Source organism: Polyodon spathula, chromosome 10, assembly GCF_017654505.1.
Source record: "Polyodon spathula isolate WHYD16114869_AA chromosome 10, ASM1765450v1, whole genome shotgun sequence".
NCBI lineage: Eukaryota > Metazoa > Chordata > Actinopteri > Acipenseriformes > Polyodontidae > Polyodon > Polyodon spathula.
In genome coordinates, this window is record NC_054543.1 from 40,748,353 (window position 1) to 40,969,806 (window position 221,454).

At 35.1% G+C, this 221,454-nt stretch overlaps 1 protein-coding gene and 1 pseudogene across 1 annotated transcript; both read right to left on the reverse strand.

Moving 5' to 3' along the window:
- Positions 1-11,299: 11,299 nt before the first annotated feature.
- Positions 11,300-44,152, reverse strand: LOC121321958 (annotated as a pseudogene).
- A 20,047-nt stretch (positions 44,153-64,199) lies between these two features.
- LOC121322318 (low-density lipoprotein receptor-related protein 1B-like) lies at positions 64,200-219,971 on the reverse strand. Its single transcript, XM_041262116.1, has 68 exons — positions 219,707-219,971; positions 217,958-218,155; positions 216,662-216,866; positions 214,448-214,612; positions 213,382-213,626; positions 205,984-206,115; positions 201,286-201,513; positions 200,561-200,735; positions 199,567-199,661; positions 194,032-194,181; positions 178,447-178,587; positions 175,772-175,897; positions 175,522-175,653; positions 168,737-168,871; positions 168,220-168,349; positions 164,444-164,570; positions 164,111-164,262; positions 163,685-163,809; positions 160,786-161,157; positions 151,059-151,248; positions 145,282-145,486; positions 142,387-142,579; positions 137,231-137,356; positions 136,336-136,464; positions 135,979-136,098; positions 135,054-135,174; positions 134,150-134,292; positions 133,512-133,634; positions 130,170-130,289; positions 129,027-129,155; positions 127,275-127,397; positions 125,124-125,311; positions 124,555-124,738; positions 124,102-124,187; positions 118,041-118,163; positions 117,307-117,488; positions 116,988-117,187; positions 115,468-115,656; positions 115,209-115,357; positions 114,722-114,815; positions 114,191-114,307; positions 113,713-113,832; positions 111,881-112,000; positions 105,368-105,484; positions 104,143-104,249; positions 103,873-104,002; positions 97,264-97,370; positions 96,504-96,636; positions 89,315-89,437; positions 88,828-88,950; positions 88,093-88,233; positions 87,074-87,208; positions 86,532-86,651; positions 85,024-85,265; positions 84,334-84,557; positions 83,650-83,756; positions 81,697-81,813; positions 81,114-81,287; positions 79,378-79,503; positions 78,616-78,780; positions 75,542-75,703; positions 73,553-73,727; positions 71,008-71,112; positions 67,095-67,171; positions 66,370-66,460; positions 65,855-66,005; positions 65,236-65,310; positions 64,200-64,340 (listed from the first exon to the last, which is right to left on the reverse strand). The coding sequence occupies exons 1-68, from the start codon at positions 219,906-219,908 to the stop codon at positions 64,200-64,202; spliced, it is 10,077 nt and encodes a 3,358-aa protein (XP_041118050.1). The 5' UTR covers positions 219,909-219,971.
- Positions 219,972-221,454: the final 1,483 nt, after the last annotated feature.

Here is a 221,454-nt window from a genome sequence, read left to right on the forward strand (position 1 = left end):
ATTTTTTGCGTTATTCTGTCTGGTATTTTTTGAGCTACAGTACTTTTTATAATCTGGTGGTTTTTCGTTTAAGTTTGGTGCCGGGAGAGTATTTATTAACCACCTGTACTGACTGTAAGTAAAAAAAAAAAAAAAAATAAATAAATAAAAACACTGGACAGTTACTACTCCCATTTGGCAAGTTACTGCATCTAAGTAGTCTTTAGTGCCATTTGTGCGTGGGGAACTTTAAAAATGTGTATTTTAATATAAAAAAGTACTTTTAAAAACGAATGCTACGCATGCGCAGTTGTACGATTTGGTAACAGTTTCTGTGTAGTTCTGGCTCAACCTGTAGCAATACAATCACTTAGGAACGCTCTCCAGTTTGAACTACAGTTCCCAGAATGCACACCGAACGGCTGATCATACCTAACATTTCAAGGTTTTCACAAGCGTAACAAAGTATCATATTCTACTGTACAGAGTAATTAAATAAATAATAATAAAAAAAAAAACGTGTCAGTCAGTGGTAGATGGAGAACGAGTATTTAATACCTACATGTACACTCGTACACGCCAGATCAGTTATAAATAATGATGAAACATTTCAAATAATAGGCCTAAAACGATTATTTACATTACATTAGGCTTAAAAAAGCCAGAAGAACTTCCAAAGAAATAATTTTTGTTCATGTCTAACGCAAAAAACAAACAGCTATGCATTTTGATGCTCTACTGTAAATAACATAGGATGTATAGAATTAAAAAAAAAAAAAAAAAATCGCGATTAGCCGTCATAAAACAAAAACACGAAAATGGCAAATTTACAAAACCATCTGAAACACTGTACTGCACAGTCTGTTTACTGTAGTCAGGACCCAGCATATTTTTAGCTGTACTTATCAATTTCTTTATTATAATAAATAAATAAATAATACTTAGGACTTACGCTAGACATTTTCAGAGATGCAGAATCACAGTCAAATTGTTCTTGCAGTTTAACAGTAGATTTATAGAATAACTTGCATTTAGTAAATAATATATCAAACTCGGCTACTCTATGGTTTCATTCACAAGTTGTAAAAATAAAACACATGGATGCAAACTTTATTAAAGCGATCACCAGCAACATATCACCTGACAGCATTTTGTATAAACTTTATGAACACAACAAACGGCATGCCCTATATTTATATATCTATATTTGCCTGTTGAGTGATTGTATTTCTATTTAGCAGACTTTATTTTTGGATAAATCGTTATATGTATATATTCCTGAGTTATGCATTGAAATATGTTTTTTTTTGTTTGTTTTGTTTTTTGTTTTATTGTTTCCAATTTGAATGTGTACCTACAATCTAATTGAACATAAGATTTTATTGTTTTGTTTTTACTGAGTGTGTGTACATGTTATGGAGCCACTTAGTAGTAGGCATTTGAGTATTGGAGGTTGCGCTAGCATATGTATTAAAATACATTTGTTTTCATTCAAAGTATGCTTAGTTTATATTTGTGACTCCATTCTGAATTATCATTACTATTATATTATACTATTATATATACACTAATATATCATTACTAAGGATAATGCAATTCTGTTAAGTGTCTCAAATACAAAGGTTCTGGTTTATCTTGTTTAGAGAACTTGAATTGTCAAAAACTGAGAATTACACCTTTTGGCCACCTGGTGGTGGTCATTCCATTCTGCATTGTGAACACATTTTCTATTATTTTTCAGAAATCCAGCAAAAAATGTTTCCCTTAAGATATCAGTTTGTACTGCTTTATAGCCACACATGCTATATCAATTACACAGCTGTATTTTAGTTTCAGAAAGATCTGGTTTATTAATAGAAGTAAAACATCTGAAATTGGTAAAAACAGAAACATGTTCTTGTGTCACATTGTTCTATACCTGGTACCAGGGTACACAGTGCAAGACAGACAGATGGATGGATGAACGGACGAATGGACGGACAGAGGGATAGAGAGATAGACAGCTCTGCTTCAGAAGTTTAAGCTGTTGAACTAAAGTGAAAGTCCCCTCGAAGCTGAAATAAAGCTGGAACGAAGCTGTGATTGATGAGAGTAGCTGGCAAAAATGGCAACTCAAATAAACCAAAAAGAGTATGTCTTGGAAGCCAACCATGAAACTGAAATAAGCAAAGCTGAAAAGCAATCAGCTGAAACTCTTCAAACACCACAGATGTCTTAAAAAGCAGAATGAAAAAAGAAAAGATGCAGGTAATGTGAACATACGTCACAACCATTTGAATATGAAGCAATGACAAAGCCTGACGTGAAAATCAATCAACCCGAGTGCCACCGCGATACAACTTCAATCACTACATTTTCAAAGGTTTTGGAAAGATTACCTATTTTGCTAAATTGTTTTGTAGGCTATTTTTAAATGTAGATCACAATGCTTTATGTCATTGACTTCATTCAGCTTTTAAACGTTTATCAAAAATCATTCAATCCCAAAGACTGATAATTGCAAAGCATATGACATGGTTTATTTAGATTTCAAGAAAGCTTTTGACAAAGTCCAGCACAAAAGATTAATTCTCAAATTGAACGCAGTAGGGATTAAAGGAAACGCATGTGCATGGATTAGGGAGTGGTTAACATGTAGAAAACAGAAAGTACTGATTAGAGGAGAAACCTCAGAATGGAGTGAGGTAACCAGTGGAGTATCACAGGAATCAGTATTAGGTCCTTTGCTATTCCTAATCGACATTAATGATTTAGATTCTGGTATAGTAAGCAAACTTGTTAAATATGCAGACGACACAAAAATAGGAGGAGTGGCAAACACTTGCAGCAGCATAGGTCATTCAAAATGATCTGGACAAGATTCAGAACTGGGCAGACACATCGTAAATGACATTTAATAGAGAAAAGTGTAAGGTACTGCACGCAGGAAATAAAACCATTATAAATATCATATGGGAGATACTGAAATTGGAGAAGGAATCTATGAAAAAGACCTAGGAGTTTTTGTTGACTCAGAAATGTCTTCAACTAGACAATGTGGGGAAGCTATAAAAAAGGCTAACAAGATGCTCGGATACATTGTGAAAAGTGTTGAATTTAAATCAAGGGAAGTAATGTTAAAACTGTACAATGCATTAGTAAGACCTCATCTTGAATATTGTGTTCAGTTCTGGTCACCTCGCTATAAAAAAGATATTCCTTTTAAACCCGGAATAATTCTGGTTGCTCTTCTTTGCACGCTTTCTACAGCAACCAGAATTATTCCGGGTTTAAAAGGCATGTCATATGCAAACAGGCTAAAAGAATTGAATCTGTTCAGTCTTGAACAAAGAAGACTACGCGTCGACCTAATTCAAGCATTCAGAATTCTAATAGGTATTGACAATGTCGACCCAAGGGACTTTTTCGACCTGAAAAAAGAAACAAGGACCAGGGGTCACACATGGAGATTAGACAAAGGGGCATTCAGAACAGAAAATAGGAGGCACTGTTTTACACAGAGAATCGTGAGGGTCTGGAATCAACTCCCCAGTAATGTTATTGAAGCTGACACCCTGGGATCCTTCAAGAAGCTGCTTGATGAGATTCGGGGATCAATAAGCTACTAACAACCAAACGAGCAAGATGGGCCAAATGGCCTTCTCTCGTTTGTGAACTTTCTTATGTTCTTATGATAATTTCATTCAAGTTGGGCAATCACAGCTTAGGACTGAACCATATTTACTAGTGAGCACTAGAACAAAGCTACATTACATTACTTAATTTACACAGCATGTTCATGAAAAATAAACAATATTTAACAGTACTTCATGGGAAATTATGTTTAATTTTGATAAGGTCCCATTGTTAGGTCAAGATTATGATCTTGATTGCATGACACATAAATCTGCAATTAATTTTCCCATATGAAGATAAACTACTCTAGCACTGCCAAAAGTACATGTTTATTCAACACTACAATAGTAATTATTTATCTAGACAAGGTGTATTCTTGTGGTAGTTTGACTGTCTGTGAAGTTAAAAAGAGGTAATACACGGTGGACAACAGGGTCTCATCAATGCACTTTAGCTATTGCGCTTCAGCAGCTGAACACCAGTCTTTACATTAATTATTTTGCCATCATCTTGTTTTAGACTGCTCAATATTAAGACACTTTTTTTTTTTTTTTTTTGGTCAGGAAACCTATGCAAACCAAACCAACCAAACCAGTCACTTTAGTAAACTTTGAGGTGGAATTACAATAAGAACAGCCTGAATCAGCAACATGCTTGCAGGTGGTGAAAGTTAATAAAAAAAGGAATATTTAGAAATTTTTTATAATTTCAATAAGTATTACTTCAGAATCAGATTTTAAAAATAAACAATACTTTAGTGCCAAAATATTAAATGGCTGTTTTGGTGGCATACAATAAAGTTCAATTATGGGTATTACAATTTTAAATTTATAGAAAATTAAATTTATCAAATATATTTATAGGAAATTATCCCTTTTCAGCTAGTGATTATGCTGACTTACTTTAAACTTGTGTAAAATATTTACTTATACTAAGTTAAGCTTCCCTCAAATATCCAATAGGTACCCCAAGAAAATTGCCCTATATTTCTAATACAATCTATTCCTTGGGGAAGGTTACTGCATCAATGTAACTTGTGAAAAAATGAAAATGTGCATGCATTGCACATATGTTAACACTAAATCAAAACCAGTACCTAATTTCAGCTACAGCAGGTTGCGTAATATTTACAATAGATTTTTAAGAGATATCAATGTAAGACGGCGGGATGCTAATTAAAAAACAAAGTTAGTTTGTTCTGTTTTTAAATTAAAATGGTTGAAAATACCTACTTTTACATGGCCTGCCATCACCCTCCGTGCCTCAAGGACAGCTTCTGCATTTGTAAGATCCGAAACTGTTGATACAAGGTGCTCCAGGGAAACGGGGGCTCTTCTCACATTCATTTACATCTTTTTGACAAGAGGTACCTGTGGAACCAGGCAATTTAGATGTACTGCATTTTGACAATATTAAGGCTTAATTCATGTTAACTATAAATTTCAATTAAATGGTTATTTCATACACTGTTTTAGAAGAATATGCTTTTTTTTTTTTTTTTAAATACAAAAGCCTGATGGCAGCAGGAAAAAAGAGACAGCCAAACATGTTTGTGCCATATGTGTCTGAATGTTACGCCACTTTAATGTTGAACACAGAACAACCCAAGCAAAGCTATCAACTAAGCTATCGAATAAGATGATACAGTGTGATGCCTTTCATTTGTAACAGTCCCTCAGGTCACTGAAGAAGGTAAACCAAAACCTTTGACTTGAGATGTTAATCTGAGTTGACTTTTCAGATTCCGCAAAACATTTGACAACAAACAGAGCCATAAATATTCGTTTTACCAAGTCTTTCCTTTGGGGGTTTCTAACAGTGCTGACTTTTAAATGTGTAAAGCCATAATGACACATTGGCTTTAAGAGATGAAGTATCCTTATCCTAAATTATTCAAATCTGGCAAGTACTTAATTTCCGTTTACTGTAGCTGTACATTCTTACCTAGTGTTTCTGATCATTTCTGATCACAACGTGTATTTACACGATAGCTGTACCTTGACACACTCTAGAAAAAGATTGACGGGATTATCCCAAATAGCAAAGTACAAACCGTGAACTTGAGAGTTAAAATGTTTTCAGAATCGATTTGTGATTCTGCTTCTGAAGCAAGTCTGTTGCTTGACACATTGTTACACACAGCTTTAATGACCGCAGTTGTGTTTTCAGGTGGTGTTTTTTTTTCACTGTCATGACCCTTGTAAATGCATTAAGATCCTTGTGTTTTCACAATGATTGTTTCTGAATAGCTGAGGCGCCCAACTTTTTTCCAATTTTATTTAAATTCTCCAATTTCATTTTGTTAATGTAAATCTACTACATATCAGCATCTGTATCTATTTTATGACTTATAACACTGCTTTAAACATGAAAGTGGAAATGTATGATTACCATACTCTTATCTCAACTGAATGTTAAACATTAATAACCTGGTGTATGTAAGAAGATGGGGTACCTCTGAGACCAGCTGGGCATTCACACAAATAACTATTGACTCCATCTACACAGGTGCCTCCTCCACATGGATTTGATATGTACTCATCAATATTTTCCTGGCAGAGATCTCCTTTGAATCCTGAGGGACACATGCAGAGAGATTCACCACTTCCTGGGGGGAAACATATTTGTAACGCATGTTCCACCATTCAAACAACCACATGGCTTCACTGCAACATGCAAGAGAAAACAGCACAGACTTTACAGGCAGTTATAACTAGAAATGCGTATCAATAACCCTGACCTGGTGTTCTACTGATCAGATATTGGTAATTATACTCCATTTTTAAATCCCCATAACAGCAACATAATATTATTGTAACTGTTAGCAGAATAAAAGCAACTGTTTGCCTCCAATCTAGTCGTTAAATACTGCTTTTTATTTATTGCATGATACATGTATGAATTAATTTTCATCCTCCAAGTTGTTTAATGTCATAAACTTTCACATGTTGGGATTGTATATACTAATGGGAATTACTGTGGAAAAGTATGATACAAACTGTATCATAAAAAGTTATAGGTACATACAGCTGAATTATCTTATAAATTATGCACCGTACGGAATTATACACAGTATTGCTCGCTCTGGGAATGTGTTTCTTCATCAGGAGTAGGTTACTCCGGTCATAGAGGACTGTTCCATTCCAGGTTTAATAGATGTAATTAGGATTAACTGCTCTAGAACCTAGTCAGGGGTTTAATTGGTTGAATAATATTGTAAAGTAATTAACCTGGACTGGATGTGTCAAAGCCTGCTCCTGTATCTACAGCATTTCTCTCTGTGTAAAATATGTGTATGAGAACATTCAGAATTACAGATTAGTCAAGGTTTGAGTTTGGAACGGTAGATTTCACATGTGTAATTAATATACAGATAATAATTAATAGTAATTATTTAGAATTTTTATTACCCCCAATCTATATTAACAGGTATTCTGGTGAGAGTTCCTAAATTATGGAATGCTCTGCCTTAGTTTGTCAGGGAAGCTGGGACTGTTACAGTTTTCAAGTCAAGACTAAAAACACACTTTTAAAAAATGGCTTTCCTATTTTAGTGGATTATAATGTAACGTTTATTTAAGTATGTTATTTAAATGATTTGATTATGGCAGTTGTACATTTGACATGCTATACAAATGTATTGTGTGTAATAATCTCTAGAAGTTTATGTTCATATGTGCAGAAAAACACTCAGGTGTCTGAATGAGAAACAGACTGATTCTTCCTTACCTCACCAAGTAACCTCTCTTTGAACTCTCCCAGAAATGCATTAGAAATCAAGATAATATTAAAAGTTTGAAACGTTCCCTCCAGAGTCAATGTTAGTTTATTAATAATCTTGCATTCCAGAGCAGCAGTATTTCAGTATTACCAATGTAGACATTTGTGTGAATTTTACAGTCCGTGAATACATCTCTATTAATATCCACTTTGATTATTGCTGGATGCTTGAACATGCCTCCCTGGGTGTTTGAAGTGTAAAACCACACTATGTGTCTTGCTTGAGGCTGGCTGTAAAGTGTTCAGAGAATTGTTTAAGTTTTAAGAGCTGTGTTCTGGGTTTTCTGTTTTTGCAATACAGTAAATTGTTTTTATCATTGCATTTATCATTTCCCACTGTCCAACATATGTACATCTCCATTCACACACAAACTGATGATAAAATGACTTCTTATGCTTTTGGTTATGCTTTCTTTCTAAAGATGTATTTCTCTAACGTTAACGGAAATATTTGGTTCACAAGACAGCCAAAGCCCAGGGTGACAACATGCTATATGTATTTCAGACATGCATAATTTGACTATTGTGGACCACTGGTGGAAATACTGTAGGGATAAAAAGGTGTTCAACTTTTGTTATTACTTTAAAATTCAAATGCAAACCAAATATAACAGAATAAAACCATTCACGCTAACACATTGTATTTCAATTGACTCACATCCCTCATTCATTTAAATTACCTTTAACTTACAAAGTCCAGTTAACGATGAGTCGCAGACCTGACACATACCATCATATAAGGTCACCACCTTGGAGTCACTATACAGGGAGCCGTCATTAGTTTTCAGTTTTAAATTTCCACATGGGTACTGACTGCCAAATTTAACGTGCAGATCCCATACAAAAAAATCTAAATGAATCCTCTTGTGAGTTACTCAGGGCAAGCTAACAAATTGCTAGATACCAAAAACAAAAAGCAAACTTTTGACTCAAATGGTATTTTGGAAAGCTAACATCATTTCTAATATCTCTTTGGTGAACCATGTTGTACGATTTACATAATCGTGAAATTAAAATACCAGACTGCATTGTTAATTGTATTTGTATACAAAGTAATTGTTCAGTGAGAGTTTTATATTATTGTTTATTTTTTTATAGTACAGGGTTACAATGGAAACTTAATATAATCTTGTTATTATTATTATTTAGTCATTTAGCAGACGTTTTTATCCAAAGTGACGTTCAGAGACTTGGGAGTGAACTGTGCATCAATAACTGCTGCTTCTGCAGACACTTTTACGTTTTACGTCTCATCTGAAGAATATAGAAAGCACACACATAAGAAACCAGTTTCGTTTTGGCAAAGCTCAATTATGGGCTGTCTCAAGCGATGGCCTCTTTCCAATACAACTGGAATCACATAGGAGTGAGTTCTTGGTGCCCCCAGAGGACTTGCAATATTGATACATTACAAAAGAAATATATGTAGGCTTTGTGACCATCACATTGATAGTCTATAGACATGTACCGTACTTACATTTGAATATCAAGCCAGTGTTGTATCCCAACATGCCTATGCTAGTTAGGATTGTATAAAATAACCTTATTAATCAATGGCTTAATAACAAATGAGTTGTGTCACTCATTACAGTGCACCTGTTTTTTTTGTTTTTTTTTTCCATTAAGAGAGTACATCTTTTCCAAGTGTGTTGCACAACTGTACATAACCACATGGAAAAAATACTACGGATAGTAGCTTTAGCTTGGATTAACATTCTCTCCCACCTATTTGTTAAAAATACATAGAATTAACTGAAAAATTAAAGTGAACAATTTGTGTTAGTGTTACTTAATAAATAAATGTTAACCTATAAGTGTGGTTCAGAGGGTGGAGCTAGGCCACCCCCTGCATCCTATCATGTTCCTTCATCAATTAAATCTTCCTTTATTTAAAAATCAGTCACCCCTATCTAGCTGTCTTGTGTTTTTTCATTTCCTCTTCCTCCCTCCTCCTCTAGCATCTCAATCGCCTTTTGCATCAGTCTCCTCTGGGGGGTTAGTGATTCCACTTTCTCCAATCCTTTGTTAAGCTTCTTTATTTACCTCTTAAGGAGGGGTTCTTCACTAGTCATAGGGGACCCCCAGCCAAACCCCTCCTTTAGCATGCATGATCCCTTGTCTTCTTCTCTTTCAGGTTCTGATACCTATATTTATCTGAGGGCCCCAAGCGGTGGGACCCCTCTTCTTTATGTTGGGTTTTTGAAGAGGTGGAATACCCCGCTTTATATGTTCTAATAACTACTAACTCCATGTTTTCTTTCTGGTTCGCGAGCCTTTTCATATGTCGGAAAGACAGTGGCCCCCTTCCTGTTTGTCGGGTCTCCTCAGCGATGGAACCCTCTCTATATGTTGGGCCTTGAAGAGGCGGAGCTCATCTCTCTACATGTTTTACATGTCTTTAAATATTACATCACATAGATGTCCATGAACCCCAAATACAAGATATCAGAGGTTTGCTTTACACAATGCAGCAAGGGAAAAAATGGAAATAATCCTACAAAAATAATTTGTTGATGGATGAGAATCTGACACTGCAGGCAGTATAAGTCTTCTAGAAACAGCATGGGAAGTGTTGCTAAGCTGCTACATCACTGTGAAGAACAAGAAGCAGTAGTTTTAATTGAAGATAGGCAGAAGCCAGAAGCTAAAAACGAATTCAGTGCATGTGAAGACTGTATCATTAGCCTAGTTCTGCCTAATACCTGCACCAAGCTGGTGTGCTACAGGTTTTCTAACCACAGGGTGTCAACATACAATATCTGAAATGTCACCAGGAAGCTACCAAGACACTGAAAAAATAATTTTAGCATCCCTTATCACTGCAGGGGTAGAATTAAACAGTTCTAAAAGAGAAGGTACTAGTTTAATAACTGAATGCAATGATTTCACCCTGTGATACAGCCAAGTGCAAAACAGTTTAAAGAAACAAAACAGAGGGTTTACCTTCATCCTGGAATTCATTATTAGTTCCCTTTCATTCTCATTTCTTTCATGGATTTGTTATTACATATACTTTTAATAATACATGTACATCTGGGGAGATGACATTTTTTTTGATTTTGGACTGAACGACAGAGCTATCAGATTTCAGAATCACCTAAAGATATTATGCAACATATTTGATTAATACCAGCTGACAATAATTATACTGCATAAAAGTACAGTTAAAGACTTACAAAGTATGATCAAAGTATATCAATGCATTATTAATATGTATAATTAATTCTGTGCCTGTGCAGTGCACAGTTTTCTATTTATATTTATGAAGTATTATGAGGTATGAAATACGTATACCTTATAATATCATCATTTTGCATCATCCAGTTACCAAATTATTTGTACCAATTGGTGTTACAACAGCTTCCATTAACCCTTTGCGGTCCTGTGTTGGACCAGGTCCAATATAAAAAAAATGTTCCTTTCCAGTCCGATGTCGGACCCTGTCTGACATCATCAAAAAGGCGTCAATCACAGGTCCCTAGTCGAGAAAAGCTTTCAATGGCTGAGAGAGGCCGAGAGAAGCCGGAAAAAAAGAAGGCTGAACTGAGCAATACGCATAGTCCCTTTACCACAAACATAACACAGGCATAAAAAACACATGATAGCTGCTTCCGCATCCAGCGCTCAAAGAATATCACAGACATTTGCAGGGCTTTTTGAGATATTGTAGTAATAAAATAATGACTTGGATAGCATTATTGAGGAGTTTGGTGATAAACTGACTCATCAAGAGATGATTTTTTGGTATGCACAACTATGATGAGATATGTGATAAATACAGTGAATAAGGGATTGGGGCAGGGCTGGAGATGCAGTATGGAGTGTCATGTTGATATGCAGTGCCTTTTAAATCTGTTTTGCTGTGAATAAAATGACTTTTAAACAGTGTATGTAAAATAAACAGCTTGTGTGAAAATAAATTAGACCTGACGCGCCCAAAAGGTGCTGAATAAATGGATCTTAAAGGGTTAAATACACTTTTTTTCACAAATCCTTTCACCGTGTAATTACCATATTAATTATGAACCCAAGAGCTAAGTTTCTGATGGTAACACACCATCAATCTAATGACCTGACAGTGCAGGTCACCAGAGTCCACAAAGCCAAGACCAAACACACAGACACTGTTGAACTCGTACACTCATGTATCACAGAGACCACTGTTCTCCAAGTCTGTTAGTTCTGGGGGATGACTTGAATGAGAAATAATAGAAATAACTATGCACACTTGATAAATGTGAGTGCATGTCATGTAGCTGCTTTTGTGGAAGGAATGACTTGTGAACCCCCTTAAACAAATACAAGTAACAAAGCAAGCAACAGCATAAATACTACAATAAAAATCAGAATGGGTGACCTGCTGTTGGGTCACCTGGGTAAATACGAGAATATTTCCAGTACTATAAATCAAGCGTTCCGTAACACGTCTGAATCCCTATTGTGTTTAATCTCAGGTGGTAATACGCACAATAAAGATTTGTGACCCTCAGATTAACTTATTCAAACCTGTTTCAGTAAAATGATGGCATTCCATTGGAAGATTATTGACTTCAAGCACTGAAAGGACAAGGTCATACAGGTACTGTAAATATGAGCAATTGTTCACATTCCTTCCTCTCCAGTGCCAATTTTTTTATCTAATTTTACCTAGGCTGACATTATATACCAAAAGGACTATATAAAAAAAAAAGACCTCACTGTATGTCACAGATCTAAATATGTGCTAAAATTGACAATGCTCCTGCTTGGATGCACTTTCATTGACTGAAAATCAGTTGATTTTGTATTATATCGTATTTCCACTTTGACCCTGTCTGCAGGTAATTAGTACACTGGTCTCATTCTGTGTTGTTTTTCTGGAAAATATAGTGTTTTCTGTAATTGTAATTTTGTTTTATGCCTCATGTAATAGGACTCTTTTTGCTCTACTTCTCACGGGCTACAGGGAGTAAACAGAATGAATTTCAAAGTTGTACTGACAGCTCAGAAATTACACATGGTGTCAGCTTTGGGGATGATAAATACTCAAAGCAATTGAGAATGCACAGGCCCTTCCTAAATCATGTTTGCCTGTATGTATAGTATGCCTCATACTGTCTACTTAACATATTTGTCTTCATAGAAAAACTGTTTTTTTATTAAAAAAAAAAAAAAAAAAAAAAAAAAAGAACTGCCACTAAGACTAAAGCAATGTACATCACCCTGAAGTTTTTTTTATTTTTTTTTATGACTGGTCATGACGCAAATGGCTTACATGCAAAACCATGAAAAAAAAAAAAAAAAGAACTGTACACTATACACTATTTAAGTACCGTTTCTTAGTTTTAATCCAAAAATAGCCCAAACAGAAAGGGATACATTTTAACGCAGGAGCTAGCATGGCAAAAATGGCCTTGCTTTAACATTTGACCATAAATCTTTAATTGCGCATTAATAAAGCCATTACTGTTCAGCCTGCTTTGTTTTCTGTAGGCAATCAAAGGGTATATAGTATAGTCATCTGTGCACTCCTACTCTTAATATCTGTCCCATGTGCAGAGTATTTAAAACACTCAGATTATTTACTTGAAGTAATCAAATTAAAGAAAATATATTCAAACATAATCAGTACCAGGACTGTACAACCTTATCTGGGCCTTAATTTCAAATCCATTATATTGCTGGTATGGTACAGTAGTTAATATAATGTTATTTATCTCAGTGATACACATGTTTCTGTAAGGCTAAGGATCCTAACTTGTGTACCACTGTCAAGGAATGCACATTCTGGACAAACACTTGTGTGGTGAAATTGAATTAGGCATAACATAAAGAACATTTTAAAACTTGTTATTATTGGCTAATGTGGTTTCTTCAGTCCCTCGTTGTGAATACTGTTTGTGAGTTCTATGAAGGTTCTGCTTTTTCAAATAAATGTAGCTTTAGTTTTAACACATATGTGTTAAATAATAAATGGAAATAAAACAAAGGTTCCAACAGTGACAAACACTGGGACGAAGTCAGACTGTGAAATCCAGGGTCATAAAAAACACGCACTCTGGAATATGTGTGTTGTTTCACACTGCGAGATCTGGCATGTTGTGTTTTTCCACCTCTGTTCTTAAGTCAAAGTGAAACTAGTCAGACAAAGGCTTTTAATGTGGCTGCCAAGGGCAGCTTGTAAATAAATCAGGAATAAAAAAGAAAACATCTCTTTTTTGTAGTAAATGACATGCAGATTAATCAGGATGATTGATCCTTAACATAATCCTGTGAAATTTATACAACAGTATTGTCAAATAATACAACAATATGCTAGGTTGTCATAGGCAAACAATATTCTGAATGTGAAACTGTAAGAGATGGCCCCTAAAGTTATTTTACAGTTTCACATACAGACCTTGGTCTTCACAGGCACAAGTCTTAACTTGTAAAGTAATGTTCTCACATTGACTTAAATCGTGTACCCACTGTGCGATGAACTTTCCTTTACTGTATGTTAGGAGAATCCATGTATATTTCCCTGCATTATGAACATTAGAACTGCCACAATATATTAGTTCAGAAAAAGCAGGATACATTTCTCTATCAAAATGTTACCTTAGAAACTTCCAAATGTATAGTGTGATAAAAAAAAAAAAAAAAAACCTTTTGAAATATTTGGAAAAAGTTAATTATGTAATCCTAGAGTAAGCTTTGGCTCAGAAATTAGGAAGGCCGTGTATTAAAGGCCTAAATTTAAAACTTGATCCGAACCCAATCCAACCAAACAAATCCGGACCAGACCCGAGCCCTTTGAAATATTTGCATACCCAACCTGACCCGGCCATCTCCCCAAATATCATAATTCCAAACATACGCTATTGAAACTAAGTACCTTCTGTGCAGAGGCTCTTCCCGATTTCCTGTTAAAATATAATAATCTTAATAACCCAAAACTGCACGATTTAAAAGAATACAACAACATTCTTCTTCAGAACTTTGTTACCATAAATAGCCACACAATAAGATGCTTTTGCAAGTAATATTTAGCAAGATTTGCATTGTACAAAGCCACACTGACTTTTATTATCGCTGAATACTACAATATTGTAATTTTCCCAAAAAGTGGATGTAGACGTACCATTCCCAGCAATGGAATTCCACTGCTACACATTCCCCTGTTGATAGTTTTTTTCTTTTTTTGCTGAATAAAGTATATATTTTTTTAATCCTGCTAATATATTTATTAATCCACCTCTTGCTCATCCCCCTGTCCCAGCCAGCATAAATCATGAAATATATAAAGGTCATACACGAGACCACAATGATTAATAACATTCTACATCACGGTGGTGTTAATTTGATTTCTAATTTGCATTTAAACATATTTAGTAGAATGGCACCCTAAGGTATTAAACACATTGTGCAAGATGCATGCTCATAACGTATCCTGTGCCTTTATTCATTGAAAAAACAAAAAATTTCACAACTGGGTCAAATGCCAGATTTGTAGGCCTGTGCATTCAAATCTCCTCAACCCTTCTAATGTTAACTGAACCAACACCTGTTAAGACTTGCCGCATTTTAAGAAAGTGTTTGCTCCCATAGAGCACACTACAGAAATTTTGCTCCACATCCATGGCTACACAGAGAGGAAATACTCAACAATATTCAGTACCATCTGCTTTCCTGTTAGAGGTAAATAGTCACTGTAGTACTTGAAATTGGTGTAGTTTAGTTTTGTGAGATAACATTTTTCAATTGAAAATCTAATGAATAGCATAATTTCTTAAATAACCAATTATAAAGAGACCTTTAGACAATCTCTTCACTGTCCTCTCAAAATCTGGTCCTTATAAATGGTATATTAATAAAAAAAATGTGAGTTATCTGTTTATTAACTCACTGTCCTTGTGTTAAACAGTGTAAATTTTAACTTTAAATCGGTTTCAAAACCAAGTTCTAGTACTTAATCGAATATTGTGAATAATACCAAAGCTTACTGGACAACATGACCTCATTATGGCAGCTATTTGGGTCAGATGTCAATGTGAAGGTCACCGACAAATTTATCCTGCAGGGTTTATATAACCCTGCATCTTATCTTTTATAAAAACAAACAAACAAAAAAAAAAACATTAGACCTTTCTCTTTATGTGTTATTTATGGAATCTAAGTACAACCCACAATGCCCCAGGATTATACCATCCTCTGTGAATGAAGTGCTTTCAGTGCCAATGTCTGACAGTCAGTATTAAATCACTGGACCGCTGTATAAAAAAAAAATGCCTAACGGGGCAGAGACTGGGGTTGTCCAACATGCTCAATTATTTGTTCCAGCTCCACTAAATCACTAGTTATAACTATATCCCCCATTATAAAATAAGTACTGCAATGCAGAAAAACAAAGTTTCCCCAAAGGTATAGAGCCCAAGGCTAGAACAAAGGTTAAATCCAATCTGAAGGACTTTCCCAGTGTCCAGAAATAATAAGAACATACTTACTGCTGGAAAGACTACAGTGATAAAAACTGTGCCTGGGAAAGCACTGGCGGCCCCATTCAGTATAGAGTCCATTCCCATTACAGAAACTGGGACACCTCAGTGTAGTGATGACCTCTTTGGAAGCTCCAGTTGATCCTCCTAACATGAATGACTGCCTTGTCCTGTTTTCCAAAACCCTTCTCTCACACTCATTTTCAAGCTTCCTCCCAAGCCAGATCATCCATCAGCTGCAAGTCTAAGATGCACATGTCAATGGCTTCATCCAGGCTTCTTCCCAACAGGTCTTTGCAAACAAACCCAATGGTGGACAAGGACCTACTGGCATATCTCCAAGGCTTTAGCTGATGTTAGGCTCACTTAGAGAAGGCCATGATGGCTGAACCACAGGTCTGGTGCCAGATAAATGATCCTCTGGAAAGAAATACGTAAAGCTCTCCTGACTCAAACCCTGGAATGTGAAGATCGGCAGGTATTCATAGTAACCTTGTCTTCTTCTTCTACTTAATTTAATGCCCGGCCCTGTTTTATTATTAATTGTTCCTGTTTGATCAAAATGTTATGCTAATGGTTCTTGAATATGCTGATCCCCTGAAGGAAATTCTAAGGCTTGTTGCTGTCGGGATGGCATCACATTGTCCTGTTTTCTGATGACCTTGGGTAGGCTTCCAAAATTCTACACTGCCTCACGTTTCTGAATGTCAGTCTCGATTGTAGGAGTATTGATATATTCATAGGTAATGTCAAGGAATGGGATGACTGAGGTGTAATCCACATTGTCGTTTGAGAAGCAATGAGATAAAGGTGAGTAGTCAAATAACTCCCCCATTCTGTTTACTGAGTGGAGAGACATGTTGTACTCCTTCTGGCACCTGCAGTAATTTTTCTTTTTCTTTCCTTCTGTGGCTAGCTGTGTTATGTCAAATAAACTCTCCCCAGGTGGTATCCTGACAAAATAGAAAACTCTATATCTAGGATTGATTCGGAATTTCAGCCAATACATATTTTTTGATAAAATATGATAATCTTAAAGACCACATGTCAGGTATTTACTGAGCATTTTACATCAGAGCTGCCGATAGGAGTGATCAGTCCCGCTTACCGAGGGATAAAGTAGTCACTCCACAGAGATCATTTTCTCTTTTGCTTCCCACCCAGGTAGGTATGGTAGGTATAAACTAACTTGTCCAGTTGCGCGATTGAGTCTGTGAAAGAGCTCTCATTCAACTTTTATGGAGTTGCCCTGTAAAGTTATTGTTGGACGTCGGCTTGCCACTTCCCCGGAATCAGAAACGCGACTTCTGAAGACTGAGCAATAAGCGTTGTGCAGCTGCGCTCCCGTTTAGTCTTTTCTTTTCATCAGCCTACATCGCCTGGTGATTGTTATCTGCTTTCCTAACCTTGCAGAAATGCTGTTTTGTGTTTTTCTACTTCTGTAGATAAAAAACATAAAAGAGAAGAGAGAGACACTTGATTCTACCACCATAACCTGACTCTGCCACGGCCGCTGTTGAGTCAACTCCACTGGAATGGCTCAACCCGCCCACTCGGTGTGCGCAGCCCAAAAAAACTCCACAGATATATCAACCCACCCAACCCAGTACGTTGGGTCTTAAAAAAAAGTCTCCATCTTTCTTTTTTCTTACTGTCTGTAGGCTGTGCTCCACTTTGCTCCACTCGTGACTTCACACTGTCCAGACTAGACACTCAGCCCTGTACCATTTTAAATATGTAAATTTCAAGTTTAAAACTATTGTAAAAAATAACATATACGTGTATTTTTTGATAAAGCTGTTTTGTCAGAAGGGATGCAAAGACTGGCTTATTAAGCCTTTGTGGTCCTGTGTTGGACCAAGTCCGACATTAAAATGTTTCCTTTCCCGTCCGATGCCAGACCCTGTCCAACATCATCAAAAAAGCATCAATCAAGGGTCCCTATTTGTTTTTTCTCTGGAAAATGCAGAGAAAAGCTTTCAATGGCTGAGAGAGACTGGAAAACAAAATTGGAGGCAGATCTGAACAATACGCATAGTCCCTTCTCCACAGACATAGCATGTACAAAAAGAAACAAGATAGCTGCTTCCGCATCCAGCACTCAAAGAAAATCGTGGACATTTGCCAAGCTTTTTGAAATGTTATAGTAATAAAATAATGACTTGGATAGCATTATTGGGGAGTTTGGTGATAAACTGAGAAATCTGGAGATGATTTATCAGTGTGCATGACTATAAAGAAATATGTGATAAATAAATCGAACAAGGGGAGGGGCAGGGCTGGAGATGCAGTACTGAGTGTCATGTTGATATGCAGTGCCTTTTAAACCTGTTTTACTGTGAATAATATTACTTTTAAACAGCGCATGTAAAATAAACAGCTCGTCTGAAAATAAATTAGACCTGACGTGCCTGACAGGCACTGAATAAATGGACCGCAAAGGGTTAAAGTTCAAAAACAACATAAAACCCACACTGCCTATTATGAATACTGTATGACAGTGAATTACCTCCACTTCTCTATGAAATCTTCAGGGTTATTATTTCTATGTGAACTTGTTAATATGCTGCCATCAGTGCTGTGAAAGTCATTCTGACTATTTCTGTCAAAGGTACCTCACAGGCTTCTTGTGCTGTTATAATCAACGCTTGGTGCTCTCACAGACAAGCTCATTCCCCAGTCTCTCACATCTGCCTGGACAAAGGCACCGGAGGGGAATACAATCTGGAAAAGATGATAAATTGTAGCCATATGAGAACTTGACGTTATATAGATCAACCTGGTCCCTTTTATTTGAAACTAGGGCTTGGACGAAAGTTCTTTTTTTTTTTTTTATATCGATGCATCATTTTCATAAAGCCCCAATGCATCAATACATCGTTTTTTCATAATGCAAAAGGAACATGTAAATGATAAGATGTCCTCCACCAGCCTCACTAGTTTGGAAGACAGTGCTTCAGACATACAGGCTTTGGCCTGTTCGGACAGGAAATCCAGATGGCCAAATCAGGGGTCAAGAAATGACGCAAAAAGCAGGTGCATAACCTCATTACTTGGGTCATTCGCTGAGACAAATTTCGCACTAGCTTATCTCTCAAACTCTGTGTTACTGGAATTAGAAAATCAATCAAATTTGAAGAAGACAGTGTCTCCCCTTCATCACGAACTTCAGTCAGTCTATGTTTTATCCCTGCTGCAAGTGGATACAAAGAAGTAGCCATATTGTTTTTCACTGCACTCAAATGTACTGTAGCCAGTTCGAATGACTTTAGTAGAGATAATATCTCAGCCATTAACTTCCACTGCTCAGACTTTTGGTCAAATCTGGGTTTGACAAAATAGCAATAACTGGCCATTTTAATTCAAGAAGGCATTCAAACATATAATAAACCGTGTTCTACCTTGTTGGTACATCCTGTACTAACTTGAGGGGTGCTTTTTCTGTGTTCAGCATTTCTGCTTGTTTCCTATTTAAAGCACTTGTTGCCACCTCACTCTTTTTAAAATGTACAACCGGTGTTCTTGCTGCTGCTACTAACGTATGGGCTCGTCGTACATCCTCCAAGCTTTTCTGAATGTAGAGATTTAAATTGTGCCCTGCACAGCTCCCACGCTACCAGAAAGTAACACAACACGCTGGCTTGCAGAAGTAAGACATTGCTCTGCACACTTTGGCCACATTGTCATGAACAAAAGCTTACTTTTGTAGCCATTTCAAACTCTGTGTTTATCTGACTGATCACTTCTGCTAAATTTACAGCTGTGTGTCTCTCGTGTTATTTTCGTGTCGCTAATACTTTTGACTCGAGTTCCCAGTTTTGCTTAATGTAAAGGCAAGTGACTGTTAAAAATGCTTCTTGTGCCATGCTTGTCCATACATCGGTAGTGATGGACATTGAATTACACTTAAATCCTGTCTAAGCTTTTCCTTTGCACAATCGTGATCCAGAGTAATGAATTTGCAGATTGTCTTTCGACAGGACATTTCATAGCCGGGAGCAAGATTCACAGTTAGATTTTTAAACATAGCTCCCTCTACTATACTAACAGGTCTGATATCTTGTGTGACAAAATTCACTATCTAGCTTGTTATTTATTTTGCTCTGACACTTTTTGGATCAACTTTCTTTCCAAAATAAGCTGTCACTGAAGGTGTTGCTTCCTTTTGTTTTTTAATTGTGTTCTCGCTGTTGTATTTTGCCGGGTGCTGTCTTACTAAATGATCCCGCAGGATGGTAATACTGCCACAGAGGCTCATTAAAACTCCACAAGCAACACATTTTACCTTTCCATTTTAAAAAACTTCCAAACATCTGACGGCATTATTTTAAATTAAAATCGTCAGTTTAACAACAAAATCTGATCCTGAAATGTGGCCTACCTCTAGTCTCTTCTCTAGGTTTTTTTTTTTTTTTTTTTTTTTTTTTTTTTTTTTTTGTGTCACGCTTACTCTGAAAACATACGTGCTGCATAGAGACTTTTTTTGATATCTGTATGAACATGCTATGTGTTTTACATTTTCAAAAAGAATACCATTTAGAACATTTCACAGTAGGTGCACAGTCAAGTCAGTATAAAATACAAATTAAACTTGAAATTCATTATACATACTGATTTTCATGCATCTTAGTCCCATAAAATGTGCAAAATTTCAAAACAACTTAATCTGCCTTAATAATTGTTTCTCTAGATGCTCCACTAACTCCATTAAAAAGTTAAATTGTACAATTATAAAATCTTAGAACTATGGACATTCATTATTGTTATATTTTTTACCAACTAATTTGTTAAATACATACAGTGACCTTCTTCCCTTGGAGCGCCTCTCAAATCTTGATTTGATCTGATGCTGGTCCAATGCTTTTCACTGACAAGTGTGGTCTGGTTTCTTGCAGTTGGCCGTTGCACATATCAAAAGCAATGATGTCACTGCCTTCCCTGACCACCTCGCCACAGATACAAAACACAGCAGAGTGGCGACTCCCGCAGTCCCACGGGCATGTCTGCACCTCAAACTCACAGGCCAGGCTCCTGAACAGCACAAACATTCCTGTCTGGGGGTTATCAAAACGCCTACAGGAGGAAGTCAAAGGCTGTTTAAAATGGGCAAATCTAGGTAACCTTTATCTCAAATTGACCTTTCACATAGTGTTCAAGAAACAAAAGGTACTTATAAACATGAAATAAGTGTAACATGTGAATGAACTGACAAGTCGCCCCCACATACTCTCGGATTATACTTTCAATTGGATAAACGGTTCTCCACTATGACAGTACAAACCGACAAACAGATCTTAATATACAAGGTATAATAATGCAGGTAATGCACATGAAAAAAAAAACAGATAACTTTAATCCTTTGTACACAAAAAAACTGCTTAGATATTTTAATAAGCACAATATTAAAAGTAATGCACTTGGTGTTGCATCGTGCCACCTGTTTAACATGTATCAGAAACTCTGTAGCTTGCTATTTAAAAAACAACATAAAACCCACACAGACGGATGTCCTTTAGAAATCTGTTTTTTTATATATATATATATTATAATATGGTCTTTGTATATATATATATATCTATATAGTATAATATATATCACAAATATATATAGTGTGTTGTAGATAAATAATAAGGTAAACTATATATATATATATATATATAGATATATATATATATATATATATATATATATATATATATATATACAGGATACTGGATATTGCTGATGTAAATTATGCCACAGAACTTGAATTATTAGATAAAGCTTTGAAAACTTTGAAAACTACATTTAAAATGAATTAAGATCACACAGAATGCTGCTTTCATGTCACTGTAATACATTCAAATTATAGTTCACACAAGCAACAGCTCCACTGCTATTTATCTGCACTCAGATGAAACTAATGGCTGCCAGTTGAAATTCAGTACAAATGAACTACTCCGTGCCTCACTTGCTATATTCGATATACAAACACCTATGTCACTTGCACATGTCAAAAAACATGTAGAAACCTGAATTAACATCACTTGAAAATTAAAACAGACTATAATACCCATAGCTAATGATACTGAACACATATAATTGATTTCAGTAACACAGTAATCTATTGGATAACTGAGTTTTATAGCAATCTGACTGGGTTTATTTTCTCCGAGGCTGCTTGGTATAAATATAATTTGGGCTGTTGATTTTACAAGCCACTAATCCATCAAAACCAATCACTTTAAGGGTGCTGTTAAGTGGTTTCTTAATTCAATCCACCTCTCAGATTACTGCCAAGGTTTCCATCGCTGCATTTAACTCAGCTGTAGGTCTGCTTAGGTAATGCTGACATAATGAGCTAGAACTGCAGCTGGTGTTTGATCACCAATAATACTGAAACCGAACAGGTATTGCAGTTCATCCACCCTGTTAGTTATACTGCATTTATTATTTATTGGTTTTGTTTTTTCAAGTTGCTTATTATTCATTATGCATTAAAAGTGAACTGAGCTGATTTTCTTGAAAAAATTAATTGACAAAAAAATGAGTAAATCAATGTTATTTTATAACTGCACAGTGACACCTAGCCAAGATATTCTAATGGATATCTTTAGCTAACCGGGGCTGTGTGCCTTCACAGGCTTTCATTGTTTGGACCTTCACTTCATTTAGGATCCTAGGGTTAACAGCCCTCTTCTTCAAAAGCGATTGAGATTGTATCTTTCATATGGCATAGGAAGTTCCTTCGCTAGCCTCATGCTGATTCCTAATCATAGTTTAAATGTTTCAAAAACATCCCATGCAATCGCAAATGGAACAGCTTTGTGGGATAAGTCCATGACATATGTATGTATGTGTGTAGGTTTTATACATTTAAGTTTCAAATAATAGATAATACAAATATATTACATTATATTTGACCATATATCTAGACAAAAAATGATCTAGACAAGATTCAGAACTGGGCAGACACGTGGCAAATGACATTTAATAGAGAAAAGTGTAAGGTACTGCACGCAGGAAATAAAAATGTACATTATAAATATCATATGGGAGATACTGAAATTGGAGAAGGAATCTATGAAAAAGACTCAGAAATGTCTTCATCTAGGCAATGTGGGGAAGCTATAAAAAAGGCTAACAAGATGCTCGGATACATTGAGAAAAGTGTTGAATTTAAATCAAGGGAAGTAATGTTAAAACTGTACAATGCACTAGTAAGACCTCATCTTGAATATTGTGTTCAGTTCTGGTCACCTCGCTATAAAAAAGATATTGCTGCTCTAGAAAGAGTGCAAAGAAGAGTGACCAGAATTATTCCGGGCTTAAAAGGCATGTCATATGCAGACAGGCTAAAAGAATTGAATCTGTTCAGTCTTGAACAAAGAAGACTACGTGGCGACCTAATTCAAGCATTCAAAATTCTAAAAGGTATTGACAGTGTCGACCCAAGGGACTTTTTCAGCCTGAAAAAAGAAACAAGGACCAGGGGTCACAAATGGAGATTAGACAAAGGGGCATTCAGAACAGAAAATAGGAGGCACTTTTTTACACAGAGAATTGTGAGGGTCTGGAATTAACTCCCCAGTAATGTTGTTGAAGCTGACACCCTGGGGTCCTTCAAGAAGTTGCTTGATGAGATTCTGGGATCAATAAGCTACTAACAACCAAACGAGCAAGATGGGCCGAATGACCTCCTCTCGTTTGTAAACTTTCTTATGTTCTTATGTTCTTATAATCCATTTTTAAAACTTCTTCCTGATAGTCTTTTGTTGCAATGAAATTTGTAGCACAATGCATTATCAATCCTCTGTTATGCTGCAGTCACCAATATTTAAATAAGATTCACATGCAGTGTTAAAATCGAGTTCAAGGATACTAATCTTTGACATAATTTGTCATGCTTTTTATGTAGCATATAAGTAATATATAGCTATCTTACTTAAACCAAATTTAGACAAATGAATAATAGAAACCATAACAAAGCAGTACCGTGCTTTACTCCCTTTGAATGTTTCAGCTTATTTGGCTATTCTGGAAATCATTACCATATCCATTAGCTTAAAATGAACTCCATCCATCTCCACAGAGGAGACAGTCTGAAGGGTCGTATCTCTTCTTATCTCCTCCTTCACATTCTGAGGCAAGTGCCGTGACCAAGCCACCACATAGCCCAAGGCTGGATCGGAAGACATGCTGCTATAGGTGCATTTCAGATGGACGCTGTTGCCAGCTCTGGGGTGATGACTGGCTTTGAAGAAAAAATAAAAAATATATTAAAAACATGTTAGCAATAAGCGATGAAGTATAGATGAATCATAGACTGTATAATATAAAGTATCATAGGCAGATTTTAAATGTGTGCACACCTGCACAACTTCAGGGTCAACTAATCAATACACAACATCAATCAATAACAAACAAAAACACACACCAAAAAAAAAAAAAAGAATAATCTGAAATGTAAGATTTGATAGGAAGAAGCATTGGTAACACTTTAGTTTAGTTATCTGTTATAAGTGACTATAAACAATATACTGTAAACAATAAACAGTACTGTTTTACAATGAGAACAAGTTTCTTCAGATACAAAAATAAATATATCAACTTAGTACTGCTATATTACAATATGACATTACAAAAATACTCTTAAATAAGATAGAAGGCAAACCAACCACCGAGAAAATGCTTAAATTAATATGTTGGCTGCCAAAGAAGAATTACATTCAGGTTGTCTTTCTTTCTTAAACATGAATACATTCTGACGGTCAAGCGAAAGAAGAAAACAATGAGCAACGGAAGAGCTACACAGTTACATGTGTTTAAAAAAAAAAAAAAAAAAAAACACTGAAAGTTTGCATAGACAATAGTTTCAATATTTAATTCCATGAGCACTTTGGTGCATCTTTGCTGAAAACATCAAAAGCAAACACTTCATTGTAAAACATCTTACACTTTTACACTATTTATCATAATTATGAAGGTATACATGACTTTAGATTTGGGGCTGAACATGGTTTATTGGTGAGTTATAAAAAGTATACTTTATATACATTTATAATTATGAAATCGAATTGTGCATCACTTTAGTTTAGGGGTTGCAAAATATGTTATTCATATCTTATAAACTGTTAAGAGTAAAGAGTATAATAGGGAACTTGACAGCATGTCTGATATACTTTCTATATAGTTATGTTTTAGATTAGTGATCCCTATTTTGCAAACCCTATGAAGTTTTCATAGGGGTTACACAATACTGTATTGCTATCTTATAAATAAAAGAGGCTAATCGGAAAATATTTTACCAGAGAGGTTTTTAATGACAACAGAGAAGGTGACTGTCACCAGTGTAGTGAAGGCTAAACAAACTGTGTTTTAAGGGTATTGATGAACCTTTAAGATCACAACATGAGGTATATTTTGAAGAATCTATAAATGCATGATTAAGAAGTTGAGTGATATTATCAAGGCTGGATGGTCAATTGGAAAATAATTTAAAATATTAGCAGTGGAAAGCTTTGTGTTTTATAATAAAGTAAAAATGTTTCTAGCCATGACGTATGTTCTACGGGTTGCTAAAATGTGTCATTGTCATTCTAAGATTATGTTCTGAGAAACACAATTATTGTTAATGGCAATGCTTAATTTACATCAGCAGATACTGAATCAGAAAAAGTAGTATAAAAACAAGCTACATAAGGCTGTATTTTTTCATAGATGTCATCAATCAATAATTTTTTTTAAAAAGTGCCCTTTTCAGATTGCAGCTATGGGAACAAATTATATATAAAGGAAGGGAACCAAAGTGCATTGTGGTGTACTTTAAAATAGTGAATGAAAGGATCTTACCCACTAGATGATCCACATATATATATACATATATATAGTTATATATATATATATATATATATATATATATAATATATATATATATATATATATATATGACATCGAATTATTTCATTAAATATCTTAACCTACGCTATTGGATGTATTATCCTATGAATATAATATATAATATATTATTATTATATATTTTAAGATACTGTAAAAAATTCTATAAATTGACCTCGAAATTTTCACAAGATATTGGATTACTGTAAAAGACATGTTCTATAACATCATACATACGTTTAAATGTACATTGTAATGTAGTATGTATGACAATATAGATAACATTAACGATCATATTGATCAATGATACATATATATATATATATATCTATATATATATATATTATATATATATATTATATATATATATATGATATGTACTTTTACGTCACGTAACGAAATGTCTTACGCAGGAACAAGTTCAACTTAGTATACCCCCAGGGTGGTGCATTTACATATATGCTTTCATCTTACTACTCCTCCTTAATAGTTGTTAATACTCCACTGCTAGGAGCATCTTTGTCATAGTTTACAGACTAACATGCCACTATAACATCTGCCAATCCATAACCCTTATAGTTCTTCTGTGCTGTTTGACACTTTCACAACAGGGGAGTGTGGCATGAATTAAATGCTGAGGGATGATTGGCAGCAGTGACATTTCTTAGCTGCCACCAACACTCCATGCACTCAAATCAACAGCAAGGATAGAGCACCAGTAAGACTCTAGGTAATCTCGACTTTGGGTAACTCATTTCAAATCAGCTCATTCAGTGAAAAGAAAACCTTCATGAATATTCTATCAGTTAATTAGTATGTGGCACTGAGATTCGAAAATAATTGCACTGATTATCAAGTTTCTGCCTTCCCTTTGGAGAAAATGTGACATTTTTCTAAGCATCTAACTAATGTAGTGTTGAACATTAAATCTGTCTCAAACTGGCAATCTAGAATGTGTTTTATTAGGGACTAGTACAGTGTTCGTCGCAAGGAGAAACCATTTTGTAAAAAAAAATTAAATAGAGGCAAACAATATGTGGGCCCATTAATGTGCAGTTCTTCATTATCCTTACCTTCTGCACAGTAGCCCATGCATCCCTGAGTTGGTTGTAAAAAATAAACAAAGAACTTCACAGTTTCTCACAGAGACTGGAATTCTAAACAAACAGCAGTCTTTGGTGCTTCCCAGGAAGAACTGCCATGTGGCGCAGGCTGACAACTGCTTCACGTCCCCAAGGCGAGGCAGGGAGCCCTCTTTCAACGAAAGCCACACAGGAGCTTGGGTTCTGCACTTGTTCATCTGAGAAGCAGTACACATGAACAGTTCCTCCGCTTGCCATTCAGTTTCAAAAGTTAAAGCACAGATAAACTACTAAGAACTTAAAATTTGTTTACTTTTCTGGACTTAAATTATATTTATTTTTCATGTGATCTTTTATGACAGTAAAGAGAGAAAACTCTTAATTTGTATAGCAAATTACTGGACGCCACAGTTCTTTCTAAGGTCAACGACCTGTGTACATCAGCCCAATGCATAGGCATGAAGAGCTTCCTTTCCCTTTAAAATACTCCTGTGACCACCCATCCCTACAAAGTATTTATAATATATATATATATATATATATATATATATATATATATATATATATATATATATATATGATATATATATATATTATATATATATATTCGTTGATATTTAAGATTAATTTTAAACAATTTACATGTTAATAATCAATTAATTAGTAATAATTTATTTGCGACACATATAACAATTAATTAGTCCAAAAATCTATTCTCAGGTGTCATTTACACAGCACATTTGAGTTACAATAAAGAATGAGAATCTTAAATTACCCTTACAAATTGGAGAAAAGCAATACTTTGTTTTGCAGCTTGAATGCTTTGCTAGCATGTAATGGAACAGTGTTTAAAGATGGGTGAAACAACATCCCTGCTCTGGAAAATAACAGAGATTTTTATTGTACACAAAGTAGACAGGATTTGCAATCAGCATTTCATTTTGAAGAACTAAAACATTGCAACAAGACTAATGGGAGTGGAGCAGAGATGTATTTATACAAGATTATACAAGGATGAAATGTGATTTTCTGGAATATTGTCAACAGTTCACTGTAAAAATGCTGGTACAGTGATTGGATCTCTGCCTTTCAGGCAAGTTGATGGAAATGTCAACTTTCACAACAGGCGCTTGAAAACCGTTTGATACGGTGCGCCTTCAGCTAACCCTGAAGCCAACATTGACATGTGAGGTTTCTGCTTTGAGCTCTTCCCAGCAAGGGTCACAAAAGGCAACAATGTCTGACTGCAACACTGAGGATTCACTGCTGCAAAAAGAGACTAAGGCTAGAACCCATATTTCTAAGTATAACCTTTTACTCCTTTGTCACTTTGTCTGACAGAACAGCGTTTACCTTTCTGTTTCTATATACTAAGCATGGCCAAATGGTGACAAGTTGTTTTTACAGTTTGTCTTACTGGCAATTATAACAGTGAATTTGTATTATGTTGCACTTCAACTACTTCAATAGCTATAAATCAAGAACAACAACAAATCATCCACCTGTGTACTCTCTCTCTCGTATGCTCTACTCCTGTTTTTTCACCTGTCTGGGAAAGTGTGTGTTACAAAAATGTTGCTGTAAAGGGCCAATCCCTTCAGCAGGGTCATGGGACATTGATCTGTGTAAAAGGCTGTCTTTAGTAAACTTGCATGTCCATTGTAAACAATGCACTTGACCCACATACTGTAGACCACAGAACAGGAGTACTTCCAGTCCCGCTCTTTGTTCCATCTATTTTCTAAACTGTTTAATCAAACCAATTAAGCCTCCACACAGACCCAGTCAGAAGTTATTTATGTATTTAGTCCTCCAGGACTGCAGAATTCCCAACCAGTTATTTTGGCACAATGTTTGTACATTGCAGTATAAGGAGTATTAAAACACCCAGTCTGAAACTGCAACAGTTTGCTGTAAAACATTTAAATTGAACCTGGGCCTCTAAATAGCTCCCCACAGATGTTTGGTCTTTTAGCTTTTACATTGACAAATGTTCGGACTTGTCCATTCCCAAGTGCTTAAGCCTTGTTTTAATGCTGCTTGAGTCTTTTAGTTTTGCTTGTAATTCTTTGTAATGGCAGCCCAGCAAAGTGGCATGATTTCTCAAGACAGTAATCAATAATCAAAGTTAGTCTACAGCTTTGCTTTGGTTTTGTCCCCTTTGGCTTCATTACATTTGGTTTGTTATACACCAGGAAACAGGGGAGGGTATCTGGAGGGGTGATAACCAGGCAGATTGCAGACAGTATTATGAACTGATATATACCGGTACTGTAAACATCGTTTTATAGGCCAAACTGGCGTAAAAGTCACTCCCTCCTTTCTGAGACTTCAATTTTAGGACAATTTTTATGTTTAAAATACATTTAATTAACAGAGCATAAAATCAAGTTATACATCCCACATCACAGCTGTATTGAACTATTTTATTTTAGCTTATCAAGTACCCAAACAAGTTCAAGAACATACTGTATCTTCTTTGCTTTACTGAACATTTCTTTCCAAAACCATACTTAGACAACAGTTCCAGCTTCATTGGCTTTTACAAATTAGTTGTACTAATTCAATTTAAAAGAAAAGTATTAAACAGTGCTGCTTGCATCAATTAAAGCAACCTACAGTGCACCATCTAATAACCTGTACACCAAGAATTTTAGTGTTGCATACATTGCAATACAATGGAATTCATTCCAGCTGTACAAATAAATGAATTGTGTTTTGTTAATCAGAACCGTAACCACACACATACTTTACAAGTGTGCCGCTGCGTTGTACTGAAATTTAGAACAAGTTACAGTGTGTATTAAAGTAATTCAAAGTACTGTACTCCATTTAAACAAAATGTTTTCTACATCATAAACACGTTCCTCCTCTATCAGCTTGTTTTTATTTCATCATATTTAAATTTGTATTTGCTTCCTCGCTAGTCATGTACTGTTTTTTCAGTATTGCTATTGCCATGCATTTCGGCAAATTCACACAATTTCAAACCTACTGTGTAGCATTTTTGTTTTTTGTCTAACTTTCCTACTTTATTCAGACTCAAAGACAGACACCTGCATTTTTACAGTGTTGCAGTTACAACAAACAGAAGACTTGATAAGTTTACTTGGCTTTCTAACAAATAGCTGTTTGCTACAAATCCCAGGGGCATGTTTAGTCTGAAAATTGATAAATCAATGGCTCGGGAGGGTAGGAATAAGGAAATTCATAGAGATTGACAGCTCTTGTGTTAACAGCGAAGCAACATAGCTATGACATTTTCATATTCCGAAGTAACTATTTTTTGGTAACTATTTTTTCCACGTACTCGCGTCTGGGTCGAGAGGAGGTGTCAAGAGTCTGAAAGCTTAAGTTTAACGTTTAAAATAACTAAGGGTATTGAGAAGTGGTTTTGTGTTTCTACCCAGCAAAATGACCTTAATGCCATAGATCCTGAAAAAGAATCAGGTTGTTGACAGTTAAGTTTATGTGAGCCATAACTGTGGCTGTAGTAATCCCATTGTGGCACTGGTACAGTAGTTTAATATTTGACAAACACCTTTAAACATGGAAAACATGATTTTAAGTTCAGGTTCATTGTGGTTTATATTATACTGGTATTCTACCTCTGTTTTGTGAACCTTTTATTTTATTTTATTTTTTTACTATCCTGTCACACCAGTTAGCTTTTAGATTAATTTCCAAGTAGCTGTAAAACAATAAATACTTTTCTCAAGTCAAGGGTTTCTTCTAGTTAACCAGTTTAAAAATTCAATAATTAGAATCATAAATCACCCAATTAATCTGAAGGGAGCTGTTCTCTTAACCTTCTGTATGTTCAAGAAGGTAATTAGCATATTTCCACTGTCATAACTAATGCACTGCACATAATCTGTAGTATGTTTTGTATTTTCACATACTCTCACATTGGCTTTCATGACCAAGACTGTAACATGGTCTTCAATTTTTTTGATACTGTGTAAGTATATTGACGAAACATGGATCTAGTTTATTTGCCAAGCAAATGAATTCCTTCTAGTCATCAACACAACATCTGTAATAAGTATGTACAGTGAAACCTTGCAATTAAAGCCACTTAAGTGACAAACAAAATGTGTCTTTAATAGGGAGCCTTGGATGATTTGGGAGATGAGTTTGTAAAAAGCACAAAAGGAATAGCTCAGAAATACTCATTGCCTTACACTATGAAAACCTTTAAATCACATTGCAGGTGAGAGGGGATAGAAGATGGAGAAGGGAAGAGTAGACTCATTTTATGCATTACTGTCAGCACAGGTAGTGTAAACAGCTGATGGCCGCAAGGATAAGGTTTGGTGCCAGCTCTTGTCATACAAACACAGCACCTGCAATAAATGTCTACTTCAATGGCATGCAAGAAATTCTATACAGTGTAATGTAATTCTGATGGACCAGTGAAGTGAACAATAAAGACATGAGACAGCCCTCTGATTTACTATTATGTGAATGGATTGTGAATAAATGATATATAGTGTAGAACACACGCTATTCAACTTCCACGTATGGCATAGTAAACATTACATTTAATAGTTTATGTTCCAACTTTGATGCTTAAGAAATACATAGATACAAACTACATTGGCTTTTCATCCTCACATTGGGTTATGTTCCTCTTGAAGATAAGAAATTGTTTTGGTGGGAGGGGAAAGGTGTTGGATTGATACTCTGGAATATATTAGCTTTATTATATATTATATATTACATGGCAAGTGTAATCTCTCTGCCACTCATCTTCATTGGGATTCCAAATCCTGTTATCCTGGTACAGTTTGAATAAACCAACATTGATGTCATAGAGCCAAACTCAAAGCGGAAGCATCAATCCATGTCTTTGAATACGGTCATTATTATTAAGACTGCTGTGTAACTGATGGCAACAGGGATAAACTTGAGCTTACAATATTACAACAATCTTATAGTATATGTTAGGGCTTCATTGCTACAAAGATGTAAATTATTCATCTGGCATCAGTTCAAATCAAACTTAAGTGATGGAATGTTTTGGGTTATTCTGCATATGTTTAAATATCATCTTACATTTTACATTCTGTTTGATCTTCTCAAGAATTTTGTTCAAAGCTGCAGACAGCATCCTAGAAAACAGGATGAAAAGGCACAGTAGGAACTGTACTGAAAATAAAATGGTAGCAATAAAATAAAAATGACTTTGAGGTTTTAATTAAACATGAATCATTTATGAAAAGCTTTTTTATAGGCTCCTCCCCCCAATCTGACAGAAGAATGTCTGGCACCTGATTAAAACATTGAAGAAAGTAACACTGTATAACAAACTGAACAATTTTATTTTAAAAAGCTTGGACATTTAAAAATATGAATATAGTAAACAGTCTTAAATGTTTTTGTTATGGCTTGTTCAATTTGTGCTTTACTACTTGTTCATTCTGTTATTATCAGTGAAAGGTACATATATGTTGATATATTATATTCCCCTCATATCCACAGGGGTAGTGTTGAAGGGGCAGGTTAACAGTGTGCATTTCAGTAGCTAAGGTAACCAATATAATAACATCCATAGAAAATAGCTCTTTAAGTGATAGGACAAATACATTAACCTCTCACTCTAACAATCATCTTCATTCAGTTTTTCCAATTAGGGTAAAAAAAAAATGATTGGCATACAATGCAATGTCAAGCAGAAAACCAGTAACCATGGCAATAATGCTGTTTGTGCTATTCAAGAATAATGAGCCACTTAAAGTGGCTTGTGTGAGAAGGTTTATTTTCAGGTGAAGATCATATTGCAGCATGAAACCACAGGTCATAACTTTGACAAGATGGATTTGAAAGCCCATTTTATCCACAATAAATTAGTTTCAAAATAGAGACACTGACAGAGGGTAGATTCTTAATTTTGTTATGACATGGAATGTGTCAGTTATTTTTAATTATATTCCTATCATGTTTATTGCATTATTATTTAATATACATTAAAACAACTAATATACCCATGATCCAGAAAAAAAATAGCTAAAGTATCAACTATAAACAATAGTTTGCACACCCAAAAGTATCAACAGTCTATACCACGAATGAGAATCACCCATTGCTTCCACCAGAGCAAGCTGGTCCAATGAACTGGTTTTGTAAGCTGTATGGATGACAACACAAGCAACACATAGCGTGCTATAAAATGGTTACAATTAGCATTTACATTAATAATTAACATAAATGTATTTTCAAGTTTAATTTAATGTAATTGACCAACTAGAGGTTCAGGTTAACATGATTGAGTAAACATGACAGCTAAAGAGGTCGGGGTAGAAGTGTTAATCAGGCAATTAAGCCAGATTTATAAATGCACAGGTGTGGGGATTAAGCAAAAACCTAAATGATGGGTCAAGGCGAGACTACCATGTATAACTGTTTGCTTTGTGCATGCTGCAAAAAGCAGAAGCAAAGTTAGTTGTCTAGAGCTATTGCCAGTTTGCTTTCCAAACCTCTTGGCTTTCAGGATGGGCTTCATCAAACAGTTGCACAAGTTGGATTAAAAATAATATCACCTCAAACAAGCATTTACAAAGTCAAGGCCTGTGTTACTGTATATCCATAGAAAGATAGATTATCAACTTCTCAGCTTCAGCAGCACCATCCAACAATTGGACTGTGCCCTGATAATTTAAACCATGGTTTTTCAAAGTTATACACTGTTGTCTCGACTGCCCTCATCTTACTGGGAAAAAGACAAAAAGGCCACTCCAATAGGAACTAGACAAGCTTACAGTAGATGAGCCGAATGGCCTCCTCTCATTTGAAAATGTTCTCATGTTCTTGTTTTGTTTATATTCTTATTGATTTAAATGTTTTGCATGTTATATAATATAGTCTTTTTGAATCTAAGTGAGTTCTTAATTCTTTCTTTATTTTTGGTTCTGTTTTGCAACAAACAATAAAAATAAAACCTAATTATTTACTTTTGCATGAAACTTTGAGGCATATGTATTTTAGTTTTCTACTTAGTTTAACTGTACGCAGATAACAACCAAGCCCATTTTCTGGTGAGTCTCACTTTTTCATCGGTGTGTTTATGTAACTGTGCTTGATGTTTCAATCAAGGAAACACTGCAGATGTACATAAGCGTAACATCACTAATCAGAATGACCCTTCGTGTTTCCTTGCTGATTCTTCTGGTTTTTCTTGGAGGCAAGCTATGCAAGGCTTAAACTTAGTTTAGGCAAATCAGGAATATAATCTGTACAAAACTACAATATACAGCCTTTGATTTTCAGCTCTGAATTCAACTGCCCTAAAGGTACATTTCAGGTTTTCAGCAAACACATTTTCTTCTTTTTCTTTCATAACTATATTGTAGTTTTCTACCTCTTCAAAAAATGCAAGAATGTGACTGTTTGACTTCTAGCAAACCAGTTTCTGAGAAAGGTAACTTGTGTACATGCAAACACGTTTTAATGGAAAATAATTTAAAAAAAAAAAGTTCTGATGAGTGCACAGAAAGCTAAATTAAAGATTTGGAAACAGCAAATCATATTTTTGCATATAAATGAAAAATACTGTTGGACACAAACTCTTAAAAGGATATCTATTTGGTTGCTTCTCATTTAAGTGTGAAAAGAGAAAGACCATTATAATTACTTTTTTCCTTCATGAGACTGGCACCACAATTACAGTGCTTTTGAAAAGGGCTGTAAAGTACAGCACATTTTTACATCAGAAGACATAAGGCATCTCTAAGGATACAGGCCACTGAGCTATTTTCCAAATTTACTGTACTGTAAAATTACTTTTGAACTCTCACTAACCCAGCTATTAATAAAGCTATTAAACTGGAATATGAAACTACTGTATAGGTATTTTCCAGCTGTTCCATGGATCTCTATTTGAACTGGGGTGAAACAACATTTTTTAAAATTTGTTAGTCATAAAAACAAAGTGTTTTAGTGAGAAAGTTAACAAAAAATGGTTAAAAGTATATTTCCCGTGGATCAAAATACCATGGAAATCAGATAAGCAGCTTTTACACTGGGGAATAGCACACAGCAAATCATTTCAACTGGGTCAGCATAGTGTAGTTGGTATACATATATCATATATATGTGCACCAGATTATTATTTTTTAAATCGATACACATAGAATACATTTTAAAAAGGTATATTACAGATACAACCTCACTGTTCCAATAAACATACACAGACAATAAGACAGCAACTACTGTATAATCGCTTTTGTGGCTTAGTCAATTCTAAAACAGCTGCCTTGGGAATGTGTTCTGAAATGTCAGTATTTCTACACCTGGAAGTAAAACCGGAAATGTAAACTTTAAAATGTTTAAATTCTCAGTTGCAAATAATAAAACAAGGGTAAGTCCTACTGTATAATCCTTTTGAATAACTATTGATTCCTCCTGAGGTTCAATAAAGATACTCTGATACATATATTGTATGGTTTCAGTTGTGGAATATATAAGCAATAAGGCACGACAGGGTGTGGGATATACTCTAATAACGCCCCGGGTACGTTATAAGTCAGGAGGCGAAGCGTACTGCCTATTTTCATCATGACACAGCAAAAATGAGTCTGCCTTTATTTTAAATTATGCAGACCCTTCCTCACAAGACCTGCAATAGTATCAGATGAGAGTGCGTTTTTTTTTTTTTTTTTTAATCATCCTTTGTTATTCGGGGTAGTAACAGGAGGTATCCATAACAGATTTGTGCTACAGCTTCACAGTGGCGAGAAAGACGTTATTTGCATGGAATACCCGATTACTTATCAAACTGACTGCAATTTACAGCTTGGTAACGTGGAGAACTACTGGACCAGTGTTAAGAAACAATTTTAAACAATGCAGGACACAGCAGAAAACATGATACCATCGTACCTGGACACATTTAAAAGGTATGGCAGGAACTGTCGAGATGAATTTATAAATGTTCAGCATCAGATCACACTGCTGCGAAGGGGGTGTGTCCAGTGGCAGTAAGCAGGTAGACTGAAGAACGGACAGTGGGAACAACTGCAACAAAACACCTTTTAACCCCAAAGTCTCTTTTAAGAGGGAACCAAATATTTTGTGAAAAGCTGAAAGTTTAAAAGATATTTTTTAAACTATTTATTTTCAAAATGGGATAGGGAAACTCCGTAGTTCAGGGAGAAGGAACAGAGCGATCAGAATGGCGAGTTTTGAATTTATTTGAATATTTACTTTTGCTTTTCTTTCACTACTTTAATAATTGGTGTCCGGTTCATATTAATTTAATATCTCATGTACACTTCGGTTTCCCAAAAGTTCATCATTTACAACATTACTAATCATGTTATATTTATTTATGTATTTATTTATTTTAATGCTATTTGTCTTCCCAGTGCAGCCATGACAGTTTGTCTTTATAATCGAACACTGTAAAAGAGATTGGGTTTATATCAAATACTGTAAACGAATACCAGTATATGACTAGCTTCACACCAGACTCACAAATAACTGTGACATGATTTTGTTTTACAGTATTGCTGGCTACCTTCATCGAAGTTCATTTCTCAGTTTTCTTTATATTATCTTTATTGTGTAACTGTGATTGTGGCACCGATAATGTATAAACAGCATGCAATACAACAACAGAATGGTAATACAACACATATCTGATTTCTAACAAAAAAGGGCTGACATGTCTCAGGAGAGCAAATTCAGTAATCACAGTCAATAGCCTGACAACTGTTCTATGCCAATAGTACATTCAAATGACAAGGGTTACATTAAAAAAAAAAAAAAAAAAAAAAAAAAAAAAAAAGTGTATAAGTGGGACCATAGAAACTCCCACAATTGATACTCATCTGGTAGACAGAAATAAACTAATCAAGTTATAGTATTTAAGAATAAAAAAATCTTAAACAGTTTACATGGTATGTCAATGAAAATGGCTTTAACATGTGAAAGCATGATTTTATGCATCGCATTAACATCGTATTAGCATTGTTTTTGATATAAGAAAATATTTGCATATAGAGATTCCTACCTGGAATCTTACGTTCCATCAGGCTTATGTCACAAATTATGAAAAATGACCAATAACTTGTTGTTACTTAATTTGTACAGTATTGCATTTAGAGTAGAGGCAATGTTTACTGTGCGATTTAATCATGAATCACCCACAAGCCTGCTTCCACATTATAGTGCAGTGTGATTGAAAATGACAAGATATTGTCTAATATTCAGGTGTGAGATGTATTAAAAATTTAAGTGGATCTGTCAAGAGCCTAAGGTTAGGTTCGTGGAGGATTCTGTCACCCAAAGCTATTCATATGTCTTTAGTGACATGTGCTGTGTGGTTATGAAATCAGCAGACAATTGAACAAGGATAATTGGAAGGTGAAGGCACTGTATATGACAGCAACTTTTAAATATGGATGAATTTTTTCTCTGAGAAGGGTTCTATCATCAAAACAATGTTAATAACTCCAGACAGGGACATAATCAAGAGGCATTCTTTAAACTGGTATCAATGTTTGTTTGTTTTTGTTCTCTCCATAGCAACATTGCAATGTATAATATACAGTTCTGGATAAGATACCAGTTCTGGTTTCCAAATACCCTAATTGCAGAATCACAGTATCAGCACTGATGTTAGTCTGATAAATTACAAACCTCCCTCTTTGAAATTGTCACAGTATTTGCAGCAAAGATTGAATCGGCAGTGGTTTATAATAGATAGTATAAATAAAGAGAAACTTAACAGCAGAGTATTATCCATGAGTTGCTTACATTTGCAAATGTGTCTAATCCGTATCTTTAGTGTCTAGACTAATTCGTAGAGAATCTTATAAATGTCCTATGCAATTAAAACAAGAACTCTGCACCCAAACCACAGTGACTAGTTATAGTAGTGTTTGGCATGTTCAAAAGGTTCAACTTTTTTTTTTTTTTACATAATCATGATAACATAATTAGCAAAGTAACATAATTAAAAGGCAGGATAATGGTTTTTCAAATCTTTGCTTTTTTAGATAAAGGCTAACAAGAGGTCAAAGTTAAGAAGCTAGTATTTGAGCCTCTCAAATCCAAAGGAGCGAACTGTCATTTCCTTTCCTAAAAGGCAATTAAAATCCTTTACACTTGTATGTCCAAGGGTCTTCAACCCAACAGGTTTCCTGTACTGTTTACATTTTTGGCACAAAAAAGAATAATGAATCTTGGGTTTAAATATTGGGATATTTGGCATTAATCTTGTAAATAGGTGTATTGTATTATTCCTTATTCCACTAGCTGCTTACAGTGTTTGCAATAGATATAAACTGAGTTGTGTCCCACATTCTTTAGCATAAGCTAATAGCTTGTACATGCACTTGCTGTTTTGTTTTACAACATTAGTTAATTGCATTATGCTCTGATTATCAGAACATACAGTAATATGCAACTGGGTTCAGAAGCTGAGAAGCTGCTACTCAACCCTAGTTGCCAGCCATATGTAACACAGGCTAGAGCAGTCCGATTCCCTACATTGGTAATCAACAGCACCATCTAGTGAAAACTCACTGTGGATCCAGTTTATACAGTCATTACTAGAGAAAAGGCAATAGAAATGGAAGAATGTTATTGTAAGTGCTGGTATGGGGCCTGTCTAGCTGCTTGTATTGTTAATTATATAAAAAGGTGCTTTATGACTAAACATTATTAATGTATGCAATATATTACAAGATAACTAAAGTACATGCTTAACTACATGATACATAAGTTGCTTGTATAATTGAAGGACTTTGACAACAAATAAACCTAATTATTGTCTTAATGTGCAATCGTGGCCTTCAATCTGCAGTCTGTTGAATTGAGCCACTGACTGTAATCAGTTTCTCAGTGTTTGAGCTGTAATTGTATTGTCTGCCTCTGGACACTTTTTAAATCATAAACACTGTACAATCAGTTTCAGTAGATGCCTGGTGAAATGCGTGCTGTACTGTAGCCGTTCTTCTCCATATCAAACCTGAAATAACTGTTTTTGCGATATGTATAATTTTCCCCATATACTACAGGCACTGCTACACATAGCTGTAAAACAGTTAAGAAAATACGGAAATGCTCGTATTTCCACCCCACGTGACTTTAGGTTGACATGCCTGTGCATTTTGCTGCTAACTGGAGGTACTTTGTACCTGCAGACCAATAATGTTACACTGCATGATGAATGACTAAATTAAAAAAAATAAAATGATAAAATATATATAAAAATGATATAAAAAAAAATAAAATGACACTTAATCAGTTTGCTGTCCTTTACCAAATGCCAGGGTATTGGTTTATTCACTAGCCCCTACTTAACCACCAAATACTGTATGCAGATATACTAAACTACTAAATATACTGTACTGTATATGATGATAATCACTTCAAATTCCATGTTAAATAAGGGTCACCGATCATAGACATTTTAATGATCACCTCAGGATTATGTGGCCTTTGGTAAAAATTCATAGAAATCTAAACAGTGTGTGTATGTAACTAATTTCCTTGTTAAGCAGACTGTTTTTTACCAAGTAAATGTACTCTTTCCAGAACAATAAAACCTTGATCGCTGTAGACATGGTTGTGCATAATCTATATCTTGGAGCTACTTTCTGTCACTAAGATTTCTGATGACAAGGGACTGTTCTTGTTTTCTCTTTTCACTCTGCCAGCTTCAAATTCACAGGGAAAACATTCTCAGCAGGTGATGAAAGAAAAATGTCTCCTTGTGAAGCGTTAACTGCTTTCTGATGTCCTCAGACAAGATGAACCATTAAGATAACTACCAGCAATGCATCATTGTACGGTGAATGGGACTGTATTACAAGATCTTTTTAACTAGAAAGAAAAATAAAAACCAATAATGTTTCTGTAATGGGTAGCTTCCATCACAAAAGAGTTAATTATTTTACACAAGGTGTTAAAGATACCATTTAAAAACAACAAAAAAATAAACACTACAGTGTGTATCTGAATACCAAAGGGTGTAAACCAAAACTTATTTACATTTTGGAAACATGAGAGAGAATACAGACCTCACATTCAATTGGACTTATTGTTTGAGATTGGAACATTTTGAGTGTCATATTTGGATGGGTTTCCACAACTGCTAAAGAGGTAAACCGCTAGAGAAAGCAAACTTTACCGCAATGGCACAATGCAGTTTATTAAGGTATATCTTGTAGAACACCCTCCAGGTAGTTTTGGCTTACACAAGGAACATTAACTAGCACATAAAAATAATGACCTAAAAGGAAGGCACAACTGTGCCAAACAGTACATTAAAAACAGAGAACAAAACCAAATTAAACAACAAACGACTCAGAGAAATCTGCAAAATAAAAGCCCAATATTTTGCCCAAAGGCCAAAAATGTTATTAGAAAGTCCCATATTTTAAGGATGGATAAAAATAAAAAAAGTATTGTATTATTATGCATCAGTACTTTCATCGTGGCTTTAACAGGCTAGGTTTTTTAACTGCAGGTTTTATTTCTTTATTTACCTTCTTAATACATACAGTATATGTGCATTTACTACTTCTAAATTCAAATGGAAGTCACTTTGTCTGCCACAAGGAATACTTGTTCCAGCATTAGGAAGTACCTTGTGACTATCAGGGGCTTCGATGTTCTGTCCCTTTTTGTTTACAAAGAAGTTCAAGAGCTTTTGTTAAGCCCTTCCAGATGTCACATTTCCTTTTTCTAGGATCATTTATTTATTACTGAGTAGACGTTGCCTGAGAAGAAACAGCTTACTGGGACAGTATAATGGAGAAAAGAAAAAGCAAACAAATTAATCAAGGCTGCTGTGGACACATGTAGCATATTGTATGGTGTTTTATGGTTGTAAAACAGGGAGACTATTGCATCACTTACTAGTACTAACAATTGTATGTATTTTAAAATGATTGTTAGAAACATTACATGCCCTACAGCTCACAGAAATGAGCAAATGGGCAAATGTAAGTTATGCCATCATGATGACATAATTTACAACATAGTATGAATTTCCCTTAGAGTTTCATAGTTATACATATACTGTAAATTCTAAAGAGAAACAAACTTAATAAAATCAACATACCGTACTTGTTCCATGTTAAAAAAAGCAATGCTTGCAGCTGATTTGGCTTCTCTGAACATTATTGAGTTAGTAGGTTTGACCACTCTACAAAGCTTTTTTTTTTTGGTGAGAGAAAAGTCTGGAAATAGCTTCTAACTTATGTGTTACATCTAAAGCAAGACATGACATGCATAAGTAATAATAGCAATTGACTCAAAACTGATAATTACCACAGTTAATCACCAGTTTGAAAGGAACAAAATTAGTAACCCAGTAAAATGGACAGATTGCAACAAATGCTGCTACTATTTCATGTTACTGTCATGTATTATTCACTTTCCACTATTTAATGTATTATGGATTTTCTTGTTGTTACTGCATCTTGTAAAGCATTTTGTGATGGTGGTCCACTATGAAAGGCGCTGTTTAAAATAAAGATTGAAGTCACTTAAAGTGTTGCAGACGTGACCCTTGTGCAGCAGCAATAACTGCCTGAAATAAAAGGCTCAAATATTTAAGAACTGTAAAGAGAGGAGCACAGAAGAAGGTGAAAACTCTCATTCATACATCTACAGTACAAAATAACTTAACTAGTTATTGCAGTGTAGCAAGGACCCAAATGCCATAGATATTATTGGGAAGCATTAGGTGTGAAATCAATGTATAACTGGTCTCCTCACATTTGGGGAAATATACTAAAAGCAAATTCACATCAACACCATGCATTAGTTATCAAACTTCAAAGTGTTATGAATAAACAAGAACAATGAGAAATATAACAAAGTGATTACTGTCTTGTTGGCAGTTAAGGAAATATCCATAATTCTTTTACCAATTATTGCAATGATGTCTTTCTGCAAGGTGAAAGGTTAAGCGTTAGAGTTCTTAGTATGGTAATGGCAGTATTTAATGCCTACTTAGACTTTGTTTCTAGGCCGCAGCCGTTTAACATATCTTTTGGTTTAGTACTGTATTTACTTTTTATCCACCTGTCTGTGTGTCACACTTACATTTTCAACAGCTCTGAATAATTGCTTATCAAATTGTCATGAAATGTGCTCATTTATATTCTATACTATTTTGTATACCCCCTGTTGATATTTAACATGGCCACCAACATTTTCATTATACTGATAGCTCTAGCTACGGCAAGGGATGTACTGTTGGTTAATCATGATTGCTTACTAAAGAGTACGCAAGAAATACTATAGTAATAAAGAGGATGAACAATGCTACAGAGAGGGAAATACTGAGTTTTAAATGATAGTAACTCAATGCAGTAATTCATGTTTTGCTTAGTGCAATTGTCTTAATGCCTTGCTTGAAGTAGAACATGTGCACAAGCCCATTATATAGCACACAACTCACTTCAAGCACACTTTAGTAATAGCAGAAACTGTAGCTTTTCAATATTTTTGCTTTTCCGAATTCATGGGGAAGGAAACCAAATTGGAAAGAAGGAGATTTACAGAATAACAATTTGCTACCTGACTTTCAATGAGTGGCAATGCTTTAGGTGCCTCAGGTCCACTAGACAGGTTATCGCTGATTCATGTAATTAATTTAGTATAACTAGGACATTCACTCTTCAGATGGTGTAACCTTAGCAATTGGAGTTAAAATAACAGCAGCACAAAATTTCCATGTGACTCGCTCCTTTGAGATTTTTTCAAGTGATTTTACAAGAATCGGTCAGGTGTGTGACTGCTAGTCCCATTAGCTTCTCTAAAATATGGTAGAGAAAGAGCAACTCACACCATATCTATTACCTATGTGTTTGGAAACTACCCAGGATTAATTCACCCATCTCTGTCATTTCTGGAAAACGTGTTTAGTGAGATAGAATGCTATAGGGAACTGAAGTGACAGTGACTTGTTCAAACATAGTAAATAAACAACCATATGCCAGACATCAAAATACTTTTTGCGGTAAGATGGGGTTCAACCACGTTTACCGTAGACACTACAGTATTCGCCTCAAGGCGTCCAATGCCTCTACAGTACTAACACAATAATAAACAATTAAAGTAGGTTAACATTACAGTATAATACAGCATATTCACCAGATTTCTCTTCTTATTTTTTATTTTTAAATGATGACCAACAATACAAATTAAAGAATTAAATATATTTATTAAGATTAACAATACAGAATAAATCAATAGCGTCTCCAAATGCTTTCCTCTTCTATTGTGGGGTCTTTTTAAAAGTACCCATACAATAAACATTTCATTTAGCTTCATGCATAAATGCATGATACATTATTGCTTATTTTTACGACTGTTAAGTCATTGCCAGCATTTAAAGGGTTTAATATAACTGATCTGAATTAGTCTTTGAGGAATTCAAATTTTACATCTGTAGGAATTGACTTATGTTACAGCTAAACTGCTAGAACAATAAATATGCATACTTTTGGCTGTAATTTCTATGAGCTTGCTAAGTAGAGGCTTTTGAAAACTGTCACTCCAGTAAACGTAATCATAAGGTACGAGTAATAGGAGAATAATAAGAGGCTGCTATAGAGGTCATATAGAGGTTTCTATTTTCAAGCTGTCAAAGAATTTCATTTCTTAGCGAATATTTCATGCATTATGCATTTAGATATGTTTAGTCTTAAGCTCTCTGGTGTTTTTGGATGAAGACTGTTATCCTTAATACTGTGCATGTGAAATATCTCAGTGTAAAAGATCTGTAAAACTGAAACAAAATGAGATGTTTGTATCAGTATGTTCACCTTTTCACTTATCAAAGCCCCAGTATATTTGTATTCCCTGTTATCTGATTGTTGTGAAGAAAATATTCTAGTCTTTGTGTGTCAATCAGTCACAGTTAAAGACATTTTCATGTGGTAGTGTCCTTTATAGGCAACTGCTGAAATACATGTGCCTACTATCAAACAGTTGTCCTGTAGTTACAATTAAAAAAAAAAAAAAATGAAACATTGTTTTTTTGCTTTTGAGTTCAAACAGTGCTTGCTAAAGAGGGAGAATAAACACCTTCCATATAAGTATTAAACAGAGAAGATCCAGAACGTTCTTCTAAAGTACTTGACTAAAGACAGTCGTAGCACAGTCACCAATAAACTTACTGTAAGAATGGCATTGACCAAATCATTAAAGCACTACACTAAATGACTCATTATGAAAATCCCAAAGAGAGGGGTTCTTACACGTTGTAACAACCAGAGAGGCACCACACTTCTTTCCATCACTGAGAAGCTCTCCTGTCGTGTTCCACTGGGACATTTTGACAACGTCATTGACATCAAACAGGTTTTCAAAGGGGCTATTTGACAGAATGCACGACATTGGTGCATTGGTCCAGTGTCTGATTATACAGTTCTAAACAAGCTAGAGGCCATGCCTACGACATTTTACTTATAAATGTAATCACACATTAATTATGCATGCACTTAAAGTAAAATCTTTAACATCTGCTTCACTGCTGTTAGGAAAGACCTTCTACCATGAACATGGTGTAGATGGCGGAAGCAACATTTATATCAAGAGATTAATAATTAACACAACATTTAAACAATTAAACCCAGAAACAACAACAATAACAACAATGACATTTGATTTATATAGCACCCTTTAAAGTCATAACATTACCAAGGATCTTCACATAAAATCAAGAAAAAGCTCAATTAAAAATGATACTTTTTCAAGTTTTATTAATAAACATGCATTGGTAACAAGCAGTGAATTCAAAAGCTTTGGCTTGTTTGTTTAAGAAAAGGTTAGACAAGCATAGGCATTGTACTCAATGATGTACAGGATATATGCATAGCTTTAAACACAAATGTCAAGAGGATGATGTTTCTTTCAGTTTTATTGTATAACTGACAGGCAGCCAGTGCAAAGAAGCAAGGACATGCATTGTATTTTAAGTGAGTTTTGTTCTGGTCTACATCCCAGCTGTGGCACTAAAATACACTTTTCGTTCACATAAAGTCAAAAGATTTAGAAGTGAGTAGATTTTCGAGATTTACGATTATACTATATTTACAGTATAATCGTAAATCTCGAAAAACTATTCACTTCTAAATCTTTTGTAGTCATTTTTGTATTACTATAGTATAAATACATGTTACTTTGGATTCATATGTTGTTTTTTACTGACTTTATGTGAACGAAAAGACACACATTTGCCCGTTTTCCCATTGGAAATAGTGATATTTTGAAATATCACTGTCTTGGTCACAAAAGCAAAGTTTGTGGGGAATAATAGTCATTTTCTATACTTCTGAGGCATAAGCAATTAGGAAATAACACTTACTACCCAGGAACAAAAAAAATTGTTACATGGTGAAATCACTACCCAGCAGAGGGAACCTACAGGAACTGCTGAATTTATCCTGAAATCATATGAATCACTACAGTTTAACACAGGTGGAGGCCACTTAACTTTGTGTATGATTTTGAAGGCGATTTATTACACCTGAGCTAATTTGGAATTGCTATTACAAGGGGGGTGGACACTTATCCAACCAAGCCATTTCAGTTTTTATTTTTAATTCATTTTCTATAAATTTCTAGAATGTTTTTTTTTTCACTTAGAAGTTGTGGGTTAGGACGTGTAGATAAATAAAAAAAGATATATATATATATATATATATATATATATATATATATATATATATATATATATATATATATATATATATATATATATACATTTTGAAAGGGGGTATAGACTGTAAGTCTATAGTCACTGGATATGTATACATAGACCTTATAAAAGTGTACCACAGTATTATATTATGGATTCACCATAGTTACCCTGGTTTGCCATGTTTATTAATATACTTTATCAAATCCTCAAATCCTTTACAATGCTTACTTATGTTTTACCATGCTTTCATAGTGCCTTATTACACTTTGCTATGTTTTTACTATTGGAAACTTTTAGAATGGATAAATATCAGAGAAAATATTTACTGGTATACAAAAAAAAAAATAAGTTTTTGTTTCAGAGTTCTATTATTAACAACTTAATAACACCATTTCAAGATATTTGTCAAACCCACAATCACCTTGACTTTAGGTTTTAAATGTATTTCTGCTGTTTTTATTGTATGGGTAAGGTTTAAACAACAACAACAAAAAAGACTAGATCAGTCCCATAAAACTTTGTCTTCATTTTTTGTCTTCTGTTTTTCTGTGAAACCACCGTAAGGGTGGCACATCTTAATTAAGACTATCTGTAGGGCATTTGAACTGTTTTATGTGTGTTGTTATGAATCCCACACTTTGTGCCTCCTAACAGCCATGTCTCATTTTAGCCTGCTTTTGAGTCTATAATACCATGCTTCAAAGCCCACGCCATTAGCGTTCCAAGTTACCCTCAGGAAATGAGGTCCTTTTCTGGCAATTGAGGCATTTTTCATGTGTTAAAGGACCTACAGTATAAGCAAACCAATAGAAATGTTTCTGAAAGTCCAGTTTAGAGTTTTTGTCATCCAGATATTGTATTACAGTTATGTTTATTGGGTTAGAAATGGTTGTTTTTAAGCACCAGCTGCTGTAAGTGTTCACACCTACAATATGTTTGTGCTTTATTAACAAGGAATTTTGAGTTTTAACTAAATTGACACTTCTACTTTGATAAATTAAATGAAAGAGTAAACAGGTTTGTTAAAAACTAAATGTTTAAACTATGTTCATAATATAATACAATATATATATACTTACCAACATTTGGAAACTCTTCAGTGGCTCTCGTCTCCGACTATCATGACAGTAAAAATAGGCATGATGAAGCGTTCTTACCTTTGTATAAGTTAGTGATCAGCAGATGCAGCACACGAAGAGCACAGTGTGTGGTTTTCACTAACTCTACTGTGCAGAATATATATATATATATATATATATATATATATATATATATATATGTGTGTGTGTGTGTGTGTGTGTGTGTGTGTGTATGTATAACCCACAACAGGCTGTGCGATTCCCATGATATATACCACGCCTGGGGTGGTGATAAGCCTGAGGTGTAAGCCAAGGGCCTTTAACCACCCCAGAAGTGGTCTATATCATCGGAACCGCACAGCCTGAAGTGGTTTATATCGCTTATAACACGACTACCTGTCATTTGGGGGAAGAAAGATCATTAAAATAATTCAAACACATTTTAAATTAAGACAAAACCAGAAACCTTTATTGTGTATACATCTGCAGTGTAATATAGATCAAACCAGACTTTACACACAAATCCGACTGCGGTGTCAGGGGACAGTGTCTCAATTTCCCGCAGATGTTTCAGATACAGGCCGGCAATTCGGGATGTGCTGTCTGGCCTTGTCTTTACCCGCTTTTTTAAAAGTTTTCATGACTGACATAATACAATATTGCTGACAGCTCATTTGTATGCAAGTCATGGTATGTGCTTTATACAGAGGCGGTCAGAGGTTGTTATTTATATATTGCTTCTCAGAAGGAACTGTATTTCTAATATATACTGTAAATCTTTATAATCATAATAACTATGTACTATTAGGCTGACACCGACCATCAGCTGTGAGCTGACTTTCACGTTGCACAGGGAGAAAAAGGGGTAAATAACAAATTGGGCTCTACATTTAAAAAAAAAAACAAAAACAAAACTCAACTAAAATCTAATTGAAAAAAACAATCATTTACAAGCCAATTTAGTAAGGTAATGAGCCATTGTGTATTTCCATTTTGATTGTTGGCAGGTGAAACTGTTTCTTGGAAGGTATGGGAATGAACTTTAAACTGTTCTGTTAATTGTTACTCAATATGTTATTGTTAAACCTCTAATTTCCTCATGACCACACACAGGTCAACCTAATTAAGGAATGGGACAACAGCCTGGGAAACATGTTAATTGACATTTTGAAGGACAGCATTGTAAAACAAATTCCTTTTTCCCCCCACAGACTTTTAACCTGCTTTGACTGTCTAACACAACATATAACAATCCACTAGAAACAGATCTAGACAGTTATACACTAGACAGTAGGTTTCCTAATGAAAGAGCTTATAAAGCTATTCCTGCATGTAGTTGGTGAAAACAGATGGTGGACATGCCAAGAATGTATTTTAGAATACATGTAGGGTGCCATGTACTTTAAACAAATATTATTGTGATGGATGCACTCATGGAACTTTAAAACTCATGTTCATCCTCGGACCCGTAGACTATTAAGGATATCAAGATCATGTGACCATGAACTGCCTTAACTACAGCTATTACCAACTGAAATATTTTTTTCCAGCACTGTTACAAGATACTGTAATTGCTGGTACTACAACTGTAACTATTGTAGTAGTATCTATTTGTTAGTAAAATATTTGCCCTAGAAGTTTTTTTTGGTTTTTTTCAAAAGCTCTGCTGTCCCAGATGGTACTGTTACTTAAAATGCATGCTCCCAGATATGGAGCACCTACTGAAGAAATTACACTTATATCCCATAAAAATATGATTGGAGACACTCTTCATTTTAAGGTTGGTTTTAATTCACTTTCTTTCAAAGCCTAAATTTCCCTGAAGTGTGAACGTTGACAGTATTGATGTCTCTTGAACGACATAAATCTACAATGCGACACTAATGTCAAATTACTATTCCATTTCATAGCCATTCTTCTGAAATTCACTTAAGAGATTTTGCCAAGGTGATTATTTGAAAGTACAGCAATGGTCTTACTGATGGGAGAACAAGATAATGCACCTGTAATTAAATTATTATTTGCTGGGGGCAGTTCTTAAGTAACAAACGTGTCACTGCAGGACAAACGTTATTTTATTTTTTTTTAAATTTTGTTCCCGAATTTAAAAGGGCTGACTTGAGGTTTATTGTGTGGCAATGACTATAGCCACTGTCAACCAACAAAACCACATATGACCCAAGTATGATACTGTTAGATAGGCCTCAATGGCGGGCTGTAGTCAGTACCAGTCTCTCAATCTTTATGAGCATAGCAATTTGAGTGTAACTCTTTCCAAATAGCTCTCCTATAGAACATATTGCATGCATACCCTTATATAAGCTTGGTTTATTATTGATTAACAACGTGTCATGTAACATGATGGAAAACGTTTCTCCTGGAAAATGAATGTTTACCAAATGAGCCTGTTTGATCAGCACCCCTGCAGCCATGACATGTGAAAACAGTATCTCAGCCCATAGGTTATAATGGCCCTTTAAAAAGCATTGATTGACCTTGTAACAAGAAATGATGTACTTTAGAGTTTGTGTATAATTTGTGAAATAAATTCCCTCAGTTTCAAGATAGTTTTCTCTTCTCTTCATGTGTAAAAGGAAGGGGGCATTATGGAGTTGTATTGTCTTCTCTACTGTATCTCTGTCACAATGACTAATTCATCTTCCTGAACTGCATTGATGTTGGCTTCATGTTGCTTTCACAAAAAGAATGCCTGTATTCACAAAGTCTACCCACTCATTCTATATTTGACTTTGGTTAATGAAATAACCACAGTATAGGTAAATGTGTAATGATGCTTTTTCAAAAGCCCTACTAGTTAAACACAGACTACATCAGCTGGATGTTTGACACATATGCTTGTATGAGAAAGGTAAGAAAATAGGAAGTATGTTTTGTTTAGAGAATAATATATTCTTAGACTAGTTCACTGGGTGACATTAACAGCGGTCAACAATCCTGAACCAAACAATCATTGACCCAAACATCCATGAATTGAACAACTTCCTCAATATGGTAAATTAAATGTTGTTGCTTTCTTTGGGTGTTTATTTAGATATGTCACATGACTTAGTCTTGATAAATATACAAAGAAACCAAATGTTTCCCTTGACTTATGAACATGTAGAACAAAACAGACATTGTTCAATCCCCAGTGCTTATCTTTCAAGAGGGAATTGGTGAAGATTACACCAATATGTAAGAATGCTGTTTCATTTTTGGCACCTTCTAAACCATACACGTCTCTCTGAAGTGACATTATGTGACAAATGTAACTTCTTAGGGGTACAATACACCACTAAAATGAGCAAAGTTGTTAAAGTGTTAAATACACTGCAGTATGTAGGGTTTACAAAGGGTTTTTTCACTTAAGGTACAAAAGTCTTGACACATTACAACATCCACTGCTTTTACCCAATCAGAAACATGCCAGCCTCTGTCCTCTCTTGTTTCATCTTTGCCATGAGGCTTTTTCTTTTTTGTTTTAATGTGTGTATCCTCAATGACACCAATTAACAATAAAATAGAACTTACCACTTTCCTCCTGTAACGATGCATTGTCTACCTCTGAAGGGCACATTCTAAAAACTAGGATGGGATGATGCAGGCAGACTTAGGTGGCAGTCTCATTGAAACAGATGGCATTAGCTTGCTGGCATTAGTTTGCAATACTTGTCAGTGGCAATAATCAAGCATCCAAAAGGTGAGCTCAATTTTAAAAAAAAAACAAAAAAAAAAACATAACAGAAGCCTGCTCAGATACTCTGGAAGTGGAATTTTAAATCTGCTTTAAGCTTCAGGGGTACTCAAGCCCATCTTAAGAGGCCACAGATGTTCAGTTCCTTTGATTATTTTAGGTTTAGCTGTATGGGGGTATTTGTAGAAAAACACCTACAGTGGCATTAGATATAGAATAATATCAATCAGAAAACACAAGGTATGTCCTAGCTGCAATGTGAATAAAGCTTTGCTTTATTCCTCAAAAGAACTGTCATATCATGTAATACAAATTTGGATAGGACCCAAAATAATTTCCATGATAACATTGTTTTAGAGAAGACAGGATTGCATACAAAGAACCTCTTTTGCAATAAGGGCATTTCAGGATAAAGGCATTTTATAAGCCAGGATTGGCTTCGCCAGATCAGTCCAATATCTTTATAAGGAATCAACCAAAAAGTACTTTTCTTCAACATTTAGGCTAAAATTATCCTGCTTCTTAGGTTTACAATGTTTTATTGTAAATCAATTTTCAGAGGATTGCCTTCTTAAAGAGTTGTCTTTGCTTCATAAATCATTATACAGTATCTGGCATTCAAACAACAGTACTAGTTGAACATGTTGTGAAGATTAGAACATAAGAAAGTTTATAAACGAGAGAAGGCCATTCAGCCCATCTTGCTCATTTGACCATTAATAGCTTATTGATCCCAGAATCTCATCAAGCAACTTCTTGAAGGATCCCAGGGTGTCAGCTTCAACAACATTACAGGGGAGTTGGTTGCATACCCTCACAATTCTCTGTGTAAAAATGTGCCTCCTTTTCTGTTTTGAATGCCCCTTATCTAATCTCCATTTTTGATCCCCCATGCTTGAATCAGATCGTCGTGTTGTCTTCTTTGTCTTTGTCTAGATCATTTTGAATGACCTTTGCTGCTGCAACAGTGTTTGCCACTCCTCCTATTTTTGTGTCATCTGCAAATTTAACAAGTTTACTAACTATACCAGAATCTAAGTCATTACTATTTTTGATGTATAGCCCTACCCCTCTGCCTGTTTTGTCTTGCCTGTCTTTCCTATATAGTGTATACCTACTAATATTATATTCGTCTCCATCACTCTCGGATAACCAAGTTTCTGTAACACCTATCACATCGTGGTTACTTGTTAGTGCAGTAGCTTCAAGGTCTAACCTTTTGTTTCTGAGACGTTTAGCATTTGGATAAATACATTTAATGGCTGTCTTACCTGAGTTGTTGCCCTTGTTTTGATGAGGTCTCCCATTTGTTGATTTCTCCCTCCTTGCTTTCCATTTTAAATGCTTCTGAATCTCCTTGAGGATCCTTTCTCCGAGTAGATTGGTTCCCTTTTTATTTAAGAGCCATTTGTCCCGCTTATATAGATAGTTCTTGTTGTAGAATGTGGTTCAATGTTCAAGGAAGGTGAAGCCTTTCTGTGTGCATCACATTTTCAGCCATGCGTTTAGTTTTCCAACTGTCCATATGAGCCATTGCAAGGTGCCAACAGTATCCCAGAAAATACAACAGTTTTGGTCTTTTCAAAACCATTAACATGCCTTCTGTGCTTCTTTTTACATTTTTTTGGATTGCTACCAGCTTGGAAAGAAGTTGACTAAGATTAGTGTCTTTAAACATCCTCCAAGAGATATTTGGCCTTAAAAATGTATGAACTTTACCAGTAGGTTTATTTTATATGAACATTGATCTAAATCATATCTGTACATTACAGCATGAGGTAGCATTTACAGTAGCACCTGTACCTATCTTCTATATCTTAACTGGAATAGTCACACTTATTTATTTTAAGTGTAAAGCTCGGGATAGTGGCACAACTAGCAATAGATTTGCAAATATATTACGATTGTTAGAATTTCTACTCCAGACAAATTCCTGTCTCATCATGCAAAGTTTCATTGTATAGCCTGCCAAAACACTGCAAGAATGAACGATAAAAAAGCAGCAACTAATATCAAAACGAAAACAGGTACTTTACCACTGGAACAGGTACCATTAAAAAATAGATTATCTATAAACATTTAGCTTTTAAATTTGTATATGACATTATCTTACCTTTCTATAATTTTCTACTAAATTATACACTTCCCTCCCTCTGTATATGTTACCAAGAGAACATAGAAATAATTGACCTACTCACAGCTGCACAGGGTAATGTTTCCAACGTGCAACACCAGCACATACTAATTTTCTATTAATGGTACCATTGGGAGATTTTCACACTGTCGTAGTCGGGACAAAGGCTGCTGTACTTGTAAGAAACAGAAAGCAGATGAAGTTGACTAATTGGTTTGTTGCGGGAAATATTGAAACACAGGACTGCAATGTTGAAGCAATGACCAATAAACCAGATTTTATAACTGTAACTGTTTGGGTTTTTTTATGACCTGCAATGCTCCATTTAGCTTTTTGGTAATGTTGTTTTATCAATAAAGGTTTTTTTTTTTTTTTAAATGTAACTTTAAATCATACTGTAAACATCTCCATGAATATGTACACCCATTCATACAACTGCTTTATCAGTTCAAACCTTTAACCATTTCTCTCTTATATCAGCAATTAACATTCTTTCTTTTTGAGGTCCAGACAACACAAAATAATTCCCCACATCCCAACATGCAGGTAAGTATCTTCTTCTTCAACTCATTTCCCCATTGAAGACATTTGGAAAGACTTTTAATGTTGTAATGTTAAGTATTCCACCACTGAGAGTTTTTTTCTTTTTCTTTTATAAAGTTTTAAGAAAAATGAAATGCAGAAAACAAGGCTAGCAGTAATTATTGGTATTTCATTCTATCTGCTAGTTCTCTAAAATTGTTAGCTATTATAAACATAAGTGATGAAAAAAAATCTTGGGTCATTCTATAAGGTTCTCACAACACTTCAACAGGCATTTGTGGCCTTTCAAAAGAAATGGGAAAAAAAAAAAAAATAAAATAAAAAGGGAGCTCGGTGCTTCACTGATTACAGAGCTGAAGGAATGTTATGACTTCAGTTCCAGTATATTAAAGGCACAATTTATTGCAATTGTTCTGTCAGAAATCTACTTGTCCTTTTTTTTTTTTTAACCATACTACAGTATAGTAGAACATTTTAATTTAAACATCTAAGTAAACATAAATGCATTAAAACTGATTAATATTTTACACAATTAGAGTTAGAACCTGGATTGGAACCAAATCATTAACCCAATGAAGCATACATCTTTCTAATTCATTACACTGAGTTAACTGCAAAAAGAACATTTGCATATTTTACCATTAGGAGAAAAAAAAATAGATCCCCGAAAACAAAATGGCAGTCAACTGTTTTTTTAACACTTGTATGTGACTTATATGATTAATCAAAGGTCTCATGAGTTATATTGTTGCACTATATATATATATATATATATATATATATATATATATATATATATATATATATATATATATATATATAGTATGTAGCGACGGTGTGCTGGGTTTCCAGCACATGCCTGTCTTTACTGTAGCTCTAATAAGCTGTATCATTACAATAATTAAAATATAATTTCAGATAGATATACATTGAATGAAATGATGGTGTTACTGCCCTGTACATAAAGGGCATTTTATATCAACAGGTGGAAGGGAAAAGATACATTTTCTGAAAAGAATAAAATAATTGTAATGGTATAATACTGGCAAAAAATCGAATTACAATGCTCACCCGTTATAATGCATCTCGTTATAACGTGGAATCAGGGAATAACACAGTAGGGTCGTGGCTCCCATTTGCTCCATAATGCCGTACAGTAGCCCTTTTATACTCGTTATAAGGCGGAAAACAAATAGCACGGTCTTGTAACTATGGCTCCCCACTATAGCGTTAGAAAGGGTGAGCGCTGTAGTTGCGTGTACTGGAGAAGCAGTTAAACTGCTGTTCCGAGTAGTTTATTTTTTCTAGTTTTATGCCACTAAAACTTATACGCTTCGTAATAAAAAATAAAATCTTACACTGTAGAACTACAGATAACATCTTTATAAGCATTTCTGAAGCTAGCACTTTATTTCCATTCCTAACATGGTAATTTGGAGTTAACATGACTTACATAACCAAATTGTCTAGTGCCTTTTTGATGTATAAAAATAAAGAGTGCCTACCTGAGGTCCAACATGTCTCTTAAGGATTTCAGTTGTACTTATTTCAGGTTTTTACAGTATAATTAGAAAAAAATGTAAGTCATGCTCTGTATAATTCATCTCACATTTAATTGGTATGTTTCCACTTCATCACACCTTGTGCCTTTCCACAATAAAGTGACATGGCCAATTCTGCTCTCCTCACAGAGCAAACACATCATTAGGGATGTGCAAAGTCTCCACCTTTTGACCTCTCATCTAAATCGAAATTACTACCTCAGATGGAAATGGGATTTCAAAAAAAAAATGAAAACTCAACTTGAATATTGACTGAAAGAAAAGTATTTTTTAAAATATTTTCATTTTACTTATTTGAGGGACATAAAAATAAGCTTCCATAGTGATTCTTAAAGCTTTAGGGATTTCTTTTCTTCACTATTATATTATACCGTTAAACAAACCATAACACACCATGAGACACATACTTGCTCATCATTTATAGTTATCAGGGAACATGCAAGGCTTTCAGTCCTCTTGTCAGGATATTGACCGCACTAATTACAAAATCAATTGGTCGCCTCTAAATTAAAAAAATAATAAAAAAAAAACGAATTACTTAAGCATGTCCTCCGGGGTTGTATCATTGGCTAATTTCTGGTTTTAAATATCCAGTTTAGCAAGTCTTCTTTATTTTTACAACTGATTAAGAGCATAATTTAACTCTAGTCTATTAAGCAGTCTGGTGTCATGTGAATGTTCTTAATCTTACTGTTGAGTATATCAGCCCCCACCCCGTCACTAACACTATCAGCAGTATACTGTTGTCAACTATCTAAATATCTAACTCAATCGCGACTCACTGTAATCTATTGTTTAATGAAAATAAATGTATAGGAACTAGATTAAATAAAGATTTGCTTTATTAATTATAGCAGGCAATTATTAATTAGAAGGGTGGCAGCAGATTATCCAATTAGGAGATATGGGTAATTATAATACGGAGTAAATAGGCGAGTCAAAAGTCAAAATGTGTACTGTTCTGCTGTCACATTATTTGAGACATTCCATAATATGTCTGAGAAATTTTAATGCAGCAATGCACATTACAAAAAAATGGAATTACCTGTAATGTGCTCCATATAGTTTACAGATCTTAAACTAATTTGTTCTTCACACAGTAAATCTTTTCTGTGTTCTAGTCTGAATAAAACTATAAAAACATTGCGTGTAGTTGCTAAAATGCCTTACACAGCTGATGGTAAAGTTAGCTTTGATTGTAACATTATTTTAATTAGTGCTTGTTTTTCTCTTGAAGTCAAATCCAAACATTCTCTACACATTGGAAGTCAGCTCAAAAGCGGCAGAATTTAACTTCACCTGGACGTATTTTAAGGCACATAAAGGCATTGAATAAAGCACAGTACTCCCTCATTATTTTGATGTCTGACTTATATACATGAAACAATGTGAAATATGAAAGCCAGTGATTTAATGAAAATTCCTTATACAGTATAAATGCATTAAGAAAAATAATAATGACAAAAGTTTTGACTACAGGTCTGCTTCAATGCGTTAATCTACACCATTGATTATTTATGAATAGTGTGGGAACAATTTATAATCAATATTAATATAAGTCAAACGGTGAAAATGAGGGTGCTCTGTGAATGCAATAGTTATTTTTGACAGACTTGGACTCCAGATACCTGGATAACTATGACATAATCGTAAGGTATTTGGATGTTTTGTATGCTGTGAAACCAGGCCCAACCAGTATCAGCTCCTTGAGTGATCCAGACCATTGCTACCACAGACTTGGTCCCCACCCCCCACCCACAAGAGTAAAAGCAAATCCAGTTGTGCTATTTTGAAGAAAAGAGCCTCACTAAAACGAACCTCCGTACTCTGTGGCAGCTTCATAATGACAAACAACCAACGTGGGTGAGCAAAGATAAAGGTGCAAGCAAAACTGTATCTCATACTGCACTGCAATTGAGTCATACTGCAAAGAAAAGACGTAATTTGAAACGTGTCACCCAGATTTAAACTGAATCAAAGCTAAAGTGGTCCTAAAATAAGGCTCATTTATTTTTACAATGTAGTCTATTACATAATGAGTATTGCCCATAAGACACCCCCCAAGTGCTCATCCATTAAAGCCATTGCCGCCAAGCTCCAATACATCACTGTTTCCATTCTGTATTATGGTGCCCCTGCCTCCTAGGATTTTTTTGAAAAATACAGCAGGTTTTACTGGTAATATATTTAAATAAACAAACAGACTGATACTAAATAAATAAGAGGCTGCACAGGGGTTGGTTAAAAAAAAAATATATACATTAGTAAATACAGTATAGGCAGAGATTGATTGTTCTGTATATCTCATAGCTATTAGATTAAATAAAAACATATAGCTTGACAGCTCCATTGATCAAATAAATTAGTTTGAGTTGTTAAAATAATGGTACCACAATAGTAAAAAAAAATAAACCTAATTTTTCCTCAAGGTCAAGGTTTATAAAAGTTTCACAGAACTGACTCCAAACATTTAATCCAAAGCAGAATCACATCATCACAAAAGAACAACTTCAATGCAAATGTAACCTGTAAAGATGGATACTGTTCGATTATACAGTACTAGATTATATTATGGACTGTTACAATTTACAGGTTGAAAAGTTATTGCTATTAAATGATTAATGTTGTGTACTTGTACTGTGTATGTTCTGCCAATTCTACCTTGTAGGCTTCTGATCTCATATTTGCAACACAGCCTGTTAAATTCTCCAGATTATGATTTTCATGAAACATGTCCCTGGATCACTAAGCCATACTTCTCCTTTCCTCCTATGTATTTGTAGGGATTAACCTGGCTTTTATAAAACAACATGATTATCCAATTTCATGATCTTTGAATTTGGATCTTACTGTTTTACAAATTGTTAGGTATGTTAACAAATGTTTACTAATCTGGTTATTAATTAAACACTTAAATCCAGCCTTAAAAAAAGAAGAAAAGAAAAAAATAAATAATTTATTTTCATTTCTTGGTGACAGTTTGGGGCTTATTCTCCACTTCTCAACAAAGACACTAATCCTTTGAAATCTTCAGTTGTCAGCAAAATCTGACAGTTAAGATCGGATAGTGATTTTAAAAAAATGTGTTTGTAGCAAATTTTTGATTGTTTTTAATTGCTGTCCAGTTTTACTAATCACACATAATCCTACCCTCAGCTCGTTTTTTTTTTTTTTTTCCCTTTTCAGGCTAGCCTCAGATTAAACTCATGGTATTCAGCAACAAATGATTCAAAGTCTCAAATATAACAGCCAAGGAGAATACCACTGCTTATTTGGTTCACATCCTATAATTTTCAAGTATGCCGTCTTTTCTAATATGTCACCGTGACAAACGGGTAATATCTGAAAACTCATTACTGTGAGTTGCAATCTTAAGCACAGGAATATTGTAATGAAGGGTCCTGAGGCGGGCTGGTGAGATGGGCAGGGCTGGCACACTGACTGCTTGTTAACAACCCAGAAGAGTGCACCCCGCGGGTCGGGGCGTGGTCAGAATGCTGGAGAACTCAGCTTGTACTTCTCCATCCAGTGAGGTTAACCGCAGTCAGGCTGGGGGCCGGCCCCTTTCATCTAGAGTGTTCCGATCCCCAGATTGAGGCACCTGGACTGGGGGAGTTCCATACAGCTGTCATTCGGGAACCTTCCAGCAGGGTGAGGTGTCCATTCTAGATTAGCTGGAAAGGGCACCGCCTCCTTCCAGCTCTCCTATAAAAGGAGCTGAGGGCTGGATCCCAGGGTCGGACTGAGAGAAGAACAGAGTGAAGACAGAAAGAGCTAGAGAGAGAAAGAGATAAAGAGAAGAGAAAGCCGACTTGTAGATGCGTGAGCTGTGGCTGACAGCAGCTTTGACACCACTACAATACATTTTTGAAAGGGCACACTGGCATGGTCTTATAGCCAGGATATTCACAAATTGACAAATACCTTGTTTTCACACCATTTGAATTAGTTTAGGTCATATATGACAACTAAACTGTTATTACATGAAAAAAAAGTCATGGAAACTAATAGTTCTTGATTGTGTCCTCAACTAGTATTATTGTTGCTGTTGTTGTTATTATTGTTAGTACATTAGAACCTAATTTATCCATGCCCTGTTCATCCGTGGCTTCAATTATCCGTGGTCCCCTGATGAGTTTTACCTCTGAAATACAGTACATTATACACACACACACACACAAAGACGCATACATTAGTCTAAAGGCTGTGGTGTCGAAACAATGACAGCAGTGCTACAGATGCGAGTTTCATGTCTTGGTATGAACAGCTGAGGGATTCTGTCAAATAAGTTCTCCTGAAGCAGTTACTTGAAGCCCAGAAAACATATTTTGCCTCACTGAAACAAAATACTATGATGGACTTTGTCAAGGTTCAAAAGAACAACTTGCCATAGTGAATTGTTTAAAAAAGCTTACAAAACAAAAGAAAAAGAAAAAAAACATATTTTGTTGAAATGTAAGACAAGTTTAAATTACACAGTAATTACACTTGTTTATTTAATTTTTTATTTAATTTAAAGTTTATATATATATATATATATATATATATATATTATATATATTATATAAAATTTTTAACATATTGTTTGTTTGAAATCCTAAAAAGTAGCAACATTTACCTTCCAGTATTTAATATTAATGCATGATGTCATTGATGTTGACCTGGTAATGACTTCCCTGTCTTAATGCCTAACCTGCTCATTTAATTCTTGGTCAGATCTTGTAATCAGCATGACACTGTTGTTTATTATGTCCAAGGTGCCCCAGACCTAGCATACACTTTCAGTTTACACGTAGACATGTCATACTTGTGTTGTACAATTCAACCAGGAGTATAAAACTCCAATGTTGAGGAGGAGAAATTATGTTATATTCCTCTTGTCTGATTATGTTTAGGCTTCTTGACTTCACAGAATATCTGCATAAAAAAACGCAAACACACTTAAACACAGATATAATATATCGGTATGCATGTTTAATAAAATGAGGTTTTGAACGTCAAAGTTATTGTTGAACTACAATTTTCTCATTCTATTAAATGTGTTTGAAACATACTGCTTTTGATGTACTTATTCCTTTCCTGACACTTTAACCACAACACATTGTAGCTAGGTGGAATGGCTTTAGTGGGTAGAACACATACCTTGAATACACATATAAGGTGGAATTCCAGCTGTTTTAGCGCAGGTTTCCCAAGTAAATGCAACACCAAAAAAAAAAAAAAAAAAAAAAAAAAAAAAAAAACAACACAGTAGAAAACAGAAAGAAGTAAAATGTTCACCATTGTGTGTATTCTTGTATACATTCTGTGAGACTTCTTCCTTTAAAATCTTGAAGTTATTTCCAGCATGTGTGTATTCTTGTATACATTCTGTGAGACTTCTTCCTTTAAAATCTTGAAGTTATTTCCAGCATGTGTGTATTCTTGTATACATTCTGTGAGACTTATTTATTTTTAAGTCTTGACGTTATTTCCAGCATGTGTGTTTACTTGTATACATTCTGTGAGTCTTATTTTTTTAAGTCTTGACGTTATTTCCAGCACGTGCCACTGTGGTGCACTACTGCTGTAATGCTGGTAGATTAAAAGGGGTTCACTCGACTTCAGCTGTGCCAGATCTAAATATCATGACATCTAAATCACTAAATATAACCCTACAAAAATACACTACTGTTGGATGATTGATTTTTTACAAAACCTTGGTAATATACAGATTTGTATTATCCATGGTAGTTTTTAGATATGCTGCTGTTCAGATTAATTGATATACCTCTTTTTTGGTAATTGCAAGGGTATGTTGTGCTAGTTATAGAACATAGAACCATCAGTATTTGCATGCATAAAAAATGTCATTTGAGAGGATAGTGTAGCTCATTTTCTCTCAAAATGTTAATAACACCCAGGAGTGCATAAAAGCTCATTAACATATTAATGATATTTCATGGTAATAAATCTCTGATAAATAGACTAATGAGGTAGAAATGATCCAAGAAATAGAACACCTTGAGCACACAAGACATTTAGGTATGCTTAAATTTTTTTTTTAAAAATTCCTTAAATATGCTAAAAATAGTTGGCTTTACAACTTTTTGAATTAAAGGCTTATGTGTTACTAAAGCTAAGCTTAGTAAAAACCATCAAGTAAAACTTATGATAAAGCATACAGCAAATATACATAATCATGGAACACACACTGTAAAATGATGGTGCAAAGTTATCATAATTAGAGTGACAGGCATGAATACCTTAGTGTGTGCTCTTAAAGACTTTTAAAGTTATTTTCTTGAGTAGCCACTCATTCATGACAGTGCTTCATGTACCCTGTAATTTTAGTAACACTACATTTTCATGGTTTTAAAATGCAAAGAACTTGTTATTGTAATAGCCAGAATAGACTATTTTTAATGGAATTTAAGGCTGAATACTACTACTACTACTACTACTAATAATAATAATAATAAAATAATCAATTACATGAGAGTAATACAAATCATTATTATTTCTATCTCTGGTTTCTGGTGACAAATAAACCACAAGAGTGCTAGTTCGACTGATTTATCAATGTCATCAGAAAACAGAGATAGAATTACAGCCTGTACAGTTTTGGTCTATATTATTTGTTATAATACACGGTGACATAACAGACAGAAATTGTACAACTTAGCACTGTTTATTTTTGACAGTTGATAACATTGGAAAACAGACTTAAAAATATGTAAAACAAGTTCATTTCTAACAGTTAATATGAACAGTTAATGTTTTGGATGGAAGTGGGGCACGGTTACAAATGACATTGTTTATTACTAAGAATTGGAGTTGAACATTGCTTGGCTGGTGGAGTTGGATGATTTCTTCTTCAGTCCAGAGCTTCTGCTTTCTGATGGCCATCAGTCTGCGCTGCCTAACATCCTAGGGAGAGGATGTGGCTGAGGTCATTTCTTACAAAATGTATTATTATTATTATTATTATTATTATTAGTATGTTGTTGTTTATTGTGTACTTGCTTCATTCTACTCTTCCACACATTTCTCCCTGTCTTCTGTGAATAAAACTTAAAATCAGTTGTTTTTTTCGACAATGTTTTGTTGTGTTCATGTACTGGTGGTAGAGTTTGTTGAGGTTAGCAGTTTTATCATCAGTCTTATAATACACAGGTCTCGTGCCACAACCGTGTATAATAAGACTGTAAAACATTGAAGTTGATAGAAAAATTATCATTCAGCATGTATTATATTATTTGTCACTTCTTTAAATATGTGTCAACAAAATCTAATTGATTAAGTATTCCAGTATGTTTTCTTACAAACATATGAGTATTCTAACTAAAATCAAAAATACTATTAAATCTAAGTAAATATATTAAGAATGTACCTGCATAAATGTACATAGATATGCAGATCAAACAAAATAATGACACTAGGAATACATACATTGAATTCTGTAAAGGCCCCTGTGCAGGGCCGACATCCCCCAGACAACCCAAGGGCCTTGACGCTAGAGAGGGGCCCAGACACATACTGAAATAAAATTGCAAATATCCTATTTCTTTGCCAGCTATCTTACTCAAACAGCCATTATGGCTAGACACATTTAGTTGTCACTAAACTGTACACATGCAGTGCAGTGAAACTTTTCAGATTATCCATTTTTTATCTTTTCTCTTTTCCTGCTTGCATCCTGTTCCCTTAGTCCCACCTCTTCTCACTCCCTATTGGTGTCCGTCTTCCCCAGTACTTTGTAAAGCCGAAAGCTATTGGCTGATCTCGCCATACAATTATAAAAATGTGCCAATTAAAGACATTGTATAATTGGTACATTTCCAACAATCAAGACTTTCATTTGACAAGCGTTTTGTCGAGCCTCTTTATCATAACGAATATTATTATCATAACGCCTCAACGCCTATAAAGATACGATTCCATCAAAAATGAAACCTGCCTAACCTCTGGAAGCCATTTTGGTTTTATCTCTTGTAATTAACTTTGTCAATACCTAAAATAATGCAACATTTTAACAAATATATCATAAACAGTTACTACATATGGCTATACTGTTGAGTTAATTACATGGCTCAGCATTTTCAATCATCAATCCAAGCCAAAACCCTGATCAGCAAAAACGGTATACACGTTAGTACTGCCCCTTATGGTTAAAAAAAAGGCTACTGGGTGATTATATAATAATTAAAGTAATTAATCCAATGAGTATGAAAGTTACATAACAGTCAACCGCTCTTCAATAACTCATAAGTAACATATGTATAGTAATGTTCTAAACCATGTGGTTTTACTATGTGGTTAGAAGTATGTGTGTTTCCTTGATGAATACATAGTAATGGTGTGGAACACATCCAGATTATTAAAGGTATTTTCCAACATCTGCCACTTTCAGATCATGGGACATTTGGTTTAATGGCAGTCATGTGGAAGCTGCTTATGGAAATTGTCTGCACGTAATGTTCACACACTTATGGGACATAGTGATATGTTAAATAAGAACACATTTTAGGGCACTGTCTTGATTTCATTTTTACATGTAAAAGCAGTCACTGTCTGGTCCTGAAGATGTTATCTGATTTACAGTAGCTTAAAATGCAAAGATTTTTTTCCTAGACATTTTTGGCTGGCCTTTGTAATCGCGAAAGTGTGTTAACATAATTGAGAAATGAAATTCAACTGGGATACATTTTAAATGTACATCTTGTTACTAACTGAGTCTAAAACAATGCTTAGTTATAATATACAGTATCATGAGAGTTAGTGACAAAGGGCCTTAGTTATAAAACATGAACTCACCTACTATTTTCATATCTTTGTAAAGGTTGAAGAGTATATTAAAAAAAGAAAGAAAAACCAGTCTCCTTAGGAACAGTCAAGAAATGTGTATAATTAAAGCAGGTATATATAAAAAAAAAAAACAGTTTTTACATAAGTGTGAAGTTTGATCGACCAATAGTACATTTTTCTAGGCATTTAAGGATCAAAAATGATAATCATGTTTATACAGATGCACAACTCTATCTTATTTGAATTTGATAATAATAAAAATAAGACGTTTGTACACTGCTCGACATAAATGAAAAAAAAAGCATTTCTTAAAAGTTATATTTTTCTGCTGGCTTTTAACAAACATTTACACAACCACCATAACCACTACATCATAAAACTGTAGTTCTGAGTGAATTTCCATCATTCATTTTCATCTTGTAAATCACATACTGTACGGTATTGACAAAAATGTCAGGACAAAGGAAAACAAACAGTGACGTAAAAGTTCTAAAGTATTATTTTAGATTTTTAACATCTGACATGGACTTTATGCAACTAAATTAACAGATTCTGAGAACAGACAATTTGTAGCATTTAAGACAAATGTTGTTAAACAAATAATGGAACTTCAATACAAAATATTCGTCTTTCACATCCTTGTGAAATATTGACCTCCTATAAATTATATTGTGTATAAGAGTGTTTGCAAATCAGCAGCAGCAGCATTTTATAATGTATAGTGCAGTTTAATATTTCTCATAAAAATACGATACAAATGGTCTGTCAATAGTTCAATCAGCACAAAAAACTAAACAAGGAGGTAATGCTGATGCAGAAAAAGGTTATCAGAACCCACCAGGGACATAGAAAATTATTCTAAATTTTTTTTTTTTGTTTTTTTTTTTGATTTTTTTACATTTATACAGATTGTATAAAAGAAGTTAAAGATGTAAGACTCATCTATGCCTCACTTTCTCGATTAGTACCCTCAAGTTTCTTTGGGAGGAGCTCTTTGCGTTCGTCCATGCGGGCTAATGTTTTCCGACAGTTCTGTTCATCAAGGTAAAGTTTTGCATACATTGGGTTGGCGTAATTCATAGGCTGAAATGGCAAAACGATACAGTTAGCATATCATAGCATTATATAGATAGGATTAATATACAAGAAAACATGCTGTACAGTAGTGTGAAAGTGTTTGGGACCAGCCGTGAATTACAGGAAGACGGCCTCTTCACATAAAATAAATGAATAAAATAAGGTAAAAGTAGTGATGGTGATACTAAAAGCAGGAAAGGATTTAAAAGGTGAACAGACTGTAAGAACATTTTATTTTTCACCAAGTGCTGTCAGCTGATAGATAAGAAGAAAGGTGCAAACTGCTTCTGTAGAAAACAAGGGAAGGTGTGGACGACAGCAGGCACTTTATAGGACTAATGTTAGGTGTCTGCCAGGAATTACGATTAGTTGCATTTACTTTTCATAGCCACCACTCTTCTGTCCAACTGTATCAGCCTGTACTGTATCCATCCCTTCCAACACTATTCACTTTCTCTAAATGGGGGCAGATCAATCTAAATACGGCCATAGCTTAAATCATAAAAAAGAAAGGGACTTGTTTCCAACAGCCTGTGCGAGTCTCTTTAAGTATAAGTTTGTTTTTAAAAGTAAATACAATGCCAGATCTGGTCATAATTTAATATGTAAACGTTATTTAGATCCACCACTGTTTAGGTCAATTGAATAGACCATCATTGTTGTCTGTCTTGATTTATTAATTATAAACTGGAATAGCCCAACATGGATATTTTATGGACATTTTATTTAGCACAAATTTTAGTTTCTCAAAAAAAAAAATGAAAATGGTAGGACAAAGAAAATATGGCTTTGTGAATGGAATGCTTGGTTGAGCAAGGCAAAAAATGAAATATTATAACAATAAACATGCATCTTTTGGTATGGCCTAACATGTAGTGAAGAAAAGTAACAGCAACTTCACCTGTCCAAGGATAATCTCCTTAGGGATTGTGTGGACAGGCAAGCTGTGAGGTTCAGTAGGCCTCACACACCACCCCTAAAAGACACATTGGTAATGCTATTTTTTATTTATTTATTTATTTTAAAAAACATGACATTATGAAATGTGACCTTTCTCTTAAGTACGGTTATGATTGAACTTTTCTCCACTTAATATATATGTTTGAAATTCCCTACAGTACTACTTATTTCAGACTATTGGTAGATTAAACAAATGAAACACAGCTTTGTGTTTGGCTTTCTAGTCGACAATCTTTTGGTTATAACCTCTGTGGCTCACTTCAAGTTCCTTTGAGAAAACTGAGATCCTACAAAACACAGTCTCGTGAGCATGTTAAACCAAACAAATATGTTTGCTGTTTTTGGAACACAGCTTTCAGAATAAATAAATAAAGACGATATAAACAGATATGAAAATATTATTAGGCTTGAAACTATTTTATCATTCTTTCCCACCAGGAATCTCTGACAGCAGGAACTCAGCCATGCACCACTTGTGCTGTAAAAATGAGTCTATTTGAAAGATTTACGAAAGAGGTTGTGAGTTGAGAGGCATACAGAAAAAAAGGTATAGAACTTGCCTTATGTGGGTCTAGTGTAAAGTTTGGACGCAAAATGTCTCCAGCATCTTCATGATTATCATGTTCCACTTCATACATGTTATAAGCAGGGTTTCCAATCTCAACGTTAATTCCGCCGTTGGTCACTGGCTGTCTCTGAACCCTTTTCCCTCTTAAACAAACAACATAAAAATGGATAATGGCAATCATATTCTTGAGAAATCAATCAATCAATCAATTAAGTTGGCATAAAGTTGCCTGGGATATATCCACACATGCTGTGTTTTTTAATATCATAGTTAACTAACTGTGTGTTAACATCACTGTGATACAATACTCAATGAACGAGCAGAGGTCTCAAACACACAGCTTTATAGATTAATATTAATTAATCATGTGATATGCACATATGGGACTCAACAGCACCCCCTGCTATTATTGTGTTACCATGAATTCACTCTGTGTTGGCTATGATACATTAGAATAAGATAAATCATATGCCAAGCGACGGTATAAAGATTTGATTTAATTCTTACCGCTGCTGCCTTTTGCAGATGAGGACACCAACAACAACAGTAGTTATCAATATAACTAAAAGGACAAGTGGTACAATGATAGCAATGCTTCCTGAAAAAAAGGATACAACAATTAGGCATCATTTAACTTTTTCTTTTGTGATATTCCTGGATGACACTAACATATATCTCATAATACCAAACCATTAGTTGGAGTACTCATTTGGTTCTGTTCATACCTGCGTACTGGACAAGCATGCAATTTGTATTTATTTTACTTTAAAGCAAAACCTTTAAGAGTTAAACGTGCAGGTATGTTTTATGTTGACACTTTCAGGACATTCTTAGTCCCCATTGTTGTGTCCAACATGTTGAGGTACAGCATAACAGAGCAATCAAGAAGGTAATAGTTTAAAATATAGAGAAGCAGATTTCGCCATGTAAGGTTAATTTAAAGTGTCTATGTTTGTTACTAGTTTTGTAACATTTGTAGTCATTTCTTTTCACAAAGACCTTGATAATTCCTGCCTGCTGTACTAAAACACATATTGCATTCAGTGAGAAGTGCATAAAACAGCCAAAACAAAATGTGCATCTGCTCCTTTACAGTTGCATTGGTAGATATGTTACCTGTCTCCCCTACTTAAAGTTCTCAATTTGTGTGAAAGACAATGGTGTCTGACATTTTATTTGAAGCCCTATAATATGTAGTGAAAGACTGGTTATGCTGATTTTGAAGTACTTACTCCCACTGGCATTGTCAGAGCGGCTGCTCTTGGGAGCTGGCCTCTCGCACTGTGTGCCTGACCAGTTGGCTGAACACCTAAAAAGGAGCCAATTAAAAAGGTACAATTAATGGGCACCAGCTGTTTTACAGTCTAACACACTAAAGAGAGCAGGGACTCCTGCTGAAAATCGAAGCATGCATTAAATAAAGGAAAAAAAAAAAGTTGTGAGTTTAGAAAAGGCCATGCATTAAGTGAAGTAAGTGCAGTGGTTCAGTTGAAAATGAAAATTTGACACCAAGATACTGCATGTGGCAGTGTGTTAACCAATGCCATTCACATGGTATTGTTAACATCTGTCCAGCATTTATTTGAATATATTCAGTGTTAGACTCCAAGTATAACTTAGCTCATTTAGGGAGAATTGTTTCTACTGTAGATGTCCCAGATGAGCAGCTTACTAAATCTGCCAATAACAACCAAAAGTACCGGAATATGTATGTGATTTTTTTTCCAAAACCATATCAGCACTGGGGAGAGTGTGATTGGCATATTTAACTTAGTAGACTTAACTGGATTGATAACACATGTATATTGGGAGGGATAAACTAACTTCAGTATGTATTTTGGCACACTTGAATATCAGATATGACAGTGATTTACAGTATCACTAAACCAGTTTCATCTACTGCAAATTGAATTAGTTGATATTGTAGAATAGTCTCCTTATTCATTATAATTTCCAATCAAGTAATGTGACCATTGTGGTGGCATCGGAAGGTCAGATGTAACATATATCAATATGGACTAGGAATTAACTAGTGGCTGGAGTTTGAAGAAATGTCTTCATCTCTGGTAAGTCAGTTTTCAAATGCCACCTTTCTAAACTAAATTCAATAGTATTTACAACCTGAAACACACACATATATATATATATATATACACACACACACACACACACACACACACACACACACACACACACACACACACACATATATATATATATATATATATACACACACACACACACACACACACACACACACACACACACACACACACATATATATATATATATATATATATACACACACACACACACACACACACACACACACACACACACATATATATATATATATATACACACACACACACACACACACACATATATATATATATATATATATATATATATATATATATATATATATATATATATAAAGCAAAAACTATATGGTTTTAGTTCAGTATGAATGACTCTAGAGGTGTTTTTATATTTATTTAAGTTGTCTATTGCATTTAGAGTTACCACATTCTAGTACACATCTGAGTGGTCCTTTTTTATTTAAATTTATCTTTAGTTTTTTATCCAGCTATACAGTACATTTTGGTTCACATTCCAATATAAATATAATTTTACAAATAGTATGTGTACCTGTAAAACTTGATACTATTTGAGTCTAACAACTAGTTTTACAGACTAAAATAAATAGAAACGTGGACCTGCCTAAAAGTAATATATATATATACTATATTATATATATATATATATATATATATATATATATATATATATATATATATATATATATATAGAAGGCAAAGGTGGTCACACCAAATATTGATTTGATGTAGATTTTTCTTCTATTCACTCACTTTGCATTTTGTTAATTGATAAATCTAAACTATTAACATGTCTATTTTTGAAAGCATTCTTACTTTACAGCATTTTTTCACACAAAACTCAGAACTTTTCAGGGATTTCTACTGTGTAAGTGTGGTATCAGCTTGAGTGGTTTGCTGAATACCACTTGACTGTTTATTGTACGCTCGGTTTACTGCATGTAAGTATGACGGAAATTGGCATCTACAGATGAGGATTTGAAATGTACAAAACAACATTTATTCATGCCCTTGAAGATCCTGTAGGTCCAAGTTATCAGAAAAATTTTATTTTAAGTGTTTTACTGTCATACATATCCATGCAAGCATAAACATTAATTTCCATTAAACAGAAAAAAGTATATAGCCACTTATTTTTAGGCACATCATCTTTCTAACAAAAAATACTTGAAGATAAAGCAAAAATATGTTTAACACTTCTTTGTGTGCTAAGACCTCCTTATTACCAACTATAAGGATTGTAAAAAGGATTGTAGTGCAGTATCATCATGACCAAAATAACCTGGTGATGACTGGAAAGGGTTGATTTAATACGTACACATTTTGCACAGACACACAGACTAGAAAGGTATGAATCTACAGTCAATGTAGATTGCAAACCCACTATTCTTGTTCCATCTGTGCAATGAGATGCAAATGTATTTCAGCTATATATGTCTGGAGTAAATGAGGCGACCACAGTATAACAGTTAAAGTGAAACAATGCGGACAATGTTTTTTGATGAAAACGGTGAGTTGTGCTTAGTTTAAGGCTGTAACCTACTTGCATCTGGGTTCGTTAAATGCAGTTAATGTGCATATCCCCTCATTCTGACAGTAGTAATCACAAGGGTTCACTTTCTCATCACAGCGCTGATTTTTGAACTCAGCTGTACAGCTGCAGAATTGCAGTAAAATGTAACTAGTCAGAATTCAACTTTTTCTCACACACACACAATATCAAAACACTTCTCCCAACTTCACTTGGGACAAATGTAGTAACTGCTGAATGTACAATGTAAACAAGACTACTATACAGATAATGAGCCATTTTTCCCACAATCTTTCAACAGTCAAAAGAGGTTGCAAAATACATAAATACATAAACTAAAAAAATAAATAAAAAAAACACAAAAAAGTATAATATAGCAGTTAGCCTCTGAATCTCAGAGGAGTTCAGTTAGCTTAGAAGTTGCATTAAAGCAAGCCTTAAATGAGTACTCTTTCTTGAGGGCAGGAAAACTAACTGACTGGAGAAAATCAGACAGTCAACTGTTTAGTTCCGTGTGGATTGGGTAAAACAGAAATCCACAAATTGTATTTGTGAACCTGCAACAATAATATTAATTACAAGGATTGCTAAATATCTACCTACAGTATATAAATAAGTCATAATACAGTAACAACAACAAGATACAACAATATATTGTTACTGCTTTATTCTCAATTAATTCATCGTTAAAATTGAATTGTATCATATGCACTTATTCCTTGTTAATTGTCAACATTGTTAAGTGTTGTATCCCTACCTAAGGGCTTAACTTGTGAACAGCTTCCTGGGTTGACATGTGTTTACGCCTTTATATTACAGGTTGTAATTACAAAGAGTTCCCCCAAAGCCTGTAAACCTATTCAATGGCCAATAAATACAGCATACCGTTTACTTGCACACATTGGCTGTATGCTGTTTGGTAAACAATTTTCTAGTTTTTATTTGTCAGTAACTGTAGTTTGCTGGTTGCGATGTTTTATTTTGCACCATCATGTTTAACTGCCTTCTGCAGACATAAAACATATTGCCTGGGGGAAGTAATGTGTTTTTGGTGTTGCTTTTTGCTATACTCTGCTTTGTATTTTTTTGTTCTTTTAAACAGCATTAGCAGTTTATATTACTTGAAAATTACATTTAAGAGTCAGCACTGACAGTAGTCATATTGTAGATAGAATTTAGGACTAAGTATGTACTCTGTTACTTCTGACCTGAAAATAAGCTACAATACGAAGAATACTGTACGACCTTGACATGTATACAACATCTTGCTACTGTGACCTAAATCAATGGCATTGTGAAAAGGAACGTCAAAAAGTAAATTCCACACTTCTCCACTCCCTCTCATCTAAACCTAATGCCTGTTACTGCTTCTTGCTTTAGTTAATTAGACATTGTAAATACAAAATATTTTCCAATTTGACACATATGTAGTTGTTCATAACATAAGAAAATGTTTAGAAATGTGTAAATACTATCTACTAAATTATTACTTACTGGCAAAATGGCATGTTATTCTCTGAATCTAGTTGACAGGTGCCACTGTTATAACAGTACCCGTCACATAACTGGCAGCTAGATGCAACTCTCCCATTAGAACAGCTGTTAGAGAAAATCAAATCAAAAGTGTTCATTAATGTTACAGATGGCTGTGCATGGCATACATCTACAACTCTGAAACAACAAGGTATAACTACCAGTTCCCTTTCAATCTCAAAATGTCAAACAATACAAGTTGGGAAATGACCCTCGTGTCACATGACCTGAGCACATATTGAAAAAGCTGCCTGATAGGCCTGCCGTGATACCTGCTGATATCTGAAACAAACCTCCGCCATTTGATTCATCACTCCAACCTGAGCAGACGTGTCTACGCTTGTTCTGTTTTCGTAAGAATCTTTCTCTTCTAGACTGTTTTGGCAAGTTATTACCTCGCGTATTCCTTTTCGGAAGTTGGCTTGCCCCTTCCTTTGGATGCGACGGTAGTTCTTTTTCTGTATTGATTGTATTTTTTAATGACATCACATGGCTGTGTGTTTTTAATGCGGATTGCTGAGGAGCAGTGGCTGCTCTTTACAGTTTTGTTTAATGTTTCTGTTCCTGGCCCGCATTCACGCATTGTGCCAGACCAAAAAAATCAACTTTACTGTTCCTGTTGTCTTTGATAGATAGTGTGTTCCAGTGTGCCTGTGTCTCGTAGCTCCAGCTCATTAGCCCCGTGCATAGCACCTTGGGCTTTATTCGGTGGTATAGAGCACTCACCCGTGCACTCACCTGGTGTCCCTGTGTCCGGTGACCATGCTGAAGGTCGTTCCACCTGGCTCTCTAAGGCCTTTGTTGATGCTCTTGAGGAGTCCTCTCATAAGCCTTCTGCGGGCTGTAGTGCCTGATCTGTGTCTCGGTCCCCCGAGCCCAAGACCAAGAAGCCTAAAAGACGTAGGCACTCACCAAATGAAGACGTGTTAGCCCTACGTGCTCAAATGTCTCAGCTGGAAAGCACTGTTGCAATCACTGCTAGAGAACCTTGTTAATCTGGCAGCTCCCCCTGAACCCACTCCAGCCTTTGGAGTACAATCTACTCCCCCTTCCCTTCAACAGTCTGAGTTGACTGAGGAGGAGCAGGAGGATGTAGTGTTCCTGGTCACCTCCATGGAGGAAAGCAAATTTGAAGGGGGAACAGAGGAACCCTCCATCATGGAGGACTCCCTATCAGAAGGTTATTTGTCTCGTAGAGGTCCGCCGGTGGCAGAGCTAGCAGCCCTCGAGGGCAGAGCTGCTGCCCGAGTCCAGATTCCATGGACTGAGGAGATCCAGATTTGCCGATCGGTTTGCTAGACCTCTTCATCAGCTGGACAACGCTGTAAGCCCCTCCTGGTCCTCCTGGATTTTTTTGGAGGAGGTGCAGTCCTCGTGGGGCAGTCTAGCATCTGTGCCCACTTGCTCCAATCTGGTGGAAGCTTTATATACGCTCTCCAGGGCACGGAGAAGCTGGGCCTCCATCATTTCCTGTCAGTTGTTTTCTCGGTGGTCGCCTTGGTGCAGACACCGTCAATATCAACGCTGTCCAATGACTTCTCCTGCCCAAATAAACAGTGCAGGGTCACGGAGACACATTTAAAGAAGGTATACAGGGTCGGGGAACTGGCAGCAAGACTAGCAAACGCTACTAGTCTGCTAACCGTGTACCAGGCGCATCTGCTGCTGGACCCGTCTGCTCTCTTCACCTCATATTATTGACGAGCTGAGACTAGTGATCGAGCAGTTGCTGCATAGCTAGGCACAGTGGACAAGCTATAGGATGCAACTTGGGGGCCCTTGTAGTTGCACTGCGCCAGTTTTGGACGTATGTGGACCACACCACATACGTTTAAAAGGTTTTATCTAGTGAATGTTGCTGGTTCAGCAGCACCTTCGTGGGGGTCCAGAGTCCATGAGGCAGCTTGCCCTATTGTGCAGAAGCCTGCCAGTTAGGCTAGTGCCAGGGCAAGGCTTGTGGCTGCTTTGGCTCACTGCGACACCTTGGGTATACATTTCCCAACTCGTAATGGTTGACATTTCTTTTTCAGGGAACCAGGGTTACAACTCGTAACCCAACATTTTTATGGCATGTCCCAAAGTTATTAGTTAATATACTTCTAGAAAAAAAGGGGGCTAACATATTGTGTATAATTATAATAATTCTATTCCTGTTTTTGCATGATCAACATAGCTTTTCAAATGTTTTTGTTATCTTTTATTATTTTTTTACCTTATTTGATTTCACCTAACATTCATTTAAAATATATTATCAGCACAAGAAAAAAAAAAAAAAAAAAAAAAAAATATATATAAATATATATATATATATATATATATATATATATATATATATATATATATATATATATATATAAGATTTAATTCATAAAAGCAAGTCAATTTACTAAAAATTAAATTGCAAGTCAATTTACTAAAAATTAAATTGCCAATTTTCAAAATACCTCTCACAATTGTTACATTATGACTTTTTTCAAATGGGTCCTTGGTATTCTACAGTACTTACTTGCAAGCCACATCACCAGTGTTGTGGTCAATAATGCACAGTCCTCCTAGGCATCTCACGCACTTGTCCAGCTCACATAACGACCCTTCATAGCGTGGAGGACACACACACTCAACAAGCCCATCATTAGAAATTGTGCAGCCCTCTGAGTTCATGCAGTAGTGATGACAGACATCTGTCAGGGGGAAAATAAACTGCTGTAGAGGGGCATATCTCTTTAATCCACTGAAGGAGCCATTTGCATTTGTACAGTCCTATACACTCAGTAGTGACCACTTTTTGGAACTTTTTGTATTACAGCACATTAAATATGATTTTTATGTTAGTCTTGTAATAGATGGAATTGATCAAATCTATCAAATAGTTGCTACAGAAAATGACTTAGCACATAAAAAGATGCATTCTAATAAAATAAGACAACCACGTATTGTGTTTGGTATAGCTCCAGGCACAGAAATTGGTTGATCATGTTGATGAAAATGCTGTACTGTGAACACAGAACAATTACTTAGGCGAATAAGTTAGAAAAGATTGAACACATCAGGGAAGACAAAGCAGAGCCCCGTTGTGTAAGGCAAATATCTGTAAATGCACATTTGTACAGTGGGAACTACGCTGTGCTGGGAAGAGCTAGAAACAGAGTTCATATCCAAAATGTTTCAATACTATGTAGATTTATTTAAAAATAATAATAATTAATGAAAAAAAAAAAAAATCTTGTATTTTAGGAAACCCAAAATTATGTTAACATTCTGAACATTTCAATAGCTATAAGTAGACTTGCTACTATTTTATTTTTATTTTTTTTTAAAGCATTTACCAGGTTTTTTTTTTTTGGGGGGGGGGGGGGGTTTGGTTCCGATCTTTATTTTTCAACTCAAGAAGAGCATGGGTGAAATTGACCTTTATGCTTAAAAAAAAAAAAAAAACATCTTTTTATGCCATTGAGTAATGTATTATTTAGAGAAGCCATTTTATCGTATTCAACATGCAACAAAACCATGGTTACCAACATTGTAATTAACGTAATGTTTGTTCACAGCGAAGCTATACCTTGTAAAGCTAAAATTAAACAAATACACAAATTAAATAATGGTCTCAAATAATCCTTAAATAACGCAGCATATAAAGTGTATTACACAGACTTTTATAGCACCCATTTTCAAGTAAAAATAATATGCACAGAACAAAACATTAGATAGCTGAACAGAACTAGCTTGCACTTATTATTCTGAGCTCCGCCCCTCTCCTGCTTCAGCACAGTTGGACTCACTGGAGGCAAGGGCCAGCTTTGTCCTGCTGCTGAGACTTCAGCCGTCGATCAGGGTAGTGTGCACAATACTCATTAAGTGTTTTCCTCTTGCACCCCATTTTCAAATAAAACTAGTAACTTGTCACTAATATATATATATATATATATATATATATATATATATATATATATATATATATATATACACACACACACACACACACACACACACACACACACACACTTAATAGCAAATACTTACCTACACCTTAACCCACTAATTTCAAAGTAGGCACTTTGAATGACAAGTGCTATAGCTGGCAAATGAAAGGGCACAGTTGGTCTTGATGATTGATAGTTATTTAAATGAATAAGAACATTCTAGCGCTGCTTCAGCCAAAGAGATGTGTCAGAACAGGATGAAATGACTGACAGTGAAACTACACTAGCCTACTAAGGGAACACTGAGTTGACTGACAGCGACCCCCAGCAATTCAGAGTGGAACGGAGACGGGACAGCAAGTATAAAAACTACACAGACTAGTGATGATTTCTTAAATTATAATTTTTGGTAAGAAAAAAAAAAAAGAGGTTTTACCAATGTTTATCCTATATAAATATATTTCAGTCGAACTCATAGTTTTTGGGAAATTGACGTTTAACAAGCTTTACCGGTTAATATCGAAAAGTAGCAAGCCTAGTTTTAAGAGAAGGGTATTATGTAATGCAGCACTTACGATACTGGCATCGGTCCCCAGTATAGTCTGTTGGGCAGCGACACAGAGCCTGATTCCCTTGACTTACAACACACGTGCCACCATTCAGACAGAAATTATCACACATTCTTCTTTCACAGTTTGGACCTGTGAATCCAAGTGTACATCGACAGGTTGGTTTCCCTATAAAGAAAAAAAAAAAGTCAAATACATTTGATGGTAGCTATTATTAGATTTGTTTTCCTTCAAGTACAATGTCAACTGAAAAAGAAATATACGTGAACTGCAAAATATAATATCCCCTGTTATTCGTAAATACTGTAAACTAAAGCTGCAATGAAATGCATATAATGATAATGAAGTCTTACACTGTATAATGCCCAGTATACTGAACATATTATACACCATCACTTTAGAACCATGCACTGACCAAAACAATAATTTAGGCTAGGTGGGAAACTATCTGAAGTCTGGTAGAATCTGCTTGCAAAAGAAGTGAGACCCAACAAGCACTACCCTTTCATTTCAAGCCATAGCCCTGGCCTTAGGAAATGTGGTCAATGAGCCAAGCTTACTATTTTATTAAAACTCACTCAGCCAGGAAGCTAGGCAGATAATAGGCACGATTTGCCCAGCAGCAGGGACAATAACAGATAACTGTATCTAATTTCCTTGGCTGCAAGGCAGATGTATATAGCTACCATTACCGAAAGAACAGAAGCAATTTACTTTTACAAATATTTTTCCTTGTAAAAGTGAGAAGTCATGTTGATTATAGAAAGACAGGATAATTTGTGGATAGCAATGAGCTTTAATATTTAATAAAGAGAACACTACACACTTGAATATTCTCAAAAAAAACCCATCATGGTAATTTAGAATGTACTTTGCAGCAAATTAGGTCTGAAAACAAGCCAAGTATTAGTATGATACATCATACAATAAATACTGTATTCATGTGGTTATTTCTGTCAATGCAAACACTGTGACAATAATCCCTGAGAATACAACAGGCCCAGACTTTAAACAAATAAACACCTAGATTTAAATCACACTTTTGACAGCATAGCTATTATAATTTTATGTTTTACATAAATACATACATGTTTTGCAAATTGTTCAGAATTAGGTTCTTAATAACAGCCAGTAGGAGAATGATAAATGCACAATCTTCCATGGTTGTACCAAACTGTCCCAGTGCTTTTTACTGCATTGAAAAAATGTTAAATGTTTATGTTTTAATGATATTACAGTGCACTCTAGTTATTTTGCAATTCAATAATTCAGAAATTCCTCATCCCTACAGTCATGTGACTATGGTGATCCAAGTGAGTATTCAACTCTTCTCAACTCTAGCTGGTCGCATTGCAGAACCGAGTGAATACCGAGAGACTTGTGTCACCTGGTATATGGGAAGACATTAATCACAAGTAATAGTTGGGTTTACAGTATGTGATTCCTCACCCACTATGTGTTTAATATAAAATGTGATTTCTACAAACCTTCCTAGAGAAAAGATTTATCAGACATGTACTGTATCTTAAAAAGCCGTCACTTACCTATACATCTGTAGGAAAGATAAGAATTTTCTTCAAGACAAGATAATAAAGTCTTTTTTTTTCAATAGCAAGTAGTACCAGGAGACTTTATAATACAGTAAATACATTTTTTTTTATTAAAAACCAACATGTATTTTTCATTAACTGATCCGATTTTATAATGTGTTTTCTTCCTTGTTCAAGCAGTCATTAAAACTGCATATACACACTGCATATATTTCTGTAGAACTGTCAACAGGGTTTTGTTAAACAAATTAATATGTATGTGCAGATAATTAGGTCTGTCTGTTTAATATGCCGAACATGTAATGTAATTTTGAAAAAATAATAATGTTTACAAATCCGGTTTCCCAGATCCCGATCGGCTTTGATCACGGACTACCTAAAGTTATCTTAGGGCCTATGAAATCAGACGTTAGTATTATTATTCTGTTTTATTATTACAATTCATATTGTATTTAACTTCTTGTTGTAGTTTCAGCCTCATAAAGAGTATGTATTTAACAAAATGTAATTCAAGAATGTTTGACATAACTTTTCAGGATTAAATCAAAATAGTGCAGGTAAGAAAAAGCAATTCAACAGAGTAAACCTGTCCTTGAGTAATAGCAGCATCCTCTCCCAGCATATACATTATTTTAAAATATGCACCCCACTGGAATTCAATATGTACTTTACAACTGAGTTTGTTTTCAAATTTAAACACTGTTTTCTGAATCTAGATTTTGCAATTAATGACAGGAGCATTGACTTGGCTTCAAGGGCAACTATCTGGAATAATTATTTGCTGTTGAGAGGTTATTACTATGGTGTAAGTTCACCCAACTAACCAAAGGCTTTTGGAGAAAATAAAAATGTAATTTAATATGTTTAAGAATCAAACAAGATCAGTGGTCAGAAAAATGTAATTATTCACAGGAAAGTGGATACATCTAAATATAATCATCCGATTTATGGGCTACTGCACTGCTGAAACAATACGTTCTATCACTATTGAGGGACTTGGTGATATTATGCATAACTGCCTTTTCTTGTGAGAATGATATGCTTCGGGCAGGATCTGTTATTTGACAAGTTAAAGTGACAGAAGCCATATTTCAAACAGTCTCATGCTGCAAGGCAATAGATAATGTAATACACAATTAATATATATATATATATATATATATATATATATATATATATATATATATATATATATATATATATATATATATATATATATATATCTTTCGTTATACTAAGACACAGGCGTACACATTGAGCAAGTATGGATTGCAGAAAGGTCATTTCTCTGTCATACGAGTCACAGTATGTGCTCATGGGTTCAGTTTTCTCCAGAAGTGATTACAAGCCATTTTAAATGATCAACAGCGCAAAGCTACCAGTTTGTAACAGACTTACATCTGAAGTGAGTTTCCATGTCGTCTCACATCAGTTACTTTAAAATTAACATGAGCCTCAATGTCCTAGCCATGCTTTTTTATCTTTATGTTTCTCTATCCATCTGTGATGTACTAATTGTAAAGCATTTACCTGAAGGGGAGCCTGTGCATTTTACACCATTTTGACAGTAGTCTTTGCAGTGGTTAATTTCACAATTCTCTCCAGAGAAATTAGGCCAACAGTAACATCTCATTTCACCTTTCTCATTGATAATACACCTCCCGCCATTCTCACAAGCTGGTCTGCAAAGATCACCTATAGGACAAAATAACAAGAATGTAACTGGCATTCACACCTCGCTGCAAAAAGCTGTATAGACAAAAATAAAGTCTAACTACATGAACTGTATGGTAAATAATAATCTAAGGAGAAACAACTAGAGATTGAATGAGAACACTGGTAACAGGATATTACATAGGTAAGACAATATATAGCTTCATTGCCTGTTCATGTTTAATTGGTCCAAAGCGTCTGGTTTTACATAGTGTACCCCAATTTGCACTACCTTACCTAAGGTATGGTAACACTGTTTGCCTTTAGTGTGTTGACATTGTGATAGCACACACTCTCTACAAGTTTGTATTCAACTAAGAGAACGTTTTACTCATCCAGCACTGCTGTCATTATTATGCAGTTAGCAAAAGAGCACACAAATATATGCAGTATACTTCAATCAGCTAGCAATGGCACATGAATGCTGAGTAAACCTGCATTTGCTGTACACGTACAGCCCATTTCACGGATTGTGCCATTTTCTGTTTCTGGTGCATTCTGTAAGGACTTGTGTAGTCACACAATATTCTTGTACTCCATTGGGATATCCTAAAATAAGGAAATGCTTGAAATACCTACCTGAAATACTTGTATCGCCACATGTTCCATTAATCAAGAATTTTCCTTCTGGGCATGAGCAGCTTGCGCCATTTGGGTTCAGTAAACACAGAAACTCGCAGTTCTTTTTTAGACAAGGGTTACTTACTGTAAGAACAGAAATCGGGAACATTTTATTAATTAAAAATAAAGGATGATATTGTTTTGCAATTCAATATATATATTTTAAAAGTTTTCATGCCAGGAAAGGCTTTTCAAAGGTCTATTTTTGTATTTTGTAGCAAATCAGAAGTGAAAAGCAGTTTAAAATTCAATTTTCTGTAAAGGTCTACTGAACTCCAACTTAGCCACGACACATTAAACTGCAGTTTTAGGATGGCAGAGGATGGCCAAACAAGGTGGTAGCTGTAAATCCCTGTTTAAAAAAAAAACACACACACACTTAGCAAAAGCCCAGTAATACAGTGAAAATGTGTGACATTATACAGAATGATAAAGTTGACAATTTAACAACAAAAATAAAAGTTATTTTTTATTAAAAAAAAAAAAAAAAAAAAAAGCCTGTAGCACATTATATATTTGTTCTGGAGAAAAGTCTGGTATTTTTCCAACTAATAAAGCAACAGGGAATACAATAACTGTTCACTAACTAGACGAGCACTCAGGCTAATACAAATATTTCAGGTACTGTTGTTCATGGAATACATCAATTTGGCAGAAAGAACTGTCAGCACCTCTGGCCATTAGTAACAGCCAGAAAAAAAGTAACGCTGAGTTCAAGGCCTACATAATGAGACTGATTTCATTAAATATGTCTACTGAGACTTGGTTTGTTTGATAATGTGAACTTGTTCATGGGCTTCAGCTACTTGCAGCGAAATGAATTCAACATGGGAGGAGTTTGTGAAGGTCAAGACGACAGAAGCTGTCTTGTGGGCAACTGAGTTATTCCACTATTTTCTCGTGCTTGTGCTTTTCAATATACTGCACTGATAATTGTACTTTGCAATTTGAGTAGGTGGATTTGTACTGGGAGGCTGTCGGCTTGATCGTTGAATGGGGCATGAAAATACTACTTAAATTCCTACTTAAAAAAAAGAAGAGATTGCCATGGTAACAATTTTATCACTGTTCAGTGCCTATACTGAAAAATAAATAAATAAAAAAAGCTTTCAGACTAATTTAAATGCAATCATTTCACACTAAAATATATTACGCCTCTATATTTAGAAACTCTTTTTAATGTTTTTTGGCATGCTTTTGCAAAGCCACTGGTTTGAAATCTTTCCATCAGATTCACCCTTTCTTGCCCTTTTTGTGCTTGTAGTGTTTTAACTGGTCTTGCCTGTAAGACTCCCCCTTTGAGGCCTGGCTCCAATGCAATAGAAGATGGGTGTGAACCAGAAATCTCATAGTTCTTAACATTGAACTATTCATTAATACAAAGACAAACAGAAAATAAGATAAAGTACTGAATTATCCTAACCCTTTCTTGCCCATTGTCTGTGATTTCAGTGTTTTAACTGGCTTGCCTGTAAGACCCCCTTTGAGGCCTTGGCATTCAGCTGCTGCCGATCTATAAGTATCCGAGTCCTGGCTCCAATGCAACAGATGCTGATTGTAAACCAGCAAACTCAAGGCTCCTAAGTATGCATCTTAGCCACTTCATGACCCTTGCGGACAATGATTTTAATTCCAACGCACTTAGAGAAAATATTAAATATAAATACATACAATCTGTATGCATAGCTACTTACTGTCTGGCTGCTTATAACGATGGGAGACCAAAACACTGGTGGTCTTTTCAAGTCCTGAATGAATATACTCCACTGGTTTGTGACCATACTTGTGTACTTTAAACACATTGTTTTTCAACCCAACTCCAAAGATATAATCCTCAAAAATGTCAATTTGGTGAGGTTGTAATATACCTAAAAAAAAACAAAAAAAAAAAAAACAACACAACATTGATTTGTATAAATATTTCAAGTTTATGGAATTGTTATTTATATATTTTTTTCCCCCATGACATGGGCATCTGGTTAATTTTCTATGAATTTAATGCACAAATTACAAAATAAAATATATCAAATGTATCCAGTGTACTTGACTATGAAACTTTATTTTAATTACAGTACCAAAGCTACTGCACTAATTCAGTGAATACATTACATCAAATTACTTTAAACGTAATTTAACTATTAACATTGAACTATTCATTAATACAAAGAAAAAACAGAAAATTAGATAAATCAATGCATTTCCCTCAATTCACCCGTGTTTGGAAAATGTAAATGATAACTGTATCTGTAAGTAACGAGTACAAACATATTAATCTACCATGTTTGCTGCTGATGGCCACCAGAGAATCAGATCCATCAAAACGTAAACTTCCAATCACTGAAAGCTCTGAATCAGCCCAATACAGACGTTGGTTGAAATAATCAACTGCCAGTCCTGCAGAAATAAATATCTCATGTTATTCTTCTTTGTGCAATTTGGCAATTACCAATGTGCAACAGCTCCTTCGGACAAATATGGGAGGATTTTGGATAAAGAGTACAGTACATAACCTAATTTAAGTGTTATTACACACCTTTCAAGCCCCTCTTAAAGTTATTGCATATACAATGAGCAGCATATATAGTGATCTTTACTTTAACTTAGGCATCTTTGTGCACACTTGTTTCTTGCTCTAAGTAGTCTTAATGATAAATATCCACTTCAAAATGCTCTGCTCTCACCATGCTATGGAAATATTTCTTTGGATTTTCAAATGTACTTCAATTACAGATATTCCATGTGATCTATAATAACAGCATTTTTAAATACATCCTTTAGAAATAGAACCACGATGAGGGGTCTTTTAAAACACTACACACTGTAAACAAGAAAATGCATGTTCCTAAAAAGGCTAAAAATGTGTCTGCAGCAGATCACGTAAAGCAGTGTCCAGCAGGAGTTTTATACAGCGATGCTGGTAAGCTGTTTTATACATCCTGCAACATTACTGTACATCACTACCGAGAATCGGCTGTTGACAGTCATTTAGATTCAAGTATTCACCACAAGATAAAGGCGGAAATCCAGAGCAGTACTGAGACTGCTTTACTTGCAAAGAAACAAAAACGGTGACTTCTATGTTCCAAAAGTCCAATGAAAACCGTAAAGCACAAAAAAATTACATTTTGACCTGACAGAGGCATTTGTTCGTGCAAATATCCCTCTTGAAAAATTGGACAACCAAAAGTTATGTACATTCTTCAGACTGAGTGTAGCAAATAGTGGAGTGATTCCTTCATCAGCCCAGCTGAGACATGAGTACTTATATAAAGTTGTCGAGTATCACAAGCAGGAGATTATGGAATTGGTAAAACAGTGTGGTTGCTTGTCAGTGGTCACTGTCGAGTCGACTGATGCCCAAGATCAGTATGTGTTACACATTGCATTTGTTTTGCAAGACGTAAAAGGTGAACATGCATCTGACGCACTAGAACTGAAGCTGTCCTTGCAGATAGACTTTACCTACAGGCTGTTAATTACCACACCGTTTCACAAGCTATTGTAAAGTACTTAAATAATGTTGACGATGATTTTGATAATGTCAGTGCATTTATCTCTATATTTGATTTAAAAAAAAAATTAAAAAAATCTGTATACATAATCTATAAAATAGTTCTGTGTGCATTCAATGAAATACAATACTTTACCTGTGACACTGCCATGAATTTTAAAGAAAATATCCACGATTTTCACAGGGCCTTAGTCATGATGTTTATAATTGATTATAGTCACTTTACAGAAATGGGTGAGGAATTGAACCATACTAGTAGCAGATAGAAAACAAAACTTTAACTTCAATACTTTTTAAAACTTCAATCTTAGCTCATGACTTTCACATTAAGGAAATCACAATGATTGCATATCCTGATCTTAACTAGATTTCAATGCAGTGAATAAAGCAAATCCTGGGTAGATTAAAAATGATGAACTGTGTTTGATTTTCACAGCTTCCATTTTCACTTGCTTAGACAGTAAGATACTCGTGGCACTAAATGCAGGCTGTAACCCTATTAAAGCTCAGATTAGTAGATTAAGCTAACTCAGCATCCCAAATGATTTTGTGTCTGTTTTACAGTAAATGACAATGGAGACTGTAAGTTACATTAACAAAATGTGCCCAGACAAAAGCATATTCCACATACAAATATATATATATATATATATATATATATATATATATATATATATATATATATATATATATAATATAAACATGAAACAAAAATATACCTGTGGGCCTTCTTAAATTCTTTTCGAACAATATTCTTCTCATAGTACCATCCATGGCTGCTTCTTCTATATGAGAATGGTCACCAATTACTGTCCAATACATCATTCTGTAAATATGAAAGATGATTGAAATAAAGTGAGTTAGTTTGAGAGACTTGTACTGCTATATCATCTGATACTAAAGTTGGCAAAAGCTGTGCTGGATTGGTAATGGAGAAAGTGATTCCTTTACCTAGCGGAACAATGGTCACAATTTGAGTTGGCTCTACCATTATAATGTGCTTTCTTATAGTCTTAATTCATATTCTTGTAGTATTTTACTCTATTTTCCTTTCAAAACAAATAACAAAGGGGTCAAGCGACTTTCTCTAAAGGTCACAGTTACTGGCTGAGGTGGAATTCAAACCCCAGAGCTCGATACAGAAAGTTGTTTACTCAAACTCCTAGACCCCTCAAACACAGAAAACCTTGTAGCCATCAAGGGCACAACGTTCAATAAAGGTACATTATTCACACCTGTCACCACCTTTCATTAAGAAATGTTCTTGTTAAGGACAGCTTAAGACATGTCAGAAGAGAACAATTTCATATTAACCAGACAGGCTATTTTCTAGTAAGCAATGTAAAATCAAATTATTGTATTTCTTAATAACTAATTAAAACAGATGAAAGACAATATCTTACCCTCGAACTGGATTAACAGCAATTGCGTATGGCTCTCCTGCAATGTTCGTTACAAGACGGGTACAGTTTGATCCGCCAAGCTGTCCTACATTAATGGAATATCTTAATCTTGTCCAATATGTTGTATAGTAGCTGAACCAGTGCCTTCTGGACTGATCTGTCCAGTAGATATTCCCAGTCACCCAGTCAGCTGAAACACCCCTGGGTCTTCTGAAGTCAGGACACTAGAATATACAATTATTTATCTTAGACCTATCAAATTAGACTCATTAATTAGACTGACATAACCTTTCAGTTTTTGTATGCCCTACAAACTTACAAGAACATGCTTATAATTATATGTGCATTCAAATATGCACAAAGCCATACTGACATTTGTACATTGTCTTCTATTTGACTACATTTATTTTGGTATAAAAAAGCACATGCAAACAAAAATTGTAATTTGAGGAGAATTTACAATACATTATATATATCTATATCTATCTATATCTATCTATCTATCTATCTATCTATCTATATATATATATATATATATATATATATATATATATATATATATATATATATATATATATATATATTCCATCCATTTCCTTAGTTTTGTTCTCAGACAAAGTTTTAAATTCTACAATGCAAAAGATAGCAGGGGCCAAAACGGCTTCTTTTGTTAACTTTCCGGTTACTTACTATTAATCCACTATTTGTTTGAGCTTGGCCTCTGCCAAGGATCTCTTTGTAAAAAATTCCACCTGGGTTAAACTGGGTACCCCAGATAATCTTGTGTCCTTGATACAGAACATCCATCCCAATGATTCTGGCATTGTCCTCAATGCGAGCTAGTTGTTTGTGTCCATGGCTCTGGTTAAATGGATACACAAAACCTCGGATTTCAGTGTCATTAGCTATGTAGAGCACTTGATCTTCTGGTCCTGCAGGTTGTTTCATTAATATGCAAAAAAAATGAATAGTGTCTAAATTCCATCCTGGGTTTAAGACAACAGTTTTATAATATACTGTGTTACTATTATCTACTTACTGACAAAAAAGTTAGGATCAATACAAACATTTAAAATTACATTTTAGGTCATATTTGTTAACACTATGCCACAATACAGTTTTATCCAATACAGCATATTGTTAATAGAGCTGTATCCAATTCAAACTGAGAGTGTTTATTGAATTATTTATTATAATACAATTGTAGCCAATTCAGTTCAAAACCTGAACTTAAAAACCACTGCCACTCTGAATTGGAATGTAGCCATGACATCCAAATGCAAATGCAGATGATGTGCCAGCAAGGAGAACCTGTACTTGTACAGTCACTGAAACACTTCAGTGCAAATATCTACAGATTGGCAGTTATAAAGGTCATAACATTGTTGACAGAATACTGTCAATAGAAGCATGTGTTAACTGTGATAAATAATACAATATTATGCAGTTGTAATGATGCTTTGTAATGATGGATACAACTTAAAGTGCTAACCAATGCTTTAAAATCCATTTTATTACTTAGCTTTATTGGCACTATTACTGGTACCCTTTTATTGTACTGAGAATCACTAGTTCTTGCTTTTTTTATGTCAATTCACGAAATGCAAATGTTTCAAATACAGCGTTGTATTTAAATTGTTGGATCCTTGTAGCTTAGTAGTAGGTCACACGGTTTGATTGCAGCTGTCCCATGCATACCAGGAAGCAGCAATACATTTTCATATTAAAGTTGTCTTTGGAATGCTATATTTGCATATTCCAGACTGTATAAAATACAAGCAACTAACTAAAAAATCTTCATCAAGGCCAGCAAAGGACCTGTGATGATAATGCGTTGGGTAGCACTTGTTCAGCCTGATTCCTGTATACAAAACAAACTGACATTGCATACTGTACTTGGAAGAGGTACAAGAAAAATGATTATTATATATGGTCTTCTCTGCACTGTGAACATTGTACTGTATATCAGAGTTAATAGTAGAAAAAAACATGTAGCTTGGTAATGCATGTACTGTACTTACGGTGTTTCTTAATATTAACATAATGAAAGTCTTAAAGCTAAATTATTGGTTGTGGTTTAATAAAATGACCGGCTTTGCATATATATCTATATTGATGCTGATAACATTGCATATCCACATTACATATGTTTCACATAGTTCAATGAACAAAAAAAAATTCTATGCAAATGCCATTACCTTTTGCTTTACAGGTGCCATTGATCTCCTTGTAATTTCTGTCACATGCACACTTGAAGGAACCTTTAGTATTTGTGCAGTAGTGAGAGCAGGAACCAAACTGAAGGCACTCATTGATTTCTGAAAATGAAACACAGATTGCATTTCAGAGACATTTTTGCATTATTTATTAAAAAGATCATCATATGTATGCATTTTCTAGAGTGAACAGTAGGTTACCATCTCAATGTTGACAAGGCCAGTAATATCTTAGTCTTGCTTGATCAACCTTTAAACTGATAAAAGAGTCACTTTATTAGGAAACATTCTCAATTTCACTGCTTTAGACACACTGTGAGGGTCATTGATTCATATTGACAGAGGAGGTCTAGGCGTGATGTTTCTGTCTCCAATAAATGCAACGCAAATGGTGCAATACAGTTCAGAATTCTGGGAAACAAAATAAATGATATTTGTTTGAAAAGAACAAACAAACAGTATCTCCAACTTATATCACTCCCCAAGATACAAACAAATCACAACTAAAAACAGTCACTCCGTACCTTTGCATTGCTTATCCCTTTGATTTCTCTGAAAACCGGGCTTGCATTGACAAACAGCAGCTGCTTTGGTTTGATTACAGACTGCATCTTCTCCACATGGATTAATTCTTCCTTCACAAATATCTTCATTGGGAGCTGAAGGAAAAAGGGAATAGCAAACATGTTTTCTTCATCGAGAGTACAGTACAATATGAATGTATTCACTAAGTATATCTCAGGGCTTTCATTAAACATGCACAGTGAGGTTATACATGTCTGGGTAATGAAATACCTGCATACCCAAACTGCCTGCAGGTAGTAAGAGACAGATCCAGGTCCACCTAGAGTGCTACTGTATCTGCAATTATTTAAATGTGTTTTGCTCTCCAACCCTCACGTAGCATATATAAAATACAGAGGAGTTCAATACTGGTAGCTGTTCAAATGCACATTTCAACAGACACCTGTCTAAAATGTTACTTTATCATACTTGTTAAATCTCCATATGACTTATTTCACTACCTACTGTATAAGCAAGAATTCTAATGGTTTCTTAAGCATACATACTTATCACCAATGTGTTGTAAAATGAATGCTGGGGTATGCTTTGCTGATAATACATGGTTTTGGTTGGTTGGTATTACAATATCCTTCTATAGGAGATATTTGCTCTTTCACTACAGAAAGCTATAAGAAGTCCATGTACCAGAAACGTTGCTGTCTCCTGGGTTCAAATCTAGTTCAGACTTCATTACACTGCAGGGTATTTTATTTCAGCATCTACCATATGTCAAAGATAAGATTGTCGTTGTTTGCCTTGAAGATATTCCAGATTATAAGGATATCAACCAAGTTTGGTGCATTAGGTTGCATTTTGTTAATATCATAACACAAATATAATCCAGTTATAACACACATTTCTAAAATTGGCTGGAGATTAAACAGATGCATTGTGACTATGATGCTAATTGTTCACCACAATTAGCACAGGAGAATTAGAAAACGCCAGGTTAAAATAAAGTATGTTTGGCAAATCTTACACTTTTTGCAATCACTCTCATCTGAGCCTCCATCTCCACAGTCATCAAATAGATCACATTGCAGCTCAGTAGGGATGCACCTCTTATTACTGCAGGTAAACTCAGACTTTCCACAGGGTCTCTGCTTTTCTATCACCTTCTCTAATTCATTAAATCAAATAAAAAATACATCAAAGGAGATCATACATTAATATGTACATTCAAAAACAAACATATCATCCATACACCTCACCCAAACCCTTGTAGGGAACAATATAAAATGTGAATATATTATTGTGAATTTATACTTTTCACTGTAAACCACCCCAAACATCATTATAATAATAAAAACATCTGGTGAGTTTTAATGGTGTATATATGCAGGGAGGTAGGTGGGTCATTTCCCTGGTCTATGTGCACTTTAAAAATGGTATGTTAGGATAATCCATCATATACAGGTTATTGACATTTTTTTATTGAAGTGAGTATGAGTAATAGTAAATTACAATGTGCATTTCAATGGATTTACTCTGTAGGTACCAGTACTCATTCTGGATAATAATTCAGTAATAAAGTATCTTATCTGCAGATATACAATACCTACAACTAACGATGGAGAAAAATATTGTAAAAGAAATTAAATTCAAGTATCTGTCAAGTTGGGCACAACACAGTACTGTCTTGCCTAACAATCTTTTATATTCTGAAGCTTTTGTTCAAAAGTACAAAAATAGTTCCTCCTAAAGTTTCACCTACCACACCATTCTTCATCTGAGCCATCTCCACAGTCATCTACACCATTGCAAATGTGTTCCGATCTCAGGCACACTCGATCATTTCTGCACCGATAAGGCCTTGTTGGAGGACAAGGTAACTTCGCTATTTGAATGGGATAAAAAATCAATTTAAAACACTCCAGAACACACAGCTGAACAAAGAAAACAGGGGAAAAAAAGATCTTTAAAAGACATTATGCTTTTATCCAGCTAATAAATAAAACAATAACAATACAGAGTAGGTATTTGTAAACATCCTTGCATTGGCTCAATGGGGCGGTCATGATTTTAACTCATCAGAGTAGAACTGGTTAATGCATGATGACAAGATGGATGTAGCTCTAAGTAGAGTAAAGTGAGTCCTGCCCTTTGTTATTACTTCAAGCCTTGATTTTTTAAATGAATGGTTGGTTTGGCAGTTAAAAATGTTCTAAAACACAATTCAAATAAATGTATTTAATACATACCACACATTTCAGGATCTTCATCTGAGTTGTCTCCACAGTCATCCTCACCATCACATACCCAAACATGGAGTTTACAAAGAGTGTTGTTGCAGACAAACTCATCAGCACGGCATATATATCCATCTGTAAGGTTTAATTATATTTCATTTATATTTTACAACAGAATAACAAAACTGTCAAAAAGTCTGAACCACATACAGAAACCAAAACATTTCCTTGGCTGTGGAGCTACAGTATGATCTGCTTTTACTGTGTCGAACAACAAACTGACAGATCCGGTTTCAAAATTGCATCTGTACTACTTATTAAACAATTGGGCTATACTAAAGTTGAAATGTATATGTATCTACACTAGTAAGAGAAATAGCATTTGAAAAAACACACATACACACACACACACACACACTATACTTACAATAGGCACTGTGTGCATGATACATATTTAAATATTATATACTACAAATACATTTAGTCCCTTCAGAGTTGTAGACTTGTGTAACCTTTTTTTCAGTACTGGAAACATTGAAATAATAATAATAATAATAATAATAATAATAATAATAATAATAATAATAATAATAATAATAATAATAATCTAATCTATTTTAATACATGTTAAAAAGGTGGCGACAACAATGGACGCATGTTGTTAACATTGCTGGTATGTTCATCATTAAAAACCGATACTGTAGTAGTGACAGCGCCCGACTATGACATTTGGACTGCGTCGACAAAAATACTGATCATAAATTTCGCAGCTGGGTTTTGATGACACAGTCAAAAAGAGTTTAGTGGGACATACAAACTGTGTTTCTTTAGAAAAATCTAAATACCAAATGTTAATTTTCAGCATAAGTTGTGATGTCTAATCAATAACAATTAAAATATTTTTGCATCATTTTATAAAGTGCATCACTGGTTTTGATTGTATTATACTTAACTTTAACTCAATAGACTAACACTTTTACTACTATTATTATTATTATTATTATTATTATATTATTATTATTATTATTATTATTATTATTACTATTAATGCTTTTATCTAAGTTTCTTTTTTTCTCTAAAGTCATTTATTTCACATTTTTGCCCATACCAGTTTTAATTAACGAGACTATAGACTAAATGAAATTTTTTAATTAACGAGCTGATAGACTAAATGAAATTACTTCTGAAGAGCTCGACATTGTTTGCTTACGCCCGAAATTCCGGAAGCGTCTGGGCCTTATAATATAATATATATATATTATATCGCATTTATCTATAGATAAAATTTGATTGCCATATATATATACTATATATATATATATATCATATATATATAGATATTATATTATACACAGTACTTTTAAAAGTTTTAGGCAGGTGTGAAAAAATGCTGTAAAGTAAGAATGCTTTCAACAATAGACATGTTAATAGTTTATATTTATCAATTAACACAATGCAAAGTGAGTGAACAGAAGAAAAATCTACATCAAATCAATATTTGGTGTGACCACCCTTTGCCTTCAAAACAGCATCAATTCTTCTAGGTACACTTACAACTCGGCAGGTAGGTTGGCCCAAACATCTTGGAGAACTAACCACAGCTCTTCTGTGGATTTAGGCAGCCTCAGTTGCTTCTCTCGCTTCATGTAATCCCAGACAAACTCGATGATGTTGAGATCAGGGCTCTGTGGGGGCCATACCATCACTTCCAGGACTCCTTGTTCTTCTTTACGCTGAAGATAGTTCTTAATGACTTTTGCTATATGTTTGGGGTCGTTGTCATGCTTCAGAATAAATTTGGGGCCAATCAGATGCCTCCCTGATGGTATTGCATGATGGATAAGTATCTGCCTGTACTTCTCAGCATTGAGGAGACCAGTAATTCTGACCAAATCCCCAACTCCTTTGCAGAAATGCAGCCCCAAACTTGCAAGGAACCTCCACCATGCTTCACTGTTGCCTGCAGACACTCATTCATGTACGCTCTCCACCTCTTCGGCGAACAAACTCCCTTCTGTTACAGCCAAATATTTCAAATTTTGACTCATCAGTCCAGAGCACCTGCTGCCATTTTTCTGCACCCCAGTTCCTGTGTTTTCGTGCATAGTTGAGTCGCTTGGCCTTGTTTCCACGTCGGAGGTATGGCTTTTTGGCCGCAAGTCTTCCATGAAGGCCACTTCTGACCAGACTTCTCCGGACAGTAGATGGGTGTACCAGGGTCCCACTGTTTTCTGCCAATTCTGAGCTGATGGCATTGCTGGACATCTTCCGATTGCGAAGGGAAGTAAGCATGATGTGTCTTTCATCTGCTGCAGTAAGTTTCCTTGGCCGACCACTGCGTCTACGGTCCTCAACGTTGCCTGTTTCTTTGTGCTTTTTCAAAAGAGCTTGGACAGCACATCTGGAAACCCCTGTCTGCCTTGAAATTTCTGTCTGGGAGAGACCTTGCTGATGCAGTTTAACTACCTTGTGTCTTGTTGCTGTGCTCAGTCTTGCCATGGTGTATGACTTTTGACAGTAAACTGTCTTCAGCAACCTCACGTTGTTAGCTGAGTTTGGCTGTTCCTCACCCAGTTTTATTCCTCCTACACAGCTGTTTCTGTTTCAGTTAATGATTGTGTTTCAACCTACATATTGAAATGATGATCATTAGCACCTGTTTGGTATAATTGTTTAATCATACACCTGACTATATGCCTACAAAATTCCTGACTTTGTGCAAGTGTACCTAGAAGAACTGATGCTGTTTTGAAGGCAAAGGGTGGTCACACCAAATATGGATTTGATGTAGATTTTTCTTCTGTTCACTCACTTTGCATTTTGTTAATTGATAAATATAAACTATTCACATGTCTATTTTTGAAAGCATTCTTACTTTACAGCATTTTTTCACACCTGCCTAAAACTTTTGCACAGTACTGTATATCATAGGCGGAATAGATTTAACTATTGCCCTCACATCAACTCCAATAAATAGCCTCCGTCTGTCATGTGATTGTTTCACATCACTTCCTACCCCTTTTCAAAGGAACGCCTTTCTTCCCTGCACTCTTCAGAAGAGAAAATGGCTGAACACCAATTTACACTGAACACTGAAATACAAATCATACTACAACAGATACTCCAAACATTAAAATGGCGATTAAAACGTCACTGTCACTGTTTTCTGACTCACTGAAATTCAAACAAATTCAACTCAACAAAAAGAAATAGGACATGTGGGATATAAACCAGACAGTGACAGAGAAAAACTTTGCTAACAGTACAGTATGAACTTCAAAAACATTTTCTATTATTTATTTTTGTTATTTATTTATTTACGTATGCTGTATCAGCTATATTTAAACAAAATAAAGTCGTATTTACTGTACAACCTTGCCTCACTTATTTTCTTGACTGATTCATATTATTAAATATGTACATCCTCTCCAGTTCATATTTAATGTGGGGGGGTGTGTGTGTATCTATCTATCTGTCTATCTACCTATCTATCTATCTATCTATCTATCTATCTATCTATCTATATATATATATATATCTATATATATATATCTATATCTATATATATATATATATATATATATATATATATATATATATATATATATATATATATATATATATATATATATATATATATATATATATATATATATATCACACTATTGACAGTGCTGTCTGTTGAGAGTTTATTAGGAGGTGTACCATGAATAAAACATCAGACGCACTCTGTTCACATATTGTGGAGGAAACAAGATCATCTTAGCTCCATCAACATTCATTTTATATCAATATTGTAATATGCATAACCTTTATTAAAGTGCACACAATGGGTTTAAGAAAAAAAATGCATAGGCTTTAAAAATTCATTTTATATTACATTTCAAAATTAATACCTTCTGATAATAACTACTGTATGCTTCAAACGATAATGGTGCAACCTGACTGCCTACAACTTGAAAGTACATGGTTTTCAAAGAATTACATTGGTGTACGGCCAAGGTTTTAACTAGAACCCCACTTGCTGCTCATATTACCCCTATTTTAGCATCCCATTATTATTAATACCAGCATCCCAATGATTAATAATAATAATAATAATAATAATAATAATAATAATAATAATAATATATAATAATAATATTATTATTATTATTATTATTATTATTATTATTATTATTATTATTATTATGATGTTTACTGTGATATTTAATATTTTCCCATTATACAAAAAACATGAGACATAACTACAGTAAGTAGCACATAAATAAATGAAATGTCCTGAACCCTACACCTAATGTCACTCCTCCCAGATCTTTCAGTGGATGTTACTGTCAAGCAACACATTACAAAACACTGAGCTTTTGAGTGGTACTGAAACATTGTTGCTATTTTAGCAAACTACATTCTGTTTCGCATTAATTCACAAGTCCTGTGTCCTCATTTCAACACAGCACCTGGTCACTCCTAAAATAGCGAAAGACTGGTGACAAACTGGGTTCAAGTTTGGCATATTCTGTTTTACTGTCAGAGAAACTGGTGAATTAAGTGCAACATCAGCAAGCTTGTTAATTACTTTCCAGAATGCATGCTATACAGTATCCAAGGTAGAAAGTATACAAAGACTCTTCAAATTACCAACAGTAATGACTGGTTAAAATAAGCAAGCTGTTTTTTTTATGGAGTTTTCCTGTTTTGTGTATGAATGTGTGCTTGTTTTATTATTGATACCCATATGTTACTATGGTTTTAATTGCAGCAGCTAAAAGTGCACTTGATTTAACATTATCAGTCATTTTGAACAGTTAAACATTTGAAAACAGCTGTGCAGAAAATAAATACAAAACAATATGTTAATCCTAATAATAATAATAATAATAATAATAATAATAATAATAATAATAATAATAATAATAATAATAAAATGTACTCAACACATAAGAATCAACCGCAAATAGTGATGAAAACCATTGTGACAAAATCATTCCAATACTAACCCCAATGTAAAATACTCTTGTAATAATCAAGCAATCCGCTTATAAGAATCATTTCAGGGTACACTGACTACATGTAACTAAGTACTTGATCACATGCAATGATGTCTACAGCCAATAAAGCTGTTTTGAATTTGAATTTGATCATATCTTGCGTGATTAGACACGTACGCAGTGTGGATCATGCAATGCATTGTTTTTAATCAAATGTGACTGTGCCACTGCATTGTACAGGTATGTTTTTTTGTGTTCTTTATTAGTGAAAACTTCTTTCAATAAAGTAAATACACATTAATTGAATACATACTGAGTATAGCAGTGTTATTATGTGATATGCATTAGAGAGAGTGGGATTGTGATGCGGCATGGTGAGGAGGAGGAGGAGGAGGAGTAGGGGGGGAGGGGTTGCAGAGCTTTGCACTTAATGAAAAACTGTGAGATTTGCATTGCAACAGAAAACAAGCAAGCCACAGATGCTTAAATGCAGTGGTAGTGCAGGTGTACTGTAATGTCATTTAAATTCAAAGGCCATTACATGTAACACTGCACAGCAGTTAAACTAGGCACCTTCACGAGATGATCACTTCTAAAGTATACTGTAGTAAAATAGGATTCTGCAGCCTTGAGTAAACATAATCGTGTTCATATAACAAGCTGCTTACCCACGAGGACTTGTTTTGATGTACTGTCCTGAGTGATTGAGCACCATTGACATTTTTATACTGCCTTTAAACTGCTGACGTGCGGAGTCGTTTTTGGAAATTGTAAAGTGATGTGGCCAAGAGCAGTGTAAATAATCAGGCTAGAGTGTTGATTTACAGTTTAAAACTAGTGTTGGTTTTATTTTTCTTACAGTGCAGTGGGGAAACAACCGCTAATAAAACAAACAAACAAAATAAACTGAGTTTTCAGCTGCAGCACTAACTAAACCACACTTTGTGTGGTCCCTGTATATACACGCAGGAACTTGTGATATCTAGTGGTCAACCCATTACACTGCAGGGAACAAAGCTTTCCTTCAACTAACATACCAGTTCTGCAGTACGTCACCACAGTAATAATATCTGTCTACTTTTAAAAATCAACCGCTTATAATGATTCTTATAAATGGAGTGCACTGTAATAATAATACTTGGTTTATCTGCTAGCTTAGGACCAGGATGTGCAAGGTGATAGAGCATTTAGCTGCTATGCTCCTGGAATACCCTGCCACAGCATATTGGGGACTGTGAGGCAGTTTTTTAAATCTCGTCTTAAGACTGATTTGTTTGAGTTAGCTTTTAAATAAAATTAGTAGCATGTTGTTGTTGTATGTTTTTGTATACACTGTGCAAGTGTGTGTGTGCCTGATTTAGGGGCAAATGGGGCAGTGGAGAAAAAAGTGCCTTAATATTAAAACTATTGATTCAAGTGTGCATCAGAGGACACTTATACACACACATAGTACATCTTAGCATCTCTTGTTGAATTTCTTGGATTATGTTACAACTTTTCAGTTATTAAAGCTTGCATGCATTTGGTGACACTTTAACAGTGGTGATACTATTTAAAAAAAAAAAAAAAAAAAAAAAAAAAAAAAGACTATTTAATTGACCTTATAATTGAGATCTCCATATTGAAAGGGAATGACAAAGAGCTGGTCATTGTACACTGAAATGTCTGTGAGTAAGTTTTTTTTTTTCTTTTTAAATATCACTTCCTGTAATTAGACAACTGGATATGCAGGCAAAAATAGGGTGCTATTGGTTCACGCTGATGAACCCAGGTTTCACTAGCTAATCATGGACTGGAGGTCTTTTATGTCTGTAACACACTGACATTAGCTGCGTAACTGTCAGTAATTTAACCTGCAAGGTGAGGGGTGACATTGTGAGGCTGAGCTCGAGAGATAGAAGCTGAATGATGGCTGTTAATTTAACTTACCAGTGCAGCTCTCTGCTGTGAATGGAGAAGGTGACTTGTAATTGTGTAGACATTCAGTGTTAACCAGTATAAATAGAATTGCAAGAAACCTATACATTGGATTCACGTTAGTTTAAGTGCAATAGCAATCCTATTTCTTCCTTTTAGAACAGTTCACAAATCACTGCTTTTTATTTCGGTAAAAACTGATTTCTGCAGTGAAACTGAAAAAGGAGAAGGCTCAGAGATGAATTCATGTGAAAAGATCAATACAAACCAACAGTGAATCTAGAAGCAGGCCTTACCATGGTCACAGGTTTCTTCATCACTGTGATCCACACAGTCGTGGACGCCATCACATCGCCACCTAGCTGGGATACAATGAGCTCTGTTCTGACATCGAAATTGATCTTCTCTACAGCCTGTCACACAGTCAACCTGTCAATACAGCACTACATTATTTAGCTGTCTGATTTATATTTCCCAGCCAAACAAAGAACAATAGGAAACACAGAGCATAAAGATTTAGCATTGCTTAAGATTGGGACAAATAGTCTTTAAATACAAATAGCACAATACAGACCCATTATTGTATTGGTTTAGAAAATACTGAGATTTATTGTAATAAACAAAACATAAATAAAAACAAATTAGATGGCATGAGTGGCAGAGATTTTAAAATCTCACATTATCTGTCATAAACATTTCACAGTCAGATTGTATTGGCAGGTATACCAATAGTGTTATACCTACTGTACTTTCATTGCATAGGCTATGAACACAGTATGCTGGTACTTGATATGGGTCAAAAGCATTTACTTCAATGTTTACTCGGGTAAAGAACACATTGAAAATAGTCCAGTATTAGTACAAGTGTACTTTAATAATGTATATAGTAATCACCTGAGAGAAATATGCCATGAGAAAAAAAAAGAGAATTCAAATGTTCTGTCAAAATAATCTGTATTTGCTTTTACACCACAATGCATCTGTTAAAGCAAATGCAAATGTCCTCTTAAACCCAATGCTTTCTCCAGTGCCTACATGCAACAGACCAGCACTTACCTCATCTGAACCATCAGCACAGTCATCAATTCCATTGCATCTTAAGCTAGCTGCTACACAGCCCCCACTAGAGCAGATATATTCCTTGGAGGAGCAAGAAGGAATCACTACTGAAAAAAAGAAATATATAATTTTTTTTTTTTTTTTTTTTTTTCACTTTAATGGCCAAAAAAATGGCCTTCAATACAATGGAATTTACAGACCATGTTTTCTTAATTTTTTAAACAAAAAAAATAAAAAACATTTACAAACATTTAAAGCTAGGTGGAATTATTAAAAAATCTATATTTGCATTTCATACTAGCTTGTTGTGTGCTCATGAAGATTTCCACAATACAACTGATTACAAGAAATTGGCATCTCCTTCTCGCAACTGCACAGCTATATTTTAGACTATGCTTTTATTTAAACAGCACAGGAGCAAAGCCTTCAAACTAGCCTCACATGGCAGTGCTAGCTAGTTGTTCTCAACAAGAAAATAATAATACATCCACAATCACACAGTCATGCATAATACAGCACTTACAGATTTGATAATTTGCTCTTTTATTTGTAACAATTTCGCTCAAAAGGAAATATACGAATGAAAAAAGCAATTAGCACAGTATCCTGGACACATGCTAACGAGAGGTTAGAAAAGACCCATCCTTTGTTATGGTTTAACCCCTGTACAATTATTATCTCAAAATCAAGACCAGAGCTTATTTGTAGTCCACCCCATGATGTTCATATGGAGATGCTTGTATTATGCTTACTTCTTAAACTAGGACGTGTACTGAGACCAAATGTCTCTATTTGATCAGACTTCTGACACGCTGATCCTGGCCAAACAAGTTTGATGTGTTGATAAGAATGTTCTGGTTTATGGTGTCAGAAGGGCGTTCCGGGAAACACACAAGGTTAAGTCAATAGTCTAGTCCCTATTGGGTAAAGGAAGTAATGCAAGTGAAAGGCAATACTTCAGCTCTAAAATGTACAACTATCTAGGGGTGTGCGGTCCATACCTGGCAGTATTTTACAGAATAAATGACCAGCAATGTTACATTTAAATTGTACTCTACAGGACAGACTAGCTTATATTACAGAATATGTACTAAAATACACTTGTGAACCAAAGGCCGTTTGGTTCTTTGCTTGTATTTCATACCGCTGCTGCAGTACTTCCATGTAGCCAATCACATCCAGTGCTGTGGCACAGTTTCACGCCAATGGTCTAGCAGCAACCAGGCCATGGAACCAACCGCACAGGAAGTGATGAAATACCAATCTACAGTATTGTACTTGGAAATTCTGTATATCCAGTAATTAAGTATGAAAAAAAGCAAAGAACCAAAAAGATCTTCAACATTAGAAAAGGGTGTGAATTATAACTGTGATAATAATATATGAATTAAAAAAAACTAGACTTAAATTCCAAGGTTTGCACTCATTTAAGTAGTTTATTTTTAGTACCTCTATATATGGTATGATTAGTTAATGATGGAAAACTGTATATGGGAGGTAAGATGAATACCCTAATTCTCTAACCGAGACAGATACAGTACATGAGTTATTAAAAAGTGAATAAGGCCTTTGCTTATTTGTCAGCAATCACCTTTTCTTTTTTTTTTTTTTAAAGAGCTGCAATTTCAGTTCTAGTCTTTCAATGCTCTTTCAAGGTCAACAGCAATTCAACCACAGAAGTCATGTCTTAGATAAATACCTGGGGGCCTATATTTAAATGATCCACACAGTTGGGTGCTGCAACCCCCTAAAAGCCTGCTCTCTTCAGCCTGCTTTAAATCATATTCATGTATTTAGTGATGTCAATAAACCATAAGTTGAATAAACAGAGTTAAATGGTTGCAGTATTTAGATCATTAACCCCTCCCCCTGGCTTACTCATGCTGAGAAGCACCATTAGAGCAATATTCAGGATCTGAATGATCAATATTGATGTCAGCATGATTTTTCTTATTGGACAGAAAGGCTTTTTTTCCAGCTGTTATTACACTTTGGATTCAATTTCTCCACATAAAGACACAATCAGTTACAAGTCCTTGAAAATAACTTTTTTTTCAAATTCAATAATTGCATTGATTTATTGTACAGGGATATTTCATTTTGTTTTTCCTCCAGCAAATTCTTTTTCATTCTGAAAGAACTTTGTAAAGGCTAGGTTTACATTAATTCCATGTGATTTGTAATCAAATGTTTCATCTGTGCAGAGAATGTGTTTCCTAATGCCCTATAGGAGGTACCTCGCAGTGAATCATTAATAATAGAAACAAAACTATGACACTTAATTTAACTTTAAAGATTAAACACTTTATACTGTATAATATACTGTTTATATGCTGTACTGTACAATCATTTTGTTAGAACTTGTTTTCCCATCAAAGGCAACTTTGTTTTTAGTTTGATAAATTCAAGTGGTTTAACTTCCAAATCTAAATTCCAATAGAATTTGGGTCCACTGCATCGTAGATAGATTAAATGGTAGCTGTATTAGTCCAGAGATGATAGACTATCAGAAGGTGATGCCTTTTATTGGACTAACCAAATAATAATTATTCACAAGCTTTCAAGACCTCAAAGGTCTCTTCTTATTCTTCTCTTCTTCTGAAGAAGAGACCTTTGAGGTCTTGAAAGCTTGTGAATAATTATTATTTGGTTAATTATTATTTAATCTGTAGCATTATGGGGTTCACATTATCATTACTGACATTTATTTATCTAGTGGTTTTTTAAAAAAAAAAAAGAGATGGCAAGTTTGTATAAAATTGAAATAATTATGAGGGAACATAATTTATGTATCAACAATATTCATCACCTGCAATATACCTGTCAAATTAATTTTTATTTCTGCAGGTAGTCTAAGCACACTGTTAACGGAAAAAAGGCTTTTGTTAATAGTTGGTTAAACTAAAGTTTTTTTCTAACAGCTAGTTAAAATAGATACACTACTCACGCTAAATCACTTTGTGAAACCCTAACTAAGAAACATTAATTCCTCTGTCATTTGTCTTTAGGCAAAGGGCTCCAGAACGCTTCTACTACATTATTTGCATGCTTGTCTCTCACTGTCTGGGACAATTATTCAATTACTTGTGCTCTTGTTTCTCTTTTTTAATTGAGGTGTGGTGGGTTGACTGATTATTACTTTATTAGTGTGGTCTACCTTTACATGGACGGCTGAAAAGACCCTTACACTGCTCAAAAAGATCCTGTAAAAACACCAAGATTAAGGGAAGAGGACAGGAAATAGGGTCCACGTCTTGACTATTGCACCACTTGTCAAAAATGTTCCACTTCAAACCGTACTGGGAAGAAGTAGAAGATGCTCTAGAAGATTGTAGGCTGAAATACACATTGAGACACACCTAATGAAGAGAGCCTTCGCCACTCAACAGACTCACAGCTGCAGAGTAACCAGATAGAGATGTCACAAAGTGATCCTGGGCATGGGATAACAGGAGCTGCCTGGTTGAAAGCTGCCATGGCTCCACCGCTAGCATGTGAATCATTGATTCAAACCAGTTCCCCCTTACCCAGCTGGGTTCCACAAAAAGAATCTGTGCCTCCTCCTGCCTGATTTTCACTAGGCAGACCAAGATCAACACCAACAGCAGGAAGGCACAAAGGAGTGTCTAGGCCACAGATAGGCCAGAGCATCCATTCACAGAGCTTGAGGATCTCTCGGCAGACAGAACCACTGTTGGCAATGCATGTTCTCCCTGACAGCAAACAAGTCCACTATCCCGTACTTGATTCATATCTGACGGTTATCTGTGGGTGTAACCGCCACTCTGTTGGGGAGGGTCCCTTCCTGGAGAATGCGCAGTGTTCCAAACATCATGGAGGTGTACATCCTTGATGGCAATCCAATGATGATCAGCGCACATCAGAAGTCTGTACACATCTCGAAAAAGCTTTGCCTCTGCTGGGGACCAAAGTCCCATCACACCCTGGTGACTCCATACTCAACCTGTGGTGGAAGCGTCTGTGTAGTTGCCACTTCCCTCTGTCTGATGGTGCCCAGAGGGGAAAGCTGGTACAGATAATTCCCTCCACCATAAAAGGGTGTTTAAACAACCTCTTGTAAACAGCAACTAAGCATCAGGATGAACTTGTAGGTCTGGCACTGCTGCCAAGAACCACAGCTGCAGCTTAGGCATGTGGACAAGAGCTGTCATAATAATTTGAGATGCACAAAATAGTAAACGAGTGGAAAAAAATAATAAAAACCATTACAAATATTTCCAATCTAAAAATGGGTTCTGCAGAGAAAATCCATTGGTGATGTTTATCAGTTCCATAACTGACAAGGGTCCAGTGATGTTTCAGGCTATGATGAGTAATGGTTAAATAAGCTATATTAGTACATTGATGTTGCACCACTGAGTAAATTAATCAATATTATTTAATGAAATCTATTGCAAATGTCATTCACTAGCTCATTTAATCATCAATACATTATATCTTATTAGTCTTCAAGCTGCTTCAAACCTGTTTCGTTGAACTATGATGGAAATAATGTTTACAAGCATTTTGCTCACAGGTACTGATATTTCATATAAAACAGAGTTAGAATTTAATAGTCTTATTTCTCAGTAGGGTAGTACAGACTGTTAATAGAACACACACTGGGGGTTTCAGTACATTCCCATACACTACGATACCCTGCTATACAAATTAAATCTATTTTCTGCTGGCAGTTTAACCTGCTGGTACTTTGTTATCTTCGTTTTGTATTCATGAGGATTATTCAGAACTGGAACAGAAGAGAGCAGCAGACATGTGAGCTCTCAATGGGAATGAAACAGAAAGCGATCCTAGCTCTGCAGGACACTTCCTTCTGTATTTTAATGTTGCAACATAGAGACCAAGAGAAACATAAAGGTTGTGATCTGGTTTGATTGCTACCCACTATTCTTGTTTCCAGTTACGGGCCAGCTGGACAGCCAATAAGGAATTTTCTTTGAATATATATTTTTTTACAGGCAAAACACCAAAATGAACAAAAAAGAAGGAAAAAAAATGACCTCCTTTATAACGTGTCTCCAGTGGAGCATTTTAGAAAATCATTATAAAAGGAATGAACAGAGGTCTGTACTTAATTAGTTGGCCTCTGTCTATGGAACAGCCTTGTCAGTCTGATATTTGTTGAACCAATTCTATTGAAAGGACTGAAGAAAAAACAAAACACAGAGCGAGTTTACTTTGTGGCTCTGTCTGAGGCACAGTTTTGCTCATTATGTTTGTTTACCTTGTAGTTCAACAATTTCTAATGAATTTAAAATTAAATGTAGTCAAAATCCACAAAGATCACCATATTTATTAAAAAAAAAAAAAAAAAAAAAAAAAAAAAAAAAAAAGCAATTCCTCTAGAGGAAGCTTTACTGGGGAAATCTGGTCTTCGAACAATCAACTTCAAGAACCCCCTAGTCATGAATAAGTCTGCTTTGTTGTATCATGCTGTGCCCCTACACGTTGCCAAGGAAATTAAAAGCATAGACAAGGATTGCTGCCAATACAAGCACATTTTATAGAAGAGAACAGTTATAAATAAGAGATGGGCCTTTCATTAGTATTATTCATAAACCACTAAACCTATACCACTTTATTTTTTTCGAAGCTTCCTTTTTTGAATACAAGCACAACGGCGACTGAATATATACACACACACACTGTATATATATATATATATATATATATATATATATATATATATATATATATATATATATGGTTCAATTGCAAAGTTGTTACTAAATGTTTCTGTGTTAGGCCACAAGTCACTAAAATTAAGAACTGTTACAATTATTACATCGAATTGTAAAATGCTGAAACCTAGTGGCTGTTGCACTGAGACAGGTTCCCTTCACCTCTCTTATCCATTATTCACACCTGTTGTTTTAGACCAGAGGCACACTATATTCAAACTTTTTCGTTATTTATTTCTCAAGGGTTTCTTAAGGCTATTGTATTCTTTGCTTATTTGTATGTGTTATACACATGTATATCGATCTCCATATATTAATATGAGCAAAACAGTCAAATATTCTACACATGAAGAACAGAAGCAGTGTTCTCCCTGCCCAAGAAGTGAGGGGCCTGCACTCCCTAACAAGCCTGCAGCACTACACTCCTGCTAATGCCCATAAATATACACACATCGTTTATATAATATAATAATTAAAACCATTAATCTGTGGTAAACAAGTGACGGTCTTTCAGCATTATCTTTACAAAAAGCAATAACAAGGTGTGAACTTACATCAGTTCTCATCTCTTATTTTTCATGCCCATTCAATTATAAAATACCACTTGCTGCTTGCTGTGATTAAGGGTATTCAGCCAATTAGCAGTATTGGTTAGAGACATCCCTTGTGATGATACAGATTTATAAAGTTTTCTCTCAGAATTAATTATTAAAGTTGGTACTGAATGTAAATAGCAGCCTGTAGTCTTTTTACATCTTTACTGTTTGAAATTAAAATGAGTTACAAAATGGAGACAAATCAGCAAAGCGCGTAGAAATCCATGGGTATATACAAATAGGTGTTCATTCATCTTGAATATTATGAGGGTATGTGGTTGTTGGGTTTGAAAATATGAAAGGCTTACCTTTATCACAGCTTTCCTCATCTTCCCCAGCCTTGCAGTCCTCTTGCCCATCACACAACCATTTTAATGAAATACAGTGGCTATTTAAGCACTGAAACTGGTCTTGAGAACAACGAGTTTCACAACCTTTCTGTAAATATAGGGACAAATACTAGGCAAATAATACTAATAAAGACTTCAAGATGATAACCCAGCATGCGTTACAAAACAACGTACTGTACAATCAAATCAAAAATAAATAAAATACAAAAACAAATCACAGTTACATACCTCGTCTGAACTGTCAACACAATCGTAGTCTCCATCACACCTAAATCGAGCCGATACGCAGTTCCCATTCGCACAGACAAAATCTTTAGAGTTGCAGGTGCTGGGCTCTGAAAGGAGCAATAAACAATACTGTAAGCATTCTCTGAATACATATTCACTTGTAATACATATTTTTTTTAATTCATTCAGTACTGCTATTTAACATAACTGAGATTTGATATCGGTAGCATTTGCTAATTACCAGTACAGTGCTGAAATGGGTTCACCCAAACTGGTTTTAAATCCTCTGTAGGAGTAAAGGCAGACTGCATAGTGACTTCTAACATGCAGGCACTGGAGACATAGCTACAAGGCTGCCTCCCAGCTAGAAAGCAAGCTGAAAAAGCTTTAGAGACCAGTTGACTTTTTTTTTTCTTGCTTGTCAGGTTTGGTAGTCAATTATCACTTCTTTCACAACCAGCATTACTGCATTTTGTTCATTAGAAGTGACATTTTAGGACATTGACTTCAGGAAACAAAGTAATTGCAATGAATTTAATCTCAGACATTCCTGTGTGAAATATAAATAAATAAATAATAAAACACTGAATACAGTAATTATGCAATTAACTATTCTTTATAGTGTGTAAGATTCCTCATTAATTTAAATTTATGGTTGAAAGGGAGTAATTAATACAAAACTTTCTCAACAAAAATACTTATGGCTAAAGGTTACTGCCATGTTCAGTTAGCCAATGACTGTACATTATGTATGCACTCAGCAAATATTTTACTTAATACATATTTTATAATAACAAAATATAGACATAAACTGTATTTGAAACACTAATCATTATATATCATTAAAATTGTATAATGTAATTTTAGGGAGAATAGAAAGCAATTCATAGGCTGAATTAATCTCAAGTGGAACTGTCCTTCTATGTAATACATACTACATTGATTATTAGCCTGATATATCATGCAGCACTATCCTCCTTAAGCCAAGATCAACACTTGGTTTTAGTGAAAGTATGCCTCCGATATTCAGAATTTGTTTTCAATATATATTGCAAGTGCAGTTTAGTACTTGATTTAATTGAAAATGAGCCTAAAAAATTCACATTATTGAAAGCCAAAAGCCAGAATTGCGCCAACCTGGATTGAAGGAACATCTGCCTGAATACCTACTCCAGCACTCTTATCTTGTCCTGGCTATGTTGTAAATTAAAGCAGCAGCACTTACTGCAGTGCTCCTCATCCGAGTTGTCTCCACAGTCATTCTGACTGTCACATCTCCAGTGGTCTGGAATACAGTTGTTATTCTGACAATGGAATTCATGAGGTCCACAAGTTTTTTCATCTTGAAGAAAAAACACAATAAACAATTACTTCTGATGCAGTATGTACAGATCCTACTGCTCAAGTGCAAGGTATTAGTGACTATTTAGCCCGTGGTATTTACATACAGTACTCTTCTGATGAAAAGGTTCTCTGACATTTTCAGAGAATCAGTTTGCTGACTACATACAGAGTCATTTATAGAGATAATTAAATAGGTCATCATTGGTGATTAACACTTAGGCCAGTGATTTTCAAACATCAGGTCGTACGCGAGGACAACTCTGTAATGGCAAACTACTAGGATTTTCTTTTTAACATAAGCAGTACTTTGCGACTTTGCAATTGAATCAACAATGTTGAATCTTCTTTCAAATAAAACCACAACTGTACTGCTGTACGTTTCCTTTCTGTTGGTCGAGGTTAACTCTATAAACATCGAGCTGGCTGCTGACAGTGAGTGAATGTTGAGAGCACACATGGCTAATTTACATACTTAAATAGCAGGGCATGGTCTGTGGGCTAAAAAATAACTATTTAAAAATGTGTAGTATTTACTAGGTAAGTTTACTTTCTGAAGTTTAAATGTTCAGTGTTAGTAGTTTAATCAGTTCAGTGTTTTATCTATGTTTACCTTTTTAAAAACAGTATTGTTGAGTTGAGCAGGCAGCTGGGTGAAATCACTCATTTGTTATTATTTGTTTACTTATCCATGGCGACTTAGAGACTAGGGTGTGTGAACTATGTATCAGCTGCAGAGCCTCTCTTGAGTTACTATACACCCTGAGAACGAGAACTGTGTGACAATGTGGTTGTAAGTAAGGTAATGATGTGACTGAAAAAAAGAGAAAAAATGCACACAAAAAACTTTCATCACACAATATGTGAGTGTGCCACTTACAACAAATAAACGTGTGTCTTTTTTTTTGGTTGGATAACAAGGAGGCTAAGTGCCTTGCTTGTCAGTGGCTGAGTCAGGATTTGATCCAGGGACCTCCTGGTTACAAGCCCTTTTTTGTCTTACAGCTGATTAACATGAACAGACTACTGCACTAAACATTTCAACACATAAACATTTTGCTGAGAGTCATTTTTAACAGCATGATGTAAATGTCCCATTCTAAATGTGCTTATTCTGGCTAGATTTGATACTGGATAAGACACACATAGCGTTCTACAATGTCTCTGCACAAGTGTTCAATGACAAAATCTGAGTTCAATAAAAAAAAACAAAAAAAAAAACGGCTATACTGTTTTTGTAACTTTTTAAAATGTTTTTAGGCAAACTGCTCCACTTGTTTTCTAATTGCACGTCTACATTTGTGAAATAGAAAAAGTACAGAGACTCAGCAACTCAGCATTTTCACACAGAAAACAGGGTCTATGGTGACCTGTAGAATGACCTAAAACAAAAACTTCTGCAAATTCAAGAGCCCAAACAAGCCAACATTCTGTAGTTTGTCCTTGGTAAAGCAAAAACAGACAATAACTGAGGTAGTTTGTAAACAGCTTCCAGTGATTAAAAATGGAAATGACTATAATCCTAGTGTTTCATTTGTATTTATTTATTGTCTAGTTAGGATTACCTGCTTGTTCTCTTGAGTTAAGACGTTTTGCAAATACCTAATTTAGTAATTAGAAATATACCAAATGTTTTCCTGTTTTCACAGGTATTTTCTGACTCTATCTCAGATGGGGGTACACGGTAGACTAGATTATTTGGAAAGGGGTACAGGGCCTAAAAAGTTTGAAAACCTCTGACTAATAGAGTAATTTAACTTACAAGTCAACAGTGCTCTTTATCCCACTGAAATGCATCAGTGTCTTTTTTAATCTGCACGGTAAACTTTATTTGCAGCCAAAATAACTAAACAGTCACAGTGGGGTACCTGTTCTTGACAGCCAGTAAGTCCAAAACAAATACACATTTTGTATTAATAATATTCACTAATAACAGTAGCAGCATGGATTGCTACCCATCTGTCTTTGACAACCACACTACTTAGCCCCTCTAGTGTCTGGTTAATTTAGGTTTCACTGTATTTGCAGTAAATATTTAGCCAGGATAATAACATATTTTTAACTGCTGTACAATTAATGTGCACTGTCTTAGCTGTTTAATGACCAATGTATGTACACTGTCTAATGTTGCTATGCAGTACACCTACTGCCTGATTTGTATAGTTAAGTTTTTTATTACAATATACACTTTAGTTGGTAGGGGAACTCAAGCCTATTAATACAGGTTTTTTTAAAAAAAATTTCCATCTGGCACTGTCTGCTACATACACTTACAATATAAAATATCACACATTTAAATAATCACATTATCTTATTTCATTGTCAGTTGTTTAATCCAACTATGTGTAGCAAAGGATGCCTATATAATGCATTATTAATGATGCATCACATTGTCATATCTGAAAGTTAATTCCTGAACATAATACATTTATAGCATTTTAATTTGGTTTAATGCTGCTGTGGAAACTGCTAGGTGGACATATGCCATTTAATGCATGGGTTACAGCAGGGCTCTTCAACTGGTGCAAAGGATAATCAAGTGGCCCGCCAACAGACAGCAAAAAATACAAAAATTAACTAATAAATACGAAAAACAAATCAAACAAAAAAAAAACCCAGTAACATCGTAAATCAATCTGTGATTAAGACGTGCATCTGATTTTTGTAGCACGTGCATAACACCACCCCCTTTCAGTCACTAACCACTTAGAACAACTCACACAAACCCGTTCCATTGAGTTCCGCTTTGCCTATTCTGTGGGTGAGTTTTATTTTTTTACTGATGTTGGTATTAAAAAAAAAAATAATAATAAATCTGTCATTCTGAAAGTGACAAAGCTTGATGGTGAAAATTGTAGATTCAACTATGAGTGGACCAATAAATACTTTATTTTACCATCTATACCTAACACGGCCAATGTGTTTATTGTGCAATGAATGTGTCAGTAGTTAAGGAATACAATGCAATTAAGGTAGCTCAAGTAAAGAGGTGCAATTTTTTGCATTGAAACTCTTTATAACTATAATTATTAATATGTTAGACACAAGCAAGGGAGCGGATGCTGAGTGAATCTCGGTTCCAATAACAGACATAGAGACAGACCCGACTCAGCTGCTGTGGGAATGAGATGAACAAGAAGTTTGCATTTTCTTTCATTCTTTATACAGTACTGTACTTCCTTTCATTCATTTGCTCTGAAATTTTAAAAAAAAAGAGTCGTTTTTCTATTGTATACTTGGACTGACATCAGGTATTCAAATGACAATTTTAATGTATGGACAGGAACGGTTATTTTTTTACAAGAGAAGACTTTTTACATTTTAAAAACTATTGACTGCAAAATCTTTGTATGGTCATTATATCATACATGACCAATACGACAAGTACTTAACAGTACTAAATGTACAGTGATTTTATTTTGTAAGATACAGTAGGTGTGCATTGTCCTTTAGACTGTATTCTGCATTTTATACACTCTGTACAATACAATATTTCTTTAAAAAAAAAAAAATGTCAGTTTAATGTGAATGCATTAATGTATATTTATTTTCCGAATCCATTGTTTTTTGAGATCCATTCAAAAGTATACCATACAAAGGAGATTAACAGTTTAGTGAGAAACATTAACCAAAATAGAAACATGATTACATCCCTTTCCATGGAACTAAACTGTTTGCTTTTAATTTCCAAGTTTTCATTTTTGTGTCAGAGATGGAATAGAAACAAAGACACATATTTATTTGTTGTAAGTGGCACACTCACATATTGTGTGATGAATGTTTTTTGTGTTCATTTTTACTCTTTTTTTCAGTCACATCATTACCTTACCTACAATCACATTGTCACACATTTCTCGCTCTCAGGGTGTATATTACAGTTTATAATAGTACTATAAATATTATAATATAACAGTTATACTATTAATATGTCACATACATTTTAAAATGTGTGTAATGATACTCTGTTAAATACTGTATACTGTTATATTATTAAAGTACTATTCATTTGGTAGCATTTGTAAGTCTTGTGCAATACACTAACATTACGTTACATAATATTTATTATATCGCTTAAAAATGTTAAAATACTTCTGGCCTGCCTATTCCAATCTGGCCCCCTTAAAAAAAGAACTGAAGAGCCCTGGGTTACAGCATCTGGGAATGAACATTATATTCTAATAATCATGACACCATCCACAGAATGTTTGTATAATTACAAATCTTACATCACTGTGCTTACTTTTCTTTTTAAACAGCTGAAGAAGGGCTTTTGCCCCAAACATAGTAGAGCATTACATCATCAACTACAGTTTGTGGTGAATGACATCAGTAGAAATACAGGAATGTAGTTGCCATGACATCCAGTGCCTATAAGTACCTCCAATGTTTGTTTTCAAACACATTTTCCCTGGACAAAGGTATGTAAACATACCAAAACATTGGAAAGTAGTTTCTTTTGATCATATATATATATATATATTGATATGTGTGTGTGTGTGTAACTTACAGTGGTAGTGAAACAACACATCAAGAGGTGTATGCTCCGTTTAGATACCTCCATTACTTTAATACAAGCTGCTTATAGCTGGTCAGGACAAGCTTAACACTGGATTCTTGAAGGGAGAAAGAACAAGTGGAAATGGTGCCGGTAACTAAATAACTAACAAACCACCCTCCTCCCTCACAGTCTTCTTGCACATTTTGTGTATTCTCTTAAATCCATTTACTCTTTTTTTTCTCTGCCATATCAAAGAACCCCCTTACAGGGATTGTTTTAATATGCTGATATAGATATGAAGAAAGCAAAATCAAGTAAAACCTTTTTTTCTGGATCATAATCAGGTTCCCCAGTCCCAAAATGTGTTTTGTTTCTTATCCTTAAACTCTTCTAGAAACTGCTGACAACGTACTACTTTCAAAACCTTTGTTCAATCATACTGATCTTTGGTGAATCAAATATGCTCCTTTCTGATGGTATATTACATTATTCATGTTGGTAGTTTTGCGGCAGCTCTGTTGTAATCATACAGTTCTTTTCATGACTGTTGGCATTTTAAGTTCATTTAAAAACAAAAAAAAAATGATCTCTGAAAACCACAAGTAATGCTACAGCTTGAGGAGGGTGGGGTGATCTTTTTCCTAGCCACATTTTGGAAAATTGGAAATGATTTAGGAGTATCAAAACAAAACATTACAAAAAAAAAAAAAAAAAAAATCTGCAAAAACGTATGTCAAAAACCTATTGATCTGACAACCTATTATTTCAAATGAATAAGGAATGCCGCCTGTAACTTAATTTTAAACTACATCTGACACTTCTAATTGATCATAAATAATTAAATGCAATGTTAGTTACAACAAAACTCTTAATCTGCTTCTTTAAGATAGCAGTAATCATGCTTTTAATGAGGGGAGTAATATGCTTACTGACAGTTTTTTAAATTAATAACTTGTGCTGAGAATAATCTCAGGGTGGTTGATACAGACTTAAAAACTGATGGATTTAATCTCCACTAAAAACAAAGAAGCACGTAGGCTGAAGGGGACAGACAAATCAATTTGTGTGTAAGAGAAAAGTGACACTTTTTAATTATCAACAACCGCTGCCTCTGCCCTTTCTCATGTCACTCAATAAGACAGCCCTTGTTTCTCCAGAAGATACGTCAGTGGCAGTCAATAATAAAAAAAGAAGCAAGAAAAAAAATGCACCCAAGCCTAGCCTAGCACTAAGAGATTTTACTGCTTTAACTCCATGGCTGTTTTGCTGAAATTTTATCTGAAAAACACAAATTTTAGTAGAAGATACAGAACAGATGTAAAATTTTTTCATTTTTCAATTCATTTGACCTGCTGATTTTATTGGCCAGTGACTCTTTTGGGGTTAATAAATTAAATACTATATTCATTCACAACAGTGTAGACATGAAAATAACTGCAACTTGTAGCTGGGTTGTCAATATTTTATACACATATGTATATTTTGATGTATGAAGGTGAGAGTTTATGCTGACCAAAAATAATTCACTATAATAAGGTTCACTATAATTACATGGCTATAATTACACATCAAAGTTTATATCATATGCATTATGCAATGCTCAGGGTTGTTTCAGCCAATCAGAACTTGACATTAATGTCTCCAACGTTTTGACTTTTAATTTCATCTAGACCACTTATCACAGATAAAATAGTCAGAGAGTAGGACAAATAACAAGTAGGGTTAACAGACGTACAGTAAAACTGGCAGTAATGATTGGTTTGTACATTTCATTCTGAACATTAATGGCTTTGTTTAAAAAGGCTGAGGTAGATTATCAACATCAAAGATCAGTGTTAAAGAAAAAGGTGATAAAATATGGCAAATCAATGCCATTAATTAAAGGGGACGGGATCTTACCACAGCTAGCCTCATCTGATCCATCAGCACAATCAGGATCCTCATCACACACCCATAATTTGGATATGCAGTGTTTTGTGGTTTTGCACTGGAACTGGTCTGGAGAACAGGTACTATCAGCTGTGAGGAGAAATATGGGTAACACTTTAACATATGGATTCTGACAATAAAAAAATAACACTTTCCTATTCATGAAAAGTTGGACACAAACTATTTTTTGCATATTTAAACCTTCTCAGGATTGTATGCACCATAGCAATCTGGTAAAAAAATACAAATACCTATTGTAAATTAAAAGCAGACTCCAAACTAATGGGCAAAACAGCTCATTTTAAAAATCAACATCTACTGCACTGCTTTTAGTTGAAGGACATATTGTCTAAAACATCCCACACTTAGTTAATAACATCTGTTTAAGTACATTTCAAACCTTCTCTTTTTTTAGTTTAACCATCTTCTTTATACTTTACAGGCTTTCTAATTTTCATACATTATGTCCTAAAATGTCAGACAGTACAGAATAAAATGTTTTATTAAAACTCTTGATACTGCTTCATAACTTGTTTGATAATGCATAGCCAACTATATGTTGTGCACCCTACAATTTTTACATTCCCTGTGCTGATAACATTAAAAAAAGAAAAAAAGAAAATCACAGTGCGCCTGTCTATAAAGGAGAATTGGTGTTAGTGTAGGATTGTCCTCATGGACACAGAGGGATGATCTCGGAATCTCATCTCAGACATGCTAAAAATACAGAAATGGGAAGATTCTTTATTTAGTTGCACCTCTGGGAAGGTATAGCCCTGCATTGTTGACCTTCACAATAGGAGCAGGAAATGTAGCTTTGGAAAAATGAAAAGTGAGCCAAGAATCAAACAGAGCTCAGAACAGAAAAGTTACTGTAGGAAGACTTTCTCCTGTAGTTTTAGATTACAGGGGCACTGCTAGTGTCATCTAAATGGAAGAATCTAAACAAGAAATAACATATAGCAGATAGCAGAGAGCATATAGTCGACATTTATTGTTCTGAGAATCAACTAGGCATGTTTACATGTTTTTGTTTGAAAACGGCAACAACCAGAATCAATATGGTCTGCATGCAATATATTCACAAATAAAGGCCAGTTCACACTGGGCATAAAATTCATATGAACGATTCACCTTGCATTCAAATCATAGATACTGCGGATGAGTTGATAGATTTCATCTGCTCAGTGGTAAGTTGGTGATGTCATTCGCGTTCAACCAATCACACTTCTTTCTCTTTCCTTTAGAATTTTACAAGTAAAATACAATTTACTGTTTATTAGTTGAAATAAATTATACTTGTACAGATGTAGCTGAAGACAGCTAAAGAAGTAATAATTAAGCGTGTACGTTACCATAAATAAACAGATAAATAATCAGAATGAAAACTAACAACTCAGGAATTTAAACCGTGTTTGATGTGTGTCTCTCAGCAGCCTGCGTACAGTATTTACTGAAAGCAGGGTGGTTAAATTGAGCAGGTCAGCTCAACAAAGTCTGAGCGAATGTCTGTGATTTTACCATGAAACTACATGGTGGCATTTACTGTCAATCACACATTTGCTTTTACACAGCTGTTTATAAAAAGAGCCGCTGCGGGTATACAGTGTATAAGTTGAATGCGGCTGTGTGCACGACTCCCCCAACCTCCAGAAGAGTGTTATCTTTTTTAAACCAATCAGAACAAACGAACGCAGGGAGAAGATTGCTCAGTGTAAACTAAGGCAGAGTCCATTCATAGCATCCGTCTGAATCATATGCCCAGTGTGAACCAGCCTTAAGGCAAAAAGGGTCCATCTTACGACAATCCGTTTCATCCTCTCCATCTCCGCAGTCATCCTGACCGTTACACCGCAGGTTTAAAGGGATACACTTCTGCTTCTTTGTACACTTAAACTGCCCCGACAGGCAAACATAAGAATCTGAAGTAAGACAAAAGAAAAAAACAAAAAAACAAAAACCATTATGTTTTTTCATTTCCCCCAGCAAAATAAAATGGAAACATAAAGGGCAATTAAATAAATACTAGTAATTGTTTAAAATTGTATAATAAGTAGCATTAAAAAGATATATTTGAAATTAATACATTTCAGAACCTGTCATTTAAAAGCAAAGATATTAGTAATGATAAAGGTGGAAGGCTATTCCAATCCTAGTCTCTCCTAGCATGAGAATATATTGATGATGATGTATGTACTTATAAACTACTGTGCTCCAATAATTGCAGTGAATTATAGGACAAGGGTACAAAGGTTATTAAATGGTGTAGCAATTGCTCACCACAGTTGGCTTCATCAGAATTGTCCCCGCAGTCATTTTCTCCATCGCATATGAAAGGAGGAATGGCGCAGAGCCCAGTTCCACACTGAAATCGCCCAGGTTGGCATTTAAATTCAGCTAGGGAAAAGAGATTGCCATTGATCTTCATGAACTTATAACAGTCATCTTTTTACAAACATAAGCAAAAGAAGTGTAGGTCATTTGTTGGGAAGGGAGGTTAAGGAAAATAAATAAATAGGGTTAAATGGTGCTCAGTAATAGTTTAAATCTGATACCAAAGATATGTCACATCAATTGCATCTTTAAAGCATTCAGTTTTAATCTGTTCCCAAGTGAGATGGAAGACACATCTGAAAATTCTCTTTGGAGATGCAAAAGAGTCTTTGACTATAACATGACTGCTATTTTTTCATCCATCGGCTAATGTATACAGTATTGTATTTGTGAACATCAGATGCAATGGCAAAAGCAAACTGTCAGTAATGACATGTGTTTAGCCAAAGCTTGTTCAACAGTGTATAAGATACTCACGACAGTCCACAGGTTCGTCAGATCCATCCCCACAATCATCAACCGTATCACATTTCCACCAAAAAGGAATACATTCATCAGTCCCACATCGGAACTGCAGATGGGACCAAGGAGAATTAAACAAATGCATTACTTTGGACCAAACATAAAATCATCCAAATTTACAAAAACGTCTTATCTATTCAACAGTGTAATTGATTTACGATGCAGTGCCACTGTGTGGAGGTTGGTATTCAAACACTGTAGTGTTCAATGTCAATGTTGTTTCCTTTTTTTTGTGGTAACATGACTGAATACTTGAACAGACAAGTGTTTCCCTGAGTACAGAAATACATCTCAGCTGAATCATTCCTAGCATAGATACCCATATATATAATTAACTAGTAATTTGAAACGGCTATAACATTAACCAGAGAAGCAAACAGCAGCCAGTTGCAGCGTGTCTATACAGTAGTTAAAGATGGTGACAAAGTACAAAGACACAAACCTGACTTGCTGTACAGTTGGACAAACAGATCTTGTGATCAGCAGCCAAGTAGAAATTAGTTGGGCAGGCACATTTGTAACTGCCACCAGGAGAGAGCAAGCACAGGTGACTGCAACCCCCATTATTCACTTGACATGGATGTTTAGGCACTGGACACAGAAGACACAGACATTAGAGTTTCATTGTTGGGTAAACAATTCCCTGTATGTCCCAATTATATTCTTTGCTTACATCATTTACAGAAAAAAAAAACAATTACCATCTGGTTGTCTAAATGGGTGGTACACCTGTATATCTGTTATTGCATGCCAAGAGTTAAGTAGCGACATCCTTTCAGCTCCAGAGGTTTTGTGAGCCCGGTTGAGTGACTTGGATTTCCCATCCGTCCAATAGATGTAGTCTTCAAAAACTGTTAGCCCAATCACCCCTTGAATGTCTTGATTAGGGACTGTAATAGAATGCGGCAAGATTAATCATCAGCCTTGGAAAAATGCCAGATGGAATATTCAATACTGCAAGGGCCGACAGATACAACCACACAACTTCTTGTGAATAATTGCTGTGACAACCTGTCAGGCCCGGAAGGTTCTTTATTACCGGTTAAGAGAACATGGAATTGAAAGCTGGAGCCCTGCTGATTAGAGCGAAGTACTGTTTGCCCTGGCAAATAGAATATTTCTGTTAATGAGTAACTCAAAAAACCCATCTAACTGATGTCTTAAAGTGAAAAAAAAAAATATTGTTCTGCATTTCAATTTCCTTTCATTAATATGGTTCAAATCCCTAGTTATGCTCTCACTCTTTATTATGAACACAGGAAACACTATAGCTGGTTTAAAACACATACAGCACTACAGGAGAACAAGGAGGAGGAACTGCTACAAAACTATTGACTGTGACATCTAATATAAATCTGACTGTAAGCATACAAAAAGAATCTGACACTTATAGTCTAAGTATGTCATTACAGCATGTATTTAATTATATATCATAAACAGGTGTTAAAACTTGATAAAACATTTGGTTAGAGAGCTATAGAGCTCAACCAAAAAACACAAGAAACTGGTAGAAATGGATCTTTGCAACCTACAAATGCTATTGCATTGTTAATGCAGGCATATTAAACCAGATGCAACATTCATGATACAGTTACTTTTAACAAATCAACCCCATCACTATGCTTTTTTTTTTTTTTTTCCAGACAACATACAAGTAATCAAAAACTATGCCATTACAGGTAATGTGAAAAAAAAATACACCACAATTTGAGAAACATTAATAATAAGACCCATCAATCATAACTTTGTTCTTTGTGTACATAATGTCACTTATGAAAAGCTGTCTTTTTCATGAAGGTCATGATGATACAGCAGATAAATCCAACACTGTAACTTTCTGCCCTTAGGTTCAGCTACAGAGTAGAATACATTCATTTAAAATTATGCTGTTTTATTTTCAGTACCACGCTGGTGATTATGACTGGCAGAACTTCAAAGATGGTAAATGAAGACTAACTGCAGAGCCAAAGTTAATTTAATCCTTTTTTTTTTTTAACGGCACAGTATTGCCAAAATAAAACGCACACAGCTATAAGTAATGCCATCCATCACTTCTGAAAGTACTGCAGCCTTTCTTGATACAGAAGAATCCAATTAGTTTGAGGGATAAAATATGTTACAATTAATTTCTTCTAAATGTTAAAAAAAAAAAAAATGTTATTCAACAACAACAACGTAATCTATTCTGTTCATTAAGTAGTTTAAATTTATATTTTCTTACCTTTTTGCCTATTAGATCCATCCATATTAGAAAACAAAATATGATTTTCATCAGCCCAATAGAGCCTCCGGTTGATGTAGTCTATTGTGAGAGCAACGGGCCTTGAGATTTCTGTGTCGATGACAACGCTTTGATAGGTGCCATCCATACCAACACGACCAATGTGAGGAGACTCGCAACAGTCAATCCAATACACATATCTATAACAGATAAAGCACAGAAATGTCCTTTAAAATTGTATTTGGACTGGTAATATACACACTAACATGTTTACCATAGGTTACTTTCTATACAGACATACAGCCTAGGAATTACATACCCAGCTTGAGTATCCAATGCCAAATCTTTGGGGTTTTTCAGCCCAGAGCTCACAAGGATTGTTGGATACAAGCCATTGACTTTTGAAACCTCAACACTTTTTCTCTCTGTATCACACCAATAGAGATTCTTCCCAATCCAGTCAACAGCCAGTGCGCTTGGGACAGCTGTACGATAAACAATCTGCAAGGGGAGTAAAGAAAACAAGCTGACCATAGGGAGGAAGTAGTGAGTACAATAGGTTTCAGGGAAGGGAATTTAAAATGTATCCAACAAGTGTTATTTCTTTTGGGAAACCCTTGAAATGTGATGCAGTTCTCAGTAACCATTTGCTTGTACAAAAAAAAAGCAGCTGAACAACTTCCAGAAATGCACAATTTTTGATACACAATGTATATGTATGCATGCAAATGACAGTAATGTTCTAGTCACGTTAACATAGATGATTCAATTGGCAAGTTGTTCAAAGTTCCAAAAGTACACATTTGGGTGCAGTACTTTTCACAGTACAGTACAGTTTTAGATAAGTCCTTGTAAGAAAGCTTTTTTTTTTTCTTTTAAATGTAAATTACATTATGGTATTCCATTTTGAAAGATCTCATGTTTGGCAATGAATTGAACCTTACATTAAGAGGAAGGATTTGATGCCAAAGCGGCTTCACTGTACTGTCTGTCACTGAAGCTCTGAACAATGTGTAAACAGATGTCATAGGCATTTGTAGACTTGTATTGTACCTTTAGATCGCTTCCATTCAGGCGCATTCTATTTATTCTTCTTCCGTTTGGTCTGCTGGAGTCAATCCAATAAACAAACTCCTTTCTGTAGTCAAAGTCTATTGCAATAACATTATTGAGTGCCTGTAAAAATAAATAAATAAATGTTGTTCCTTTGTATTGTCCTTATCTGGATTCAGACAGTATCTGGGCCATGACTAGTTTGTAAAATGGTGACCATCAATGAGATTAGTGTACTCGAGAACACAATATAATTAACTAACTATACCTTGCTGTAGATACAACTAGAGTGTGTGTATTTATTTTAATCTCAAAAGAGAAATACCTTCTTTTCTCAAACTGCCTGATGTAGTATATATTGCATCACAAATGCGATTACAATCTTCTGAACCTCTCAGAGCAGAATTCAAGGTAATCTTTCCAAAGACCAGGCACATTTTATATACTTTAAAATAGTAAACAAATCATTTAAAAATGTAAACCTTTTAGAACATATTCTGTATTACATTTTCACTAAATTATGTTTTCACAATGAATCTGACTGCCCTGTTATCTATGATATAAATTAGGATATGCTGATATACATGTAGCATTATAATTGTTGTAGAAGCACCATCATTTTTACTTTTTTCCAGACCTTAATCTTAATATCCAAAGATACATGGTATGTTATCCTCTTTATCATAGCAAGTTATTAAAGTACTGATGGGAGTTTATAGTCCTCATGTATACTTAATAGAGGAGCTATTTTTTAATTGTAAAACTTAATTTCACATTCTTCAGCTCAACAACAACAAAAAAAGCGACTGAAAGAGTTAATGGGGTTAGATGTGTCATACTCTTTCTGTTGCAGTCTGTAAACTTACAGCGAAAGGGGATTTGTTTCAGCTAGCAATATTGCAGAATGCAGCCAAAGACCATTTTTTTTACCTGCACATTGGCCAATGGGTGTATGCTGCTTGACAGCATGATTCCTTTCAGCTGTGCCTACCCTGTAGTTTATGTCTGCCTTACTGGGCCAAAATTGGGAAGTCAGAAAAAGTCTAATAATTATTTATAAAGTTCACTGCAGGCAATATGCTGAGGAAGCAGTCATCCGATAGAACTACGCCTTATAGCTTTGTCTACTGAACATCTGAGACAGATGTTAAAGATCATTTGGGTTTTCACTCTTGAATAAGCATAGAGAGCAAAGTGGCACCTTGTAGTATTGCAGGTCTGGGGGGGAGGGCATGAAGGAAGACATGCCTAAACCTGTCATAAGTATTTCAGCTGAGACTTGCTGGCCCCAACCACTTTTCTCATTGACCTGTTTGCGAGAATTGTGAACAAAAAGGACATTTCTACAACAGAGACCTGTTAAATTGTTTTGTGTTATTGTTCCTGTTAGTACAAATCATGTCGTAATTGTTTTAGTGAACAGAATCACTACTAGCTAGGTAAAGGTTAATCTATATATATATATATATATATATATATATATATATATATATATATATATATATATATATATATATATATATACACACACACATACAGTGGCTCTCAAAAGTATTCATCCCCTTGGACTTTTCTACATTTTATTGTGTTACAACATGGAATCAAAATGGATTTAATTAGTTATTTAATAAAGTTTTTGCCACTGATCAACACAAAAAAAGTCCATAATGTCAAAGTGAAAAATAAAATCTACAAATTGTTCTAAATTAATTACAAATATAAAACAGAAAATAATTGATTGCATAAGTATTCACCCCCTTTGCTATGACACACCTAAATAAGCTCTGGTGCAACCAGTTGTCTTTAGAAGTCACATAATTAGTTGAATGGAGTCCACTTGTGTGCAATTAAGGTGTTTCACATGATTTCAGGTTAAATACATCTGTCTCTGGGAGGTCCCACAGTTGGTTAGTACATTTCCTAACAAAAACTACACCATGAAGATGAAGGAAGCACATCTGGAATAAAGTTCTTTAAGAGCACCAATCAGGGGTAGGATATAAGAACATTTCCAAGGCACTGAATATCCCCTGGAGCACAGTAAAGTCCATTATTAAGAAATGGAGAATATGGCACAACTGTGAATCTGTCTAGAACAGGCCGTCCTCAAAAACGGGCGAGAAGGGCACTAGTCAGGGAGGCCACCAAGAGGCCTATGGCAACTCTAAAGGAGTTACAGTCTTCCACGGCTCAGCTGGGAGACACTGTGCATACGGCAACAATAGCCAGGGTGCTTCACAAAACTGGCCTTTATAGGAGAGTGGCAAAAAGAAAGCCATTGTTGAAAAAACTCACATCAAATCTCGGCTAGAGTTTGCCAGAAGGCATGTGGGAGATTCTGAGACTAAGTTGAAGAAGATTCTATGGTCTGATGAGACCAAAATAGAGCTTTTTGGCCTCAATGCTAAGTGCTATGTTTGACGCAAGCCTAACACTGCATATCATCCTGAGAACACCATCCCTACCGTGAAGCATGGTGGTTGCAGCATCATGCTATGGGGTTGAATAGCTTGAAGATTTTATTTTTCACTTTGACATTATGGACTTTTTTTGTGTTGATCAGTGGCAAAAACTCCTAATTAAATCCATTTTCATTCCATGTTGTAACACAATAAAATGTGGAAAAGTCCAAAGGGGGTGAATACTTCTGAGAGCCACTGTATATATATAGTACAGTGAAAAAGTATTTGCCCCCTGTCTGATTTTCTGCATTTTTTGCATATTTTTGACACTGAATGTTATCAGAACTTTAACCAAAATCTAATATTAGATAAAAGGGACCCTGAGTGAACAAATAACACACTATTTTGATACTAATTTAATTTATTTATTAAAGAAAGTTATGCACCACCCCCGTGTGAAAAAGTAATCGCCCCCTTCGACTCAATAACTGGTTACACCGTCTTTAGCAGCAATAACTGCAACCAAACGCATCCTGTAGTTATTGATCAGTCTCTCACAGCGCCGTGAAGGAATTTTGGCCCACTCCTTCATGAAGAACTGATTCAACTCAGTGACATTTCTGGGTTTTTGAGCATGAACTCGTTTCAGGTCCTGCCACAACATCTCAATGGGGTTTAGGTCTGGACTTTGACTAGGCCTTTCTAAAACCTTACATTTCGAATGTGCTTCAATGATGGCAAGTCACCCAGGTCTTCATGCAGCAAAGCATCCCCAAATCATGACACTACCACCACCATGCGTGACCGTTGGTATAAGGTTCTTACTGTGGAATACCGTGTTTGGTTTTTGCCAGACATAACGGGGCCCATGTTGGCCAAAAAGTTCCACTTTTGACTCATCTGTCCATAGAATATTGTTCCAGAACACTTGAGGATCATCCAAGTGCTTTTTGGCAAACTTGAGACGATCATTCAAGTTCTTCTTAGTGAGCAGTGGTTTCCGCCTTGCACTCTGCCATGAATCCCATTTTTGCCCAGTGTCTTTCTGATGGTGGAGTCATGAACACTGACCTTAGCCAAGGCGAGAGAGGCCTGCAGATCCCTGGATGTTGTTCTAGGGTTCTTTGAGACTTCCTGGACGATTTTACACCTTGCTCTTGGTGACATTTTGGCAGGACGCACACTCCTGGGAAGATTCACTACTGTCAAGAACTTTCTCTATTTGGTCAATATGGCTCTGACTGTGTTTGTTGAAGCCCCAGAGCCTTAGAAATGGCTTTGTAACCCGTTCCAGACTGATAGGCATCAACAACTTTTCTTTTTTCTGGAGGTCTTCTTTTGATTGTGGTATGATGGGCCTCTAGAATCTGTGAGCTGACAACTTCACTCTGTTGGTAAGGGCCAAAGTTAGTCAGATTTATATTGGGCAGGGCTGGCCCAAATCAGGCCTGATTGTTAACCAATGTATTCAAACAGCTGATCCTAATTATCCTTTTAATTGGGTTGAGTTAATTAGGGGGGGCCATAACTTTTTCACACCTGAAGATTGCATGTTTGATTATTTTGCACACCAAACAAATGAAAGAAGCACCAAACTTTGGCGTCATTTTTTCTCTCAGACTCCCTCTACAGTATATACTATTACAACCCACAAAAAAATCTGACCAAATTCAAAAATTCAATGTGAAAAATGTGAAAAAATGCTGAAAATCAGACAGGGGACTAATACTTTTTCACAGTACTATATATATATATATATATATATATATATATATATATATATATATATATATATATATATATATATATATATATATAAAACAATTGAGTGCGAACAGCCAATCAGCTTCCAGATCTAGCAGGCTTCTATTTTGCATAGATGCCCACTGGAACGTTGAAATGCTTAACTGTGAATTAAATTAGTAATCAGTAAACAGTAGTTACAAAGTTTTACCAAATTAATTATTTTAAGAATGTTTTATTAAACTCTGTTTCATATGTATCAACATTGCTTCCAGTCTATGTATCAAACATAGACTGGAAGCAATGTTCTCTAATTTACAAAGGAGGAAAAAGCTTTGCTCTCCACAATCTTGAAGATGTTTTTCATATGTCCGTAGGACATACACAGTAGATTATATTATAGTATTATATGTATTCATTGCAGTGACATTGACTAAAAATAAATAAATAAAGAGTCAGTTTTTTCAATACCCAAGAGAGAAGCATAATTGCATAACTCTTTTTTTTTTTTAATTAGAAAAGTTGAGGTAGGAGGAAGACTTCAAACACATTCTATTCACTCTGTTCTTAGAGGCACTTCAGATGACTCATTGACCCAGAAGTATATCATATGTTTAGAACAAAAAATAAGAAAAAGACAGGCAAGAATCTGACTGTTGGTGTTGATTTAGATGCATTTCAGTTATAACAATACAGTTTTTTTTTTTTTTTTTTTTTTTTTTTAACCCTTTAAGGACCAAACGTTTTTCATTGGAATGCTTTTCAGTGGTTTTGTTTGTAGTTGACTCTTCCTATAAAAATGCAGAACTCTGTAGGGAACATTATTATTATATTTAAAAAAACAAAAACAAACATGCAGGCAGTGAAATTCAATCCCTCCCCTATCCAATGAATGTGTTAACAAGCTGTACTGCAAAGCATGGTAGTACATGATAGAAACAAAGCCCCCTTTTTATCATGTTTACACGATCACGGTCCTTAAAGGGTTAAAGGTAGTAAACTGAAATGTTACAATCTAGAGGAGGGAACGGACTGCACGTTAGGGACACTGCAAAGTGCAATATGTAAATGAATTGTGGCATTTCTGTATGTGCTTTAAATGATAAAACACACCATGTCTGTTTTGAACAAGATCAGCACAGTGAAACCAGTTAAAACCAATACAATGTCTCAATGCTAATCAAAAGTTCAATGCAAAATAAACAAACAATATTCTGATTGGTTAAAAAAACAAAACATGAGTACAAACTGTTTCATTCGTCATTCCCAGTTTTAAACTACTTGACCCTACATCCAATTTGAATGTATTATCAGTAAACATTCTCTTGGTTCAAATCTTAATCACATTTTGTTTCAAGACACTTACTCCTAATAATGTGCATATGAAAAATAATAACACCGGTACAAGTAGCTTGAAATTCCCTTATAAATGCTTTTAATTTTGGGTTTTTTTTTGGTTTATGACACAAACACATTGACGTTTGATGGTTGCATCTTTGGGTTGTCAGAGTAAAACACGACAATCTAATGACAAACAAACTGTCAAATTCTGTCGCAGTCTGAATATGTTAAAATGATATTTGCATAGATATCAAAGTTAACAATAGCTATACATGGGGAAAAAACTGAAAAATAGATTGTCATTCTAATCTGATATATGATGAAGTCTTAACAACATCTGCAACATTGCCCTTCTCATAGAAATAAACCCAATCTAGTTTTTTTTTTTGTTGTTGTTTTTTTTTTAACAATCATTCTACTATATAAAACCTTTATGAAATGTGCTAACCAGGTCTCAAAATTAAGAAGGAATTGTCAGAAAGTGTTAATCAGCAGCATTATTTACTAGGCTATAAGATTTGCAGTTACATTTTACTTAGGGATGCAGTTTTGGAAAAAAAAAATCTTCAGTGTACCTGTTTCAGCAGAATGTAATTGGATCCATCAATACTTATTTTCCTAATTTCATGATGATCAGCGAGTATAAGGAAAGGCTCTTCACCTGAACTCAAATAAAACAAGATAATTATGATACAGGGAACCATTAAAATGCACATATTGTGCTGTTAAAATGCCGATAAGAAAATAATCTTGTCGGAAGCAGTTTTTTTTTTCATCCTGTCTTTGGAACAACTGTAATCACAATCACAAATTTCAACTTATGGCACTATTCACAACGTCATTTGTTTAAGACCAATCAAAAAAAGAAGCCAACAAAAGAAAAAGTTTCATGAAATGTCTTATTTGTAATAAGTTCATGAAAACACACCTCATGTGTTGTAGCTATGTAAATAGGATACCAAGTATAAAACAACAAATTGTAATGCAAAAATAAGTATAAAATAACACATTGTAATGCAAAGTAATACCTGAGAGAGACTTGCAGCTATTAGGATTATTAGCTCGTGCCTCATATCCTTCTTCACACAAGCACTTGTATGATCCATAAATATTGATGCACTGCTGGCTGCAGGGGAAGCCAGATGAACATTCATCAATGTCAACGCATGTTTTTCCATCATCCTTCAGTTGGAATCCTGGCCAACATTTACACTAAACAAATAAATACATAAATAAAGGTTGTTGTTAATATTATTATTATTATTATTATTATTATTATTATTATTATTATTATTATTATTATTATTATTAGTAGTAGTAGTAGTACTAGTAGTATTATTAGTATTATTATTAGTATTTTAAACGCCTAAATTACACAATTTTGCTAGCACAACCATTCAGGAAGTTTAAACAATTGTTTTTTGATGAAACAGGTTGCCATACCTTTCCCCTAACGCCTCTTTCCCTGCTTGCAGTATGTATTTATACATGGGAATGCAGGTAATTATCACCAGTGTTTTTTGACCTCCTGGATGAAATTGCCCCAATGTTTACATTACTTCTAGTTACACTGAGAAATGAAAATATATTAACAAACCTTGTATCCAAGTGGAAGATCCTGACATTCCTGAGAACAGCCACTGATTCTCCGGTTCAAACACTCATTCACATTGCAGTTCCTTTCATCAGAGCCATCCCCACAGTCATCTTCTTTATTGCAAAGACCTGCCACAGGAATGCACCTGCCATTTGCGCACATGAAAAACGAACCATTGCACAAACTTTCTGCAAAGAAAAAAAAAGAAAAAAGAAACATACACACATCAGGAAAGAAAAGATAACCACATGAGCAGCTTATAATCCAAACCGTGACTAAATAAATGACATTCAAATGTAAGGGCTTCTATGATTTGTGATGATCAAATGTAACGCATTAAATGTACAATTTTATAAAAAGCTAATACTCCATCAGTATCTGAAGTCTTTGACACAGACACTGCATTTGGGGCTGAATCAAGCCAGTGTTAACATGTCCCAATATATCGTTTTTCCAGGAAGAAACAGGAAACAAAAAAACAAATATTAGTGTTATAAGCCAAGGGGATATCTCCCTCGGCTATTAAAGCCAAGCATACATGACTAATTAATTGCATCTAGTATACCAGCTGGGAGCTTGTTTTCTCCCCAATTTTAGAATGTCCAATTACATTCCCTGCAAGCTAGGATCCAGTGTAGCTAGAGGAGGAGAGATGGTCCTTGCTGATTTTCCCACCAGAGCCCCAGCAAAGATTCCCAATATGGCACAGCCAAGACACGAACGCCTGATCCCATGGTTGTATGAATTGTCTTGCAAATAACATGGTCATGCTTTTACCAGGGAGCCACTTTTGGACCCAGGGAGTACTTCCTGATTATTAGGTTTCTATGATGTTATGTTACAGTGAGCATTAGGGCTTTGCAGTTAGTCTGGGCTGGGATTCTGAGAACATTCTGTATGCTCCCATTCTTGCAAATCAAAAGAAAGACTTGCCTGCAGCTGAGCACTTTGGGTTTAGAGGAGCTTCATCAGAATGGTCAGGGCAATCTGAATCTCCATCACATTCCCACTGTGCCTTCAACAGACATCTTCCATCAGCACAGCGAAACTCTCCGGGACCACAAGCATGATATACTAAAGTCACAGTCAAACAGAAATTCAGAATTGATTCAAATAATAGGGACACTAACAGAGAAATGCCTTGCAACATCCCTCTTTAACACCTTCCTCGCAATAACAAAGGCATCACACACACGCTTTTCAGGTGTTTATTTGGAGCTGTTTTCATGGTCCGAAACGCCTGCTACAATCTGTTTGACATGCATATAAAAAAATATATTATTCGCCACTGGAATATTTTGGTGTATATTTTTTAGCTGTTCTTTCAGTGCCTACTGCTCTCAGATAAGTAACATAAAGGTGCTCTTCACCTGTGCAAACGATATTCTACAGGAAACAACTGACATGTGACACTGTGCAAAATGTCAGGATGTAGTAGAGTTAAAATCAGTAACTAAGAAATAGAAAAAAAAAAAAAACATTTACATAACAATGGTGATGGTCAGCTGGCTATGTAAAGTGATTACGTTTTATCTCAAACTGTAATGATTGCAAAGGTGGTGACATTATGGTACTACAGATAAAACGGGGCTTCCTCATAAAAAGCCATTTTTACTCATCAATGTGGAAGTGATGTGGGATACCAAGTGGGTGATATATAGCACTAAAAGGCTGTATCTTACACCCTATTTGTAAAACAATGTAGAATTAACATGTGTTATAGCCTATATACAAGACAGAATAACCGTCAGTTAAATGGAAATGAGAATTTATGTAAATATACTCTATTATATTTAAGAAAAACCTAGGGGTAGATTCAATCCACAAATACAGTGAACATTTTATGTTGTATTGAGTTTTTGATGTGTACTCAATGTTTGAAAGTTTGATTGAGCAGGTTATGGACCCTGAACACTAATGCGTTTCACAATGCTCACCTACCATAAAAAGCCACATATTCTAAAAATTCTGCTTTATCTAAACTGTCATGTTTGTCACTTACATTGATTGATTCTTGTATCCTTGACTGGATTATATTTAGAATTATTTATTTATTTTTACATCAGGAAATAAATAACAAATGTGATGTCAATCACACACATTGTTTGAAAGGAATAAAAAAGTAAAAAAAAAATAAATAAATAAAAATACCACACTCTGGAGACTCATCAGATCCATCCTCGCAGTCATTATCACGGTCACATACAAATTGCTTTGGAATGCAGGCTTTGTTTTGACATAAAAAGGCATTTTCATCACAAGTGTTGTTTGGGGCTATAAAAAAAAAAAAAAAAAAAGATGTTAGTATGCATTACACAGCAGCCTTACACACCACGATGAGGCATGGGAGACTTGTATATTGACAGAAGCACACTTGGGGCCTGATTTTCAAAGCTTGGTAACTTGGCAAAGCTTGAGTTAATCTCCATGAGTAAAGCTGGATGGATGAAATGGATTAAAGGGAGTACATTTCCTATGTATGTATATGCACATGTATGTATGTATGTATGTTTCAATTGTTGTTCATTTCATTTGAAGTCCTGATGAGCTCATAGTTAAGAGCTCTGCACATGTTTACATGATTGTAACAGGGGAGATCTGTGCTGGCTATCTGGTGCATGCACCATCCTGCAGGACGAGGTAGATAGCCTTGTAAGATCCGCCTGTCAATCATGGCAGTGAAACAGAGAGGTTGGGTGAGGGTGTGTTGTCTTTCCTTTTCTCTGAGTGGTTGAGAGGCAGGCCTTGGGGGGGGGGGGGGGGGGGGGGGGGGGTTGAGGGGGGGGGGGGGGGGGGGGGGGGGGGGGGGGGGGGGGGGGGGGGGGGGGGGGGGGGGGGGGGGGGGGGGGGGGGGGGGGGGGGTCTCTTGACCTATAAGAACTATGCTCTGTTATTCATTCGGTTGGCCATAACAGGGGAAACCCAGTGAACTGAGGCAAGAATGTTATCAGCTGGAGCGAGTGAACGGGACAAGCAGGCACAGCTGTGGAAGACAGCTGATAGTAAATAAGTCAGAGATAACTGTTACGTAACTGAGGGGGGCATGTGTAGGTAGCTGGGATAACCTTGGCCACCCCAGAGTGTAATGAGGGAATAGCAGTGCGAAGGTTGGAGACCTGAGCTGACTGGTTTAGCGGCGGTGGGGGGCGCTGTATAAGCAACACTTTTTGTTTGTAGTTTTACTATTGTGTTTTATTTTCCCTTTTTCTTTTCACTATTTTTCATGAGTACCTGCGTGTGCTGTATATTATAAGTGGAACTACTTTACCATTGTTGGTAATGGGGAGAGCAGAACCACTGCCATCTCGTGGATTATAAAAGAAACAAAAGCAAATAATAATACAAGTAGGCACCAGGGAGGTGTTTCAATTACAACCTTCTGTCTCCTGTGTCAGTGAATACCCATACCCTTCCACACTGATATATAAATTAAACAGTACTATATCCTACCTTATTCTGACATAGTTATTTTGTGGTGTACAGCAGTAGCTGTTGTAGGGTATCCCTTATAAAACTTTACCATGGTACTTTTGCATGCTATTTGTGCACTTTTATCATCCTTTTCCCATTGTTATACTATGCATTTACCATAGTTTACCCTAGAGTTTATTCATATACTTTACCATACCTCACTATTCTTTACAATGCTTATCAGTGTTTTATCATACTTTCACTGCGACATATTAAACTTTGCTATGCTTTTACTATGGTTTGCTGCAATACATTTACTGGTATGTATTTTTTTTCTGTATCCTCTTGACATCATGTTTTTTAAAACCCTGTCTGTCTGAAACTGTCTAAAATCTACACGAATAAAAGCATTAGCAGTGAATGTAGTAGCCTGATTAATAATGTTATTTAAATTTTCCTTTTTACAAATTAAATGAAAGCACTGGTAATTACCACAGCCAGCTGCAGCGAGCTCATCACTTCCATTAGGGCAGTCTCTCTCTCCATCACACAACCAGCGTTGTGGGACACAGGCATGAGAACCAGGGCAGCTAAACATGCCTGTGGCACAGGTTACGGTTCCTGTTAAAAGTCCATGATCAATTTAGGAACCCACAATTCAAATCATCTTGCAAGAGAAAAATAGTGCCAGCTTTCTATAAACATGGTGCTGTATTAGGAAATATAATATAATATTATATTTGTCAATATAAATATAAAAACAGGTATTTCATATTTGCAAACTTTTTTATATAGTACTGTAACACATCTTGTATACAGAAAAACATGAAATCCAAAAAGAATGAATCAGGTAATTAAAGTGGTGTTTGCCCCAATTAACATTAAATACTGTGTAAGGTTTATGGATCATATTGTATATAATCATGAATTATTAGATATCCAGCTACAGTATATAGTCATATCGGTGGGTCTTGTCTTTCTGTTTGATAGATGTATAATGTACACACACACACACACACACATTAGTGCTGGTACAAACACAGGATTTTCATGTTCGGATATTCACTCATAATTTAAATATTCGTTTGGATATTTTCAAAAAGTAATAAAAGCCATTATATTGCTCAGAACGCAGGCAGAGACTTTAAACAGTTCAAATAAAACAAACGTGGAAAAGGCGGAAAGAGACTTACCATTTTGGTTCTCGTTTATTATATTTCACATAACAAAGTCACAACAAAACATATACAATACATACAATCTATGTGAATAAAAAATGGATCAACAGCAGCTGTTGAGCCTCTGTTTAAAAGTTTTAGACAGCAAAACGTAAACAAAACAGATTATGTGTGCACACGCATAGTGCTCTCTATGGAAAGCCATCTGGGACAAAAATGCGTTGTGCTGCTTTAGAGCGAACCAGAATCTCATGGGACAGAAAAAATGCAGGCATGTCATTCTGAAAAATCTGGTTAAAAAGTACTCAACTTGCTGTAAGTGTTGTGTAGTGATTTTTATATAGACTGTATCTATTATATACAGTATATTATGCTGGAACTTTCTGTTATGTGCAATGTAATAAACAAGAACCAAAACAGTAAGTTTTTCCTCTTCACTTCAAAAGTCAATGCTTACCACACAGCTCTTCACTTTCATCAAACCCATTCCCACAGTCATCCTCCCCATCACAGACCCACTGCTTAGCAATACACTTGTCCTTCGAGCAAGCAAACTGATTCCACAAGCAGGAAGAATCTATAAACAGTTAAAAATATATCATTAATAACTATCCATGCAAAGATTACTTTTAAGAAACGTGACCTGCCAACATTCATCCTTCCTCCTACTTCTAATCAAAAACAATCCAAGGCATATATATGTGTATTCAAATTCATTTGCTTTTGAAAAGGTCGTTTTTGTTTAAATTTAGTTTGGTCTGCGAGTGACTTGACAATTGAACAACAGACCTTGAATATGTATGGTTTTCAAAACAAAACAGACGGCGAGTCAACGACAGTCAACTGCAGTTCCCCTGCATTCATGTTGAAAGCTGTCTTGCCGCTTTCCAGGAATCAGTGGCTCCAAAACTGAAGCCTCTTTTTCTTTCCTCCTTTTTTCAGCAGCCTTCTCACCTTTCCTTACTGTCTGTCATATGTGAGCTTTTGCCTGTGCAGTATTGATTTAAAGGATTGCTTGTGTACATCTTTTCAGTCTACACTCTTGGGAGAACACAGTTCCTCCACCGGGGCTAGGCCTCCCCACATCCCCGATGTCGAGGTTTTCCACCAGCTGCCGTCACGGCAGCTGCACTGGGCCTTGTTTGTTTTGGTTGTCGCTGAGCATCCCCTGCCTGTATACCAGACTGCACAACCCTGCTTGTCTGGTTCGTGCTCTGGATTAGCAGCAGCTAATAACTATTTTGCAGTTTCTGCAAGATCTGTTAGAGACGGGTTGACTTTCATCTCTACTTTGAAAGTGTACCTAGCAGTCATATCTGCATGCCATGTCCCCACTGACTCAGTGTCCTGGGCACTGATATTAGCAATCAGTTTTTTTAAGGGTGCTCTGAGAACTTTCAACTGGCACAGTATGGACATCATTTTTCTAAAATCAAAAGTAATCTTTGCTATGACGTTTGTCTTACAAATACCGACAATATATAACAAATTTAAGTACTTGACATATATGAGTTACAGAATTATTTAATTAACTTTAACCAAAGAGTCCAATATAGGTTTGCTTTTGGAAGCACAACAAGCCTGAGTTAGACAGTCCTTCTCTGCCTAGGTAGCAGCATAGAAAAGTTCTGCCAAGGAGAACTCTGGCACAAGAAGTCTTTCTACAGTGCAATATGTGTACAATCTGTAGCTGGGCATCATCCAAAACAGCTTGAACACACTGGCTGTACACAACAAGGTCATCAGAACACAAGCAGAAAAGTACTGTCCAGCAGAACTAGGGCAGTCAGTATGTACAGTGCTCATGAGGTGGACATCATATACTGTACATCACCACTTTCTCAAACATATTTATTTTCCAACTTGGAAGGCTTGTCCTTTTTTCACATTTAGTTAGTCGGTAATTTCACTTTCTTCTCATTGATTATGTGCACATTGTAGCAAGATAATCCTTCGACCAGGAGGGGCACTCGGGGGAGATGATAAATGCCTTCCCTTGAGGCTCCTCAAGCCACAAGCAAGGCTAGAAATCGGCAGTCACAGCCAAGGGCAGCCGGTAATGAGCACCCTTTTGGCATGACACTCATGTACCGTATCCCCATCTCTTTCTTCTGCTTCAGGATATTAGACCTGCCACTGGTACACTATAATTTCTAAATATAGTATCATAGAAAAGGAGAGGTAGGGGATTTGATAGTCAGCAGATAAATGACCATGGTATATATGTTGTAACTTCAGTGTGTAGAATGTTTTTTTTTCTTCTTAGAAGCACTACAATTTGGACAAACAACTGAATAATATGACACAAATGAATAATAATGGTAATGTTTTCCATTGTGTATTATACATTTACAGTATACGTTATATACCAACATTTTCTAGTCTGTAAATTTTTTTTTTTTTAAGCTGACAGGGACAGTGCAATAAAATATATACAGCACACATCTTGTATTTTTGTATTCTGAAGAAATATCCATTTAGATTTATTGTGACAACAGGGGACAAGTAATCAGATTTTTTATTTTTTGTATGGCATTTTATCACAATTTGTGTTAAAAAGGACTGCCCATTAATACTGCCTAATATAACTGAAAGATCTTACTTGAAATGATCAATGCTTTCTATTCATAACTTTAAAAGGCCACATTTATAATTAATTTGTGACTTACAAGTGCTGTGTCTTCCTAATGTCCAGTGGGCTTTGTGAAGTTTTAACGGTGGTCACTCCTGTTCACTGTTTGATACAAACATGTCTAAAATACTGAACTGCTCATCAGTAACTGGGGCAGCGCTTGCCATTTAAAATGCCATGACAGCAGTATCAGCTGCTATATTAATCAATTTAATAAGTGTTTGTATATGACAGAACCAACACTGCTGAAGGGAAAGGAAGCAAGAGAATAAAAGGCCAAAGATAAAAATGATATACAATGCATTTAAAATTGATCAATACCATGAATGCAGGAGTGTAACGATTAAGCAATAAAAAGGAACATTAAGAAAAAGTCAGGGCTTATTCAAGGTGTTGAATTGCTAGAATGTGTTGTTCATGACATTTAATATAATGAGCTCTGTATAAGGGTTTGTGTAACAGTCTGATTTTTCTTTTTTCCCCTTTTGGTTTGTGTGGTTCTGATCTCTGGGAAGCAGATTTGAGCAATACACTTCCTGTGTATAGAGACGTACACTGGTGAAACTGTGTCTGTGAGTGTTCTAGCTAATACTGAGCAAAAACACTTGAAGGTAGAAATTAAAAAAAGCACAACATGAATGATGAGGAAAACAAATGTTTTATATATTTAAATAGCAGCTAATGAAGGTTAAAACAAACTCATTATAGAGAAAAATGTATTTAAATGCAGTGACATTGAGCCATGAATAGAGATTCATGCTTGAAAAAAAAGGCTAACCAAAACAATAACCATACAAATGTAACCACAGTAAAGCCGGCCAAATAATATTGTACAACATTAATCACAGTGAGATACTGAAGGCACATAATCTAATGCAATTTTACAATTATTGACAAAACCAGCATGGATTATTTATTACTTGTAAATATGCATTCAGCAAACTGTACTGAAACTTGTGATTTAAATTGCTCAGGATTCAAGTTTAACTATTGTGCCCAAACTTTGGATATGATGATATTAAAGCTGTGTTTTGTATGAGCATTTAATGGACAGTTGGGCTGATAGCTCTTCTTCATGTACAGTCAGTGTTAAATGCCATTTTGTTCAACAATTGTGTCTTTGTATTTAAGTTTCTTAGAGAATTAAAACAAATAAACTGAGCTTACCACAGTGGAATTCATCTGCTCCATCTTCACAGTCTCTTTGTCCATCACACAACCAAACACTTGAGATACAATTTCCACTGGGGCACGCAAAATAACCATCTTCACACTGGTGGCTGTGGGAAACTACAATCAAGCACAGTGAGGAAACACATAGAATTAATAGATCAATAATAAGAATACACAGAAAAATAAAGACAAAATGGGTGAGTTATAGCCACTTCTATCAAGAGAAGAGATGTATGTTTCCCCTTCATGAGGAATGTGTGTTTTAATACGTATAATACTTACATATGTTTATTTACAATGTTTAATTAAAGTAGTTTCTGACATGAAAGGTTGATATTACATTTTGTTTAATTATCGAAAATTAGTGTAGTCAAGTCTTGATTCACATTGTATAAACTGTAAGAAAGCAATTATACTGCGACCACCACTTAAATATTTAATTTTAAATTAAGCTTGATCTGCTTGTAATTGCCCATAAAATAGCAGCTTCTCATTACACATGTTTTGGGTTTTGAATGATTTCTGTCAGGGCATCATATTTTTGGAAGTTAAAAGAATAATGCACATTTCAAAACTACCTGTATTCTTTTTGCACCGACTTAAAATTCAACAACAACATATACAATATTCACCCTGGCAGTTGGTTTCGTCTGCATAATCGCCACAATCATTTGACCCATCGCAGATCCATGCTGGAAGAATGCAGAGTGAAGTGGAATTGCAGCTAATGAACCCTGTTGCTTTAACTCCAAGTTTGTAAAATTCCAAGCACTCAGTGTTACCCTAAAAAAAAAAAAAAAAAAAATATATATATATATATATATATATATATATATATATATATATATATATATATATATATATATATAGATAGATAGATAGATAGATAGATAGATAGATAGATAGATAGATAGATAGATAGATATAATATGCTGACTTAATTCTTTTCCTTTTCAAGACCCATATACATATATTTGGTATCGTATTTAAGGTTCAGATATGTCCCATTTTTGTGCACACTCAAATGTCTATACAATATATATATATTTTAAAAGTATATACTTATTTGTCTACGTTAGACTAAAGACCAAACTTGTTATTACTTATGCTACGATATGTTTCCAGTCGTTCAATGGGTAGAATCCCTTTTGTATAAGTCATGCTATAAAAGCACAAACAGAAACAGACATTTCCTGTTTAAGCCCTTGCCACTTTGGAACATTTCAGTTTTTCAAAATCACTTGTACGTATTTTTTTTTACCACTGTTGTACCATTCATGATGAAAGCTGGCTTGCCATTGTCGTGGAATCTACGGCTCTAAAATAAAGCCTCTTTTTCTCCTTTCTTCATCAGCCTGCTTTGCTTTGTCACCCCAGGAAGAGGTCTATCGACAGCTCTGATATAAAGAGCTCATGAATACCTACCAATACGAGGCATATCCCATAAGTAATGTTTTGGTGGTCGTCTTAGAATTGAAAGGGAACCAGGGTTACAGTAACTAACCTAACGTTCTGCATATGAAAAAGATGATAAATGTCTTACTGCAGTTCTTTTCATCAGAAGCATCTGTACAGTCAATGATCTGGTTGCACCAAGCTGAGTTTGCAATGCAGGTCCCATCCTGACAGCGGAATTCTGATGAATTGCATGTAGAATCTAAGAAACATAATTAAAATCACTGAAACAGCTTTCTTGTCATTATATCTGCTGCAATGGAAAAACTCATTCTGCCACACATCTCCACAAAAAGATGTCAACATCTGAATTCACCCTTATAATCTAAAATTACAATGAAAACTAAAATAATAGAACAGTACATTTGTGGGGCATAAAAATGCACAGCTGAAACAAACTGAGAGCGTTTTACCTTTGGGATAGTAAAAAAACGTTTGAATTGTTTGAATTTGTCACTTTCAATTTCTTACAGTACTTAATTGTTTTTCCCAAAGAACTGTTTATTGAAGTTAGCCCTTAAAGTTTAATTAACTTTATTGTGTTTGTGACAGCTGACCTGTACAACCTTCTGTATGAGAAGCCATTCATAACTGTACATTATATTACAAATTGAGTCTCAATGCCATTCACTTTCATTGGGATCACAAATCCTGCTAAACATAACATGGTACAGTTTGGATAAACACATGTGATAAAGGGTCTATAGCCATAGAATCATGTCACAGAGCCAAAGGCTTGATTTGGGAGAAGTCAAACTCACAGCAGAAGCAACACATATCTGACTTTTTATTAAAATACAGGACCTAATAACAAAAAAAAAGAAATACTAAAATGTTTGTCATATAAATAGCTATATCTACTGGGCTAATATTGTGTAATGGGTGTCTCTCTTGCTAGTACTTGACTTTGGATTTAAATATCATAATTTGTGAAAAATCTACTACTGTATTTTTTTTCTCCAAAGTGTTTTGATGAAATATAAGGTGGGAGAGAGGCAGTACTTACTATTACAGTTCACTTCATCTGAATTATCCCCACAGTCATCCAGCCCATCACAAAACCTACTGTTTGCAACACAGCGCTGATTGTAACAGTGCTTGAAACCTTTCCTGCAGTTCCTGTTGTCTGGCAATAAAAGAGCATCAAAAACAAATTAACTTAGCAACAGAGAAGACATGTCTTTTCAAGGCACATAGAGAGAGAAAGCAAGGAAGAGAGAAAGAGCAAGGGAGAGAATTCCAGTACTTTCTACAGGCCAAAGCAAGACCCTAGAGGGTAGTTGCTCTAACCTTGTTGTGGTTTTCAGCTGCATGCTGCCTAACAGTAATACCCAAATAGCACCCGCAGAGATTGCATTCTTACCACAATATTGCATTTTCTCATCTGACTTGTCTTTACAATGAGCTATTCCATCACACGTCAACTGGTAGTCAATGCACTCCCCATTTGCACATTCAAACTCTGTGTGGATACTGCACGAGGAGTTTTTAGCTGAAAAAAAAAAATAGAACAAACAGCATTATTTTACCAACATCTGTAATCTGCTGTGTGTCTCGCTCAATTTCAATTCCACTATTCCCTCTTGCTGTACAAAAGCTTGGTGCGTTGCACTTTTATAGCAGAAGGGGTCTTGGGGGTTCAAAATATTGTTTACTTTAACGGTATGTTTCGTATCAGGAATCTTCATGACAGTCTTAACCCCACTCCCCTTCATGAAAGTCTGGAACAGCTCCTGTCAGTAAATTAATTTAATTTGATAGGTACACCAGTTTGTTTTCTGTACTATACTATTTAAATAACTGCCAACAAGCTTCAGGGTAGCTGAAAATCTGCCACAGCATTTTTTCAAATATACAGGATGAAAGTAAACTGGTTGCTTGTGAAATAGGTGTGCAACGTCGGACTGTGGGGTGCAGGCCAAATTGAAAAACACGGATCTGCCGTCTTTCATTTTATCCAAAAATTCCAAAGCGCATTTTGCATCCTGTGTTTTGACATTAGTTTAGAGTTATTAATATAGTTTGCCTTCATAAATAATTTTTCAAGTTGCTCTTTGGCACGGATAGCTGTGCCTTATTTGTGGTTTTATCTGGTGATAATTTCACCAACTTAAAACGTTTCAATGAAAAAAAAAATCAAAGCATTTGTCTTCTAAAAGATTTCTTTAGTTTTGGTTTTACTTGGTAATAAGTGGACAGAGCCAAGGAATACAGCTTTCATGAGTGACATTATTGGATTACTGTATTTGATGACTTACACACACATCTATTAGCATCTAAGAGTATTCGTTCTCCCCTACAACTGCAGTTCACCCGTCCATCAGGGGTCAAAACACAAAGGTCATCGCAGCCTCCATTTATCACCTTGCAGGGAGACAACTCACCTGAGAAAGAAAAAACAGAATGTGTCACAAGAACAACCATTCAAATATTCCAACATGCATGGGACCATATTATTGAGTCACAGTCCAAGAACTCTGTTTTTACATTTGTCATAACATGAACTTACAGAACATATACGATGCCCACAGAACAAAATAGGAGCTTTATACAAGTAAGGTGCATTAAAAGTAGTGTAACTTTTCTCTGCATCTAAACTGCAAACTCCTGAAAGCAACTCTGCAGCACAAGCTTTGAATTGTTTATTGGAGTTATGCTTTTGTCCTCAGAGTGAAGACTGCTGAGTAGGGCACCAACAATTGCCAAATGACGTCAACAGAGTTGAGGCCTTGATCTGCTTGGCAATAAGTTAATATGCAGCTTCATAAAAGTTCATAAATATAGTGTATATCACATATGTATATATATCTATATATATATATATATATATATATATATATATATATATATATATATATATATATATATTACTATATTTACCTTATTGAGTAGCACGTTTACTTCTATACACACCTCAGATAAGTTTGGGACACAGTATACTTTTTTCATCACTTCAAGTGGAATCCAAGTACAGTACTACTATAAAGTGAGAAGACTCTTGTGCTCTTTTTGAACTGTGGTTTGCAATGACTGTCATTTGAAAACAAGTATGGGGTATACCCCTTGGAACCCTTGGTACTGACAAGCAAGCAAAGACCACTGGAACATTATATTTCCCAGAACACTGGAACATTGTATTTCCCAGTACAAATGGCGCTTCACTTGACTGCATATTGTCAAACACAAGCTGTAAAATAACAAAAGCCAAGTTCCCTGTGAAATCCAGGGTTACTACAGTATGGCCTCATCAGGAGTTGTAAAAAAGGAAAAATACAAAAAATGAGATCGATTTTCTCTGAGTGATGGGGGGGCTTTCTGAATGGTAGAATATGTTAAGTTGTGGGGATGAGGTAGCATGTGGTGGCATTAATGGCAGACTCAGAAAGTTGTCCAAATTCCTTAAGTTACAAAAGTAACGAAACTGAGTTCTAACTGTAGTTTTTCTTCACCATGTAGAATTAGAGTATGGTAAGAAAAAACAGAAATCATCAAACCAATGAGCCACAGTGCTCTCAGGCTTCTGAGAATCAAACAAACAGACTCTGCCTGCTGTGGCTATCATGGTCAAGTAAGCTTGTGTAAGTTGATATTAAAATACACTGCAGATGAAAAGCACATCTCCACTAAACTTCATGAAATCATAGAGGGTCCAATGTAATAACATTTAGAGAAATCCAGTGACTACTATTGGCCATATTCATATCCAAAGCTGAATTTCTAGATCACAGGGTCGTCAACTGTGGAGACCTGTCCGTCACCTCAAATCCCAGGGTCCTCAGCTCCTCCCAAACTATTCCCCATCGTTACTGCAGGTTCCACCCTGGCAGAATAAATCAATTGTGTTCTTCTTTGACAGCTAACCCACTGCACAAAAGTCGCTCCTCCTCTCCCCTTATGATGCAACACCTCTGCAGTCTGTGGTATCACCAATTATGCTGCAGATGCTCTTTCTCACCTCTGGGTCCCACGGTTCCAAAGACTGGTTTCTCTCAGCACATCCTTGCCCCTGCCTATTCCTCAGTTCCTAAATCAGATATTCAATTTAATTAATCCGTGCACAATCTCCTCACCTCAACCCCCTGTCCCTGTTCCTGCGACCTCTCTCGTGTCCCTGACTCTCACTTCTTCCTCTTGCTGTGCATCTCCAAAATGGACAAGCTTTGCCAGCCATGTAAAATCAACTCTACTCTGTTCCCTTATACCTCCACGCCCAGTTATCTTTCCAGTCATAACCCCTCCAGCCCCTCTGACCCTCTGTTCATATAAAATCAAGTTGTACCATAATAACAAAACATAATGTAGTTCCCAAAGACATTTTTAGTTTTTTGCTCTACTTGTTTCCTCACAATATGAACAAAACTATGTGCAAAATGTTTACTTTCGAGTCAGGTTACCTTTTATAGTTACCTGTGTGCCTAGCAGTTGCTCACATTGAGGTTTAGCAAGTGAACCAGACCTCTTTAGGTGGATTCTTTACGGTTAGTTTGCTAAGTGGACTTTGTTGTTCACACTTCACACCTAACGTACTGAACCGTACCGAGCACTGACCAAACCCTCTAAACGGACTCTGTGAACACAGCCTTACAGTCTTACATTTGTTCCTCTCTTCCTGATATAATGCCAGGAGGGGGCCATTTCTCCATCAGGTGCTCCACAGAGGTTTTTCCTCTACACTGAGCAGTGAGATTATTCTAATCCTACAATCAGAATAATACATATTATACATGAATATATATATTAATGTTTCTTATTTCCTTTCCATTGGTGGATCAATAGCAAGGAGCTGGTCCTCTTTTGGGGGGGAAAGTGAAGCTGACTTCCCATGCTCAGGAGCCAGGCTCTGCCTCCTTGCATGCTTATTTCTTTTTTTTCCCCTCATTCCAGCCTTGCAGTCTCCCCCTCGAGGGAAATTTAGTTCACTAGTCAGCCTTGGCGGTCTGGCAGCTAGATGGGGGAGACCTCTGAACTTCTCTTCATCTTTTCAATTTTAAACTGCACTGTATACGACTTCTCTGTGTTATTCAATGTCAGACACAGAAGTCAAACAAGCAAACAAAAAGGTGTGTATTATATTTTTTATAGTGCTTTGATCGGCGCAACTTTTGATGGATACAATATTTATGGGATCTAAGGACCTATTTTTAGCAAACTTAATCTTACTTTAAATGTCTCTGTTGTACCATAGCATATGCGGTAGTAACTCAGTGCTTGCACAGGCTGCATTTGACCAATTGCTTCTGATATTTTAGTATATATGTGGGAGGGTTTAGTCTCTCAAAACGTGTGAATGGTGGATTGATCATGTCAATCAAACAGTGAATGATTGATGCCTAAACTGGCCTATTTGATTTCTCTGTGTTGTTCAGTCTGGAATCCAGTAAGTCAAGTAAACAAACTAAAGAGTTTTATATTTCGGATCGTGGTTTGATTTGAACAAATCCTGAAGGCTACAACATTTAGTAGACCCACAGGAGATATTTGTGTCAAATTGTATTTTATTATCAACAGTTATTTTCAGAACTGATCAATCGTTATTGATTGCTGTATACGGTCCCAGGGTCTGCTGCACCATCCACAGTAATAATAATATTATAAAATGTGTCGGTGCTCTAAAGGCTGCAAGTGAGTAATCGCTTACAAAATTTTAGCACATGTGTAGGGAAGATTTAGTTTTTCAAATTATATTTATAATTGTGTTCAAAATATAGTTTTTATGTACATTTAAAAATATGTATAGTCTGCATATTGACCCAACAATGTTCTGTTTTAAATGTTTATTGTTATTAGTTATTAATACAAATGGTGACGCAGCCATTATAGAAACATATTAACCCCTAGTTTTTTATTTCTCTACAGATAGTTAAAATATTAGCAATGCAAGCAACATGCAATGTGTCTAATTACCATGAAGGAAATTACATTTCCCAGGATTTAAAGGTGCATATCATTTAAAAAAGAATATAATTTGTAATTGTATCTTACATTTAGCCTGTGACTTCTCAATATTAAGTAGATATGTCCAAGTAAATTATATCATTAAAAAGATTCAGATAGTGCTAAAAAAAACAAAAAACAAAAAAAAAAAATATATAGGTTTCTAGTGTTTCCTTTAGAGATTTGTGAGAAAACTGACTTTGAAATGATTTAGTCCCAAATTCAAGAAAAACCTGGGCGTTGAAAAAGCCAGCAGTGAAGGGATTAAAAAACCATAATCAATAGGATATGTAAAACAAACACTACTGACAATGTTTCTGAGGACAGACTGTAAGCAATGCCACAGTTGATTCAACATTTATGAAGGTATGTTGTACTTGATTGGAATTGATTCTTGAAATAACAAGGGATCTTTACTTGACATTTCAAAATTCTAAATTCCAAGCATGGGGAGCCAGTCACTGGTGCACTGTTTTCTGACAGCCTTAATATCTTCACAAGGCCTGTGTAGTTTCCTTTGAGACAATTAAGTTTGAATAAAATGCAACTGGGAAGATATATAAAAAATAAATTAAAAAAAAAAAAAAAAAAAAAAACATAAACCAAAGTACTGTAAATCATGCCTAGATTTTATGATATATATCAAATAACTAATCTTCAAATTCAATTTCATAGAGATGAACAATTAATTAAGCACCATATTCTTATCATTTTCCCCAAGTAACTGACAAAGAGCTTAGAATGAACCAATTTACATTTTATACTGTATCACAGTAATCAGGGAATCAGGAAGCTCATAACTTAAACTGCAACAATCCACTGACAAAAGTGCCTACTTTTACATATTTCCAGGAATTTTGTGTCTTCCTTTGTGTGCCAAGGTGATTTCCTTTAAGCCAGCAAATGTGGTTAAAAATCAAATTGCATGAGGTTCACTTCCTATAAAGGAGGTCCAGGGGAATCGTAGATATTGCTTACCTAGGACATGCTTCCACAAAACAAAAAGCTCCACACAGTTTTCACAGTCCAACTTACCCTGGGCACTTATAAGCAAAACAGAAGCTTACAACAATCAAAGAAAAATCCTGCACACTACATGGCAGAGTTACATCAGAGTTAGTCAGTCCTGTACAACACCAAGATGTTGTTCACGATCCTGCTATTACTACAATCTAACTGCTCTACACCTGTCATTCTCCAGTAGAAATTCTGACCTAACTCTCTTGACTGACATGATGTCACAGGCACAGTCCTAAACCAACCTTACCTGTATTTCACTGTGAGTGACTACCCAAAGCAACCCAATATAGAGAGGATCCAATGCACCTAATGCCCCAAAAATTGGACATGTCATTTTATAAGGGTTAGCTCTTGCAGGACTTCTGAGATATGTCACATTACACATGTACCATATGGTCAAGAATATAAATGTTACTGCAACAAAATCTTTGTTATTAATGAGGAAAACAATCATACTCACAGCTATTGGTATCATTGGCCACAGCTACAATTCCCATTGGCTGATGAGGTATATCGGCTCGTAGTATCTTCATCTCACCTCCTGTGTACTTATTTGAACGTAGAATTGCCCGCCTTACCCAATCAGACCAAAAGATGAAGTCTCCGTAAATTGCCAGACCAAAAAAGGTTCCTGGTCCTGACTTCACAATGACCTGTGATTTAAGCAGAAAAGTAATTGCTTTTAGTGTTTAAATGGTGATTGGATCCAACATAATAAGATTACTTCAGAAACAGATCAGATTTCTTTTTAGGAGAGGTCAAAATACAGCTTTAGCAGTCTCTTGCAAATTTGTAGTGTAAAAAATGAAATTATCCCTCATTGAAAATGTCCTTATTACATTGTACTCTTGATCTGAAAAATACCATAAGACTCAAGTTACAAAAATACCTGAACAGAATGTTGAGAAAGGCAGAAAAGTAACAGGAGAATATAACCCACAAAGATTACAGACACAGTGGTTTCATTTAAATTCATAACCCTACTGTGTTTAATTACACACATCTTTATAATTCAAGTTTGCTGATTGCTATGTTTGTATGGGATAATTTTTTTAATTACATTCTTTCCCTGTGAGGGGATATTTAAGTTTAGTAAGGCACGTGAACATTTAGTAAATGATCATGGCCAGTGGTCAGTTGCAACTCTTGTAGACCTATACCTAGCATCTACAGCATCTTCAGCAGCCAAAGAAATTTTGAGCAGGTATCGAAGACACATTCTAACTTCTAGGTAAGCTCCTGGAATAGATTACTGAAATAAACAGGCAGTTTGTTAAGTGCCCCTTTAAAAAGATTCTGATTCAAAGAAAGTTCCTTCTATTATCAGGTGACAACAAGCTTAATCTATAATACAAGGGACAGTGATGTTCTAAAGGCGTTCACTGAAGAGCAAATCTACAAATCCTGTTAAACATTGTATCAATATTCTTCAGTGATTCCTTACTAGCAGTCATATAAATCACATCATAATAGTCCAGAATAGAAAGCAAAAGTTGCTTAACGAATTTAACCCTTGATGTAAAATGGAAGCAGTGATGCTGGCCACACAACAATCTGTGTTTATTCCCAAATTTATTACATATTTCTTTTATTTGTTTTTCAAATTTAAGAGTTGTATCGATATCGACACTGAAGTATTTAAAAGTATCAACTCTCTCCAAAGGTGTATTATTACAAGCAACAACAATAAAACTGGAACTGTTGTTTTGTAACATTTTTTCTGAACCAAATAACATGATATTTGTCTTTTTTTCATTAAAAATCAAACCATTTTTAATCATTCTATAGTGCCTTAGTGCTACTAGCTGATGTGCTGCTGCTGCTATTTGAAGAATTGACCCAAGGGGCTCCTAAGGATACAGGCATATAATCAGATTCCTTTCTGTCAAAGACAACAGCTTTGTAACATTGTGATAAATACAATATAAAATACAACAGTGTAGTATCTGTAACTCCAAGATTTATTAATGTATTAAAAATGATTTTATGATTAACTAAATCAAAGGCCTTAGAGAAGTCAATAAAGATTGCACCAGTTATTTTCTAGATTTTCTATGGCCCGGTTTATATCATTTGTTAATTTTAGCAATGCTGCCATTGTTAATAAATAAGCATACAGTTGAATTTGGACAATTCTTTCAATGATCTTTGATAGAACTGGTAAGATAGATATTGGCCTATAATTGCCAGGGACAGTAACATACCCACTTTAAGATGAGAGATATTACATCTTGTTTTACCTGATGAACGTAAGCAGCAAACTTAAGGAGTTTTGGTTGTATTCCATCTGCACCTGCTGTTTTAGTAATGTTAATTTGCGTTAAATGATTATATACTTCGCTCTCACTTACCGCATCAAATTTAAAACATAACTCTTTGTCATGATCAATAGAAGTTACATCAGAAGTTTTTAATTTAGCTGTATATTCACTCAACTTAGTAAACTAGTGGTTTTGAAAGCATTTGTAATTTGCACCGGTTCACCAAAACTTCTGCCAAACATAATCTCTTGTACGAAACAATTGTAATAAATTCTGTGTTACCCAACGTAAGTGATTTGATTTAACTCGCATTTTCTAAATTTGCTAGCACAAACTAAAGTAAAAGCTGTGTTTTGAAAACAAGGTAGTATGTCTTCATAAGGTCATTGGCAGGCAGATCTTTGAATTTGAGTTCCCACATTTTGATGTCTACACACACGTTTCATTTTTTTTTTTTAAGAATAGCGAAAAGGTTAAATACAAATGATGTACTTTTTCTGAGGTTTCAAAGTTCCAGCAGTTTATGGTTATATATAGTTAAAAAGGTGATTTAGTATTTCAGAAAAGGGCAAGTACTCTCATTAAGTCTGATTGCTGCTGCATACCCTGACATTTAACTTTTAAAAAAAGCCATTAATACACATCTGAATTTCAGTTCATAAAGACATTTTCTTTCTTGACCTGATCTGACACTACATCTAAGCTATATAAGATAGTTAAAAAAAAATAAAAAATACTTTCACATATAAAGGATCCTCATAATCGCATAACAAGCATATATTTATGGTGGAATCCAGTCTGAAACTTCTGCAGGAGACTAGGAGTGTAAAAATAAATACAGTTCCCCATGTAGAGAGTGACAGGCATACTGACATGAGGATCAGTTAATGTATCATTTAAATCTTAGTAATACATAGCATACTAGATACTGTACTTTACAGAACAGTGATTCAGTCTATGTAATAGTATATATTTGCATTATATTTATAGACGTGGAGTATGTAAGAATTTTAATATAATATAATTTTAATATAACAGGGAAAAACACAATGTTTTGTTCACTAAGTATATCTAATCAAACCAACAGTACTTACGTATCTGTGTGAGCCATCATATTCACACCTTTCAATTTTCCCCAAGCTCCCATCTGAGAAGTACAGCTTCTCTGCTTTGTGGTCTATGGTCAGCCCGTTCGGTGTGAGGATGTCAGTGCTCACAATGACCTGGACGTTGTTTCCTGCCAGTGTGGCCCTCATGATGCTTGGGTGCTGCTCATTCCAATTAGTCCAAAACATTAAACTGCAGGCATAGGAAATAAATGCATCATTAGTGTGTGTTGGAATGTGTGCCTTATCAGTAGAAACAATAACGGGATGTCTGTCAATTTATACTGCATGCATTTACATGTTTTACATTTGCATGCTGAAAAGGGGATATCAAAAAGAAACCTAACAAACTGATTACCCAGTTTCATTTAAAAAAAAAAAACACAACCCCCCCCCCCCCCCAAAAAAAAAAAACCCATATTATCTGTTTAATTGCAAAGATGTATACCGTATAACGGGAGATTTTGGCAGGGACTTTATTTTGGCTTTACTGGAGGTTTTGATTGGATCGCCAATAATTCTTCCACCAGAGTGTGGTATACAGTGAGTGATCCCGGTCTCTGACAGACTGGTTAAAGAAGCGCTGGGCAGGGGAAAGAATGTGTCGAATGTCAAAGTGAATATGAGAATATGAGAATGGTGAAATATGAGTGTGATGAAGCTAATTTGCTTGAAAAATTTAAAAGCAAACTGGACATTTACATTAATGGATTTAGAAAATCTGAATGCGATACGGAACTCTGAGGCAGTGTAAACTGTGCCTGCTAATGTTGGTCCCTGTACCACTGTTCTATTTTATGTTAAGAAGTTTTGTGTTATTTTTTTTTTACAATTAAGTACTGATTAAGTACTGTAACAGCCAAAATTAGTTTATTCCAGACGTGTTATAAAGTCTGTAACAAAAGCAAATTTGCTTTGGACTGTTATTGTCATTGTAGATACTACTACTAAGACACCCACTGTGTAGGTATCATAACATCCTTAAACAATATATTAAAATAAATTAGTTTTGCACTATATAAAATTAGTTAATGTCGCCAGTGCTTGCTAGTCTGTTAACTAGTTTTAAATTTACAGCATTTTTGTTTTGGCTTTATTGTTAAAGCTTTCACACTAAATGATATTGTGATCATTCCACTGTGTGACATGTGGGGCATTCTGACAACATGCCCCACATGTCATCCAGTTCCTATCCAGTTTTAAATAACTTTAGCATAACTGAGGCAGAAGTGTTAAAGGGACTAGGAGCTCTTAAAATAAACAAATCCCCTGGGCCGGATGAGATCCTCCCAGTAGTACTCAAAGAAATGAAAGAAGTAATTTACAAACCGCTAACCAAGATCATGCAGCAGTCTCTTGACACAGGGGTGGTACCGACAGACTGGAAAATTGCAAACGTAATACCGATCCACAAAAAGGGAAACAAAACTGAACCAGGTAACTACAGACCAGTAAGCCTGACTTCTATTATATGCAAACTTATGGAAACTATAATAAGAGCCAAAATGGAAAATTACCTATATGGTAACAGGGTACTGGGAGACAGTCAACATGGTTTTAGGAAAGGGAGATCGTGCCTAACTAACTTGCTTGATTTTTTTGAGGATGCAACATCGATAATGGATAATTGCAAAGCATATGATATGGTTTATTTAGATTTCCAGAAAGCTTTTGACAAAGTCCCGCACAAAAGATTAATTCTCAAACTGAACGCAGTTGGGATTCAAGGAAACACATGTACATGGATTAGGGAGTGGTTAACATGTAGAAAACAGAAAGTACTGATTAGAGGAAAAACCTCAGAATGGAGTGTGGTAACCAGCGGTGTACCACAGGGATCAGTATTAGGTCCTCTGCTATTCCTAATCTACATTAATGATTTAGATTCTGGTATAGTAAGCAAACTTGTTAAATTTGCAGACGACACAAAAGTAGGAGGAGTGGCAAACACTGTTGCAGCAGCAAAGGTCATTCAAAATGATCTAGACAAGATTCAGAACTGGGCAGACACATGGCAAATGACATTTAATAGAGAAAAGTGTAAGGTACTGCACGCAGGAAATAAAAATGTACATTATAAATATCATATGGGAGATATTGAAATTGGAGAAGGAATCTATGAAAAAGACCTAGGAGTTTTTGTTGACTCAGAAATGTCTTCATCTAGGCAATGTGGGGAAGCTATAAAAAAGGCTAACAAGATACTCGGATACATTGTGAAAAGTGTTGAATTTAAATCAAGGGAAGTAATGTTAAAACTGTACAATGCACTTGTAAGACCTCATCTTGAATATTGTGTGCAGTTCTGGTCACCTCGCTATAAAAAAGATATTGCTGCTCTAGAAAGAGTGCAAAGAAGAGCGACCAGAATTATTCCGGGCTTAAAAGGCATGTCATATGCAGACAGGCTAAAAGAATTGAATCTGTTCAGTCTTGAACAAAGAAGACTACGTGGCGACCTAATTCAAGCATTCAAAATTCTAAAAGGTATTGACAGTGTGGACGCAAGGGACTTTTTCAGCCTGAAAAAAGAAACAAGGACCAGGGGTCACAAATGGAGTTTAGAAAAAGGGGCATTCAGAACAGAAAATAGGAGACACTTTTTTACACAGAGAATTGTGAGGGTCTGGAATCAACTCCCCAGTAATGTTGTTGAAGCTGACACCCTGGGATCCTTCAAGAAGCTGCTTGATGAGATTTTGGGATCAATAAGCTACTAACAACCAAACGAGCAAGATGGGCCGAATGGCCTCCTCTCGTTTGTAAACTTTCTTATGTTCTTATGTTCTTATGTTAAGTTAGTGAAACAGAGCTACATTTTAAAACTGAGAGTTAGCAAATGCCTATCGTTAAAGTGTACTGCTGTATTAAAACATGTATTTTAATGTTTTTGAAATTAAAAGAAGAAATACAAAACTGCGGCATTTCAAAAAATATCAAAATCTACCAAGGTAGCAAATAACAATGAAATTTAATACCAGCCAACATAGCCAGTTACATGGTATTTAACAAACCAATGTAATGAGTACTGTTAAAATATATGTTTTAATGTTTTTCATTTCTGCAAGGCAGATCTGCAACTGAAAAACATGCAGAAAAAAAGACACCATATATTTACAGGTTTGATTCTTAAGTAAATTTAAAATTTCACACCCTAATGATTTCCTGTATCTGACCTTTCACAGTGGGCACTGCTCACTGTCTTTCTCATTGCATCTCACTTTGATATACAGCATGCCATTGTGATATAGTGAAAACTGCATTTCCATTAAATATAATGTAGAACTTTTAATGAATAATAATAACGCAATATTTATTGAGGAGCCCATGCCCTTTCCCAAGGTGCTTGCAGTGCAATCTGGAAATGTAAAAATCCATTTCACTGCAGACTGCTTTATATGATTCTGTATCCTAAATAAATAGGATTTGACTGTATCTACATTACATTTTCAACCCTTTTGGGGAAGTTTATAGATGAGCAAGAGCAAAAATAAATAAACATTTATGAAAACATTAGCTTGTACAAATGTGATGCTAACTATGCATCAGATTCTGCTGCATCTCCTGATTGAGAAAATTATTATTTTACATATTGCACTGATTGCGGATCTTTTATAGGCATTTGATCTTGCAGTACTTTCATTTTAACACAAGGAAACGATCGTTCGCATGGTCCAGACTGTGTGTGACACTACAAACATTCTCACGCTAATCTCTGTGTTTATAAATCACATGCTTTCTGTTCGAATGTGCGTACGCATCCTTTAAAAGGGAATACTTGTGCATGCACGAATGATAAATATAGGTCCTAACATCTTACCCATGTGGTTATGATACGTGGTTAATTAATAATGTACATTATAAAGATGAAATCCTTAAATAATGAAGAAGGAATCAATGTTAGGGAATAATATGTCCCAATACTAGGTGGAGGGTAAACATTTTTTTTTTTTTGTTTAGCAGTTTAAAAAGCTTGTCTATAAAGCACAAATTCATCCCTGTAATGCCATGCTGGAAAATTATGGCATAATTAGCCATAAATCTGTTGTAAAGCAAGAAAAACACGCATATCGTAATTAAGGGTGATTCATATATCAGAAAAGGAAAGCACACTCAACACACAACATGAAAATGATTCTTGACAAATTACGCAAAGGCAAGATTTGTTCTGGTAAAAATGTAATTAAATATAAATTCATGTTAAACCCTAATGTATTCAAACTGTAGAAATGGACAGTTAAATGCAATTAAGTCTGCCATGGTGACATACAAAACATGTTGTACAGTACATATTGTAGAAGACAGATTGCCATTTGAAGAACACAGTTCACTATTCAGATTTTGTTCAGTGAGGCAGCAAGAGGAAATGTATCATGGTTTAAAAATGACTTCCATCCACTATTCCCTTTAAAATCATCAATTTTGTGTGCTATTGTGAGAAGACTAAACAAATAATTGCATTTGCATTATGTCCATACTGATGTTAAAAGCTTGATATTGATGAACTGCTGAAAATATATGTCAGTTCATATATGTCCTTATTGCCAACTGGATTGTATCTACAGCACAAATCTCTGTTAAAGAAAACTATTCCAATAAACCATCTGAAGAAAAATCTTTTCTATTCTATTCTATTTTATATTTCTCTATCCCAGTATAATATAAAAAGAGGTCTGTAAAATGTGAACTCTTTTCTAAATGCTGTTTGTGCTCAGGTAGTATAAAAGAGAAATATATTAACATAATCACAATTTTTTGGATCATTATTTTATTCACAAATCGCTGGTTATAAATCAGCTGAGTGCATTCTCAAGGAGAAAAAGGATCTGTCTTTTGAGCATCATCATGTATTCAGATCATGATCCATCCTGCTGCGCTGCTTGTCTTCTATTCCCACAATCACCATTCACTTCAATCAGAGCATCAGGATTATTACAGTAGGCAGTACATTATGTCCAATGTATTTATTTATTAATTATTCATTTTTATGATTGACCTCATTCAAAATGCGGACCGCTATACACTGATCATGCCTTGACTTCATAAATTGTCTCCAAACTTTTATCATCGCCCCTGTACCTCCTTAAGACTGCAACTGCATTCGGTAAACTGTTTATTTTAACCTGCAATCTATAATAGGCCAAGAATATGAGGACCATCCATATGTAGGTGCACTGGTTAATGCATTTATTTACTGAATTAATGTTTTTTTCCAACTGATTTATTATTATTATTATTATTATTATTATTATATTATTATTATTATTATTATTATTATTATTATTATTATTTTTTTTTTTTTTTTTTATTATTATTTATATCTTAGCAGACACCCTTACCCTGAGTGACTTACAGTTGTATACAAAAAATACATATCAAGAGTTACAGTACAATTAAGAGCAAGACACAGAATACAATGACTTCGGTCCTAATAGATTAGTGTTTGTAACGCACATAACTACATCAACCTCGCTGGCTTCCACGGAGCTTAGACCTAAATCTTAGCTCCGTCACGGAAGACTACACATGGGTAAACTGCAAGAGAAGAGAGTCCTGTTTAATTCCAAACAAAAAAATAAACCATACTTCTGTTTCTTCAGGTGAAAAACACGCCAACCCGATACTAGACATTACATATGCTGTTATTTTATATTGCTGTAAACTGTTCATCACATATCTTTCAATTTGGTTTATTTAAAGCCTGTCAGAAATCTGTAAATGCACCATGTTTGGATCACAGTTGATGTTTTTATTTTGTGACTTACTTTTGACACTCATCCAAAGCAAGAACATGGGGGTGGTCTTCCTCTGACATGGTTATGACTGCCTCTCTACTGAATGCCCCTGGTCTGGTCAGGTCAATGGTATGTCTTGTTATAGTTGAAGTGGTGGAGCTGGTCCAGTAGAGGGTATCCCAAGCCCTGTGATAGGCCAGTCCTTCAACAGAGCCCACATCTGACAAAAAAAAAGTACACAATTTGGGGTTGGCCGATATACCAGTATTGTTGTTGTCACCAGTGTTTTTTTAATGATGATAAAAATATTGTTGTGAATAAATTATATCATTCCATTTTATTTAGTTAGTTTTTTTTTTATCAACCTTTATCTTGTGCATGATGCAAACAGAAAGTATTAAGCTTTGGACTGATCCATTTGAACGTCATAGGGCGGTCAATAGGTTGTACAGATTAATATCTGTATTACAGTACATTATTTAATTTTTTTTTATTACTGACTCATTATTTTATTGACTGACAAGTCAACCATTTAATAAATCAGGCATCACATCAAAATTTAAAAAAAAGGTTAATTTAATTATGTTTAATGTACCCGCTGCATACGCTCCAGTATTTTGGACACAGACTTCACCTTGCCATCGGTAAGTCATTTACCTTATTTTATTAACAATGTGAATGTACCCATCTTTGTGTTATTTAGAGTATGTTTAACTAGCGTTACTATCCTGTTATTGTAAAGCAGCGTACAGACCAAGTGTCTTGTTGCATTATTTCGCTTGTTGCGTTGTTACACTAGCTATAAGTAACTTACTATGATAAAATATATGTATGTATGTTATTTTTTGTTGAAAACATCTAAAATATCATGACGTGAGATGTACAGTAATAACACTGTAGCAAACAGAAATAATCTTCTGTTTGACCATGTGTAAACATCAATTCAAGCAAGTAAAACAAAGAATTACAATGACATCGACACAAAACAATGTGGAGATTTAACAAGTTATTCAAATACCTGTCAAATTTAATAAGATCATGCTAGCACAGCACAGAAAAAGATTACACTGAAACTATTTCTATTAAGCCTCTAAGAATAAAAGATGAGATAGGTATAAATCTATTTAACAGTACACATTGGTCCCTGGTTATAAGCAGACTATTCTCATCATATACAGCTGAAGGTCATTACCAGAAACTAAGAGAATTATTTTAAGAACTCAGTAAATACTTGATTTATATTCTCTGTACGTGGTCAAATTTCTTTTTCAAAAGATTACATTTTGACTCCATCCCAAAAAGCTTTAGTTGTTGATTTATCTATCATATAATATGGTCTAATATGACTATCAATGATGACAGTTGAATTGATATACAATATATATACAATACACAACCTGCAGTACATATGTAAATTGTTGGCCATATTGCCTCATTTTAATACTACAGACAGATAAGTAATCTAAGTACGATAATTACTTTAATACTACAAATTCAGAGACACTGACTAGTTTTTCAACGTTTACATCAAGGTAATTTATTTAATAACTAAACTACACCAGTGAAAGTTATAAGCCTTGAAAGTAAGATGTCTTGGCAAATCTGATAACGATCCAGACTCCCTGGCCCCTCAAAGGTCCTAGAAGACCATAGTAAATGGAAAAGGTATTTAAGAAAATTAAAAGACTTAAGTAAGTTAACAAAATAAGTAATAAGGAAGGTCCATAAAAATTAAGAAAACACTGACACTAAATAAAAATTCTGAATCAAACAAATAAGTAACAAATACTGTGGGGGGCTCCCGAGCTTGGAGATCACCGATTTGAATCCAAGCTATGCCACTGCTGACCGTGGACGGGAGTTCCCAAGGGCGGAGCACAATTGGCCAAGTGCTGGTCGGGGCGGGGAGGGGTTAGGTTGGCTGGTGAGTCATTGGCTCACCGCACACCAGCAACCACTGTGGCTGGGTGAGCGCCTGCAGGCCTGCCTGTATGCAGTTCAGAACTGCGTGGTCCACGACACTGTAAGTTCTGAGATGGTTGCAGGGCGTGCTTGCAGAGCAAAAACAAAGTGGATGGCTGACAGCACTCATTTCTAAGGATGCGTGTGCTCATCTTCGTCTCTCCGGAGTTAGTGAGGGGGTTGCAGCGGTAAGCCAGGTTAAATAATAATTGGACAATCCAAAATTGGGAGAAAATCAGCAATTAATAAAAATAAATTGTTAAAAAAAAGTTCTGATCTGCCTACATTGAATCCTGATTGGTTTTATACCAAAATATTGTAAGAACATATAAATATGACCTGCTATAAACTGGGAGTCATGTTGCAAGTTTTATTTCCTTAAACAGTTACGGGCACCTATTTTAAGAACATCTGAAATTCACACGGACACAAAGAAGACAGTGCTTAATACCTCCTTTGTTCCCAAATCACATAAAAGCAAGAGCTTTAGCCAGTAAAAGTTGCCTTCAAAATGGTTTCTCAGCTCTTAGTTATATCACTTCTCCATATCTTCAAAAATGGCTTTCAAGCTGTTGTAATTGTACTACAGACTTAAAATTGTTCCATGAAAGAACTCAGTCTTGCTGTCTAAGTCTTTTCTGCTTAAAACGATTGTAGTAAAGATTGTAGATCTAGTAAAAAGAATGGTTGTATCATACCCTTCACCATGAGTATGTGCAGTGTATACTATAATTAGGCTGTGGATAGGATGGAATATGTGGTTTTCCCTCCCACTGCTTGGTGTATTGTTACTGTATGTGTTATTCTTGTCCTGGCACTGTGTGTAATTACCAGGCTCTAGTATATATTGTTTTATATTGCCATCAGTTATAAGGCTGTGAAGGTCAAAGTATGTATATTTCCATATTTGCATGATATATTCATATTAAAGTTATTTTGGTATTTCCAATATAGCACTGCTTAAATGCATTCAGCACTTCAAGAAATAGATTATGGGTTTTGAAAGGATAGACTACTCTCATTGAAGAGGACTATAAATACATAATTAGTTATATAATTCACCTGAAACTGACATTCTGAATTAAATCAGTGATGGGGTGCATAACTGGTTAAACATCTACACAACAGAAAGCAACAGCTTATGATTTACTGAGGGGTCTGTGGAGTGATCACATCATTACTCTGCCGACTGCTATCTATCACATTTTACTGTGCTTAACGAAGATGGATTTAGTTTCGAAGAGACAAGAAGCAGCCAATAAATATTGTCAGTCTGCTCTTCACCTGACTTTAACCCAAAGAGAAGACAGCCAACATACCAACAATTGAAAAAAAACATTTGTTTAAGAGACCTGTAAGAAGCGGGCAAAATCACCATGGAAGCTCTAGCATGAACACTCACATCACAAAAAAGTATTTTTTGAACAATCCTAAACTGATTGACAGAAAATGTAGGCTCTAACAATGGTGTCAATCTGATCCACACAAGAGTCAAATGTCAAGTGTTCCAATCGTACATACATACTGTAGGTTGTTTTATAGTGCCCATCTGCAAGAGTACACACAATACATATTGTCAGAATGGTCAGATATCCATCATCTTTTTCAATAACTTTCCTATAGTTAGGATCCAAGCTTTAAGAAACAAAGAGTTCTTTCCAGTCTTGTTTCCAAACCTGTGTGTTTCGTTACACAATCGTGATAATGAATTTCGACAGAAGCCAGTCAGTGTGTATGTTGGCCTATATCTGTATATTATAAAGCATGTGAAGATCATTGGACTCAAATGACCACAATACGTGATAGAGCTTTAAATTTAAACAAAAGCAACTTAATTATCCCAGAATATTTTCACATTAACACAAAATAAAATAAAAAACACATAAAACACCTGGGAATTCAGCCTCATCCAATATTAACTACCTGCCTGTGGAATTAACCACCTGCCTGTGCAATCTTAGAATTTTAACCTTAAACTCTGTCAGTAGATCCAACAGCCAATCACAGAAGACTAGAATGCCACCTGTCAGTCAATTGGCATAATTGTGTTATAGTGGCTAACAGGTGGTCAATCTTTGAGATAAGGTGTAAAGCCAATGCATCCAAAGCAATAAAACATTGGATGTATTTAAAAACTACAGAAGCTGAACTCTAATTCATTATTTCAATAAAATCCCTTAGACAGCTATAATGCAGGAAATCATTCAAGACGCTGAGGAAAGATTTATTGAGACCATGAGTTCTAAAATTATGTAAAAAAAAAAAAAAAAAAAAAAAAGATTCATTAACATCCCTGCCCTTTTCAAAGGTAGGACGCTAAGCTGCTTTGAAATTATAGTGATTGTTCTTCAGTCACAAGTCCCCTAAAAAACACTGTTGTTCATAAATGTAAGGGAGGAGTTTGTTTTTTGCAATTAATAAGTTTAACCTGTACAGCATGGTAATCAGTTAACATATCTGCACAGTATGAAAGCAAATTGTTAGTGTATTAATTGACTGTTGCATGCCTTTGCTACAAATACAGTACTGTAGATTCAGGTCAAATGAAAAAAAGATGTATGTATATGCACTGTAGTATATACATTATGTCGTGTGATATGGAATATATATATATATACTATATTATATATATATATATATATATATATATATATATATATATATATATATATATATATATATATAGGAGTGGTGTGATGCATTACATAGCATTAAGGCCAACTTTAACAGTAGCACAATGAATACAGAGAATACTAATATTTTTGTGCTCTTATCTTATGGTATATTATAATCCCCTCAACCCCTCTCGCTATAGTATTAAACATGAGTCTTAATAACCACTCCTTAGATTGTTTGACTGATATAGTACTTTAATAAGAATGATGTCATTAGATACTTAATAACGAAAAGAAAGTGGTTCCTTGAGTTTCTTGACCCTCATCTTTTATATACCAAATGTTTCAGAAAGGACAGAAGCAGAAAGTTAAACGAAGAACATTGATTTAGACTTTTTTTTCTAAAAGATGGGTGAAAGGAGTCTTTCAATTCATCAACTGTCAGGCAATTGTAAGAGAAATTGTACCTTAAACACCTTGTTTGACAGTTAAATTGGCACCATTTAGTTTAAAAGAATAGCAGTAACCATTACAAAGCTCTTACTAGATGTACTGAGTGTTGAGCTGTGCAATACATCACAGGCACTGCCACTTTATGTTTGGAGTGAATACATTTTTCACAAATGGCTGCTAACACTTACATTTCGAAATGGCAGAAACAGATCTGGCTACAGTACTTTATTTCACAACATCCTGGCTGTTGCATTGACTTAGCACCTAACACATCAATGTCAAGACCAATGCATAAAAAAATGACCCCCTCTGTTAAGTATTCTGCTGCAAAGACACAGAATACTGTGCATTAAAGCAGTTGGCCTATAGCCAAGATACATCTTGGCCACATAAAAAGACATCATACAGCATTCATTTCTTTCGTTAAGCTACCAGACAATAATTTGACAATCTATAACATCAACTTGACTGCCCTTTCTAATGTCAGTGAAGTGAAGAAAGAGGCATATCCCCAGCTGAGTCTTGTTTAACAAATAAATTTTATATCACAACATGGTAGTTCTGTCACAGTTATTCAGCCTTGGCAACATCAAATCACAGGCACAAGGAGTTTAATTGCTAAGTAATATTCCTCTGTGTTCCTATAATCATGCTTAAGAATAACTCCCAAAAAAGTTTTAACAATGGAACTGAGACATATATTACTGATGGTAGAAAGCATAGCGAATACAGGAAACATCTGCAGTTCTCTATTCTTTTCATACTGTGACCATTATGAAAATGCAAAGCACTTATTGTGTTTTTAACTAGAGTTATTATTATTATTATTATTATTATTATTTATTATTATTATTATTATTATTATTAACAAGGGATCTTTTTAAAGAAGGCCATTCATTCTTAAGGTGCTTCTGGTACAATGCAACTAACTTTTTACTGCATAGATACTACTTACTATATTTAGTGTTATTGAGTTCCTTATTACACATTTACAAATGTGATTTGCAACCCATACATTTTAAATACAGGAAACAATACATATCATAATGGATGTTGAGGGGCATGGAAATACACTCTGCATTTACTGAGCCCACATAGAAACACATTGTCATGCTGCCTGGTAGAATATGGGATTCCAATGAGCAGCTGGATGAACACTGTGTGTTTGTGTGTGTGTATAATATTGTGCTACTCTTTTTTATGGCAACAGCAAACTACTTGGGCTGCAGTTTGGGTACCTGCCTGTTTTTCTTGGTGTTAAGCTAACAGTTGATTAGTCCACATACCATGTCTTTTTACGATAATATTAATTAATTTTGTTAAAGGAAAAAAGTAATTGTTAAAAATAAGAAAACCACCACAGAATAACCCTTAGTCTACTTATCTGAACAAATAGAAATGTTTAACTAATTCCCTAGCTATTTCAATTAAGGTCAATTAATGTAAAATGATTTTGTTGATGAGGTGCCAAAGTGTTTGTTTACATTATTTATAGCTGTACACATCATCATGTACACAGGTCATCGTCAACAATACATTTAGCACAACCCTGCAATAAAACCTGCAGTTACCACCTCAAATGGTTTCTGAGATATGAGGCTTCAACACTGTGGTACTGGCAGCTTTATAAAATACCTAACATGAAAGGATGACATTTTCTTGCAATATACCCAAGGTAGAACCTGACTAAGGGAATCACAAAATACAGTTGTGTATGAAGCCAATATCTAAAAGTGTTATCGGCGACATTTTATTGAGTATATCTTTAAATCAACATAGAAGAAAACATGCAATATTAGACAATAATGTAACTACTTTATTATTGGTTTAAATTATGCTTGTTTACAGGCCAATGAGTTTCATTTTTTCAAGCTACCTAACCAGTAGACAGAGTGACAAACAGCATGGGTTGGACAGCACCTGCCTTAAATAGAAGGGAACAAATACAGATGAAATAAACAGCATTCATTAAAACTACATGGACTCTCCTAAAAAAAGCATTACAGTGGATTCAATTTATGAAGAAGAAAGAATTGTTATGAAAAAAACATGTAAGCCAAAAAAGCTGTCATGTGAATGTTTATTGTATTCCAAAACATACTGTATGCACACAGTGATCTCACTGAGACAACATAGGAGCAACATCGGAACAAACAGTCAACTGGACAGAAAAGTGTGCTCAACAGCAAGCTAGCTTGGTTTAATGTCTGTCATAAAAGTGGTTGTCCATAACATGTACTTTAAAAAGTGTGTTACATGGTGAACAACTGTGTTTAAGAGGTGCTGTCATGATTGTTGACACTATTGGTCTTTCTGTAGGGAATAGACTCACAAACTCAGACAACAAACAGGGTTCAATTGCCAATAGATTTTTTCAATTTTTTTTGTTTTAATAAAAGTGCTTCTGAAGCACAGCTTCATAATAGCTTGGATATGGCCCTTACTAACTCTCTACCTGTTAGTAAAACATGATAGTGCCTAAAACAATATTCTCTTTCAACAGCGCAATCCCCCGAGATGCATGCCTATATAACTAATTTCCCAAGACAATATTCTCTTAGACCTCCCAAATAGAAAACATATTACTATTTCTAAGAGAATAATATCCAATTCACCCTTGCTCTAAACTCTCATAGATTAAATTATGGGGTACAAAATGGTATAAAACAGTGGATACCTGTAAAGGAAGCCATTTGCAAGCAAATTAAATCAGCCATATGAAGCCACTAGTGTTTACTATGTAAATTAGCTTAATAAAGTTTAAGAATAATTAATTTTACTCCCTTTATTTCTGAAGTCCTTTTAGTTTTTTCTACATAATTGTGGGAAACGTAAATGACAAAACTACAGAATTAAAAGTTGCTGGTACCTCTAGATATGAAAAGACGTGCTGCAGCTCAGTTTCACTCCAAAGGTCTAGCTGCAATTAGGTCACTTGACCTACTGCACTGGTGATTTAATACCATGAACGGTCAGTTTGATTGTATATGAAAAAACTTATTATGCCATATTAAAGTATACATAGCAAGCTAATAAGCAAAAGATCTTCAACATGAAAGAAGAGGGACCATTGATAACGTTGCAAGTGCTAATATAAAGTAACAAATGGATTATAAAATATTGGATAGCACTCCATTAATTGCCATGCCTACAAATATTAACATCCACTACTGTACTGGTTTGAAAAGAGGACTCTTCGTTTTTATAGGAAGTTCTTTGATCAGGATCTCGTAACAAATGGCAAATATCAGCTGGGTTTCTGATTAAATATTTAACAATAAGTAAATGATTCAAAGTAAGTTAACGCAGCCCCCACTGGGAGGAGTGACACTTCTACAAATTCAAAACCTAAAAATGAAAATGAAGTCAATACCAAGTCAAATATTGCAGTTTTAGATTAAAAGCCAGGTACATCTATGTAGTCAATTTTATATATTATGAAAATATTTATGTTCAGGGTTACAATATCTAAACTGGAAATGTTCCCGTGAATAGGGTAACGCTTAACACTTGACTTATAGCATCTGACATATTTATTACCACTGTCATGTTACGTTAACAGACTGGTACGTGCTATCATACAATCATATTTTACACATTTTTCTATCTTCATAAACCTACAAATAATGCACAACATATTTATGTTCAGTTATGTAGCACACCCGTTCACTTCCATTAAAGCTGTAAGGGTAAAAGCAAACTTAATTTTTAATAAATAAGGATCATTAATGTGATGGCAGGTATAGAACAAGCCATGATCTTTTGTGGTGTAGTTTACAGTCAAACAAGAGTTTTCTGTTAGATGTGATTCTGGGCAAGTGTACATTTTAATTATTGATGATTCCACTTCCCACTCGCTGAGGACATGAATCCCAATGGAAATATTGCATAGAAGCTCCACGGCACCTCTAAGTGGTTAATGCAAAACAAATTTAACTAGTAGCAATGCGTGACTGAAGACATAACTACCGATGAGCCAAAGTTGTGCATTAATTCTCACAAAATGCTCAGTTTTGTGTTACCTATGCAGAAGCATCACACTTTCTGTTGAGCCTACAAAAAAACAATGCCTTTTAATAAAAACAAGATGGTAATGGTTCTGAGGAATATACAAGCTGAAATGCTGATTTGCTTTGATCTGATTTGCTGTTAAAACAGGCTGGCTGGCGATGTGTTTTTCACAAGCTGGTCATCGACTTATGGAAAATAATTTGGCTTTGAAACACAATGAAAAAAATAATCAGGCAGAAGTCTTGTGGGAACCAATACAATGACCAAGAGGTTATCCCACAGTTCCAGGACTGGCAGGAATTAGGTAGCTTCCATGATTGGGGTTGTGAGTTATGTGAGTATTGCTAGGAGAGAATTACTACTGATATATACAAAATTAAAAAAGAAAAAAAAAAACAGATGATTAAATCACTGTCTTATTTAAAGCTTCTGCTGTTTACTATAAGCCAATTGAAATTCAACAAAAGCAGCGTAACCTCACTGTAAATAAATGCTGGATGATAAAAAAAGAATCAAGGCTAATAGACAGTAAAAAACCTTCAACTGGTATTACAGAGTTCTATAAATTTACCAATGAATTCCCTTTGATTTCAAATTCATTCTTTTTGATTCTTGCAGGTTTTCTCTGTAGCAGTAACTCTGTTTGATAATACTATAAAACCCTAAAGTAAGTTGGCAGTCTAATTATAAATCATGCATCTGTAACATGTACTTACTTTCAACAATGATGCGTCTCCCTGTCCAGTCGTCATTGATAACCTGGATATTCCCAAAATGAACATCGCTGAAGAAGATGCGATTAGTTCCTTTTACCCTTTGGCTATAGTCAAAGGCAAGAGCTATGACATTCTTAAAATAGGCAGGGTTCTCATAAGGCTTTATTGGAGAGTTTAAATTGGCCTCATCTGAAAGGTGAATACTCTTCAGTATGGTTCTCTCAGAATATAGCAGGTAGCCGTCATAATTCTGACAATGAAGTCCATCCTCAGAGAGATAGCCATGGGCACAAGCACAGGTCCTCCGCCCATTTCCAAGATAGAAGCAAAGCTGCTGACACCCACCATTATTCTTGGCACAAGGATTTGTACCTGTAAAAAAGAAACATATTACTGCATGCTGATAGCTGTCTAACTCTAGTGGATTATAATAAAAATTTCAATACTGTCTCCAGGAGACTCATTTTGTGTTGAAATGTATGCATATTGTATTTCTTTTTTATAATTCCAATAACATACATATTTGCTGACATGTTCCTATATTGGTAACATTATTAATGTTACGAGAAATCACGTGACACCCAAAATATATTAATCATATAATTCAGTGTCCTGGAAATCTGCAGTTGGGAATATTCAGAGATCAAACATTCCAGAGAAAGCTATGTCATCACCAGGGCTATAAGAATGTTAGGGGCAATTAAATCCCCCCCCCCCCAAAAATGTGTTGTTTATTTTACCCGATTGTTCTTCCTAATTTGAATATATTCCATCACAGCAGCAATTGCCCACAGCAGTGCAAGAGAACAAAGGTCAGAGGACATCCTGGTCAGTAGTGCCTGCTATAGTATAATGAGGAGAAACAGTTCCTGTAGGTCTTGCCTCCTTAACCCACAATAACCTCAAAGTCAATGTGACACTCCCTTTGGAATCCTCAGCAAAGACTTCATGATTTATACCACACAACTGTGCTTTTACCACAGGAGGCACTCAGCCACCTTAAAATCCATAAAACTTAAGTAGATCTTAATGCCTCCAATGTCTTATGTAGCAAAGGCACTGCCATGTGGAGTACATGGTGAGTTATGCTCTCAAGACCTTGCTGGTTTGAATATCTGTCATGCAGAGTTGCCAATCTTGGCTGAGGGCCCACAAGGAGTGCTGCCTTGACCTTTACGGTCCCATGAATTTGAGACAGTGATCCTGATATCTCCACATTGGTGATCCGAGGCATGAACTGCAGACTGAGGATTAGATTTCTCTGTGCAATGCCTCGGTCAATAGTTGCAATAATTTTTTTAAGTGAAGGTACAGTACCATGCATTTTCTCACATCCTAGCTTAGATAAACTATTTATCATAGGAGACACAAGATTGTGCACTTCTCCAGTTTAATCTATAATATTAAAAAGTAAACAGTGAAAACATCACGAAAAATGGTTTGTTAAACTGGAATACATCCATCTCAGGCTAACAATGAAGTGTTATCTTATTACTAAACTATAAACCTATCACAGCACAGATATAGAACAATAAATCTGTTTCCGACTCAAGTTGTTTTTTTATTCTATCAAGATTTTCACCCTTTTTCTAAACTGAATTTTCATGCTTGTAGACAGATAAAAAGCTGACAGTAGTGCAGACTCAAGCCATCTTTCTATCACCAGGGAACATTTGGTGTAGCACAATGGTCAGACCCTTTTAGAACACATTTTACAAAATAAGTTTACAAAATAATTGCATGCTACTTATTAGTAGCAATAAAAGAGAAATAGCTGTGCAAACACGCAGGTCTGTATAATTTGAATATTTCTAAAACTTGGAGTCAGCGCTCAATACAGCAGTGTTAATTATATTTTAAGACAACATTGCAAGGAAGGTTTTTTTTTTCATGCAGACATGTTCATTATTTAGTTTGATGGCAGAATGCTAAATATGTTTGTGTTTTATGTAATATTTTGGATTTTGAGAAACACTGTCTCTGACTGAGGCTGAAAGTAGGGTTATCAAGAGAGAGAGAGAGAAAGTGTGTGTGTGACTAGTTGATAGAAGCAGTGATATAATAGCAATCCCATGGTCTACCGTGATCCAAAGCTTTACACAGGCTGAGACATATAATCTAAAGTCTTAACTGGGTCAAGAGATTGTGAATCCTTCATGTTTACTTGTTTATTATAAAGCTATAGACTATTATTCAAATTAGCTTTGTGTATAGATGGGCAAGTATCATTGCTATCAAATACATATTATAGAGGACAGTAATATAGACTGAAAATTACATTATGCAGGGTTGTATGCCCAGCAGAATCCTGTTATTTGATCTTAGGGTAATCTTTCTTTAAAAGTTACTTACCCTAGGATTACCCTAGTCCCATAGCAGCTTTTAATAAGCACAAAATAACAAAATAAACAAAACATATGATAAAGATAACATGTTGCCATTTTATGCAGTGTTAGTATTACAACTTGCGCACAGTTATTGCAGCTCTTTGTTATTTGAAACTTGTTAAAAGCTGTTCTAAATGTAGCATCACCATAATTAAAATCCTAGGGTTAGTGCTGTAAGAGTTAAGTAGGGCTGGACAAGAGAAAATCTTTTTAGTAGTTTGACTATGAGTAACACCAGGTTTAAAGAGCAAATTGAAACCTATTTGACACATGAACACAATTTGTATAACAAATGGACCTCTTCAGCTCATAAAAAAGTAACACAAAAAAAATTCTGGCCAAGGAAACCACATTATACTCACAAGGCAATCTCCACACCTCATACCTTTAACCCTATCAAAGCTTTAGCATACTTTTAGCATGCCTTCGTAGTCCCACTTGTAGTTATAACATGGTGTATGTCATGGCAAGGATTAATAAGGATTAATAATATCATTAAAATAAGCCTTAACCTTTCTCTTGGGCTCTGTTAAAGACTTTAACATCTTTCAGGTTTATCCCGAGGCCACTTCTTATGGTCAAGGCATCTGTAGCATCACTCTTGAAGCCCCTTCTGATGGAGCCGTTGGCGTGTGCCCTGCCACATACAAGACAGAAAAAGTTTAAGAGATAGTCAACGGCCCTCAACTAATTAAAATAGCAGAACTCATTAAAATACAGCAGACAGCTGGCCCAGCAGAAGGTGAAAGAACCTACCCCATCACTGACACTGAGTTACGCAAGATTTAAATAAAAATGTATCTTTTCTAAAGGAAATTACAAGGCTTTGCAGGATTCTTATTGTGACCTTGCTAGGGAGTGGCCAATGCTACAAGGGTACAGCAGTTGGTTCTGCAATAACGTTTGGAGACTCTAACATTTCTAGAAAAATAAATTACCTGTCAGACCAGTAGATGTAAACCCCAAAGACTGCCACTGAAAACATGTCCACGTTGCTCCCCGACAGCACAATCTCTCGGCTCTCTCCACTCTCAAGGTTGATCCTTTCTATCTTGTCTGTGCGTGCATCACACCAGTATAATGTATTTTCCTGGAATGCAATTTTCAAAGAAACTTCAGTGGGCCACTTATCTGAGCTTTTGATTAACAAAAATCATACAAAACTCAAAGGATGATGCAGCTTGTTGTTATAAGTATTACTGAAGATCAAATGTTTGCTGAAGTGAGGAGCTAGCTTAATTTATTTTATTTTTTTTTATTTTTTTACTTACCTCATAGTCAATTGAGATTCCATTAGGCCAGGCAATACCTGAGCTAATAAATATAACTTGCTCGGAGCCATCTAAACGTGCTCTTCCAATGCAAGGGGTCTGGCCCCATTCTGTCCAGAACATGTACCTGTGTTATACAATCATTTATAAATCAATTGTTAGAATTAGTAGACTGTAAAGGCCACCCCCAGTTAACATTTACGTTTACTGTAAAAGTGTAAAGGTTTATAATCCTTTGTTTGTAACGTTTAAGATTTACAAAACTTCACTGGGGCAGAGATTAAACATCCATCCTCCAAAAACAGTATTATTCTTAACTGTCAATGTATTATATGCAAGGGCCAACAGAAAATAGAATTATACAAACCAAAACCACTGGGGAAGCCTATCCTTTAACAAACGTTACAGGCAATGTTCCAGATAAGGTTTTGGGTCTGGGAGTAACTTACACTCTAATTTTAACACAGCGAGTAAAATGTTTGTTCAGTGGGGTAAAATGCAGGATTACCTTGAAGTTATGAGTAATCTCAATACATACTGTACAATCTTTAATGATAATGGGGTAGACATTAAAAAAAAGAGCCTTCCATTTTAACTGCAATGTTACTTTGAACTACTTTACAACCACACATGTGTTCTACAGGGTTCTTTATAGGCTCAGCGCCTTTTTTGAGGTGTCACAGTGACTGCAAATTAATTGCATTATATTGTAACATTAAATACTTAAACTCAGTGAACATGTTAAAACTTCAATACATTCCATACACATAAATAAATAAGCAAATGCATTAATAAGTTATAAAACAGTTTTATAACTTTTTAAATGCATTAATAAGTTATAAAGTTTCCTAGTACCTGAAAACATTGCATTTTGGGAAATGTAGTTGTTAGTGGAAGTTTCAGGAGAGGCAGACAAGCTGTGCAGCAAAATTCCTGTGCATATTTTTAGGTAATAAATTTGAATTGAGTGCATATTTTGGGTTTTTTAATGTGGAAAATCAGCAGGTAAGCAGCTTATCTGGACTGCTAGTTACAGGTAAGTAACTTCAACGTTACATTTTAATAATGTATTTATTAAGTTTGGTACAATTCCATTTGTCTATGTGCATAGTCTGGTTTGTGTTTTGTTGGGAATTATGTGAGGTCATTTGTTATGTTTTTGCTTGGGGGTGTCACTGTTCATTGCACGTTTGTACCTGCATTCTGATTGGCTTAAAACTACCTGAAGTGATCTCTGCTATGGTAATCTAATCCTCTATAACTTCAAAGAGAGCTAGCATCAAAGGTTAAAAAGTGAACAAGCATTCTTTTCTGTTTAAGGTCAAAACGGGTGTTCTTATAGTAGTAATTTCATTATTTTACTGTGTTCATGTTAACAAGTTTTGTCATGTTATTTCAGCTGTCATACAGTAACTTTGCAGGGCACTTAAATGTATTTAGTCTGTTGAGCTGTCTGGGTTTCATTAAAACTACTTTCAAGCACCACTTATGTCGTAAACTATCATGCACAATGTGGTATATTGAATGGTTATTTAGCAGTAATATAGTTAAATACTATACTATCCAAATACAGTACTGTACTCATTTTTATTTTGAAGTTGAAAGTTATGTAAGCCACAGAGTTAAAAACACACAGGCTTTAAAAAAAAAAAAAAAAAAAAAAAAAATATATATACAGCTCAGATAAAAGAAAATGAAGATTAATAATATGTTAGAATTTGCTATGTATAAGAATATACACTATTTAGAGTCAAAGTGCATGACAAAAGATACGTCTAGCTAGCATAAGTTTAAGGGAGTAAACACAAGAGATTAATTCAGTCGAATTCAAATTCCAGTCTGCCAATTGCTTATTTTTAATTTACTGATCAAGTGTCATTGTTTTTGTGAATTATTAATGGCAGATAATTATAATACAAGCCATACCAAAGATTTAGTATTGTCAGCAATTTGGATTCAAACATGTAAAATATAGTAATTAACACTGTTATCCGTTCTGATGAACATATGGTTGCAGATCAAAAAGAAAATGAAATAATATGTCACATTAATTAGAAGGTTAAGATGATCTAAAAGGTTAAGAACATTTTTCATATTCATTCAATAATAATGATCCACTTGAACTGAAAAACAATGCACTAATTAGACAAAAGCACCCATGTATTTTCTTTAACTTGCCTGCAGAGAATAGCATTGCTGTATCTTCCGGATGAGAATCATTAGGATGTATAGAAAAGGGAGAAGTAGAAGCAAAGAGCATTTACCCACCTGAACTTTAAATGTTTAACTGACTTGAGCTGAAACATATTTCAGAAAATGAAATGTGTACCTATAGTTGATGGTGCTTGAGATAATGCAACATTATGAAATTGTGTGCCTGTGAGCTAACTTAACATTGTAAGCTATTTCATCACCATACACAGTGCAGTTTAAAAAATGAATTGCACACACACTGTTGACAGAGGTTTGACTCTCAAATGTTATTTATCCATAAAAAAAGAAAATGTTAAATCTTTCAAACTATATTAATGAATGTCATCTTATAGAAGCAATAGTGTAAAATAAGGATTGGTGAAATAAATAAATATGACAAGGGAGTGATTTTTTTTTTTTTTTTAATAAAGCAAATTAAATGGTGCAATATAAGGAATATATTGTAGATGGTGTTGTTGGCATCATTCCTTGTATTTATTAACTGTGTTGTGCTTTAAGTTAAAACAACAACAACAAAAACAAAACAAAAACCAGTACACTAAGTTATTATCTTGGTGTTTCTAAGATTAGCATTTCATTAATCTTTGCAGTGAAAAGATACAATAATTATATTCTGATATATTTAAAATCGGGACAAAATGTTTAATGGAAGATATTTTATCTTTCTGTTTGTTAATTACTATTTAGTCACTGATTTAGAATTCTTAACAGATGGATATACATTCATCCCCTCACTAGTATTCTGATATGTTAATGTAGAAAACACTGCACAGTGATGGCTCATTTATAACAACCAGTCATTTTGCAAAGAGACCCTTCCCTGCACACCTGTGTAGTTCTATTTATTCAAACATATTTCATTACTGAAATATGCCCTGATCCTGTAAGCAATTCATTAATCTTGTGGCCAGCAGAAGCCTTAAGTCTGCTGTAGCAAATGTGCATTTTATTTCTTTCAGTGTTCAGACACTGAACCAGATTTTACAGCCAATGACATCAACTGTTATTGTGCCAGTATCCACATATTTTTGTTTTTAAGTCAGACATTCTATGTCCAGTTAATCAACCTAGAAGCCTGCAGTGTAGTGCTGAAAAAACATGTAATTATGTTTGAGTTCTCAACCAGTGTTGCCATAGAAAACATAAGAAAAAGCTTTAATACTAACAAACACCATATGAAAATAAGGACCACCTACTTATAAAGTTTTTAGATGGTCCCTTAAATGGTGTTATAGAGGTAATTATATGCAGATGTGAATGCATACATTATCTGTTTCTGGTGTTTTACATAACAAGTGAGTTATCATATTTTCAGAATCATCGCTAGAAAAAAAAAAAAGTATGAACCCTGCTAAGTTCAAGCATTTTTAAAATGAGAAAATGACTTCATTTATGTGAACTAGATTCTGTTTCTTGCACATATGAAAAATACTGGCTTGTGAGGCTTGATTTAGAATATAGAGGGGTGGCTAAGGATTGTATAATATGTCAGAAATGGTTATTGCAGGATTAAAATAGTTTGTCACAGAGCAGTTATTTCAGAAAATAAAAATGTATATTACCCTTTCTCTGGATGCACAGCAATAGCTCTAGGCTGATCAAGCCCATCAGCTAAGACCACAGAACGGAAAGAACCATTGAGTCTTGCAACCTCAATGAGATTAAAGCCATGATCAGTCCAATATATGTTACCTATAGAAATAAAATTTGAAAAAAAAGATTCTTAGCTACTGCACACCATGTCAATGTAAAATCAAAGTGCACATTTATACAAAACAGTCAGACAGCCATTATGGAAACTGCTGGCTGGCAAGACTTTAAGTGCTTGTACAAATGAGCTGGCTCTTTTGTGCAGTGTTTAAGTTGCTCACTTTCAATAGTAAGAACATCTGTTGAAATTAAGGATAAGCAATCAATTATTTCCCCTATAAAATATGTACAAGCCCATTCTGATTGTTAAATAATGTCTTTGCAACTTTCAGAAACTGCAGAAGATCAACCAGAATTCTTGTTAAGTGCAATATCCTTTCAAAAGGATTACATGCTATCCTATTGGAAATGCAGTTGAAAAAGGCTTACCAGCGATCCAGTCAACTGCAATCCCTTCTACTCTCCCAATACCATTGGTAATGATGTCTTCTTTCCATGTTTGATCTCGCTTCGCTCTGCTGATTCGGTTTAAACCCATATCTGTCCAATAGATTGTGTCATTTTCTGTAAGTGAAATGTGAAATAAAAAATAAAATAACAAACAATTAAAAAAGCTAAATGGAAAACATCTGAATAGCACCCCACAAACCCCACTATAACTAAGTTGTCATTTCACAGAACTGAACAGCCACAAAGCACGGAAATGGACCGTCAAATTGGATGGCTCTACGTCCTATACAGTTCACAAAAGGGTTCAGTGGGTGAAACCTATTTATTCCAGTCTTCTTATTATGTCAATATGTTCACATTCATATGTATAAAGTGATTGAATCTAACAAAATAATAGGCATTCCAGTCAACAGGGGATGCTGCAGGTAGGTTTATGTCAGGATAGAAGTCACTGAAGGGATGAGGATAATTTTACCCTCCAGGTGAAATGACAAGAAAGTGCAAGAGAATCTGAAAGTAGGGCATGCAAACAGAGATATTGACCTAGTATTAGGTATGATGTAATAGTAAATCATGTTAACTATAAAAACACATGTTTACTTAAAGATTTGATGTTTTTCAAAACTACATATTGGAGACCTATATAATGAAAGAAGTGCACAGCAGGTAATGTACAGAACTGTTGTCTTAGCTACAATCACTTTAAGCCCCTGGAATGTATCAGCGAGGAACTATCCTTTCCCAGGGGCTTCAAGAGATGAATGTGAACATGCCCTGACATTACTGATGCAGTAATACTGACTAAGGTTTTTTGTGAAACCCCTGAACCATATCATTATGCATGACAAATGTACCAGTAAAAAGTTCAACAGCTGATTAAAATGGTGTGATATTTTTGTTTGAGAGAGAGAGAGAGAGAGAGAGAGAGAGAGAGAGAGAGAGAGAGAGAGAGAGAGAGAGAGAGTTAGAGACAAGAAAGAGAGAGGATACCAGCATGGTTTATGTAAGGACATCCTCCTCAGGCAAATAAAAAACGTATACCAGGACCGATCATTCAGTATTCTGGTAATACCACAGTGTGTGTGTGTCTATATATATATATATATATATATATATATATATATATATATATATATATATATATATATATATTTAAAATCAATAGCAATACAATGTGTACATTTTATATATTTAATCAATTCATTCATTCAGGGATTATTTCACCTGGCAGATCTTTACTTTCGCTGTTAAACAGACTATGATTCGATAGGTCTTTTTAGATCGACCCTTGAGCTCAGTCAATTTGCAACATATCTGTTGTTTCCTAAAGTTACAGGCAGTTCGGATAAGTCAGACGCAGGCAGATCAGTATCTGGCATTTCTTGATTAAATTCATTCTCAAGTTCAAATCAAAACAACAATGGCCATTTTTTATTATTTCCGACATTTTAAAGTTGTTATAAAACATGTATCAGTGGCAGTATTGTTTGAACTACTAAAGTGCAGCTCCGTCCTGAATTTCAGCAGTACACCACTAGATTAAAATGTAATCAAAGTCACATTCAAAACTAGTCCTGGTAAACATGTTATCCCACTGAAGTGGAATAACACAAATGTATTGCATGCTACATATAGCCACAGTTGTGGTGTATGTGTATTGTGTGTGTGTGTGTGTATGTATGTATGTATATGTGTATATATATATCCTTCTTAAAAAAAAACTGTGGCTTATAAAAAAAAGTATAAAGACAGAAGCAAAGTGTGAGAAATAATCTGGTTGAGAATTACCTTTCAGCACTAAACACACTGTGACATTATGAAGCAAATATCAAGGACTACTATCATGTATTCACATTATCAATAAAAGCCATGGTAATGATTGTGTGTGCTGTTCTATAAGCAAGTCACTAGAGACCTCCACTCCACATAAGGCCAGTGAGCAAATACTGACACATCATCTAATTTAATGGCAAACTCAAGAGTTGTCATTCAAAATGACAAGTAACATTAATCCTTGTCACCTTAAAGCAGAGTACTGCTGATTAATTATGTCAAGGGTGTGCAAGCCCTGCTTAATCTGAAACAAAAACACATTGGAAATATGAAAAAACACCAAGGTATCAAAAGTGTCCAGCCAATATAAAGTGGAGATATCAAAATTCCAGCCAAGTTTTAAGAAATCATTCCACCGTTCCCTTTGCAATACATATAACAAAAGACTGATGAGACAAACCAAACAGATAACAAGTCCTGAAACAAAGCAATTGTCCTGGTCGTTACAATATATATATATATCATATATATATATATATATATATATATATATATATATATATATATATATATATATATATATATATATATATATTTAAAGTAAAAATATATGAAAGTATGACAACCTTTATGTACAAACATCTTCACTAATATACAAATGAACAAGAAGTGGAGAGTTTTTTTTTTTTTGTTTCATCCAGTATTAAATGGCATTGTTTATACCTGATAGTGAAAAATAAATAAATATCGAGATAGATAAAGAAATAAATACATGTCTACGTATTGATTTAAGTATTGATTTATTTCAATATTTATTTATTTATGTTTTACTTTTGCCAAATATATAGGCTATCCTTCAGCATAGCTAATTCTCCGAAAAAAATGAACGTTCCTTTTTGTCCAGTGGGGACCACAAATAGTGTTACTCTCATCAACCAGTTTCGAGAGGAGGAACCATACTTCCTTGTGCCATTAGGGACCACAATGAGCATTACAGTGACAGGAAACCAAAAAGATTCAGAGCTCAAGATCAGAATCTCAGAATGATGATGATAATGATGATGACTCGAAAAATCTCCAAAAAATAATCCCAAAAAATTCTCTGCTGGCTGACTACATCTTTCAAAATACTGCTTGTTTTTTTCAACTGCTTGTGTATCATGTAATAATAACACAGCATGCTTGCAAGATGAAGGTTGCAGTTTCAGATCCCACATATGACAGACCTTTTTTCTTAAATTTTATACACACACACACACACACACACACACACACACACACACACACACACACACACACATATATATATATATATATATATATATATATATATATATATATATATATATATAGACATGTAATTACATTTTAAAACAGAAATAAATCAATTAATATAAATGATATAGACGTCACAATAAGTGTGTTCCCTAGTATACTTCCATGTTGACAAAACAAGTTAATTGTCATTAAACTCGGTTGTCCTGTAATATAAATGTGCCTGGGGTCTGCAAAAAAAAAAACGGGAGAAAAAACAGCAGCAGCAGGACATTTTTTACCTTACTTTGGCAACTTATTTCTCTTACTGTATGACAGGTATTGACTTTTTTGTTTAGAGTGTCTCTGGCAGTTCTCGCTGATCGCTGATAACATGTCTCGAGGAACTTCCGTTCCTCTCAGTGTTGTAGAACATTTCCACTATCTGCAAAAAGTAAACTGTACTTAAAACAGATTTCAAACTGTGAAAAGATGAATTATATTTAAATTACACACATCAGAGATGTATGATTCAGAATCAGTAATTGTCTTTTTCCATCACACGTCTATTCTGTTTGCTCTTTAGATGTATGTTTTCTTAATTGCTCTCCAGATTTCTCCATATGTTGGTGTTTTATTTTAAACAAACCATTGTGCACTGTATTGTGCACACATCTAAGTATGGTAAGTAGCATGCTGTCCTTGCCAAAATAAAAAAATCTTTATGTAAGTGAATGCCACAGTTTCTGAATTGATCACAGGCTGTGTAGCTGTGTACCTCCACCCCTGCCCCCCCCAGTGTAAGAAGAAAAAGGGGAAACAGTAAAGTAGAATGATCTTATAAAGTTGCTTCTATTTCCTTCCCCTGCTTTGACACCACGTGTCATGTAAATGTTTAAAACTGCATTAGTTATGGACACAATGTTCCCATATCGGTGGTAACTGAAGCAGAAGAGCTCAGAAGTGTTAAATGAAAGTGAAGTCAAGAGGATCATAGTTTAAGTACATATGCATTATGAATTTGTATTACAGATTAGGAATACTATTCCTCTTCTTTAATATGGAAACAAAACAAAAGGTTTAAGTATTTTAAATTCATACACCCATACAGACTGCATAGCTTTGCAGTTCATTCATATCTTAGTTTGCATCATCTGGGTTGAGGACATTGCATGTGAGTGAATTTTAAAAAGGATAACTGATTTTTTAAAAATGTTTTAAATCAGCATTAGTCAACAGTGATGATTAAAAAAAAAAAAAAAAAAAAAAAAAACAACACAACAAAAACACAGAGGCTGTATATTTAACGGAGACATGCTATTAGTACAATTTAGGTCATTCAAAGGAAACTGCTGATCAACTGTCTGTACAGAATATGCATGACAACACTGCATCACTGTGTTTGCGTCTTGGAAATCTTGAGTTCTCTAACAAGCATAGCGGGGAACAAACTTATTGCTTGCCAGATGTTGGCAACATCAGTGGTGTACAAAAAAATATAAAAGACTGACAGTGATGGTTGATAATAGATACATGCAAGTATTGTATACATCAGATGATACACAACTCTGACCAACAAGAAGAAAAAAAAAACAGGCCTTCTGGTTCATTAGATTGACACACTAGTCATTAAAGTAAAGAGGTATCAAAAGTTGAATTTGCCACATCATTTGACTGAAATCAAGGTTGAAGATTTTTTTCCCTTCAAAATTCACTGAGGCTGATGTAGTTAATTAAGCAAGAGAACCCTGATAACAAGGCACTACCTCATTGATTGGTTTCCAATCATGACTGTCATTAGAGGAAGCACCTGACTGATTCTGTCTGCAGTAAAAAAGGTAGGCCTGATTTCCAAGACTGACTGGAAATGATATTTGGTGGAGGAATAAACTTTTACATAATACTGTGTATAATCCAGTCTGTCAATTCTCCACTGAACTTCCAAAAAGGCAATCTTACAGCATATGAACTACAGAGGTGATTCATTGAGGTCATTTTCATGACAGTCCTCAGTTATCAGCAATTAATGTAATGTAACCACATGTCATGCAGTTCTGTGAATGTTTTTGTGACAGTCAACTGTTTTAGGACTGCTGTCAAATATGTGTACAAGGATATACCGTGTGTGTGTGTGTGAAATATACTATGAGTGTGCGATATACTATCTGTGTGGGATATACTATGTTTGTGGGAGTTGTTTGATTGTTTAATTTATTATGTACCGGTATGTATTTACAGTAAAATTATGGTTTTGCAAAGGCAACACAAATTTGCCTGTTCCCTGCTAATACAATTTTTAAGCATATGGCTCAGGAAGAACATAATGGAATAAGGCAGAAATAACCAAGCCAGTGAGCAGACCAATGCATTAGGTACATCTTTTTGAAAATCTTCTCCAGTAACATATTGCATAACTGTGATATGTTAAATGTTGCAGAGCATATTGTCTGTGTATATAAAAATTGAATTGCAAGGGCAGTTATAGAGAAAACAAGCTGCTTCAGAAACCCAACTAAGAATACTGTATAAATAACATAGGTGTTAGCACTTTGAAAGAGCACCAGTAGCATGGAAACACTGTATACTTTACATATACCGTATTAAGGGATAAAGAAAAATCAAACAAACATATATATATATATATATATATATATATATATATATATATATATATATATATATATATATATATATATATATATATGTAAGATAGGGGAAAGGGTCAAGATTCTTCCCTGCTAGAAACATGTGCAAATGCATGTTTTGTTTAGTTATTTAATTTCATTTATTGTTAATTATCTCCTGCACCTGGTGGTAATTGTAAATTAGAACCAGGTGCAGAGTATTTAAGGATAGCAGTCTGTATTCTCGTAGCTGCTGAGTAGAAAGAAGCAGGAAGGTGTGTGCCCTCCTGCGAACAGTCACAAATGGTACTGTGTGTACTTGTGTTTATTTGTTAAACACTATGTAACACAATTTTTATTCCTGGGTAGTAAGTGTTATTTCCTAATTGCTTATGCCTCAAAAGTATAGAAAATGGCTATTATTCCCCACAAACTTTGCTTTTGTGACCAGGACAGTGATATTTCAAAATATCACTATTTCCAATGGGAAAACGGGCAAATGTGTGCCTTTTCGTTCACATAAAGTCAGAAAAAAACAACATATGAATCCAAATTAACATGTATTTATACTAAAGTAATACAAAAATGACTACAGAAGATTTAGAAGTGAGTAGTTTTTCGAGATTTACGATTATACTGTATTTATATTTTGAAATATCACTGTCCTGGTCACAAAAGCAAAGTTTGTGGGGAATAATAGCCATTTTCTATACTTTTGAGGCATAAGCAATTAGGAAATAACACTTACTACCCAGGAACAAAAAAATAATAATAATAATTGTTACACGGTGTAATGTCACTGAAGTGTCTGATGTGCAAAAGTATTCCACTATGACTCAGACAATCAATAGTCCAATTAGTTTTAAACAAATCCTTTGAAGAACAAATGTTAAGAATGCTTTTCTGGTCAGCACAACCCTGGTTATATTTATACACTTAATCTGGGAGCTGTTAAGCTGTGAAATCTGTTAAACCATGATTGAGAAAACTATGGCTCTCCATCTACAACTGAGAAAAGGACCTGCCAAGGAGACGTGTTTTCAGAAAAGGCTGTTATGACAATCCTAATAAACACCAATAAAACAAACACTGTAAAAATATTACTTAAGCTACCTGCATGAAAATCCACTCCTACAGCAAATAATGATCCCGTTATTGGCATCAGAGTTTCTGTACTGTCGCTGGGGTCCAAAGAAATCCCTCTGATTCCTTCATGAATCGAGTACATAAGGAAGGATCCAATACCTTGTTACAAAACAAACAGAAAACCTGTGTATACTTTAAATGCATAGAACATTTAAAGTTTAAACATAAACGCAATTTTAATTATCACATTTCAAATTTCAAAATCGTTTTTCTCTACCTTCACAAGACATGCGGTCATTTCGCAAGTCATATCCCACCGTGCATGAGCAGGTTCTGGTGTTCTCAGATGTCGGCAAGCAGAGTTGAGAGCAACCGCCATTGTTCAGCTGACAAGGGTTTCTACCTGAAAATGGAAAGAAGGTGGATGTTCTCACAGTAACAGAAAAATAACTTAAACAACAGGGAACTTTATTCCTCTTAAGCCCCTATTTTTGTCAGGTGCTTAAGAAAACAGAAGGAACAAAATAAAACAGTGTGCCTCTTTGTTACTAATAATGAATAAAAAGTGTCTAAGCACTACTAATGCTTTTTTTTTTGTTTTACATGTTTATTGATGGGGACTGGAACCCAGTCATTGAATGCAATATTTTTTACACTGTAATTTGTGATCAAGTGTTATTTTCTTATTAGTTTCAGTAGAATGATTCACAATAAAACATTTTTCACTGGAAATAATTCTGGTATTTATTCTCTGGCCAAACTTCACATCAAGTGTCTCTAATTACTGTGTATTTCCATACCCTATCCCTAACCCCTTTCTGACACAATTGTGTACTCACATATATCTTGCAAACAATGTACACATTATGTACATTGCAACTATGCATAATAACTTTGTAAGTTTGTGTAAGAACACATGTATGGTTTTTATTGTAACTAATACGTACATACACAATTATTTTGTAAAAGCTGTTATTAAATAGTCCTTTCAATTAAATTATAATTACATTTATAAAGTCCGGTAAATTATAAAGGGTGCAATAAAATTACTACAGCTTGAGGCACCTTTGGGATGCCAATTAAAGACAAAGAAAAACTAAACAGAAAATCCCTTTTAAAGGACAAATGGTTCACAGGCCTGCTTTGTCATTGACTTAATGACTTAATTTCATTTAAAAAACAATGTCACCAGATTGCACTGCTGTAACCATCAGTCATTAAAGACCTGGGCTAAAACATATACAATGATGACATTTACATTTAGCAGACCATCGCGTTCACAAAGAGATGCAACAAATTTACTTTTTATAATCCTTGTTGAGTCATATTTTTGTTGTTGCCTCTCCCTTAACAGGGATATGAAGCTTAATATTTATAATTGTTGTGTTACTGTAAAATGTAATCTGTGCTTTTTAACATTATACTTGTAGCTAATATACTAATATAGCCAAAATGTATTATTATTATTATTATTATTATTATTATTATTATTATTATTATTATTATTATTATTATTATTATGCATATCATTTCCGATTTTTATATTTTGAGGAAAAAAACTGCAATGGAATGCCAGTCTTCTTCAGGACTAGTTCTGTAGGTGTTTATCTTTAAGTGAAGTCAGTCGACAAGATCAAGCCTGTTAAATCAACCTAAATGATCTGGTATAATTTTGAGATGTAGAACTGTGTTTAAGTACATTGTAATCATCCTGGAACCTGCTACTTATTAACGATGCAATACTTCTAAATTAAACCTATAGTTTTGAGTACCTGCAGCTGATAAGGAAACTATATACCAGGGGTGGCCAACCCTGGTCCTGGGGAGCCACAATCAGCAGGTTTTATAGGTAACCCTTATTGAACACCCTGCTGCTCTTATGGACCAGAGTTGAACACTCCTGATTTAACTGAACACATTAACTTGCTAAATTGATCAACAACTTACATTCTTCAGAATTCTTCTTAAGGGTTACCTATAAAACCTGCTGGATTGTAACTCTCCAGGACCAGGTTTGGCCACCTCTGATATATACATTGGAAAGCCAACAAGGCTTGGTTTCACAGTGTGGAAGAATACACTGACACCAATAGATCATATTGCAGCTTTAAATCCTGAATGAAATGTTGTTTTACTAAAAGTGAGGATAAGCTGTGAGGCCAGCAGGTATAGACATCAAGAGTACAATTAGGTCATTACTGGTCATTTGCAATGCAAGCATCAGCTGCAGATCTGGTATGAACTTTAAATGTATGATATATGTTGATTATGTATGAATTATTTAATTAATTTAAGAATTTACATCCAATCTGAGTGCAGGAAATAATTACACTGAACTATACTCTTATAAAAAGACGACACTTGGTATATCTTCAGGAGATATCCTACAATTTAGTTGAATGGTTTGTTCAAGATTTTACATACACATCTTAGCAAGTGAGACGATATTATGCATGTTAACAACAGCAGGCACTCAAGCTTTTTTGTTCCTTTTGGCCCTCCGATGCTTAGTCAGAAGCCCCTCCATGAGCTAATTTGAAGTAGACTAATGAGACATCTCTCAACTCCCCTGTGGTCGGTGTCAAGAGAGATAAATGAAGTGGCTGATTGGTCTAAGGAAGTTTGGAGTGGTAGTAAAACGATTTACATTAAAGACTTCTTAATTGCCATTTTTTATACTAATGGAACATTTAAGGTATCTGCAGCAATACTGTTAATGGACCTATCATTAATATAGATGATTCTGCCAATATTTTACTACAGAGGGCCAAAAATTCTGAACCATACTGCATGGATTAAAAGATATTCAGCCCTACTTCTAAATTTGCAAAGAACTAAAAAAAAATAATATGCAAATAATCCTTCAGTTCAATAATCATTTAGTTTTACAATTCACTAGATACAGAGCAAATATGTCTACGAATATATTTGAATGAAGACTCTTAATGTTACCTTTTTGTCCATCTTTGTCATAAACTTTAATGTGGACCACCCCTGCAGTTTTATTCCGCAATATCACTGGGTTTCTCCCATCTTTCTTGTTTACAGTGCCAAACTGAGCTGAATTTTCATCTGCCCACCACAGTTTGTCACCTGAAAAAGAAAATAACACATTTAGGTGTCTAGTAAAAATAAATGTCAGCAGCCATGTTCAATATAATAAAACATTTAATTTCAATATACAAGTGAACATATGCAATTGCTTTATTTTGTTATTAACTCAATACTATCAACTGTTCATTCAATTACTTGACTTCCTCCAGAAGGTTGTCATTTTTTTTTTCGTTGATTGGGAGAACAACTACCTAATGGAATATTAAAGATTAAATAAAGTACATACATATAGGATTAATCCAGTATTCATAATAATTACTTAATTCATCATTCATAATACAGTTTAAACAGAAAACAGGGAGAAACAAATCAAGTTTCATATGGGTTCACCTCCAAATTTCCCCTAAATTCAACACAGGTTTGACAAATTCAAGAAACTCCATCTCCATCTTCCATTACCCCTAATCCTGCCCTATTACTTCCACCTGTAGAGTGAGGTCAGGCTTCCAGCTTTCCCTGTTATTACTCACTAACAACCACTCCCTAGTGATGTAACCCAGTGAAAACCAATACAACACAATAAAACATAACTAAAACACGATGGAACCATCACGTTTGACATTGGTTTAAGTCTTGGCATATGTTTGATGGCGAAACCACTGGGAGTACTGATGTCATTTTTGATCCTGGGCTTTCTTTTGATGCTCATATTGTGTTGTTATCAAGGTTTCCATGTATCATTTTAGAAATATTTCTAGGATTGAGTATGCTTTGAAAGGCCCTTATCGTACTATTCAAAATAGACCTGCTTCCTTTCTACTTGCTAAAGATCTATTTTGTAATATTCAGTCTGCAAGGAAAGAAGGAATCTTAGCATCACAATACCACATCACTAACAAGAAACACAGCATTTTAAACAGTTCCCTATTTGCATATTAAAAGGATCAACTGCTACAGTTGATATTTAATGTATACAGATCAACGTACAGTAATAGGTACATAGCTTTCAATGACAGATTCGGTAGCACCGCAAGAAAAAAAAAAAAAAAAATCCAGAGTAGGATACTCATATATTATTGCAGGGGAAGGGAACTGGGTCTAATAACATTAGATATTTTGACGAGGTCTCGAGAGTCGGCGCCCTTTGGGAACTGAAATAGATCTGTCAAAGGTACGGATTTCATTCATGTGCAGCATTCAAGGAACTGTAATGCTGGTGGTGTTAGCCACTACAGTATATATATATACTATATACATTATATGTATATATAGAAGCTATATATATATATATATATATATATATATATATATACTATGTGTGTTCTGCTGCTCCCTGCTATATATATATATATATATATATATATATATATATATATATATATATATATATATATATATATATATATATATATATATGACAGAGAGGCAGCAAAGCACATTAGTTTCAAACTAGTAAGGGATGAGCTTTTTGCAGACCCATGGATAAGTTAAAACTCAGGTAAGGTTGTGCGTACTTCAGCTGCAGCATCTGACAGATGGCCTAGCAGTGTCAATTTTAGTTTCAGCCTCTGGCAGCATGGGGCAGAGTAGGCAGCAAACTTAATTATACATATATGTACCTCTCAAGTTGATTTTTAATCAACTGACCGAGCAAACCCTTCCAGAATCCTATTTCTGCAATATTTAAAAGAAAAATAATGGTATTCTCAATAATAAATATATCTAGAGGTGCTAGGGAACAGAAAGCTAAGAAATAAATTAAAAACAGGAAATTATGTATTTATTATTTAAGATCTGTTGTCTTTATTTCCTATACAAGACATTTGGGGTTTCAGAGGTTGATTATATATTAATATTAACTGCAAATGAAGAATGTGCTTTCATTTTGAGATTTAAAGTACATACAGTTTCATTTATCACAATGATGTATTATTTCATGAGCTTACAATGTGAAGAAAAAATAAAATAATTAATGCCATCAGTAAAATTCCCTTTAAAAATCATTACATATTGAAAACAGCAACCCAATTACCAATGTATAATAGCTGTCCTTGTGAATTACAATTTTGAACTCTTTTCTATATGTACATGTTTGAATTACTCATATTTCTAACATGGTAAAGTCTGCATGTGAATGTAAAGAGATATGTAATCATAATGTCACACAGCAAGAGTCCATTTCAAAATAAATATATACATGTTCATGGAGAGAGGATATTTCCTGTTTATGGGGGGTAAATTAACTTCTCCAATTACCCCCAACAACACAGGTGAAGAAAGCGCCACATTATGCCTCTAATACTATTACTAGCATTCAACTGTATTAAATCACCTGCCCATTTAACATAGGTGCTGTGGAAAAAAAATCACTTGACCTTCCAACAAAGACACCTTGCAGACACCAGTACTGAACACAAGTCTCTTTAATATAGGCTGCTACTAAAACAAGGAAAGAAGAAAAAAAGGAGAGGTTTTTTTTTTTTTTTTTCCTGGAACCAGTGGCCATTCACCATAAAATAAGACCCACTTTTCAACACAAACAGTATTTATTTGGATTCTAAGATCTACTCCATGCTTATAACTGATGTCAGTAGGGTTTTAAATCTGCCAAATGCAGCACTGATTATGCCTTGTCTACCATTACTTTGTACTTATGTACAAATGGCTCAATGTGTTAGTAAGCAGTATTTTATGTATAGGGCCAAGCTATACACTGTAGCTCTTAAGACAAGCACTCTCTCACTGTACACTGATTGTTAATCGTTCAATTAATCAAGCCTTACAATTTCTAAATAGCAATGCATTTAAAAAAAAAAAAAAATGCATTAAGTGCTTTAAGTAAAAAATCATCAACCACTGCACAAAAAACAAGGGTCTGCAAAATTATACTGATTAGTAAACCTACAGTACACTTAAAGTTTGAATAGGTTTACCATAACATTGTAAATGTTTACTATTGGTTTACGAACACATTATCACCTTATACTGAAAGTGTACAACAGTTTATGTCACAATGGTAAACTGTATGTCAAAAATGCCCTTTACAATTAAAAATATATACTTGTACTTAATAGTTTACCTTCCCAAACATGTTTATTATTAGTTTACAACTGAAACATTTATGTAGCCTATAAATAAAGCTTACAGTGTGTTATCCCATAACTGTTTATTGTATGTCAAACGCATGAATGTTTACAATGAATTTAATAATAAATAATAATTAAGGCAGACATGCACATTTGTACTTGCCCTGGGTAGTTGTGAGTACATATATTATTCGGTTGACCAGTAGAAAGACACTACAGGCACCAAATGCATTGTGGTTCTGGTAACCTAACCAACCATGTTATCGCTGCACCTAAACACTACCGTTACCTAAACTCACATATTATTACATGACAAATGCAATAAAGTAGAATACATAACTTTTTCAAAAGTTTGCTGAATGACTTTTCATTTCCCTGGTCATCGCACCTCACTGGCCATCCTTTACATCTGGGCATGTAAACTTCCACTGCTTTGAGCAAGGCTGGTACACTCAAATTGAATAACGACTTTTAACCATTTCAACTCCAGATGTAAAAATGAAACCCCTTTCAGGTAGCAGATTTTGAAAATAACAATAATAATAATAATAATAATAATAATAATAATAATAATAATAATAATAATAATAATGTTTTCAAACATGTAATTGCTATAAAATATTAACATATGATGAATAAAACACAAATGACCTAAACTGTGTTTTTCATTAACCCATTATGCTCCTGTGTATTACATACCCATGTTCAATATAGAGATAAAACCCAATTTTTTTAGTTTGAACAAGAAAAAAAAAAAAAAAAAAAAGTCTGTTAATAACAATAACATTCAGTGTACAGTAATTATCAAAAAAATAAATAAAATAAAAACATGTGCCATTATCTCCACCTCTTTGAGAGCATGTGTACATGTTGCCATGACTATAACAACATGTTTTTTTGTTCTGATTATATCTGTTGAAATAAAACCCTTCTCCAAGGTAAGCCTACATTATGGTCTGCAATCTAATTGAAAATTTCACAAAGTAGAACAACATTCCTTCTTTGTATCTAACCAATACGTTCTACTACTATATGACTACAATTCCTTGAGTCATTTCATTTTTATTTTATTGTTTGCCTTTAATAGGATGTCAACACCCAGTAGGCCAGGCACATCACATGATTTACCAAGGTAACCTGAATCTGTGGTTTATATATACATATGAAATTCGAAATGCTAAAATGATTATTAATATTATTATGATTAGTTAATTACAACCAGATCAACTGACACACCAATTCCCTCTTCTCCAAGGTAACAGCAGTGTGCCAGTAAAATGTAGAAATATTATATTGCAAAAAACAAAACAAACAAAAAAAATACATGTGCGTATGCACATTTTGGTTAATTGTATTATTAGTTCTTTATCACCTGCACCTGCCTATTTGTAAATTAGAGCCAGGTGCAGGTTTTAAAAGGACTGCATCCAGGTTGCTGCTGTGTGGAGGGCCTGGTTGATGATGTTTTCAAGTGTACTGAAAAAGGTACTGTAAAAGCCTTTTTGTGTTCAACTTAAAAAAAAAAAAAAAAAAAAAAAAAAAAACCTGTGTTTTTGTTTCAGCCGGTGAACAGCATACCTGTCTGGATTTTTAGAGTAGATTCCTGAGGAATGTTTAGTCAGTGCTCCGAAGGAGCTAGGTGTTTGTTTTGTTTTTGTTCATTTGGTTTTGATTTCTGTAAATAATAAAACTGAAAAGACTTTTGTTTGGGCACGAAAGTGCTATTAAAAACGTTTGGTTTGCCCTTGACGATCTTGTGTTGAAGTTTAAGAAAACAAGGGGCATGACTAAAATTAGCCCCGGTACTCATATTAGAGTATATTACATATATATATATATATATATATATATATATATATATATATATATATATATATATATACAGCTATATATACAGATCTTCTATTTGTTTATTGAAAAATGACATAACCATGTTTACTTCTGTAGTTCAACACGTAATCTGGAGATTTAAATTTAGATTCATCAAGGTAAGCTTGTTTTTTTTTTAGATTTCTGAGTGACATTTGGACAAAAAATACTTTTACAAAGCTAATCCTATTTACCCATATAGATTTGTGTTGTTGTTGTGTGTGGGTATTGGCAAGAAAGCAAGCTAAGAACAGGTTTACTTTATTTATAGAACATATTTTAAAAGGCAGATTAATACCTTTGTTTCTGATAGGCCATCAGAGCATAATGGGTCCAGAGCAAAACTGAAGCAACAAATTAAAAACAGGACATCTTTTTTTTTAAAAAAGAACCAGGCATCTCTAGAAATAAACTGTAGAGAAAAGGTGAAATTAGATCCTTCTGACACAAGAATTGCTCAAGAGAATTGTGTCCTCTTCCCCGATGGCTCAAGAGCATTTGAAAAATCTGAGTCTGCTATAAAAGCTGGAGTTCAACCTGTCCTTTCAGAGTATTATCGATATAAAAATAACACCAACAAAAAGTACAGACTGTGATGGAAAATTGTAAAATATGCCAGAAGTGAAATTGCTGTATATTTTGTGTAACTATATTGCTCTTGTTTAATAATAAAATTAAGAATTTAAGAATCTTTAAATTGCAATGAGGCATGGAAGTTGGCATGTGAAGAAGTAAGGGTTGAGCTGGACAAAGCAAGTACTGGAAAAGCTGTTATGGGTTATATTCAGTGCCAAGAAAGGGACTGTCAGGTATATTAAGTTGATAGTTATTTCAGTACAACAGCAAATTGTAAAACTTTTCAGTCCATAATTATCTGAACAATTTTGTAGAATACTAAAATCGAAACATACAATGCTTATATATATTTTTTTGTTTTGTTTTTAGCTTGAAATTCAAAAGCTGTTATGAAACCAAAGACATTAAAATAGTAATGAACTTCATGTATTAGAAACTTTATTAGAGTTGCTTACTTAGCTTAGTTTAACTTCCAAAAAAAACCTGCCAAAATAGAGGTACAACATGCATGTTCATTCATGTTCTTCATGTACACAAATAAGATCTATAGTATGCGAGTACACATTGGATTTTAACTGTAGATTGTTCTCATGTTGACCAATAAATGCTGAAGCAGTCTAAAATGCACTGCATGAGTCGGAGCTCCCAGTAATGCATATTGGTTGACCTATTATTGCTCTCAGGAAAACACATTAAAAGCAATGAATGCAGTCCATGAGTGCATTGAAGGAAGGGTGCGAAATAGGAGAGGAACTACCAAAGTAAAGGTGTCTGCTTTAACACAGGTGGGGATTTAATTTATTTTTTATTTTTTTACAATTGATCAAGTTTAGAAAGATAAACTTGAGGCGATTTTACAATAAACCAGCACACCAGATGTGTGTAAATTATTTGTTGTGACTATCAGAAATAAATAGAATATATCTATGCTGCAAAAAGTAATTTAAAGTTGTGTCCTGAAAGGTTTGGTTATTTTAAAAATAAACCAAAAAATTTATAGTATATATATAATATATATATATATATTTTATTATGATAAACCCCAGGACTTTCATAAGATTTTCAATATCCTACGATGATATATATTATATATATTATATATATATATATTATATATATTATAGTATATGGCAGAGCAAAGCTCTGCCCTTTTTAAATTGGCAGGGATGGGGTTAACTTCCCCTACCTCCCTGGGTTTATTATGTTCAGGTGGCTGGGGTTGATTAGTTGATTAGGTTAATTAACGATCAATCAGCGCCCAGCCACCTGACATAAAAGGAGGCCTCTGCTTCTCATTTGGGAGAGGGGGAGCTGAGGAAGCAGGTTGGTTTTTTTTTTTGTTTGGAAAGTTTGAATCCAGTGAAGGCATTGCCCAGCCTGGAAATTGTTATTTTTGTAAGTTTTGCTTTTTGTCTTTCTTTGTGTTTAAATTGCTTTGTTTTGGCCCTTGTGCCCTTTCATTTTTGTGTTTATTTATAATAAAATAGTTATTTTTTTGAACTGCAGTCTGTCTCTGGGCCTCTTTCCACTCACCAGCCTGCCACGTATGGTGTCAGCAGTGGGATAGCGCCACCTAGAGGCTCAGAGCAGTATTTTTGTTTTGTTTTGTGGAATTTTTGGGATAATTATAATTTTTTTGAATAAGCCGTCCCCAGAGCCAGAGAGGGAGGAAGAGCCCGAGAGGGAGGAGGATCTGCCGTCGTCCCCAGAGCCCGAGAGGGGTGAGAGCCAGAGAGGGAGGAGGATCTGCCGTCGCCCCCAGAGCCAGAGAGGGGCCGTCCGTCGCTCCCAGAGCCCGAGAGGGGTGAGGAGCTGCCGTCGTCCCCAGAGCCAGAGAGGGGTGAGGAGCTGCCGTCGTCCCCAGAGCCAGAGAGGGGTGAGGAGCTGCCGTCGCTCCCAGAGCCAGAGAGGGGTGAGGAGCTGCCGTCGTCCCCAGAGCCAGAGAGGGGTGAGGAGCTGCCGTCGTCCCCAGAGCCAGAGAGGGGTGAGGAGCTGCCGTCGTCCCCAGAGCCAGAGAGGGGTGAGGAGCTGCCGTCGTCCCCAGAGCCAGAGAGGGAGGAGGATCTGCCGTCGCCCCCAGAGCCAGAGAGGGAGGAGGATCTGCCGTCGTCCCCAGAGCCAGAGAGGGAGGAGGAGCTGCCGTCGCTCCCAGAGCCAGAGAGGGAGGAGGATCTGCCGTCGCTCCCAGAGCCAGAGAGGGGTGAGGAGCTGCCGTCGCTCCCAGAGCCAGAGAGGGAGGAGGAGCTGCCGTCGCTCCCAGAGCCAGAGAGGGAGGAGGAGCTGCCGTCGCTCCCAGAGCCAGAGAGGGGTGAGGAGCTGCCGTCGCTCCCAGAGCCAGAGAGGGAGGAGGATCTGCCGTCGCCCCCAGAGCCAGAGAGGGAGGAGGATCCGCCGTCGTCCCCAGAGCCCGAGAGGGAGGAGGATCCGCCGCCGTCCCCAGAGCCAGAGAGGGAGGAGGATCCGCCGTCGTCCCCAGAGCCAGAGAGGGAGGAGGATCCGCCGTCGTCCCCAGAGCCAGAGAGGGAGGAGGATCCGCCGTCGCTCCCAGAGCCAGAGAGGGAGGAGGATCTGCCGTCGCTCCCAGAGCCAGAGAGGGAGGAGGATCCCAGAGCCAGAGAGGGAGGAGGATCCGCCGTCGTCCCCAGAGCCCGAGAGGGAGGAGGATCCGCCGCCGTCCCCAGAGCCCGAGAGGGAGGAGGAGCCGCCGTCGCTCCCAGAGCCAGAGAGGGGAGGAGCCGCCGCTCCCAGAGCCCGAGAGGGGAGGAGCCGCCGTATCCCAGAGCCCAGAGGGATGCCCGCCGCTCCCAGAGCCCAGGGAGGAGCCACGCCCCCAGAGCCCAGAGAGGGAGGAGCTATGGCCCAAGGATGCCTGCCTTGCACCGCCCAGGGATGCCACGCCCGCTCCGCTCAGGGATGACACATTTGGATCGCCTGGGGTTGCCTGCTGCTCCGCATCGCTTGGGGCTGGCTGGTGTCTCCTTTTTGTTTTCTAGGGTTGCCGAGGGAGTTCCACTAGAGGGAGCCGCCGGGCCGCCTCCACCACCAGAGGGAGCCGGGCGCCGTCCGCCTCCGCCTCCGCCACCAGAGGGAGCCGGGCCGCCGTTGCCGCCTCCGCCACCAGAGGGAGCCGGGCCGCCATCGCCGCCTCCGCCACCAGAGGGTGCCGGGCCGCCGTCGCCGCCTCCGCCACCAGAGGGAGCCGGGCTGCCGCCTCTGTACTACCTTGGAGATCCGGGGCCCCCTCAACCAAAGAAGACTTGGGGGCTCCGACATCAACCCCGCCCACCCAAGAGACATAACTGGACTCTTGGGGGGAGGGGGGAGGGGGGGGGGGGGGGAAGGGGGGAGTTGGCCGATTGCGGCCGGTGTACGTTGTACATGGGGGGAGGTGTGTGGCAGAGCAAAGCTCTGCCCTTTTTAAATTGGCAGGGATGGGGATAATTTCCCCTACCTGCCTGGGTTTATTATGTTCAGGTGGCTGGGGTTGATTAGGTTAATTAACGATCAATCAGCGCCCAGCCACCTGACATAAAAGGAGGCCTCTGCTTCTCATTTGGGAGAGGGAGCTGAGGAAGCAGGTTGGTTTTTTTGGTTGTTTGGAAAGTTTGAATCCAGTGAAGGCATTGCCCAGCCTGGAAATTGTTATTTTTGTAAGTTTTGCTTTTTGTCTTTCTTTGTGCTTAAATTGCTTTGTTTTGGCCCTTGTGCCCTTTCATTTTTGTGTTTATTTATAATAAAATAGTTATTTTTTTGAACTGCAGTCTGTCTCTGGGCCTCTTTCCACTCGCCAGCCTGCCACATATATATAATATAATTTCTCCCACAGAATTCACAAGGGATACAAGTAGTACACAAAAGAAAATGGATCAATGGCAGAATGGGATGCTGAGTTAGAGCAAGTACATTTCATTAATAAAACAAATTGTTGAGGAATATTTCTTACTAATTGATTAACAACCATATTTATTTATTTACAATAGCCTATTTCATGCTGTCAATGTAGAAGTGACAAAAGCTAGAGTATGTTAAGGGTGGAAATACTGAAGTTAGGCAGGATGAGATCAGAAGCAAGTCATGACAGCCGAGAATTCATTTTTATAGCAATGTTCCTATCTGTATTATGTAGCATCTGTACCGGTATTGTCATTGTGGTGTGTTTTCTAAATTGTTTGCATCTTTGTTTTACATGATTGTAAAATACATACTTGCCATTTCAATATTTTCAGTCATTCATTTCTAACCCTTAACCCCCAAGAATACAAAGCAAGTTCAAACTTCACGTGGTGTATTGGTTATTTTTAGATGTAGCTGAATAACTGTCATTATTCATTTATTGCTGTTTTTGTTCAATAAATGTTTATTTTGAAACTACCAGCTAACCAGAATAATGGTAATATTTAAATGCATTCATATGATGTTTCTTCATTAAGAAGTTAATAAAATACTGTGAAACTGCTCCTTCCTATCAATTACCCTAAAAAGAAAGTAAAACATTATGTGAGCTTTCCTTAGTGTTAAACTCCAAACACCTATAGGCATAAAATAAGTTTGCTTGTTGAATCAAATTTGGATATCAAACATCCATTTTTATGCATGTATGAGTAAACTTTAATTTGCTGTACATCTGTGTAAATGATTTGCTCAAATAAGATTTCAGTTGATTTGATAATAAAACAAGGCATTGTTACTCTTCCTGTCAAAGAGGAGCTCTGCTTCTAATAAATTCTGTGTTTTGCAGCAGGTATACAAAGATATTGGCACAATGTCAGAAGGAAACTGAAATATGATCTATCTTGATTTGCAGAAATGTTTCAATGGAATACAAACCATAGTTCATGGCTTTTATTACATACAATACCAGTTTGTGAATGATTCATGTGCAGTGTGGCAAACAAAGATAGTTAATGACTGTTTAGTAAAACTATTTCCTCCTATCTAACAGTAAAACGTACCATTTGATTAAGCTTTTTGGATGTTTCTGTATGGTTAAAATAACTTAATGTCCTTGCAGTAATGAGCAAAACAGTAAACAACATAGTTTAGCATGTGTAAATAAGATAATTTAATACAGTTTTACATTTTAAAAGGCATTACACTGGTGTTTAATCAAACTAATGTCATTGTTTAATTTATATTATAAACCATTTAACATTTATAATGGGTGCTTTAATTATATTTTAAAATACATCTGCTTAGAAAAGAAACATTACTGTCTGTGAAACTGCCATTAGCTAGTATAACTTGAACTTTGTATGCAGCAATGCTTTCTAGGGAATATTGTTTTCCTGCAAATGCTGGTTAACTTAATTATTTGTTTAATTTATGATTTTATATGTATATACACAATATATATATATATTGTATATATATATATATATATATATATATATATATATATATATATATATATATATATACTATATATATATATAAATAGCGATATATATACACATATATATATATATACATTATATATCAGTTATAATATACAGTTGTGTGTTAATATGTGTGTATATATGTGTGTGTATATAATATATATGTATGTCATGTTTTTATTTATTCCAAAAATGTCTTTAGACGGTTGAAAAACCTTTTAACTTGCTGAGATTTCAACCAAGGATAGATAATGCAATTACAGCTTTCAAAACTCTTCCCCTGGAGCCTCAATGAGCTCAGAAAAGTCTGGAGAAGAAAATAATCCCTTCAATGATGACAACAGAATTCAGACTAAAGTAGTCCTTTGGTGGGAATCGGATCAAATGCACAAAATAAAATCCCCATGTGACAGGGTACTTAACAGCCAAACAAGCTGTAATAAATGTTAGAAAAAATGGGATCATTTTCTGATGACTGAGCTCCCACAACAATTCCAGTGGATGGTAGCATACATATCTTCATAGAATGTGTCTGTAAAGGTAGTAGATATACAGTAAGCAGCTAAAGTGGTCAAGATGAAATCTCCTGAAACTACCACATGTGCCTTTTTGGCATTAATATACTAGTTCCAAGGTATCGTATTTTTTTTTCTCCTTTCAAATAGCGCAATTATTTTGGTTACATCTGATAGTTTATAATCCTTTTCCTTACATTGTAATTTGAGATTAGTGAAGTGTTGCATCTATATGCATATAATGAGGCCTTTACTGTGATGTAGACAGAGTTGTTTTGAAGTGATTAAGTAGAAATGGATTTTATTAATAAATAAATTTAAAAAAATAGTTGTACTCAGTAATCGGGTTTTGTTTTTCAAAGAATACATGTAAACATTTTAATATGTAGACTTTGATGAAAGGTTAAACAGTTTAAACTGAAAGAACCATATGCCTGCAAAACATGCAGTGTGCAAGACGTCAGACTACAAGAATACAAAGCATACAAAAACTATAAACAGGAGTCATACTAGATGTTTTTGTATTTTCATAAACCTGAAGTATAAATACTTACTCCAAAACATGGTGTACAAATATGTGCAAACCTCCCTGCAAACTTCAAGTTTACAGAATGGTTTACGAACCATGTATTGTTTGTATGTACATAATATGGTTTACTGAGGATTTACAGGTGATGCAATCACTTCATTTTTTATTTTTTTTTGCAGTCAACTCCCTGGAAAAATACTTGTCTTCTCTGCAGGTATGCTATTCCTGCTAAGCCATATGCTGTCTGTCTGACACTGTGCAGGTTTATAGCATAGCTCAAGGGCAAAATGTAACATTCACCCAGGCCTCATGTCACGATTTCAAGGATGAATCTTAAACGAGGTTGAATAAAATCTGTATGAAAGCAAAAAACATAATGCTGCAAACCCAATAGGTATGAAGTAACTTGGTACAGATAATTTCCGTAAGTCAAAAATAGACTATTTCTCTCTCTGTATATTCACTGTTTATGTATAGCACATATACTGCTATTGTTGTGTACCATGTGTTACTGATCAGTAACTTACAAATGAGTACACTACATTAAAAAGCAGAAATTTTAACTTATTCAACAATGAACATACATGTAAACATAAGTAAAACAAAAAAGAACTAAGTAACTGTATACACCAAACCGAACTAAACACAGTATCCTTGTATAGTCTGTCAGAATCTAAAGTGTATGTATGTATTTTCCCTGTTTTTAAACAACACATAGTGCATATTCCATATGAAATATAACTGCATAATTTTATTCCAGCACTCTAATGGAATATACGTTTGTGTTGGATTTCAAGTGAGCACCATGCAAGGCTCCAATGCATCACATCTCTGTTAACCTTGTTTCTCATTGTACTCTGTATGAATAAACTCTAAACTTTGTGTCTTGCCGTAAGACCTATGTAATGAGTTTCTGGATTGTAAATTTGAAACAATACTGTTAAAGTACATTTTTAAAAGCGTGGTTTTGATTAAACTACAAGATCAAATACATCACCAAACTAGGCACTGCAAAAAAAGTAACACTTTAAAATTGGAAACAGGAGGTCACACTGCAAAAGTCTCATATTTATGACATTTCTAACACTGCCTATTTGTTATAAAATGATACATAAAAAAAAAAAAAGATTTATAATGAAACATACTATAAATAAGCTTGCTACAATTCAGTTTTTATCTTTTTGCAAAATTGATGATTAATATCGACATTTATTTTAGAAAGAATTTACTGTTTACTTTTTTTTCAATCTTTATTTTTCAATTCAAGTAGAGTGTTGGTGAAATTGAGCTTTATGCTTTAAAAAAAAAAAAAAAAAAAAAAAAAACCCAGACTTTTTATGCCATTGAAAAATGTCTCATTTAGCGAAACACCTTTATCACAATCAACATGCAAAAAAAAAACATGGTTACCAACATTCTAATTGAAATAACGTTTGGTCACAGTTGAGCAATACATCTAAAAATGTTTTCAAATAAATCATAGTAAACCCAGCATATAAAAGTGTATTAATTTAAGACTAAACATAATATGCACAGAACACCACATTTGACATTAGAAAGTCTTTATATGATAGTGAAGTTCAAACTACCTTTAGGGAATGTACATAAACTGGTAAGCCAACAAGCAAGGCCAGGAAAAGAGTGCACAGGGCTATAAGCTATGGAGTAGTCAGCCACCCAAGAATAACATTGTAACATTCCAGGGAGGTGAGGGAGCTGACAGTCTGAAGGATACTGGTTTATGCAGTGATAATAAGGTAATACATTTACAGAGTGAATGTGCATGAAAAACTAGCACTTTTGAACAGTGGTTGAGATATGAGCAGGTTAGTGCAAGGTTACATACATGTATACACCTGTTTATTAGGCTGACACACCTGGTCAACCCCAGCTGTATGTAAACCAGCAATTAGTCTGTTGCAGGTTAAAAGTTCCTTTTATTAAAAAAAAAAAAAAGACTGAAATATCAACTTGTTATTGCCATCCTCTGTATAAAATGGCAATAAAAAATGCATCCCTTTGAGTTTGTTTTACAATAAACCGTAAACTGTTAACTCATAATGATAATTTTTTAAATAATATTTGCCTCAGGAGCAAACATACATATAAACTATATGGCCATTGATATATTTTCTTTACAAAACAAACCACATTAATTGTGATAGATCTTTCTTGGAAAATACATCATTGTGTGATTTTGCAGAAGCTGGCTACTTTGAGTGTAAGGCATTAGTATTTCTGTCAATTTTCATACAAGTTCACATTTAATATATGTGACACAGTCTGGAAGCCTTTTTTATGATTAAATGTTATTGAATTTCAACCCCATTTCTGCATTTACAGCAGGAGATTCTTTCCATCCCTTTAATGCATTATTACAGGTCATTAACCAACCTAATGACAGAATTGCCCCTGACATGCTTTGAAGCCACAGCTATTGCTTTGATGAAATCATTTAGGATATGTTGTGCATAGGGTGCTGTGTGATACAAGCTGACCATGAGTGGTAGAAATCAGCTTGTATCTTACACAGCATCCTATACTATAGTGTTTATAACGAATAGTCAAATAAGACTATTTTAAGCCACTTTATTATCTGTTTATTTAGAAGACACCTTTATCCATGGTAACTTAAATAGACTAGGGTGTGTGAACTATGCATCAGCTGCAGAGTCACTTACAACAACATCTCACCCAAAAGACAGAGCACAAGGAGGTTAAGTGACTTGCTCAGGGTCACACAGCGAGTGGTCCAGAATTTGAACGGGGACCTCCTGGTTATAAGCCCTTTTCTTTAACCACTGGACTACACAGCCTCCTATACTGTTTATTCCATCTATTTCTGTTAATACTTTTGCCTATTCAGTATTATCTACTGACTTTACTGGCCTTTCCTTTTGCACAGCAAAGGCTTGAGTTTAATGCATATTAGTCTTACAGTACATTCACATTTCTTTGGAAAATCAAGCCCTTATCTTTCCTTCCTGCTATTGTCAGCCCTACTTCCTCACAAGGACATCACGGCAGGCTTTAGGACACTTAGATCATCTTATAGCAAGTCATTATGGTACCAAATGTGTTTTATTCAAAGCTAAATTCAACAAGTAAACCATTTAAAATAAAAAATAAAAAGCTGCAACATTTGATGGACAGCTGTTACCAAGTTTAACTGATCCACATGGCATATTAATTCCACACTATTTGGTATAGAGCATCAAGGAAAGAAACACATGTACACCCCTTTGATTTTCAACTTCTGGTATGAATAACACATACTGTTAGGTACAGTATATTATTAAAACAACAATAATCTGGAATGTTCCAGTCAATATATGTAAAATATGTACCAATGAAACAATTAGAGCAGCTTTCCAATCATGTTTGTCCTGACAATGTCATTTTACAAGTGCTAATCTTAATATAAAACTACTAGCTCCTCTAATGGCAAAATAGCCTCATTCAAGGCAAAAACTGATCTTCTCACTTCATTCATGATCAATAGGTACTATCAGCTTTAGTAATGTAGCACTCACCCATCACAGCCAGAGCTGTAGCTTTAGTTAATTCTTTCTTCATGGACTCCATAACCTCTAAATTACTACCGTCCAAGTTACATCTATTTATGGTTCTGTTTTCTGAACTGATCCAATACAGCATGTTTGCTGCATAGTCTATCGACAGACCTGTAATAAAGAAATATAACATTCAGAATTTTTAAACACTGACATGCCTAATTTAATTCACAGCAGTGTTTACCTGCCAGATAACTGATAGCAGTGACGTAATGCAGACCAATTATCTACAGGCAATAATCGCTACAGAGAACTAATGCTATTATAAACCAACAATATTTTTTGGTGTAGGAAAGTATTTTTTAAAATGTGTTTTTATTTTATATTTATGACCAGATCCCTTTAGCGAGTTTCAATATTCTTAGAGGGCATCTACCATTGGATTTTGATTAGTCTGAACCTGTAATCAACATGGGAACATATTTTTAAGCCTAATGGCTTTGATACATTTATTAGTATTTATTTAATATTAGACTGCCATTAGTCAAATGGTGTCTACCTATATCTTTTTCTTATATAACATTATCAAATTGATTACTATAGATTTTCATCGTACATAACAGATAACGTTAAATGAGTCTTCAGAATAATTAAAGACATCTTAAGTTCAGTCTTTAAGATGCAGTCAAGAAGGCTGTCCTTAATTGTCCTAAAAGTAGGGCTCTTGTTCTACCTTTAGGTGGTTTTAATTTCATTTATTCAAATTTATGAGCAAAACTTTGTATTGTCAGGATGCAACAATGCATTCATGTCTTCCTATGGCAAAAACGGAATGCTATGTCGGAAGGGTTTGTATAATTTTTTCACTTCCAAATGTAATATATTGTATAGAAACTATGGTATACTTAATCAGCATTATTATTTCATTTTAAGAATTCCCTCACTTGCATGATAATAATTGTTGTATTATTGCAGACTGACATTTTTGTTACCCAACATATATGGATAAAGTGTCAAAAAAGATAAAGACGACATGAATAAAATACTGCTGGCACAATTCGGTAAAAGGCAGTTTGACCTTGGGTTCATATGTTTTTTAGATGACTTACTGAAATATATATATATTATATATATATATATATATATACAATACACATATATTAGTATATGTGTGTGTGTGTGTGTGTGTGTGTGTGTGTGTGTGTGTGTGCTGTGTGTGCTGTGACATGGCAGGAAAAACAAACAAGCATCTTTAACAGGATCAAGGACTTCACACACCAATTTGCCAGTGTGATGACCATCTGCAACCAGCGTTCATGGGCTTCCATCAATAGACAATGTGCTCCTGTCATGAAGCTGGCAGGTAGGTTACTTATTAATGAGGCCCCCTCTCATTTGATGAGATGACTGATTTATTTTGGTGTGAGGAATGGGGAGAACATTGACTTACCCTAAATTATTGGATCTACAAAATGGTTTTGGCCCAGAAAAAAAAAAAAAATCTTTATATATATATATATATATATATATATATATATATATATATATATATATATATATATATATATATAGTACACACACTGTATCTTTAGAAAAGTCTATACCCACTTTCAAAACCTTTTGTTGCCTTATAGCCTGGAATTAAAATGCATTAAGTAATTCTAACAAACAAACACAAAAAAAGTTCATTATCCTACTCCACAACTTCCAAGTGAAAAAAAAATTCTAGAAATTTGTAGAAAATGAATTACAAATAAAAAGATTGGTTGGATAAGTGTCCACCAACCTTGTAATAGCAATCCTAAATTAGCTCAGGTATAACCAATCGCCTTCAAAATCACACACCAAGTTAAGTGGCCTCCAGCTGTGTTAAATTTTAGTGATTCACATGATTTCAGGATAAATTCAACAGTTCTAAAGGTTCCCTTTGCTGGGTAGTACATTTCAAAGCAAAGACTGAGCACCAAGGTGCTTTCTAAAGAACTCCGGGACAAAGTTATTGAAAGGCACAGATCAGGGGATGGGTATAAAAAAGATATCAAAGGCCTTGAATATCCCTTGGAGCACGGTCAAGACAATCATTAAGAAGTGGAAGGTGTTTGGCACCACCAAGTCCCTGCCTAGATCAGGCCGCCCCTCCAAGCTGGATGACCGAGCAAGAAGGAAACTGATCAGAGAAGCTACCAAGAGGGCAATGGCAACTTTGCAGGAGCTACATGCTTTTCTGGCCAAGACTGGTCAAAGTGTGCATGTAACAACAATATCCCAAGCACTCCAGAAATCTGGCCTGTATGGTAGGGTGGCAAGAAAGAAGCCATATTACTCAAGAAAGCCCAACTTGAATCATGTTTGAAGTAAGCAAAAAACAGTCAGGAGATTCTGTAGCCATATGGCAAAATGTTTTGTGGTCTGACAAAACTAAAATAGAACTTTTTGGCCTAAATGCAAAGTGTTATGTTTGGCGCAAACCCAACACAGCGCAACACCCAAAGAACACTGTCTCTACTGTGAAGCATGGTGGTGGCAGTGGTGTGGATGTTTCTCATCGGAAGGGACTGGAGCACTTGTCAGGATAGAAGGGAAAATGGATGGAGCAAAGTACAGAGAAGTCCTTGAGGAAAACCTGCTGCCCTCAACAAGAAAGCTGAAATTGGGACAGAAGAACGACCCAAAACACACATCCAAAGCTACATTGGAGTGGCTAAGGAACAAAAAGGTAAATGTCCTTGAGTGGCCCAGTCAGAGCCCCAACCTAAATCCTATCGAAAATGTGTGGCATTGCTTGAAGATTGCTGTCCATCAACGCTCCTCAAGGAACTTGACAGAGCTTGAACAGTTTTGTAAAGAAGAATGGTCAAATATTGCCAAATCTAGGTGTGCAAAGTTGGTAGAGACCTATCCCAACAGACTCACAGCTGTAATTGCTGCCAAAGGTGCTTCCACCAAGTATTAACTCAGGGGGGTGGAGACTTATCCAATTATGGTCTTTCAGTTTTGTATTTTTAATATATAATTTTTTTCTCAATAATTTTTTTATGCTGTGTAGATAAGTGGAAAGAAAATAATCATTTAAATGTATGAAACTCTGAGGCACTGACAATAAAATGTGAAAAAAGTTCAAGGGGGTGTAGACTTCCTATAGGCACTGTGTGTTGTGTGTGTGTGTGTGTGTGTGTGTGTGTGTGTGTATATATATATATATATATATATATATATATATATATATATATATATATATATATATATATATATATATAATACACACACACATACACACAATAACGTCACATTTTGTTAAATTACAAGTCATTTATTCACAGTTTTTCAAACAAGCTTTTTTATTCAACGCTGTAATGGTTAAACTAAACACTGTTATATGAGGAGGAGGTTAAATGTCAGCAAAACTTGCAAAGAAAATGTACAAAATGAAATGCACTGGTTGCATAAGTATTCAGCCCCTTAAGTCACTACCTGGTAGAAGCACATTTTGCAGCAATTACTGCTTTGAGTCTTTTTGGATAGGTCTCTACTAGCCTAGCACAGTAGGATGGAGAAATTTTTGCCCATTCTTCACAGAGAAATTGCTCCAGTTCTGATAAGTTTTTGGGGATCATCGATGGACTGCAATCTTTAAGTCACACCATTAATTCTCGACTGGATTCAAGTCAGGACTTTGACTGGGCCGCTCAAGACCTACTTGTTCAACCACTTCAGTGTGGCTCTGGCTTTGTGCTTTGGGTCATTGTCCTGCTGAAATGTGAATTTCCTCCCCAGTTTCAGAGTCCTTGCTGACTCAAACAGGTTTCTCAAGGATTCACCTATACTTTGCACCATCCATTCTCCCCTCTATCCTGACAAGCTTCTCAGGCCCTGCTGAAGAGACATGATGCTGCCAACACCATGCCTGACAGTTGGGATGGTGTTGACTGGGTGATGTGCAGTGCTGGGCTTGTGCCAGATGTAACGTTTGAAATTTAGACCGAAAAGTTCCATTGTTGTCTCGTCTGACACACAAAACCTTTTTCCACATGTCTGTAGTATCATCTACATGCTTTTTTGCAAACTCCATACGTGCTTTTTGAGTAATGGCTTCTTTCATGCAGGCCAGCTTTGTGTAGGGACTGGCTTATTGTTAATGTGTGAACACTGACTCCCATCTCAGACACAGAACTTTCAAGGTTATTGTTGAGTTACTTCAGAGTGACATCCCAAGCCAGTTTCCTGCTTGCCTGGCTGCTCAGTTTGGGAGGGCGACCTGATTTGGGTAGTGTCTAGGTAGTATGATGCATCTTCCACTTCTTAATGATGGACTTCACTGTGCTGAGATATAGGGATGATCAGCGCCTTTGAAATGTTCTTGTACCTTTCCCCTGCTTTGTGCCTCTACCACTTTAACCCTGACTTGTTCTGAAAGTTCCTTGGTCTTCATGGCTGCTTTGTTGGATCACTATGTGAGTTGCAACTTGAAGGTCTTTATATACATGAGGGAAATTATCTACAAGTTAAACCACTTTGAATACACACAGGCTGAAACCATTTCACAAATGTTATGACCTTGTAAACAAGCAATTTACACCTGAGCTGATTTAGGGCGGCAGTAGCAAAGGGGTTGAATACTTATGCAACTGAGATTAATCTGTTTTTCTCTGTAAATCTTATTTATTTATATTCTATATGCATTTTTTTAACTTTATCAATGTGGAGAAGTTTGTGTAGATTCTACATGTAAAGTCTAATTTGAAAGAGTCATGGAGTACGCTCAGGTGCCAACAAAATGTGAAAAATTTGCAAGGGGGTGAATACTTTCTGAAAACCACTCTGTGTCTATCTATCTATCTATCTATCTATCTATCTATCTATCTATCTATCTATCTCTTCTGAACCTAGTGCATTTGGTTTCACGTTGCAGTTCTGTAAGTACATTTGAGTTCACAATGACAGTGATATTAGGAGAAGGGCTACACATTTATTGTTTTGGAGAAGCAGCAACATTTAATTTATTGTGATGTCTTTCAAATATCTGCAACAACCCTGGCTGGAAAAGTCTGTTGATATAATCGGCATGCAGCGTGGAATGATTAAAATATATGAATAAAACAATGCAGAAATGAACACTGTACAAAATAATCTTTGTATAAAACGTACATCAGGTCATGATAAGAGATAATTAAGCAATTAGCATTGTACCATGTAAAATGCACATAATGTGTTTGTTTTTCAGTAATTACAAAATAACTCTGCAGTGCGTAATTGGAAATAGACTCAAGAGCCCTAAAAACAATTATATTAGAAATATTGATAAATCTTACTCTTCTAAGATCAATCATGTGGACACGCTAAGTATACTTAATGGGCATATTGTTCTAGGGAATTAAAAAAAAAAAAAAGAAGAAAGAAAAAAGAACTAGGCTATTTTTTTTTTTTTAAATAATAGGCTTTTATACTAAGTGAGACTTATTCTGGAAACACTTAAGTGACTCTTGATGAATAAATTTAAAATATTGCAAATTAATCCTGGTGTATTAGATAAAAGCAATGAGATAATTCTGCATTTACCGACTGGATCTTTCTGATTCTGGTGAAGAATCTTACTGTTACTTCCATCCATGTTGGCCATGTTAATTGTGTTCCCATCAGTCCAGTAAAGCTTCCTGAAACAAAATAAAGGATAATTGAGGTGAATGAAGGATAATTGAGGTGTAATGGAAATAAAGAGGTAGTATGGGTCCTATTTGCTAGTGTAGTACCATAAGGATAATGGACATACATTACTTGTGTATAAAAACAATGACAATGTCAAAGAGTAGAGGAAAAACCTAACTAGGAGGAAACTTCTGGGGGTTCATAGCCATGTTAAAGCACTACCATGTCCATCATTTATTCTAAAGGAGCTAGGTAATGTTGGTTGGAAAAAAGCAATCTGCTGTTGTTTAAAAAATAGTTGTACTGAAGTACTGACTCAAGCAGTGAGAAGAATGTGACTACAATTATAACCACAGTTATAATTCATAATTTATCAAGAATCTCTCCTGTTGCAGTCCCAGACCACATGTTGTTTCTTAAATGCATAATAAGACAGACAGGTGGAACTTTAAAAGTCACGTGAATCATTTTAAACAAATAGTAAGATAAGCTAATGCACATTTTAGCTGACTTTTAGATTCATATTAACAGGTGACCACATGTAAAAACCTTTTCAGAAACAAGAAAGGAGACATGATAGTTTTATACCTGCCAAATATAATCACTTTCCTTGTATTATTTTAGATATTATTTGTAGTTTTTTGTTGGTTTTTTTGCCACAGAGCCATCATAGTGTGTAGCTATTTTGAGTATCACCATGTGTTAGTTAGCTGATGTCTTTCCAACAGAAGAAAAAATACCACCCAATTTATACCAAAACCAAAATGAGCAACCACACACCCGTCAAAAATAATTACTCTTTAACAAATAGCCGATAAATCATGATATAAAGACTGACTAAATGCTGATATCACATTTCTATTCTTATTTATATTGTTTTGTTACACAAGATTTGGATTTAGCTCACCCCTTTGAAGGATGTACCACAAGACACTTTGGTTTATCAATTCCATGAATGACAGTTGTCTTTAAGGAGCCATCTAATCGAGCAATGTTTATTTGAGTTTCATCATACTCCGAGCTTAACCAGTACATATTCCTGGATATCCAATCTAAAGCCAGCCCACGGACATTAAGTATATCTGCAATGAAAAAAAGGGAAACTATAACTTTACAAATTAGTAGCAATTTGGATTTGAATGGCTGTGGAATTCTTGGCCACCAGTTGAATGACTGAGCTGTCAGTTGTTCTCTTTTACCCATTATTCAACATCTTGTCTACATTAGTTCTGGACACAACTAAAAATATGAATACATTTAAAAACACCATGATGAAGCAATATCATGTCTGCAAATAGTTTATGCTGATACTGGGTACACTGAATATTTTCTACAAGACAGCAAAAAATATAAAAAATAATAACAGACGTTTGCTTATTCGTGATAATGGGGTTAGCTTCCTCTGGAATGCAAACGATATAAGGAGTCATTTTTAAACTATTAATCTGTGCAATTACTGTTGACCCAAAAGCATCCATAGACAGACACATGCTGTGGAAGGGTGCTCACAAATACTGCAATTCTCAGGTTCTCACTGCAGGAAGCACAAGACAAATGGGTTTTAAGCCATTAGTTTAGGGATTACATTTATAAAAAAAACAAAAAAAACAATGCCCGCTGTTTTCTAATTACCTCCAGAGATTATTGTCTCCAGCCCAGTGCCATTTACAAAGGCTCGTTTAATTGTTTGGGTTTTTACATCAGTCCAATAAATCCTCTCCTCCAATGCTTCATAATCCACAACTGTCACATCATCAATGTCTGGTACAGTGAAGGCTGTTATGATGTTAAAATAGGGGTTGTCTATATCTACACCACGGATTTCTGAGTGTCTAGCATAGAGAAGAAATGTCTTCACTTCTGTCAGACAAAGAAGGAAAATGTTATGAATAATAACTAGATTTATAGCAGCCTGGAAGTGCAGTGATATGGTTACATTTTGTGCTTATTATGTTGTATAATTTAATTAATTATGTTATATAGACAGGATCAATGATCAGTGGACAACCTGATAAACAGCAGCAGTTAGTACAATTTCAGTTTTACAACTAGACTACATAAAGCATACAAAACATAAGTCATAAATTGTAATAAAAAAGACACTTATTCAGCAAACATGCCTGCAAGCCAACACCACACAAGTATAAGCAGATTTAAATATAGCCTGATAAAGTTTAATGTCAGCATAACAGGCCACCATGTAAATGCGGCAAAAGTACAGTCAATGTTTTAAAATCACATTTGTGGTTATTTATTTAACTTTTCAAAGAGACCGCTTTTATAAATAAGATTTACCACTTGTTAATGGTTTCCTCAAAATTTTTCAGCTTTTTAATAAAACTGCCCCCCCCCCAAAAAAAAAGTCTATAAATAACTTACAAGTGAAAGAGACAATACTACTTTAAACTCAGCAATAAATCTTATAGCGCATTTTATAATTTAAATATGTGATGGCAAACACGTAAAAGCGATTTGCATACATTTCTCAACATGCTCAAGTGCAGATGTACTAAGATGGGCCAGTCGAGGCGTAAACATACCGCAATTAACATTTTCGGTGTGACAATTCGCAAAGTATACATGTTGTCATATGTAAGAAGAGAAAATATGTTTAGAAGAGAGATGCAATATCCGAATTCAAATATTTGTTGCATCACCTTAGTGAGATCTCTAGCATTGGGAGAATGAAAGGCAGTTTAATCCCATCATATTCTATAGTAGGGCCCCCACCTTCACCCCCAAATAACAATAAAAAAGGGTTTCATAATCATATAGTAGTTCCTCGCTAAACAGGACATGTTTGTCCGACATAAGGAGGTGTCGTGTTTAAAAATCACACACACATACATGCATACTGCTCAATGTATTTTAATTGTATAAATAATTTCGCTGAAATAACACTAGTGTTTTGGGTAGACGACACATTACGTTATGTAAAAATATAAATGCACACTATGCCTATACAGTACAGTAGTAAAAGAAAATGAATACCTAGCACACTTTTTTTTTTACTGCAACCTGTAGGCTACCAGTAACACAAAATAAATCCTGCTGCTGCATTATACACATTGGTGTGCAATGCGAATAAAAGATTATTTTAAATTAAAACTAAATGATTTTAATTTTTTATTTTTTTTTTAATCATTATTATATTTAACTTGTCCTACTTAGTAGCCTAGACAATTAACACAAAACAGATCATGGTGCCGCACTGACAAGATATGATACTTACAGGAGGACAGTCAATTCTCGTTGATACGAATTTCAAGGGACCAGCAACAAATTTTGCCTTATACCACTAATTTGTATTATCATCAGTAGCCTATAAGCCAAATGTATAGTGTCAGTTTTCATTTAAGTTAGTCAGGAGTGCAGTGCTAAATTGTGCACAACTGCAAACCACCTGCTCATTAATAGAATAGGTGTGTTTCCTATTCCTACATGCTCAGAATGAGCTGGAGGAGTTAGCAGCACATGTGTGCAGTCTATTCTTCCCAACACAGTGGAGAAACCAGAAATGTAATAGAATTTTATTTTTAAAACTTGCAGGTACATCCTTCTTCTACAGAAAAAAAAAAAAAAGAAAGGGTATTTGGGTGTTTGCCTCAAAAATGCATTCACAACTGGCAAAGCACGAGAAAAAAGCTGACTGGGAAATGAAAGCAACAGCTGCCACAGTCCCCTGAAAGCACCCTGAGGCAAGATAATGCAGGATGGACAATAGTTAGACCACTGCAGGGATAGCATGGCTTCTCTGGGTGACAGGCTCCAGCTCATCTTTTAAATCAGACAGCAAATCAAGAATTATGTGGCTGCCGAGCCTGTACCTGTGCTTAATTTGGTCTTCATTTAAATTGAAGAGGGTAATGCGGGTATGAAATACCCTTTCTCTTCTTATCCTACAAATTACTAATTCTTGCTAAGGACTTTTCCTACATACATGTATTAAATGCCCTGATGGCATTTGAAAGGCAGAAATTGCAAAAATACAAAAGTTATAATCCCCGCTACCTAGAACCGCCAAAGCTGTCACTTTGACTGCCTTTTACAATACCTGTTTTATTTTTAAAATAACCTATGATATTCTGTATTTATATACAAGTCTGTTGTTATTTCTGCTGGGCCTGGCAGCCACTAATTCCTTTGTTTTGTACAAGGAATGCACCATGGAAAATATTATTAGGAGTGATTTCATCTTGAAGTTAGCCACAGCGCTTTGGCAGAAACATTTCAATCAGAAAACTGTAAAGCAGCACACACAATAGAAAACATATGCTACTTTCGCTTTAAATTAATGACACGTTTTTACAGTTTTGTATGTACCTGTTTACACACTAGTTTCTTTTGAAATATTAATTTTATTATAGTTTTGCATTTTTTAAGTAGTGCTTTATATGTGGGAAGTTAGAAAATAAACCCTTTTATGTTTAATTGTTCATTTTAATACAGTGTTTAGGCTGTGCAGATGTTTGATATGATGTGCTTGTACAAAACTTTTGAGTTGTATCCGATAGTTTTTTTCTAAAAGTTCTTAACAAATTGATGTTATTGTGAGTGTCGCAATTGTCGGCAGCTTTAGTATATCTCCTTATAATATTTGAGAAACCTCATTTGCACCTCATCCCCATTCCATTTTTATGTATATACGCCCAAAATTACATATTCATCTAAGGCTGAACCGCAAAGAATTCCATAAAAAGTCACTAACAGCATAGCGCTTGTTTATTACATTTCACCACAAACTTCCGACTTGTTTGCAACTGGTTTCTGACTATTGCGACAGCCGCAACACTAGTACTAGTAGTATCTACCCCTCAGTAACTGTTTTTAAATTTACAACACTGAGAGTTGGACACAAGAAGCAGACTTTGCCTTCATCCCATATACTTGAATGATGATGTTTATGCCTTTGGGTAATGTATCATAAAACAAAATAGGCACTAAATGTTGGATTTTGAAATTTTTTGTTGAATTTAGCAACCTGGCTTTGTCTTTTATCTCCGTGTGCCAGTGGGTGCAGTGCTGGATGAAGGTTCAGGGGCATGTGCCAGCTGGCTTTCGAGTCTCTTATCAAAATGTTTCTGCCATAGCTCCTGGGCTAGTTGCAAAATGAAGTCCCTCTGAGTGATTGTGTTGCCGGTGCACTCCTTGTACAAACCAAAAGACAAGTCCAAAATGTTATAAATAACAGCCACAGGCCACCTGCGAGTACCACCTTTGACAGAATACAGCCGTGCCGTTTGACCCAGTATATCCATACCGTACTTCGTTGCGTTGTAAAATGGAATACTCTCTGGATTTCATTTAGCATCAGTCCAGATGGTCACTGATGTGTGCACAATTATTTTTAATGTTTTACACCTGTACACACTCAGGGTGGCATGGTCATTCTGCCTGAGGGGTGTAGTGGAGTGCAGGGGGGCTTGCACAGCTTGAGCTGTTGGTGACAACTCTATTCAGAGGACAGGCAGACGAGAAAAAAGTAGCTTAGCTATATCACACTGTACTGTGATTCAGTGTGTCGACAGGAATATATAATACGGTCTTTCGCAATTACTTTTTATTGATTTTATTACAAAGCCTAGACTAAATTGTCGGCTATATTGTATTGATTTCAAAATGTCGCATAAACTGCAGGTCTGGTGGTTGAAGAAGCAAGTGCTTACAACTCATTCATTTTTACGATTCTGCAGCTGCAACACCGTATGGGTATTTAATTCAAATATTTAGTAACACTTAAGAACAGACATGCACAAGATTTTCACATACGCAGAGATATTTAAATTTGAATTGGAAGAGCCGTTCAAAAAGCGGCTATGGCAGTACTAGAGTTAATAATTAACCACAGCTACTGTATTGCCAGAGGTGACAAAGCTAAGCCAACAGCATTTTCTTTTCTGCTTATTCCTCAAATGAGACAACTACCCAACTGTATTATAAAAACAATGTATGTCAAACCAATATTCCCTCCTGTTCCTTTCAGCAGTACTGCACTACTTGACCTCCAGTTCAATCTATAGGTACCTTTCCCACCTCTGCTAAAGAGAAAAAAGCAGTACGAGGATAGTGCAGTAGTGTTAATTCTGTAAAATGATAACCCCCTCCAATGTGTCGAGCAAGATGTTTTATATTTTCAGTCTCCCCTTCCTCGATACACACTCAGCAGCTGTGCAGCAAGCTGCCCCATGCTGATAAAAAAATGTGTTCTTCAGACACAAGACTTCTAACAAAAGGAAAGAAAATGACATTTGCTATATTCTCAGTTTGTAGGAAAAAAAAATCCATCTATGCTCAGAGTTTGATTTCACTGGTGAAATTTAAGATACTTACCAAAGCAGGTTTTGTTGTTGGAAGACAATTTCATAAGATGAGGGCACGCACATGCAGCGGTTCTGTTGTAATTGATCAGACACAAATGTGAGCAGAGGCCTTTACCATTATTCGCTGCACATGGATTTGAGGCTAAATGAAAACAAGAAAGAGTATTCACAGATGAGGATTACAACAGTAATCCACAGGTCATAGAGCACAGGAAGAAAAACATGTAATTAAAAATTGAGTTCAGTGCATCTAACATGATATCTAAAATGTAGACTACAAATCTTCAAAATACACAAAAAAGTAACATTTCAGTATAGATATACAGCTGAGGTAGTGGGGTGATTCAAGATCCCTGCATATATGATCCCATTTCATTTTTAATGCACATATTAAATGCTCTACTACTTTAATGTAACTATAAAACTGACTGACCCACTTAGACTCTTTCCTTAGATGAACTGCCCAGATCCATGAGCAATTTGCTTAGCCACCTTTCTGGCAAGGACTTAAAGAACTTAATCAAATTAAGATGAAGAAAATGTGATATTTAATATGTGAATGTAAAGCCAGCATTCACAGAGGTAGAGCATGTGCTCAAAATCACAAAAGTTACAAAAGTGTATTCATTTCCACCATTATGTGCTGATTTGCTGCTTCTGAATGATGTTTGCTCTGGTTTCCCACCATAGTTAGTCAGATTGGGATGTGTCCAGACTTCAGATTCAGCAAATCCATAGACTTCAAACTTGCATTTTAGTGATTGGTTGAGGATCTGTCTATTTGGAGAAGTAAAAAGCCAATTTCACACTGCTAAGCCAGTGACCACAGCTGACCCAGCAGTGTATAATGATAGAAACTGTCTACAATAAAACTCAGTTACTCTAGGAGAGGCCCTTGTGTTTGACAGCGTATATAGAAACTCCTAGGAAAGACAATTTTATGTAGATGGTATATGTACTAGTTAGCTATGGGATGACACATTTATCTTCCCTAGTGTAAGGTAAGCCCCATTTCTCATGAGAGCCTCTACAACTCATCGCATATAATTAGTTTCTGATTTCTGAGTTTATATTTTAAAGAATACTCAAAATACAGTAATACATATCTCCACTTTTAGAGTGACACAGGAGAGGATGAATCAGAATGACCCCAACAGTGATAAGATTGCTCAGAGTCCCTACAGATATGTATTCCATGCTTGTTTGATTTAATAGGTATTAACAGTATAATTGTATTTTTGTTTGATTTATTATATATTCAGATTTGCTGTTTGCTCTTTCTGCCTTAATAAAGATAGCATCCAGTTTTTTTGTTTTGTTTTTGTTTTTTTTTTCCCCTGCATCTGTATATTATTAGTGGTAATACATCTAAATCACAATTCATCATTATAGTTATATAGCCTCAGGGATAGTATATTTTGCTTTTTCAGGAAAATAGTCAAGTGGGTAGCCTTTAAAGGCTTTCACAGATAAGGGTTAAAATAGTTGTTACTAAGAGAAAGTGATAGCAGTCTTTTTAAAACTGCATACTGTAAATGCACGCAAATCAGCTGTGCCCAAGGTTTTGAAATAATCTTTCTTAATTCGTATTTGCATTAGAAACATTATCACAGGTTCCCTAATTTCTATAATGAATATCACTCCTTAAAAAAAAAAGGAAAGCCAACGCTGGGACACTTACATTTAGCTCAGTATGTCAATACAATAGGTTTTTGCCAATTTGGTTTCATTGCCCAGTACACTCTCTCAAATACAGCAGCACTTCTCAAGAGAGGCTCTCACATTTAATTCAATTAAATTAAAATATGTTTTAAGGAAATGTAAGAATTTCATTAAAAAGCCAACATAATGTATTAAGAAACACTGGATTCTTTCAGAGGATAAAACCCAAAGTAGCCCTGTCATATTTCAGCTTTTAAAGAATTTATTTGGCATTGAAATAGCCAACATAAATCACAGTAAATGAGAATCTGACGCTTGTCAGTAGTGAGAACACAAGAATCCAGGAGCTAGAGCGCCTGCATGCTAAGTAAAGTGTGATTCTCGTTGTGCACAAAAGTTCTTAAGACAAGCTTTTTTCAAATTAAAATGGTTCCCCGAGGTCTGAGGCAAGTCTCAGAACAAGGTGTTTATTTACAGATGGGGTAACAATAAAACACACTGTGCATTTACAAACCATTCCTGCTTCAGTTTAATAATTTTACAGAAGGGTCAAAAAGACCAGAAGAAAAAGCAAATCTACTTAATTAACCAATTCCACTACATGGAGTATATTTGCAAAGAGTTTACTCCAGCCTTTTGCAAAACTATATAATCAAACAGTAATGTTTGTTTCTCAGTTTAGTGGTCTATTTGTTTTACTGTGTCCTAAACTAGCACGCCCCTTCAATCACACCTGATTTTACTTTTAGAAACCTTAGTATCTCTTCTTTGAATGCAATCTTTTTCCATAGACATTCTCCACTCCATATACATATTTAATCACCTGATTGAAATTCTACTATTATAGAAACCTAACCTCTGAGTTGTGTTTGTTTTGTCACTTGCAACCCTTTTTTTAAAGAATTGGAATACTTGTTTTAAAATCGTAGTGATAGCCTGTTTATTTAGGCATGTCTTATCTCATTGTTATTTAAAATGCAAATTTGACAGTTTGTTGAAAAAAAGAGAAGGAATTCTGGAAAGCGTTATCTAGGTCAAATATAGAACAGGGATTGAGCCTGCAATGTTTTTCCTGTTCCGCATTGCCAATTCTTAGCAACACTCATTCTTATATCCCCACAGTGTCAGTTCTTTTGGACTCTTAGAGCAGAGGCTGCCAAGTTATATTTAAGCTAGTGACACTGTGCTTGAGGTCAAATCAGTTGGGTTTCATTTTCAGGTAAGATATCCAGTAATGCTATATACAGTATGACTCATTCATTACAACATTAGTAACCAGACTATGAAACAATTTCTGCCCAAAGTCAATATTGTAAGAAAATGTGCAAGAAAAAGGGGACTAGTTACATCAGATATCTACAAAACATAAAACTCTAGGTTTGGGCCATATTTAAGAGTCATTTGAAACCTTGGTTATTACTCCCTTAAAAAGAAAGGCCATACTGAGACACATACATGTATCTCAGTAAGATAATACAGTAGGTATGTTACCATGAATAAAAAAAATCTCCATTATATGTGTGTGTGTGTGTGTGTGTGTGTGTATATGTTACATCCAAAGACCAAAAATCGGCCAATACTGTTAATGACCAGCCAATGCTGTCATTGGTCGTTTCTCTTGAGTTCTGACAACAGTGCCCGGTCATTGACGTCAATAGCCACTCAATTTGGGTGATGTTGTTTTCTTAACATAAATGTAGAGTACTTTGAACATTAACAGGCCATTGTCAACAATTCCCAATGAATCTCGGACAATGTGTGTAACTATGCCAATCTGTAGCAAATACCTCATAACGTGGGACAATAAGCTTTCTACCTGCTGTTTCTTGTTTTTAGCAGCAGCAAGCCTTGCCAGGCAACACTATTTTCAATATTTTTTTTTTAAGAAAAACACATGCAGAAAGAAAAAATTGAGCCCACTGTTTGGTTTTCTATTAGGAGTGTATCCCTTTAAAAAAGACATCCTGAGTCATGCTTGTAAAGTTTGTAATCCATTGTAGTTCAGTCAGTATAGATTATGGGAAGATACAAACAAGCTACAAATAACAACCACAAAACTACAATGCAGCTGTGTTATTACTGTGTACGCCTTGCCCTGCTGTTCGATCTTAATCTCTAAACCAAGAATATTATCTCTGAAGAGCCATCCATCTTGATTTGGATGGATGAGAAGCTTTTTTCTTTTTGCATTTTTTTTACCCCAAGTTATTTTTGGATTAAAACTTTTTTTGGGGGGGGGACTGGATATTTTGGGATGTTTAAAGAAAGACTAGTTTATACAGCATTTTTGATTTTTGGGACTATTATTATTATTATTATTATTATTATTATTATTATTATTATTATTATTATTATTATTATTATTATTTCCCAATTGACTCATCTGCTAGTAATCTGTTATTACCATTTTACTGGTTTTGTGTTTCAAAGCATATACATGTTTTTGTTCGTTTTGTTTTCTCGTTCTTTTTATTCAGAGCATTGGCAAATATTGTGTAAATAAATCTTGTGAGCTTGATACATTTTCCCATTTCATATTTGCTATTAAGCAGTTCTTCTATTTTCAGTGAGGTGTATCTCTTTGTTCTTCTCTTATTTAGAAATAATAGTTGAGAATTATTTAATTTACATTTTATTTAAAATGCTGTATACATTGTTGTTATTTTAAATCTGTATAGTTGGTTATTTTAAATATTGAATACATTTTGTGGAATAAAGCAACAAAGTACACTATTTTTTTTTAAATAAACAGAGATTTAAATATCTAATTAGTTGGCTGTTTTTTCTTCTGGAGAACATTCCCTATCCAATATTTGTTAAATGTGTCTACCTCAAAATTTAACCACAATTATACACATTTGTTTAATTCAGAATACATTAAAAAGGGATTCATTATATGCTGTCCACATTCTAGATGTATTTACTTGCCAAGTAAGTGGTTTGCATTATGACAACAATGCTGGTTTGCTTTTAATTAAGCAGCTCAGTAGCAAATCTAGTTTGACAACAGGCCACTGTCTGCATGAACTACAATTTTCCCAAAGTCTATGACCTTCAAGATTTATTAAGGTATATATATATATATATATATATATATATATATATATATATATATATATATATATATATATATATATATATATATATATATATCAAATAATTATATTATGATCAAATGATCAATAACATCACAGCATAAATATAAAACATGTCTAAGGACATGGAACACAAGGATGTGTGCAGTGAACCAATGAAATAGACTCCTTTGGTCACACAGCAGTTTGTATTCAACAGACAAGAGCAAATGTATTACATGGCAAACAACTATCAAAAGAATGTCTTACTGGCTCTTGTGACAGGCATAGTGTGCTGAAGCTGGGGGAAAACATAGGCTTAATTGTGTTTTGACTTTTGTTTGATTTAGTCTTCTATAGAGAAGCACTGTGTCATTTAGCTAACAAAGTATACTACCATCCCATATTTCTAAAAAAAAAAAAAAGCAGGTCAGAAACCGTTCAGATGTTCTTGTCTTAAGTTCATTTGTGAGTAAGGGAAATGTTACCTTAAACTGTACTTTAATATTACTATATGGTATTGCTAAACTCATCTGAACTAAAGATAATGTAATTCATCTTCCCTGTTCTAATAGACAGTGTCCATTAAAGGCTTTTAGTATAATGTAATGCTTTACATTAAACCCCCTTGATAAAGTTATCAGTATAATTAAACTTTGTAAGTTGCCAAAATAAAGTCATTAAGGTCTACAGCATTGTAGTATTATGTAAACAGAGATATTAGGTTTAACAGCTGGTAGCTTAAAGCTCTGAGGAATACCTACTTGGATCACAATCAATAGGTGTTATGAATATTTCTTTTTGGCACTCTGACATATATTTATGCATAACTCATGCCAAAATGCAGTACGGCAATAAAGGTTAATAAAAAGAAATATGTTCTGTTTCTGAGTAAAGTCATTTCAAGAAATAGCATCACTGAAAAGCACCTTATTCTGTGAAAAGACAGACCAAAACCCATATCTGTTTAAAGTATCTACTGTATGTGAAAAATAATGTTACAATCAGAAGATAATGTATTTAGGATGTATTGATTTATTTATTTTATTGTATACACCATCTGGTGTTTCATATTGGACCATTATTATAGAACTGGTGAATCCATTTTGATTGCATTTACCACCTATTTTTAGGGATAACCAGGGATAGATTGTTGATGCAATCCAGGGGGGTTCCCGTTGCAGTGAAATGCTCTAAAAAATCAATCTGTGGTTTATCCAATTGCATATAAACTGGTTAAATCGATGTGCATATAATTACATTCAAGGTAAACAGTATAGTTTCACTGTTAAACACAAAATGTTACCAGACAATGGGTAGCACTGTAGCTTAAACATTAGATAGGGCAATATTTTACAACCTGTTACTTTGCTTCCAGTCTTGATTTTAGCACCAGGCCCCTACAGACATATACTTATATCCTTGCTGAATTTGTCTATTAGTCTACATATTGGTACATCTTCATATGTTCATGATCAAAGACACCCTTTAGTTCAATCAAAAGAATGTTCTTGAAACAGGACAGAAACGATAAAGGTTTACCCTAGTACAAGTTTCAGCAAAAGCATGACAACTAGTTAGTTTCAATCATGGTGGGTAAGACAGCAGACCTGACAAACTGTAATAGAGGAATAACAGTAGGCACTTGGTTGGTAGTTGATTCACTTCCCACAATTGTGCAGAATACTGAAGCTTTGCTTGCGACAGTCTCAACAGTGATGTCTCTGTAGTGTTTTCTAAAGAACTGGCAATGTCCACCTCCTAACTCCCCATGGTGACAATATATATCCTTCTTTATTATAAAATTATTATTTTGTTGTCTTTTTTTATCAATAAGCAGTTATTCTAACAGTTTTGGGCTGGCAACAGTTTAAGTAGGACATGTTCACGAATGTCTTTTTGTTCTTTTATGCACTTTAAAGAAAAACTCAGAACAACACGTTGCTCCTGTTTTTCACAAAAAGCAAGTTCTTGATTTTAAATTCCCCAAACTAGACTGCCAATTTCTCTAATTCCTATAATGGAGGTGTTAGCTTCTAAAGGGTGAAAGCAGTTCAGCCCCCATGCCACTCCAATCCTTGGCCTCACTATCTGGCATTAACTTCAAAGTGACCCTCTGGAGACCTAGTGCTATTAGAACGTATATTAGAGATGATTCCGGAACTATTTTTTTAAACAACCAATCAGGTATAAGGTATCTAACAAAGACATTTGTTATATACATTAGATTTGACTGGTAGTTACAAAAATAGTGTGCCACAGCTCCGGGCTGCTGTTAGGCCACAGACGTGTGCTGTGCTGACACTTACTATTTATACCGTGGAGGACAGTGTCTGCTCCAAAGGAAAAATATATTACTACAGCAGAACCCTTCAACTGCCAGACGAATACTGGGAATGCACTGCCCAGTCGGGACTGTCGGAAAGAGCCGGTGTCGCTGGACGGATGCCGGGACTCCGGGAACACCAGAAATAGGTCAGTTTAGGGAATTTTAATCCAGTATAGTGAGGGTGTGTGTACTGTATTCACTGTAAATTTGTTAGGAAGTGAGAAATATGCATTAAAGTTTACCCAATGGTAGCAGCACTCAAACACAACAATTCTATAGATTGAGTTACTCAACATCATATATCCATTAACTTGTCCTATGGAGCCACTGCAAAGTGAATTACCTTGAGGCTGTCTGCTGGGATGGTAGATCTGTAAATCAAAAGGCTGGGCGCTGGTTTTCTGTATCACTGTCACATTACGCCCAGTCCACTTGTTAGCTTTTGCCAGGGTGTTTGTCCTCCAATCTGTCCAGTACACGTAGCCTCCAAAGAGGGAAACAGCAAAAGGGTGGGAAAGGTACTCATGGCCTCGCAGAATCTCGATTCTACCTGTGCCATCGTACAAGGCTGAATAAATAGCATCAGATCTACAGGATGAAAAACCTCAATATCAGACAGCATTTAAAACTGCTTTGCTGTAGGGCACTGGTGTGTAGCAATGAAAAATGCCATACTAAACATTCAATGCATTAATGCATTACTTTGTCATTTACTGTTGCCAGACACCAAAACATGTTCCAAGTAAAAAAAAATTAAAAATAACACATACTTTTGTGTTTGTTGTTTTTTTTTTTAATTCGTTAAAAAAAGGAGAAAAAAAGCTGACCAGAGTATTTATATCCATAAAATGTATTTCTAGATTTCATTTTAATTAATATATTACATTAGTTGAATAGTTCTGAACACAGTAGTGCAAAAATCTTTTAGCTTCACAAATAGATGTGTGTTATCCTTCATAGAAGGCTTATTTAGGTTAATTGACCCATGGTTTATGTTATCTTTTTGCATTATATTTTGCATTATAGCTGCTGAAACCTCTTTTCTGCAAATATAATACATTTGAGCTAATTAATGCATGTTTCATATTGACGTGGCATGTCATTTTGTTACATTGAATATACATGCATTTATCTATCTGTATATCTATCTGTCTGTCTATCTGGAGCATATCTAGCTCAGTTCCTATTTGTGTCGTATATACTTACATACAGGACGTATTGGAACTTCTAACAGTTTTTATTGTGAGCATGTCTACATTCCTTTTCTATCTGTAAACACTACATCCCATTTTCTCAGTCTAACCACATATATTTTTGAATGTCTGGGATTCAATGGAAATATTTGTCTAATGCCACCTGCACCAATTTCATTTTATGCCTGTAGTTTTTAATACGTTTGCATAACATACCTGGCATCTGTCCATACAATCCTGCTTTCCAGGTGGTCTACAGTAAGTCCATTAGGCCATGCCCCAATTTCCATGTCTTTAAAAATAACATGCCGTCCTACACCACTCATAGAGGCAGCCTCAATGCGAGGAAATGTTGCATCCCAGTCTGTCCAGAAGAGAATTCTAAGAAAAAATGCATCTAACATTGAAAAATAGTCTAGCAAAGGGCAAAATCAGTTTCAAAAGGACTAACTAAAGCACTAGTTACATATTGTCCCTTAAGAAAAAAAAAAAACTGGATTAGGGATGAAACGATAGTACATTTCCACAATAATAGTTGCGAGCCCACTCTTTCACGATACACAGATTATCACGATAGTTGCGGTTATTTTTCAATTACTTTTTTTAACTGAATAAAAAGAAAAAAATAACTTGTTATGTCTTTTTTCACTGTGGAATATGGTCTGCAACACAGGAAGCTACAGACTTTAAAAAAGATTCTAGCAAGAACGAAAAATATTACTAGCACAGGTGGAAGAAAAATAATCTTAGTGAAATTGTCTTTATATTACCATTATTAATAGTTGCAAAACATGACACCTTTATTTAAGTCTCAAAATGGGACTTCAAGCTTTATTCCTCCTCCTGCTTTATTTACACAGTTGATTTATTTATTTAAATGTACTTAATTACATAATTTCAAAATATGAAGCATCTGTACTTCTTTCGATACATTTAAAGTACTTGCTTTACACACATACTGTTAACTATTCTCAATTCTTTTTCAAATAGTCTGCAAAATAAATACATTATTTTGTACTATACAACCTGTAAGTATGGAATAGAGCAGTATGGGCATCATGTTCTTTATGCATATTCCTTTTTTTATTCCATTTTTTGTCGTTATTTCATTTATAATTTAATAAAATTTCAATACCATTATCAACTTTAAACAAGGTGGCACGTTTTTTTTTTTTTTTGTACAGTGAATAAACGAGGAGCGTACTTACAAAGAATTTTCAAAACTGATTCGCTGGTAGGATGGGACCAGCAAATCAGATGCTAGTTAACACGAGCAGGTGAAGAAGAGCATGCCTACTGCTTGTCTGTGGCAAAAATACTGTAGCAAGGCAGGGTGTTCGACGCAGTTTCGTTGATAAATTTAAAAAGCGTTGTTAACTATGCAAGTTACAAAAATGTAATTATTGAATCGATTATCCAGTATTTATATCCATGTATATAATGAGGAATGGAATCAATCGAAAAATAGATTTTTTATTTAATCGTAGCAGCCCTAGTACACACTGATGATTTTATCCTTATTTGGAGAGAAAAAAAAAACATCTGTTCTGCTTCCAGCCACGTTGAGTATGTGACTATCGTTTTCTATGATTATTGAATAATTAAAAAATGTTAATGATACGATTACCACGAATATTTGAATGTCCAAATGTCTACTGCAATGGTTTAATGAGGGATTAAAAGAGGAAGTTAGTCTGAATGTATCCTATTCTCAGTTACACATAATATCCCTGGTTTGTGAACTTTCACCCTATTCTTGGTCCCTGAACAAAACTGCACACTGTATAATGTAATTGTGTTTTTGTCTCAGTAAAATGATTATTCTTCAATCTGTCCCTGGAATTTGGTGCAACTTAAATCAAGTCAAAAGGGCAACAACCGACTCCCTCCAAGTGAACCACACTCGGAAGATGTATTTCCAAAATGTAGAAAAGTACCAAGTATTATGACGCCATAAGGACATCACAATTCTAAAAAAAGAAAACTTTCTGGGTGCCAAAACATAGTAAAAACTGAAGTGTTTTCACTATCTTTAATATAACAAAATAAAACTCCTGAAGAAAAATACACTTTAAAACAATACACTCTAGGCATTCAAATATCCATGCATTAATAACTCCAATATTGTGTCTTAGTATTTTCTGTGAGGTTGGGTGTATATAACAGCCTGTTTGCACCTGACATCAACTACTATTAAACTCACATTCTTTTCATACTAAATTAATCTATTAATCTGTTTTGAATCCACAGACATTTCCTTTAATAATCAAGTCCACTCTTTCCAGCACATTTAACTTTCTTAAATCTCAAGAACTGTGATGTTATCTCTGACGGACTGAGGGTCAACTAATTAAGTGTAATTGGGCAAAGTATCTGTGCATTGGTAGGCTGAGTACAATATCTAAGTGATGCAGAAGTTTAAAAACAAACCCGTGTTGAGGATCCAATGCTAATGCTCTTGGGTGCTCCATGGCACCAGCAATTAATGTTGTTCTCATTGTTCCATCCAATTTAGCTACTTCAATTTGGTCCAAATTGCTATCAATCCAGTAGAAATTTCCTGCAATCCAGTCCACCGCTAAACCCTCAGGAGTTGCCAAGCCATGCTGAACAACAACTTCTATTCCAGTAACACCTGCAAAAACATAAGTACATATATACATGGGAAAAACATAAAAACACACATTTCACATCAACAAACTTTTTTCAACTTTTTTTAAAAACTGAATGCTAAACATTTTCAACTGATCCTCAAGGCATCCCTTCACCCTCAGTTATTTTCTTGACAATCCCAAACATTTTGCAAAAAAAAAAAAAAAAAAATACAAACTACAGAGAATAAGCATTGCTTCCCTCAGCATGCTATTAAACATTAAAGGCTTCAGATTTTACAGAATCACTATGTTTGCAATTATCCATGGTGGCTGAAGGCTTTCAACAAGATCTAAAATATTAACAAAAGAAAAGTAAGGAAGCTATAAAAGGAATCTATCCCATATTTACTAGGGAAGAGAAGATAGGGGCTGTCACAAGCCATCATGAAATTATATGCATCCTAATATGAAATCTGAAAACAAATCACCAACTAGAATCTGAAATCAGAATTATCAGAACTATCTGAGTGAGATAATATAATGCATCAGATACTGTAGAACTAGGTAGCACTCTCAGCTTTATATATAACTGTGTTATTACTCAAACAGACATTGTTTGTAATACAACCCAATAAAGCTTTATAAATACATATTTTGTAAAAAAAAAAAAAAAAAAGAAACACTAAGAAAATATACAGACTTTCAGCATTCCATTGGTATTTTTTTTCTTAAATCTACAAAGATCTCATTGTGTAAACCAGCTCTGTGACTGACCAAGGCCTGTAACAGCCTTACATCTCTAGATTATCAGACTGTTACATAAACTACTTTATAAGACATTCGGAAGCCTCTTGTGGGCATGCAGCACAGATAAATGATTTTGAGATTTGAAAACATTGATATGTGCAAGTGCAATGGAACTTGTAGGGCACAATAGTTCCATTCTACTATTCTATTGTGTTACTGCGAATAAAAACAAAGCAACCCCCAAGTAAAACCATGCGATTTTATTTCTATTTCTACCTTCCTACATCAGTAATGACTGCTAATAATTGTCAGTTATATTGTATGAGCTGTGAAGCCGCTTCTAAAAACCTTTGTTTCACTGTCAAAAAATAATCCAAATACATACCTCCAGCATCTGCAAGCTTGCCTCTGTAAATTTTGTCTTCAACTACATCAGTCCAGTAAAGTAAGCTCTGGTTAAAATGAAAGTCAAGAGCTATCGTGTTTCTTAAACCTGGAACTAACAAGCTGTAGTCTCGTTTGTGAAGATCTATCCTTCTGATCTCATGCCGGATGGAAAAAATAATGAAAGCCTCAAAAGGATCTGGGAGAGGTGAGAGAAATAATTCATAACTGATATTTCAATTAAAAATAATTTGCTACACTCCAATCAACTTTATTATCTTAGTTACTAAACCCTGGAGACAAGGCCCAGCCTGAACAGTCACTGACATGGCTTGCCAAACATCTGAGCAGTGGAGGTCAGTAGGAGGTACTATATAATATATATATATATATATATATTATATTCTTATCAATACAATAGATAGATATATATATAATATAATCTGTCAAAATGTATATAGTATATGGTAACCATTGAATGTACTACTAATATTCCAATACAATTAGACAGTTTCCATTATTCTAACTCTATCAAAATATAATTCAAACACATTACAATATTCCAATATTATAGGTATTTTTAAGTGTTTTAAAAGACTTAACAGTGCTAACAGGAAAAGAAAAATGAAGAAAAGTCTCCATTACTTAGCTCAGGGAAGTCAGTCTGCATAGTATGAGATGAGATTTCCTGTACCATAGCTGTTATGTCCTGAACTTGACAGAATGCAACTAGATAGCATTTTAGCTGCTATAATGTTAAGCTGCTGAGCATTCGTCTAAATTGGATTACTACATTGTTTTTTCTATTGTCTTCTTGAAGAGGATTTAACAGTCACAGTGACAATTTATGTACATATCGGTATTAGACCCAGTTGTAAAATTACAAACAACTGTATAATTTAAATTCTACTGAATATTTAACCCAGAAATGATGCAACAGCCATATTGTTAATTTCTTTGGCTAGTAATGCATGGTCCCCCATGGTAAATACAGCATTTTCGTATGTTAGATTGCACGAAGTCCTAGAATAGAGACTGAACCGGTTTTAGCATAACTTCATGAATTTTCAATAGTACATCACACTTTAAAGTAAGTGACTGTTTGTGTTAAGATTTAATGTGAATAAATATTAAATGTAAGTGATGTTAGTTCATAAGTAATTGCATTTTAAATGTAAACACTGGCTATAAATGTTTACCAGCTTAGTTCTTCTCTGGACAATCAGCAGCATTCTGTCTATAAAAAGCATCTCACAATTCCCCAACAGTTAAAAAAAAAAAAAAAAAAAACTATACACAACCTTGGTCTTGATAATACTATTAATAAAGGATATTAATATAATAATAACACAAAAAAAAAACACAATTTAAACATCAGTATGCACTGCACTTTTTTCTTTCGTGTTTATTACCAACTTGTATTCAGACCCATATCTATTACACAATATTCTAATTATTTTAAGGCTGTGCATTTCATATGTAAACATGTGCTTCCTCTATCTGTGTGTCCCCTACTGACAAACAGTGCTACAGTCCCTGCTGTGCTGTGAAAACAGCTGAGGTAGACATCAGTACTTTAATTATCACCTTTGTTGTCACTGTTTATAAATTTGCTTACTAGACTCCTTCGCTAGTCCCTTTGAGAACTTCTGTACTCAAGGCAAAGACAAAAGTAACCAACTCTTACCAGCATTCTATAAGCAAATACAAAAAAGAAAATACAAGCAGGGCTACACATTGTAACATTTACCAGTGCTGTGGCAGTTCTCTCCGTCAGGACTAAGTCTCCACCCATGATAGCATGAACACTTGACAGTGGTTTTGTACTGCTCACACACTTGACTGCACTTGAGGTGTCTGGAACAGTAATCCACCGTTTCACAGGTTTTGTTGTCTGAGTTCAGATGAAGTCCCGCAGGGCATGAACAAACAATTCCTCTTCCAGGAGCCATGGCACACTGATGACTGCAACCTCCATTATCTAGGGAACATTCATCTGGGGATAGAAAGAAGAGTAAAAGACACACTGAGACCCTTAAATAACTTTATACAAAATAACCTTTCACGGAAAAAAAAAAAAAAAAAAAAAAAAAAAAAAAAACTGACAACCTGTGCTGTTCAACAAAAGATAAAAGATTTGTTAAAATTTCTTTAGTTTTTCATGACCTAGAGACACAAAAAATGTATTTTGAGGTTGTAGAATACACTTAATGCAGCAATTTCCTGTTAGAAATTGAAGCAGGGGTCATCACTGCTTTAAAGGTTTTGCAGCTTTTTTGGAAGCTTGTTTTGGTTCGCAGATACTAGTCATACTTATTTAAGAAAATAAAACCCACTTTATTTTGGAATCCTAGGGTCAGTGGGTATTTACTACAGTACTACTATGGCTTCATAAAACAGCTATAAAAACAGAAAGCACCTTTAAATTCATGTTCTGTTGCTGCTATTCATCATGCAAACAAATGTACAGTGGGGTGCAATTAGAATGTCTCACAGGAAACATTACAATTATAACATTTGCAAAAAATGGAAAACGTAAGACAATATCTCATCCCTCTATACTCAATACTCATGGAAATATTTTCTATATAATTTGTGGATTGGTTTCAATGCCCTTTATTTGACATTATGAGGATTTTCAGGTACTGTTGTCAGCACATTGAGGTCTTTATCTTTTATACAGTACAAACTGAGGCTCTTTTAAATGTTTCCTGTGCTATTTTTCAATGTCCAACAGTCCTAATGTGTTAAAAGTTATTACTATTGTACAGTTGATATGTATATGTTCCAATTACAAAAGGTTACACTTACAATCTATATGTATGAATACATTAGGTGAAGATTGTGTGTTGAATTTTATTTCATCCCAAAAGCGATAGCATGACCAAGAAATTAAGTGAGGTAAAACGTAAAGTTCTTATGTAAACTATCATCACCAATAGTCATACAATTGTATCTTTAATTCCACATCTTCATGTGTGCTCTCAAGAACATAAACAGTACTGGCACTAAAGTCTACTTGAGCTTCCTCCTTTAATCCCATTAACAGAGGAGATCCTTCCATTTTGAGATTCAGAAACATTGCCATTCACATTTACATTCAGATACCACACAAGTATAAAAAGTCACTTAGCCCTTGTTCTAGAATCCAATTATTCAAATATTCTTAAAAAAAACAAAGAGATCAGCAGGAAAGAATACGAAGATATCAAATGTAAATACAGTATTTCATAGTTTCCTGAGCAGAATATAGTTCCCCTCATTTCTCAATCTCACAAGCCAGGGGCTTACAGTTGAGAGTAGTATTGGTGTACTGCCTGAATTAATCAATGCTCTGAGGTCTCTCAGCCAGTGGTCTAATTGGCTATAAACTGGCTTAGGGGAAGCAGAGTGTTTCCAATGATAATGTACACTATTTTATCTTACCAGGGGTATGTGGTCCCTAGTGTGGTTCTGCAAATGCTCTCTGAAATTAACTTTAATGTTTGCCTACCCACA

Excerpts from the sequence above, each read along its gene's own strand:
- LOC121322318 (XM_041262116.1), bottom strand. The coding sequence starts at position 219,908 with ATGGCTCCTGGAAGAGGAATTGTTTGTTCATGCCCTGCGGGACTTCAT. Across the intron at positions 175,654-175,771 it reads TGACCGCATGTCTTGTGAAG|GTATTGGATCCTTCCTTATG; the intron begins GTAGAGAAAAAC and ends TTTTGTAACAAG. Across the intron at positions 88,951-89,314 it reads TGAAGATCCTGAAATGTGTG|CGAAGTTACCTTGTCCTCCA; the intron begins GTATGTATTAAA and ends CCATTCAAATAG.